The sequence below is a fragment of the Mobula hypostoma genome, chromosome 3 (genome assembly GCF_963921235.1).
Source record: "Mobula hypostoma chromosome 3, sMobHyp1.1, whole genome shotgun sequence".
Taxonomy (NCBI): Eukaryota; Metazoa; Chordata; class Chondrichthyes; order Myliobatiformes; family Myliobatidae; genus Mobula; species Mobula hypostoma.
Window position 1 is genome coordinate 191,647,760 of NC_086099.1, and position 288,358 is coordinate 191,936,117.

The window sequence follows — 288,358 nt, forward strand, 5'->3', positions numbered from 1 at the left end:
CTCCCCAGTTGCTCTCACTTCCCCTTTAAAAGAGCAATATCTTTCTTCATTGTTGGCGTTCCCAGCAGTTGCCCAGGTACCATCCCGCACCCCCTGGGCCACCCTGTCCCACATGTTCCTCGGGCACTTCACTTTTACCAACACGTGTATATCTTTAGGGTGCATCTGGTGAATTTCAGCCATTTCTTCAAGCTTACACCAGAATTCTGAATTTCCACATGCGACTTTAAGGGAGGGCAACTCTGACAAGATGCTCTGTTTCCCCTCGGGGGCGAAGGGCTTATGAATGGTCGTAACCAAGGTCAAGGGCTGGCTTGGATCATCAGGGTTCTCGACCTAGCATTGCTTGATCTCAATAAGTGCCATCCCAACAGATATATCTGGGTAAAACCTCTCCCTGAAATTCTTCCACACTAATTTCCACACTTTGCAAAATATAAAAGATGGGTACCAGTTAAACAGCACATACTTAAAACTGCAGAGTCTGTACTCTGCAATATGCCACTTTTGAGCATCTGAACTCATGATGCTTGCTGTATTCCTTTGCATCACACTTGCAAAACGTGCACTAAAATACAGCTCCCCAAACGAGTATACACGCCCCCACTCTGGCGTCCCGAACCGTCGGAAACCACCCATCGCAACTGTTGGCTCCGTCTCACCAAGTTAAACCACAAAGTTTCCTCACTTACATAAACACACGTGCACACGCACACACCACTTATATATCTACCAGTTCAGCTCTCTACATTCGTGATACCTCGTGTTCCTGTGTACCACCGACCCGAACAGATCCAAGTGTGAGTGCTATTTTATAAAATACTCACCTACTTAGACTTCTAAGATCGCTGGCCACATGATGAGTCACAAAGGTATCCCACTCCTGACACCAAATGTTGTTGTGCGAATGAAATCACTAGAGAGAGAGTTACTAGTAGATACAAAGCAGCTTCTTTATTCGACAAAACAAGGTACAGCAGGCATCATCATACCAAGATGCTTTCAGTGGAAAGGTCTGCTGGCCCAGTGTGGGGCTCAATATTTATTTGCTCAACACAAAAGGGCAATCCATATTTACAAAGTATAGACAATGCTTTCTTTTGAGGCTACATACAAACTCCACACCTTCTGATTACATCCATCCCACCTGCGCCAGCACCATCTGGACTGGTATTCACAGCTTTTCGGAAATGCATTTTTACAAACTCAATCCACAGTAGATTGTCAAGGAACAGAAGACTGGTGGCCAAAGCCATTTGCTAAGTGTAAATGACCTAAACCCAAAAATATGATAACCTCTTACCACCACTGTACTTGGATTAGTTTAGGTTCAGGAATCCGGTGTTGGTCATGTGGTCAGCCTAATGTAGCTAGCTGAATGTAATTAGAGCCTTGATACTGGGGATGTTGACATTGAAGAGGACACTGATGTTGATTTGCTCATCCTTCTGGTGAATTTGAAGGATTTTGTAGAGGTGCACCTTGCTATGCCTATAATCCTTATAGCTTGAAGATTAGCCCGCAGCTTGGCCCTGCACTTTGGGCAGTGGGGGCAGGGCTTGATTTTTATTTTTACCTTTTAGAACATCCACCACTATTTTTGTCTATTTCTAAATATTCCTATGTTGACACCTTATGACCTCATTCTCTAACTTCTCTCCTCTTAAATAATAATTGCTTCCTTCATTCCCTATTACTTTTACCTCTTATGTTTTCTGTTTGCATTCTTCAGTTAGCCCGCAGTTGATTTTTGACATAAAGGAAGCTCAGTGATGAGGCAAGGTCACTTGACTGTGCTATTTGACTCTCTTACACGATAGCACTTTAGAAAGAAAAACATTCTTCACATTATCCTCTAATTCCTTTGTACAAGACATACTAAATGGCAACCTTGCAATTATCTGGGATTTTCTCGTGTTGGGATGCATGGAATTCAAGAGGATCAGTTCAAAGCATCTTTCTGCGCTTCCTACAGTGGGTCAAACCAACAATCTGTTGGCAAGTTTCTCTAGAGAAAAGGCCTTGGATTTGAATCAGGATTTGTTACACAATTAAGAAAATATTCCCTTTTCCCGTGTGTTGTGTCTAATTATTCCTTCATAGGCTATCCTGTTATAAATGGCCTGTTTAGCCCACTTAATCACCACAATTTATTGGGTAAACCAGATGTTCAGTTCTTTACCAGAAAATCTTCCATACTGGTAACTCAAGATTAAACTCCCGGGAGCAGTCATTGTAAATTCAAACAAAAAGAAATAAAAGACAGTAATGCTGGAAGTTCAAAATAAAAACAGAAATTGACATTAATAACTAGAAGCCCATTTGTACATTGATGACAGATTTACATGTAAAATATTGGTTCAGAATTTCATCAGCAAGATCTTGAAAAATGAAAGACCTTCTAGACATTAAATCCTATCCTATGGCAGACCCATAAGATCTTCCTTAATGAAATGCTGTTGGTCATAGAATGAGTTTAGAGTAGTAGAGATTGAAGTTGTCCTCACTGATTCCGGAGGGGAATGGTTGTGGTGTAATAACTGTTCCTGAACCTGGTGGTGTGGGTCCTAAGGCTCTTGTCCCTCCTGCCCAATGGGAACAGCAACAAGAAGCATGATCTGGATGGTGGAGATCTTTGATAATGGATGCTGTTTCCTTGTGGCTTCATCCTTTGTAGGTGTGCTCAAAAGTGGGGAGAGATTTGCCTCCTGTGGACTGGGATGTGTTCAACAACTTCTGTAGCTTTTTTCATTCTTGGGCACTGGTTTCCATACCAGGTCCTGATGCCACCAGTCCACTGTCTGTCTATAGAAGTTCGTCAAAGTTTTTGGCAAGGTGGAAACTACACAAACTTCTAAGAAAGTACAGGTACTGCTGTGCCTTCTATGTGATGACACTTACTTGCTGGTCCCAGGAAAGACCTGTATGTGTATGTTAACACCGAGCAATTTAAACCTACTAACCCCCTCCACCTCATTTCCTAATGAGGACTGGCTCATGGACCTCTGGCTTCTTCCTCCTGTAGTTGGTAATCGCCTCTTTTGTTTAGCTGGCATTAACTGAGAGGTTATTGCTGTGGCACCACTCAACTGGACTTACAATCTCTCTCTTATTCTGTAGGCCAATTTGTCACCAACTTTGATTCGGCCAACAGTGGTATCATCGGCAAACTTAAATACCCTGTTGAAGTTGTACATTGTCATAAACTCATAAGTATAAAGCGAGTAGAGTAGTGTAGTGTAGCGAGTTAAGCACACAGCTCTGTGCTGCACCTATGCAGTTGGTAAGTGTGGAAGAGATATTGTTGCCATTCTGTACTAACTCATAGCTATAAATTTCTGTTATGTAACAGAAAAGAAGAAAATTTACTAAATGCAGAGAGATTTTGCAGTGTTGATTTTCTAAGGGATCTAGATCTCCTTGTATATAAGTCAGTAAAGTTTAACAAGAACATACTGCAAATGATTATTAGGGTAATTAGATTGTTAGTCTTTAATGTGAGAGGATTTTAATACGGGATAAAGAACTTTTATTACAGTGGCACAGAGCACTTGTGTGACCACACCTGCATTACTGAGTATAGTTTTGATTTCCTTACCTATGAAGGGATGTATTTGCCAAAGAGTGAGCAGCAAAGATTTGTGAGGCTGGTGCTAGGGATGGAAAGATTTGACAGTTCCATTTCATTGGCAGAGAACGGCAATCATATCTGTGGTGATCCTACTTTAATCTAGACACCTTGAGGGTCTCCCATAGAGACATCCATTTGCACATTGTGCTGCCATTTTAGACCATGAGACAAAGGAGCAGAATTAGGCCATTTGGTCCATTGAGTTTGTTCTGCTATTCAATCATGGCTGATTTAGTTTCCATCTCAACTCCATTCTCTTGCCTTCTCCCTGTAATCTTTGACACCCTTACTAATCAAGAACCTATCAACCTCAGCTTTAAATTTACCCAATGACTGGGCCTCCTCAATAAATTCCACAGATTCAACAAAATCTGGCTAAAAATATTCCTTCTCATCTTTGTTCGAGTGGGCTGTGCCCTCTACTCCTAGACTCAACATTATAAGATACATTCCCTCATTGTCCCCAGCCTTTCGATATTCAGTAGGTTTCAATGAGTTCCCCTTTCATTCTTCGAAACTCCAGCGAGTACAAGCCCAGAGCATTCAAACACTCCTCCTATGTTAATCTCATATTTTCTCAGTATGTTAAATAAACTAAAGTAATAAATGTGATTGTATCTTCATTGGAGTAAGTCAATGAGAATTTCATGCTGATATCAACACATTATGCTCTTTTAACCTATGGATCTATGGCACAAAGTACATGTAAAAGCAGGAAACAACGAATAGTTTTATACAAACATGAGATGTAGGAGTCACTGGCATGTCTGATAGTCATTGTCCTTGCCTTGATCTTTCTTGGGAAAGATTAAAGCTTTAGTTGAGAGATGGTGTGCCAATCGAACAGGCTGCTTAATGCTGGGTTGTGTTGAGCGTCTTGTGTGTTGAGAACAAAACATTTTTCATTTCATAGGCTGAGATATTCCACCCTACTGCACTTGTATTAAAAATTAGTACACCTGTCCTCTGCAGCTGAGAATAGAAATTGCTGGCCCACACATTCACTATAAAGAGCCAAATGCAAAGTTCCTCGACTGAAGTATAAAAATGTGTTTTCTCAACTGTTTGATACAAGTTGTTTCAAATTTGAAAGTCGCTGTGCCAAAGATTGTGTGCATAACCCATCCTGATGTCTGGCACAACCTTAACCCATTCTGTTTTGTGTCTGAAGCCTCGTGTGTAATGAAGGTCCATTAGATGAATTACTAATCTGCTTTCTTTCTCTGCCATACCATTTCTCAAGTTTCTACTGTTAAGCAGTTATTATTCTCTAGCTGCACAACATTCCTCCAACAAAACCTGGCCGAGACTTAAAAAGAATCGGCCGCAAGAAGTAAAGGCAACAGAAAGTTATTTTTAAACTTACTGATGATAGTACATCAATTAAACACGTGAATGATGAATGGGAAGCTGGTTCTCTCCCAACCCTTTCACTCCCCTCACCCCAAACAGCATCACAGCCATCCATTTAAATACAGACCATTCTTGCAATCCATCTCTTTCATGCCTCACAACTCTCGTAACACCATAGCTCTCTTAATTGTTGCTGCTCAGTTGTGAAGTATAGTGATTTCCGCAAGGTTGAGAGTGAAAAGAGTAAGTCAGGATAAAGAAATTACTTTTACAAAGAAGTATCCCGTGAGGGATGGATGCTCCTTGGTTTATGTTTGGTTCACTAACGCCTGTCATTGAAGAGTAGCAGACACTTAAAACTAGCTTCAGTGTGACTGGGCTAATGAGGGAGGACCTGGCTAGGGATTTCACAACCTATTATTTTCCAATGCCATGAAACCCATTACCCTTCCTTTAAAAATTGACACATGCAGTGGTCATGTGAGGGGCTCATTTGTGGTAGGGTCACTTCAAGCATATATGCCCATATATTTCCAAAATATGTCAGCTTGGGGAAGATGGAAACCATATGAGACGCTGTCTTTGGCTGGATAGAGGGGATACAGGATGGTTATGATGTACAGCAGGAGTGGCTTTTTTTCAATATAAATAAAATAAACTGTTCCGGATAAAATCAACAGAACTACCTGTCTGTAGAGTATGCTCTGTGTTTTATTAATTTAAATTTCAGCTTCAAACCTTATAAACAGAACAAGGTGCCTTTCCAGACAGGCAGTGATTTGTTTTTGATTATCTGTGGGTCATTGCAATGGTAAGGACAAGCCACACAAGCAAATGCTGCCTGCCCTGGAAGGTTTTAAATGAAAGTGGAACAATAGCCGAGACACGTGTTGATCACCTGCTCTTCAACTGAACAGGCAGGCAACCCTTTATTTTATGACTGTCAAAGGACAGCACCACCAACAATGCAGTATGTACCCTCTGCACCTGTGTGCAGCTGGTTAGTGACTGTCAGCAGAGCACTCCACTCTACGGCGTTGCTTGATGCTGTTCTCAGTTGACACCAGGGCAAAAGTCATCTGATAGTAATCAAGGCCTAAAGGCACTGAGAATACTTGAAGAATTACTATTGTTCCCCCCCAACAAACAGTTGACACCCAGTAAAGGTCAACTGGATTGCAGTGTAAGAGCAGATCGTAACCATACAGTTTTGAGCAATAACCTAACTACCTATCTTTGGGAGGGAAACCTATACCTAAGTATCTCTCTTTATGATCCTGGAAAATAGTATTTCAAACCAACAATAAGGGCACTTCATGAACAAAGCTGATGGTGCCAGCATACAAAGCTCCCACGGTCGACGTCTTCTGGATAGACCATGAAACCATACATTTGTTTATGATCTTGAATATAACTCTGGGACCAATGGAGCCTGTGATTTGCTGTTTGGAGATCATTTGGTTGTTTCAGCACTCTGCAGTCTCGGAGAGGATTCCAGGAGACAGAAGCAGGGTACGCAAACCTCGTGGCAAAAAGGCTGCAGGATGGGGGGTGAGCCAATGTTCAACCCCATTTCGTCAATGAGTGTTGAGAGAGACCGAAACATCAAGGTGATTGCGGAAGGTGAGCACCAGCTGCCTGCCCTTTGATCACTGGTGGGATCGCTCTGCTTCCAGAGACGGGAGAGCATGCCACTGTGCCCGGAGAATGTTACCCAGGTTTTCGATATCGACTTGGACTGTGGACTTCTTTTCAGTCTTATAATTTTTTATATTCTGTGTTTTTCACCTGATCTTTCTCGTTTTTTTTGTGTGCAGGGGAGGGCGATTTGGGGGTGATATGCCTGCTCTATTTTTGTTTGTTTTTTTGTGTGGGGAGATGAGGCGTGGGGGGGTTGATGAGTGTGCTGCCATTCTTTTCTTTGTTTCATGGTTATCTGGAGAAAAAGAATTTCAGAGTTGTATACTTTGATAATAAATTAATCTTTGAACCTTTGAAAAGCTTTCAGTGCCGGGATATACTTTCATGCTGTGATCTTTATCAATAGGCAGACACATTAGAACTTCCCACGCCTAACATTGTTGCAACAATAGATTGCAGTTAGTCACATGATACAACATTACAACATTAATTCTTCACAACCACTCTCATATGACACGTACAGTATGTTAGACTGCAGACATTGGGATTTACACCATCAAGAGGGGCCACGATATTCTTGCTCTCCATTAGATCCCAACCGATTCCTGTTAGCATCACAAGGTAAACCACTCTTCCCCTATCCTCAACACTAATCATATCTTCTAGATTCTTACTCTGAAGAAAGTATCAATTACATTTCATTGACTTGTATAATGAGAAGATTTGGCTTGCTGTGTGTGATTGTCATAACCTGGAATAGAGACACCTACTACAATGCCCATCACATAATTGAGTACTAAACTAATTGGCGCAGATATTCTAAAATCTTCTGAAAACAGAGAGCCAGATGCCCAAGATTCGTGTTTATGCAAACTGACTCTCTGAGTACACACATTCTGTTCACCACCACCCTACCCTTGATAGATCAGCTATTTGATGTGTTAAGTGACAGTACCAGTCCGGTCTGCAAGCTTCCTTGAACTTCTTTACAATGGCACAAATTACTTAAACCCATAGTTGCCTGGACTGATGCAGGCCAATTAACATAACAGGTGAGAAGACAGCTGAAACAGGGACACGAATTAACAATAAACTGGACTGGTCAAAGAACACTGAGGCTGTCTACAAAAAGGGTCAGAGCCATCTCTATTTCCTGAGGAGACTGAGGTCCTTTAACATCTGTCGGAAGATGCTGAGGATGTTCTATGAGTCTGTGGTGGCCAGTGCTATCATGTTTGCTGATATGTATTGGGGCAGCAGGCTGAGGGTAGCAGACACCAACAGAATCAGCTCACTCATTCATCAGGCCAGTGATGTTGTGGGGATGGAACTAGACTCTCTGACGGTGGTGTCTGAAAAGAGGATGCTGTCTAAGTTGCATGCCATCTTGGACAATGTCTCCCATCCACTACATAATGTACTGGTTGGGCACAGGAGTACATTCAGCCAGAGACTCATTCCACGGAGATGCAGCACAGAGCGTCATGGGAAGTCATTCCTGCCTGTGGCCATCAAACTTTACAACTCCTCCCTTGGAGGGTCAGACACCCCGAGCCAATAGGCTGGTCCTGGACTTATTTCATAATTTACTGGCACAATTTGCATATTACTATTTAACTATTTATGGTTCTATTATTATTTATTATTTATGGAGTAACTGTAACGAAAACCAATTTCCCCCGGGATTAATGAAGTATGACTATGACTATGACTATAACACTATTGTCTTAATGTTTGGCTGATGCATATGCAAATGTCTCGTGGACACCATTTTGGAAACCATATTTCTTATTCTGTGGGCCAGTCTGTGTTTTTAACTTCACGTTACTGCTTGCAATTTACAGTTTACATTAAGAACTGAAGACTGGTTCTGTTTTGAATTAATATCTGCTATATTCACATAACTCCAAACAAAACCTTAACAAACCTTGTTAATGCAAGCAATATTGGGCATCAACACAGTCTTTTAATTACTTAATGGTAGCATGGTAGTTAAGTTACTTGGTTACTTTGCAGAGACCTGAACCATTGAACTTGTGACTTAACTTCAATCCCTCCATTGTAGCTGGGGAACTTAAATTCAGTGAATTAACTGTATTTGAAATTGTTGTGAAAGCCCAACTGTTGAGTTCTGCTCATTTGGACTAATTAATAGGCATACGCATTCTCCCTGTGCACTTCATGTGCATGCAGAGGAAAAAGGAGAATTGTGGGATGAAAAGGTGTTGGCCCTCAGGTATTGAACAGAGTATATGAAAGTAAAGTTGTTTAAACAAAAGAAAAACGTGTCCTCGTTGTTTTAGCGTTAACAGCGGCAGAAGAGGATGGTTTCCAATTATAGGATCCTGCCAGCATTTGATGAGAGCAAGCCTTACAAAAGCTGGAAAAATGAAATTGGAATATGGACTTGTGTTACAGAATTGGAGAAGACGAAGCAGCCTTGGCTGTTGCATTGTCACATTCGGGAAGAGCAAGAGAGACCGTGGTGGGAATTTTGGGGGAAGACTTGAACAAAGATGACGGTATGAATACACTAATAAACACACTTAACTCTGTCTTTTTGGAGGAAGAAAAAGATCAGATTTATGAGGCATATTCAGACTTTAACAAAATTTACAGACAATTCTTTAAAAAAAGGCTGATTTTAGTATTGATTTGGAACAAAAGTACACTTGCATGCGTAAATACAAAACGGAACTTCCTGACGCTGTATTAGATTTTAAATTGTTGGAAATTGTTGGATACCGTGTGTCTAGACATAAAGGACAGACAGCTAGCATTAACTGCATGTACAGAACTTACATTTACATTCATGAAATCAGCACTGAAGAGGAATTTTAGAGAAAAGACAACTGTCATAATTAGTTTGAGTCAGGAAACAGCAAAATTCACTGAGCAGAAACAAGAGTATAGCAAGCATAGATCCCAGAGGGACCAGACAAGGGTACCATTATCTGGCACAAATCCAATCAGCAAGTACAGTAGGAGATCAAAATGTGTGGTATGTCAAAGTATTTACCACTAGGCAAGACACAGAACAAGTTAGGCTAACTGAAGAAAATAACAAATCTGAAGACGTAGAAGAATGTCGTATCACATTGTTTGCAAAGGAATCACCTACTAATGCAGAGACATCTGAGGCAGACATTTTGATGATAGGATCTCTAGGATCTGCTGTTACTGATACAGCATGGACACACACAGTATGTGGAGAAAAATGACTTGAAAGCTATGCAAGTGAACCAAACCAGAATGAAGTGCAGAAACCGGTGAACACAGATACAGCTATTAACAAGGCATTCAAATCTGGAGATGGAAAGATTGTACACTCCACCAAAAGAGTGGAAATGCCCACAAAACTAGGGCAGACAAAATGGAGGTGGTACCAGCGAACATTCCATTACTCTTGAGAAAATCTTCTCTAAAGAAAGCAGGATCAGTATTGGATACGGATATGAGAAGTTTGGACACGCTTCGACCAATAGACTTCAGAAACTGCTCAGGAGTTCAGGAAACAACGATGCAGATTATTTTTCCATTCTAAAAGCAGATAATTGACAGCTGTGATATGTGCCAAAAGATTGGAAAGCCCAAGCCCAAGCCTATGGTTGGCTCACCACTAGCACCTGAATACAGTGCCAACAGTAGGCGTCGACCTACATGAACTGGAGCAAGAAGCACGCTATCTCCACATCATTGATGTGTTCACACGTTTCAGCGCTGGTGGCATCGTAAATACACGGAGACCCCAGAGGTAATAAAAATCTGAACGAGTGTGCATGGCCCACCTTGTAAAGTATTCAGTGATAATGGTGGTGAATCTAATAACGATGAATTCAGAGATATGGCAGGGAACTTTACTACTGAAACAAAGACAACAACAGCATATCATCCTTGGAGTAATAAACTTCAGGAGCGACACAATCGAACACTTACTGAAATAATGCTGACGTAAAGAAAAGCAATGGCTGTGACTGGAACACAGCCCTGGACTGAGCCCTTATGGCAAAGAATACCAGGCACAGATACATGGCTACAGCCTGTATCAGTTGGTGTTCGGCCAGAATCCAAACCTTCCCTCTGTTCTGTTTGACAGACCACCTGCTCTGGAGGGCACTACAAGGAGTGAGTGGGTTGGGAAACATATTTCAGCACTGAATGCATCAAGGAAGGCTTTCACTGAAGCAGAATGTTCAGAGAGAATTGGAACTGAGGGCACAGGTCTGTCCTACAAATGACAAGTATGACACAGGGGACAAAGTGTATTACAAAAGAGCAGACTGCACAAAATGGAAAGGTCCTGGAGATGTCATTGGTCAGGATGGAGCTGTGGTATTCATGAGACATGGAGGTACATATGAGTATCATTCCAGACTACGTAAAGCATAAACTGAAGAACTCCATGGAGCAGGACTGCTGAAGGGTTTTGGCTCAAAACATTGACTATAATCTTTTCCTAGATGCTGTCTGGCCTGTTGAGTTCCTCCAGCATTTTGTATGTGTTACTGAGTCTACAAGTAACTTGTGTCACAGACGACTACTCTTTGTCAAATCCACCAAGTCAGTTACAGAGAAAAGAATTCATCTGGAGATAAGCAGCATCAAAGAACTTGTCAAAGCGCAGAAAATTCATCACATGCTATGGTTAACTACAAAGGAACAACTAGCCTACTGTCTCACAAAGAAGGGAGCTCCAGCTCTTGTGCTGTTAAAGGCACTTAGTGAAGGCTTTTAGTACCTTAAGACTTGTATTATCAACAAGGGTTGGAATTAATTCCCATATCCTAATGGACATTTGAATTGCCTTTAAATTTTTTCATTATTTTTTTAATATGCACATACAAAAAAAGGATGGGGGATTGTCGTGTTTTGTTCATTTGGACCATGTAAGTATTTAGTAGGCAAGCACACTTTCTCTGTTATATGTGTGTGCACCAGAGTAGAAAGGAAAATTGTGGGATGAAAAGGTGGCTGGCCCACGATACCCAATATTTTATGTGCTAAGCTTCAAAGGACAATTCCATATTTACAATGCATCCATAATGCTTTCTTTGAAACTTCACACAAACGTCACACTTCCCAATTAGCGTACACACCACAGACATCAAAATGAATTTTAATCAGCATTGTCTGGTCTGTGATTCAATGCTTTTTGGAACGTATTGCTCAGAGCTTCATTTTAAATTAAATCTACAATCTGCATTCAGATTTGAAGATTGGTGGCTGAGTTCATTTGCTAGATGTGCTAAACTCACAAATTGCTCTAACACAGGGCTGTCCCTGAGCTTCCTGTTCCTTTCACTTTAAATCGCTATCCCATTCTCAATCTGACTTATTGTTCTGTGGCTCAGTTACATAATGAACAATGCAAGCTTGACAAACAGCTCCTTATCTTCCATTAGGGCTTGTTGCAATATTGAATTTTTCAATATTTTCATCTCAATATTGAATTTTTCAACATAAATTAACTCGATTTCTCTGTCTGTTATCATCCATCTGTGATGGAGGCCTTCTGGTGTGCTTTTCTTCTTGAACGCAGCAGGCCAGGCAGCATCTACAGGAAGAAGTACAATCGACATTTCGGGCTGAGACCCTTCGTCAGGACTAACTGCAATTTAGATTATGAGGACACACAGTCCTCTTTTATTGTCATTTAGTAATGCATGCATTAAGAAATGATACAATATTCCTCCGGTGTGATATCACAGAAACACAGGACAGACCAAGACTGAAAAACTAACAAAACCACATAATTATAACATATAGTTACAACAGTGCAACAGACCATAACCTGATGAAGAACAGGCCATGGCACAGTAAAAAAAGTTCAAAGTCTCTCGAAATTCCCACATGTCATGTAGATGGCAGAAGGAAGAAAATTCTCCCTGCCATGCCCGACCACAGTCCGACTCTGAGTCGTCTGAAAACTTCGAGCTCTGATCAGCCCTCCGACACCGAGTATCGAGCATCATCTCTGCCGAATGCTTCGACCTCACCCTCGGTCGTCAGTAGCAGGCAAAGCCGGGGATTTTGGGATCTTCCCTCTGCAGATTCTCGATCGCACAGTAGCAGCGGCAGCAAACCGGGCATTTCAGAAATTTCTCCAGATGTTCCTCTGCTTCTCACGTCTGTCTCTATCAAATCAGAATTGTGCATGGCGTCCTACTTACAAATACGATATCATTTCACCGGAGAGCTGCGCACGCTGCATCGTGTTGCCATCTTCTCCTCCCGAGATAGTAAGAGATTTGGAAGTGGGAGGGGGACGGCGAAATCCAAAATGATAGGAGAAGACAGGAGGGGGAAGGGATGGAGCTAAGAGCTGGAAAGTTGATTGGCAAAGGGGATATGAGATTATCATGGGACGGGAGGCCTAGGGAGAAAGAAAGGGGGAGGGGAGAAGCCCGAGGTATGTTGCTTGAAATTCCAGCATCTGCAGATTTCTTCTTTTTTCTTTTGCTCTCTGAAGTGAAGAATGTGCCTGGGCTGACTTATCAAGCATGTCTTCTTACTCTGCGTTTTGTCTCTGTTCTCACCCTCTCACTGACCAAATAAACTTGTTTGTAGTTTATCTCCATGGTCAACCCTGTTTTACCTTCTCCGGGTCTGTTCCTTCCGCCATCTTACCTGCAGCTTAACAAGCTTCCTTTGTCTGGAAATAACTCGGAAATGTGTGACTCAGGAGGCTGAAGCTGAGGTTGAGCTGTTCTGCGACCTTGGCAATCTACTTACAAACGTTTTGTCACCATGCAAGGAGACATCACCAATGCACTGTCACTTGTGCTGTGTCCTCCAAATCCTGGGCTTTTATATACTTATCAATCAATTGATTGGTCTTAATTACAGAATTGTGATGTAGAGAGGGGGATCTAGTCGCTGGTTGTTTGCATGGTGAACTCTCTGTCTCATTCCCAGTTTCAATGAAGGGCCCTCAACCTATTCTCTTCTTGCAGATGCAGCCTGACCTGCTGAGTATTTCCATTATCTTCTGTTTCCACCTTCCATATCTAGCATCTGCAGTTTTTTGGATTGTTATCTGCCCACACCTAATTATATCCCGGGTCGAGGATAGACTGGGTGGGGCAGGGAGCAGGAATGCTGAGCATAATCAAAGCCGATATTCACTCTGCATGCTAAGAGTTAATTTCGGTTACCTATTTAAATTCCTTCTGTCATGTAATTAAGTAGACTGCATTCCTTATTTTTTTTTGCCAGATGTAATCAGCTGAGAATCAAGAACCTGTAGAAACCTGGCTTGAGCCAGGAAACACTGCTGAGCAGAGAGCTGCGATTCATACCATGAAAAATATCTCCAGTATCATGTTGCGTTAAACTGCACATATCTCGTGCCATGCCTGAGATGTCTTGTTGCCTTGTTAGTTCTGTATGGTCACAAGTTTATAGAACATAGAGTACAGTCAGTACAGCACAGGAGCAGGATCTTCTGCCCACTATGTCTGCACCAACCATGATGCCAGTCTAAACTAATCCCATCCGCCTCTGTGTTGTTCATATCCCACTATCCTCTTCTTGTATATGTGCCAGCCTAAATGGCACTTCAATGTTTCCACTGAACTTGCATTCACCCCCTCTCCTGACAGTGCATTGCAACCACCTCCTCACACATTCTGATGTGTCGATCTATTGGCCGCACGTAGAACAGCACAGCACAGGAACCATGTTGTGCCAAACCAATTAAATTTAGTAATCTAATGGCCAACTAAACTAATCCCTTCTGCCTACAAAATGTCCATATCCTTATATTTTCCTCACATTCATGCCCCTATCTTAATGTCTCTTGAAAGTCCCTAATGTATCTGCCCCTACCACCTCTACAGGCAGCACCTTCCAGGATTGCTGCACTCTCTGTGTCACCGGGATCGGATATGGCCCAAGTGCGGAGCGAGAGACACTGAAGCAGGTCGATAGTGCGCAGATGTTAATGCGAACAGAGTTAGAGGGAAAAGAAAACAATAAATGCTGGGCCAAAGAGAGCCGTTAACAAAAACTCTCAGATGGAAAATGAAGCCTACACTGCGTCTGAAAGAAATAACTAAATACAAAACAAATACCGCTAGTCTTCAGAGTCAGTTGACTCGACAGTCCAATTTCTCGGGCAAGGCTGAATGCAAGCAGGTAGCGAAGCACTGCAGTGCTGGGTTCAAGTCTCGACAAGCACTACGATGGATAGAATGGAGTTAAATACTATTACAATGAAATAATAATTAGCTGACGTGCATATTCACAAGCAAAATTGCCATATCTGCTGCGCTGCTGAATCCGTTGTTGTGACACTCTGTGTAAAATGACCTGCCCCTTGCATCTTCTTTGAACTCACCCCCTCTCACCTAAAATGCTTGTCCTCTGGTCTTTCACACTTCAATCCTGGGAAAAATATATTCCCTGTCTATCCATCTCGGCCTCTTATAATCTTATAAACCTCTATCAGATCTTCCTTCAACCTCTGCCACTTCAGAGAAAACAACCCAAGTTTGTCTAACCTCTGGTTACAGAATGTGCCCTCTAATCCAGGCAGCATCCAAGCAAACGTCTTCTGCACCTGCTTTAAAGTCTTGACATCCTTCCTATAATGGGACGACCACAACTGTATGCAATACTCCAGATGTGGCCTAACGAGAGTCAGAGCCGTCTCTATCTCCTGAGGAGACTGAGGTCCTTTAACATCTGCCGGACGATGCTGAGGATATTCTACGAGTCTGTGGTGGCCAGTGCTATCATGTTTTCTGTTGTGTGCTGGGGCAGCAGGCTGAGGGTAACAGACACCAACAGAATCAACAAACTCATTCGTAAGGCCAGTGATGTTGTGGGGGTGGAGCTGGACTCTCTCACGGTGGTGTCTGAAAAGAGGAGGCTGTCTAAGTTGCATGCCATCTTGGTCAATGTCTCCCATCCACTACATAAGGTACTGGGTGGGCACAGGAGTACATAGAACATAGAACATAGAATAGTACAGCACAGTACAGGCCCTTCGGCCCACAATGTTGTGCCAACCCTCAAACCCTGCCTCCCATATAAGCCCCGCCCTTATATTCCTCCATATACTTGTCTAGTAGTGTCTTAAACTTCACTAGTGTATCTGCCTCCACCACTGACTCAGGCAGTGCATTCCACGCACCGACCACTCTCTGAGTAAAAAACCTTCGTCTAATATCTCCCTTGAACCTCCCACCCCTTACCTTAAAGCCATGTCCTCTTGTAATGAGCAGTGGTGCCCTGGGGAAGAGGCACTGGCTATCAACCCTATCTATTCCTCTTATTATCTTGTACACCTTTATCATGTCTCCTCTCATCCTTCTTCTCTCCAAAGAGTAAAGCCCTAGCTCCCTTAATCTCCGATCATAATGCATACTTTCTAAACCAGGCAGCATCCTGGTAAATCTCCTCTGTACCCTTTCCAATGCTTCCACATCCTTCCTATAGTGAGGTGACCAGAACTGGACACAGTACTCCAAGTGTGGCCTAACCAGAGTTTTATAGAGCTGCATCATTACATCACGTCTCTTAAACTCTATCCCTCGACTTATGAAAGCTAACACCCTATAAGCTTTCTTAACTACCCTATCCACCTGTGAGGCAACTTTCAGGGATCTGTGGACATGTACCCCAAGATCCCTCTGCTCCTCCACACTACCAAGTATCCTGCCATTTACTTTGTACTCTGCCTTGGAGTTTGTCCTTCCAAAGTGTACCACCTCACACTTCTCCGGGTTGAACTCCATCTGCCACTTCTCAGCCCACTTCTGCATCCTATCAATGTCTGTCTGCAATCTTTGACAATCCTCTACACTAGCTACAACACCACCAACCTTTGTGTTGTCTGCAAACTTGCCAACCCACCCTTCTACCCCCACATCCAGGTCGTTAATAAAAATCACGAAAAGTAGAGGTCCCCAGAACAGTCCTTGTGGGACACCACTAGTCACAATCCTCCAATCTGAATGTACTCCCTCCACCACCACCCTCTGCCTTCTGCAGGCAAGCCAATTCTGAATCCACCTGGCCAAACTTCCCTGGATCCCATGCCTTCTAATTTTCTGAATAAGCTTACCATGTGGAACCTTGTCAAATGCCTTACTAAAATCCATATAGATCACATCACTGCACTACCCTCATCTATATGCCTGGTCACCTCCTCAAAGAACTCTATCAGGCTTGTTAGACACGATCTGCCCTTCACAAAGCCATGCTGACTGTCCCTGATCAGACCATGATTCTCTAAATGCCTATATATCCTATCTCTAAGAATCTTTTCCAACAGCTTTCCCACCACAGATGTAAGGCTCACCGGTCTATAATTACCCGGACTATCCCTACTACCTTTTTTGAACAAGGGAACAACATTCGCCTCCCTCCAATCCTCCGGTACCATTCCCGTGGACAACGAGGACATAAAGATCCTCACCAGAGGCTCAGCAATCTCTTTACTTGCCTCATGGAGCAGCCTGGGGAATATTCCATCAGGCCCAGGGGACTTATCTGTCCTAATGTATTTTAATAACTCCAACACCTCCTCTCCCTTAATATCAACATGCTTCAGAACATCAACCTCACTCATATTGTCCTCACCATCATCAAGTTCCCTCTCATTGGTGAATACTGGAGAAGTATTCATTGAGGACCTCGCTCACTTCCACAGCCTCCAGGCACATCTTTCCACCTTTATCTCTAATCGGCCCTACCTTCACTTCTGTCATCTTTTTTTTCTTCACATAATAGAAGAATGCCTTGGGGTTTTCCTTTACCCTACTCGCCAAGGCCTTCTCATGCCCCCTTCTTGCTGTTCTCAGCCCCTTCTTAAGCTCCTTTCTTGCTTCCCTATATTCCTTAATAGACCCATCTGATCCTTGCTTCCTAAACCTCATATATGCTGCCTTCTTCCACCTGACTAGATATTCACCTCACTTGTCACCCATGGTTCCTTCACCCTACCATTCTTTATCTTCCTCACCGGGACAAATTTATCCCTTACATCCCGCAAGAGATCTCTAAACATCGACCACATGTCCATAGTACATTTCCCTGCAAAATCATCATCCCAATTCACACCCACAAGTTCTAGCCTTATAGCCTCATAATTTGCCTTTCCCCAATCAAAAATTTTTCTGTCCTCTTTGATTCTACCAGAGACATTCAGCCAGAGACTCATTCCTCTGAGATGCAGCACAGAGCGTCATAGGAAGTCATTCCTGCCTGTGGCCATCAAACCTTACAACTCCTCCCTTGGAGGGTCAGACACCCTGAGCCAATAGGCTGGTCCTGGACTTATTTCCTGGCATAATTTACATATTACTATTTAACTATTTATGGTTCTATTACTATTTATTATTTATGGTGCAACTGTAACGAAAACCAATTTCCCCTGGGATCAATAAAGTATGACCATGGCTATGACTATAAATTTGCAACATAATGTCCTGACTTTTGAACTCAATGCCTGATAATAAACTCTCTGTGGAATAAACTTGCCTTGCACATTTTCTTTAAGCTTGCCCCTATCATCTTAAATATATGCTCTCTGGTATTAACCTTGCAAAAAGTCTTTCTATCTACGCTTTCTTAGCCTCTCATAATTTTATATCCCTCGATCAGATTGCACCTTGATTCTCCACTGAAAGTTTGTCCAGCCTCTCTTTATAGCTAATACTCTCCAATCTAAGTCACATCCTGATGAACTTCTTCTGTACCCTATCCAAAGCCTCCACGTCATTCTTATAGTGTAGCAACCAAAACTGCACACCTTACTCCAAATGCAGCCTAGCTAAAATTTTACCTGGCTGCAATATGACATCTTGTCTTTTATTCTTAATGTCCTCTCAGATGAAGGAAGCATGTTGTATGCTTTCTTTACCAACCTATCTACTTGTTTGGTCACATTTTGGGAGCTAAGGACTTGCACCCAAAGAACCCATTGTGTATTAGTGCTCCTAAGGGTCCTGTGCTTTAATATACACTTTCCTCTTGCATTTGACTCCTAAAATGCACCATTTCACATCTGTCAGGATTAAAATCCATCTGCTAATCTCCACACAAATTTCCAACTGATCTATATCCCGCTGTATGATTTGACAACCTTCCTCACTATCCACAAATCCACCTGTGTTTGTGTCATTTACAGCATTAGATTCAGTGAGTGGTCAATGGCTGGTGTAGACTTGATGGACTGAATGGTCATTTTCTGCGCTGTATCACACTGACTCTCTGATTCTATCAGAAGAATCTTCTAAAGTATTTTGTTGCTAAGTACTGCAAACCAAATTATTTCTATGTCCAGGTCATAGTTGATGATTGGTAGGCAAGTGTAACAGAATATTTGCATGAGACCTGTTTTTGCCATACAATTTAAGCAAGAAATGTTAGTATGAGTACCAACAGAACTATGTTACTTGCAGATAATGAAGTTATGATCATAGAAGTTCGCTTTATCAGAAACATTTCCTCTGTCCTAATTGTTCCTCCCATTAACAACACCCCCTCCCAAAACTTTCTCTGCAACATAAAGTCTTTTGGAGATCTAGACCGTAGGATATAGAAAATAAAACAGTACAGCACCCAATGATGTTGTGTCAAAATTACTGCTAAATGTTCTCCCCTTGTGTATCATTCATACCTGTCTGTTCCTTTCATATCCATGTGTCAAGGAGCCTCTGAAACATCACCAAACTGCTGACTTCCTGGTAACCTATTCCAGGCATCTAAAAAAACTTGCCTCAGAGGTTGTCTTTATACTCTCACCAACACCCCCCACCCCCCACCAAACTTAAAAGCATGTGCTCTGGAGTTAGGCATTTCCATCCTTGAGAAAGGATTCTGTCTACCCCGTCTATGTCTCTACAAGAAAAGTTTGTCCAACTCTATAATCCAGGCAGCATCCTGGTAAACCGCTTCAGCACCCTCTCCACAGCTTCCACATTCTTGCTAATCGGTAGGACCGATTAGGGATAAAGTTGGGAAGATGTGCCTGGAGGCTGTGGAAGTGAGCGAGGTCCTCAATGAATACTTCTCTTCAGTATTCACCAATGAGAGGGAACTTGATAATGGTGAGGACAATATGAGTGAGGTTGGTGTTCTGGAGCATGTCGATATTAAGGGAGAGGAGGTGTGGAGTTGTTAAAATACATTAGGACGGATAAGTCCCCGGGGCCTGATGGAATATTCCCCAGGCTGCTTCACGAGGCGAGGGAAGAGATTGCTGAACCTCTGACTAGGATCTTTATGTCCTCGTTATCTACGGGAATGGTACCGAAGGATTGGAGGGAGGCGAATGTTGTTCCCTTGTTCAAAAAAGGTAGTAGGGATACTCCGGGTAATTATAGACCAGTGAGCCTTACGTCTGTGGTGGGAAAGCTGTTAGAAAAGATTCTTAGAGATGGGATATATAGGCATTTAGAGAATCATGGTCTGATCAGGGACAGTCAGCATGGCTTTGTGAAGGGCAGATCATGTCTAACAAGCCTGATAGAGTTCTTTGAGGAGGTGACCAGGCATATAGATGAGGGTAGTGTAGTGGATGTGATCTATATGGATTTTAGTAAGGCATTTGACAAGGTTCCACACGGTAAGCTTATTCAGAAAGTTAGAAGGCATGGGATCCAGGGAAGTTTGGCCAGGTGGATTCAGAATTGGCTTGCCTGCAGAAGGCAGAGGGTGGTGGTGGAGGGAGTACATTCAGATTGGAGGATTGTGACTAGTGGTGTCCCACAAGGATCTGTTCTGGGACCTCTAATTTTCGCGATTTTTATTAACGACCTGGATGTGGGGGTAGAAGGGTGGATTGGCAAGTTTGCAGACAACACAAAGGTTGGTGGTGTTGTAGATAGTGTAGAGGATTGTCCAAGATTGCAGAGAGACATTGATAGGATGCAGAAGTGGGCTGAGAAGTGGCAGATGGGGTTCAACCCGGAGAAGTGTGAGGTGGTACACTTTGGAAGGACAAACTCCAAGGCAGAGTACAAAGTAAATGACAGGATACTTGGTAGTGTGGAGGAGCAGAGGGATCTTGGGGTACATGTCCACAGATCCCTGAAAGTTGCCTCACAGGTGGATAGGGTAGTTAAGAAAGCTTATGGGGTGTTAGCTTTAATAAGTCGAGGGATAGAGTTTAAGAGTCGCGATGTAACGATGCAGCTCTATAAAACTCTGGTTCGGCCACACTTGGAGTACTGTGTCCAGTTCTGGTCATTTCACTATAGGAAGGATGTGGAAGCATTGGAAAGGATACAGAGGAGATTTACCAGGATGCTGCCTGGTTTAGAAAGTATGCATTATGATCAGAGATTAAGGGAGCTAGGGCTTTACTCTTTGGAGAGAAGGAGGATGAGAGGAGACATGATAGAAGATAATAAGAGGAATAGATAGAGTGGATAGCCAGCGCCTCTTCCCCAGGGCACCACTGCTCAATACAAGAGGACATGGCTTTAAGGTAAGGGGTGGGAAGTTCAAGGGGGATATTAGAGGAAGACTTTTTACTCAGAGAGTGGTTGGTGTGTGGAATGCACTGCCTGAGTCAGTGGTGGAGGCAGATACACTAGTGAAGTTTAAGAGATTACTAGACAGAAATCTGGAAGAATCTAAGGTGGGGGGGTTATATGGGAGGCAGGGTTTGAGGGTTGGCACAACATTGTGGGCCAAAGGGCCTGTACTGTGCTGTACTATTCTATGTTCTATGTTCTATAATGGGGAGACCAGATCTGCACGCAATACTCCAAATGCAATCTGACTGAAGTTTTATACATCCACAGCATGACTTCCTTACTCTTACACTCAACACCCCCACAAAGGAAAGCAAACATACCATACACCTTCTTTACCACCTTCAAAGTTCAAAATAAATTTATTTTCTAATTGCATATATGTCACCAAATGCTATCTTGAGTCATTTCCTTGCAGGCATTCACAATATAACAAAAAAGTCCAACAGAATCAATGAAAAACTACACTTAGACAAAGACCGACAGCTCCAAATCAATGTGCAAGAGAAGACAGGCCTATCTACCTGTATAGCCACTTTGAGTGAAATATAGACCAGCTCCCTCTGTATCTCAATGCTTTTAAGGAGTCTACCATTAAATATATACTTTCTCCTTTCATTTGACCTGCCAAAGTACAACACTTGCCCTGATTAAAATCTATCTACAACTACTCTGAGCATATCTTTAACTGATCTATATTCTGCTGCATTCTTTGACAGTCTTTTACACTGTCCTGTCCACATCTCCACCAATCTTGTATCATCTGCAAAGTTGCATATTCACACATCTACATTTTCATCCAAATCATTTACATATATCACAAACAAAAGAGGTGCCTGTTATGCGTTGTAACTCCAGAAACTAATTGAAAGAAAAACACAGGAGATGGAATACTTGTCTACTTTTTCCCTATCTTTTAGCGAGGCGCTCACATTTGACATGGCGGTGTAATGACGTATACCATTCACTTTCTTCCAAGTTCTTCCCCTTAGTAAGTACTGACACAGAATATTAATTAACGTAATATCTCAGCCACTTCCTTTGACTCTAAGCACAAATTCCACCCTTCATCCTGGAGTGGACCTACCATCTCCTTGGTTAACCTCTTTTTCCTAATGTAAGTATTAAGTGCTTTGGAATTATCATTGACTATGCTCACTAAGGATGTTTTATGGTCTCCTTTGGCCTTCCTATTTGGCTGCCTGAGCACTTTCCTGCTATCTTTATATTCTACAAGGGACCAGTCTAATTTTAGCTTCCTAAACCTTTCATGTACATGTTCTTTCTTCCTGTCTAAATTTAGGACTTTCTGGGTCATCCAAGGTTCCCTTACCTTACTATCATTATCCTTACTCTTTCCGGAACATGCCGATCCTGAACTCTGATCAGCTGGTCTTAAACCTCATGGACTTGTCCTTAAGCAGCAGCACCAAATCAATATCCCTTATTTCCTATGTTATAATGCTATGATTTAGACTCTCCAATTTAGGACAAATTCCAGTTGCAATACTATCCCACAAGATCCAATTTTATCCATACTCTTAACCCTCTTAAAACATAGTGAGTTATGGTCACTATTTCCAGAATGTTCACCCACTGTCAAACCTGTCACCTCGCCTGGCTTATTACCAAAACTAAGTCCAGTATGCTGTCTCCTCTTGTTGGACTCTCCGTATACTGTTTCAAGACCTCCTCTTGGGAGCATTGAGGAAATCCTGTCCCATCTAAGCTGCCCATAGTGAGGAAGTTCTTGTCAATACTGGGGAAATTGAAGTCCTCCACTATGACAATCCCTTTGTTTCTGCACCTTTCCATAAACTGTCTACATATCGGGGTAGCCTCCAACTTGATTTCTCCTTCCAGTTAAAAAAATTTCTCTCCCCCTCCACTCATCTTTTATTCCCCACTTTGACCTTTTACCTCTTTTCATCAGCCTGTCACTTTCCCCTGGGCCCCCTCCTTCTTCCCTTTCTCCTATAGTCCACTGCTCTCCTATCAGATTCCTTCTTCTCCAGCAAATTCCCTTTCGCACCAATTTGGCTTCACCTATCTCCGTCTAGCTATCCTCCTTCTCCTCCCCCCACCTTTTTATTCTGGTATCTTCCCCCTTCCTTTTCAGTCCTGAAGAAGGGTCTCAGCCTAAAACATTGGGACTGTTTATTAATTTCCACAGATACTACCTGACCTGCTGAGATCCTCCAGCATATCTGTTTCCCCACCTCTTGGTGGCTGTTGGTGGTGAAGTGGAGCTGTAGTACAACCCCATCAGAGGAAATGCACCTTTTTATTTCTGAGCTCCATGCAAATTGCCTCTGTGGATGTGCCCTCTGGTGTCTCCTATCTAAGTACTGCTGTGACTTTCTCCCTTACTGTGTGTCTGTGTGTCCGACAGAGTGATCAGCAGCACTGGGGCTCCACAGGGGACTGTCTTGTCTCCCTTTCTCTTCACCATTTACACCTCAGACTTCAACTACTGCACAGAGTCTTGTCATCTTCAGAAGTTTTCTGATGACTCTGCCATAGTTGGATGCATCAGCAAGGGAGATGAGGCTGAGTACAGGGCTACGGTAGGAAACTTTGTCCCATGGTGTGAGCAGAATTATCTGCAGCTTAATGTGAAAAAGACTAAGGAGCTGGTGGTAGACCTGAGGAGAGCTAAGGTACCGGTGACTCCTGTTTCCATCTGGGTGTCAGTGTAGACATGGTGGAGGATTACAAATACCTGGGGATACGAATTGACAATACACTGGACTGGTCAAAGAACACTGAAGCTGTTTACAAGAAGGATCAGAGCCGACTCTATTTCCTGAGGAGACTGAGGTCCTTTAACATCTGCTGGACGATGCTGAGGATGTTTTGCGAGTCTGTGGTGGCCAGTGCTATCATGTTTGCTGTTGTGTGCTGGGGCAGCAGGCTGAGGGTAGCAGACACCAACAGAATCAACAAACTCATTCATAAGGCTAGTGATGTTGTAGGGATGGAACTGGACTCTCTGACGTTGGTGTCTGAAAAGAGGAGGCTGTCGAAGTTGCATGCCATTTTGGACAATGTCTCCCATCCACTACATAATGTACTTGGTGGGCACAGGAGTACATTCAGACAGAGACTCATTCCACCGAGATGCAACACAGAGCGTCATAGGAAGTCATTCCTGCCTGTGGCCATCAAACTTTACAACTCCTCCCTTGGAGGGTCAGACACCCTGAGCCAATAGGCTGGTCCTGGACTTATTTCATAATTTACTGGCATAATTTACATATTACTATTTAACTATTTATGGTTTTATTACTTTTTAATTATTTATGGTGCAACTGTAACGAAAATCAATTTCCCCTGGGAACAGTAAAGTATGACTATGACTATGACTATTATCAGTCGTTCAACCCCTCCTTCTCTTCTACAGCCCCCACTGTCACGTCTAAAACAACAAAACCCAGGAACTCTGTAATGGCAACACCATTATAATTCCATGTACTCCTCACCCATAATACTCCCAGAGTTGAAATAAGCACATTTCAACCCATCTGTCACACAGTGCCTTTCCTTTCAGTCTTACTTGTAAAACAATCTTTCTTTCCCTCAATCCTACTGCCCTGATGCTGTGGTTGCCATCCCCCTGAGTTTAAACCCTCCAGAGTAATACAGATAATCGAAGCAAATTAAATTTAACACTTCTGATGCAGGACTTCCAACCTCAAGTGTTAACTGTTTTTAATTTTCACCATTGCTGCCTGACCTACTGAGTACTTCCAGCATTTTTTGTCTATTTATTACTTCACTTCATGAAATTGTATTTGATATGTCACTCATTCCCTGCATTTCCTTGTGAAGTTTTGTATTGCCTATATCATGAATAAATACATAACTCTTAAACTATTCTTATAACTATTACATTGCATTCATGTATACACAAGAAAATTAATTACTACGTTTTTGCGAAGTGAGTTATCATCTTGTACCTGTTTAAGTTACGGTACTTGCAATGCAAAGGCCTGGGATAATAATCTGCAGACATTAGCTCAAGAACAGCAGTTGTGGAATCTAAATTCATTTCATTAAATAATCTGGAATAAATAAAAGCTATTAATAAAGTCACCATAATGCTACCATGTTGTCATTAAAACCAATTGCTCATTCACATTCTTCACTAAAGGAATTTCCTGTCTTTGGTTTGTTTGCTCTTTGAAGGCTTCCTGACTCTCAAACCCCCACAAAAGTGGCCCAGCAAGCCACTTTCTTTAAGCAGGCATTGCTCATATCCCGTGAATGCGCCCACCAACAACCTTGCCTACTCCCCTCAAATAATATTGTATTATTACTGCTTTTCATTTGACTCCATTCTCTTGTCCCCTCTGCTATTCCACACAGCCTCTTTGCAATCTGTGGTTCAGTAATAATATTCATTTCTCTCTGGATTCGTCAGTACCAACCACTCAGTAATCACAAATGTCTGTGCATTCAGCCCAGTAAGGTTTTGCTCGATGTCCAACTTGGTTTTTGACTTTGGTATAGTATTTTGAAGCTGTTGGTAGTTCCCATGCTCCATAAAATTAATTTAATTCTCAAGTTCATTCCTGCATCTGCGTCTTTACAAAGAACCTCATCAAGTATGGGAGTTCTGTGTACAGGAGGGCATGACATCAACTGGATTAATTACTAAATTCCAGGCATGAAAAGACATGGTTTATCTCAATGATGCCAACCCATTTGGATTTTTTAAAAATTATGCAACTTCTCTTTCACCATAGTTGTATTTTGCAAGTTAGTGCAAATTAGTAGCAGTGTTCTGCAACATTGTGGCACAGCAAAATATTAGCACCTTGCCCTGTTTAGAGCAATCGTAGATTATACAAAACAGAATCAGGGATGTACATGGAAAATCTTTATCAGCATCTATTGGAATGGATGATAGCGCAAGGTGTTCAGAGCTTCTCCACAAAACAAAACCACATAAAGACGGGACATGTCTTTATTGTGAAAGCTGATAGACAAGCAGTCTCAGTCAATTAATAGGGATAAAAAAACAAGCCAGAAGGTCATTTGACCTATCACATCTACAGCTGAGCAAGTAATTAACAGATTTAGGCTGGTAGCAGTGAGAATGAGGATGATGCGTGAACAAACTTAAAAGGGAAATCAGCCTAGTAGTACTTGGAATTGAACAGGCTGGAGAAAAGAATGTTGTAAAGGTGAGGTGCTTGATTTAAAGTGAATGTGTAATTGAATGAATCTGATAGGTAAAGGCAAAGCAGGGCCTGTGGAGTGCGTATCCTGTGCCAAGCGGGATCTCCTCCTTGCCCCCCTGTGTTGTGGACACCCACGTGTTCAAGAGATGCTGTCAAATGATGTAGCTCGAGCACCAGGTCTTAGGGCTTAAGCACCAGTTGATGCCAATACAGTTCATCCACAAGGATGTCTCATGAACAGGATGTTTGAGGAGGGGGTCACTTCATAGTCAGGGAAAGCACATGGAAAAGAGAAATGGCTGACTTCCTGGAAGACAAATAAGGCAAGCTGTTAGTTGAGGGCACTTAGCTCCCCAGCCGGCATCCATTTCCAAGTACTTCCTTCCATAGATGCTGCTTGGATCCCATTCCTCCACCTCTGTCTGTTTTCTCTCTCTCTCTCTCTCTCTCTCTCTCTCTCTCTCTCTCTCTCTCTCTCTCTCTGCCTCCATCTATCACTTACTGCTTACCACCTACAACTGTTTCCCTGCCCCACCCCTGCTCTCCTCCCCTACCTGGCACTACCTGCCCATCATTTTACACCCCTCCTCAATCTACCAATCACCTCAGCTTCTTTTCTCACCACTCCCCTCTGCTCTTCAGACTGGCCATCCTGCCTCCCCACTCTCATTCTAATGCAGGGTTCTGACCCAAAATGTCAGCAATTCTTCGCCTACGCATGCTTCTTGACTCATTTAGTTCTTCCAGCAGGTTGTTTGTTGCTCCATTTCTGAGCATTAATGGGGGCAAGGGGTCCCTCTAGGCAGTTCAGCCAGGGACAAAAGGATACAGTTTGTTCAACTGGGAGAAGGACATTCAATAGAGCAATAATTAAAATGGTTCTATGGTTGAAGAAAGGACTCTCAGAAGGTCAAGAATTGATCACAAGCTGGTGTGAGGCTCCTTGGCACCAGGACTAAGAATATCACTGGAGGGCAAGGATGAACCACCAGAGGTTGTGGTCTATACCAGTACAAACGACAAAGGTTGAGTATGGGATGAGGTCACGGACATTTCAAGAGTGTGGAAAAGGACCTCACACATTAATAAGTATAAAACTATGAAGATAGCTGCAATAACAAATGAGGAAACAAATAAGTGAAGGAGTTCTTCAGATTTCTGGGAAAGATGATATTTGCATGAGCTATCTGGATTGCACCTTTTAATGGAGCAAGAGCTATGAATCCGCAGGGAAGATCACAGGTCCTAAGGAATTGGTGAATGGAAGAAAGGCAGCACTAAATAGGTGAGTAAAGATTTAGATAATGCATATAAAATATTCAAACAGTAAATGGTCGCTATAATAGGAACAGTAAAAATGCAAAATGGTCTTTATTAGATTTACAGTATAAATACATAAATAGAAGTGCATAATTGAACTGTAGATATGTTTAACCATGTGGGATTATGATGATATGGTAATAACAAAGACATTGTTAATAAAAGGAGTGGAAATGGGGTTTAAATATTCCTGGATGTGAAGTGTTCAGAAATGAAAGGAAGGGGAAGAAAGGAGGAGGAGTGAATCTACAAGTGTCCTGACCATAATTCCCAAATATTTTTAGATTTAGGAGGGGTGCCAGAGGATTGTAAAATGGCAAAAAGGTCTTAGGATACACCTGGTGTCTACAGGCCATCTTCTTGGTAGTTGGCATAGTTGTAAAAACAATAATCAGGGACCAAATTCACAGTCAATTGGATGGTGTAAAATTAATTAGAAAAATGTAACATGGATTTGTTAAAGGAAAATCATGTCCAACTAGTCTGAGTTTAGCTCCTTATTATTGGTCACTTATTCTCAAGTGTGACCAAGACATCAAGTCTATAATACAGCACAAGCTGAGTAGATCAGTTTAGGCTTGGAACTTCCTTTGACAAGAGATACAGGAATGCTGCAGCATTGGTGCATTTTGACTTTCAAGACTCTCATACCCTCTTTACTTTCTCCATTCCAGTATCTTCCTATCAGCAAGCAAGGCTTTCAATGCAGGTATGCCAAAAAAGGTGACCTAATGCTTGTTGTTCCCTGTGGGATTTGTCAATGTTGAAAGCCTTCAGGTATGTTCTCCTTAGAGAGCCTTTGAATCTCTTTATCTGGGCACTATGTCATTGTTCTCCTGCAGTCATCTCTGAGCAAAGCAGTTGCTGTGGTATTCTGTCATCAGACATTCTTCTGTCATGTCCTGCCCACCTGATGTGTGATTCTTTCCATAATGTGTAAATGCTGGGGAGGTTGGTTTGATATGAAATCTTGACTTGCCACTTGAGGTGAAGTATTCTGCGCAGACAGGTCACAAGGAAGTGATTAAACTGTCTGTCATATTTGCTGGACGTGGTCCATATCTGACAAGCATAAAATCTGGTGGTTACATCTACAACACAATATATCTTAGCTTTGTCCTTAGACCAATTCCTCTTTGTTCCCACACTTTACCTTTCAGTCTTCCAAAAGCAGAGTTGACTCCTATTGTTGACTGTCATCAGTGTTGACTGATCTTGACAAGTAGTGTATGTGAACTTATCCATTACTGAAAGCCTCTGATCATTCGCAAAGATGATTGATTCTGTATGTGGAATGTTGGTGCAGGTTGGACAAGATCTCTGTTTTGTTTATACTAATTATAAGGCTGACGTTGCCACAGGCATCAACAAATTTGTCCAAGCTTTCCTGCATGTCAGCTTCTGAGCTTGCATTGAATGCACAGCCGTTCCCCCACCCATCCACTTTCCCCCTTACCTGGTTTCATTGTCACTTGCTTATATCTCACTTCTTCCCCCCACCCCCCACCTGGTTTCACCTATCACCAGCCACCTTGCACTCCATCCACTCCCCTCCACCTTCTTAATCTGTCTTCTTCCCCCTTCCTTTCCAGTCATGATGAAGAGTACGAACTAAAACACCGACTGTGTACTCCTCTCCACAGATGCAGCCTGATTTGTTGAGTTCCTCCAGAGTTTTGTGTGAATCCCTTAGAGTGGTTTCTCGTACTTTGATTTTGGCTGAGAGTCTCTATGTTAAAAGCATTGACTAGTCCTCTATCTAAGGTTGATTCCATCTTCTTTATCATGTTAGGTATCAGAGTGCATTGGAGAAATATGCACCAACGGTGACTAGGAAAGGATCTGAAGAAGACTCTCTTCACCATTACTCTGGTTATCATAACTTCAGAGAGTTGATGGACAATTGTGAAAAATCTTCTGGGAGGCAAATATACCTTGCCTTGATCTTCTATAGCTTCTCATCAGAAACGGTGTTGAAAGCTTTAGTGTGATCGACAAAGGAAGTAAACAAGTTGCAGTTTTGTTCTATGTTCTTCTTGGAGTTGTCTTACTGTTCTGATCTTAGCCATTGTTCCACACCTTTCATGGAAACCACACTGGCTTTCTGGAAGTAGGCCTCCATTAGGATGAGTCGTCAATCTTTTTAGCAGGACTCTAGTGAGGTTTTACTAGCAATTCAGAGTAAGGTCTTTCTGCTGTGATTATCATAGACTTGAGATCAAAGTTCAAAGTAAATTCATTTTATCATATTCTAACTTGAGATTCATTTTCTTGCAGACATTCAAAGGGAGAAAAAGAAATACAATAGGTCTTCATGAAAAACTCTACATAGACAAATTGAGATTCAGATTTATTTATCATATGCATATTGAGGTCACAAGGCAGTGGCTGGGAATGGACCCAAGTGCAAGACACAGACACTGAAGTACTAGGGACAGGACTAGGATACAGGGCGATGGCAAGGACATGGACATGAACTGGGAACCCGGAACAAGACCGGACAACAGATCTAGGAGCCCGGGCTTTGACTCCGAGCCAGAGACTGGACAAGGACCCAGTACCTGGGTCTTGTCTCTGGCTCGGACCCCAGAACCAGGCAAGGGCGAGGCTTGGCAGGCAGGCGGGATGAGACTTGAGACTTGAGACTAGGCTGGAGGCTGGAGGCTAGGCGAGGCTGGAGACAGGAGACATGAGGCTAGGCGAGGCTGGAGGCAGGAGACTTGAGGCTAGGCGAGGTTAGAGGCTGAAGACATGAGACCTGGCTCCTCCGGGGCAGGGCGCGGTTCACCTGGGCAGGGCACAGATCACCACCCGTCAGAGGCAAGGGACAGGAAGGGGCAGAACCAACCCCAGGTAACGGCGAGCCGGCCTGGCTTACCTGGGCGGAGGCAAGGGACAGGAGGGGACAGAATCAACCCCAGGTAATGGTGAGACGGCCTGGCTTACCTGGGCAGAGGCAAGGGACAGGAAGGGAGCTAGGAACAGGGTGGCTCCAGGACAAGACTGCAGGCAAGACAAAGCGAGGGTTTCCAGCAAGACAAGGCAGGGCTTCAGGAGAGGAAACAGAAGGCAAAGCAAGGGATACAAGGAGTAAGGACAAGAACAATCCAGCAGCCACACCCTGGTCTCTGAAGGTATTTATGCAGCCAGCCCCAACAAGCATCAGCTGCCTCAATTAGAGCTCAACAAGCCAGAAACAGGATAACAAGAAAACCTAGAGGAAGGGGCAATGGACCGGACCGTGAACTGGAATACGGATTTCACGGACCGGACTATGACAATTGAAACCTCCAGTGAAATGTGTTGTCTGGATTAACAACCAGCACAAAGGATGTGCTCAGGGCAGCCGCATGTGTTACCACATATTTTGGCACCAGCATCGCATGCCTACAATATTCAGCCGAACAACACAAACAGCAGCAACAACAGCAACAAAACCAGGCAACAATAGCAAAACATGCTCCCTTTCCCACCCACCCACCCACTCACACACATAAACAAGCAACCAACTCAACCAGCAATCTCCCCAACACTACGACATCTCCATCTGATCTACATTGTGCTGCAGCCTTGGACAAAGTTCCTCAGTATCCACATCACCACCAAATTTTGTGATATCTGCAGACTTCCTGATCACATCTTTTACCCTCCTGTCCAAGTAGTTAACATGCATCACAAGCAAAAGGTCAAAGAGGCATGCACCACCCTCTGCCTCCCGCCACCAAGCTCTGCTGCTGGGGCTGAGGTAGGAACGTATCTGCTGAAGGGTCTCAACCTGAAACGTCGACTGTACTCGTTTCCATAGATGCTGCCTGGCCTGCTGAGTTCCTCCAGCATTTTCTGTGTGTTGATTGGATTTCCAGCATCCACAGATTTTCTCTTGTTTGTGGTAAGAACGTATCTGCCTGTTGGAGGTTAGCTCTGGAGGCAAGACTTCATCTCACTCAGCTCCATTACCCTCTTGTGTTTATGGCCATAGTATGTGGTCAGAAGGGGAGCTGCATACTCAATCACACTGACAAAAAAACAAAGTGCAAAACAAGACAAACTGTGCAGATAAAGATAATATTGAGAATATGAGTTGTAAAGCAAGCTGCAGACATTGCATCCAGACGGATCCTTTATTGTTGCTGGGGACTTTAATCATTGTAACCTATGTACCGTGCTTCCAAGATTTTACCAAAATGTATCATGCACCACAAGGGGAAATAAAACCTTAGATCATGTCCACACAAATGTGGCTGACGCTTACAAAGCCACTACCCTCCCCCACCTGGGGCAGTCCGACCATACGGAATATATTCCGAATATACGGAAGGCAGCTGGTCCGGATGGAATACCTGGCTGTGTGCTCAGAGTCTGTGCAGGGCAGTTGGCCAGGGTCCTCACGAACATTTTTAATCTGTGCCTGGCCCAGGCAGTTGTCCCCACAAGCTTCAAGATCGCCACCATCGTGCCAGTGCCGAAGCATTCCACTGCCACGAGTCTGAATGACTTCCGTCCAGTTGCACTCACCCCCATCATTGCAAAGTGCTTTGAGAGACTGGTTCTATCACATCTGAAATCCCGTCTGCCCACTACCCTGGAACCCCATCAATTTTCCTATCACACCAACAGGTCAACAGAGGACGCCATCTCCACAGCACTTCACTCTGCCCTGACCCACCTGGACAGCCCCAACTCTTATGTCAGGATGCTGTTCATTGACTTTAGTTCGGCATTCTATACTGTGATCCCCTCCAAGCTGATCACCAAACTTCGCCAGCTTGGTATCAACTCTTCCCTCTGCAATTGGACCTTGGACTTTCTGACTAACAGACCCCAATCAGTTAAGTTAGACAACCTCTCCTCCTCCACTCTCACCCTGAACACCGGCGTGCCTCAAGGCTGTGTGCTGAGCCCTCTTCTGTACTCCCTTTTCACCTATGGCTGCGTTCCTGTACGTGGTTCTAACTCCATAATCAAGTTCGCAGATGACACCACGATGTTTGTCCTGATCAGAGGAAATGACAAGACGGCCTACAGGGACGAGGTCCAGCAGTTGGCCGTGTGGTGTGCCGACAACAACCTGGACCTTAACATCCAGAAGACCAAGGAGATCATTGTGGACTTCAGGCATGCTAGGAGCCACACTCACGTCCCCATCTACAACAACGGAGCTGTAGTGGAGCGTATATGAAGCTTCAAATTCCTTGGTGTCCACATTTCCGAGGATCTCACCTGGTCCTTGAATTTCTCCATCCTGATCAAAAAGCTCACCTCTGTCTCAGGATACTGACGGACCTTTACCGCTGTACCATTGAAAGCATACTCACCAACTGCATCTCAGCGTGGTATGGCACTTATCCCGTATCGGACCGAAAAGCACTCCAAAGTGTGGTGAAAACTGCCCAGAGGATTATCGGCACCCAATTGCCCACCACTGAGAACATCTACTATAAACGCTGCCTGGGCAGGGCGAAAAGCATTATCAAGGATGCATCTCACCCTAACCATGGACTTTTTAATCTCCTCCCATCCAGTAGGCGCTACAGGAGCCTCCGCTCCCGCACCAGCAGACACAGGAAGAGCTTCTTCCCTGAGGTTGTGACCCTGCTGAGCCTCACATCACAGCGCTAAGCAGTATTGCACCCATATTGTACTGTCTCAGTACTTTTATATTTGTGTGCTGTAGCACTTACTTTTTATTCTCAGTTATTTTGTAAATAACACTATTCTTTGCATTTCTGGTTAGATGCTAACTGCATTTCATTGGCTTTGTATCTGTACTTGGCACAATGACAATAAAGTTGAATCTAATCTAATACAAAATGCTAATCCCCTTACACTTGTATAGGTGTGTAATAGATGTGTTCTTGAAGTCCTGGGTACTCTGTCCTTGTTCTATAGTGCCTGAAGTATCTCTGTGGGTTTCTCAGTCAACAGTGGAGCTCCTTCTTTGAAGACCTTCTTATAGAGCATCTGTTCCCAGAGCTCCTCCACATCATAATCTCGACACCAACTTTTGAACTTCTGCCAGGTGTGAGGGTTCTGCAAGAGTGGGCTTTCTGAGTGTTTACGAACAGATAACTGAAAGCACACTGCCTATTAAAATCCCAATGTAACAGTTCATAACTGAAAGAACGCAGAGATCTCAGAAGGCTTCAGGGCTGGAGTAGATTACAGAGATAGGATGTTCATCTAATAAATGTTCCTTTAGCAATGGGATTTGGTAGACAATCAGAATGACATTCAGAGACAGTTCTTTGTATGAAGACACTCTCCTTCACTTAGCTAAAGCATGAGTAAACAAGGTTTTTAATTAGATGGATTTACATCCATTGTGGTTAATATTCTAAATATTTCTTGAATGATATCAGCTATGGCAGTTGCACAAGTAGTTTCCCACTGAAGTAGGAAATTCATCACGTTAGACATTCAAATTCAAATTCAGATTTATTTATCACCTTTACTTAAAACATACAGTAAAATGTTTTGCTGCGTTAACAACCAGGAACAGTTAGGGATGTGCTGGGACCAGTTCGCAAGTGCTGTCACACATTCTGACACCAACGTAGCATGCTCACAATGCTCGACAGAGCAGGACAAAATAACGACAGCAAAACAAGCCTCTTTCCTCCCTCGATCTCCCCGGACCAGCCAATAATGGAACCCCGAACGCCAAACTTGAACAGCTCTTGTGCCCCCTCTTTCTAAACTGCACTCAACTCTTCCAGAAAATACGACCAAAAAATATATGAAGAGTATGCCAATTTATTTTCATGCCACTTAACAACAACACACAAAGAAGTTTTATCAGCAACATAAATTGATTTGCCAAAGATGTTCTCTGGGATTACAATGTGTAATTATTTCAGTGTGAGGCATATAAAGAATTTGAGCAACACACATCAAAGTTGCTGGTGAACGCAGCAGGCCAGGCAGCATCTCTAGGAAGAGGTACAGTCGACGTTTCGGGCCGAGACCCTTCGTCAGGTCTCATTAATTTGTACTGCCACCTCATCACTTCAGCATCAAGCAATAATACCCAAGCTGATTATCATTATCAACACACATAAAATGCCGGAGGAACTCAGCAGGCCACACAGCATCTACGGAAAAGAGTACAGTCAATGTTTCGAGCCATGACTCTTCAGCAGGACTGGAGAAAAAAAGATGAAGAGTAGATTTAAAGGTGGGAGAGGGAAGGGAGAAACACAAGGTGATAGGTGAAACCGGGAGGGGGAGAGGTGAAGTAAAGAGCTAGCAAGTTGATTGGTGAGAGCGATACAGGGCTGGAGAAGTGGGAGTCTGATAAGGCCATGGAAGAAAGAAAGGGGGAGAGGAGCATCAGAGGGAGGCAGGCAAGGAGATAAACTGAGCGAGGGAAAAGCAGATGGGGAATGATGAAGGGGGCCATTACCTGAAGTTTGAGAAATAGATGTTCATGCCATCAGGTTGGAGGCTATTCAGGTAAAAGGTGTTGTTCCTCCAACTTGAGTGTGGCCTCATTGCAACTGTAGAGGAGGCAATGGATTGGCGTATCGGAATGGGAATGGGAAGTGGAATTAAAATGGGTGGCCACTGGGAGATCACGCTTCTTCTGGCAGACAGAGCATAGGTTTTCGGCGAAGTGATCTCCCAATCTACATTGGGTCTTTTCAATATACAGCAGGCCACACTGGGAGCACCAGATACAGTAGGTGCCCCAAATAAACTCACAGTTGATGTGTCGTCTCACCTGGAAGGACTGTTTGGGGCCCTGAATGGTAGTGAGGGAGGAGATGTAGGGGCAGGTGTAGCACTTGTTCCGCTTGCAAGGGTAAGTGCCAGGAGGAAGATCAGTGGGGAGGAACGAATGGACAAGGGAGTCATGTAGGGAGCGATCTCTGCAAAAAGCTGAAAGTGTGGGTAAGGGAAAGATGTGCTTGGTGGTGGGATTCTGTTGGAGATAGCGGAAGTTCCAGAGAATTATGTGCTGGATGCAGAGGCTGGTGGGGTAGTAGATGAGGTCAAGAGGAATCCAATCCCTGGTAGGAGGATGGGGTAAGAGCAGATGTGTGTGAGATAGAAGAGACGTGGTTGAGGGCAGTGTTGATGGTGGAGGAAAGGAAGCCCTTTTCTTTTAAAAAGGAGGACATCTCCTTCATTCTAGAATAAAAAGCCTCATCCTGAGAGCAGATGTGGCAGAGATGGAGAAATTGAGAGAAGGGGATGACGTTTTTACAAGTAACAGGGTGGGAAAAGGTATGGTCCAGGCAGCTGTGAGAGTCCATGGGTTTATAATAGACATCAGTAGATAAGCCGTCTGCAGAGATAGTGACTGTGAGATCGAGAAAAAGGTGGGGGGGGGGTGGTGGGAGATGCTGGAAATGGACCAGGTAAATTTGAGGGCAGGGTAGAAGTTGGAGGCAAAGTGGATGAAGTCGACGAGCTTGGCATGGGTGCCGGAAGCAGCACCAACGCAGTCGTCGATGTAGCGTAGGAAAAGAAGGGGACATTTTGTGTGTGTTGCTCGGATTTCCAGCATCTGCAGATTTTCTCTTGTTTCTGATTATTGTTTTTTTCTCAGCCATAGGGTGTAATTTCATAAGTTGCGAATACTCATGAACTCAGCCAGCTCTATCATGAGCGCTAGCCTCGCCGACATCAGGGCATCTTCAAAAAGTGATGCCTCTAAAAGGCAGCATCCATAATTAAGGACCTCCATCACCCAGAACATACCCTCTTCTCATTGCCATGTACAATCAAGGATGAAATACAAGAGCCTGAAGACATGCACTCAACATTTTAAGTACAGTTTCTTCCCCACCGCCATCAAAATTCTGAATGGATAATGAACCCATGTACACTACCTCACTATTTTTTTTCTTTTTTAACTCTCTTATACCACTGCTTAAGTGATGTAATTTATAGTATTGATGTAATTTATAGTTTTTTAAATTATGAATTGTGCAATGTACTGCTGTCACAAAACAACAAATTTCACAACACATGCCAGTGATGCTAAATGTAATTTTCTGATTCTGAAATATCCTAGTGGGACAATGGCTTTCCCATACAACTGGGCAGTGAGTGTCACCTTCCAGTTTTTGGGAGCCAGCTGAAAAACTCCAGTTGAGATCTGACATATCACCTTTCAGACATGGGGCTCTGCAGGCCATTTGAGAGCGCTCTCACTTCTCAAAGTGACGCTATGGATCAATGACAACTCAGTATACTCCCGAAGCCTTTCTCATGAGTGGGTATGGCCGCAAGGCAGTGGAGGTTTGAAATCAGAGTTTTCCCTCTCTTAGATGGACTTCCTTCCCAGGCTGACGAGCTCCGTCTACTCGAAGCACTGGTTTTAAGGCGCCAGGACCCACCTTCACCCTTCTCCTGTCAGTAGAAACAGTTCCTAGAGGCTAAGCCACATGAGTAGGCCAGGAGTTGGACTTGGTTGTCAGGGGCTATTTGAGGGGCATGCCGTGAGGAGCACTTTTAGGTAGTGGGAGCTTGTCCCCACTACCACTCCTCGGCTTGACAACCTTGGAACCACAATAGACACTATGATAACTTCAAAACTTACATTTTCCTTGCTATTTTATTTTGCCTGAAATATATTTTGGGACTATACACGTAGGATTGTATAGTATATGTATGTTTCATTACAACAGCCTAAAGCATCTTTAAGGCAGATTAGGTGCTCAAAATCTGCGGGTCGTACCAGATGCTTTCATTTTAAGAGGTTGAATGAAATGCTGGTATGCAGTCATAATGTCATTGTACCGGTCTTTGACAGCTAATGGAGCGCATACAGTATATACTGGAGCTACAGATGTAACTTATTTCATCATTCTATGAAAAAAAAACTTTTCCTTTCTGTAATGACCTCGACAGGCATTATCTTCCGCAGTCTCCTGAGAGGCCTGATTCATGACGAGCGTCAGGAGTACCAGGTAGATTATCAAAGTGGTCACGCTTCGGTGAGTATAGACGGTCTGTTCAAACACAGGGACAAGCAAAGGAGGAAGTGTCACAGGAGGGAGTCACTATGAACTCATTTTACATCTTCACTTAAGCAGAATCGGGATCAGAAAGCACAGCTGATGTTTCTTCCTTCCCAGCCCAAGGGCAATTCATCAACATTCAGTCCTGCTGAGACCAAATATTTCAGCACACTCTGGGGATTGAACTAAGGATCATCCTTAACTACAAAGCTCACTCTCACATCATTTGCTCTAAGCTATCAGCAGAGTCTCTTTACAGAAATTTGGAGATATAAGCAAGGCCTCACAGATAAATAAAGGAATCTAAGAGTTGAATAAGTACAAGAATACGCCAGGGTTCTAATGATTTTGCTGTTGGTCTTATTTTCTCAGACTCACAGTTTTCCAGTTTTACTTCAAAGTTCTAAGTAAATTTACTTTCAAAATATGTAGAGTATATGTCACCATGTACTACCCTGAGATCCATTTTCTTGCAGGCAGTAGAGCAGAGAAATGTTTACTGTTAAGTACTCTGGGCAGCAGAGTGTGGAAGGAAGAATTGGGAGATGCCTCAATGCTCTGTCAACAAGTCTTCTGTTGCTATTGCTAATGGGTGTGTATTTCTCAGTTCAGCATATTCCAGACATCCCACCCTGCAAAAACTCATTTCAGGGAGGTAGCACCCCCGCACCCCCCCCACAACCCCATATCCCCCCCGCCCCAACGGTCGACATCCAAGGGTGTATGTAATACTTCGTTTAGTGATTTTGTCTAATCTGTAAACCAAGTTGGGTATATGCAGAAAATGTGACATTAAAATATGTACTTATATTATATTATCATGTATATTCAATTACAACTTTGAGCAAGTCTACAGGGTGTTTGGCCTCATCACGTAGGACATCAATAGCGTAGCTCCTTAGCAGCCAGCCAGCTAGTTTAAATAACGTTAGCTATGCTAATGAACGAATGACACCTGTTAAACTCACCTCAAAATGTCTTTTACATTTCAACCCGCCATGGGCAATAGAAAAGTTACTGTTGCAAACAGTGCAGCGAGCAACCCTGTCATTATTTTTGAGGTCGACTGTAAAGCCCGCCCACAGAGAGAACTGATAGGTCTACTTAGCAGGGGTCGCAATCGTTTTTGCACCGCAGACCGGTTTAATATTGACAATATTCTTACGGACCGGCCAACCAGGGGCGGGGGTGTTAATCACAACTGGAATATAGGTGATAAGTCAATCGCATCATAACATTTTAAGTAACGTTTGGATATTAAACACACAGCGCATATTTTCCCCGTATGAACATATAAAATCATTGCAACACACCAATATCGCTGAATCAGTGGGAGCCCTGGGCTTGTTTTCCTGCAACAACACGGTCCGATCGAGGGGTGATGGGAGACAGCGATACTCGAAGGGGGTTCCTTATGTCCAGTCTATTCCGCAGTTTAGTTTTCGTTGCATTCATTGCAGAAAACTCCGCTTCACAGAGATATGTTGGAAATGGAAGCAACGTTTTCAGTGCTTTCGTGGCTATCTCAGGATATTCAGCCTTGTCTTTGATCCAGAATGCCGGCAGAGGTGTTATGTCAAACATACTTTTCAGCCCACCGTCATTTGCAAGCTCGAGGAGTTGATCTTTTTCCCACGCTGACATGGATGATTCACCGGGGACATTCACAAATGGGTCACGGACCCATTCCTTTGCACGTCTCAGGTCACTGATGACCTTGCATGCGTTAAAATTCAACAGTGCGTGACAGGGAATGAGGAAAGGTGCAGCTGACTCATATCGTTTCATATCGTTTCCTCATGGCCCAGTGGTTGGGGACCACTCTTAGCACGAAGAGAGACCAATCAGGATGCTCGCTCTCCCTCTCCCTCTCTCTCTCAAAAAAATCTATTTCCGGAATATTGTATATAATTTCCGGGCCTCAGGGAGCCACTATCGATATGCGGGAGACTCCCAGAACTTCCGGGAGAGGTGGGATGTCTGATATTCCCAGCTTTACTTCCTGTCTGACCCATTTTTCTCCAAACCAGTCAGGTGCTTTGTTGGAAACCCCTTCAGTTTCTATATTGAGTATCATGAAATGTGTGTTAACAGCTTGGTTAATCAGAGATGATATCAGAGCCTGTGACAGGGTCCTGAATTACCCCTATGAACTGTGCTCGATTACCCCTATGAACTGAGCTTTTGAAAAGAGAGAGAGAGAGTTATTTAACACCGACATGTTGTGTTGAAAGAGAGAGGCAAAGACTAACTGTTGGACTGTCACTTTAAGGCAGGAGAAAGAACTGGCTAATTTTTGGATTTCTGCTGAGTTAAAGACAGCACCAAGCAGCTCGTAAGTTGCTATGGTGACTGAGGGCGTTATTTGATGGACAATCAATGTTGTGATTTTTCGACAGCGTGTTGATACTTCTCGAAGACATTTGCCTGCTTGCATTTCTTACACAGAGAGAGAAAGGAGGAGTTATGTGAATGACAGCTGGTATCCAGTACGGTGAGATAAATAGGAGGTCAGATGATATAGACCTCAGACACATGTTTTCCCCCTCCCTCCCACATGTAAGCGGCAACGAGCAACAATCCCCCCATCCCTCCTCCCCACCAGCAAAAAAATAATTTGAAATATTACAGGAAACTCTAGACCAAGATTCGAAAGACCTCCGCCTAATCAGAAATCTGTACTGGGAACAAACTGCCGCTGTAAGAATAGATGGAGAAATGAGTCAGTTTACGAAAATCAGGAAAGGCGTTAGACAAGGGTGATATTTTCTCCCCTGATTTGTTTAATGTGTACAGTGAAATAATATTACAAAAAAAAGAGACATCTTGGGAATCAAAGTTGGCGGTGAAAACATCAATAGTTTCAGATATGCAGATGACACTGTGTTAATTGCAAGTACAGAGGGAAAACTACAAAACAATTGATATAGTTGTTGAAGAAAGTGCAAAAATGGGTCTATCAATTGCAAAAAGACAGAATGTATGGTGATATCCAAAAAGAAGGAGAATCCTATCTGCAGGCTGAGAATAAATGGGAAAGACACAAAACAAGTACAGAACTTTTGCTACTTAGGAAGCTGGGTGACATCAGATGGCAGGTGCGACTTGGACATCAAAAGATGAATAGGGATGGCAAAAGACACCTTTACGAGAATGAAGAGTATACTGACCAATACTAAACTAGGCATGACAACCCGCCTCAGAGCACTGAAATGTTACGTTTATTCAGTTATGTTATATGGATCAGAATGGTGGACAATATCTGGTAACATGAGGAAATGAATTGAAGCAGCAGAGATGTGGTTTTTGAGGAGGATGCAAAGAATATCATGGATGAAACGAATATCTAACGAGGATGCCATGAGCAGAGCAAGCACAAAAGGAGAAATAATGTATGAGATCATGAAAAGGCAACGTAACTTCATTGGAAATGTGATTAGGAAACAGGAGTTAGAATGCACGGTAATTATGGGAAAGACTGAAGGGAAGAAAGCAAGAGGAAGGCAAGGACAAATGATGATGGAAACAGCAGCCAGAGAACTGGAAACGAATACCAATGAACTGATCCACTTGACCCGAAACAGGAGTGTGTGGGCCATGGCAGTCAAAGCTTAATCTGGGCATGGCACCTGATGATGATGATGATGATGCTTTGCCACCAGTTCCATTGGCCTCCTTGTCTATTCCTCAGCAGACTGTGAGAGATCTTATTGCCTGGTTGACAATAAAGTTTCAAACTCCATTTCTTTTCTTTATCTAGGCCCTTCACCTACTCTCACAACATCAGGCAACACTGTTTTTATCTTTTTCTGACTGCCACCAAAACTCTTATATACATCTTGGTCAACTTTAGGTTCAATTTCTCATCTATTTTATTCTTCACTTTTCCCTCTACAAAATTCAACATGCCCAATGAGAGTTGAGAGTGGATATAGGACCGTTAGAAAATCAGGCCGGAGAAAAGTTAGCGGGGGAACAAGGAGATGGCAGATGAACTAAATGAGTATTTTGCATCAGTCTTCACTATGAAAGACACCAGCAGTGTGCCAGATGTTGAAGGGGTGAGGGAAAAGAAGTGGGTATAGTTACTATTACAAGGGACAAGGTGTTCAAAAAGCTGAAAGACCTAAAGGTACATAAGTAAAACAGACCAGATGAACAGCATCCTAGGGTTCTGAGAGAGGAAGCGGTAGAGATTGTGAAGGCATTAGTAATGATCTGTCAAGAATCATTGCATTCTGGCATGGTTCCGGAGGAGTGAAAAATGTCAATCCACTCTTTAAGAAAGGAGGGAGGCCCCAGAAAGCATGTTATAGACCAGTCAGCCTGACCTCAGTGATTGGGAAGATGTTGGAATCAATTGTTAAGGATGAGGTTATGGAGTACTGGGTGACACAGGACAACATAGGACAAAGTCAGCATGGTTTCCTTAAGGGACTATCTTGCCTGACAAACCTGTTGGAATTCCTTATGGAGATTACAAGTAGGAAAGATAAAGGGGATGCAGTGGATGTTGTATATTTGGACTTAAAGAAGCCCTTTGACAAGGTGCCACACATGAGGCTGCTTACCAAAGTAAAAGCCCATGGTATTACAGGAAAATTGCTAGCATCATTAAAGCATTGGCTGATTGGTAGGAGGCAGCGAGTGGGAATAACAGGATCCTTTTTTTGGTTGGCTGCCAGTGACTTGTGGTGTTCTGCAGGGGTCGGTGATGGAACTGCTTCTTTTTTTGCTGTATATCAATGATTCAGATGATGGAATAGATGGCTTTGATGCCAAGTTTGCAGATGATGCAAATATTGGTGAAGGGGCAGGTAGAGTTGTGGAAACAGAAAGGCTGCAGAAGGACTTCAACAGATTAGGAGAACGGCAAATGAAATACAATGTTGGGAAATGCATGGCCATGCACTTTGGTCGAAGAAATAAATATGCAGGCTATTTTCTAAATGTGGAGAAAGTCCAAAACTCTGAGATGCAAAGGGACTTGGGGTTAACTTTCAGGTTGTGTCGGTGGTGAGGAAGGCAAATGCAATGTTAGTATTCATTTCAAGAGGTCTGGAATATAACAGCAGGGATGTGATGCTGGTGAGGCCTCACCTTGAGTATTGTGAACAGTTTTGGGCTCCTTATCTAAGGAAAGATGTGCTGGCATTGGAGAGGGTTAAGAGATGGTTCAAAAGGATGATTCCAGGAAAGAAAGGGTTAATGTTTGATGGCTCTGGGTCTGTACTTGTTAGAATTTAGAAGGATGGGGGGGGGGCGCGGATCTCATTGAAACCTTTTGAATGTTGAAAGGCCTAGAGAGAGTAGATGTGGAAAAGATGTTTCCCATGGTGGAAGAGTCTAGGACAAGAGGGCACAGCCTTAGGATAGAAGGGCATCCATTTTAAACAGAGATGTGGAGAAATTTCTTTAGCCAGAAGGTGGTGAATTTGTGGAATTTGTTACCACAGGCAGCTATGGAGGCAAGGTTGTTTGATGTATTTAAGGTGGATTGAGAGGTTCTTGATTGGCCACGGCATTAAAGGTTCTGGATGAAGGCTGGTGAGTCGGCTGAGGAGGGAAAAAAAGGATCAGCCATGATTGAATGGTGGAGCAGACTTGATGAGATAAATGGCCTAATCCTGCTCCTATGTTCATGGTCTTATGATCAATACTGCCTTGCGAGACGCAGACCTTCTTTAAGACTCAATTTAGTTATCGTGGCTTCAGAACTCAATATCAAAATTAAAACACTTATCCTCTGCTAAAGCATTTTGCCAACCTACTACAATAATGTTTTCTAACATTTTGTGACTTTCTGTACATTTCTCCCACTGCTTTTAGCAGAAGCTTCCGCTCTGTTCTCTAAATTGCCTTCCATAAAAACTCTTCCTCTTCCCTATTCTTCACCTCCCCATAAAAATTCTTCATCATTCTATTGTACTCTTGCTATATAACACATCCTCTCATACCCTAGGGTGGTTTCAACCTTAAAGGAGCTATATTATACAAATGGGCAAGAAGAGTTTACAAAATTACTCACAATTTCCTTCCTGAATAATCTTTTAATTTTATTTATTTAACAAGTAAACTCTCTTTATCTTTCTTTGTGACATGTCATTCCCTCCTTGTTTGTAGTTGTGTACTAAGCAAATGTAGTTGCCCTGGGAACCGTAATCCATGAATGGTCACGACCTCCTTAGTGGTCCTTAACAAAATACTTTTTTTTAACCTCTTTTGTCCTGGAACAAATGGAGTCACAAGGCAAAGGAGCAAGAACCTTATGCAAACACACCAAACCACATATGGATGGGAAGGGTCAAGAGCACCATTGGGAGTCTCACTGCACTGAAATGCAGAGACACAAAGAAAGTATTAGAAGAGCAATCTGGTCAAGTGGTAACTGCTCTTTGGCTAAACTGTAAAAGAATTGTTCTAAGCATTCCCAAAATACCCAATATCCCTATGGAAAAGGCTCTGGCATTTTCAACGAATACATACTGTACATTGAGCAATACTTTTAGAAAAGCCTTTCAAAAACTATTGGATGCAGCCCAGTCCATGACAGAAAAAGTTGTCCCCACCATAGAGCGCATGCACAAGTCGTGCTGCCACAAGAGAGCAGCTTCCAACAGCAAGGACACCCACCACCCAGACCATGCTTTCTTATTGCTACTGCCATCGGGAAAGAGGTACAGCGGCCTCAGGTCCCACGCCATCAGGCTTCAGGAACAGGGGCTATTCTTCAACCATCAGGCTCTTGAACCAATGTGGATAACTTGATTCATCTCAACACTGAAATGACTCCATAACCTATGAACTAACTTTCAGGGACTCTACAGCTCATGTCCTCAGTATTATTTATTTACTACTTATTTATTATTATTATTTATTTTGTATTTGTAATCTTTTGCACATTGGTTGTTTGTCTGTCTTTGTGTGTACTTTTTCATTGATTCTGTTGTATTTCTTTATTCTACTTTGAAGGTCCACAAGAAATGAATCTCAGGGTAGTATATACATAGTTTGATAATAAATTTACTTTGCCTTTGATTTTGACCAAATTTTGGCCTCGGCATTGAAGCGCAAATATGATCAATGGAACTGAACTATTCGTTAAGGCCTCAGTTTGGTTTCCAATCTGTGATGTTCAAGCTGGTTTCAAATATGGCCAAAATATGAACACTAGTTTTAGTCTCTGTGTTGCTTTAGTCATAGTCATAGTCATAGTCATAGTCATACTTTATTGATCCCGGGGGAAATTGGTTTTCATTACAGTTGCACCATAAATAATAAATAGTAATAGAAATAGTAATAGTAACACTACAATTACTAAATAGTAAATAGTAATAGTCATGGAAATAATAAATAGTAATAGAATAGTAATAGAAAAATAGTAATAAATAGTTAAATTGTAATATGTAAATTATGCCAGTAAATTATGAAATAAGTCCAGGACCAGCCTATCGGCTCAGGGTGTCTGACCTTCCAAGGGAGGAGTTGTAAAGTTTGATGGCCACAGGCAGGAATGACTTCCTGTGACGCTCTGTGCTGCATCTCGGTGGAATGAGTCTCTGGCTGAATGTACTCCTGTGCCCACCCAGTAGATTATGTAGTGGATGGGAGACATTGTCCAAGATGGCATGCAACTTAGACAGCATCCTCTTTTCAGACACCACCGTCAGAGAGTCCAGTTCCATCCCCACAACATCACTGGCCTTATGAATGAGTTTGTTGATTCTGTTGGTGTCTGCTACCCTCAGCCTGCTGCCCCAGCACACAACAGCAAACATGATAGCACTGGCCACCACAAACTCGTAGAACATCCTCAACATCGTCTGGCAGATGCTAAAGGACCTCAGTCTCCTCAGGAAATAGAGACGGCTCTGACCCTTCTTGTAGACAGCCTCAGTGTTCTTAGACCAGTCCAGTTTATTGTCAATTCGTATTCCCAGGTATTTGTAATCCTCCACCATGTCCACATTGACCCCCTGGATGGAAACAGGGGTCACTGGTACCATAGCTCTCCTCAGGTCTACCACCAGCTCCTTAGTCTTCACTGGGCAGAAGGTAAAGCAGCACTCTCTAAATGAAATGCCGGAAAACTAAAATAACAACAGAGAATGCTGGAAGTATTCAACAGTTTAGAGAGCATGTGTGGGAAGATAAATGGTCAATATTCCATGTGCAAGATCCTTCGTCAGAACTGAGAAAGATTGAAAACAATGGAGACACAAGTGACTGCAGCAAGAACTGGGATCAAAAAACAAATTGCTCGATGAGCTCAGCAGGTTGAGCAACTTCTATGAGAGGGAAGGAATTATTCTGTAGGGTTTCAACCCAAAAGGTCAACATTTCTTTCCCTCCCACAAATACTGCTCAACCCAATGAGTTCCTCCAGCAAATTATTTGATGCAAGAGAGAAAATAAGTTAGGAAGAGGGATGGTTATTGGTAGTTGGTTTATTATTGTCACACACACAGAGATACAGTGAAAGGCACTGTTTGCATGGCATCCAGACAGTTCATCCCATAAATACACTGAGGGTAATTTCTATCCAATTGTTACTGCTACCAAGCACCCCTCATCAGACCATGCATGACCTTTAATTGATCCTGAGAATCAGAATTAGGTTTATTATGACTGGCATGTGTTGTAAAACTTGTTAACTTACCAGGGGTGATTGATAAGTTTGGGGCCTAAGGCAGAAGGAGATGAGTTATTAACTTTAAACTTTCTGCATAATCACTCAAAGTGTTGAACTGCATGTGCATGTATAACTCGTCTCCTTCTACTGTAGGCCATGAACTTATCAATCACCCCTGCTGTGGACACTTTCTGGAGGTCTAAGATCCGTATGCCCCATGACCGCTGGACTAAGTGTGTAAATGTAGGAGGGGACTATGTTGAAAAATAAATAATGTGGTGGGTTTTCTAAAATTGACTCGTTCTACCTTAGGCCACGGGCTTATCAATCACCTCTTGTATATGTATATTGAATAGATTAAAAAATCGTGCAAAAACAGAAATAATATATTTAAAAAGTGAGGCAGTGTTCATGGGTTCAATGCTCATTTAGGAATCGGATGGCAGGGGGAAGAATCGCTGGGTGTGTGCCTTCAGGCTTCTGTACCTCCTTCCTGATGGTAACGGTGAGAAAAAAGGCATGCCTTGGGTACTGGGGGGGAGGGGGGGGTCCTTAATAACGGACACTGCCTTTCTGAGACACCACTTCCTTGAAGGTGTCCTGGGTACTTTGTAGGCTAGTATCCAAGATGGAACCGACTAAATTTACAACCCTCTGCAGCTTATTTTGATCCTGTGCAGTAGTCCCCCAACCCCCCATTCCAGACAGTGATGCAGCCTGTCAGAATGCTCTCCACGGTATATCTATAGAAGTTTTTGAGTGTATTTGTTGACATACCAAGTCTCTTCACTTGATCCCACTTGAATGAAGCAGCGATCGTTACACCTGAGAGACCACGTTAAGTACATTTAAGCCTTTAAAGAAGTACTTTGGGAGAGAATTGAAAAACAGTAACTCACAAAAATATGGCAACAGGCACTGCAATAGAAAAACTCAATATGCAAGTAACAGCATCAATATATGGGAACAACTTTATTCAGTACCTTTTCCATGTTAAGGGTGTTCAATGCTACAGAAGAGCTGACCCCAAATCACTTAAGGAGATTTTAGGGTATATGACTACATAAACTGCAAACTGATTTATTTGGGCATTGAAAGAATCTCAAGAGTGGACTGAAGAGCCACAATTTAGGGAAGGAAAAGTGAAAGATATTTTACAGGAGAAAACACAGAAATATAACTAGCAACAGCTGAACACATCAACCCCACTGTGTACAAGACACGTCAAACTATGGAGCTGATCCTTTGAAGCTCTTATCTTATTAAATAAAGTGTTAGAATGTGAAAAGCAGATCATAGAAATCAGAATCTGCATTCAGCTAAAACATCCAGATGTAAATGTTTGAGGATCTCATGACAGGCAGTGGTCTGCGTGTTGTCAGGGGCCCTGAACTGTGCATAGTACAGGCAGCAATCACAGTCTCTGTGGGGGAAAAATGCATAATGATATTGCATGAGTAAACTCTTGCATCGAATCTTTTCAATACTTTAACTAGACTGAAAAATGCACAAATAACTTCAAAATACCAATTTCACAATTTAACACCGTGTTCTTAAATTAATGATATTTCTGCTGAGAGCGATCAACATTTTCAAGATCTCAGAATGAATTCACTAACTGAAGTGAATTTATTTTTTGACTAAGAATGAAAGAGTCAATAGTTTTGGAGTAACATCTACATTTTGCATAATATCTTGCTTGAAGATAAAAAAAAAGCCGATGCATGTATAGTTTCCCAGACACTGAAATCATAACTATATTACGAAAGGCATATTGATTGTAATCATGTGTCTCCTCATGGTAAAGCACAAAGTGAAACCACTCACTGGTTGTTTCAGTACTAGCTCTTTGAAAGAGTCAAAGAGTCATACTTAGTCCACCCCAATCATTAAATATACATTTACAGTAATCCCCTTTTATTCTCCCATCAACTTCAGTTACTAGCACTCACCCACACACCAGAGGGAATTTACAGTGACCAATTAGCCTAGCATCCTTTACCTCCCTTTGATGCAGAGGAAAATCAAAATTGCTGAAAGCATCCCCATGGTCATGGGGAGAATGAACTCCACACAACCAGCACAGAAGGTCAGGATTGAACCTAGTTTGAACCTAGCAGAGTGCTGCCTGAATTAGGAAGCATGCCCTATGAAAATAAGTTGAGCAAGCTAGGGCTTTTGCCTTTGGAGTGAAGGAGGATGAGATGCAACTTGATTGAGATAGGCACATAGATGATAGACAAAGGAAGGGTGATTTAGGAGGGAAGAGTTAGACGGATCTTACTGTAGGTTTAAGGTCGGCACAACATCGTAGGTTAACGTACCTGTACTATGCTGAAGTGTACTATGTACTATGTTCTACATAGGAGCAGGAATATGTCTTTACTCTTTGAGCCTACTCCATCACTCAGTATGGTCAGAGCTGATGTGATCTTGGTCCTGGCTTCAGCATCCTTCCCCCTCCCCATGACCCTTGACTCCAGAACAAACATTTGTTTATCTCTACCTTGAATATATTCAATGATTCAGCCCTTCATGGCTATAAAGGTATATTGAGAGAAGAAATTCCACAACATCTCCTCCTTAAAAGAATGACCCCTTACTCCAAAACAATGTCCCCAATTCCCAATTCTCTCATGAGGAGAGTAGTCATATTATCCACTGAACACTGGGGCATGCTTGGAGCACTGACCAAAACAGAAATTATCTTTCAATGTGGAGTGCAAACTTCTCATATTCATATGAATAAAGGCGGAAAAGTCTTAATCTGCTTGCTTTGGCTGGAAAATGGCATGTACATCTTTGCTGGGTAAAGATGGAAAGTGATCGAACATTTGTTTTGACAGGCTATAGTATCATTAATCTATGGTGGCCAGCAAGTATCCACTTACCATGATTTATTATATCCTCGGACATGCTAAATTATTTATTGGTAGTCAATGAAACAATATTCTACATGCACCATCATATTTCAAGTCAGATATACACAGGCTGTTATAAAGGAAATAAATTTAAACTGTGGTCTCATTAAACCAATTTCTACAGAGTACATGAGGCTTTCTGGAACACCACTGTGATTCATATTTTCTTTCTGCTGTGAGACAGCATCAGAGCCAAGCAAGCACTCTCTGTTTTATGTCTTTCCCATGGATTCAGAGCTGGTCCTGTCATAGTGAGGAATGATTAAAATGAGGTAGGTCCACTAAAGGGGGACTTCTTTGCAAGGGAATAATACTTGGCAAACCTTGCGATTTTTGGAATAGACCAGGTGCCATGTTTGTTGCTGAAGGAAAATGAGATTTACAGACAGATCAGCAACTTATTGTAGACAGCCAGAATCAGCTGGCAGCGATCGATTACTGCTCTCACGGCTGCTGTTCAGTCGCTTACTACCAACAGCCAGAATCCGGTGGCAGCCACTATTGCCCTTGTAAAGACAATTCAGTCGTGAAGTCCCACACCCAGCACCTCTCAGATCCTCCTCTTCAACAGCCTCGTCACCCTCGAACACTAATGGGGTGACTCCCATAGCTGCGTCCGGACCTGAACTGAGTATTGCTCCATCAGGCAGACACTCCGGTGACCCCACAGGCTGCAGGAATGTTATTACCCAGTGTGAGCTGGCTTTTCAAGCCCAGCCTCATTGATTCAGTGACGTTACATGCAAACTGACGTACATGGTGAACCTCGTAGATGGATTGTAACACTGTTTTGACATGAACCCACTCGTACCAGCCTCTGGGGTTGAGATACTCTAACTCACCTGATCCTCAGTAATCTTGGCTGTCCCAGCATAAACCTTCCGTGAACTGGAAGGAAGGGAGGATTATTGCAGGTTCCAATTGTTTTCAGCTTGGTGCTCTGACCCCCAGGCTCTCCAAAGACCAGTGGCCAAAGTTTGGGTAATCAAGAGCCCTCGGAAGACCCAGTTCTGACTCCAAGGGCAGACAAGCTGGCCCCAGTCAACACCATGTGAGTCCTGACCCAGTCTAGTTGGGGGGGGTGGTGTGCTGGAACTGGTGAGAGAGGGCCTCTAGTTCGGGAGCAAGCCAAGGAGATGTCCAAGCAGCCTGGAGCTCTAGCAGCCAAGTCAAAGGGTTCCAGTCGCCAGGTCCCATGTAGGAGAAAGACTCCTAAACATAGACCCTTGGAGCCTAGTCCCAGGACCGTAAAGATCATTTGTAGCACCTTGCTGCCATTTGCTGAGGACACAACTCTGATTTGGTCTCTGTTTCAACAACAGCCTTCAACGAACCTATGAAGGAGATGCTGAGGTGTGTTGAATTACCCCCACTACCTAAGGAGCCCCAGGAGTCATCCTCTGAGGGAGGTTCAGGGGTAGATGCAACACCCTAGTCAGTCAAAATCCTTTCTGTCTACAAGGGTTTGTAGGAGACCTTTGGCAAGGGAAAGGCCTCAACTCTTCCACCACACTGAGCCTAGCCTGTGCAATATAGCTTCAGCCTATACTTGACCTCCATGGGGTTGATTATATGTGCTCTCAGGCACAGAGAGAAACTCTATGGAGGAGTACATAAATGAGGCTCTTGCATGAAATTCATTTGGCCACTCACCTCACTAGCCAGCGCAGGCTTCTCCTTTGTCCTAAAAAAGGGCAATATTGGAAAATGCATGGCCTTGAACTTTGGTAGAAGAAATAAATGTACAGATTATTTTCTAAATGGGGAGAAAATCCAAAAATCTGAGATGCAAAGGGACTTGGCAGTTCTTATGCAGAACACCCTAAAAGTTAACTTGCATGTAGAGTCGGTGGTGAGGAAGGCAAATGCAATGTTAGCATTCATTTCAAGGGGGCGAGAATACAAGAGCAGAGATGTGATGCTGAGGCTTTCTAAGGCACTGGTGAGGCCTCGCCTTGAGCATTGCGAACAGTTTTGGGCTCCTATCTAAGAAAGGATGTGCTGATATTGGAGAGAGTTCATTGGAGGTTCATAAGGATGATTCCAGGAATGAAAAGATTATCGTATGAGGAACGTTTGATGCTCTGGGTCTGTACTCACTGGAATTTAGAAGGATGAGGGGGGGATCTCTTTGAAACATTTTGAATGTTGAAAGGCCTAGACAGAGTAGATGTAGGAAGCATGTTTCCCATGGTGGGGGAGACTAGGACAAGAGGGCACAGCCTCAGAATAGAGGGGCATCCATTTAAAACAGAGATGCAGAGAATTTGTTTTTTAGCCAGAGGGTGGTGAATTTGTGGAATTTATTACCACAGGCAGCTGTGGAGGCCAAGTCAATGTGTGTATTTAAGGCAGAGCTTGATGGATTCTTGGTTGGACTCAGCATCAAAGGTTACGAGGAGAAGGACGGAGTGGGACTGAGGAGGGAGAAAAGGGATCAGCCATGACTGAATGGCGAAGCAGACTTGATGGGCCAAATGCCTTAATTCTGCTCCTATGTCTTATGGTCTTAAGACCTTAAGACATGGGAGCAGAATTAAGCCATTCGGCTCATTGAGTCTGCTCTGGCATTTCATCATGGCTGATCCATTTCTCTTTCAACCCCATGCTCCTGTCTTATCCCTGTAACCGTCTATGCCCTGACTTATCAAGAGGCATTTAACTCCCGCTTTAAATATACCCAGTGACCTGACCCCCACAGCTGCCTGTGGCAAAGAATTCCACAGACTCACCACCATTTGGTTAAAGAAATTCCTCCTCATTGCCATTCTAAATGGGCATCCCCCTATTGTGAGGTTGTGCCCTCTTGTCCTAGACTCCTTCAATCTAGACAGCATCCACCCCACATCCACTCTATCTAGGCCTTTCAACATTCGATAGGTTTCAATGAAATCCCCTCTTATTCTTCTTAATTCTAGAGAGTACTGGCCCAGAGCCATTAAACGATCCTCATTTGATAAGCCTATCATTCCCAGAATCATTTTCGTGAACCTCCTGTGAAATCTCTTCAATGTCAGCATGTCCTGAGATAAGGTGCCCAAAGCTAATCACTGTACCCAAGTGAGGCCCCATCAGTGCCTTATTAATCCTGAGCATTACATCTTCGTTTTTATATTCTCATCTTCTCGAAGTGAATGCTCACGTTGCATTTGCCTTTCTCGCCACTAACTCAAGCTAATCTTTAGGGAATCCTGCACAAGGACTCCCAAATCCCTTTGCACCTTAGATTTTTGAATTTTCTCACCATTTAGAAAATAGTCTGAGCTTTTATTCCTTCTACCAAAGTGCATGGGTGATACACATCCTGACACTGTGCTCCATCCGCCACTCTTTGCCCATTCTCCTTATCTGTCTGCAGCCACCCTGCTTTCTCAACATAATCTGCTCCTTCACCTATCTTTATATCACAAAGTCGTTAATCCCATCATCCAAATCATTAACATAAAACATAAAATGAACTGATTCCAGTACTGACTCCTGTGGAACGTTGGCAGTCACCAGAAGTCAATCAGACAAGACTCCCTTTATTTCCATTCTTTGTCTCCTGCCAATCAGTCAATGTTCTATACTGTTATCCTGTAATACTAATACCTTTGACTTCAACTTCTCCCTCTCAAATTGCAGGGTGAATTCCATCATTGTTATGATCACTAAGGGTACCATTACCTTAAGTTCCCTAATCAAATCTGGTTCAATACACAATACCCAAACCAGAGTAGTTGATCCCCCAGTGGACACAATCACAAGCTGCTCTAAAAAGATACAGTATCTCTATACATTCTACAAATTCTCTCTCTTGGGATCCAAAACCAGCACCAACCTGATTTTCCCAATCTATCTGCACATTGAAATCGCCTGTGACTATAAATGTTAAAACATTTCCCTTTTGACATGCATTTTCTATCTCCCACTGTAATTTGTAGCCCACATCCTGACTACCGTCTGGAGGCCTATAGACAACTCCTTTTTACCCTTGCAATTTCTTTACTCTATCCAGAACAATTCTGTATCTTCTGATCCTTTGCCACTTATTTCTGAGGATTTGATTTCATTTTTTACCAACAGAGTCACACCACCCCCTTTGCCTACCTGCCTGTCTTTTTGATATGCTACACAGGGAAATCTGCAGATGCTGGAAATTCAAGCAACACACAACAAAGTTGCTGGTGAACGCAGCAGGCCAGGCAGCATCTCTAGGAAGAGGTACAGTCGACGTTTCGGGGTGTGTATCTTTGGATGTTAAACTCCCAACTATAATCTTCTTTCAGCCACAACTCAGTGATAAAGCTCAATGTAATACTTGCCAATCTCTTAACTGCACCACAAGATCATCTACCTTATTCAGTATACTGCATGCATTCAAATATAACACCTTCAGTCCTGTATTCGTCACCCTTTTCGATTTTGGTCCCTGATGCACCATCAATAACTCCGAAAGACTGGAAGTAGAGTAAGTACTGAAAGGCTTTTATTAGCAGTAAAATGTGACCTCCACCATGCTGAGTATCTGCCCCTAGACTGAGAGGAGGAGCAATGGCGCAATCGCCTTTATTCAGGACTCTGTGGGAGGAGCCACAGGAGCAATCAGCAGAGGGGCGTGTCCAGACAGGTAACCCAGTTACAACATATATATATGGTTTACCACAGTCCCCTTGTTACACTGCAACTCACTCCACTGACTGCAATTTTGTCCTATCATCTGCCTGTCCTTCCTGACAGCCTCAATAAATACTCTGTATACCAACTGCCCCATCTTCAGCCCTATCACTCAATTTTCTATCCACCTGCAAAGTTAGCTTAAACCCTCCCCAACAGTTCTAGCAAACTTGCCTGCAAGAATATTGATCCTCCTTAGGTTCGGGTGTAATCCTTCCCTTTTGTACAGGTCACACCTTCCCCGGAAAAGATCCCAATGATCCAGAAATCTGAAATCCTGCCCCCTGCACCAATTCCTCAGCTATGCATTCACCTGCCAAATCAACCTACTTTTACCCTCACTGGTGCGTGGCACAGGCAGCATTCCAAAGATTACTAACCTGGAGGTTAGGCCTTTCACCTTCCCACCTACCTCCCTAAATTCTCTCTTTAGATATCCAGACAGTTTTCAGGCCTTTGGTAAAAAGATGGCCACCTCCCCGCCCCCACGCCAGCCATTTGTTCTTGCCACTAACCTCTTAGCCAGTACTAGTGCTTCTGGGGACTGGCTCTTTTGCATCTGTCATCCTGAAATGGAGGCCATGGAAGTGTACGTACGTCAAGGAGTCATTGGCTTTGGGATTATACTATATGTCAATAATGCCAGCAGGGGCCAGCTTCCTTTATGTGAGCAAGAGTGGTGGTAAGGCCTGACGCAGCATTGATTGTCAGCCCTAAACAACGTGACAATGAAGAACCCCTACCCTCCTCCCCGCTTGCCTCAGCGTTCAAACATCTTCAGGGAGAAACCGGATTTTCTAAGACAGTCTGCGTAATGCTTATAAACTTGACAAGGGGACGAGTGGAAGACAGCATTCAACACCCCCACTGGCCACTATGAGTACCATTTGGCCTGGTCAATGCCTCTGCTGTTTTCAGGTACTGGTCAATGATGCACTCACAGACACGTTGAATCAGTTCATTTTTGTGTATTTGGACACCATTCTGATCTATACCTGCTCTCATCAGCAACAGGTCCAGCATGTCTGGAGGGTCCTTAGGTGGCTCTTTGAGAATAACCTTTATATCAAGCAAGAGGAGAGTGAATTCCATAAAGAGCAGGTGTTGTTTTTGGGCTACACGATATACTTACCCCCTCCAGTGTTAAAATGGACCCGTGTAAAATTCAGGCCATCAATGACCAACCAAAACCATTTTCGATCAAACGGGTGAGGCACTTCATGGGATATGCAAAGTTTGCGAACTCTTATCACTGACTCATCAGAAACTTCAGTTCCATCATAATCATCAAATGCCCATTATGCCGCTACCCTCTCTACTTGCCACAGTTCTGGTTCCGGGAAAAAAGACTACCGTTCAGCCTGATGCTGCTAAGGAGTGGTTTTATTTAATGTTAATTAGAATCAGAATCAGAATCAGGTTTATTATCACTGGCATGCGACATGAAATTTGTTAACTTAGCAGCACCAGTTCAATGCAATACATAATCTAGCAGAGAGAGAAAATAAATAAATAAAATAAATAATAATAATAAATAAACAAGTAAATCAATTATATATATTGAATATATTTTTTTAAATGTACAAAAACAGAAATGCTGTATATTAAAAAAAAGTGAGGTAGTGTCCAAAGATTCAATGTCCATTTAGGAATTGGATGGCAGAGCGGAAGAAGCTGTTCCTGAATCACTGAGTGTGAGCCTTCAGGCTTCTGTACCTCCTACCTGATGGTAACAGTGAGAAAAGGGCGTGCTCTGGGTCCTTAATAGTGGGCATTGCCTTTCTGAGACACCGCTCCCTAAAAATGTCCTGGGTACTTTGTAGGCTAGTGCCCAAGATGGAGCTGACTAGATTTACAACCCTCTGCAGCTTCTTTTGGTCCTGTGCAGTAGCCCCTCCATACCAGACAGTGATGCAGCCTGTCAGAATGATCTCCACGGTACATCTATAGAAGTTTTTGAGTGTATTTGTTGACATACCAAATCTCTTCAAACTCCTAATAAGGTATAGCTGTTGTCTTGCCTTCTTTATAACTACATCAATATGTTGGGACCTGGTTAGATCCTCAGAGATCTTGACACCCAGGAACTTGAAACTGCTCACTCTCTCTGCTTATGATCCCTTTATGAGGATTGGTATGTGTTCCTTCATCTTGCCCTTCCTGAAGTCCACAATCAGCTCTTTCATTTTACTAATGTTGAGTGCCAGAATGTTGCTGTGATACCATTCCACTAGTTGGCGTATCTCACTCCCGTTCAATCTACTACTACTGCTGAGCCACTGTACCGGTGTTAGCTTTAGTTTGACAGTTCTAGTTAATGGTCCTGTTGGCCAGACTTTTATTGTTTTATTTTCCATTATTTTCTGCACATTTCCCATGAGAGTGAGTGAGCTTCAGTTAGATTCAGTCTCTCTCTCTCTCTCTCTCTCTCTCTCGCCATAACTGCACATCCTGTCAGTTAGATTGATTCTAAATTGGTTCTGCAAAAAATACTAGCATTTTTATCAGTGTGGTAGTGGGTTCTTGAGGTGTGTGAAGTGTACTCAATTTTCTAGGCCTTAATCCAAAACTTGGACAGACAGCTTGGTCACACAACACAACACAGCACAACACCGCACAGCACAGCACAGCACAACACAACACAGAACGACACAACACAACACAACACAACACAACACAGCACAGCACAGCACAGCACAGCACAACACAACACAACACCACACAGAACAACACAACACAACACAGAACAACATAACACAACACAACACAACACAACACAACACAGAATAACAAAGAACAATACAACACAACACAGAACAATACAACACAACACAGAACAACACAACACAACACAGTACAACACAGAACACAACACAACACAGAACAACACAGTACAACACCACACAGCACAATACAACACAACATAGAACAACACAACACAACACAACACAGAATAACAAAGAACAATGCAACACAACACAGAACAACACAACACAACACAGTACAACTCCACACAGCACAATACAACACAACACAGAACAACACAACACAACACAACAACACAACACAACACAACACAACACAGAACACAACACAACACAGTACAACTCCACACAGCACAATACAGTACAACACCACACAGCACAATACAACACAACACAGAACACAACACAACACAACACAACACAGAACAACACAACACAACACAGAACAACAAAGAACACTACAACACAACACAGAACACAACACAACACAGTACAACTCCACACAGCACAATACAACACAACACAGAACAACACAACACAACACAACAACACAATACAACACCACACAGCACAATACAGTACAACACCACACAGCACAATACAACACAACACAAGATCCTCTTGCCTGATGGAGATAGGCCCAACTGTTTTAGCTGGCAACATTTCAGCCTGGTTTCCTGAAGTGTTTTCTGCAGTCCCACCTACTTGTTCTTATATTTACTATAATTTAAACATGCTTCATTGCTTGTGAAGTGCTTTGGGATACCTGGTAGTGATGAAAGGTAAAAGACATTAGATAAATGCGAATCTTACTTCTATTGTGGTTGTTTTAATAGGAGCAGAGTGGCTTTTCTTTTCATCTGGACCACAGGCCCTGGTTGCTGAGCGAAGCAGCCTGGCACCAGTTTTCTCAGCTGTTTCTCCAGGTAGGCTTTTGAGACGTGTGCTCAAGGTGACATTGATGGTATCAGTGGCTGAGAAATAGAAGATGGAATTTAATCCAGATAAATGTGAGGTATGTATTTTGATTGCAACAAAGAGGATAGGAATGATAGGGGTCCTAGAGAGCATTGAAGAGCAGAGGAATTTTGGTATACAAATCCAAAGATCCCTGAAGGTGATAGCACTGGTAGATAACGTCGTTAGGAAGGCATATGGGATACTGGCCTTAGGGCATTGACTACAAGTATTTTATAAGTCATTGGTCAGACCTCACAAACTTAGGAGGGCTTAGATGGATAGGCTGCAGGAAACTAGAACCCATGTTAGAAGTAGGTAGAAGTCGAGGGCATAACTTTGTAATAGGTTTAGGGGAGATTTGAGGGGGACTTTCTTCCTAGAACATAGAACCACACAACACTAAACAGGCCATTCAGCCCACTATGGTGTGCTAATCTTGATGCCAATTTATACTCGTCTTCTGTGTATCATCCATATTCCTGCATTCCCTTCATATCTAAAAGCCTCTTAAACTGGTTCCAAGTACTTACCTCTCTCTGCATACAAAGGACTTGCCCCTCATGTTACTGTTGGCCAGAGAGAAGAACTGGTAGACGTCTTGCCTTGTCTTGTCCATACTGGACCAACCGCCACCGCTGGGCTATAAACATGCAGGAGCAATGTGTGGTTAAGTGCCTCGCTCAAGGCACAACACGCTGCCTCGGCTGAGGCTCAAACTAGCGACCTTCAGATCACTAGTCCAACGCCTTAACCACTTGGCCACGCGCCACGATGGGAAGCTGTTTCTTTATTCGACAAAATATCACAAATGGCATTAGATTGTTCAAAGTAAAGTGAAAGTCATTATCAGAGTACGTACATGTCACCATATACAACCCTGAGATTCTTCTTCCTGTGGGCATATTCAGTTAATTCCCCCCTCTAACTTTCAAAGCATGTCCTCTGGTGTTTGACATCTCTACTCTGGAGAAAGAATTTGTCTATCCTATCGCTGCCTCTCATAATTTTAAAAAACAATATCAGGTTTTCTCTCAGACTCCAATTCTCCAGGGGGAGCAACTGAATTTTATGCAGCCTTTCTTTATAGAATATATCCTCCAATCCAGGCAGCATCCTGGTAAACCTCTTCAGCACCCTCTCCACAGTCTCCACATCCTTCCTAAAATACAGTGACCAGAAATGCATACAATACTCAAAGTGCAGTCTGAATAAAGTCTTATATAGCTGCAGTACAACTTCCTTACTCTTATACTCATAACATATACCAATGAAGGCAAGCATACCACACACCTTCTTCACCACCATATCCACACACATTGCCGCTTTCAGTAAACCATGGACCTGGACCCCAAAATCTCTCAATGCTTATAGAGGGTCTACTGCAGACTTTCTCCTTTCATTTGACCTTCCATTATGCAACATTCCATACTTGCCCATGATAAACTCTATCTGCCACTTCTTTGCCCCTATCTGTAGCTGATCTATATCCTGCTGTATTTCATAGTCCTTCACTCTGTCCATGTCACCAGCAATCTTAGAGCAATCTGAAAAACACTAATCCACCATTTACATTTTCTTTCGAAGTGTTAAGATGTGTTCAGGAGTTAGGATACAGAGCAAATATTAATTTCACCAGCAACTAATCTTCAGATTTGAATGTGTTTTGCAGATTAAATTTAAGACACAGCTCAGAACAATTAGACCTCAGATGACTACATATGCATGAAACAACACACATAAAAGTTGCTGGTGAACGCAGCAGGCCAGGCAGCATCTATAGGAAGAGGTAGAGTTGACGTTTCGGGCCGAGACCCTTCGTCAGGACTAACTTCATGTCGACTGTACCTCTTCCTATAGATGCTGCCTGGCCTGCTGCGTTCACCAGCAACTCTTAGGTGTGTTGCTTGGAATTCCAGCAACTGCAGATTTCCTCGTGTTTGCATATGCATGAATGCAGCCTAGAGTCAGTGGCAATTAACATTCATCTTGGGTGTCTGGAATGTGGGTGCAAAGAAAGAGGTGTGTGAAAACTATATGTCATTCAAAACAAGCATTGAAGGTACATTGTAGCTATAGAACAGTCCTGCTGTTACCCTTGATCTTTAGGATATAAAAATATGTTAAATTGGGTTGAGCAGGCCTTTTCTTACAAGAGTGTCTTGGTCTGATGCTTGCTGCTCATTTTTGTTGAACAAACACTTCTATATCCACTAATTTCAGTGTCTGCTTGGTGACTTAGTTCACAATGCGAAACAAACCACTGATATACAGTATGCCACATACATCCTTGCATTGACCCTTGCAGAGCCTCACTGGCCATGGACATTCAGCCAAAATAACAGCCTTCCACCTCTAGTCTCTTGCCTCTATGAGCAGGGCAGTTCTGAATCCAAGCTTGCAATTCAACCTGGTTCACATGCATCTTTATCTTCTGAATCAGCCTGCCATGAACCATCCTGAACTAGCATGGATAACTTCACTCACCACATCACTGAACTGATGGCTGAACACAACCTACAGACTCACATTCAAAGACTCTACAACTCATATTCTCAATATTATTTACTTATTTATTCATTTGTTTGTTTGTTATTTGATTTTTTTTGTACTTGCACAGTCTGTCATCTTCTGCATATAAGTAGCTTGTCAGTCTTTGTATATAGTTTTTCACTGATTCTATCGTATTTATTTGTTGTATTGTGAATGCCTGCAAGAAAATAAATCTCTGTATAGTAAATGGAGACATATGTGTACTTTGATAATAACCTTATGTTGAACTTTGAGAGATCTTATCTAATACCTTACTATAGTCCATTTTACCCTGAGAGTAATGAGTACCTGGCATTTGGTTCTTTGGCCCATCGCGTCTGCTCTGCCATTTGATCACGGCTGATTTATTTTCCTTCTCAATCTCATTCTCTTCCCTTCTCTCTGTAACCCTTGACATCCTTGCTAATCAAGGACCTATCAACCCCCACTTTAAACATATCCAATGACTTACCCTCCAGTCACCTGTGGCAATGAATTTCACAGATTCACCACCCTCTGGCTCAAGAAATTCCTCCACATCTCCGTTCTAAAGGGACATGCTTGTATACTCAGTCTATGGTCCTAGACTCTCCTGCTATTGGAAAATGGTGGGGTTGACATCACTCAGGAAGTATCAAAGCAAACACCGAGCAGAGAAGGCTATGTGCCAGTTGGTGAGACATGGGATTACTTATAACCAAATCCCTGCTGGTCAGTGTGACGTGCTGAGCCGAATGTCCTACTTCACTCTGTATGACTCCATGACCAGAAAGTCAACAAACGCCTTGGCCACTGGATCTCGCTCATTGATTCTATTAGTTTGACATGCTATCTAATCATTTTTTTAACTGTCTAAATGCCACTTTACTACATCCTTTATGCTAGCATTTTATAACAACAGATATCAGACTATCAGTCTTCGGTTCCCCTTCCTCGTGTTCTGATCTGACCTCTTGCTTTATATATTTTTGAAACTGCTCCAGTAACCCTAAGGAATTTTGGGGAAAAAAACCTCACCAGATCAGAAACCATTATTTTCAAGGATACCTCTAGTTTTAGACCCCTTAATGTCTTCAGCACTGTGGCATATACATAAGTGGGACATCTCCGATGCATTGAAAATCATTGTGTATGGTCTAAGAAGAACTTCAGATAAACGAGGTGCACATACTATGTGCTCGGCCTGTTTCCCATTCATCATCCTCCACACTCTGCATGCTACTTCACTATAGAATACAAATCCAATGCTTTCTCTTGAATGTGCTTAGTATTTCCAGCATTTTCCACTTTTTACATCATAGGTGGATTACTTTCCTTGTGTATATTTTTTATCTTCCAATGGAATGTAAATTTGTTCAGAATTTTGAATTCCTTAAATACTTTTTATTGTTTACATATGCACAAACTTTTTAATCTGCAGATTTCATTCTCTCTCTGGTACTGAGGGTCCTATTTAGCAGACTCAGGCAGACATTGCTGAAGCAAGGACAGTCTTTGACCAGGTCAGGCGGACCTAAAGCACACCTGCCGAAGATGACATGCACAAAAATTTTGCTTGGTATGTGACATGCAGTGCCGAGCCTTGATTCTTTAAACCATACTCACAATAAAAAGATAAATAATGATTATCTTTGCTGCCAAATGAAGCTGTGAATGATTTTTCTAGCCCATTATCAGTGAGATATTTTCACAGGAAACGTGTCATGCCAGTTAGTATAGCATGATGGTTGCATGAACAGGTGACGTTAGATAATATGCTTTGAAATCTCGCAGAACTGGTGTGCATGTAGGTATTTGGATAGTAAGCAGAAACTATTTAGAAATGATGTAATCTTTCAGTTGTCTTTTTAAATGATTAGTATGAATAATTTTTGAATGCTTTTGAATTTGAATTAACTGCAATGTCTTAGTTATGCTTTAGCAGTAAGACAATCATTTTCCTTAAAAATATCGTAATTATTGTTACTAATTCATTAATGAATGATAATCTCAGCTCAAAATGTCTATGGCATGTGAGAGAATTGTATTGTCAATTTGGGCACACGCTCTCGAAATGGTTCTCCACCCCTGTTTGACCATCTCAAGTTCATACCAGCCATGAAAGCAACTCCAAACACTTTCAGCTCTGTTAATACTGTGGTTGAAAACATATCATGCGCGCCTTGTCATTACGCTGAGGCTAACTGGACACAAAATATAAATTAAAAAGCCCTGACTGACTGACACAATGCATTTAATTCTGGGTTACCCGTGTGCTAGTGAACGTGTCCTTGCTTCCGACTTGTATGCAAAGTGAAAGCCAGCTTTTTTAGTTACTAACACAAGCTGAGTAAACATTAATGGAAAGGTAAACACCCACTAGAGGAGCAAAGAGATTGGGAGAGATCACTGACATATCTTCTAGACGTATAAAGGTCAATCCAAGCTCAGTGATGCATTCTAAGTGCAACGGCTGTGGATTCAAATCTCACTCCAGAAACAGTGCATAATCTAGTTTGGCATTTCAAGCTAGTACTGAGTGAGGTCTTATACCATAGATTAAGTCATTAGAGTGGATTTTATGAGAAATACTAATGGGTTTATGTGTAAATGCCCATAAATGTGTACAATGTTTCAGGACTATTATTTGAGAATGTGATAAGGATGTCACATGCTAGCTGAGGGATTGTCTAACGTTGACTCCTCATGAAGGCTAGCACTGGCACCAACATGCTGCATTTCCGCAGTGGGAACTATGGACTTCCAGCCCGCACAGGATCAGACCTGCATAACATCAAAGATCTTATCAAAGTTCTCCATTTATCTCAATGGCTGCAATGAACAAAAACAAGTTTCAGACGGTTTACATCTTTTGATGCAACTGAGTCAATTTATATTTCTAAATGCTTCATATTTTTTTAAGATGTTAACCTTATTATCTTTGAAAAATGTTTCTGTAATAACCAATCGTTATTTGTAATTTGTATTTGGATGCTTATGAATATTTGTAACTTGCAACCACCTGTGGGATTCATGATTGAAAGGTGTTGTGTTCCGCAAAGTGTTAATAATCAGTTCAGAACCTGCCTTGGTGCAGAAAACCTCACTTCAAGATCTGCTCAAGTTAAGGATCAGTTTGTCAGCTAAGTAAGTTGCTAAGTGCAGTGGGCAGATGGATTGGGGAGCTCACCACTCCCAAGAAATTCTTGGTCATTAATCCGAAGCCCTGTCTGGCCTCTTCCATATACAAGGTTCCTGGCATTATTCTAAGAACTGAAGGGATGTTATCCTGACATCTTTCTAGTATTTCTCCTTCAGCCACCCCCACTAACTGGTAACACACATCAAAGTTGCTGTTCAACGCAGCAGGCCAGGCAGCATCTCTAGGAAGAGGTACAGTCGACGTTTCAGGCCAAGACCCTTCATCAATTCACCACTAACTGGTGATGATTCCACTGCTATCTTCCTGAGCCTGCTGCCTAACAAGAAGTTGTTCATTGGCTGAGAAAGTTGAGAAAGATGCTATATCAATTTATTAACGTCAGACAGCACTTACAAATTCTCAAGGAAAAGTATTTCACCTTCTGGTCCTGCAGTCTGGTGAACTGAAGTGCAGGTTTAATAGATCTGTACAGATTCTGAGGATCTACAGGAAGCCTTCAAATTTGGAATAAAGGTCAGGAAGGTTGCAAAGCGGAGTAGAATGGATCTTCTGCTGTTGCTATTCAATCTGGCCTGGAGCTCCTTTAGGGCTTAGTCCAGACTGGACTTGGTGCCACCCAGTCTGGCAATGAGCAGCTGCAGGGCTCAGTTCTGTTAAGGTTTACAGAACTGAGCAGATCACTGTAGGTAGATTGAGTCAGAACATTGTGTCTTCGCACGGGGGGGGGGGGGGGGGGGGAAAGCATTTTAAAATCATGCAGTGTCTAATAAAATCTATTTACATACTACATTTTTTCCTTATCTCCTTTCCTTTGCTGCACTTTTATGGTTCTGAGTTAATTATAGTCTGATTAGAAGCTCTTGTAAAGATAAAAATCCAGGACCTGGTGATCCAAAGGAGAAGCCACTTTGCAAGGGAAAACACAGCTACTGTTAATACATGACACTGTCTGGAGACAAGAGAAATGTAACTGCTGGGCCAGATCAATCAGCTCCCTGTTTCTGCACACACAGGAGGTTGAGGTCTGCACACTATCCATTCTTGCAAGCTTAAATATGAGAATGGAGAAGACTGCAGAGACAGTCATCTGTCTGGGGATTGCAGTACATAGCACTGATAATTAAAATACATTCTCAGTGGTTAAATTCTTTGGACACCATAAATTCTACTGTACTTTTGCTCATTTGGTGAGCTTGCGTGTGGTTACTGGTGGTAGTTATATTTTAAGGTCTAAATGATATTTTCACCTCTAGACGATAGGGGATAATTTTCCGGTAACAGCTATTTTGATTCAAGATTGAAGATTGCTTGTTGTCGTTCTTCATTTAGAGGGCATGCATTTAATGTGAGGGGAGGTATGTTCCAAAAGGATGTGAGGGGTGTGCTTCTTACACAGAGTAGTGGATGCCTGGAATGCACCGCCTGGGGTTGTGGTGGAGGCAGATACAATAAGGATTTTAAAGAAATGCTTTAGATAAGCACATGAATATGAAGGAAATGAAAGGATATGGGCATTGGGTAGGCAGAAGGGATTAGTTTAGTTGGCTGTTCGATTGCTAATTTAATTGTTTCAGCCCTACATTGTGAGCCAAAGGGCCTGTTTTGTGCTGTACTGTTCTATGTTCCCTACACGAGAAAAAAATGATTGTTACTCTGGATCCGAGGCTGCGTAAAAGCACAATAAGTTTTAAGAATACAATAAAAATAAATATAAAAACAGTCCTATAAAACACAATATATAATAACTGTTATACACACAGACTGAGTGTACATAGATAAACTGACGTTCAGTGATGTGTACGTAGTGGTGGCGGGGTGGGTTAATGGGTGGAGGTGTCGATCAGCCTGAAGGCTTGGGGGAAGTAACTTCTTTTGAGTCTAGTGAATTCTGTGTAGTCTCTCCCCTGATGGGAGTAGAACAAACAGTCCATAAGACCATAAGATATAGGAGCAGAATTAGGCCATTTGGCCCATCGAGTCTGCTCCACCATTCAGTCATAGCCTATAATTTTTCTCCCTCCTAAGCCCCACTCTCCAGCCTTCTCCCCGCAAACTTTGATGTCATGTCCAATCAAGAACACGTCAAGCTCTGCCCTTAATATACCCAATAACATGGCTTCCACAGCTGCCTTTGGTAACAAATTCCACAAATTCACCACTCTCTGGCTGAAGGAATTTCTCCGCATCTCTGTCTTAAATGGACGCCCTTCTATCCTGAGGCTGTACCCTCTTGTCCTAGACTCCCCCGCCATGGGAAACATCCTTTCCACATCTACTCTGTCTAGTCCTTTCAACATTCAAAAGGTTTCAATGAGATCCTCCCACCTCTCCTTCTAAACTTCAGTGAGTACAGACCCAGAGCTTTCAAACGTTTCTCGTATGGTAACCCTTTCATTCCCAGAATCATCCTCGTGAACCTCCTCCAATGCCAGCACATCTTTTCTAAGATGAGGGGCCCAAAACTGTTCATAATACTCAGGGTGAGGCCTCAACCGTGTCTTATAAAGCTTCAGCATCACGTCCCTGCTCTCATATTCTAGACCTCTGGAAATGAATGCTAACATTGTATTTGCCTTCCTCACCACCGACTCTATCTGAAAGTTAACCCTTAGCGTGTTCTGCACAAGGACTCACAAGTCTCCTTCTAATTCAGATTTTTGGATTTTCTCCCCACTTGGAAAATAGTCTCCTCATTTATTTCTACTATCAAGTTGCATGACCATGCATTTTCCAACATTGTATTTCATTTGCCAATTTCTTACCCATTCTCCTAATCTGTCTAAGTTCTTCTGTAGCCTACCTGTTTCCTCAACACTACCTGCCCCTCATCTGCAAACTTGGCAACAAAGCCTTCTATTCCATCATCTAAATCATTTATATAGCATAAAAAGAAGCGGTTCCAACACTGACCCCTGCGGAACACCACTAGTCACTGGCAGACAACCAGAAAAGGATTCTTTTAGAAACACAGTACAGGCCCTTTGGCCCACAATGCTGTGCTGAACCTTAGAAATTACCAAGGGTTACCCATAGCCCTCTATTTTTCTGAGCTCCACGTACCTGTCCACAGGAGTCTTTTAAAAAACCTTACCGTATCTGCCTCCACCACTGTTGCCAGCAGCCCATTCTACACACTCACCATTCTCTGCACAAAAAACTTACCTCTGACATCTCCTCTGTACCTACTTCCAAGCACCTTAAAACTGTGCCCTCCCGTGTTAGCCATTTCGGTCCTGGGAAAAAACCTCTGACTCTCCACACGATCAATGCCTCTCATCTTCTTATACACCTCTATCAGGTCACCTCTCATCCTCCATCGCTCCAAGGAGAAAAGGCCGAATTCACTCAAACTATTCTCACAAAGCATACTCCCCAATCCAGGCAACATCCTTGTAAATCTCCTCTACACCCTTTCTATGGTTTCCACATCCTTCCTGTAGTGAGGTGACCAGAACTGAGCACAGTACTCCAAGTGGGGTCTGACCAGAGTCCTATATAACTGCAACATTACAACTTGGCTCCTAAACTCAATCCCATGATTGTTGAAGGCCAATGCACCATATGCTTTCTTAACCACAGAGTCAACTTGCGCAGCAGTTTTGAGTGTCTTATGGACTCAGACCCCAAGATCCCTCTGATCCTCCACACTGCCAAGAGACTTACCATTAATACTATATTCTGTCATTATATTTGATCTACCAAAATGAACCACCTCATACTTATCTGGGTTGAACTCCATCTGCCACTTCTCAGCCCAGTTTTGCACCCTATCAGTGTCCCGTTGTAACCTCTGACAGCCCTCCACACTATCTAACAATTTTTGAATGATCATTATTAATGCCTCCACAATCTCTACTGCTACCTGTTTTAATCCAACTCACTGCCTCCTACCAGTAAGCCAATCTCTAACCATGCCGGTAACTTTCCTGTAATACCATGGGCTCTTAACTTGGTAAGCAGCCTCATGTGTGGCACCTTGTCAAAGGCCTTCTGAAAATCCAAATATACAACATCTACTACATCCCCTTTATCTATCCTACTTGTAATCTCCTGAAAGAATTCCAACAGGTTCGTCAGGCAAGATTTCCCATTAAGGAAACCATACGGACTTTGTCCAATATTATCCTGTATCACCAAGTACTCCATAACTTCATCCTTAGAAATTGACTCCAACAACTTCCCAACCACTGAGGTTAACTAACTGGTCTATAATTTCCTTTCTGCTGCCTTCCTCCTTCCTTAAAGAGTAGAGTGACGTTTGCAATTTTCCAGTCCTCTGACACTGTGCCAGAGTCCATAGGTTCTATAATATTGAAAATGACGTTGATCCGGACAATTATTTTTACCACAGCATGTATCAACAGTACAATTACTACACTGAAGAGCAGTTCAAAAGAAATGTGAATATGGATAGAACTATATCAATAATACATTTTAATAGTAGAAGCTTCTGTATGAATCTTTTAAAAATCCAGGATTGTTTGAATTTATATCATAAGAACTTTACTGTAATAGCTGTTTCTGAGACTTGGCTAAATGAAGAGCAAATTGCCATGGTTGAGATTGAAGGATATGATTTATTTTTCATTAATAGGCTTAATAAAAGGGGAGGGAGGTTGCACTATATATCAAATCATCTTACAAAAGTGAAATCGTTGAAAATATATCTTTTGCTTTAGACAATATTATGGAATGTGTGACTGCAGAAATTAAAGTCGAGAGATCAAAAAATATAATTATAGGCTGTATATATAGAACCCCAGAACCAACATAGATACATTTAAAGATAAGTTGGCTGGGGTTTATGATAACATTAAGAACAAAAGGTGTTTTTTTGTCTGTGGGGATTTCAATATTGACTTGTTAAATTGTCATGGACATACACATATAACAAATCTTATCAATACAATATTTTGCATGAGTTTATACCCTTCAATCACACAACCAAGCGGGATAACTGTAAATAGTGCTACACTCATCGATAGCATATTTACAGATGTTACTGATGGGAAAATAACAGGAGGTTTACTCATAAATGATGTTTGCGATCACCTGCCTGTTTTTGTAGCTTTTGAGAGCTGCATCATGATTAATAATGAAATTAAAACTAGTAGGTTAATTTGACATATTACAGAAGGCACCATTAAATCTCTTAAGGAGGAGTTAGTTAAACAAGATTGGAATACAGTCTTTGTGGATGATGTAGATGAAACCTATGAAGCATTTGTTTCTGTAATAACTAATTTGTATGAAAAACATTGCCCACTAGTTAAAAAAGTTGACTGAGAAGTATATTGATAAGCCTTGGTTAACAAATGGAATACAAAATGCTTGTAAAAAGAAAATGTATTATATAAGAAATTCTTAAAATATAGAACAAAGGAAGCTGAAATTAAATACAAGATATATAAAAATAAGTTAACAAGTATTATGAGATCTAGTGAAAGGAATTATTAAAGTAAATTATTGGAGAATTATAGAAGTAATATTAAAACTACTTGGAGAGTTTTAAATGAAATTATTAAAAAGGATAAAAGAAAAACAATTTATCCATATTACTTTAATTCAAACAATGATATGGTAATAAAGGATACTAATTTGGTTGCAGATAGGTTTAAAAATTTCTTTGTTAATGTGGAAACTAAATTAGCTAAATCAGTTACTGATCCCAGCAATAAAGATGGAGTAAATAGTAATATTATCAATATAAACACTTACACTATTGTTTATTAGAGCAACTGAGGAAAAGAAATAATTGATATAGTATAGAAATCAAAGAGCAAGAAACCAACAGATTGGAATGGATATGATATGTATTTAATTAAAAACATCATTGACTGTGTTGTGAAACCACTGACTCAAATTTGTAATCAGTCTTTGATTGCTGGAAAATTTCCCAATAAAATGAAAATAGCCGAGGTCATTCCAATATACAAAGCTGGAGATAGACATGTATTTTCAAATTATAGACCAGTTTCTTTGTTCTCACAGTTTTCCTAAATGTTGGAAAAAATATTTGTAAGAAGGTTAAATGATTTCATAACAAAACATAATATACTCTGTGAGCAGCAATATGGTTTCAGAAAAAGCAGAACCACTACAATAGCATTAATAGATTTTGTAAAAGAAATACCAAATGCTATAGAAAGAAATGAATACACAGTGGGAATATTCCTTGATCTAAAAAAAGCATTTGACACCATTGACCATAAATTATTATTAACAAAATTAGAAAGGTATGGTATTAGAGGGGGTGGCACATGACTGGTTAAGTAGTTATTTGGAAGATAGGTATCAGTATGTACATATAAACAACTCGAATTCAAAACTTTTGAGGGTAACTTGTGGGGTTCCACAAGGTTCAGTGCTTGGTCCATTGCTGTTCATTTTGTATATAAATGATATATGTATGGTCTCTCAGACATTAAAATGTATATTATTTGCTGATGATACAACTATATTTTGTAGTGGGGAACATCTGAAACAACTTTTGGATACAGTGGAGAAAGAGTTAAAAATTATAAAGAAGTGGTTTGATCCGAACAAGTTATCACTGTTTTTTGACTTCTCCAGTGCGTTCAACACCATCTGCCCTGCTCTGCTGGGGGAGAAGCTGACAGCGATGCAGGTGGATGCTTTCCTGGTGTCATGGATTCTTGATTACCTGACTGGCAGACCACAGTACGTGTGCTTGCAACACTGTGTGTCTGACAGAGTGATCAGCAGCACTGAGGCTCCACAGGGGACTATCTTGTCTCCCTTTCTCTTCACCATTTACACCTCGGACTTCAACTGCTGCACAGAGTCTCGTCATCTTCAGAAGTTTTCTGATGACTCTGCCATAGTTGAATGCATCAGCAAGGGAGATGAGGCTGAGTACAGGGCTACGGTAGGAAACTTTGTCACATGGTGTGAGCAGAATTATCTGCAGCTTAATGTGAAAAAGACCAAGGAGCTGGTGGTAGACCTGGGGATGGCTAAGGTACCGGTGACCCCTGTTTCCATCCAGGGGGTCAGTGTGGACATGGTGGAGGATTACAGATACCTAGGAATACGAATTGACAATAAACTGGACTGGTCAAAGAACACTGAGGCTGTCTACAAGAAGGGTCAGAGCCGTCTCTATTTCCTGAGGAGACTGAGGTCCTTTAGCATCTGCCGGACAATGCTGAGGATGTTCTACGAGTCTGTGGTGGCCAGTGCTATCATGTTTGCTGTTGTATGCTGGGGCAGCAGGCTGAGGGTAGCAGACACCAAAAGAATCAACAAACTCATTCGTAAGGCCAGTGATGTTGTGGGGATGGAACTGGACTCTCTGACAGTGGTGTCTGAAAAGAGGATGCTGTCCAAGTTGCATGCCATCTTGGACAATGTCTCCCATCCATTACATAATGTACTGGTTGGGCACAGGAGTACATTCAGCCAGAGACTCATTCCACCAAGATGCAACACAGAGTGTCATAGGAAGTCATTCCTGCCTGTGGCCATCAAACTTTACAACTCCTTCCTTGGAGGGTCAGACACCCTGAGCCAATAGGCTGGTCCTGGACTTATTTCCTGGCATAACTTACATATTACTATTTAACTATTTATGGTTTTATTACTATTTATTATTTACAGAATTCTGTTCATATGTTTTATGGTCTAACTGCAGTTTAGGAGCAAAGTTTTAAGTAGGATTGCTCATCAGTAGAGGTATGCTAAGGTGTTTTGCCTTCTCAACTTGGGCCATATCCCCTTTCACAACAGATGACCAAATGGCACCTACACAAGGGTCATCTCACTGGGTTACTGCCAATACGGCAGAACTCAAGGCAGCCAACTGTTTCATATCTAGAGCGGTCAAGTTGCAATATGCTTGCAGAATGGTATGACTCAAAGCTCCCAAATGACCCACAGCTCTATCAGGCCATAGCCTTGCCTCTGATTACCCGACTGTGGAAATTTGGTACATTGCTTTAACACCAGAGGCTGGAACACTCTCCCACACTCAAATATCCATCTATAAATTTGCTAACGATACAACCTTTGTTGGTAGAATCTCAGATGGCGATGAGAGGGCGTACAGGAGCGAGATATGTCAGCTAGTGGAGTGGTATCACAGCAACAACCTGGCACTCAACATCAGTAAGATGAAAGAGCTGATTGTGGATGTCAGGAAAGGTAAGACAAAGGAACACATACCTATCCTCACAGAAGGATCAGAAATGGAGAGAGTGAGCAGTTTCAAGTTCGTGGGTGTCAAGATCTCTGAAGACCTAACCTGGTCCCAACATATTGAGGCAGTTATAATGAAGGCAAGACAGCGTCTATACTTCATTAGGAGTTTTAAGAGATTTGGTATGCCAACAAATACACTCAAAAACTTCTATAGATTTACCGTGGAGAGCATTCTGACAGGCTGCATCACTGTCTGGTATGGAGGGGGATACTGCACAGGACCGAAAGAAGCTGCAAGGGTTGTAAATTTAGTCAGCTCCATCTGGGGTACTAGCCTACAAAGTACCCAGGACAACTTCAAGGTGCAGTGACTCAGAAAGATAGCGTCCATTATTAAGGATCTCCAGCGCCCAGGGCATGCCCTTTTCTCACTGTTACCATCAGGTAGGAGATACAGAAGCCTGAAGGCACACACTCAGTGATTCAGGAACAGCTTCTTCCCCTCTGCCACCCAATTCCTAAATGGACATTGAACCCATGAACACTACCTCACATTTCAAATATATTATTTCTGGTTTTTGCACAATTTTTCATCTATTCAATTACATACACTGTAATTGATTTACTTATTTGCTTATTATTATTATTATTATTATTTTTCCTCCTCTTCTATATTATGTATTGCATTGAACTGCTGCTGCTAGGTTAACAAATTTCACGACACATGCCGGTGATGATAAACCTGATTCTGATTCTGATTCATTACCAGCACCTCATGTGAACGTTAAGACAATGCATCCGCATCAATGTTCCAACTCCCTGGCCGATATTTGAGGCTGAAATTATAAGCAGATAATTCTGCCCACCAGCAGTGACCTGTGGCATTCAACTTTGCCGAGGTCAAGATACTAGCCAGTGGATTGTTGGCACCATATAAACAGTCACTTAACTTATCCACCACAGCCCATTTCAACACCAGAAACTCAAACTTGTGCATAAGGTAGTTTCTTTCCGATGATGAAAAACTCTGGCTGACGAAAACAACAGGACTCAACCCTTGGTCCTGATATAGCACACTGCCTAAGCCCTCATGGCTGGCGTCTCTATGCGGTATACATGGAAACCAGGGGTTTTCAAAGGCCAGCACAGCTGTGTTCGTCAGCAGCTCTTTCAGCAGATGAAAAGCCTCTTCACATTTTGCATGCCATCATTTCTCCAAAGGCTCCAAAGTGCTAAGATAAACCTTCTCCTTTCATTCTCCTCCCTTTCTTCCCCAAGGGCAGAGTTGATTCAAAGGGCGGCTTACTCTTGAGTAGTCCTTCACAAATCTCTGATAGTACCCACAGAATCCAAGGAATGAATGTAGGGCACTGACATTCTTGGACCTTGGCCATGTGATGACCTCCTCCATCTTGGTGGATTCATAGCCACTCCATCCAGTGAGACTATGTGTCCGACCTAGTTGACTGATGTCTTACAGAACTGGCACATGTCCATTGACAGTGTTAAACCTTCAGCTCTCAGGCACTCTCACACCTTCAGTAGCCTAGTCTCCTGCTCGCCAGTGTAGACCCCAACACTATGGGATCATCCAAGTACACCAGTACTTCAAGCGAGTTCATGTCCCCAACGGTCTTTCCCATGACACATTGAAAAGTAGTCGGTGTTCCTGATATGCCCTGGGATATTCCTTCAAACTGAAAGAATCCAAGTGGACATATGAATGTCGTCTTTATCAGCTTCATTCATGGGTATCTGATAACACCCACACCTTAGATCCAACACACTGAACCATTTTGCAACACTTAGGCATGCCAGAGGATCCTCGGTCAGTGGGACTGTACATCTGTTCTGTGTTCAATAATCATCACACATTCATACCTTCCTATTCTTCTTCCTCACCACCACGATGGGTGATGCATGGAGACTTCTCTACAGTGATAATTCCAGCTTCCTTCAGTCTCAGCAGATGCTGCCAAACATCTTCCAGCTCCGCCGGTGGTAACCGTTGAGACCTCTCTCTGAAGTGGGTGTCCGCCATCACTCTGAGAGTGTGGCGAGTACTCTTGGAGTAACCCACATCAAACTCGTCAGTAGAAAAGACATTTTCGAGCTTCAACATCTTCTCAGTTAGTCTCTTTTTCCATTCCTAGGGTACCGGAGAGTCATCAAAGTTGAATGATTTTGTTGTTAACTTTCCGATCTGGGAGACTGTCTCTCTCCCAGTTTCCTCAGCAGAAAACTAGTCATTACCCTCATAGGGAAACAATCTGCCATCAGAATCCCACGTGTGAGGGACACCTCTCTCTCCGAGGTGTTCCTGACAATCACTGTCATCCTGTTAACATGTACAGCTGAAGGTTTCTGCAGGTCAGGTTTCACCAGCACCCCAATAGGTAAGCATGGTCCTCCAGAGCTTCCTCCAAGGGAGCCTTGGCATTAGGCATTCAGGGGAATTTGGGGTTTCCCATCACTCTAGCTACTTCCTCACTATGTAACACCAGGGGTTTGGACTAAGTATACCATTCAGTCCCTCGTTTATGCTCATCATCTTGCTTAGGAGGAGCTTGCACCTTCTCAAAAGACACTCTGAACATTAGGTGAATGGAGAAGGTTTTCAAACAATTCTCTCCATTTCTCACCTTGCTTGCCCCTAACAAGCCAATAGGTGCCTTTGTCCCCACAATAATAGAAGCTTCCCCTTTTTCAGCTGGATCCAGACAGACCAACACTAAAGCATCTGCTACAGTAAGCTCCAGTTTCAACGACAAGTAGCCATAGGTACTGAGGCCTCTAATTTCTAGGGCACTGAGTGGCGTCAATGGTAAATATGTCATTTACCGATTGTAAAGGATCTGTAGAGTAGAGTAACTTGAGAACCTGTGTTAAGTATGGATCTAGCACAAGTACCCTCAATCCATATGGATACATCTAAGCTTGGTCCCACTAAGCCTTCAAGAATGGGATTTTACTCTTTAGTGTTTCCCTTGACACACTGATTGGAGCATGTTCTCTCTGAGACACCAGGCTGTTCCCTTTCAGACGTGTCACATTTGGTTGAAGCACGAGCCAACATCAAGCAAGATGCCTTGGCTTGCAGGTTTTTCATTTCATCTGGCAAAACCCCACTCGTGTGGCACCAGGGGTTGCTTCGGCAATAAAGACTACTACTGAGGCCATTCTATGACTGGTAAAGGTCTCTCACTCCTCCGTCATATTTTCCTCCTCTCTTACTTCTCTAAGCAGCTCAACAAACGAGGGCGGAGGATGCGTCTTGCTGCCATGCTGGGTCTGAACTCTGCCGACCTGGCTACCGATCGGCATCAACTCCGTGGCCTCCGTTGAGAGCAATGTTGACCCCCTCCACATATGCCTCGATATGTCAATCTTCTTCGGTGCTTCCAGACTGAGTTGTTTGTGACCCTACACCTCGTCTCTGGTCTTCTCCACGAGGCAGCTCTCCGGACACAGCAGAGCACTAGATCATTCTACTGAATTCCAAACTGCACGTCACGGGCTCCATAGCACAATCAAAACTAAAAGAGCAAGCAGAAGGTATGGTGATGGTGAAATAATTGAAGAGATTGGCTATCTGGAAGTTGTCGCCTGAGGAATTGTTGTTCGCTGGTGCCATCTTGACTGGAAGTTTCAGTGGAGAGATGTGACCATTACCACTTCCACCTGTTGGCACATATCAAAAACTTATTCATGCCACACTGGGCACTCAACAATATGCTTAACAACAGGAACACTCTATGACGGATGCTGTAGCATCTCCTCTGCATCTAGACCTAACACAACTAGAATACAAGGACACTTATGTCAGAATACTGTTTCTGGATTTCAGTCGGCATTCAACAATATTATCCCACAGGCCCTGGTAAACAAACTCCTACTCCTCTGTCTAAATGCACCACTATGCAACTGGGTGTTGGACTTCCTAAGGAAAAGACCGTCGATAGTCAGGATGCACGACCGCTTCTCCCTCCCCATCATCCCCAACATGTGTGTCCCCCAGGGTTGTGCGCTGTACACGCTGCTCGCACATAACAGTCCAGCCAAACATCCGAGCAATCACATTGTCAAGTTTGCCGATGTCACTATAGTGGTGGGGCTCATCACCAACAACAATGAGATGGCCTACAGAGAGGATGTGGAGGAGTTCGAGGCCTGGTGCCGCCAAAGTACTGCTTACCAAATTAAGAGCCCATGGTATATCAGGAAAGTTACTAGCATGGTTAGAGCATTGGCTGATTTGTAGGAGGCAGTGAGTGGGAATAAAAGGATCCTTTTCTGGTTGGCTGCCACAAGGGTCAGTGTTGGGACTGCTTCTTTTTATGCTAAATGTCAATGATTTAGAAGATGGAATAGATGGCTTTGTTGCCAAGTTTGCAGATAATTAGGAAGGGAAAGTAGCGTAGAGGAAACAGATAGGCTGCAGAAAGACTTAGACAGATTAAGAGAATGGGCAAGAGAGTGGCAAATGAAATACAGTGTTGGAAACTGCATGCCCATGTGCTTTGGGAGAAGAAATAAATGTGCAGACTATTTTCTAAATGGGGAGAAAATGCAAAAATCTGAGAAGCAAATGGACTTGTGCAGAACACCCTAAAAGTTATCTGCCAGGATGAGTCAGTGATGAGGAAGGCGAATACCATGTTAGCATTCATTTCAAGAGTAGGGTTGTGATGCTGAGGCTTTAAAAGGCACTGCTGAGGCCTCACCTTGAGCATTGTGAACAGTTTTGGGCTCCTTATCTAATAAAAGATGTACTGGCATTGGAGAGGGCTCAGAGGAGATTTACAAGAATGATTCTCTAGGAATGAAAGGGTATCATAGGAGGAACGTTTGATGTCTCTGGGTCTATACTCACTGGAACTTAGAAGGATGAGGAGGGATCTCATTGAAACCTTTCAAATGTTGAAAAGCCTTGACAGAGTAGATATGGAGAGGATGTTTCCCATGGTGGGAGAGTCCAGGACAAGACGGCATAACCTCAGGATAGAGGGGTGTCCATTTAAAACAGAGAGGCAGGAAAATTTCTTTAGCTAAAGAGTGGTGAATTTGTGGAATTTGTTACCACTGGCAGCTGTGGAGGCCGGGTCATTGGGTGTAATTAAGGCAGAGATTGACAGGTTCTTGATTGGCCATGACATCAGATGTTACGGGGAAAAGGCTGAGGAGTGGGGCTGAGGAGGGGAAAAAAAGGATCAACCATGATTGAATGGCGGAACAGTCTCGATGAGCCAAATTGCCTAATTTTGCTGCTATGGCTTATGGTCTTATGGTCTAAATAACCTTTTCTTCAATGCCAACAATACAAAAGAGATGGTTATTGACCTCAGGAGAGCTTGTACCTCTCACATCCTTCCTAACGTCAGTGGCACAACAATGGAAACTGTGAGCTGTTTCAAGCTCCTGGGAGTGCACATCTCACACAACATTGAATGGTCCCAGAACACATTCCACATATTAGGGTATTTTAGGGGTTAGGATATATTTATTCCAGAGACCAGCCTTCAGATCTGAATATACATTGAAAATTAAATCTAAAATACAACTCTGAACAATGCGTAGACGACGCTGATTTAAATTTGTTATTTGTGTGTATTTGGGTGTCTGGAGTGTGGGTTCGAAGGAGGGAGGTGTGAAGGGGGCGTAGCTCAAGGGAAGAATTGTAAATATGGATTTGTTTGAATTGGCATGAATTTGTCTTTGATCTTTAGCACATAAGATGTTATGGAGGGCTGGGCCAAGCAGACCATTTCCAGAAAGGGTCTCCTTATGATGCCTGCTGTATCTTGGCTTGTCGAATAAAGAGACCGCTTCATATCCACCAGTACTTTTCTCCAGTGACTTCATTCACGCAACAACATTACACAATCAAGAAAGCTCACCAATGCCTCTACCTTCTGAGGAGACTATACTCATGTCTATCCACGTCTATACTCATGTTATTCCACTGAGGTGCAGTGGAGAGCATCCTAACAGGCTGCCTCACTGCACGGTACAGAAACTGTACTGTAGCAGACAGGAAAGAGGCTCTACAATGGGTAGTTGAAACTATTTAATGCTTCACCAGCACCAGCCTACCTGCCATCAAGGACAAATATACAGAAAGGTACTGGGAAAGAACCAGTTTTGAAGGATTCCCACCCACCCTGCTCATGAACTGTTTGTCCCACTCCCATCAGGGAAGAGGCTACATAGCATCAACAGCCGTGAAAAGCGCAAAGGAACATCTGGAGTAACTTCTGAAATGCCCACTTCGCTGCCGCTGCTACTGTGCAATCGAGAATCTCCGGAGACGAAGGCCCCAAATCCTCGGCTTTGCGTATCGCCTGTTGCCGGGGCCGGGGTCGAAGCATTCAGCAGAGATGGTGCTCGGTGCTCAGTCTCGAAGAGGTGGGTCGGAGGCTCGGAGTTTTTCAGACGGACTCGGAGTCGGACTGTGGTCAGATGCTTACAGGATGCTGCACCGGCAAGTTGGCGGCGCTGGAGGTTCACCGTCTGCGTGAGATGACGGGACTTTCGAGAGACTTTGAGACTTTTACTGTGCCATGGTCTGTTCTTATCAAATTACGGTATTGCTTTGCACTGTTGTAACTATATGCTATAATTATGTGGTTTTTGTTAGTTTTTAAGTCGGTTTGTCATCTGTTTTTGTGATATCATTCTGGAAAAACACTTTATCATTTCTTAATGCATGCATTACTAAATGACAATAAACTGGGACTCCGTGTCCTCATAATCATAATAATCATAATAATAATAAGAATGTCACCAAACTCAAAAACAGCTACTTTCCCAAGTAGAAAGACTGATCAAAAATTCCACTGATTAACCCACCCCCTCTAAGCCCCTCAAACACCACTACTTTATTATTTCCTGTTAGTCATCTTATGTACAGATTCTCCTGTGCCTAGCGACATTTCATGGACATACAATTAATCTATGTATATAAGTCATCTTATGCATTTATATTTATCTTTTTTTATTATTGTGTTCTTTATCTTATTGAGTTTTATTGTGCTCCATCAGATTTGTGTGCTTTACACTTGTGTGCTGGAAAAGACATGAACCGATCTTGAATCTCGAACCTTGAAAGTTGCGGAGACTAGTGAATGCAAATGTTATAAACTACTGGGGCCAATGGGAGAAGGTTATTTCTCACATTGGCATCATGAAATTAATATGAATGAATATCCGTAATAAATGAGATCAGGAGCACCAATATGCACTGCTGGCAGAGTAGAAAGGACTTCATGCAAGATAATCAATTTTTTCAATACTTCAGGTAACTTGTCCTCTTACTGCCAAGTGTGTACTGCACCGTCTGTTTCTCAGTCTCTGTGGAGGCCTATTACATTATTATCTGAGCTAGGTTCCTGAGCAGCTCAGGTCAAGTAGAGCACTCTAAAAGAGAAGCCATGCAAAATGAATTTCGTGTGCCAGATTAGGTCAGCACCCTTTGAAACATACACTGGCAGCAACTGGAGGCCAATCTAGTCCAGAGACCTGGCCAAATATGCCAGAACCATTCCTTAGAGTATTAAATACACTGCTTCTGCAACACATCACAGTGTAGACTTAAAAGGGGAATACTTTGAGGCAGTGTAATACATTCCTTGAATTTAGTACATTTTATCCCATTGAAAAAAGATCCTTTTAAAAATACTTTTGTACTATTATTCACCCAGGCACGCTTTCATTTGAATTCTATGAGCTGATGTGACAGTTGCTCTCATTAAAGGAGAAGTGCCAGTCAGATGTGAAATTAACCTCTGAATGTTGCTCCTTATTCTATAAATACTTACATAATTCTGTTGGCAAAACCTAGCACTTTGAGCCAGACAGCCTACTGACTGATTTACTTGTCAAGGTACAGCTCCTGTTTGTTACTGCATCAATCAGCTAGTATTTCCTGCACAAAGTATCTGATGGTCTGAGTGAGGTCCTTCCCTTGACCTCAGCACGACACCAGGCCATGAATAACTGGGTTTGTTAACTACTCTCCATGCGACGGTCTCTCTGAGGAAGTCTTCTGTTTGGCAGCACCAGTTTTCCATTTCAGTGCTGCATAATACCAGCTGTGAGTTATTTCACTTGGCTGAGTCTAAAGAGGTAATGGGATGTTTTATTTCCACTACAACTTTCCGGCTTTGCTAGCGGACCACGGCAGCGTTTTTCCCCTCATTCAATCCCACAAAACCCACCGCTTAATGCTTAAGGGCCTGTTCTGTGAAGGCTGTAAGAGTGGTAGCTTAGTGAGATTTCAGATAACAGGACTGCTTTTCCTTTCATTCTTCCAGTTCAAAATTATTTTGGATGTATTTGTGATAATTTACCAAAATTCTCTGGAATCTGGGCAGGTCCCAGCAGACAGCAAGACAGTGAATGTCAGACCACTGCTTAAAAAAAGATGTAAGCAAAAGACTGGTAACTATAGACCAGTGAGCTTAATGTCTGTAGTTGGGAAAATGTTTGAAGCTATCATTAAGGAAGAAATAGCAATACATCTATGCTGCTGTAGTACTCTAAGTGGTTCCATCATGCATACACAGTATGGACTGATGAACTTCATGTGTGGCTTAGCTACTAAGTCCGGCAGAATCGTTTCTACTGACACACAAGAGGCAAAGGTGCCTTAAAACCAGTCGCTTTGGGCAGATGGGGCTCTTCAGTTGTGGTTGGCAGCTCATCACGGAGAAGGAAAACTCTGATCTCAAATTTCTACTGCCTTGCAGCTGTACCCACTCATGGGCAAGGTTTTAGGAGTAAACCCTGAGGAAACGTTTAGAGCTGGAGTCCCTAAAGCAACCCTACATTGAGTTCAATGGTGACCGGCAGTTCCCGCTACGCCGCCGGTGCCGGACTGTATCGGTCTTTGCTGCTCCTTTGGGTTCATCAGCTCTGTGGAGAGGAGGGGCCTGCTACACGGCAACAGATTGCTCTCCATATCGTACAGCCTTAGCTTGTGTTTCACATAGACAGCTGAGAGCACAACATCCATGGTTGATCCCGACCAACAGGGATGAATCTGTAGCGTTCTCTGCCCAGAGAAGCAGTAAAGCCTGCCTCATTAAATATATTTAAGACACAGTTAGATAAATTTTTGCATAACTGGGGAATTCATGGTAATGGGGTTAAAGCAAATAGATGAAGCTGAGTTGGCAGCCAGAAGCGCCTTAATCTTATTGGATGGCAGAGCAGGCTTCTTGGGCCAGATGGTCTCCTCTTGCTCATGTTTCTTATGTAAAGGGCAAAATATTCTCCGTTACTCTTTTGATTTCTAATTTGCTCCCTTGCTCTTCTGAAGGAGTTGCCATATGTTGGAGTTTGTGTCCACTGGTGCCTGGTAACTTTCTGAGGCTCAGCCAATAATTAATGTTCCCATGTGCACCTCAGCAATGAGTGTCAGCAGACTGACTGACAGCTTGCGCGGTGAGGAATGACACTCAGGTCTGATCTCAGAAATTCCCACTCTCATACCTTTGGAACAGCTGTTGGGAAAAATTGAGACTGCTCGTATTTGTAAAAAGAGTCAAAGGAAATGATCTGCTTTTTCCTGGGCAGGTAGTGACACAGGAATATATAAACAAAAATAACAAAAATACAGCATTCCATCCCTTAACTCAGTTCTGTGATTCAGTTGGATCTTGGTAATTTGTACAGCAGTTCCGCACAGCCACTTCTGATCTAAACCTCTTAATGCAGTTAATTTACAGAACAATTGATCCATTGCTTCAATGCCCTAATGAGAGAGAATTCCAGTCTCCCACCATGGTTTATGTTCAAGTTTATTGTCATGGGCACATGTGTCGTGGGCATAGATAACATGAAAATGAGCTTTTTTGCAGCAGCACAGCGCTTTACAAACATGACAAACATAAATTATACAATCCTTAAATAAACAAATGTAAGCATAGCGATCTTAATGCATGTTGAGGGGAATATTGCCAGAGGCAGAATTAGGGCTTGTCAGGTTGGTTCAGGAACCTGATGGCCGTAAGGAAGAAGTTATTACTGAATCCTGTGATGTGGGTCTTCATTCTCCTGTGCCTGCTGCCTGATGGTAGCAATGAGAAGAGGGCATGGCCAGATTGAATTGGGGTCCTTGATGATTTACTTGTCTTCTTGAGACATTGCCTGATGTAGATGTCCTCAATGGTGGGGAGAGATGTGTTCATAATGGAACTGGCTGAGTCCACATTCTCTATAGTGTCTTGTGCTCCCCTTCAAGGAACCAGTCAGAATGCTTTTCTCTCCTCATCTGTCGAGGCTTGTCAGAATATTTAATGAAATGCTGAACCTTCTTAAACTTCTAAGAAAGTAGGAATGCTGGTATGCCTTCTTCATGGTTGGATATACAGTATCTGTTGATCCTCTATGATGTATTGTAGATAAGATCTACTCACTCTCTCTCTCACTCTCTCTCTATTTGCTTCACATCTACCAGTACTTCTCTCCGGTGACTTCTTTCACAGAACAAAGAGTTTGCCATATCAAAGAGTGCAGAACCATTGTGTCCATTGTGTCGGCACCTCATGGATGGGGTCTATCATGCCAACAACAGAAGGGGAATGGCATTCACAAGCATTCATGAGGTTCCCCTGTTGTAAAGCAACGTTTTGTACCTTAAGCTTCAGCTTAGAGTAGAATTGTGTGCAAAATCAGAATGAGTCGCTTTAAATCAGGGTGGTAAGGGGTAATAATGACTTCACCTACAGGTCTTGCCATCACCATTGTACTAATAACAACAAGGTTGCTGCAGACAACAGTGCTAAGTGGGATTTGTCCATCATGCTCTAGCTCTCTCCTACCACTCACTTGTAGGAGCCATGAGGAGGAAGCAGCCATTGGCTTCACTGCCAAATTTAGGCTCATTTCCAAGGATTGTGGGGGGGGAGGGTTGGGGGCGATAACAGAGGAGAGAACAGCTCTGGTCTCTACATTGGGTCCTACATGCTGGTAACACTGCAGTTGTGTTACTACTGGATAATAAAACACTGGAACTCTCCAGCTCGCACCCAAGAGTTCAGGGACAATGAAGCACATTGCTGAGGTTCCCATTACTAATATGGAAAAGAACAATAAGCTAGAAAAGATCACCAGTCAGATCCAGAGCCATCGGGTACTGTTCACCTTATTTCCAAACTCTGCAAATACCTACCAATGGAATAATTGATATCATAAATTAAATGCGACTACACAGATGTTCTTACAGTCTTCAAACTCGTTCCTTTAAAAAAATACATTAAATTTACATTTGTCACTCTATTTTTTTTGCTTTGAAGAAACTGTTCACAAATTCTTTTAGGAGTAAGAGAAATGTCCATTAAAGAAATTACTTTCAGCGGGGTCATTTTGCATATGAGCGACTTGATGCTGTGCTAGGATTCAATTTATTGCTCTGCTCTGTAGGTCTGTATGCAAGCCAAGGTGGGAGCCTGCCAAATACTTCTTTTAAGTGTTCCCCTTCAAATTTAAAAAGAATTGGCATGAACTGCTATCTGAATCGATGAATTAATTTAAGGCATCAGTGATTTAAAAAGCTTAGCATTGCCAGTGAGGTCCTCACTGGGACAGAGCTGAGTTGTCAGGTGGATGTGACTGGAAGTTTGTTTCCTTCATGAGATAGTCGTTGTCAAGTACCACGGAATTCTTTCTTGAAGATTACGCAGTGAGATTGTCCTGCTCTCATATGCTTCCACGGCACCTTACACTCACTTTCCATAAGAAAGATTAACCTTATGGATGGGATGTGTTAGGAGTTTTTGACATCAAGAATACAAGAGGAAGAAATGCTGATGTTCCACCAGGCATGACAAAGAAGTTCTTCGTATGCTGTAAAGAACAAAGTAGGGCAGGCAGCCAAGAGTGCTAGGCAGGTCTATTAACTTTGCTTGTTCAGCGTTAACATCTGTCTTCACTAGGTGGTGACTGGACCCTTTACTACATTACTCAGCATAAGACAGCTCAAGGGAGAAGTTAGCACACTAGTTGGAGGGTTGGGAATTAATCGTCCCTTCATACAGATCAGGACATAACCTTTTCTTCAGGCTTTTTATTCCCAGAATGAATAGAACTTCGGGCAGCACGATAGTGTTTTTGCTATTGTCTGAATCTTAAATCTTTTAGGCATACTCAGTCCCTGCTGTGAGTGCCCATCTCAAAGTACCGAAAGATTCAAAACCATTAGCTCTTTCTTTAAGCAATGGAGTTGCAGTATTGTGAAAAGAATGACCGTAAACTCAGAAATCACCTTGAGAGATAAGGCAAAGGGCACCGATGCTTTGAAGGGGAAATTAGATGTGTACGTGAAGGAGAAAGGAATAGATGGACAGCTTAACAGTAATAGTTCTGAGGATGAGAAGGAAGTGGTTAATGATGGGGTTTATGCATCATGCATCCAGATTTGAAGAACACTATTTACACTTTTTCTCAGTTAATCTGTGATGAGGCTTGGACATTTTTGAGTACACAAAGTATTACTTAAAGATTATAGTTGGCTGGTACAGGTTATGAGGCAGACTATATTAGTCAGCTTCATCATGGATAGAGCTGGATACTAACCTCTGTAGTATCCAAAACATCTTCAAGGAGCAGTGCTTCAAAAAGGCATCATCCATCATCAAGAACCTCCACACCCAGGACATGCCCTCTTCTCATTGTTCCCATTATGAAAGAGGGACAGAACCTTGAAGGCACACATTCAGTGAGTCAGAAACAGCTTCTTCCCACCTGCCATCTGATTTCTGAATAGGCATTAATCCCATGACTACAACCTCACTACTTTTTTATTTCTGTTTTTCCACTACTTATTTAATTTAACTATTTAATATACATATGTATACACTGTAATTCACAGCTTGTTTCTCTATATTTATTATGTATTGCATTGTACTGCTGCTGCAGAATTAACAAATTACATGACATATGCCGGAGATGAATCAAAAATACAAGATTCTTCCCGGACTTCCAGCCAGGTACAGATACCAATTATAACTGATGTTTCAGTGACAAACTCTGCCATCTTCTTCAGGGATAAGAAGAGTTTGTTCATCATGTAAGCTGGGAAAGCAGTAAATCCTTTTTCATATGCCGGTGATATTAAACCTGATTCTGATTAAGGTTGCCTACAGACGGAAAACGGAGAATTGTGGGAAGGGAAAGATGTTAGTGGTAGAATCCCGTTGCAGATGGCTGAAGAAGAATAGGGTTACCCTTCTACCACCATTGATGTTGCCTCTCACCTGCATCTGCTCCATTTCCTGCACACTTGCCCTCACCCCTTCCTCCTGTCGCCATTACAGGGATAGGGTTCCTTATATACCATACCCATGTGAATCTGTATCCGGCATACCATTCTTTATCTACAATAGGATCCTGCCATTAGGCACATCTTCCCCTCATCACCTCCCCCCCCATCCGCTGTCTGTAAGGTTTGCTGTCTATGTGACTCCCTTGTCCACTCACCCCTTTGCACAGATCTCCCTTCTGGCACTTATCCCTGGCCAGCAGGACAAGTGTAAACATGCCCTACACTTCCTTCCTCATCACCATTTAGGGCCCGATCCTCCATATTTCTTATTCTGGCTTCTCCCCCCTTGCATTCCAGTCCTGATGAAGAGATTTGGCCCAAAATGTTAACTGCTCATAGACACTGGCTGGCCTACAGAGTTCCTGCAGCACTTCGCATGCGTTGCTTAAGATTTCCAGCATCTGAAGAATATCATGTGTTTAGGAATCTCCTAAGAGAGGACAGTGGACTATGGAAGAAAGGAAAGGAGGAGGAGAACCAGTGGGAGGTGATGAGCAGATGAAAAGAGAAGGGGTGATTGGGTAACAATATTGTAGATTGGAAAAACAGAGAAGGGTGGAGGGGAGAAGTAATTATCAGAAGTTGGAGAAATTGATATTCATGCCATCTGGTTGGAGGCTGCCCAGATGGAATATGAGGTGTTGCTCCTCCAGCTTGAGTATGGCCTCGTTGTGGAGGCTATGGATGTGAATGGGGATTGGAATCAACATGGTTGGCCACCAGGTAATCCTGCTTTTTGCAGATAGAGTGAAGATAGTCAAGAAAGCAGTCCCTCCAATCTACTGTATCTCAAGTCTCATCAGTGTAGAGGAGGCCACACCAGTAGCACCAGATACAGTAGACGATGCCAAAAGATTCACAGGTGAAGTTTTGTCTTACTCAGAAGACTGCTTGGGGCTCTGAATGGAGGTGAGGGAGGAGGAGAATGGGCCGGGGTGTAGCACTACTTCTGCTTGCCAGGAGGGAGATTCATGGGGAGGGACAAATGGACAAGGGAATTGTGAAAGGAGCAATACCTGCAGAAAGCGCAGAGTGCGGGAAGGTAAAGATGTGTTTGGCAGTAGGGTAACTTGTGTTCGGATGGACTTGCTACCTTTGTGCACCAATCATTGAGGGTTATCCTGCAGTTACTGCAAACAATTAAAAAGGTAAATGCAATGTTGTCCGTAATATTATGAGAATGCAGATGGGAAGTCAAATTGAATTGGTTAGCCACTCAGAGATTCAGCCTTTGCAGTGGTCTGAGCGTAGGTGCTCATCGAAAGATTCTCCCAATCTGCATTGAGTCTCACCATTACAGAGGAGGTCACACCGGAAATGATACAGTTGATGATCAAAACAGACTCACAGGTGACGTTTCGCTTCACCTGGAAGGACCGTTTGAGACTCTGAATAGTGGCGAGTGAGGAGGGGTAGGGGCAGGTCTAGCATTTGTCTCACTTGCAGGGATAAGTGCCCAGAAGGAAATCAGTAAGGATAGATGAGAAGATAAGAAAGGGAATAATCTTTATGGAAAGCAGAGTTGTGGGGAGGGAAAGATATACTTAGTGGTAGGATCCTATTGGATAACTCAGGTAACCAACACTGTTATCAACCATATTCAAAGTGCTAACTTGAAGGTTACTGCCCTTGCCCAAGTCACTGCTGGTGAAAAGTTGATTGAGAAATGCATTCCCTGCCCGTACGTTGTTATCTTCTTCCTCCCAGCTTTCTGAAGTGATGACTTGCCCTGTAGTCCAGTTTTATGGACTCCAGTTCTCCTCATTTACTTCACTGAGGGGTTATTCATCCTATGTAAGTCTGATGAGTCTCAAAGTTCAATGTAAATTGATTCACATTGGAAAGTACATACAGAATATGCTACTGTATTCTACCACGACATTCATTTTCTTGCAAGCATTTATAGGCAAAATAAAGTAATACAATAGAATCTGTGGAAAACCTTACCTAAACAAAGAGTGACAAAAAAGGCAAATCGTGCAAATATAAAAAAAATCACAGGGAGAGCATGAGCTGTAAAGATTCCTTGAAAGTGAGTCTATACATCAGAGAATCAGTTTACAGCTTTGAGAGAACCACTTGTCTATTCAACAACAAAAGGTCTCTGATGTGTAATCGGGAGGCACATATTCTATCACCCTGGTGACAACAGCCAACTCAAACACAAGTTTAAGTCATCCTGTCTATGTAGCTTCGTGTTGCACTGAAGAGATGTCCTAATTGGTTGTGTCATCAGGCAGACGGTACTTGTATTAATTAATTTGATCATGTACTGTGTTTGGCAGTGGAAGAGACATGCTTATTGGCCATCTTTATTTGACCCGAGAGCTTCTTGTATAATTGCTGCTCCCATGATAATGTTATGTAAACATTTCCAGAGTTGAAAACTGCTGCAAAATGTCTTTACTATTTTAAATCTCATTTTCACTTGATTGAAAGCTCCATGTTATTCATAACGACTGATAACTGAAATCACCATATAATTTTTTCACCTGCTAATGCCAACCTTGAGCCAAAGTGAGGTGTGCTTAATTGAACCTGTAATCTTCAATCAATGCTTCCTTCGAATTTGACAGAGATTTAGAAATCTATTCAGAAAAGGAAAAGCAGAATGGGGAATCTACATATTATGTTCTTTTACTCCGACTCATTGATTTTCTTAAACCATATATCATTGCCTTTTTAAACGCAAACAACAGGAATTCTGCAGATGCTGGAAATTCAAGCAACACACATCAAAGTTGCTGGTGAACGCAGCAGGCCAGGCAGCATCTCTAGGAAGAGATACAGTCTGTACCTCTTCCTAGAGATGCTGCCTGGCCTGCTGCGTTCACCAGCAACTTTGATGTGTGTTGCTATCATTGCCTTTTTGTGTTTTCCATACATATGTGGCATTTCCTCCTGTCTCTGTGGGTAACTATAGATTGGTAACCAGTACATAGTCACAGAGAAGTACAGTGAGAAAAAGGCCCTTTGGCCCACCACGTCTATACCAACCATCTTGGCTACCTATGCTAATATTACTTGACTGTATTAATTTCATATCCCTCATTCAAGCACTTGTTCATCTGCTTGTTACTGTTCCTACCTCTTCTGCCAGCTTATTTAAGGTATCAACGTTCAAAGAAAATTTATGATCAAAGTACATGGATGTCACCATACACTACCTGAAATTCACTTTCATGGGGGCATACTCAATAAATCCATAATAGACTAATAACCATAACAGAATCAATGAAAGACTGCACCAGCTTGGGTGTTCAACCAGTGTACAAAAGTCAATAAACAGTGCAAATACAAAAAATAACAATAATAATAAATAAATAAATAAATAAGCAATAAGTATTGAGAACATGGGAGGAAGAGTCCTTGAAAGTGACTCATAGATTGTGAGAACATTTCAATAATGGGGCAAATAAAATTGAGTGAAGTTATCCCCTTTTGTTCAAGAGCCTGATGGCTGAGGGATAATAAATGTTCCTGAACCTGGTGGTGTGAGTCCTAAGGGCTCTTGTACCTTCTTCCTGATGGTGGCAGTGAGAAGAGGGAATCTCCTGGGTGGTGGTGGGGGGGGGGGGGTTTCTAATGACAGATGCTGCTTTCTTGCGACAGTGTTTCATGTAAGTTTGCTTAATGGTTGGGAGGGCTTTACCCAGCATGGACTGGGCCGTATCTACTACCTTTTGTAGGGTTTTCTGTTCAAGGGCGTTGGTGTTTCCATACCAGGCTGTGATGCAGCCGGCCAATATATTCTCTGCTGTTGCGTGAACGAAGTCACCAGAGAGAAGTATTGGTAGATATGAAGCAGTCTCCTTATTTGACAAAATGAGACACTGCTGGCATCATCACCGAGAGCCCTTTCAGAGCAGGAGGTCTGCCTGACCCCATGCTACACCACAGTTTATATGCTAAAGATCAAAGGACAATTCAGGACAATTACATATTTTACAATGCTTCCTTTGAACTGCACACCACCCTTTTCACACCCATACTACTGACACTCAAATAACAAATTTAAATCAGCGTTGTCTGGTCCTTCATTTAACTGTTCTTCACGGTTCTTAAGAACCCATTGTTCAGCACTGCAGTTTAGATGCAATCCACGGTTCATATTCTGATTTGAAGACTAGTGGCTGAAGAGAGCTGCTGAAGTTATTTGTTGCACTGTATGTGCCAACCCCATAAAATGCTTTAGCACTCTTCACCATACATCTACAGAAGTTTGTCAAAGTTTTAGATGTCAAGCTGAATCTTTACAAACTCTTTTCTTCGTAATTGCACTTACGTGCTGATCCCAGGGCAGGTCCTCTGAAATGATAACATGAAGGAATTTAAAGTTGGTGACCCTCGCCATCTCTAATCTTCTGAGGAGAGCTGGCTCGTGGGCCTCGAGTTTCCTTCTCCTGAAGTCGATAATCAGCTCCCTAGTCTTGCTGACATTGAGTAAGAGGTTGTTGTTATGACACCACTCAGTCAGATTTTCAATCTCCCTCCTATATGCTGATTCAGCACCTCCTTTGATGTGGCCTGTAACAGTGGTGTGGTCAGCAAACTTGAATATGGCATTGGAGCTGTGCTTGGCCATGCAGTCATAAGCATGAAGTGAGTAGAACAGTGAGCTAAGCACACAGACTTGCAGTGCAACTGTGCTGATGGAAATGGTGGAGCACAGCTATTTTTGTGTGAAGATTTACTCCTCATGTCCTATTTTAACATCCTTCCTCCCAATTTAAGACAATGGCCTGTAGTTTTATGCACCCAAGCTATGGGAAACAGATGCTGCCTACCTACCCTATCTACCTTTTCATCATTTTATCTACCTTTTCAATCGTATCATCTTTCATTTGCTGTAAGGACAGCCTATCTAAATTCTCCTTATACATAGACCAGGAGGTTCTAGGTTCAATGTTTGACCTATGTTGACATCCTGGTCTCAGCTGAGGCATTCTACCCCGGGCATGGAGTTGGAAAATAGCTTGCACTCCTTTGCCTTTTGCTATATAGGTGTCTATATTGGGCAAAAAGTCAATACTGGCAGAACTCAGCTAAACAAATGTCAAATCTCTCCATCTAAATTGACGTTTGATTGATTGGTAGACTCAAAGTTTATTTCCTCTATAAATTAACAACTAATGAACTTTATTCCACCTCTGAATTGAGCAATCAGATCTGGTTAGGGAATAAAGCAGGAAGCAGAAATGTAACTAACTTACAGCCTGAACTTAACCTTTTTTCATTCTTTTAAGAAGGAAGAAAGATTAAGAGAAGGGATGCTAGATTAGACTTGACAGAGGCAAATAATGTAACAAAGCAGAAAAGCAAAGCAAATGTAAAGTCAAACATTAGAAATGTTTTGCACATTTTGTAAATTCTGTCTTAGGCTCATATTTCTTATTCTGATGATAAAGCTAATCAAGGTATGATTAGAAAGTTCCAAGATCGCTGAATCAGGGAATTAATCATTTTCTGGACTTTCTGGCAGTTCTAAGTTCTAAGAGACTAGGCCAATGTAGAGGATGCAGGCACAAGGTTGGAACAAGCCCAGAGTTATGGCTAATTTGTGCAGGACTAAAGCCAGCAGCAATAAATTGAAACGTATTTCCCTGTGTTCGTACCAGTTGGTGGGATTAGATCACAAAACCTACAGTTGTTTTGGCCCCAGAATTTTATATCAGAATAAATAAGCAATCTTATTAACTGAACACAATCACTAATATGTTCTTCATTAAAACATCTCAGTGGTGTCTTTTTAGGTTTCTAACTTCTGGTTTTGCTCTTTCTTCTTAATGCCAGTTCTCTTGAAGCCCGCTGTGGGAAACCCACAATTCAGCCACATTCTTATTGTTCATGTCTATGATTCCAAAAGAGATGATAATGACTCTTGAGGACTGTTCGACCTCATTGGGAGACAGTCAAGAGGTCAGTATTTTTCCCATACATGTTTACACTAATACTCTTCATTAAGAACATGCTGTAGCAGGACTGTCTGATTGTGTTTTAGCCTGGTCGACTCAAAGACAGAAAACCGAAAGGCCTGCAACTGAGATGAAAAGAGCAAATGCTGCAAATACTCACCATGCCAGGTAGCATCTTTGGAGAGGGAGTCAGTTAACTTTTCAGCTTGAATATTTTGAGAGTTACCTGGTTGCTGATCTGAAGCAGTACCTCTAATTCATCTGACTGAGATACATATGAACCCCTTGGTTTCCTTGGCTGCATAAATCTAGGGAAAACACTCTCTGGTCCCACCAAACTCATGAGATTGAGATGGCTATCCTGCCCCCAACCCTGGTTTGTGTGGATGCTGTGTAATTTGTTACCCTGTTACAAATTAGTGCCACGAAATAACAGACAGCACACTGTATGTGATTAAAGGAATTATATTTATGAATCTTAACTTAACTAAAGGGTTAGTAAAGAAAAACAAAAAGAAAAGGGCCCATTTTAATTAAACAGTCAAATGTGCACACGTTGGAGCTCACCTTGAACTTCTCTATCACTCACGTGCTTGGCCCTTGGTCAGTGCGAAAGCCCAAACCACCTTCCGAACGTCGCTCGCAATCCATCTCGAACAAACATACCGGGGTAGTGGAGGTATAACTCATCCATCTGTGCTGATCACCCCATTCTTGACTAAGTTGTTCCACCAGGAACACGAGCTGTTATGAGTCAACATGATGCTTTCGGATCAGGCCACACATAGCACATACCTCCACTCAGGTTTGTTTCTGGGGTACAGGGGCTAGCAACTCTTGTGCCTGTTCTATCGCTCAGCCGCGGTGAACCATCTGATTGGCTTATCAGAGTTCCCTTTGGGAACTAGTTGACCTGATCAGCATTTTTTGATCTGGCTATTGTTCACGATTGTACATAATAGAACAAAAAGGTCTCCCACTGGCTCGTATCCTATGATCGGTCTTCCCTAGCCTCTTCTCTCTTCATCTCTTGCTGAACCAAAAAAAAACTTGAAGACTAACCTTAGTGTCTTTCACCAAGAAAACTTCCCCCTAATTCTACCATCCTAATTGGAATGCACATATTCTTTATCATCCCTTATCTTCAACAGTAACCCAAACAGGCTGACGGCAGAACAAACTGCTCTTACAGAACTGTTAAATAAAATACATACAGCATAACAGTAAAAATATGAACCAGGGCATTACACATGTAAATATTTTCCTTTCCCATCATTTTTATCAGTTGTGTATTGAGTTCAATTAGTTGTGTACAATTGCTTTCATAATTCAAAAACTTTTTTAATTCAATATTTTGTCAGAATCAAGTTCATATTCTCTATATTATATGATGTGAATTATTTTGTTTTACAGTAGCATCACAGTGCAAAGATATAAATTTCCTGTAAGTTATAAACTAAAGGAATAAAGATATAGTGTTCATAGACTGTTCAGAAATCTGATGGCAGAGACGAAGGAGCTATTTATAAAACATTGAGAATGGGTCTTCAGGCTCCTGGAATTCCTCCCCAATGGTAGTAATGAAATGAGGGCATCTCCTGGATGGTGAAGGTCCTGAATAACTGATGCCATCTTCTTGAGGCACCACCTCCTGAAGATGCCCTGGTTGGTGGAGATGGTTGTGCCTTTGATGGTGCTGGCTCCACAATGCTCTGCAGCCTCTTTCAATCCTGCACATTGAAGGCTCCATACCAGCTGATAACTCAGTCAATCTCATTGTTCTGTGATGTACATCTGTAGGTACATGCCAAATCTCCTGAAACTTCTAACAAAGCAAAGCCACTGGCATGCATTCTTTATGATTGCATCGATATGCTGGGCCCAGGATAGATCCTCTGAGACATTGACTGCCAGGCAGTTGAAGTTGCTCCTCCTTTCCACTGCTGACTCTCAATGAGAGCTGCTGTGTGTTCTCCTGACTTCCCCTTCCTGAAGTCCACTATCAATTCCTTCATCTTGCTAACATTGAGTATGAGGCTGTCATTGTGGCACCATTCAACCAGCTGATCTATGTCCGCTCTGTCCACCAGAGAAAGCAGGATCTCCCAGTGGCCACACATTTTAATTCCACATCCCATTCCCATTCTGACATGTCTATCCACGGCCTCCTCTACTGTAAAGATGAAACCACACTCAGGTTGGAGGAACAACACCTTATATTCCGTCTGGGTAGCCTCCAACCTGATGGCATGAACATTGACTTCTCTAACTTCTGCTAAGGCCCCACCTCCCCCTTGTACCCCATCTGTTACTCATTTTTATGCACACATTCTTTCTCTCACTCTCCTTTTTCTCCCTCTGTCCCTCTGAATATACCTCTTGCCCATCCTCTGGGTCACCCCCCCCCCGTCTTTCTTCCCGGACCTCCTGTCCCATGATCCTCTCGTATCCCCTTTTGCCTATCACCTGTCCAGCTCTCGGCTCTATCCCTCCCCCTCCTGTCTTCTCCTATCATTTTGGATCTCCCCCTCCCCCTCCCACTTTCAAATCTCTTACTAGCTCTTCCTTCAGTTAGTCCTGATGAAGGGTCCCGGCCTGAAACATCGACTGTACCTCTTCCTAGAGATGCAGCCTGACCTGCTGCATTCACCAGCAACTTTGATGTGTGTTGCTTGATCTATGTCACTCCTTGTTGCCATCTGAGATTCTGCCAACAGTGATGTTATTGGCAAATTTATAGATGGCATTTGAGCTGTGCTTAGCCACACAGTTGTAAGTGTAGAGACAGTAGAGTAGTGGGCTATGCATGCATCCTTGTGTTGATAATCAGCAAGGAAGAGATGTTATTACTGACCTGCACTGGCTGTAGTCTCCTGAGGTTGATAACCATTTCCTTTGTCTTGTTGACATTAACAAAGAGGTTATATATGTTGCACTAGGCCTCAAATTCTTCCACATCCTCTCTGTAGATGATCTCATCATTATTGGTGAGTCCCACCGTTGTCGTGTCATCAGCGAACTTGACAATGTGATTACTCGGGTGTTGGGTTGTGCAGTCTTGTGTGAACACAATGGGGTCAGCACACAGCCTTGCCCCCCTCCCACCTGGGAGGAGCAGTTGTGCATCCCAACTGTGCAACATCTGTTGGTTAGAACATAGAACATAGAATAGTACAGCACAATACAGGCCCTACAGCCCACATTGTTGTACCGACCCTCAAACCCTGCCTCCCATATTACCCCGCATCTTAAATTCCTCCATATACCTGTCTAGTAGTCTCTTAAACTTCACGAGTGTATCTGCCTCCACCACTGACTCAGGCAGTGCATTCCACGCACCAACCACTCTCTGAGTAAAAAAACTTCCTCTAATATCCCCCCTGAACTTCCCACCCCTCACCTTAAAGCCATGTTCTCTTGTATTGAGCAGTGGTGCCCTGGGGAAGAAGCGCTGGCTATCCATTCTATCTATTCCTCTTATTATCTTGTATACCTCTATCATGTCTTCTCTCATCCTCCTTCTCTCCAAAGAGTAAAGCCCTAGCTCCTTTAATCTCTGATCATAATGCATACTCTCTAAACCAGGCAGCATTCTGGTAAATCTCCTCTGTACCCTTTCCAATGCTTCCACATCCTTCCTATAGTGAGATGACCAGAACTGGACACAGTACTCCAAGTGTGGCCTAACCAGAGTGTTATAGAGCTGCATCATTACCTCATGACTCTTAAACTCTATCCCTCGACTTATGAAAGCTAACACCCCATAAGCTTTCTTAATTACCCTATCCACCTGTGAGGCAACTTTCAGGGATCTGTGGACATGTACCTCAAGATCCCTCTGCTCCTCCACACTACCAAGTATCCTGCCATTTACTTTGTACTCTGCCTTGGAGTTTGTCTTTCCAAAGTGTACCACTTCACACTTCTCCAGGTTGAACTCCATCTGCCACTTCTCAGCCCACTTCTGCAACCTATCAATGTCTCTCTGCAATCTTTGACAATCCTCTACACTATCCACAACACCACCAGCCTTTGTGTCGTCTGCCAACTTGTCAACCCACCCTTCTACCCCCACATCCAGGTCGGTAATAAAAATCACGAAAAGTAGAGGTCCCAGAACCGATCCTTGTGGGACACCACTAGTCACAACCCTCCAATCCGAATGTACTACCTCCACCACAACCCTCTGCCTTCTGCAGGCAAGCCAATTCTGAATCCACCTGGCCAAACTTCCCTGGATCCCATGCCTTCTGATTTTCTGAATAAGCCTACCGTGTGGAACCTTGTCAAATGCCTTACTAAAATCCATATAGATCACATCCACTGCACTACCCTCATCTATATGCCTGGCCACCTCCTCAAAGAACTCTATCAGGGTTGTTAGACACGATCTGCCCTTCACAAAGCCATGCTGACTGTCCCTGATCAGACCATGATTCTCTAAATGGCCATAGATCCTAACTCTAAGAATCTTTTCCAACAGCTTTCCCACCACAGACGTAAGGTTCACTGGTCTATAGTTACCCGGTCTATCCCTACTATCTTTCTGGAACAAGGGGACAACATTTGCCTCCCTCCAGTCCTCTGGTACCATTCCCATAGACAGTGAGGACATAAAGATCCTAGCCAGAGGCTCAGCAATCTCCTCCCTCGCCTCGTGGAGCAGCCTGGGGAATATTCCGTCAGGCCCCGTGGACTTAACCGTCCTAATGTATTTTAATAACTCCAACACCTCATCTCCCTTAATATCAACATGGTCCAGAACATCGACCTCATTCATATTGTCCTCATCGTCATCAAGTTCCCTCTCATTGGTGAATACCGAAGAGAAGTATTCATTGAGGACCTTACTCACTTCCACAGCCTCCAGGCATATCTTCCCACTTCTATCTCTAATCGGTCCTATCTTCACTCCTGTCATCCTTTTGTTCTTCACATAATTGAAGAATGCCCTGGGGTTTTCCTTTACCCTACTCGCCAAGGCCATCTCATGCCCCCTCCTTGCTCCTCTTAGCCCCTTCTTAAGCTCCTTTCTTGCTACCCTATATTCCTCAATAGACCCATCTGATCCTTGCTTCCTAAACCTCATGTATGCTGCCTTCTTCCACCTGACTAGATATTCCACCTCACTTGTCACCCATGGTTCCTTCACCCTACCATTCTTTATCTTCCTCACTGGGACAAATTTATCTCTAACATCCTGCAAGAGACCTCTATACATCAACCACATGTCCATAGTACATTTCCCTGCAAAAACATCATCCCAATTCACACCCACAAGTTCTAGCCTTAGAGCCTCATGATTTGCCCTTCCCCAATTAAAACTTTTCCTGTCCTCTCTGATTCTATCCTTTTCCATGATAATGCTAAAGGCCAGGGAGTGGTGGTCACTGTCCCCCAGATGCTCACCCACTGAGAGATCTGTGACCTGACCTGGTTCGTTACCTAATACTAGATCTAGTATGTCATTCCCCCTAGTCTGCCTGTCAACATACTGTGACAGGAATCCGTCCTGGACACACTTAACAAACTCTGCCCCATCCAAACCCTTGGAACTAATCAGGTGCCAATCAATATTAGAGAAGTTAAAGTCACCCATGATAACATGTTAGCAAGTCCAACACCCAGTTACACAGTCATGCATTTAGACCGAGGAGTAGGATTTTGTTCACCAAGGTCTGTAAGGCTATAATGTTGAATGCTGAACTGAAATATTACAGAAACACTATTCTGACCTATTGTAAGTGTCCTTGTATTCTAAGTGTGTCAGGGTCGGGGGCATAACAGATGTTATAGCATCTGTCACAGAGCAGTTCTGTCGGTAAGCATGTTGGTGAGAGTCCAATGTGGCAGGAATGGAGTTTTTGATATGTGCCATTACCAGCTGTTCATGATGATTGGCATCAGTGCCATCGAACGGTAGGCATTTAGTTCTGAATGTGTAGAGTTCTTTGGTACAGAGATGATGATTTGAAGCATGTGGGACTGAAGTCTGGATGAATTATGTGTTGAAGATGTCCGTGAAGACGTCAGTGAGCTGGTGTGCACACTCCCTGAGGTCTCGGCCACGTCACAGGAGTCGACTCTCTGCAGAGATTCTCGCATGTCTGCTGCTCTTACAGACAGTGGCTGCTTAGCTTGGAGAGGGTTAGCTTTTGCTTGATGCATACCTCGAAGTGTGCATAAAAGTTGCTTATAGCATCAGGGAGGGAGGTGTTACCGATACAGTCGACACTGTTTGTCCTTGCATAATCTGTAATGGCCTTAATGCCAGCCTCATACGCCAGGGATCAATATTAGACAGGGGTTCCTGAAGTTCTTGAGCGTAGGTGATCTTGGCCCTCTTGATTCCTAAGATGAGGTTTCACTTGACTACTCTGAGAGCTGTTCTGTCACCAGACTTGAAAACAGCATCTTGGGCTTTTACTAAGGAGTGCATATCAGAGTTCAGCCAGGGCTTCTGGTTGGGCCCTCAAATAAACGTTCATGAGGGACCAGCATTGTCTATACATTGTCTTCATTGTTTACTGCTACAGCCAGTGACAGATGAGGCATATTGCTTGTGGTCTGTGTCTTCTCTGAGCGGCAGCCTCCTCGAACATCTGCCAGCTAACCTGTTCAAAATAGTCCTGAAGTACAGAGATGGCATCATTAGGCCTTACAGTGATGGTCCTTTTGACTGATTTCTCCATTTTCAGCAGTGGTCAGTATCCTGTGATGAACATTATGGAGATGTGGTCAAAGGAGCCAAGATGAGGGCGTGGGATGGCTTTGTAAGTACTGCGTCTCTTTGTATAAACATGGTCGAGCCTGTTTCCCTTGTAGCCATGGTAACATATTGGTGGAATTTGGGTAATATGTCCTGCTGGTTAACATGATTGAAGTTTTCTGCAATTATGAAGAGACTGTCTGCATGCTTGTTTTATAGACAGCTGATGATAGCCCCAGTGTGTCCTTGGTGTTTGGGCTCAGTGGAATGTAAACAGCAGTGATGGACACAGCAGTAAGCTCCCTGAACAGGTAATGTTGTCGGCATTTAATTGTAAGATGTTCTATTGTCCCAGAAAAGTGACTATTAACTATAGATGAGTTTATGCACCAACCTCTGTTAAAGCAAGCACAGGATTACACTGATGTTGGATTTCTCCACCTATCTGAGCAGAACAGAGTCATCCCACTGAGTTGAAATGCCAAGTCAGGCATATCAAAGGTTCAGAGGTTCGAAGATTCATTTTATTGTCAAAGTATGTGTGTAAAATATAGCTCTGATATTTGTCTTCTCCAGATAGTCATGAGATGCAGAAAAACCATGGGATTGGTTGAAAGAAAAGTCACCAACCCCCACCCCCAGCACAAAAAGGAAAAAGAAACAAAATTTGCAAACCCCAAACCCCTGCCCACCACCCTTTTGCACAAGAAACTAACAGATTGCCCATATGAAAAATGGCAGCTGGAACACCAAACTCCCTCCCTCGCAAAAAAAAACAGTGACAACAGTATCAAACCCCTCAACCCCTTCTTCTGCAAAAAAAAATTATCTGGACACGTTTCAGTGAATGAATGCACCAGTTCCTCAACTCTTTCTGTGTGTTCATCCACATTCTCAGTGAGTCCTTTTTAATTTCTAATGGACAGACGCTGGCCAGGAAAAGTAATGACTTTGCTAGTCTTGTTGGATTAACTCGCAGCCTAGCTAGTGCCCCGGGTCTCTTGCAGAGTTTCTGCTGCCTTTCACACCATCTGCATCTGCCTCTCCCTTGGCTGAGCCACCTAGGACAGTTCGTTGGCTCCTTTCTGGTGTCCATAGAATACCTAGACTGTTGAGGAAGCGCTATTAACTCTGCTACCAATGGTTTAAAAGTAATTTTGTTTAAGAGTTCAGCAGCACTGTGTTCACGGAGAATTGGTTGACTGAAATCCCTGACTGGAAACTTTGAAATACTAACTAAAAATTGAATACTAGCACTATTATTGGGAGCCGGAGAAGCCGCTGTGTCATTGCATGCCACCATTTACTAATTAATTGATACTTGGAGGCAAAGCAAATGGATGAAATCACTTCCTGTAACTGAATATTTAACATCCGTATTCACCCAGAAGAAGGACAAGAATGATGGGGCAATCAGGAAGAAGCATGTTGATATTCTAAGGCTTGTCAATAATGAGAAGGAGGAGCTGCTGGGTTTCTTGGAAAACAGTTGAGATGGATGAAAACCATGGCCTTAGAGAATGCTGAGGAAAGCAAGGGATTGCTGGGTCAATGCAGAGATCTGTGCATCTTCTTTAAAAACAAGTATTGTGCCAGAAGACAGGAGAACAGCCAATGATACTACAGAACAACAGTGACGAACTTGAAAAATATAGGCTGATGATCCGTACTTCAATGGCTGGGAAACAACTGGACAACATTCTTGTGGATAAACTAATGAGTATTTAAGTTAAGAAGCCGTGTATAAAATGATAGGCCAGATATGGAGTGCTGTATGCATTTCTGGTCGGTATACCTTGGGAAAGTTGTGGAGAGCTAGAAGATGGTGCAGAAGCAATTGGTAAGGATGTTATGTTACTACATTGGAGAGTATTAATTCTAAGGAAATGCTGGAAAAACTTGGGTTGCTTTCCCTGCTGAGATGGAGCAATCTGGGGGATGCTCAGTAAACTATATCAAATTATGAGAAGTATAAATAGTCAGATTCTGTTTCCCAGGGTTGAAAATGTCAAATACTAGAGGGCATTGGTTTAAAGTGAAAGGGAGCAAATCTGAAGGATATTTACATGACAAAAGTCTTACAAATTCCTAGAACAGGAACAGGTAGGTTCCTGGGATAGGCTGATAGGGGAAGCAGTGGTCGGAAGATACGACTGCAATGTTCAAGAAACATTTGGACTGACACATTAACACAAAATACTCTGCAGATGCTGGGGTCAAAGCAACACTCACAACACGCTGGAGGAACTCAGCAGGTAGGGCAGCATCCGTGGAAAAGATCGGTCGACGTTTCGGGCTGGAACCACATTTGCAGGCAGTGAACGGGGGGGATACAGACTGTGTGCAGGCAAATGGAATTAGCTAGATTGACTCAGATGTAATGGGCCAAAAGATCTTTTCCTGTGCTGTACTATTCTGTGTTCTAACTGTTTCTCATTGTAACTGTTGCCCAGTTACTCTGACTTTGTACGTAAACGCAATTACAAAAAAAAACATAGCAGTGCCTCTACTTCCTTTGGAGTTTGCGGAGATTTGGCATGGCATCTAAAACTTTTTATTTATGTGTAGTGGAGAGATATTAACTGGCTGCATCACAGCCTGATATGGAAACACCAATGCCCTTGTACAGAAAATCCTACAAAAAGCAGTGTTTATGGCGCAGTCCATCACAGGTAAAGCCCTCCCAATCACTACATGACCACACCTACATGAAATGCTGTCGCAGGAAAGCAACTTCCATCATCAGGGGCCCCCACCGCACAAGACATCCTCTCTTCTCGCTGCTGCCATCAAGAAGAAGGGACAAGAACCTCAGGACTCACACCACCGGGTTCAGGAACAGTTAGCACCCTCAACCATCAGACTCTTGAACCAAAGAGGGTAACTTATTCAACTTCACGCCCCATCATTGAAATATTCCCAGAAACAATGGACTCACTTTAAAGGACTCCACATCTCATGTTCTCAATACTTATTGGTTATTTAGATAGATAGATTAGATAGATTATAGATAGATTATGAGGACACTCAGTCCTCATTTATTGTCACTTAGAAATGCATGCATTTAAAAAATGATACAACGTTCCTCCAGAATATCACAAAAAAACACAGGACTAACCAAGACTAAAACTGACAAAACCCATATAGTTACAACAAAGCAATACCATAATTTGCGCAAAGCAATACCATAATTTGATAAAGAGCAGATCATGGGCACGGTAAAAAAAAGTCTCAAAGTCCCGATAGCTTCACCATCTCACGCAGGTGGCAGAAGGGAGAAACTCTCCCTGCCATGAACCTCCAAGCGCCGCCAACTTGCCGATGCAGCACCATTGGAAGCACCCTACTGCAGCAGACTCTGAGTCCGTCCGAGAACTTCGAGCCTCCGACCAGCCTCTCTGAGCACCATCTTCTGCCGAGTGCTTTATTTATTATTATTATTTCTTTATCTTTGTACTTGCACTGTTTGTTGTCTACTGTACTCCGGTTGAACGCTCTAGGTGAGCAGTCCTTCATTGATACTGATATGGTTACCATTCCATAGATTTATTGAGTATGCCCACATTAAAAACAAATCTCAGGGTTGCATATGGTGAGATATATGTACTTTGATAATAAATTTACTTTGAACTTTGAACTTTACAATCATGATGTGCTTCAAGAGGCAGGTGATGGCACTCATTAACTCCAGCCTTCTAGACAACCTTGATCCATTGCACTTTGCCTACTGCCAAAACAGCTCTATGGTGGAAACCATCTCCCTCATCCTACGCTCATCTCTGGAGCATGTGGACAGTAAAGAACAACTATATCAAACAGCTATTTATTGACTACCACTTCAACTTCAATACTGTAATTCCAAGCAAACTCATCAGTAAACCCCAGATACCAGGGGTCAACCCCTTGGCACCTGATCAACTGATTGCACTCAGTAAGGATAGGCAGCAAAACCTCCACCACAGTCATTCTAAACACTGGTGCTCCACAAGTTTGTGTCCTTAGTCCCTGCCCTACTTCCTGTACACTCGTGACTTCATGGCCAGAGTCTGTTCCAACTCTATCTACAAGTTTGCAGATGATACCATCATAGTGGACCTTATCTCAAATAAGAAATGAGTTAGAGTCAGGAAGGAACAGAGAGCTTAGGAACATGGCAACAAGTCAACAATCTTTCCCTCAGTATCGTCAAAAGAAAGCAGCTAGTTATTAACTCAGAAAGGGGAAGGGGGGGAGGTGTGCACAGGTTGAGGTTGAGGGAATGGAGAGCTTCAATTTCCCAGGAGTGAACATTGCCTGTCCTTGTCCAGCCCACGTAGATACCATGGCCAAGAAAGTTCACCAATGCCTTTACTTCTTCAGGAGGCTAAAGAAATTTGGCTTTATTATGACCACTTTAATCACTTTGCACTTAAAATGACTTTTCCCCCCTAATTGTATTCTTGTAAAACTTGTGCACAATTCCTGTTTATGGTTTCTTGTGAATGCTACTTATATGATGCAATGTGTCTGTAACGCTGCTCCAATAAGTTTTTCATTGCACTTGAGCAATGAGCATGTGACAATAAATTTGACTTTGACTTTGTTATTTCCTTTCTGTTGGAGATGGGCTCCCTCTATCTTTGTGTGAAAAGCTTAGACTATCCATGTTAGAGTTTTCAATATTCATGGTGGTATAAGAAAAATGGCAATCAGCATTCTTTACTGTTGAAATCCCTGATTGAACATCAAAGTTAAGAGATATTCTTATATTCAAAGTTAAGAGAGATTATTGTCATATGCACAGTATCTGTTGTGTGCAGCTTTTTAAAAGTCTAGTTAGGCCGCATCTGGAGTATTGCACACGATTTTGGTCGCCCCATTATAGGAAGGAGGTCAAGACTTTGGAGAGGGTGCAAAGGAGATTTACCAGGATGCTGCCTGGATTATAAGGAAGGTGCTATAATGAGAAGACATACAAGCTTGGGTTGTTTCCTCTGAGTGGTGGAGCCTGAGGGGAGATCCGATAGATGTTTTAAGATTATGAGAGGCATAGGTAGAGAAGACATACAGTAACTTTTAGTCAGGGTTGAAATGTCTATTACCCGAGAGCATGTGTTTAAGGTCGGGGGGGGGGGTAAGTTCAAAGGAGGTGTGAGGGGTAGGTTTTTACAGAGGGAGGAGGGTGCCTGGAATGTGCTGCCTGGGGTGGTGGCAGAGACAGATACATTCGGGATTTGTAAGCAGTGATTAGGTATGTGAGAAAAATGGAAGGATATGGACATTGTGTAGGCAGAAGGAATTGGTTTAGTTGGCGATTTGATAACTAATTTAATTGGTCTAGCACTATATTGTGGGCCAAAAGGCCTGCTCCTGTACTGTTCTATGTTTCATGTTCTATATGTATGCACAAGTGCAGTGAAAACTTACTTGCAGCAGCGTCACAGACACATAGCATAATAAAAGCAGCTTTCACAAGAAAACATAAATTAAACAAAAATTATACACCAGTTCTACAAGAAAGAACACAATTAAAACAAAGAAGATCATAAAATTATACTACAGTGCAATGTGTGACAAATCTGTGTTGTTGTCCAAACTCCATACTGAGAGCTTTTTCAAATTGCCGTCCTTACTGGAAACCAGAATCAATGTTTATTGAAGTTGTTGATCGGCTTTTAGTTATTTTCTATGCTGGCTTTGTATGCAGTGGTTAGGAGCAGGAACCCTAAGAGAATGCAGACCAGGGCACTCCGATGCTAAATGACTGGACCGTTGCCCAGACTGAGATCAGCTCACTGAGCAGAAGCTCCTTTCATACCCTGTCAAACCTGTGCCAACACCAGTGGCTTTTGACATGCAGGCTTTAAGCAGTTGGCAGCGTCTGAAAGCCAAAGCTGCCGGATTTGCTCATGCCAGCCCCAGGGAAGTCTTGCCAAAAACAGGATTCTTGCTGTTGACTGGCCTTGTAGAACTCAGCCTTGGGCTGTAGCTGATGTGCAAGATGTGTAGAACAGAGATTGGCAACATGAATAAGTCTTGCAAAAGCAGCTCTAGACGAGAGATCAAACAAGGGCTTCCTGCTCAGTACAATGCCAACCTTCAGAACAGTCCTCACCAGAGCAACTTGAAAGGATCTTTAAAGAAGTCAGGTCTAATTCTTTGCGAACATTTTGGTGAGGAAAAAAAGGGGATGCCTGTTTTCTGATAGTTGTGGGTTTTGTGACGTATATTTACGATGGCTGGAAAGTTGACTCACAAAGGCCAAAGTAAACACAGGCTGCATCTACAAGGCGATTCATGTCTTTCACATCAGAGAAAGAACCGATATAAATCTCTTTCGGTATTTCAGCAGTTTCATGGCATTCTGGTCAGGTTTCTCATAAAAGCATTTGTTTTACAAGCGGAGAATCAAAAGAAAACCAAAATAGCACAACTGCAACAGGAAAGGTTCAATCTTCCCTCCTGTTCATGGATAATTATTGTTTGTGCTTCCTCTCAGCAGCAGCAGATTTACTCACCACTAGCAAACAAGTTCTTTATCCCAGGGCAGTCAACCCTCCTTTCCTGGAAGCACTGCCTCCTACTTTTGGGGTGGCTCCAAGTGATCCGGCGTCCTTCTCTCACCTCAGCCACACCGCCACCCAGTAGACTGTGAGTCTCAGCAGCTTATTCAATCTTGAGGGAAACCATGACTCCGCTTTCTACCACAGTGTCGAACCTTTATATAGTATCGTCAATGCAGTAAAGCATCTCCCCACCCCCAGCTAGTCAAGTGAATTGTGGTACATCAGGAAGTTTGTTTCGCTCGTGAATTAAATTTATTCTTGCCTTACTCATGAATTAACTAATGGCAGAAGTAAGTGCAATTACAGTATATTTACTTTCAATATAGACCTGGAATTACGGCTCCGTTGTGTAATGGTTTAATAAAACAACCATTAGCTTTTGAACTGAACCAGTATTTTTCAGCAGGCAGCAGGGAACTATGGTGTGTGTGACCCAGGAAGGTACAGAGTTATTACTGTTGCTCACCCAACAACTCTGTGCAGGGGGAGGGGGATCCCAAGGAGCACACAATGACATCCTGTGCCCAGCACATTGATGCAATAACAAGGAAGGTGGGTCAATGCCTTAAAGAGTTTTGGCTTGTCACCTAACACGTCAATGAACTTCTTCGGTGGTAACGCTGAAAGTATTCCTGTCTTCTTGCATCCCGGTCTGGTACGGCATTTCTAATGTTCAGGAACGTAGGAGCTGCCGAGAGTAGTGGACTCAACCCAAAGCATCACAGACACAAAATTACAGAAGCAGAAGAATAGTGTAAAACAAAAGCAAGAACAGCTCAGAAATGTTCATCAACTGTTCAGAGATCTGAGTCGACATGAGGCACTGCTTCAAGAAGGCAATGCCAACTATCAAAGATCCCCACAACCCAGGTCATGCCATCTTCTTGTAGCTACATTTGGACAGGAAGCAGAGAAGCCTGAAGTCCTCACACCACTTGGTTAAAAAATAGCTACTTTCCTTCAATTCCTCAACCAATTGGCACAACCCTAATCCCTAGAGTTTAACAACACAATGACATAATACATGGGAATCCCCTTGGTCACCGGAGGCATCACTTACCATTTGAGATAACCCCAAACCCACAGCACATGAAGTCGAGTTTCCCATTGGGGGTTGCCATTTTAAGAGCTTCTATCATGCTTTATTTTCCATTGCATATTGAATTTCTGGCACTTTCATCACATTTATTGAAGTACCTTCCCCTGGTGGCCCCCAAATAAAACTGGGAAGAGTTCCCTCAAATTGAAGCTACCTTTACAAGTTGAAGGAGCAGAGAGGGATGTGTCTGCTGGAGATGCTGACCAACAGCACTAGAGACCTGGGTCTTGAGCTTGAGTGCTGTCTGTGTGGACCCACTGTGATTGTGTGGGTTTCTTCCGGGTGCTCTGTTTTTTGCTCACCTCTCAGAGGTGTGTAGGTTGGTCGGTTAATTGGTCTCTGTGTCCGAATTGCCCTCAAGCACTGGTGTCCACAAAGCGAGGGGTTAGAGGCAGCACGGATTTGTCTGCTGACATAGAACTAAAAAACTAAATACTGCACCACAAATAATTATGACTTTTTTCTCTAGTCCTGATGAAGGGTCTCAGCCCAAAAAGTTTACCGTTTACTTTTTTCCATAGATGCTGCCTGGTCTGCTGGGCTCCCCCAGCATTTTGTGTGTGTTGCAACTATGAGTTTAATGGTTTTCTATCACTCTATAGTGACTGCTCTCTGCTTCTTGGTTGACTTTTTCATGGGAATGATTATTTTTCTCCAGTTCGTACTCTGTTGACTTTGCAATATGCAGGTCTACATTTCACAGAAGAACTCTGGACTCTGCTGCTTCTGTTAAGCTTTTCCAAGTTTTGAGATGAACAATGAGTAGAGGGCATGCCCTGGGTGATGGGGGTCTTTAATAATGGACGTCGCCTTTCTGAGGCACTGCTCCTTGAAGATACTTTGGGTACTTCAGAGGCTAGTATCCAAGATGGAACTGATTAATTTTACAACTTTCTGTAGCACCTTTCAGTCCTGTGCAGTAGCACTACCCCCCTCACCCTGCACCAGACAGTGAGCAGTCTGTCAGAAAGCTCTTTATGATAATCTATAGAAGTTTAAATTGACACACCAAATCTCTTCAAACTCCTAATAAGATATAGCACACTTTCTTGCTTTCTTTATTGCTGCATCGATATGTTGGGACCAGGTTAGATCCTCAGGGATCTTGGCACCCAGGAACTTGAAACTGCTCCCTCTCTCTGATCCTTCTATGAGGATTGGTTCATATTCCCTCATCTTACCCTTCCTGAAGTCCACTATCAGCTCTTTAGTTTTACTGCCATTGAGTGCAAGGTTGATGCTGTGACACCACTCAACCAGCTGGTATATCTCACTCCTGTATGCCCTCGTATCTCTATCTGAAATTCTACTAACAATTGTTGTACCATCAGCAAACTTATTGATGGTATTTGAGCTATATATATAGCCACACAGTCATGAGTATAGAGAGAGTAGAGCAGCGGGCTAAACACACACCTCTGAGGTGCGCCAGTGTTGATCGTCAGTGAGGAAGACATATTATCACTAATCCACCCAGATTGTAGTCTTCCGGTTAGGAAGTTGGGATCTAATTGCAGACCAAGGTACAGAGGCCCAGGTTCTGTAATTTATTGATCAAGATTGAGGGAATGATGGTGTTGAATGCTGAGCGATAGTCAACAAACAGCATCCTGACATGATTGTTTGTATTGTCTAGGTGACTTAGGGCAGTGCAAAGAGCCATTAGGATTGCATCTGCCATAGTCATTTGAGGCAATAGGCAAATTTGCAGTGGGCCCAGGTCTTTGCTGAGGCAGGAGTTGATTCTAGCCATGACCAACCTCTCAAAGCATTTCATCACCGTACATATTAGTGCTACTGGGCGATAGTCATTAAGGCAGCTCACACTACGCTTCTTAGGCACTGGTATAATTGTTACTTTTCTGAAGCAGATGGGAACTTCTGACCGTAGCAGTGAGAGACTGAAAATGTCCTTGAATGCTCCTGCTGGTTGGTTAGCACAAGTTTTCAGAGCCTTACCAGGTACTCCACTGGGGCCTGCTGCCTTGCAAGGGTTCAACCTCCTTAAAGACAGCCTGACATTGGCCTCCGAGCAGAGATCACAGGGCCACCAGGTGCAGCAGGGATCTTCACAGCTGTAGTTATATTCTCCTTTTCAAAGTGGGCATAGGAAGTGTTGAGCTCATCTGGTAGTGACGCATCACCGCCATTCATGCTATTGGATTTTGCTTTGTCAGAAGTAATGTCTTGTAAACCCTACTAGAGTTGATGTGAGTCTGATGTCGCTTCCAACCTCGCTTGGGTATCTGCTCAGTCTGAGCATCACTAGACCACTTCTCTAGCCCAACTCCCCACTATAGAGCCAGAAAACATGCTATTTCACTGCACTCTACTGGAGCACAGCTGAACCAGGATAAGCCATTATGTCTAACCTGTATGCTCTGGCCTTCACCTGACAGACAAATGCCTCTGGCAATGGACACACCCTCCAAACTAGAAGTCACAACTTGTCTTTCACTCACTTAGAGTTCAGAATTTGAGTTTGGGTTCCAGAACTGACGGGCTCATTATTTGAATCCCCAATGATGCACTTCAATTGTGTAGAAAATCACAGACAATACGAAGGCATGAAATCAGCAAGAATTGTGCTGGGCTTTGGGCACCAACACAGCTTGCACACGGAGGAAACCCACGTGGTCATGAGGAGAACATGTCTTACAGACCGCGGCAGAAATTGAACCCCGATCTTACAGCTGGTACTGTAAAGTGCTGTGTTAACTGCTGCTCTACTCTGCTGTCCCACGGTATTATATGATTTTGTGCAATAATGTACAGTAAATTGCCAACTCCTTTATATCATCCAAGTTTCTATTTTCCTTCATTAAAATGAAAATGAAATTCAGAAGAAATATAACCAAGATGATTATATTAAGATCCTTCAATGTGTGCAGCAGAATGTTGGAGATCTTCTACCAGTCTGTTGTAGCGAGTGCAGTCTTCTTTGCTGCTTCATGTTGGGGGAGCAGCATCGGTGCTGGTGATGCAAAAAGACTAAATAAATTCATCAGAAAGGCTGGATCCATCCTTAGCTACAACCCGGACTCTTTTGAGTTAGTGGTGGAGAGGAGGTCACTAAACAAACTGTTATCCATTAAACAGATTGTTATTTGATTTCTAATTCAAATCAACAGTTCCATTTTGCAAACCAATGGAGTTTTTCCTTTGGGTCTCATCCTCTCCATGACCCACTGTAACAGTAGAGCACCCTTTCGAACAGACTCATTCAGATCCACTGTCACAAGAATCATTACAGAAAATCTTTACTACCAAATGCAATGAGCACATTCAACAGTTCATCTCTGTGCAACAAGGAACACACATCATAGTACAATAGTCTCTGTTTTATTATTTTGTACATTATTATTGCACACCATTGCAGATTATTATTGTGTATATTACTATTCAATACTTTATTACTAGTTATGTTACATACCTCGTGGGTATCTTGTGACTGTCTTATGACCATGATGTAATTGACTGTCTTATGAGCATGATGTAATGGTCTTGTGGAGGTCATATGATGTAATTTTCCCACATGATGACCTGTTCTCAACAGGTATATAAGAGGAAACCCTGTTGTGATGCAGTTAGGTTTCAGTTTAGTTTTGTGTTAGTTCGCCAGTTACTCCATTATGCTGCGTATTTGTCTCATGACGCTGTTTCGTTTTAAAACGGAGTTTTCCTTTCTATTTTAAGGTGCAAAGATTGGTGCTGGCAGTTTCGCCAATTGCTGCCAGTTTTGTGTGTTGCATCTATAATTTTTACTTTACAGTCCAGGATTGGAGAGTGAAGAACGAAGTGAATAAAGTTGGAGTCGTTTGGCGGTTTTATAAAGGATCGACCTTACTGAGTCTTAGTTCAGAAATAGTGAGATGCATCTGAGATAACTCCTGCAAGAGCAGGAAAGTTTGTGCAGTGTTCACTCGCCAGAAAAAGGTCAGTTCCTTTAAGCCGTTTTATTTCCTTCGTCGTGAATCCTTTGGGGAATCAGTAGTAACATCACGTCTTCGAAGAAATCTGTTTACAGAGAAGTCTCTCCTTATTGACTGTGTAAATCAATTGAACTTTTGAATTTACCACTTTAAGAACTGTGTTCGAATTTACCACTTACTTTTAAATCTTTTTATTAATTTTTCAAAATTATAAACTCAATAACAAAGTTGGTACAAAGAGATTGGAAAAATGTTCATCAGCATATATAAAATGAATTTTAAGTGACGTAGAAATAAAAGACTTCCAAACTCATAATGAGATTAAACAATAACAAAGAAATAAAAAGAAAAAAATATATATAAACAAAAAAAACCCCAGAATTTACCACTTTAAGCACTGTTCCAGAGCTGCCGTATAGCAGTTAACTTCCAGTTAAGTTAGTTGTTTAGATATTTTTCTTCCGTTGTTGAGCAGAGTTTAATAAATGTTTGTTTGTTTATAAAACCGGACTCAATTATATATTCATTGTTGCTGATTACATAACAGTTAAGTCTGCACACTGTTAAGTGTGTTTATAAATGTTGCTGCTGTATTGAAAGAATTTCCCACTCGTGATCAATAATTTATTATTATTATTATTATTAACTCATGCTGTTATTCATTATCACCACAGCACATAAGTGAAATCTATCCCAAAGAAGCACTAAAACAACAGGAATTCTGCAGATGCTGGAAATTCAAACAACACACATAAAAGTTGCTGGTGAACGCAGCAGGCCAGGCAGCATCTCTAGGAAGAGGTACAGTCGATGTTTCAGGCCGAGACCCTTCCTGACGAAGGGTCTCGGCCTGAAACATCGACTGTACCTCTTCCTAGAGATGCTGCGTTCACCAGCAACTTTTATGTGTGTTGCCAAAGAAGCACTATCTACTTAACACATAAATTGTCTCCTAGTCTTAGCCCAACTTTCTCCCAGTTGCCAGTACTTTTCTCTGCTGTGTCAATCACTCATAGTGAGAGAGCGAGAGAGAGAGAGAGAGAGAGAGTAAGGATTTAAACAAAACAAGAAGAAATAAAAATTAAGGAAGCTTTGACATAAAACAGCAAGGTGTAATAAAGGCTATGGCAGACAGAGATAACAGCACCAGAGGCCAGGGATTACAGAAGACTGACTCATGGTACAATAAGCTTTCCCTTGTCTCCAGAGTTCAAGTTACTGATAAACTTTGACCCTTGGGAATTGATGAGGTGGAAAATGGGTAAAAGTAGGCTTCGCACAAGAACCTTCAGCAATGGAGTTCTATTTCAGTTTAAAAAGGATGGTGAAGCCAACACTGACACTGAGAAAGTAATCAGAGTTGGATCAAGTGCTGATTCAATCATCGGGATTGTTTATTTCTGCACAAACCAGTTCTGAGGTCTTCCGGGTTACTTTAATTGGATTCATACTGCAGAATATTGAACATAAGACAAAGACAAGAAAAAAATCCACTCCATAAAAACACCACATTAATCTGCTGCTATTGGCTACTGTGACAAGAAGCGATACGCCTGGATTTGGTGCTCTTTTAATTCATTCTCTGGTTTCACTGGCAAATGGGATCTATTGCTTGTTTCCGGTTGCCAAGGGCAAATGGAAACAAGAAATAAGAAGGGAAAAATTTCCAAGTTAGGTTGCTGTGAAGTCCAAAGTCTAAAGTCTGAAGTTTACAGTTTAAAGCAATCACCATGCTTGCTGGGATGTTGGTGGGGTCCTTTGTCCTTGCTGTGTCTCATGTGTTCTCCTGTTTTTTGATCTTATATGAAGTGAGCAGAAGCAACACACATAAAAGTTGCTGGGGGAACACAGCAGGTCTCGGCCTGAAACGTCGACTGTACCTCTTCCTAGAGATGCTGCCTGGCCTGCTGCCTTCACCAGCAACTTTTATATGTGTTGCTTGAAATTCCAGCATCTGCAGATTTCCTCGTGTTTGCGAGAATTGTCTGAAGACTCTATTTTATGATTGGGTGACTAGGCAACCTTACCAAAGGACCAAGATGGATCAAAAAGTCAAGAGATTCTGCAGATGCTGGAAATCCAGTGCAACACACACAAAACGCTGAAGGAACTCAGCTGGTCAGGTAGCATCTATGGAGAAGAATAATCAGTCGACGTTTCACCTTGGCCCAAAATATCAACTGGTTATTTCCTTCTGTAGACACTGCCTTACTTGCTGAGTTCCCTTAGCAATTGGTGTGTGTTGATCAAGATGGATCAGCCACGCAACTTAAACTCACAAGCTTACAAGGTCATATGTTTGCATGCATATTTCCCATTGACGTACTAAAAATATGATACCATTAAAGACAGAACCTGGAAAAAGGAGGAATATCTTGCAGATGGTTGTAAATGAGATTACACTGACAAATGTGGGGCTTTAGGTTGACTGAGTCACTAGTTTCTTTGTTGTAATATACTATTATTTCATAACTTTACATAGCTGATTATTGTTTTATAATAACTCAGGCTCCTGAGAGTGAATAACTGGGTTTCACAAAATACAATATCCCGTGACAAGAAGTTATATGGAAACATTAGAAGGAATTCCCTGTCTTGTGTTTATTCTTTCTCACAGAAGTAATATAATGTTTTCCAAAGTAGAGATGTGTTTTTCAGTTTGTTTTTCACTTTGGAAAGTTATTGACGAGAATTTCCTGGCACTTGCTCCTCCCCTGCCATTGCACCATGACTCTAAATGCAGGGTTGCACTGTGTGTCCAGTCAAAGTCATAGCATGGAAACCAGTTCCAAGAAAATTCCAGCCAAACTTAATTACAGAGTTTTTATGACATGATGCAGAAGATAATTTCACTGAAGTCAGTTCATAGCCTAAAATGTCAGGGACTGAGCTGTTTACAATTCGTACAAATTCTTGATGCTTGAATCTGTCAAATAAGATTCCAATTCTATCTAAAGATAATGGAATAGAATGACAGCTTTGTTCCTTTCTTCCAGTAAGGTGGCAGTGCGCTCAGGCACAACAGCTACTACGGGATCAGCCAACGGTGTTATTGCCTTGTTAATGTATTTTTTACGATTGAAAAACCCTGCTGGATATTAAGAACTTAAAGTACCGCAGGTCTACCGCATCAACGAGTTGCTCGTTGGTGGAGAAACTGAAGGAGCTGGACTTGGTACAGCCGGCGACAGAGATGCATCGGTGTGCAGTCTAGCAGTGAGTGATCCTCTTAGTCACTGTTCTTGTGATCACAAGACCCTGTTGGACATTGGTGGTGTGGAGTACTGCAAGTCTATTTCATTGGCGTATTGGTGAATGGTGGGGGAGCTACGTGCCCCAGTCATCGCGAGGACTAGGCATCGTTACAATGACGCCTGGTGGAGGCGTTGGAGTCAGATGCTCCACTGGAGCACCAGAGATGGTGTTGCACAGCATCTATGCTGGGGTCGGTGCTGCCCCCAGTGTTCACTCAGCAGAAGACAAACTGTACTGTGTTTGACTGCAGACTGCTCCAACATTCATAGACTCAGGGACTATATTTTTTTATGTGACTGTATGTTACTGCGATCTTATATATGCTTCCTATCTCATATGTGTTATATGTGCCTTATGCTGTGTATGATCATTGGTACTGTGTTTTGCGCCTTAGCCCTGGAGTAACACTGATTAGTTTGGCTGTATTAGTGGGCATTCGTGTATAGATAAATTACAATTAAACTTGAACTTGAACTGTTATGCACTCACCTCCTTATAGCAATTGCATAAAAACAGAACTGTGAACCAAACATTTTGACTAATGCCTATGTTCTTAAGGCTTTATAAGGCATTTGTCAGACTGCAGGTGGAGCATTGTGATCAGTTTTGGGCTCCTTATCTAAGAAAGGATGTGCCAGCGTTGGAGAGGATCCAGGGGAGGTTCATGAGAATGACCCCAGAATTGTTAGGGTTAATGCATGAGGAGTATTTGAAGGCCTAGAGAGAGTGGACATGGAGGTGTTTCCTATAGTGAGAGAGTCTAGGACCTGAGGGCACGGCATCAGAATAGAAGGACGTCCCTTAGTAACAGAGATAAAGAGGGATTTCTTTAGCCAGAGGGTGGTCACAGATGGCTGTGGAGGTCAATCCATTTAAAGCAGAGGTTGATAGGTTTTTAATTAGTAGGTGTGTCAAAGGTTATGGAAGAAGGCAGGAAAATGGGGTTGAGAGGGATAATAAATCAACCATGATGGAATGGCAGAGCAGGCGCGATGCTGAACTTTGCTCCTTTGATTTTTGGTCTTATGCTTGAAAGTGAGCAGAAGAGAATCCAAAAATGTTTTTGAATGTTCATTATTGACTTTCAAACTGAACTGATGTATGAGTTAGAACAATTGACTGGTGAGGGTGCTATTCTTTTATTTATATGTCTACTGATGTCACATTTTAAAAAAGGCACTTGCTGCACTGGCTCTTTCTCATGAGCTTGCAGGAGATATGACACCATGGTAGGCATGCTATGTTGGTGCCAGACTGTATGGCAGCACTTGTGGACTGCCCCCAGAACAACCCTACATGTGCTGGCTGTTAGCACGAATGACACATTTCACTGTATGTTTTGAGTTACGTGTAATCAATAAATCTGAATCCTTTTTCCTTGTCCCTTCCCAATGGCCAGTGCCTCAGGCAATCCTTTCAGGTGAAGCAGTGGTTCTCTCGCATATCTTCATTTTACCTTGATGTCTCTGTCTGATGCTTTATGCACTGTTATAACAAATCCAAATGTAAGCTTGCGAACTGCACCACATCTTCCATTAGGCCACGTTGCAGACTTATAGACTCAATATCTAAGTTTACAACTTCAGCTTAATTTGTTCTCTCTATATGATCACTTGCCAGTTCACCCGTGATTTTTCTCTCTCCATTACTGCAGTCTGGACTGCTAGGCATGGTGTACAGCTCTGCATTTTGCAACTTCTCTATTCCTTTGTTTCTTCTCAGTCTCTAAGCTCCCTCATTCCATATTTTTTATGTTCCTTAGTTCATAGTCCCTGTCTCTCTATCTGCATCAACTGGATGACATCATACATAGATTATCCCCACAGCAACCCCAGCCTTACCTTGTCAGAGATCATGCCTGTCCCTCCTCCATACTCCCTGCAACTTAAAACCCAGCTGTTTTCTCTCTTTTCCATTCTGACAAAGGGTCTTTGACCTAAGGCTTAACGTTGATTCTTTTTCCACAGGTGCTGCATGACCTGCTCAATGCTTCCCCATTTTCTGTTTTTCCTTCAGATTTGCAGCATCTACAGTGCTTTGATTTTCAACAGACCCTAGAGTCTTGCCAACTAGATACTTTGCCTACCTGCTGGCTTAGGCAGGATAGATGATCAACATCTATCTTGGAAGATAGCTATCTATCTTTAGCTTGGAAGTGCTTCTTAATCTTTTTATATAATGAAAAGGAAATGTATGTAAAATCCTGTTCAATATATTAACATAGAACATAGAATAGTACAGCGCAGTACAGGCCCTTCAGCCCACAATGTTGTGCCGACCCTCAAACCCTGCCTCCCATATAAGCCCCCACCTTAGATTCCTCCATATACCTGCCCAGTAGTCTCTTAAACTTCACTAGTGTATCTGCCTCTACCACTGACTCAGGCAGTGCATTCCATGCACCAACCACTCTCTGAGTATAATTCTGAGTACCTTCCTCTAATATCCCCCTTGAACTTCCCACCCCTTACCTTAAAGCCATGTCCTCTTGTATTGAGCAGTGGTGCCCTGGGGAAGAGGCACTGGCTATCCACTCTATCTATTCCTCTTATTATCTTGTACACCTCTATCATGTCTCCTCTCATCCTCCTTCTCTCCAAAGAGTAAAGCCCTAGCTCCCTTAATCTCTGATCATAATGCATACTTTCTAAACCAGGCAGCATCCTGGTAAATCTCCTTTGTACCCTTTCCAATGCTTCCACATCCTTCCTATAGTGAGGTGACCAGAACTGGACACAATACTCCAAGTGTGGCCTCACCAGAGTTTTATAGAGCTCCATCATTACATCGCGACTCTTAAATTCTATCCCTCGACTTATGAAAGCTAACACCCCATCAGCTTTCTTAACTACCCTATCCACCTGTGAGGCAACTTTCAGGGATCTGTGGACATGTACCCCGAGATCCCTCTGCTCCTCCACACTGCTAAGTATCCTGCCACTATTATTTTTACTTTAACCCAAATCCAAATTAGTTGCAGAAATGAGATTGAATCTTCAAGATTGTTGCTGTAATTGCTTTGTAAGATACTCTCAATTTTTTTCAACAAATTGAAAGAACCTTACAAAGTAAAAAAAAGAGAGAAAAAAACAGACAAGATTCCCCACCCAGTGAGTTGAATTTTATCCTTTAAAATTATCAACGTTTGAGGTCCAGGGAGATCAGAGGTTCTTCTGTAGTTTAAATAATGATCACAAAAGGCCATCTTCCATCAGCCAGGTTCTCAGGTGACTTGCTTCCCCAGTTGTCTTTTCTCTAGGTTTCTGAATAGAACTTATTGATTTAACATCTTGAGATCCTGCAAAATTCTGTCATTAAAATGATTTATTGGGCCATGGGAAAAATGCCTCCTGCCAAGAACACAGCCCTGGAAGAGACAATGCCGGCATCTGTGAGGCATGTGCCGTCAAGGTAGCCTTTCAGATAAGAACAGGGTCTGGGATTGCTCTTCTCCAGAGTTATGAATGCTTAACTAGTTCCCAGTCAGGTGCTGAAGACATGCTCTGAAGCCACGTCAGTTTGCATCTGGGAAGCAGCAATATCATTCAAATCAAGACAGCTACATTCTTGTCTGTAAAAACCGCCCCACCCTAGGCTGACCACAAAGGCAACGTATCCTGTTGTTCCAGGCAATTCATTCTGTACCATTATCTGATGTGTACGACAGTAACCGCTTGCTAATTATGGAGCAAATCAGCAGTGTGAGGTTTGTTGCACCGCCAGTTCTGAGAACAATTGGACATTTGTTGTTAGAGAAGATTATACAGAGCCAGGCAGTTTCCCTCAAATTATCCTCATTTACTGGGACTGCTTGGACCTGTTATACTGGAATGGAATAAAAATTAATGAGTACTTCAGCAGTTTCTGCTCCTAAATGCTGAGGCCCTTTTTCAATGTGTATCAAAACATCCCCGTCCTTATTTTCCTTCCATTAATTACTGTTTCATCTTGCCTTGGATTCCAGCCTGAACTTGCTCGATTCATTTCAAGTGTTGTGTATAATAGTCCTCCTGTCAAATGATTGCAAAGGTTTCTGAAAAATGCCCATCTAGATTCAATAAAAGGAATACTTTTCTATTCTATTCTTCTGAGTTCTCACCAAAGTAAAGTAGCTGCTGGGGAATGCTATTATTATTTCCTTTCCTAATGTTACTGCTCTGTTTTTTAAAATAATTAGGGGAAAAGAACAAAGTTACATGCCTCAAGATATCTCAAACTGTATTACAATCAACAAGACAATTTTGAAAAGTTTCACTGAAGTTGGAAATCTGTAAGAAAAAAGTAAATGCTGAGCCGGACAAGCATGCATGAGTGGAACAAGACACAGCTGATGGGCAGTTTATGAGAATTGGAGAAAGCTGGAGATACAACATGTTTTAAACAGGACAAGTAGGGAGAGAATGAAGGCTCCAAAGGGATGATTCTTCAATGCCAAAGAAATAATAATGGGACAAGTGATGAATGAGCACAATGAGTTCCAGGAAAGACTGGAATAAAGCAGAAAAGCAGAATCAAAGTGAGACCTGACACAGGTTGGGACAAATTGCTTTGTCACTGCCAAAGTCAGGATCTCCTGGTGGCTATACACTTCAATTCGACCTCCCATTCACATTCTGACATGTCCCTCCATAGCCTCCTCTACTGCCATGATGAGGCAAACTCAGGTTAAAGGACCAACACGAGGAAATCTGCAGATGCTGGAAATTCAAGCAACACACACAAAAAATGCCGGTGAACGCAGCAGGCCAGGCAGTATCTATAGGAAGAGGTACAGTCGACGTTTCGGGCCAAGACCTCTCATCAGGACTAACTGAAAGAAGAGATAGAAAGAGATTTGAGATGGGGAGGGGGAGATCCGAAATGATAGGAGAAGACAGGAGGGGGAGGGATGGAGCTAAGAGCTGGAAAGTTCATTGGCAAAAGGGATACGAGGCTGGAGAAGGGAGAGGATCATGGGACGGGAAGCCTAGGGAGAAAGAAAGGGGGAGGGGAGCCTAGAGGATGGAGAGCAGACAAGGAGTTATAGTGAGAGGGTCAGGGGGAGAAAAAAGAGAGAGAGAAAAGGGGGAAAAAATAATAAATAAGTAAATAAGGGATGGGGTACGAAGGGAGGAGGGCATTAACGGAAGTTAGAGAAGTCAATATTCATGCCGCATGAACATTGACTTCTCTAACTTCCATTAATGTCCCTCCTCCCCTTCGTACCCCATCCCTTATTTATTTATTTATTTATTTCCCCCTTTTTTTTCTCTCTTTGTCCCTCTCACTATAACTCCTTGCCTGCTCTCCATACTCTGGGCTCCCCTCCCCCTTTCTTTTTCCCTAGACTTCCCGTCACATGATCTTCTCCCTTCTCCAGCCTTGTATCCCTTTTGCCAATGAACTTCCATCTCTTAGCTCCATCCCTCCCCCTCCTGTCTTCTCCTATCATTTCGGATCTCCCCCTCCCCCTCCCACTTTCAAATCTCTTACTATCTCTTTTTTCAGTTAGTCCTGACGAAGGGTCTCAGCCTGAAACGTCGACTGTACCTCTTCCTATAGATGCTGCCTGGCCTGCTGTGTTCACCAGCATTTTTTTCTGTGTGTTGCTTAGAGGAACAGCACTTCATATTTCGTCTGTGTAGCTTCCAACTCAATGGCATGAACTCCAACTTCTCTAACTTCTGGCTATTAATTCTCCCCCAACCCCTCTCTCTTTATCCATTCCTTATTCTGGTTATCATTTCACTCTTTTTCTTCTATTCTCTTGTCCATCACCTCTCTCTGGTTCCCTCATCCTTCCCTCTCTTCTGTGGTCCACTGCTATCTCATGTTAGTTTCTTTCTTCTTCAACCCTTTCCTCTTCCACCTATCCACCCCCAGCTTCTTACTGCATCCCCTCCCCCCTCCACCCATCTTCTTCATCACCTAGTCCCACCTAGCATCTATCACCTGTCAGCTTGCACTCCCTCCCCTTCCCCCACATTTTTATTCTGGCTTCTTCCCCCTTCTTTTCCAATTCTGCTGAAGGGTTTCAGCCCGAAACATCAACTGTCTATTCCCTCCCATGGATGTTGTTTGATCTGCTGAGTTCCTCCACGTAGGAGTTGTGTGTGTGTGTGTGTGTGTGTGTGTGTGTGTGTGTGTGTTGCTCTGCAGACTCTCTTGTGTTTGTAGTTAAAAAAGATTTTATGTTTTCCATGCTCACACAAAAAGATGCAGTAGTAATTAGACTGCTGTTGGGAATAATTTAAGAGTGGGGGAAGAAAATAGTCTCATTAACATACTGAATGCATCAAGGAAGAGAATGTGTCTTTGCTGGAACAACATGCTAGCAGTGATGGAAAGGACCAAGCTCCATTGAACTTGATGAGAATGAATGAGATCTCGGTGAACCTTGGCTGGGGAAAATATACAGAAAGTAGTGAACATAAGAAAGGATACATTTACCTCAAAAAATTTGGAAGCATTATTGAAATTTAGGAAATGGCTAGAGTTTGGATTTCATATTGCTGACTGAAGTTATGATTTTGGTTACCATCATGAGGTCATGATTTCAGTTACAATCATGAAGTCATGATCAGTCTCTACAACCACATGAGGACCCATCAACAGACAACCCCTCGGGAGACTATCGATTTGAGTGATTGCACTCCGTCTGCCTCAACATCAGAATCTACCCTGAATATTGCCAAAACATTTTTCGTGCCACTAAGAGGGAAGACAGTACCTTGGTTTGAAGTTTCACCTAAAAGTTGACACATTGGCAGGACGTTGGCGCTGCTAGCAGAGCCGCTACCTCATGGCGCCAGAGACCCAAGTTCCATCCTGCCCTCGGCTACTCTCTGTGTAGAGCTTGGAAATTCTTCTTGTGACTGTAGGGGATTCCTCTGGGTGTTCCAGTTTCCTTTAACATCATAAAGATGTGTGGATTGGAAGGTTACTTTGCTGCTGTATATTGTCCCTCGTATTGGTGAATGGGATAATCCAGTGGAAGTTGATGAAAGCTTAAAAGGGGATAAATATAGGTTTAGTACAAGTAGTGGTTCATTGTCGGTACAGACTCAGTGGGTTGGTTCCTTGCTGTATCTCTTTACGCTTCTATGACTTTATGACCTCGAGTAGTGGGTCACTCCTTCAGCATTGAACTGATGTAGTAAGTTTGAGCTTATTGAGTAGAACTTGGACCCACTACTTTTAGGTTCAGCAATAAGAGTGCTATTACTTATCATCTCGTAAGATGCAAGTTGGTTTAGCATTTGACTACGTGCTACATAAATATTAATTTTGCATGTACAGACCAATAATGTATTTTGACACTGTTGACTGTTCCATTTCTTGTTCTTTTTAACTATTATAATCTATTATTGGTTTTTGAGTTTAGCATGATGGCTTATGAAAAATATGAGTCCCAATACCCCATACACATGGGAATGTCCCTCCTTACTTCGAGATTTATGTGAGCTACCTACAATGTGCCCAGGAAAGGATCAGCAAATCCAGTATGGCAAGTGTGTTGAATATTAGATTTCAGAAGTCGTAAGTGGAAGCTGCCCTGTAGGAATATGGATATTATATGAGGATCAGATCGTCAATGGTGCTGATTGGATATTGCATGAGGACTGGATAATCAATGGTGCTGACTGGATATTGCATGAGGACTGGATCACCAATGGTGCTGATTGGATATTGCATGACGTCTGGATCATCAATGGTACTGATTGGATATTGCATGAGGACTGGATCACCAATGGTGCTGATTGGATATTGCATGAGGACTGGATCATCAATGGTGCTGATTGGATATTGCATGAGGACTGGATCACCAATGGCGCTGACTGGATATTGCATGAGGACTGGATCATCAATGGTGCTGACTGGATATTGCATGAGGACTGGATCACCAATGGCGCTGACTGGATATTGCATGAGGACTGGATCATCAATTATGCTGATTGGATATTGCATGAGGACTGGATCATCAATGGTGCTGATTGGATATTGCATGAGGACTGGATCACCAATGGCGCTGACTGGATATTGCATGAAGACTGGATCATCAATTATACTGACTGGATATTGCATGAGGACTGGATCATCAATTATACTGATTGGATATTACATGAGGACTGGATCATCAATGCTGCTGAAGCTACTTGCAGTTGGACAACCTACAATCACTTCCTGTTTCTTGGTGCAATTGGTGATTAATTTGGCAATTTATCAAAAGGGTGACTGTTGCCCACAGAGACATATCTGTCAACAGTGGGCAAAGACCTCAAAAGCACAGACCTTGGGTTCTCTATTCCTGTTAATGTTGATCATCTGTTCATTCAAATACCACAGGCTGCATCAGGTTTTCATAGTGTGATGTATCAGGACAGGGTTATAAATTTGTATGCTAAAATGCTTTATGCTCAGCAGTACATCATTCCAGATGAGAATGATCCCAATGGATACAATTGAAAGATTCTGCTGCAGCAATAGTAATTTTTTTCTGTACTGCTGAATAATGAATAACATAGCAGCAGGTTGGAGATGTAAAAGGAGCACAGTAGTTAGGTGTTGGATTTACACACAGTTGTGCACACCAAGTCCTTTGTTCTCTCTTGAACTTCTGAACTTGTTGCGCAGTTGCAACCGTCTGATGTTGAGGGATTAAGACTGAATTCTTAGGGACCTATTATCTTCTACTTTGTCATAAAAAAGATGTACAGTGTTATTTTTAATATATCTAAAAGGTAAGAGGTGAAGCCTGAGGAAGTGTTAACTTTTATAACCATTAAGCCACAGTAATTGTCAGTCCTCTTAGGTCCATTTCAAAACAATCAAAGTTCTGAAACCCCACGGTCTTCCCACAGAGCTCTTGGTAATTATGTGACATCTTATACTCTGAGAATGATGGCAGCTCTGCAAACAGGATAATATTTTGCAGCTTAATATCATACAACAAAATAATACTCAGTATCAAAATGGAATACCTAGTTTCCTTCAATACTTCTCCACCTACTTACGACGAACGGATGGAGAAAAAGATCTTTGTTACTCTTTACATTTCTCCAGGAAAGCAAATAAAAAGCTGAAAACAGCCATTCAGAATCAGAATCAGGTTTAATAACTGATTTTAAAATTTGTTGTTTTGTGGCAGCAGTACATTGCAAAACATAACAAAATATACTCTTAAGTTTTGATCAGAAATATGTATATTTATAAATATATATATACGGTACTGTGCAAAAGTCTTAGGCAAATACATATCTCTAGGATGCTTAAGACTTTTTGCACAACTCTGTAGTAATGTTATATATTGCACTGTACGGGTGCCTAAAAAAAAACAAGTTTCATGACATATATAAGTGATGATAAACCTGAATCTGATACGGGTCTCTATTGAGGACTGGGAAGAGGGGGGCAGGGAGAGGGGAATCATGGTTGAGAAAAGGGGAATGGAGAGCTGAGAGAGCGGGAAGCACCAGAGAGGCATTCTGTAATGATCAACAGAACAATTGTTTGGAATCAAATGACTTTGCCTGGTGTCTCGGGGGTGGATGCGGCTGCACCCACACCATCCCCCGCCCCTGTCACTTGTTCTCTGCCACCTGTCCCACACCCCTCCTGCTGCACTCTGCCCTTTCCTATTACCAACATCTTTTGCTCCCACCAGATGTACAAACTCCCTCTCTGCTCCACATTGACAAATACAGTATTGTGCAGAAGTCTTAGTTACCATAGCTATATATGTCTGTCTAAGACTTTTGCCCAGTACTGCATAGACTGTATATATAAATTATAAATTAAATAAGTAGCCAAAAAGAGAGGGGAAAAATAGAAAAATAGTGAGGTAGTGTACTTGGGTTCATTGTCTATTCAGAAATCTTACGGAAGAGGGGAAAATGTTGTTCATAAAACACTGAGTGTGTATTTCAGACTCTTGTACATCCTCCTCGATGGTAGCAATGAGAAGGGGGCATGTCCTAGGTGATGGGGGTTAGGGTAAGTTTCCTTCATTGCTTTCTTTCAGGAATGCAAAATCTTTTGAGTGCTTATAAAGTCTTAGAAAGAAAAAGAGAAAATGAAGATTTCATATGTGGCAATTTCATTGTCTCAGATCATTTTAAAGTCTTTTATAGTCAAGCAAGCAGTTTTGTAGCAGAGCCATTATTGTTATATAGGAAACATAGAGCAATATGAGCACAGCAAACTCCCATAACATAAATATGATAATGATCAGTAAACTTGCTTTTTGTAACATAGATTAAAGGTACATTTTGGCTTGGGCAATGAGAATAATTCCTTTGTGAGACATAGAAGGAAGTCATTTTGGCCTATTGCAACTATGCTAACTCTCAGAAGAATTCCATTTCTCCTGTAGCCTATTATCTCCACATTCCCAGCAACCCACACATTTTCTATCACTCTGCTTCACATTAAGGGAAGCTTGTACTGTCACCTAGTCAGGAATCTGGTGTCAGAAATGCAAACAATTTGACCAGGTTGACTCAGTGTAATTGAGGTCTCATTGGAACATAAAACAGTACACCTCACGAATGAGGCCTGAAACGTTGAATGTTTATTCTCCTCTATAGATCCTGCCTGACTTGCTGAGTTCCTCCAGCATTTTGTATGTGTCCTCAAGATTTCCAACCTCTGCAGAATCTCTCATGTTTATGACTTACAGCTCAGGAACAAACCATTTGTCCCACAATGCCACGCTGAAAATATTAGACTAATGACATCTACTCTCTTCTGCCTGCAAATGGTTGATTTCCCTCAAAGCTATGAAGAATGTCTGGCAGCTCTTGGGCTGTGCTCCCTGGAGTTCAGGAGAATGAGGGTGGATCTCATAGAAACATTCCGAATGTTAAAAAGCCTGAACAGATTAGATATGGCAAAGTTATTTCGCATGGTATGCGATTCTACAACTGTGTACATACATCTATTGATGCTTTTGGACACATCTTCAGTGATGTTCCTGGAATCATCGGGTGTTTCGGGTCTTTCAACATCATACAACCTCCTCCAGGTGACCCAGGTGGGGCTGATCAGACCCCAGCTTGTGTCCAGATGGCTAGCTACTTATGACTCCATGGCTCCCCTCTTTTGAGCCACAGCCATCTTGAGGCCCTCCCTGCCGTACTGCGGATGGCTCTCCTTTTCCTCTCTCCCTCGATGCCCAAAATGCTGAAGGCTCTAACTAAAGAACAGGCTACGAATCCACTATAACCAACCTCCACTGGGAGACACCTCGCTCTCCATCCAGCCTGCTGACAGTTGCTGACCAGTCCTGCGTACTTGGAGAGCTTCCTTTCAAAGGGCTCTTCCAAGCTATCTTCCCATGGGACTGTCAGCTCCAGCAGCACCACTTGCTTAGTAGACTCAGACACTAGGACAATGTCTAGTCGCAGGATGGTGGCAGCGATATGGTTGGGGAACTTCAGCTGCCCTTCGAGATCCACCAACAGCTGCCAGTCCCTTGCAGAGGTCAGAATGCCTGCAGATATTCTTTTGGCAGGTATTGGCTGCTCCCCAGCTCTGACAAAGGCAATGGTCTGCTTGGAGGGTCGGGACCGCTTCGCCCACGCAACTCCTACGCTGACGGCAGAGGGCATGACTTCAGGATTGAAGGATGTCTATTTAAAACTAAGATGCGAAGAAATTACTTTCGTCAGAGGGTAGTAAATCTGTGGAATTTGTTGCCACGAGCGGCTGTGGAGATCAAGTCATTGGGTGTATTTAAGGCAGAGATAGATAGGTTCTTGATTAGCCAGGGCATCAAAGGGTATGGGGAGAAGGCAGGGGAGTGGGGATGACTGGAAGAATTGGATCAGCCCATGATTGAATGGCGGAGCAGACTCGATGGGCCGAATGGTCAACTTCTGCTCCTATATCTTATGGTCTTATGTTGGCCTGGGAGAGAATATTAATGTTGGCTTGCCTGTCTTTTCAATGGAGAAGGAACATTAAGGATGGAATTGAGAACCTGAAGTCTGTGCGTCAACAACACACTGAAGCCTTGCCCAAACAGCAGAAAGAGCATGCCACCTCACAAACTACCCACCCACTTGCCCCATTAAGCAATTCTTACAGAAGCTTTGGAAGGGTCTCCAGTTCTCAGATAATCCACCTCAGAATCCACGCAAATCAAGTGGAAGTAAGTCAAACGCAGTCCTGAGGGGCTGCCTGACGAAGTACAATAAGATTACACCCATCAGACTCTCATTTGGAGGGCAGCTTACATTTGAAGCCATTACCCATTTCCATCCCATTTTCTTCCATTCTTTGATGCATTTACTGTTTTAGCAACTACTGTAAAGCGCTGTATCATACTTCCCAGCATTAAAGATGTGTTCCAAATGCTGTTTCTTGAACCCAGTAAATGAAGAATAGGATGCAAGCCATTAAAGAAAACAAAATTAAGCAGAAGGTTGACTGCTAATTACTGTTTGAGCTACTCCACAAAGTGTCTGGAATACATCTCAAGGCCAAAACTTAAATTAAGTTTGCAGGCACAAAGGGTTCATTATGTGACTGAAAAAATGCACAGATAACAGATTCAAATAGCAGAAAAGGGTATGGTTTGCCTCAGTAAGTGTAAAGGAATATATAGAACTTGTTCTAATGTCACAATCACGAGGGCATACAGCAAAAGAAGCTGTGTGTGCTGAAAATAAAACACCTAAAGCAAACAGGAAGGCAATCTTTATCAAAGGGGATTCTAACATGGCCTTTTCGCTGTTGCCATCCTGAAGGAGGCTCACACCAACAGGTTCAGGAACAGACATTACCCTTCAGCAATCAGGCTCCTGGCCCAGTGTGGATAACTTCACTCACTTCGACCCTGAACTGATTCCTCAACAGCGGATCTGTCCTGAGTTCAGCACGTAAGCACCGTTATGAAGAAAGCACAGCAGTGCTTTCACTTCCTTGCGAGTTTACCAAGATTCTGCATGTCATCTAAGACCTTGACAGACTTCTATAATGTGTGGTGGAGAGTTTATTAAAGAGTTGATTCACAGCCTGGTACAGAAGCATCAGTCCCCTTGAATGGAAAAACTTACAAAACGTACTGACTGGATAGGGCCCTTCCCACCACTGAGCACATCTACACAGAGCACTGTCACAGGAAAGCAGCATCCATCATCAGGGACCCCCACCATCCAGGCCATGCTCTCTTCTCGCTACTGCCACTAGGAAGAAGGTACAAGAGCCTCAGGATCCACACCACCAGATTCGTGAACAGTTACTACACCTCAACCATCTTATATTTTACTTTATACTTTATTGTCGCCAAACAATTGATACTAGAACGTACAATCATCACAGCGATAATTGATTCTGCGCTTCCCACTCCCTGGATTACAAATCGATAGTAAATATTAAAAATTTAAATTATAAATCATAAATAGAAAATAGAAAAATGGAAAGTAAGGTAGTGCAAATAAACCGAGATGCAGGTCCGGATATTTGGAGGGTACGGCCCAGATCCGGGTCAGGATCCGTTCAGCAGTCTTATCACAGTTGGAAAGAAGCTGTTCCCAAATCTGGCTGTATGAGTCTTCAATCTCCTGAGCCTTCTCCCGGAGGGAAGAGGGACACTTTTGTGTGTTGGCTGGGTGGATCGTGTCCTTGATTATCCTGGCAGCACTGCTCTGACAGCGTGCGGTGTAAAGTGAGTCATCAGAATCAGGTTTAATATCACTGGCATATATTATGAAAATCGTTGCTTTGTGACAACAGCGCTTTGCAATATATACTAATAAAAACTATAAATTATAATAAGCATACATTAAAACATTAAATTAAGTAACTAGTGCAAAAAGAGAGAAAAACACAGGTGGTGTTCATGGGTTCATTGTCCATTCAGAAATCTGATGGCAGAGGAGAAGAAGTTGTTCCTGAAGCATTGAGTGTGTGCCCTTAGGATCTTGTTCCTCTTTCCTGATGGCAGCAGCGAGAAGAGAGAATGTCCTGGGTAATGGGGGTCCTTAAGGATCGATGCTGCCTTTTTGAGGCATTGCCTTTTGAAGGTGTCCTTGATGCTACGGAGGCTAAGTTTACAAGTTTCTGCAGCTTTTTCCAGTACTGTGCAGTGCCCCCTTCATACCAGACGATGATGCAACCAGTTAGAATGCTCTCCACAGTACATCTGTAGACATTTGCGGGTGCCTTTGGTGCCATACCAATTCCTAATGAAATATAGTTGCTGTCATGCCTTATTTGTAGTTGCATCAAAATGTTAGGCCCAGGATAAATCCTCAGAGTTGCTGATATCCAGGAATTTGAAACTGCTTACCCTTTCCACTTCTAGTCCCTCGACAAGTGTGTTCCCTCAACTTCCTCTTCCTGAAGTCCACAATCAATTCCTTGATCTTGCTGACATTGAGTGCAAGGTTGTTGCTTCAACGCCACGCAACCAGCTGATATATTTCTCTCCTGTAACCTCCTCATCATCATCTGAAACTCTTAACAACAATAGTTCTGTCATTGCCAAATTTATAGATGACATTTCAGCTGTGCCTAGCCACACAGTTGTGGATGTAGAGAAAGTTGAGCAGTGGGCTAAGCACAAATCCTTCAGGTGTGCCAGTGTTGATTGTAACTGAGGAGGAGATGCTATTTTCAATCGGCACAGACTGTGGTCTCCCAGTGAGGAAGTCAGGAATCCAGTTGCAGAGGGAAGTACAGAGGCCTAGGTTTTGGAGTTTGCTCATTAGAACTGAGGATATGATTGTGCTGAATGCTGAGCTGTAGTCAGTACCCTACAGCAGTCACATCAAGTCCTTGGAGCACTTCCACGTCAGCTGCCTCCAGCGCATCCTGGGAATTACCTGGCGTGAGCGGGTGCCTCACACTGAAATACTTGTAAAGACCAACTGCAGGAATATTGAGGCCATGATCACCCAGCACCAGCTGCAGTGGCTGGGGTATGTGATACGGAGGACCCCATGTCGGTTACCCTGCAGAGTGTTATACGGCCAGTTACATCATGGTCGACGCTCAGCTGGAAGGCCGAAGAAGCGCTACAAGGATCAGATGAAGAATGCTTTAAGGAAGTGCAAGATCAGACCCAAGGACCTGGAGGATGTTGCTGCTGACCGTACCACTTGGTGACAGCTGTGTAGGGACGGGGTTCGTATTCTGGAGACGGAAAAAACAACCAGAAGACAGCAGAAGAGAGCCAGGAGAAATGTAGCCATGGTTGCCACCACTACCACATATATATGTCCCACCTGTAATAGAGCTTGTGGGTCCATGATAGAACTGTATAGTCATCAAAAATCTCACCGTTAAAGGAGTGGACGTTGTCATTGGATTTCGATGGACAACTGAAGAAGAAGAAGATACAGTAGCCTAACACAAGTACTACTATTGGCCAAGTGGAGAACCGGTGAGGTTGCATCCACTGTAGACCTATTGTGGTGACAGGCAAATTGAAGTGGGTTCAGGTCCTTACTTAGGCAAGAGTTAACTCTAGCCGTGACCAATCTCTTAAAGCACTTTATCACAGTAGATGTGAGTTCAAACGGGTGATAGTCATTGAGGCATCTCACCCTGCTCTTCCTGGGCACTGGTATGACTGCAATTCTTTTGAAGCAGGTGGGAACCTCTGACTGCAGCAGTGGGAGGTTGAAAATGCCCTTCAACACTCCAGCCACTTGGCTGGCACAGGTTTTCAGAGCCCTACCAGATACACAATCGGGGCCTGATGCCTTGCCAGGGTTCATCCTCTGGTAAGATGTTACGACTCTTGAACAGAGGGGATAACTTCACTCAACTTCACTTGACCCAACATAATCATTATTATTATTATTTTCTTTTTTGTTTTTTTCACAGTTTGTTGTCTTTTGCACATTGGTTGTTGTCCATCCAGTTGGGTGCGGTCTTTCATTGATTCTATTGAGTTTCTTGTATTTACTGTGCATGCCCTTGAGAAAACGAATCTCAAGAGTTGTATATAGTGACATATATGTACTTTGACAATAAATTAACTTTGAACTTTGAACCTACAGACTCACTTTCAAGGACTCTACCAGTCCTGTTGTCAGTATTACTTTTCTGTTTGTATTTGCAGAGTTTGTCTTCTTTTGCACACTGGGTGTTTTATCAGTCTTTGTGTGTAGTTTTTCATTGATTCTATTGTACTTCTTTGTTCTACTGCGAATGCCTGCAAGATAATGAATCTCAGAGTAAATCATGGTGAAATAGATGTATTTTGATAATAAATTTACATTGAACTTTACCCCACATTTCTAAATGAACCATGACTGATGTTCACTCTAATCTCAAAATCAGCAGAATGAGTAATGAGTAAATTGCAGCAAGACTGCTGGGTTTAACACAATGTCACTCGAATATATCAGGACAATGTTAAAATAGCACATATAGTGAAGGCAAGAGGCAGTTTAAAATCCCCCCACCCCTTGGTGGGATATATGGGCTTGCCTTCCTTTTTGGTATTGGTAGTTCAACTTTTTGGCCCTATCTCCCCACAATATTAATATTAGAGTTAGTTGTGTGTATCCTTACACTCACTGATGTAAATTGTGCTTTTTTATGTGTGCTCTCACATTGGCCTCATCAGGGTCTGGCTATACAGATCAGGTTTACAGAGCAGTTACCTCAGAAACAGCAGAAGAAAATTGCCCTCAGTCCTGAGGGACTACCTAGAGAAAGGAGGTATTTAACAGTACTCTTCAAAGATGACCAGGTAAATACTTCGAAGTCAAAGGAATCACGGGGCAACAGGGACATTGCCAGGCACTAGATGGATTGCCCCTTGAAAGGATTACAAGCACTGCCAAAATGATTTATACTTAAATTCTTATAACTAAGAGGAAAGAATAAATCTAAAGACAAATATATGTGTGTGAGTTCTGAAGGAAAAGTTATCAAAGGAGTGCAAGAAAATGTGTGTGGCTGGGCTGCAGAGGGGGCATTTTCTACCATTTGACCCGGTTGTTGAACATGTTGAAATATCTGTAGCATTGGGAGGAGCCTGTTTGTGTGTTGCTCATTTTGGACCATAGAAATGCAAATACATTTCCTACAATGATGGGAGGAGGTCTGTTGTGTTTTAATAGAGAATCACAGAGTTTCTGTAAGGACTATTGTTCCATTTGCAGACAAGCTTGCTATCTAACACTCCTCATATGGTTTAACACATAGTTAATGAGTTCAGCAAACACTTTAAGGGAATGTTCACACATTTTTGTAGGCTTTTCACACCAATGTGTCAAATTGTGTCATTAAGCTGCTTTTGTCAGTCTGCCTTAGGCAGGATTAAATCAAGCACCAAACACCCTCTTTTAGCTCTTAGGTCTTAACATGGCAGCAAAGTACTTACTCAAGCAGTAAAAAGTGACACTGCATAAAGTGCATACATTTTTTTCAAAATCATCTTGTTTGTTTGCCAATAGCGTGGCTGCTTTAATACTATGTGACCCCTGTTTTACTCATGATGGAGCTATCCAGATAATTTTGAGAAATATTTTAAACAAGACTGAGATTACAATGATGCAGAGATTTGAGATGTTCAGGATTTTGTTTCTCCGTAGATAAAATCAGTGAGGGATTTAAAACAGAGTTTGTCATGACAGTGGATGCATTCATTTTAAAAATCTACTGTGCCCTTGGGGATGGGACTGAGGAAATGAGGACAGGGCTCATCTAAGGCATCATCTACGGAGTGGTTCACTTTCAGATTTCTATTCAGATTCAGATTCATTTATTTATCACATGTACATCGAAACATTCAGTGCAACGCATCATTTGTATTAACAACCAACACAATCTAAGGACGTGCTGAGGCCAGTCCACAGATGAAGCCACACATTCGAGCGCCACATAGCAAACACATCCACAATGTTCAGTACAACAGCAGCAACAAAACAAGCTCGCTTCCTTCCTCACGTCCACCCACCCACCCACCCATTCACGTACACATTCCCCAGGACAGTCCAGGCCTTCTAGCCTTCCATTGCGCTCGAGGACTCGTAGACCACAAAGATGTTGGAGCAACCGAAGAGCTTGGTTTCAATATCCTCTACTTTCTGATGGTGTATCGTTGGTGTATCCAATGCCTGGTAAGTACTCAGCAGAAAGAAACAACACATTACCTCGTGGCAAAAGAAGGCCAGCACGGTGGCTAGCTTGAATTTGAAAAACAGATTCCAGCTTCAGCTTTTTTTTTGCAGAGTGCTGTGTTTTACTTACTGAAATCCAAGCCAATAAAGGGCGAGCAGCTTCAGGTTCCTGGGAATCAACATCCTGCGCCCAGAACATTGATGCAATCATGAAGAAGGTATGCCAGCAGCTATACTTCATTAGGGGTCTGGGAAGATTTGGTATGACTCTGGCAAACTTCTACAGAGGCATCATGGAGAGCATTCCTACAGGTTGCACCACCGCCTGGCATGCGGGTTCCAATGCATCAGTTCGAAAGAGGTTGTAGAGTCAGCCAGCTCCATCACAGGCAACACTCTTCCCGCCATCGACGATATCATCAAAGGCGGTGTCTAAAGAGGTGGTATCTATTATTCAGGACCCTCACCATCTCCCCCCTCCCCTAAAGGACATACCCTTTTCCTATTACTATCATCAGGGAGGAGGTAAGGAGCCTGAAACCCCACATTCAACATTTTAGGAACAGGTTCTCTTCCCCTTCACCATCAGATTTCTGAATGGTGCTTGAACACATGAACCCTCTACTGTAATTCCTCCTTTGCGCTGTTTATTTTTTATTGTAACTTATAGTAATATTTTATGCCTTACACCCAACGGCTGCCACAAAACAAACACATTTCACCATATATGTCGGTGATAATAAATCTAATTCTGATTCTGATTCTGAGTTCCGAGTTTGAGTGTTAATGGGATAGTTCCACACATACATACATACATAACCACCTTTCTGAACTTCACAGATACAGACACGTGTATCTAGTAGGAAACTTTGTCACATGGTGTGAGCAGATTTATCTGCAGCTTAATATGAAAAAGACTAAGGAGCTGGTGGTAGACCTGAGGAGAGCTAAGGTACCGGTGACCCCTGCTTCCATCCAGGGGGTCAGTGTGGACATGGTCGAGGATTACAAATACCTGGGGATACGAATTGACAATAAACTTGACTGGTCAAAGAACACTGAGGCTGTCTACAAGAAGGGTCAGAGCCATCTCTATTTCCTGAGGAGACTGAGGTCCTTTAATTTCTGCCGGATGATGCTGAGGATGTTCTACGAGTCTGTGGTGGCCAGTACGATCATGTTTGCTGTTGTGTGCTGGGGCAGCAGGCTGAGGGTAGCAGACACCAACAGAATCAACAAACTCATTCATAAGGCCAGTGATGTTGTGGGGATGGAACTGGATTCTCTGACGGTGGTGTCTGAAAAGAGGATGCTGTCCAAGTTGCATGCCATCTTGGACAATGTCTCCCATCCACTACATAATGTACTGGATGGGCACAGGAGTACATTCAGCCAGAGACTCATTCCACTGAGATGCAACACAAAGTGTCATAGGAAGTCATTCCTGCATGTGGCCATCAAACTTTACAACTCCTCCCTTGGAGGGTCAGACATCCTGAGCCAATAGGCTGGTCCTGGACTTATTTCCTAATTTACTGGCATAATTTACATATTACTATTTAACTATTTATGGTTCTATTGCTATTTATTATTTATGGTGCAACTGTAACGAAAACCAATTTCCCCCGGGATCAATAATGTATGACTATGACTATGACTGTTGAGTTTTAGTTATGAGGAGAAACTAGGGAGGTTGGGTCTTTTCTCACTAGAGTGGAGGAAGTGAAGAAGGGACCCAGATCATGCCTTGTTCTCACTGCGACCATCAGGAAGGAGGTACAGCAATGTGAAGGTAGGCACACATTCATTGGTTCAGGAACAGCTTCTTCTCCTCTGCCATTGGATTTCTAACATCATTAAAGACCCCTCACACCCTCTCCATGAACTGTTTGTTCTTCTGCCATCAGGCAAACATTACAGGAGCATCAAAACTAAAACCACAAGGCTACTAAACAGCTTCCTCCCACAGGCAGTCAGACTGCTAAATAGCTGCTCTACCTGACTCTGCTTTGGACACTTTTAACTTGCACTGGACAATTATAACTTGATTTTAACTGACATGTGGCTGTTGTGTTTTACTATTTATTGTTATGTTTATTATTTAGTGTTGTGTTTGTTATGTTATGATTGCACTACCCCTGAGAAACGCTGTCTCATTCTGCCCTGCAGTGCTGATGTACGGTTAGAATGACAATAAAGTTTTTTGAATCTTTGAACACTACCTCACCGCTTTTTTAAAATTTCTATATTTGCATGACTTATTTAATTTAATTATTTTATATATTTTTTTCACAGTTTTTTCTTTACTATTTCGTATTGTGTTGTACTGCTGCCAAAGAGTTGACAAATTTCACGGCATGTGCAATGATATTAAACCTGATTCTGATTATATGGAATTAAAAGGAGTATAGAGAGGGTGGACTGCAGGAAACATTTCCGCTTTGAAGAGGTGGATAGGGCTACAGGACATTTTGGGTTAGGGGTTAAGATTTGGCAATGATCAGAGGAAGATCTTCAAATGACCTTCAAGGGGTGGTATTCCAAGGAATGGTTTTCCTTGTATGTTGGAGCCAGGAGTATCAAAGGAGTAAATCAAGTTGTGACGACAACTCTTTTTCTCTCTAGCAATGGGCAGGTGAAATAAATGTCAGCACTTTGTGCCAAATGGGGAAAACAAAAGACTACAAAGATAGAATATGAAAATATATGAAATCAAAGAATTGATTTACGACTTTAGTTGTGGAGAGAGATTGTATAGGCTAGGCTTGTTTTCCCAGGAATCTGAAAGGTGACCTGTTAGAAGCACATAAATGTCTCAGAGGCCTTGATTGGATGGATAGTCAAATTCTTAACCCCATAGTAGGGGTATCAAAAAGAAGAGGGCAGACATTTAAGCTGAGACATTTAAGGAGTTCCCTAGTGGATCTTAAGTGTTAGTTTTTTTATATATACAGAGAGTGTTTTGGTTGATATCTGGAACACACTGCCAGAGGAGGTGACAGAATTAGATACAAATGTTTAAGAAGCATTTATACAGAAATAAAACAGGCAAAGCATAGATGGATATGGTCCTTATGTGGGCCAATGGGACCAGAATAGATGGGCATGGTGTGCCAAAGGGAATATTTCAATGATGTACTGAGTGCCTCTATGGCCCTAGGGCAATTCAGCCTGTTTATCAGGTAGCAGGATCACCTCAATGCCATCTTCCTACACTAACCTCTAATCCTCAAAACTTTTAATATTCAAAAATCCACCCTCAACCCCATACTCTTTTCCCTGTACACTCACAACTCTGTGGCCACCTCCTGCTCTAGCTCCATTAACAAATCTGCTGGCGATACCACCATGGTGGGTTGTATGTCAAAAAATGATGTGTGGGAGTTCAGGAAGGAGATAGAGTGCCTAGTGGCACGGGATCATGATAATAACCTTTGCTTCAATGTCAGCAAAATAAAAGGGACCAGTTCACACAGTCCTATTTACATCAAAGGTGCTGAGGTCAGGGAGGTTCCTAGGAGTGAACATCACCAATAATCTGCCCTGATCCAGCCATATAGACACCATGGCTGAGAAGCTCACCAGCATTTCTACTTCCTCAGAGGGCTAAGGAAATTTTGCATGACTCTGCTTTACTCTCACCGGTTTTTATTGATGCACCATAGAACGTATCCTATTCAGACACATCATGGCCTGGTATGGCAACTGCTTTGCCCATGAACACAAGAAAGTCCCCTCCAATTCTTCTAAAACTAAGATAGAATTAGCTCTGACTGCTTAACCTCTCTTTGTATGACAAGCTCATTAACCCAGGGATCAATCTGGTGAGTGCTTGCTGCACTCTATTGTAAGGGTATTCATCTAAAGATTGGGAGAACGTAGCTGCACTTAATATTCAAAACTCAGCTTCACTAAGACTGTTTATAATTACAGCTGGGTGTCTCTAATCCTGTTCTCAAATTCTCTTAATATTGTGGCCTACATTCCATTTACCTTTCTAATTGCTTGCAGAATCTACAGGTTAACTTTCAAAGATGCCAGAGGCAGCAGGTCATATGCGATTCCCTTGTCCATTTGTCTCTCCCACTAATCTTCCCCCGGCACTTATCCCTACAAACAGAAGAAGTGCTTCACCTCCTCCCTCACCTCCATTCAGGGCTCCAAACAGTCCTTTCAGGTGAGGCAACACTTCACCAGTAAATCTGTTGGGGTTGTGTACTGTATCCAGTCCTCCCAATGCAGCCTCATCTACGTTGATTTGTCGAGTATCCTTGTGCTGTTTGAGAAAAGCAGGATTTCCCAATGGCCAGCCATTTTAATTCCAGCCCCCATTCTTACTCCAACATGTCAGTCTATGGCCCCCTCTACTACCACAATGAGGTTGAAGGAGCAGACCTCATATTCCATCTGGATAGACTCCAACCTGATAGCATGAACATCAATTTCTCCAACTTCTGGTAATTTTCCCCCCTTCCCCTTTCCCCCTTCTTCAATTCCCCACTCTAGTTCCCGTCTTGCCCCTTCTCTTCTCCTCACCTCACCTGCCTAACACCTGCTCATGATGCCTCTCCTCCTTCCATTTCTCCCATTGCCCACTCTCCTCTCCTATCAGATTCCTTCTTTCCAGCTCTTTACCTTTTTCGTCTATCATCTCCCAGATTCTTGCTTCATCCTCTATCCCCTCCCCCACTCACCTGGCTCGCCTGTCATCATCTAGCTTGTACTCCTTCTCCTACCTCCACCTTCTTATTCTTGCTTTCCCCCCTCCCTTCCTTTCCAGTACTTATGAAGAGTCTCAGCTTGAAACTCTTTATTCCTCTCCATAGATGCTGCTTGATCTGCTGAGTTCCTCTGGCATTGTGTGTGTGTGTTGCTCTGGATTTACAGCATCTGCAGGTTTTCTTGTGTTCAAACTTCTTGTGTTAAAAAAGTGTATAACTTTACCGTTTTCTACATTATATTCCCACTGCTACAGTATATCATCATCAATTCACTTATCTGAATCTTCCGAAAACATCCCAGGATTCAACTCACAATCTACATTGCCACTTAGTTTTGTATCATCTTTACCAGACTTCTGAACCATTAATTGTTCCAGTGCTGTTTCTATAACAATGCTAATTGATTTAAACTCCACATTCATTCCAAGCCCGTGGTTCGCCACTACTTCTGAGAAGTTGCCTTTGTATTCTTTTGTGAATAAAGATGCGGTACAAATAGTTGAATCAGAATCAAACAGATTTATTATCACTGTCATATGTCATGAATTTTATTGTTTTGTACATCAGTACAGTTCAAGAAATAAAAAATTATTATGTTGCAATAAAAAACAAAAAAGGAATAAATAGTGCTAAAGACGAACAGTGAGTTGGCGTTCGTGGACTACTCAGAAATCTGACAGTGGAGATGGTGGAGAGGAAGAAATTGTTCATGAAATGTTGAGAGTGGATCTTCAGGCCCCTGTACTTCCTCCTTGATGGTAGTAATTTGAAGAGGGCTTGTCTTTTTCCCTGTCATTTTCCTATTTGTTTAAATAATTTCTCCTGTTCAATGACCCATATTGACTTGTTCTAACTATTTTTGATATAACTTTTACCACCTGTTTGTATGTTTTGAACTAGATTGCACTCATATTCTACGTTCCATTTTCTTAATCAAGTCTCTCTTCTCCTTTGCTCAGCTCTGAAGTAGATCATTGCTCCTTGTGGAAACTTCTTAAATCTTTTTCTTTGACCTTTAACTTCCCTCGTTAGCTCCGGCTGAACAAATTGGCTAAACTACTTTTCCCATTAAAATTTTGTGAGTTAAAGAAATACATTGGTTGCAAACAATGCATTAATTCCTGAAATGTTAGTCATTGCTTATTTATTGTTTTACATTTTAATGTAATTTCCCAATCTACCATTGCCAATTCATGCCTCATATCTTTGTGGTTTGTTTTTAGATTAAAACTGTGGTTCACAATGAATTAAATCACTTCCAATCTTCACAAAGAAATTCCATTATGTTATAATCACTCTTCCATCAAGATCCATTTACCCTCAGTAACCTTTTATTTTAACACAATAGTATAGCTGGTTCATTTATGCTCTTCAAGGAGGAAATCTGTTATCCTTACTTGGTCTGATTTATATGTGACTCTGGATTGACTCCGTGTGGTTGACTCTAAATGCCAAGCGATCTGCTTGGTTTACAATTACCGTAGTGTTGTAGCCCAAAGAGTAACCAAGCAGCAGCTTGACACAGTTGAACTCACAGAATCGTACCTTCTAGACAAGGTACAAGGTACTTCTCGATACAATTTATGGGCTGGCCTTGTTCTATCAGTAATACAGACTCTCTAGAGGGGCTGCACACTGATAGACAGGATGGAGACCTCAGAGCCATCTATAATGATTCCAGAAGTTTCATGAGATGAGGATAAACCATGGACAAGGAAACTGAGAATAAAAGGGTTAACATATGAGGAGACTATACTCACTGGAGTTTAGAAGAATGAGGGGTGATCTCAATTATCTAATATTGAAGGGCCTGGATAGATTGGATATGAAGAGGATGTTTCCTATAGTGGAGAAGTTTAGAACCAAAGGGCACAGCCTCATAGCAGAAGGATGTCCCTTTAGAAGAGAGATGAGGAGTAATTTCTTAGGCCAGAGGGCAGTGAATCTATGCAATTCATTGCCACAGCCGGCTGTGGAGGCCAGGTTATTGGATATAATTAAAGCAGATGTTGATAGTTTCATGGTTAGTAAGAGTGCCAAAGGTTATGGAGAGAAGGGAGTTAAATGGGATTAGAAGGATAATAAATCAACCATGATGGAATGGTGGAGCAGACTTGATGGGCTGAATGGCCCAATTCTTCTATTATGTCTTATGGAACTGCCTCCTGATTACCACTAACTGCCCTCCCCTGCCTGTTGAGTCAGTACTTTTTCATATTGGAAAGCACCGGGAATTGGCACTGATTGGTGTAATGGAGCAGAGCACCTCAGTGTCCATCACCAAGGGTAGCACGCAGCACCATCATTGACTTAGTTGATCAAGTCATACAGTACTGAAACAGGCCCATTAGCCTTATTTATCCATGCTGACAAAGTTGTCTACCTGAGCGAATCCTATTTCCCTGCATTTGCCCACATCCTACAATCAAGTCTTTAATTACAGGCAGGTCATGGCTCCCATCAGATTCCTGAAATAGGTTCTCTAAATCAGAAGTCAGCCACAGCAAGAAATTTCCCGGAGGAGAGATGATTCGTTTCTGGCATTTTCTCAAAGTCTCCCAGAAAAAAAGTGTCACACTCTCACTGGGTCATGGCAGACCCTGATTCATGACAGATCAAAATAGGGAAGGAGAATCCACAATGACACTGAAAACCTCAAGTTCTTTTGATAGGTGCCCATGAAAGCCAAACAAAATTGGCAGAAGAGCCAACGATCCCAATCCATCAAGTACCTCCTGCCCCAGCCTATGGCACTGTCTGTGTATTCCAACCACTCCAGAAACTGGAGTGGAAACATATCATCCTTGACCTTGAAGGATTGCCAATGAAGACAAATGCAAGATTCACTTTGTTTTAGATACTACCTGCAATATATTAACAGAGTATAAGCCATGGTACGTAATATGACATCAATAAAAAGAATACAGTTTCACTCAATAAGATATACAGAATTAAACGACTCCAGTGTTTTAACTTTACGATCGAAGAGCGGAAATGGTTTGTCTGTAGTTCATTACATGCCATTCTAATGTGTTTTTCCTGAAAAAAAGATGTGGGTGGTTTTATTTCACCCTCATTCTTTCTATTTTTAATAGGTCCCCAGGTCAATGAATGTAAGGTGCCAGAAGTATTAAGGAATGTATAGAAAAGTGCATGAAAAGAGTGATGACTCTTGTTGATGACTTTTTTTTAACACCAGAGACTTTGCTTTTGCCTGCAGCTCTCTTTCTCTCTGTTTATCAGATATCTACTTGTCAGTTTCAAATGACCACTGTCTTCAGGCTGATTGAAATGCACAATAGTTGCAAATGGATGCCAAATATTCAGGATTAATGAATACAAAACAAGAGATTGTCAAGAATAAACAATTGGGACACTTTTAACTGTAGATTTTAACTGTAAACCTGAGGGCAGAAGAAAGGTCTTTTAATTCTAGGCTGTAATGTATCTCCCCTTGTCATCTGGAGACACAGGAGACTGCAAATGTTGGAATCTGGAGCAACTGTCTGCTGGAGGAGCTCAGCAAGGTCGAACAGCATCTGACAGAGGAAAGGAATTTAAGACGTTTTGGGTTCCTGAACCAGAATCAGGTTTAATATCACCGGCATACATCGTGAAATTTGTTGTCTTTGCAGCAGCAGTACAATGCAATACATAATAATAGAGAAAAAAATGTGAACTACAGTAAGCAAACGTATACAAAAATAAAAATTTTAAAAGAGTAGTGAGGTAGCATTTATGGGTTCAATGTTCATTCAGAAATTGGACGGCAGAGGCTGCAATGATACCTCATATCTGAGCACTCACTTTCGTGAACTTCAGTTTTGAATCCTGTTTGTTTTTCTTCTTTCTGCATATTGGGTGTTTAATAGTCTTCCTCTGTTAATGGGTTTCTTTGTTTTGTAGCTGCCTGTCAGGAGAAAAATTTCAAGGTTGTATAAAGTATGCATACTTTGATAACACTTTGAACTTTGAAACCCTGCATCAGGGCTGAGAGTGGAGAAGCGAGGTGGCTCATTGTAAATAGAAGGGAGTAGGGATCATATGTGATAGGTGCATTTAGGAGGGGTGTAAAATGACAGAAAGGTACTGCCTTGTAGGTGAAGTGAGCAGAGGTGGCGTTGGAGGACAGCAGCAGGTAAAAGATATCATTCTATCACTCTATCAACAGATCAACCACTGAGCAGCTGTCAGATATCTAATATTAATCGACGTTTCCCCTGATGATCCTGCATCATCCTCTCTCCAGGATCACACATAATGATTAATAAACGTGGAACACCTTTCACTTGAAGGCCGAAACCCAAGGATCCATTATCGTAAAGCAGCAGGAAAAATCTCCCAGGATATTGGCTTTCTTTTGTTTTCCAGATCTGGCTGTCAATGCCAAGGCCAACATATATTACCCATTGCTAATTGCCCTTCAGAAGAGAGTAGTGAATCACCCTCCTGAACCACTACTGGACTTCTCTTCTGGTGAAGTTGCTACCACAGTGCTCTTGGGAAGAAGGTCAGGACTTAGATCCAGCAGGTATAAAGAAACCGATGTTGTGCGACTTGTAAGGGAGCTGGCAGGTGGTGGCAAAACCACATAGCTGCTGACCTGGTCTTTCCAAGCTTAGAAGGTGCTGTTGAAGTACCCCAGTCAAGTAACTGCAGTGCATCTTGTTAATGGCACACACTATATGCCAGTAGTGGTGAGAACGAGCATTTGGGATGGTTAATAGGTATGTTCAAGCAGGCTGCTTTGTCCCGCATGGGTCCAACTTCTTGAGAGCTGTTGAAGGTGTGCTCATCCAGGCAAGTGGAGACTATCCCATACAAGCAATGGAGGGTGAAGAGATGTATCACCACATCTCAGACTATTGTAGTCAGACTATTTGCATCTTGAAAGTCATTGAGGTATACAGCATGGACGTAGGCCCTTCAGCCGACTGAGTTTGTGCTGATCAGGCCCATCAACACTCGCATATACTAATCATAAGACTGTAAGATATAGGAGCAGAATTAGGCCATTCAGCCCATTGTCATTTCAACATGGCTGATCCAGTTCCCTCCTGCCTTCTCCTCATAACCTTTCGCACCCTGAATAATCAAAAACTTATCAACTTCTGCCTGAGATACATCCAAGGACCTGGCTTCCGCAGATTCACCACCCTCTGACTAAAGGAAATCTTCTTCATCGTCATTCTAAATGATTGTCCCTCAGTTCTGAGGCTGTATCCTCGGGTCCTCTCCACATTCACTCTATCTAGGCCTTTCAACATTCGGTAGGTTTCAGTGAGATTCCCTGCTCTTGTAGGATCATGTCATCTCACATGATTCCCATTATATCCTCCCCACATTCCCATTGACTACCCCAGATACTGCCACTCATGTATGCACTAGTGTCAATTTACAGTGGCCAATTAACCTACTAACCCACGTATCTTTGGACAAATTAGCTGCCTACTTTTTACCTGTTATAGAGACTATTGTGCATCATTGTAAAGCATTTTGGGACATTCCTTTGACAGACTCATTGCCTTATTGTCTTGTGAGCTTACGTCCTTGAAATTTTCTTCCAAAGAGGAGGCTGTTATCCAGAACTGTAAAGTTGTCCAAATTACTGACTGGTGGAATTCTTCTCTGTCCTCTCCACTATGTTCTCATGTGTATGAAAAAATAATTCTTTTAGCATTTCCTCATCCTTCTTCGAGCTCAGTGAACTTTGTTTTACTGGCAAAGCAGAATACCAATCCTCCACAGGTAACATTACCTTGTACAGAACAAACAGTAAATGTAAGTGTTTGGTAACTGAGAGCTAAGCCCAAGATGTATATGCAAGGCATTTGCTCCACAAGTGAACTACAATCTTGGTTTAGGTATGATTGCTTCTGTGGGGAGCAAGGACTTTTATGTGGAGTACGAAATGTTTAACTAGATACTTATGGGTGAATTTTCCAACTGGGCTCCCAGCAGGGAGCATTACCATTATTTTAAATGGTCAGAAAATATTGCAGAGTGCACCTGAATTTGCAGCATTTGCAGTATTTGCTGCCAGTGGCTAGACTCCCCACCCGTAGTGTGAAATTGGGAAATTAACCTCGGAGGAGATTTTCTGGTTCCCTTCCAAATGTATTGGGGGATTTCTAAAACGTAACCAAACAGCCGTGTAGAACCTTTGGCAAAAAAATAGGGCTTTTGACAATGCAGCAGCCTCACAATGACGTGATGTAGACTGAGAGCAGATTTTACAAAATTTAGTACTGCCAAGGCACAGCGTAATATAACATTAATGTTTGATCTCTGCATTCAGGCTCTGCTGAAAATGCAAATTTACGTCATCGAGCTCTCCCTGTATTCTTGGATTTTGATGTAGGGTTTGCAATCAAAACCTTCTTGACCCAGAGCTGGAATGCAATTAATAGACAGTGACAATCTGAAGACGAATTTCATTATGCAGCCATGCATAAACTGCAATAGTTAAATCAGATTTGGTTCACTCTGGGGCATTTTGTCAGTGGGGCAGTTGTGGCTGTAAAATACAATATCATCTAAAACAAAATGTTGCTGAGAGTTCTTTTCTGCATGTGGGACCTGAACTGTTGTCTTCCCAGTAATACTAAACACATTGGTTGTTTCCAGTTACTCCTCGCACTGTCTTTAACTATAACATATCTTGACTTACAAACTGTAATGAAAATCTGTTACTTGTTTGAGACTAAAGAGAGAAACTACTGCAGATATCCTAAGTACTTCCATGTGTTTGTACGTCTTTGCTAGTTTGTGCTGTGCCCTGCTGCTTCTACTTGTGGCTAAATAGACTATAAAAAAAGTTGAATGGACAAGACTTAACAAGGTGCATGAGGAGAAACATAATCCAATTTTTTTTTTCAAATCTTTCAGCCTCTTAACTGCATTCATTCTCTAGATGTTACAGATGTTTCTGACTGCAAGGCTTATGATTTTAAGGCTTTTAGCAAAGGCAGGAATGCAGACAGAACACAAGGATATCATTCATTTCTAAAATACTTATTCATTCTTGAAAACTGAATATTACTGCCAAGACAGACAGTTATTGCCCATTCCTAATCTCTGTAGAGTCAACTGTATAGATATGTGAAGTCACAAATAGGCCAAGATCCAGTAAAGATGCTACGCTTTCTTCTCTGAAAGAGAATAGTGAAGCATATGATCTTTAGAAATCTTTCACCATTATTGATAGTAGCTTTTTAAAGAAGTTCTACACTTCACTAATTATTTTAATAAAATTTGTAGTTATGATGGAGGGATTTGAACTCTTGTCTCCAGACCAATAATCCAGAGTATTCGCCTATTAGTCCAGTAATTTTGTCACTATGCTGCTAGGAGCCATGCCCATTATAAAGCACACACATGTAAGTAATAAAGAGGAAACCATATTTTGGTGTGCAGCTTTGCTTTTTGACCATTAGTACTTTAGGCTTCAAGTCTTCCGCTAATGGAGCGGCAGAGTAGGGGGTAGAGGTGGGGGAGTCATTTTATGACGCACAATCAACTGAAAGAAAAATTCGAGCACAGCAGGACAGCTTTGGCCAGTTTCCCTTGTAAAAGGTGAACCGACCTTTTATCAAGTGGTGCTCTACCTTACAACCAGCTGACATCTAGAAGAGAATGCATCAAACAGTTTTACAAAATGTGAGGCAGACACTCCACAGGAAGACATGGATTGAAGCACAAACCCAAGAAAATCTGCAGATTCTGGAAATGCAAAGCAAGACACACTAAATACCGAAGGAACTCTGTAGGTCAAGCAGAATCGATGAAAAAGAGTACACAGTTGACGTTTCGGGCCGAGATCCTTCATCAGAGCTGTTGACTCTTTTCCATAGATGTTGCCTGGCCTGTTGAATTCCTCCTACATTTTGTGTGTGATGAATTGACGTGTTAAGTTTTTCAGAACTGTGGGATTTAGCAACCCATTCAATATATTAAACCTGGTGTGGATCTCTGTAACAGCAACATGCTTAATCCTCATTGGACCATTTTTTTTCCCTAAACGGTTCAAAGGTGAAACTCCAATTCTGGCTCAGAAGATTTCAAACTTAAAATACATTCCTGAGTACTGAGATTTGACCTATGCTGACACTTCTGTGCAATTTGGAGAGCTTCTTGAACTGTCAGATGCCATGTTTTAGAATTTCTTAAAGTCTGCACTACTGTTCTCTTAAGTGGACATAAGACAATTCAGCAAGTAGGGACTTTTTCCAGTCTCCAAGCCAATGTTTAGCCTTCAGACAACATGACTAAAATCCATTATTATCAGATAAAATTTTGTTGACTGTTCACAGGACCTCAAAGTACACAATGGCTCCTGCATTCCCCTGCATTGTGAATGCAATGTTTGTGCTTGCAGTTTCTTGAGGTCTTGAAAGGTACAATGTGCTGGAAGTTGTAACTTTTTAAATATGGTCTTTTATTTGCTTTTTCAAAGTATTTAACTACTTTTCTTTTTAAAACTTTTCTGGATCTTGCTTCTAATATTGTTGGCTATTAGTCCCTAGAAACCAGAATAATTTTATTTTAACTTCAAAGCAACTGTTTTCAGTCCCTTCAATTGGAAAACTGGACCAGGCATATACAGGCATAGCTGCCAGTTTTCCAGAATCATTTGTGCATCAGGAATGACAGAAATTGGAGCAATAATATCCAATCAAAGGTTCTTGTTTTAAACTCCCAATAAACCAAGAAGCAAACCCTGCAGCGAATCAGCTAGAAGATGTGAATTAAAGAGGACATTGATGTTGTTGTGCTTTGCATGAGCCTGCCAGACTTTTCAATACTGCATATACTTTTATTATATCATCAGATTTCAGTACCATCGCTCCGGCTTTCAAATTCAGGAATAGTTAAATATTCTTCCCAGGATTCCCAACAGCTCTAAGCTTTGCAGGCATCTTCTGTGCTGGTTGCATTTTAACACAATTGGAATAAAAACATTTCTTAAATGTAAATTTTGTGACTTTTCAGGGGTTATCTCTGAAGTCATCATCTATTTAGGCATTGGAGACTAACGCTATTGATGTATTTATCTTCCTTTTATGTATGATCTGACACCACAACCATAGAAAATAGATTTTATTGATTGAAGTATTTGATTGTGAATTGGAGTGTATTATCTGGAAGAAGAGGTTGGACAAGCTCCCCTTGTTTCACCTATCATCTGCTTGCTGGCTTGCATTCTTTCGCCTCACCCCCAGCTTCTCATTCTGGGTTCTGCTCCCCTTCCTCTCCAGTCCTGATGAAAAGTCTCAGCAGGAAACGTCGGCAGTTCATTCCTCTCCATAGATGCCGCCTGACTTGCTGAGTTCCTCCAGCATTTTGTGTGTGTTGCTTTGGATTTGCTACGTCTGCAGAATTTCTTGTATTTTGCATTTGTTGCTCAAGATTTCCAGCTTCTGCCGAATCCCCCGTGTTTAAAACATGGAATGATTTCTATGGAGTGTCGAAATCTGAGGGGTGACCTTACTGAACTATATAAAATTATAAGAAGCACAGGTGAGATAGGGGATTTATTTTATATGGCTTTCTACTTGAGGAGACTTTCCCCTTTAGTAGAAACGTCAAATACTAGAGGGGATAGGTTTGGGGTGAGAAGAGGAAAGTTGACAGAGCAAGTGTGAGGTAAATGTTTTCTACAGAAAGTGGTAGAAACCTGGAATCCACTGCCAGGGAAGTTGATAGAAGCAGATATGAGAATAACTTTTAGTAACCAATTTGACAGACGCAAGAACAGCAGCAAACTAAAGGAATATGCTTGATATAATTGCCAGCACAGATATGGTGAGTCAAAGGCATGACTCTGTACTGTATTTTATATTATATCTTCTATCTACTTTCTAATTTGAACTTCTCAATCCAATCTCTTCTCAACTTTCTCTATTCTAGTGAGAAAAATTAATGTCTCTCATATCTGCAGAGGGCAACCGGGGAAACATGAGGGCTGTTAGGGACAAGGAGGAAATCTGTGTGAAAATCTGGGTTCGGTCTAAAATGAGCTTCTCATCTGTATTCACAAAAGAGGAAGAATTGCAGTTACAGATATCAGGGAGGGGGAGGTGAAGTTCTAGAAAGTATTCCAGAATGTAAACCTGGTATATTTGAGATAATGCATTTTGAGAGGTCTAATGAAGGTTAGACATGCACAATTAATGGTAGGGCTCTAGGGAATTTTGAGAAACAGAGGGAGCTCCTATAAATTCCTACAAGGCAAGACCAAGTATCTCAATGCCTTTCATGCATGGTTTGCCAGTGAGTACAATGCCACACGCACACGAGACCCTACATCTCCAGATGACCGTGTAATTTCAGTCTCTGAGGCATTTTTCAAGGGAGTGAATCCACAAAAAGCATCTCATACAGATGTTGCACCTAGCAAAATATCGTATGGACCAGCTGGCTAGATATTTACAGACATACTCAACCTGTTGCTTCTATAGTCTGAGGTTCCCACCTGCATGAAAAATACATGTATTGTCTGCAGCAGTGACAAGAAGAGTGTGGTGACCTCCCTCAATCAGTACCATCCAGTAGCATTCACATCAGCCTGTAATTAAGTGCTTTGAGAGGTTGCTTATAGTGCAAATCAATTCCTATCTCAGAGATCGATTTGCTTCAATCTCTGCCTGCCACCACAACAGGTCCACAGCAGATGTGATTTCACTCTGCTCTGGACCAGCTGGTCAACTGGAACTGATACAAAAGGCCGCTCTTCAATGACTATAGTTCAGCGTTCAGCACAAACTATCCCATTCAAACTCATCATCAAGCATCATGATTTGGGCCTCTGCACCTTCCACTGCGACTAGATACTCAGATTCCTATTCAGCAGACCTCAGGATTGGTAACAATATCTCCTCGTTGATCATCAACCCAAGTGTACCTTAAGGCTGCATGCTTAGCCCCCTGCTCTACTCTCTATTTGCACAAGTACGGCTAAACACAACCGGTGGTGTAGTGGCATCAGCACTAGACTTCGAGGCAGATGGTCCTGAGTTTGAATCTAGCCGGGCCCCAACCTGGGCAACAGTGGTATCTGAGCGGAAGAAAGGCCTGCCAATCTACTTCTATACCTTAGGCTATCCATAGGGTTGCCATGAGCCGACAATGTCTCAACAGCACTCAAAAACAACAACATGGCAAAGCACAGCTCCAATACTTTATACTTTATACTTTATTGGTGCCAAACAATTGATACTAGAACATACAATCATCACAGCGATATTTGATTCTGCGCTTCCCGCTCCATGGATTACAAATATTAAATATTAAAAATTTTAATTATAAATCATAAATAGAAAATAGAAAAATGGGAAGTAAGGTAGTGCAAAACAAAAACCAAGAGGCAGGTCCAGGTATTTGGAGCGTACGGCCCAGATCCGGGTCAGGATCCGTTCAGCAGTCTTATCACAGTTGGAAAGAAGCTGTTCCCAAATCTGGCCGTACGAGTCTTCAAGCTCCTGAGCCTTCTCCCGGAGGGAAGAGGGACGAAAAGTCTGTTGGCTGGGTGGGTCGTGTCCTTGATTATCCTGGCATCACTGCTCCGACAGCATGCGGTGTAATGTGAGTCCAAGGACAGAAGATTGGTTTGTGTGATGTGCTGCGCCGTGTTCACGATCTTCTGCAGCTTCTTTCGGTCTTGGACAGGACAACTTCCATACCAGGTTGTGATACACCCTAGAAGAATGCTTTCTACAGTGCATCTATAAAAATTAGTGAGGGTTTTAGGGGACAGGCCAAATTTCTTTAGTTTTCTCAGGAAGTAAAGGCGCTGGTGGGCCTTCTTGGCAGTGAACTCTGCTTGGTTGGACCAAGTCAGATCATTTGTGATATTGACCCCGAGGAACTTAAAGATTTTGACCTGTTCCACTTGCGCACCACCGATGTAAATTGGGTCGTGCAGTCCACTACTCCTTCTGAAGTCAACAACCAATTCCTTCGTCTTGCTGACATTGAGTGATAGGCTATTGTCTTCGCACCATGCCACCAGGTTCTTAATTTCCTCTCTGTACTCAAACTCATCATTACCCGAGATACAGCCTACAATTGTTGTGTCGTCAGCAAACTTATATATTGAGTTTGATGGAAACTTGGCTACACAATCATGAGTGTACATGGGTGTACCATCTTCACTGATGACACCATTGTTGTTGAACAAATCACTGGTGGCACTGAGTCATCTTACTGGAATGAGATATTGTTTACTTGAGATTTGTTTCCTTGCAGGCAGTTATAGGAAATTAAAGAAATACAATAGAATTTATGAAAGTTATACATAAATAAAGATTGTCAAACAACCAATGTGCAAAAAGAGACAAACTGGGCAAATGAAGAAAACAATATTACTGAGAACATGAGTTGCAGGTTCATTGAAAGCAAGCCTGTAGGTTGTGAAATCAGTTCAGAGTTGAGGTGAGAGAAGTGATCCATGCTGGTTCAGGAACCTCATGGTTGTAGGATAGTAAACAAAAGAAAATCTGCAGATGCTGCAAATCCAAGCATTGCACACAAAATGCTGGAGGAACTCAGCAGGCCAGCAGCATCTATGGAAAAGGTGAAGGATCTTGGCCTGAAATGTCGACTGTTTACTCATTTCTACAGAATGCTACTTGCATTTTGTATGTGTTGGTTTTGGATAATAACTGTTCCTGAACCTCTTTACAAACAGCCTTATAAAATCAGTGAACACATTAGAGACAAGAGATTCTGCAGATGGAGGAAATCCTGAGCAATGCAGGCTGGAGAAATTCAACAGGTTAGGCAGCATCTACGGAGGGAAATGAACAGGTGATATATCAGGCTGAGACCCTTCATCAGGATTCCAGTGGATGCTGCCTGACACACTTACCCTCTGCCATTTATCTTCAGTCATTTATCACTGCAAGCCTGGATTTACCTCCTCCCTCAACTCCATTCCAGGCTCCAAATAGTCTTTTCAGTTGAGGTGACACTTTACTTTGTGAGACTGTCGGGGTCATTTGCTGCATCTGGTGCTTCTGGTGTGGCCTCCTCAACGTAGGTGAGAATCTAACCCGACATAGGTTGGAGGACCACTCTGTCGGGCACTTTCTGTCTGCCACAAAAGGCAGGACTTCCCAGTGTTTACCCATTTCAGTATGACTTCCCATTCTCTTCCTGACATGTCTGTCCATGGCTTCATTTACTGCCATACACAGTGGCTAAACTCAGGTTGAAAGAGCAACACCACATATTCCATATGAATGGCCTCCAACCTGATGGTACAAACACTAATTTCGCCAACTTCCAGTAATTACTGCCCTCCCCCCTCTCTTTTTCCATTCTCCATTCAGGTTAACCTCTTACCTCTTCTCCTCACTTACTCATCACCTCCCTCTGGTTTCCTCTCCTCCTTCCCTTTCTTCATTGATCCACTGTCCTCTCCTATCAGATTCCTTATTCTTCAGTCTTTTACCTCTTCCACCCATTCCCCCAACCAGCTTCTTGCTTTGTTTCCCCCTCCTCCACCCACTCACCTTCCCCGTCACCTATCACCTCCTGCTTGTTCTCCTTCCCCCTCCCCCACCCTCTTATTCTGGTCTCTGCCACCTTCTTTTCTTTTCCTGATGAAGGGTCACGGTCTAAAACACTGACTGTTTATTCCACTCAATGGATGCTGCCTGACTTGCTGCGTCCCTCCGGCAGTCAGGAAACTTTCTGGCTAATTTCCCCTTGAAAAGTACCCATATAACAATGAGCAATACCATTCTTCCCAGCTGATAGAACATGTGAGGCTGTTAACTTTGTAGAAGGGAATTAGAGCAGTGAAGAAGACACATGAAAGTTGAGTTCCAAAGTTGCTGTGATTACTGGGGGATCACCGATTCTGGAGTATGTTTTATAATACAGTTAATTCTCTGGCAGTGAACTCTCCATATGAAACTTCTTGGAGCTGATTTTTGTATTCACCTTCCCAGTCAAGTACTAACCAGGCTTGACTCTGCATACGTCAGATAAAACCTTAAACACGAGAAAGATACATCAGATAAAACCTGATATTATTAGATTAGTGCAAAGACAAACCAGGAATTCTACTGTGCAGCACATGGTATGTTAATTGAATTTCTATGAAAATATTTCCATGAAAGAAAATTATGCATGTCGTGAAGTTGGTGATTCTGTTTCCTTTAAGATGAGTGCAGCGAGGTTCCCAGGCATACACTGCGATGCTACTGGTGTGCATCATATGCCAGAGACTGCTGTGGTTTTAATTTGCAAATGCACAACCTGTGAAGAACTACTCTCGCAGGAGCAGCTCCTCGTGGCTCATGTTATTTGTGTTCATTGTTATTTGAAGAAATGGTGCCCGAGCAGGTCTCAGATTGTTGGGAACATCCTTTGGGTTCAGGCCTTGGACCCAACACCTTGCTCTGTGCAACATCTCTCACATTGGCCAAGGTTCGCTGAACCCAGATGATCTCGCCCCACAATCAAATGTGAGGTCAGTCCATTTGTGAGACAAGTTAGCTCGCATTTACTGCCATATAAATCCTATTTGTGATAGATGTATTTCCAAGGTAGCTTCCTTGACACATATGTTCTGGTCTTGTCCTCTTCTAAAAAAATACTGGAAAGATATTTTTGATATTATCTCAGTAGTTCTGCGCATTGATTTACAACCACATCCTATTACTGCAATTTTTGGACTACCAGTGATAGATTCTAGTCATTTATCCTCATCAGCTTGTCGTATAATTGCATTTGTTACACTAATAGCTAGAAGATCTATTTTACTTAAATGGAAAGATTCCAGTCCCCCTACTACATTTCAATGGTTTTCCCAAACAATAGCATGCTTAAACTTGGAAAAAATTAGGAGCGGTACTCTGGATCCTTTGGTTAAATTTGAAGAAACCTGGAGGCCATTTATTCAATATTTTCATATGGTGTAAGTTGACCCTTTCCGAATCTTTTTAATAATTTTTTGTTAATGTATAGAGGAGCAGAGTTAACGACAAATAATCATTTCAGCCGTTGTAATATGACAGCCCATTCTTTGTTTGTTTTTTTTTAGTTTAGTTTTCCTCAGTTTAGGGTTTTTTTTTATCTTCTTTATAAAATATCTTTTTCATCGTTAGTTGCTATGAGATTGGGAGGCTAATGTAATCCCGATCTCTTTGTACCATTACTATTATCGTTATGTTTATCAATTTTGAAACTTAATAAAAAGATTGAAAAAGAAAGAAACGAATGTGAGGTCAACCCTTATCGCCTGTCAGCAGTCGATGACAACATCCAGTGTCCTAAGCCAAACGTTCTACCATCCACTTCCCACTGCCCTCCCCACCCTGTGACGTATCTACAGTATCTCACTCCTTGCCTGCCGTACAGGAGGGGCTGTACATGTAAAGCCTTTGTGGCAGCTGATGATGCAAAAATGACTGTACCTTGAGCCCCAACCTTTGGGTAGGATGTCCATCTCCCATCCTCCCCATCTAGTTCTCTCCTCCCACTGGTTCCCCTCCCCTTTCTCTCTATTTATTCCATATTCTACCTACCACCTTCAGCCTTTTGTCACTTCCACCTAACATCTCTCAGCTTTTGCAGCCATTCTCACTCATACCCCCATCTGCTAAATATCCCCCTCATCTGGATACACCTAGCATTTGCTCCACCCCTCCCCTTGGATGGCAGGGTGACCATATGTCTCTACCATGGGAGGTGTAAGTTGCTGCTTCCCTCCACTAGCCTGCAGCTCACCCTTGAGCAAGATGTAGGACCTGCTCAGCCCCCCAATCAGGGTTGCATGAAGCCATGGGAACAGGTGGTGGATGGTCATATGAGCAGCTATTGCATATCACAAGTTGTGGTTATGCGACCACTGATGCCAGACAGACATTCTCTGAAGAGAATGGCTGGGGTTACCCGTCTTGTAAAGACGCTGCCCAGAAGAAGGCAATGGCAAACCACTTCTGTAGGATTGTTTGCCAAGAACAATCATGGTCAAAGATCATGATCGCCCACGTAATACGATATTGCCCACGTCATACGATACATAACCAATTTCCCCCGGGATCAATAAAGTATGACTATGAATATGACTATGACTATTGCACATAATGATGATGGCCTCCCCACCCCATCTATCCTTCATATCAAGTGAAGGATCTCAAACTGAAACATCGACTGTCCATTTCCCTCCATAGATGCCGCCTGATCCGTTGTGTTCCTCCTGCACTTTGTGCCTCTGGCCAAAATCTGTTCAATTGATTATTGAATTGAGACCAATCTGTCTCAGCTTTGAAGCTAAACATGTTAAGCTTTTTAATTATGGTTTCTCCTAACTTTGTATGATCAGTACCAACCCTTATCGTCAGTCAGGCATCTGCCATGGTTGATCACTGACCTCTAAATATGTTGCCAACCACAGGCACACTCAAATCGAAGAGAGCAGAAATTAGGGTAAGATGTATACCAGGTGACCGAGACTGATCCACTGTCGCCCAGCAGTGGGTTATGCTTTGCATAACTATTCACCTCAATTTGAAAAACTTCATTGAATCAATTAGAACTGCACGACTATATCCAAACAATTCAGGGTTAACAACTGCTTCATTTTTATCCCCCAGAGCTCTTTTCCAATCAGGTTCATGAACTGCATTTCCAGAAAAAGCAGTTTTGGGATTTTCAGAGCTTTTGAAAACCATGGTTATGGGCTTACCCGCCACCTCTGCTTGACGACCTTTCCCGAACTTACCTAATCCTCATCTGGATACTCACTGTTCCAAAACACAAGAGGTTCTGTAGATGATGGAAATCCAGAGTAACACGCAGAAAATTGTGGAGGAACCCAGCAGGTCAGATAGCATCTACGGAAAGGAATAAAGACTCAACATTTTGGGCCGAGACTCCATCAGTCCTGATGGACCCCACCTTTCCACAGATACAGCTTGACCTGCTGAGTTCCTCAAGCGGTTTGTGTGTGTTATTCATTGATCCAAAGCAGCCTGGATCCAATAGCAGCCAGGCCCTGAGTGAAATAATTGAGTGAGGTGGTGGTCAACATTAAAAAGTGAAATAAAGAATTTTAAAAATGACTAAAAATTTAGAAATAAATATGATCAATGAAAGCACAAAAATAATTTTGAATTGACTTACAAAAAAAAACACAAATGGTTAAAGAAAGGAACTTAATCATTTTTTACTCTCTTGCTGCCTTACAATCCCCAGTCAGACTGTCTGTGGAAGTTGCAACAGGCCTAACTAGCAGAGAGCTTGAGAGCAGATGTCCTTCATGGTTGCTGGAGAATCCCAGCGAGACCCAACTCCAATGCTGATTTGACGGGTGAGTTCGGCAGAGGAACGCGGCCTGATGACAACGTTCAGCTGGTAGGTCTGGCGATTCCAAAGTGTAGCAGTTGAGGAGCATAAGCTCAGAGGGCATCACGATAGCGTAGCTTTACAATGGCAGCTGTAAGATCAGAGATCTATTCTCATGCTGCCTGTGTTGAGTTTGCAGGTTCTCCTCATGTCTGCACGGGTTTCCTCCAGCAGCTCCAGTTTCAAGATTCAAGATTCTGGATTACTTAATGTCATTTCCAGCATGCAGGTGTAAGAAGAATGAAGTAATTGTTACTCTGGATCTGATGCAGCACAAATAGACTCAATAAGAGAAGGAACACAATAATAATTTTAAAAACACAAAAATATATGTATAAGATAGCTTATATACACAGATTGATTGTGTGTTCCATAAAGTGACACTAGGGACAGGAGTGTCTGTACTTAAGGTGACTGACAGGAAATGATAAAGTAGTGGTGGTTGGTGGGGGGTGTGGAGCAGAGGGGTGGGTTAGTTGGTGCCAGTGTCAATCAGCCTTACTGCTAGGGGAAAGTAACTGTTTTTGAGTCTGGTGGTCCTGATATGGAAGCTATGTAGCCTCCTCCCTGATGGGAGTAGGACAAACAGTCCATGAGCAAAGTGGGAGGGATCTTCATGATGTTACTGGTCCTCTCCCGGCACCTTTCCGTATATATGTCCTTGAAGGGGGGGTGGGGGTGTGATGCATTGGTCATTTTTGACCACCCTTTCTAGAGTCTTCCTGTCTGCCGCTGCCTTCCCACATTCCAAAGATCTTCAGCTAGTGTTCGTAAATTGTGGACATGCTGTGAAGCCTTGCAACACCTGCGGGCTGCCTAGCACAATCCTCACTGATTTGCTTTGACAGAAACGGCCCATTGCATTGTACATATGACAAATAAAGCTAATCTTTCCTCCTTTTTTCCAGCATTTCCAGGCAAAATCTGGGCCATTGTAAATGAAACTGTATCTTTCTTTTTTTCTGCATATTTAACTGAATGAAAATTACATGCTGTGTGCAGACAACCTGTTATTAAATATAAAAGTAACCCTTGTTCAAATTATAAGATTTCCATTCACATGCTTAGAATTCAGAGCTTTAATAAAAACCATGTTACAGAAATATTGCTTATAATAGCATCTGGAAAATTGGGTGTCTCCTGACCATACTCAAGAGTCTCCTGGACAAAATGACTAAGAATGTTGCATAGGTAGACAATTTTTGATTACTCTGTTTGTCCTCTTTTTGCTTCGATAAATGCTTAACATTTTTTGAACAGCACTTCAAAGAAGAACTGATTATTACAGATCTTATGCAGTGTGATCATCTCAACGCGAATCAATGAATTCTGCACCTTTTCAATACCGGCAGCATCTTGCCACTCACGCACTCTGCCTGGGCCTCTCCTTGTAGTGTGAATGTGCACGGTCTATTAAATGAGGATGAAAACGAATGTTTGCAGCATTTCCGTCATCTGCTTTGGCTAAGTTTTATTGGCAGTGCGAGATCTTAAAGTGAGACAAGTGCAGAACGAAACTGTGTGGTTTGTTGTTACTGAAGGCAATGTCAGACTACAAAGGCCTGCAGTGTCTCCTCAGAAACAGCAGTTGTCTGTGTTGCTAGATGCAAATTGAAGAATCCAGCAGTGATTTTTAATAAGAGAAAGGCACCATCTAAAAAAGGGTTAACAATATTACAAAACAAAGCCAGATGTAGCTGTATATATCTGCCTAGAGGCAGAAACGGACTCCTGCTTATCCTCTCCTCAGTACAGCTGGCCTGCTTATTACACAGGGCAAAAAAAAATATTGACTGATAAAGACTGAAAGTGCATTTTTGAGAGGGAAGAAAACTAATTACAGGTTTCACATTGACTTTTCACGTTAGGTTCACAGGGAGTAACCGAGTAAAATCTTTTCAGGGATGTGTCATTTGGCTTAATCAAGCTGCCAGAAAGAGGAGCTGCCTGTAATATGCACTTACAAATCCGACCCCATGCACTGGTTTCAAGCTGTTTCACTAGTCACTCCTATTCAGCGGCTTGTTACCAAGGTTTTAATTATAAGGCATACTTCTGAGTTGTATGTCTGATCACAAGAGTCTGACATCTGAGTGCTGTTAAATCTGCTGATTCAGTCATGTCTGTCCACCAAGTGTCTTTCAAGCTGCCGCCAGCAGTTTTGCTGTCGAAGGTGAATTCATACAGAAGAACAGAAAGTGCAAACTATGGTTGCTCAGAGTATCTGTATTTTTCAAGTACACTCCTATTACTGTTAGTGCACTATTGCTGCCCCCACTTGTTTCCCTTTAGACCTGGAAAATCCTCGATGCTAGGAGAGAGACAGATAACTTCTTTGGGGTGAAGTCTTGATTCATAGCAGGTGAAAAAGGCTGCAAATCACTAAAGATGTCAGTCCAGGTCCTGTCCACTAGGAACATACAATGGGGTGAAAAGAGGGGGCAGGGTGTGGGAAATAAGTTTACTCCAGCCTCGGGACTTGAACCTTCAGAGGGGACACTGCCTCTGGCATTCCCTGCGGGAAATTAATCAGAGCATCGAAGGAGGGGAAGGGGATTTTTGGGTGGAGGGGGGTGATGAAGGGCTGTTCTGGCTGAAGTTGGCTGTTTTAATGGCTGCACTCTCCTAGAGAACTGCTAATTGGAAGCCAGTGTTGCCTATTCTGGGCCCAACTAACATCTGGAAAGCCCAACAACACTGATATGTGTCTTGGAATTGTTGTGTTGTGGCATCAGTACACTGCAATTTAAAAAAATTGAAATAAGTTAACAATGCAAAAGACGAATAGCAAGGATGAATCCTGCTGAAGGCCTGAAATACCGACGGTTTATTTCGCTTCACAGGTTCTGCCTGACTTGTTGAGTTCCTCCAGTATTTTGCGTGCATTACTCAAGATTTCCAGCATTTGCATTTTGTGACACTGGAAAGCCCCAGGCTGTGACTGGGACTCACTGGGGGCAGAAATGGCCCCATGTCTGACTGACATTCTCGACTCGTCTGCCGAGTCAAGATGTGGGAGGGGATTTTGCCGGAAAGAATGAGCTGTGTGGTCCAGCGAAGCACACCAGAGCTTAGGGGAGAAAGCAAGGTGTGATCCAAGGAGACTATGCAAGGTGCAGAGGCAGCACCCTAGGAAAAATGGAGCCTCAAGGGAGGACATATGGTGAAGTGAGGCCCCAGAGAAGCAACTAAGATGCAGCTACAAGGAATATGCTAAATGGGTGTCCAGGCAATCCAGTTTGAATATTGATGTATATTACTCCTCCTCTACAGTGTTAACTGTGCATATTGTGTCCTGCAAATGTGGACTATATAACCATATAACCATAACCATGGACAAGTTTATATATCGTCACTTGCCTCTGGGTGACTCCACCTCTGATTGAATTTCAAAACAAGAGAAGATTTGGCAGAAGTCTGGAACCAGTGGGGTTCAAACCCTGGATATTGGTAGAGAACGAATATCAGTGGCACAGTGTTTACTTCTACCTGATGTTCACCCTCAGTCTGTGTCCACAAGGCTACTTACATGCCTCCCCTCATTGCTACCATTATGGCACAGAAGCCTGAAAACATGCACTCAATGTTTCAGGAATGGCTTCTTCCCCTCTGCCATCAGATTTCTAATGGACAATGAACCAATGAACACTACCTCAGTGTTTTTTTTCTTTTTTATGCACTACTTATATAACATAATTTTCTTTATACATATATATATATTTCCTATTGTAATTAATACATTTTATTACTATGCATTGCTGTGTACTGTTGCCATAAAACAACAAATTTCACGACATATGCCAGTGATATTAAACCTGACTCTGATTCTGATTAGTGACTGATTGTCGGGATTCTTTTCTCCATAGCCTGAGGTCTCCCGTGCCAATTGTAATGGAATCACCTGCTCTACGTAAACTAATATCAATCCGTTCCAATGGGAAGGTCATGCCGTTTGCATGATTAACATAGAATTCCCTAAAGACACTTTCTAGTCCAAGCTCAGTCACAGGGAGATTGCAAGTGGACAGCAGAAAATACTCAAGGCTTTGCTTGAAACTGGCTTGGAAGAGTGCAATCCTCCTTTGACTCTTGGGCATGGCCATTCAAAGTAGAGAAGAGGTACTTGAGATCGCACTAAGGACCTCCAGTCAATGCACCAGAGTAAGTGGTGGAGAGGGCCCACTGCCTGCCCACGGACTCTGTCAGACATCACCTGATCCAACCAGGGAACAGTGTGTGGCCCACAAGAGGCTCCTCAGTCACCCCAGAACCCACAGAACTGGAGTCAGCCTCGATACAAACAGGCAACGTTAGCACAAAAGAAGAGTGACAGGGCAGCACGGTAGCAAACCGGTTAGAGCAATCACTTCTCAGCGGCAGCAGTCACCGACTGGGGCTCAATTCCCACCACTATCTGTAAGGAGTTTGTATGTTCTCCCTGCGAAGGCGTGGATCTCCTCAGGGTTCTGTGGTTTCCTCCCATATTCCAAAGACGTACAGGTTAGCGGTAATAAATTGTAGACATGCTGCACTGGCACCAGAAGTATGGTAACACTGATCCAGCTCAATCCTTGCTGATTTAATTTGAAGCAGAACAACACAGTTCATTGTATGTTTGGATGTAAATGTGACAAATAGAGCTCTTGCTTCCCCTTTTCAAGGTTTACACTCCTACCAAGAGCATGACACTGACAAAAGTTTTGTTTATTGTATTGGTTACTGCATTAATGGAGCATAAATCTCCATTTTGTTAACCCTCATCTCCTCTCTATCCCCAAGCCCATGGAATTAGCCATTCCCTTTGAGCAGCCACTAGTAAACACAACCCAGCTCATCCAGCATCCAGACTGGAGCCATCTGTTTCACAAAATTTGGATTTGGTAAGTGGGGCAGAAGACAATGATTGTGAGCAAGCACTTTAACTATTTATTTATAAATCAAACAAATATCTAAGTCAAACAAGTACTTATCTAAGCCACCCCAAATTACAAAACTACAACACTAAACATTCACTAATATTTCTAACTCAAACAGGTACTTCGTTAAGTCCCAAGTCACACAACTGCAACACTAAACATTCAACAAACAGGTACTTACCTGAGTGTGCACACAGGCCAGCCTAACTGCACCACAATCTTCAAATGGACCTTCAGCCCTCGTCACTGACCCAGCCTGAAGGGTGCTCCAGCAAAAAAAAGAGACAGAGCGCCCCACACACACCATTCTTATACCCCCGGGATGCCCGAAACTGAAAGCTGGTGCTGTGGCGTGAAAGCCAACCAATGGGAGAGAGCTGCCACATCTCTCAAATGCGCTAACCAGTGACTGTCACGACGGAAGAGGATTTCAACCATTATTTAACACCACATTACATTTCATCCCCTTGAAAGACGTGACATTGTGACAATTTGGCTAACCGCCACTAACGCTCCACTAAACTACACGTAAAACATAAAACTGAAATACCCAGTACCATAAGCCCAGTTGTCACTACCAATGTCCCATGGTAGTCCACCAACCTCCTAGTGCCACCAGCTTCCCCCTGGAGTGTTGTAACTATACACTTGGTTCCCCACTTTCTTATCCACCGATTGTCAGATGTGATCAACCAAGTGAGTGACATTCCCTGAGTTGTCAGGAATGTATGCAGCATTGTTGACCCATAACATCCCAAGTGCCACTTATCTCTGTGAGCAGGCAGACTAAAGCCACCCAATTCTGCAAGGCAGCCATTCGAACAGTCATCATCTCAGCTGACACTCTGGTCAGTGCATCCTCTGCTTGCTTGAGGGCTATGGTCGTCTCATTAGCGAGCGTCTCCATCACAGAGGTCATGTGTATCGGTTCGCGGGACAATCTGGACTGCACCATACTGGGAAATCAGAATCAGGTTTACCATCACCAGCATATGCCATGAGATTCGTTGACTTAGCAGCAGCAGTACAATGCAATACATGGTAATATAGAAAAAATAAATAAGTAAATCAATTATAGTAAATACGTGTGTGTGTGTGTGTATTAAATAGTTAACTTAAAAATAATGCAAAAACCAAAATATTAAGAAAATGTGAGGTAGTGTTCACGGGTTCAATGTCCATTCAGAAACCAGATGGCAGAGGGGAAGAAGCTGTTCCTGAATCACTGAGTGTGTGCCTTCAGGCTTCTGTACCTCCTACCTGATGGTAACAGTGAGAAAAGGCATGTCCTGGGTAGTGGGGGTCCTTAACGATAGACACCACCTTTCTGAGGCACTGCTCCTTGAAGATTCTTGGATATTATAAGGCTCGTACCCAAGTTGGAGCTAACTAATATTACAACTTTCTGTGGCTTCTTTTGATCCTGTGCAGTAGGCCCCCCCACCCCAATACCAGACAGAGGTGTAGCCTGTCAGAATGCTCTCCACGGTACATCTGTAGAAGTTTTCAAGAAACTATTATTCGAAACGGCTATTATTCAACATCTTTCTGCCTCTGTGATAGCCCTCTCAATATGCCGACCGTCATGGGCAGGGTGCTGATCGAGGGCCCTGAGCTAACGTATGTATAGCACCATATACCCCAGACAGCAGCAGCTATATCACCCAATGGGGAGCCACGGGCAGGCCCAGGAGATGCATATCCAATAAGTACCATTCCGTGTGCCCTGCTTCACGGCGTCATTGGGTGTCACAGTTGTCCCAGGACACTGCTCCTGCTCACACTCCCTGTACCCCACTGACAGATTGGACCTGTGCTCGTGCAGACCAAAGAATCCGAAGCATTGGTGTGGTTTGCATACTCATATGCCACATTGGCCACGTTGTAAGATCTGGTACCAACCACCATCATCGCCACTATCGTCAGCATCCTCCGCCTGGCCGTTCTGTAATGTAGAGAGACACAAACTCACTCCCTCCTGGTTAATTGGGTACTTAGACGGGATATTCCCATTTCCCATGCTAATGCTACACTCTGAGTATTCCCCGGATGACAAGCGCTGTAACCCTTCTATGTGTTTTCCTGGTCAGTGTGGTCACATGACACCATCATCAGGACACGTGGCCCGCCGGTGGTGTAGTGGCATTTGCACTGGACTTTGAGACAAGTGGTTTCAGCTTCGAATCCAACCAACCCCCAGCATGCTTTCCATCTGTGCTGGGTTAAGCTTCGAGCTAGTAACTTGGCCTTGTAAAAAAACGGACAATGCTGAAGAAACAACAAGGTTGCCACCCGATGCGCCACACCGGTTCAGTGTGTCTGCTGTTCAGAGGCCAAGAGGGCCCAATAGCAGTCCAACAAGTGTGCGCCGGACAGCGTTCTGACTGGAGGAGGGATTGCCCGGCCCAGTTCTCTCTTCTGTCACAATGCAGGGGTGCTGAGGTCAACTTTAACATCCCTGTGGCAACTCCAGAGCAGATGAGCCACATGCATCAGTGTTTCCACTCAGTGGGCTGTCAGTGAAATCTCAGGGAATAACCAATATGCAGAGCTGATTTATTTAAAATACAGTATATGGGAAAGGAGAACCAAAGCCCTCATTTTGAAAATTGTTTACATAAGGCCAAATACTTGGTGGTTGTTTACCAAACTGTCCATGGCTTTGTGTTTAAGTTAAAGAAATGCTCCACTGAATTTCCGTAGTTTGATTTCAATACTGTCATACATTCAGTACAAAGTTTGGAGTTCACATGGTTCTTGTTGTAAACAATGGTGCCCTATTGTGTTTTTTCTCATTTTTCAAAAGTTTATAAGGATGGTTTTGTAGATAGAGAGGGGAGTTAAGGATCAGTTTAGGGTTTAGGGACAGGCACGGGGGAGTTAAAGGTCAGGCCGGAGCCTTGGCTTCTACTCCACACTCAAAGGCCAGTGACGTGGGTGTGGGACAAAGGACGCCCGTGGCTGGATGTAGGTCTGGCAGACCAGCGAGGACAAATTGGAGAGAGTGGAGTTCCAGGGCTAGTGCTTGGGGTCCCTTATTGGCGTCTGGTGTCTGAGGCCTACTGTTCAGGGTCCTCACCGTTACCAGTTCAGGTAGGAGTTAAGTTTCAGGGGAATCAAATTTCTGGGTAGCAAAGTTTGAGGCCCCTCCACAGTTACTCTTGATTGACAGAGTTATTGAGGATATAAAAAGCCATGAATAGTAGTTGGTACTGTTTGCAATAATTTGTCACAAAGTGGAGCTCACGTCTACAGATTCTCTAGGTGGACAGAATCCACACTATAATTGGAGAGTAGTTCTTTGGAAATGGGAAAAGACAACTGAGTAGCACACTGACAATGATGTTTTCTTTGTGAAACAGTCAAGAGAATCTTCTATAATTTCCTCATTTGGACTGGTTGTCTGCCCTATTAGTGCAGTCTTTCATTGATTCTATTATGGTTATTGGATTTATCGCATATGCACACAAGAAAATGAAACTCAGAATTGTATATGGTAACATATATATACTTTGATAGTAAATTTACTTTGAACTTTGAACTTGTCTATCGCAATGAAGATGGATGTGATTCCAAGCCGTATGACATATCCCGCTTTTTGGAGATCTAAAAGATCCGGTTGTGAATTTGTGACTGAAGTTCCACTTTCCTTTTGCTTCAAGATGGCATACAAGCAGTCACCTTAACCAACAGGTCCACAATGGACCATATCTCAGTGCAGACACACTATGTTGAGCAAAGCTGTGACATCACAGTGACTTGCCCACGAGGTTATTAACACCTCTTCTCCCTCTACAGAAATACACCCCAGGAAATGTTATCACAAAGCCACAGATTTCTGCCTCCCTATTTCTTAAGTAGATAAAAAAATTTGAAGGAATAGATAGTATAAACAGTCTCCGTGATGCTGCCAGCGTCAGCATGTTTGTTCTGACAGAGGAAGGACGTGAGGTACACTTAACAACTACAGGATGTTACAGCAAGCTATGCAGAGCACTAAAGAAACACCACCAACCCTGTCTCAGCAAATCCTCTGAATTCACTGGAAGCATATCAGAATCAGAATCAGAATCACCAGCATGTGTCATGAAATTTGTTAACCTAGCAGCAGCAGTTCAATGCAATACATGATGATATAGAAAGCAAAATAAAGTAAATCAATCAATTACTGTAATATATATGTGTGCGTGTGTACTTTCTATAGATGTACCGTGGACAGCATTCTGACAGGCTGCATCACTGTCTGGTATAGAGGAGCTACTGCACAGGACCAAAAGAAGCTGCAGAAGGTTGTAAATCTAGTCAGCTCCATCTTGGGTACTAGCCTACAAAGTACCCAGGACATCTTGAGGGAGCGGTGTCTCAGAAAGGCAGCGTCCATTATTAAGGATCTTCAGCACCCAGTGCATGTCCTTTTCTCACTGTTACCATCAGGTAGGAGGTACCAAAGCCTGAAGGTACACACTCAGTGATTCAGGAACAGCTTCATAGTCATAGTCATACTTTATTGATCCCAGGGGAAATTTGGTTTTCGTTACAGTTGCACCATAAATAATTAAATAGTAATAAGACCATAAATAGTTAAATAGTAATATGTAAATTATGCCAGGAAATAAGTCCAGGACCAGCCTACTGACTCAGTGTGTCTGACCCTCCAAGGGAAGAGTTGTAAAGTTTGATGGCCACAGGCAGGAATGACTTCCTATGACGCTCTGTGCTGCATCTCGGTGGAATGAGTCTCTGGCTGAATGTACTCCTGTGCCCACCCAGTACATTATGTAGTGGATGGGAGACATTGTCCAAGATGGCATGCAAATTGGACAGCATCCTCTTTTCAGACACCACCGTGAGAGAGTGGTGACACTACCTCACTTTTTTTTAATATGCAGTATTTATGATTTTGAATGCTTTTTAAAAAATCTATTCAACATATGTAATTGATTTGTTTATTTATTATTATTATCTTTATTTTGTTATTACTATTATGTATTAATTATGTATTGCATTGAACTGCTGCTGCTAAGTTAACAAATTTCACATCACATGCCGGTGATAATAAACCTGATTCTGATTCTGATTCTAATTCTGATATGTGTATTGAATAGATTATAAATATTCCAAAACAGAAATTATATATATACATGTGAGTTAGTGTTCATGGGTTCATTGTCCATTTAGGAATCGGCTGGCAGAGCGGAAGAAGCTGTTTCTGAATCGTTGAATGTAAGCCGTCAGTCTTCTGTACCTCTTTCCTGATGGTAACAATGAGGAGAAGGCATGACTTGAGTGATGGGGGGCCTTAATAATGGATGCTGCCTTTCTGAAGATGTTTTGGATACTACGGAGGTGAGTACCCAAGATAGAGCTGACTAATTTTACAACTTTCTGAAGCTTCTTTCGGTCCTCGGCAGTAGCCCCCCCACCCCATACCAGGCAGTGATGCAGCCTGTCAGAATGCTCTCCACAGTACATCTATAGAAGTTGTTGAGTGTTTTTGTTGACAAACCAAATCTCTTCAAACTGCTCATGAAATATAGCCGCTGTCTTGCCTTCTTTATAGCTGCATCGACATGTTATGACCAGGTTAGGTGCTTAAAGATCTTGACACCCAGGAACTTGAAATTGCTCACTCTCTCCACTTCTGATCCCTCTATGAGGATTAGTTCATGTTTCCACATCTTACCCTTCCAGAAGTCTAATATAACCATGCAAACCAATATAAAAGATCTCTGTCAGCGCTTAGGTCTTCTCTACACTCAGTTAGTTATGTTGGGCAGGTTATTTCATTGACACGCCTGACATCACACCCTCAGAACAGACTTTTTTGAAAACAGTTCTGTCAAGGGAAGAGCTTACCTTTCAGATGGAGGAAAGATTCCAGTATGTGCTCAGTTTCCTTGAAAAAAATGCAAGATTCCCATAAACTCCAGAGAACCGCTGGTCCATGATCATCGAAAATGGAGAAGGAGCATTCAGGATGGGATTGAGAACCTCAAGGCCAAATATTAGGTACCCACAAAAGTCCTGTGCAAATGGTAGAAGAGCCATGTACCCCAAGAACCCACCCACTCACCCACTTGCCCTATCAGGTACTTTCTGCCACCTCTGGGCAAGAGAACACAGTCTCCACACTGACTTTAGTCACTTCACAACTCCAGAGTTCCTAAATAGAGATTTACTGCATAATCGCTATTCCATGTGGAAAACACAGCAACTAATGTCCGCACAGCAGTCCCTGACAAAGAGTATTGTGGTTAAGTCCTGATAATTAGTCTCCGTGATGTTGGGTAAGGGACAATTATTGGTCAAGGACCAGGGACCAACTCTTTGAATAATGCCTTGGATCTTGTCCATCCATCTGAGAAAGCAACAGTTCAAAATTCTATCTGTAATGATGATAACTCTGACAATACAGTATTCCTTCTGTACTACACTGTCTCGTCAGAGATTGAGGACTCATGTCTGCTGTGTCAGGGGATGAGGGAATGCCCTGTGAGGTGCAGCAGACAAAGTCGAGGCTGGAGAATTAAAGTGGCACTCAAATGGAAGCTCAGTCACCTCTTCAGGCTAACTGGAAGTATCCTGTAAGGTGGCCACACCATCCGGGTTTCTTTTCCCCAACGAGGCCACATTATGTGTATTGAATATAATAAAACTAAACTGAGTGAAGTATTAAGTATAAGCAAGCTGTTTGGTGTAGTTTAAGAGCCTTTTGGATTGATACATGAATATGAAAGGAATGGAGGAATATGAATGACACACAGGAGGAAGACATTCAATATTAATTGGCATCAATATCAGCACAACATCGGGGGCTGAATGGCCTGACCAGCGCTGTTCTGTTCTATGTTCCAGATAATTGCCTTGTTTGGAAATAGTGCTTGGGGTCATGGGAAGTATGGAATTAAAAGAGCAGTGCACACTCCCAACATGAGACTCGTCCCCTTTCAAAACTATAGAGGGATTATAGAAACATAGAAAACCCATGGCACAATACAGGCCCTTTGGCCCACAATGCTGTGCCAAACATGTACTTACTTTAGAAATTACCTAGTGTTACCCATAGCCCTCTATTTTTCTAAGCTCCATTTACCTATTCGGGAGCCTCTTAAAAGACCCTATCGTATCCGCCTCCACCACAGTCACCGGCAGTGCATTCCACGCACTCAACACTCTCTGCGTAAAAATTTACCCCTGACAACTCCTCTGTACCTACTTCCAAGCACCTTAAAACTGTGCCCTCTCGTGTTAGCCATTTCAGCTCTGGGAAGAAGCCTCTGACTACCCACATGATCAATGCCTTTCATCATCTTATACACCTCTATCAGGTCACCTCTCATCCTCTGTCACTCCAAGGAGAAAAGGCCAAGTTGACTCAACCTATTCTCATAAGGCATGCTCTCCAATCCAGGCAACATCCCTGTAAATCTCCTTTGCACCCTTTCTATAGTTTTCACATCCTTCCTGTAGTGAGGTGACCAGAACTGAGCACAGTGCTCCAAGTGGGGTCTGACCAGGGTCCTATATAGCTGTAACATTACCTCTCAGCTCTTAAACTCAATCCCACGGTTGATGAAGGCCAATGCACCGTATGCCTTCTTAATCACACAGTCAACCTGCGCAGCAGCTTTGAGTGTCCAATTGACTTGGACCCCAAGATCCCTCTAATCCTCCACACTGCCAAGAGTCTTACCATAAATACCATATTCTGCCATCATATTAGACCTACCAAAATGAACCACCTCGCACTTATCTGGGTTGAACTCCACCTGCCACTTCTAAGCCCAGTTTTACATCTCATCGGTGGCCTGCTGTAACCTCTGACAGCCCTCCACACTATCCACAACACCCCCAACCTTTGTGTCAAAGGTTATGGTATTTCTGTTTCCACAAATATTGCCTGACCTGCTGAGTTTCTCCTACATGTTCACTTTTCACCTCAGTTTTCAGGAAGGAATCCTTTCCTGGTTTTGCGGACATTGGTCCCAATAGTAATAGAAGATTGGGACTATATAAATAAATCAAGGCCTACACAGAGGAAGTTAAAGTGGTTATCCACAGTGAAGTAGCACTGGTGAATGTGGCCTAATTATGACAAGTCCTGAATAGATTCAATACAAGATGGTTAAACGCCATCATGACGGAATATCTGGACACATAAAAAAATGATTCTGAATCTTATGACAAGTTCCCTAGATCTGCAGACCTGCATTCTAGGATCTTAAATGGAGCAGCTGCAATGTTGGTGAATGTATTGTTTGTCCTTCCAAAATTATGGAAGTTCTGCAAAGATCCCAGCAGAATGGAGAACTACAAATGAAACATTCCTAATCAAGGAAGAATGAGATAGGAAGCATTGGACAATTAGTTTATTATCTGTAATTGGAACAATGCTAGAATACATTATTTAGGAAACAGCTGCAGGACATTGAGAAAGCCAGAATGCAATCAAGCAGAGTAAAAGAGAACTCAAGTGTTGAAATTTATTTGGATTGTTTATGGATGAAACAGGTGGATTGGATAAAGGGGAACCACAAGTATCTCTGGTTTTACATTTTCAAGCCATTTGATAAGGTGCATATAAAGGGCTACTGCAAAAGACCACATGGTATTGGGATAATATAGAGTAAATAATGGAAAATAAAAATTCATAATTAATAGGTCGTTTTCAAGTTGGCAGATAGAACTAGTGGGACCAGAGAGAGTGGAATGAGACCTCTGAATACCGCCCGATGTCTTTATACATGAAATTCAGACAGTTAGCAGGCAGTTACAATAAGTAATTAGGAAAACAAGTTGCACGTTGGCCATTACTGCAATGGAAATGGAGTTAAAAATTTGCTGAACAATTCATACCTGAGGATGTTCTAATTTGTATTAGTACTTTTTTTCTCTGGGGATAATGATTGTTTTAAGTTCCTCCTTTTTAGTCTGGATATTCCATTCATCATTCTGGCTCCCCTCTTGCCCCCTCTCTTCTCTTCACTTGCTCATCACCTCCCTCTAGTACCCCTTCTCCTTCCCTTTCTTCCATGGGCCATTCTCCTCTCCTGACAGATTCCTTCTTCTTCAGTCCTTCATCATTGCTCCCTATCAGTTCCCAGCTTCTCAGTTTATCCTCTTCCCCCACCCAACTTCCTTCCCCCTGCTTCACCTATCACCTGCCAGCTTGTACTACTTCCCCTGCCCCCCTCCCCCACTACTTATTCTGACTTTTTCCCCCTTCCTTTCCTGTCTGGTGAAGAGTCTTGTCCTGGAACATCGACTCCCCTCCCCGACCTACTGAGTTCCTCCAGCATTTATGGTGGGCTTTGTGTTGTAATCCTGGTGTTCTGCAATTAATGGGACTGAAAGCAGAAAATAATCCACTTCTGAGATGTTGGGACTTCCATGACAAGTATTTTCAGCATTTATTTGGGAGAATATTAGTGCAATATGCAATAATCTTCCTCTTCAATGGCAGTTCAAAATCCCATTCAATGCCATACCTGTGGGTTACTTTTGTCATTCCTCATGATCACTGATGGTTCCTATTGTCAGCAATGTGGAGGCAGGGCACTGGATGGGAGAAGAGTTAAAAGCCGGATTATTCCCTTGTGTGCGAAAGCTCTAAAGGAAGGCATTGTTTGCCAGAGTTAGCTATGAAGAAGAATTCAAATTCATTGATGAAAGCTTGCTGGTTAAGTGAACAATTCACTTAACCTCCACTGGGTTTACTTTCCAATTACTGCATCCTATTTGTTACATATTCTGACGTACTAGTGTCCAGTATGATAACACAATTGTTTTCTTCAGACCTCAAATTTCACACACCCTTTATTCATCTGCCTACTGCTTCCCTCACCCGCTCTGGGCTCAAGCAGAGGGCAATCTAATTCTTCTGAAGGCATTGAAAAAAATGTTGCTTCCTACTTTTCCTGTATTACAGAAGAACTTCTTTACCACTTTAAGGTATGCCTTGGGGTCATGAAAATCAAGACATTATATGCAAGTCTTTCCTTTTTATTTGAACACATGCTTCCCTTACCACATGTAACATTGGTGACTTTGAACAAGGTCACTCCTTCCCTGCTTTACTCTCTCTGCACAGGAGCTTAATGGCATACCTGCTGAAGTAATGTTTTATTCTGATTGCTAACTTCTACCCCCATGTATGTTTCTTCTATGACTTTCCAAATGCCTTTCAATAACTTCCCAGTTATAAGAGTGTATTAATTATGACAATCAGCTAATTTCATTAACTCGTGCTTAGCCAAATTCTGTAAAAGCACGTACTAGGTCTAGCTTTGATTTACATGCCTCTTTGGGGCAGTCTAATATGTTAAAGATGTTGTATAAATAATCGTTCTAAAATAATTCTAAAGTAATTGTTTTGTTCTGTGATGAGAAAAAGAGAGAGAGAGCTGGAGAGAGAAAAGAAAGGGAGGAGAGTGAGAGAGGGAAAGACTAGAGCAGACATGGAAGGAACAGTTAGCTTCTCTGACAGAGGCCTTGAAGTGGTGATGAATGAAGTAAATGCTGGGGAGGAGGATTGTGGGGGTGAGGACCTAGGGATAAAGGAATAATGTTGGCAAAATTATCATCAGTGCAATATGTTCAAGGTGATCCCTACAGGACTCTTAATTCTGGCCTTAAATACCACACACACACACACACACACACACACACACACACACACACACACACACACACACACACACACACACACACACACACACACACACACACACACACCCCTTTATCCCATGCCTGGTCCAATGACCTGACTGGTGTATTTCACCCAGAAGTGATTGATGAGCACAGTTTAGATGGTGAAGCATCAATGTGGAATCACTGAGTGCTGGAGAAATCAACATGTGAAATCCCACATTTGAAGCAGAGACACTTTGAGGACACCATCCTTCATCATTACTTCTCTGTCATTTTTTTAATACTTTATTTTCAAAATTTTCAAAAAAAAAATGAAATCAACAAGAACATACCAGCTCAAACATGCATAAAAATGAAATAAGCAAAAAAAAAAGAGACATAACATTAGAGGGATGCCTATTGTACAAAGTGCTCAAAAGTACTAAATTATTTCTCTGTCATTGACAGATGTTTTTCTGGCACCATCTGTTCCCTTGTGATCCACTGAACTGGAAGGCCCAGGTGAAAAGAAATTGCCATTCTTCCCTTTTTTGATGCTGAAATGTATATTTTTATAACTTCAAAATTTCTGAGTTTCATTACAACTTTTCTGACAAGTTTGGAGTCTGAGAACCTGTAATTAAATTTGAATATTGAACATTCAGAATAACTTGACAAGAATGTGTTTGGCAAAAAAAAAACACATTCAAATCAAGCACATTGGTGGATTGATTGCAAAAACAAAAACAAAAATTTTTGGCTTCAATTTTCAATGTTTGACATTTTCCTCCCAAGGTGCACAAGAAAAATTATATCAAGACCTGGGAGAGCCATCAGTTTTGTAAAGTTTTGTTGCTTTTGGACTTGAACTCCATGGAAAGTGTTCAAATTCCCTGGAAACTTCGATACAATATTTTAAAAAGACAGTTCATCCTGCTTGCTTCATTTTTCATTGGATGTTGGGACGCAGTGCTACGGAAGAGGACTGTTTGATGCAGGGTCCCAGTGTTGACTTTAGAATCAGAGTCAGAATCAGATCAGAATCAAGTTTATTATTGAATTTATTTATTACATGTGTTTTTTTTTGCCAAACACATTGTTGTCAAACTATTCTGAATGTTCAATATTCATATTTAATTGCAGGTTCTCAGACTCCAAACTTGTCAGAAAATTTGTAATGAAACTCAGATAATCCAAGAAGCTTTTAATAACTTTATTGTGTGTTCACTGTCTCTGACCCTCACACACATCGACTGGAGCCAGATCGCCACAGCCTAGCATTTGGGAGAGATGCCCAGCAATGCAGTTAATTAAAGCAACAAACCATCTGTTGGAAGAACTGAGTGGGTTAAGCAGCATGTGTGGAAATTAAAGTAAGTTTATTAATGAAGTGCATATGTATGTCACCATTTGAGAGATCATTTTCTTGCAGACATTTACAGGAACATAAATAGAATAGAATCTATGAAAAGTAATCATAAACAAAGACTATTAAAGAAGGCCAAGCAGCATCTATAGGAAGAGGCGCAGTCGACGTTTCAGGCCGAGACCCTTCGTCAGGACTAACTGAAGGAAGAGTGAGTAAGGGATTTGAAAGCTGGAGGGGGAGGGGGAGATGCAAAATGATAGGAGAAGACAGGAGGGGGAGGGATAGAGCCAAGAGCTGGACAGGTGATAGGCAAAAGGGGATACGAGAGGATCATGGGACAGGAGGCCTAGGGAGAAAGACGGGGGGGGGGTGACCTAGAGGATGGGCAAGAGGTATATTCAGAGGGACAGAGGGAGAAAAAGGAGAGTGAGAGAAAGAATGTGTGCATAAAAAGGAGTAACAGCTGGGGTACGAGGGGGAGGTGGGGCCTAGCGGAAGTTAGAGAAGTCAATGTTCATGCCATCAGGTTGGAGGCTACCCAGACGGAATATAAGGTGTTGTTCCTCCAACCTGAGTGTGGCTTCATCTTTACAGTAGAGGAGGCCGTGGATAGACATGTCAGAATGGGAATGGGATGTGGAATTAAAATGTGTGGCCACTGGGAGATCCTGCTTTCTCTGGCGGACAGAGCGTAGATGTTCAGCAAAGCGGTCTCCCAGTCTGCGTCGGGTCTCACCAATATATAAAAGGCCACATCGGGAGCACCGGACGCAGTATATCACCCCAGTCGACTCACAGGTGCAGTGATGCCTCACCTGGAAGGACTGTTTGGGGCCCAGAATGGTGGTAAGGGAGGAAGTGTAAGGGCATGTGTAGCACTTGTTCCGCTTACACGGATAAGTGCCAGGAGGGAGATCAGTGGGGAGGGATTGGGGGGACGAATGGACAAGGGAGTTGTGTAGGGAGCGATCCCTGCGGAATGCAGAGAGAGGGGGGGAGGGAAAGATGTGCTTAGTGGTGGGATCCCGTTGGAGGTGGCGGAAGTTACGGAGAATAATATGTTGGACCCGGAGGCTGGTGGGGTGGTAGGTGAGGACCAGGGGAACCCTATTCCTAGTGGGGTGGTGGGAGGATGGAGTGAGAGCAGATGTACGTGAAATGGAGGAGATGCGTTTAAGAGCAGAGTTGATAGTGGAGGAAGGGAAGCCCCTTTCTTTAAAAAATGAAGACATCTCCCTCGTCCTAGAATGAAAAGCCTCATCCTGAGAGCAGATGCGGCGGAGACGGAGGAATTGCGAGAAGGGGATGGCGTTTTTGCAAGAGACAGGGTGAGAAGAGGAATAGTCCAGATAGCTGTGAGAGTCAGTAGGCTTATAGTAGATATCAGTGGATAAGCTGTCTCCAGAGACAGAGACAGAAAGATCTAGAAAGGGGAGGGAGGTGTCGGAAATAGACCAGGTAAACTTGAGGGCAGGGTGAAAGTTGGAGGCAAAGTTAATAAAGTCAACGAGTTCTGCATGCGTGCAGGAAGCAGCGCCAATGCAGTCGTCGATATAGCGAAGGAAAAGTGGGGGACAGATACCAGAATAGGCACGGAACATAGATTGTTCCACAAACCCAACAAAAAGGCAGGCATAGCTAGGACCCATACGGGTGCCCATAGCTACACCTTTAGTTTGGAGGAAATGGGAGGAGCAAAAGGAGAAATTATTAAGAGTAAGGACTAATTCCACTAGACGGAGCAGAGTGGTGGTAGGGGGGAACTCCAGACCTAATCAATTCCCCTCTACCACCACTCTGCTCCGTCTAGCGGAATTAGTCCTTACTCTTAATAATTTCTCCTTTTGCTCCTCCCATTTCCTCCCAACTAAAGGTGTAGCTATGGGCACCCGTATGGGTCCTAGCTATGCCTGCCTTTTTGTTGGGTTTGTGGAACAATCTATGTTCCGTGCCTATTCTGGTATCTGTCCCCCACTTTTCCTTCGCTATATCGACGACTGCATTGGCGCTGCTTCCTGCACGCATGCAGAACTCGTTGACTTTATTAACTTTGCCTCCAACTTTCACCCTGCCCTCAAGTTTACCTGGTCTATTTCCGACACCTCCCTCCCCTTTCTAGATCTTTCTGTCTCTGTCTCTGGAGACAGCTTATCCACTGATATCTACTATAAGCCTACTGACTCTCACAGCTATCTGGACTATTCCTCTTCTCACCCTGTCTCTTGCAAAAACGCCATCCCCTTCTCGCAATTCCTCCGTCTCCGCCGCATCTGCTCTCAGGATGAGGCTTTTCATTCTAGGACGAGGGAGATGTCTTCATTTTTTAAAGAAAGGGGCTTCCCTTCCTCCACTATCAACTCTGCTCTTAAACGCATCTCCTCCATTTCACGTACATCTGCTCTCACTCCATCCTCCCACCACCCCACTAGGAATAGGGTTCCCCTGGTCCTCACCTACCACCCCACCAGCCTCCGGGTCCAACATATTATTCTCCGTAACTTCCGCCACCTCCAACGGGATCCCACCACTAAGCACATCTTTCCCTCCCCCGCTCTCTCTGCATTCCGCAGGGATTGCTCCCTACACAACTCCCTTGTCCATTCGTCCCCCCAATCCCTCCCCACTGATCTCCCTCCTGGCACTTATCCGTGTAAGCGGAACAAGTGCTACACATGCCCTTACACTTCCTCCCTTACCACCATTCAGGGCCCCAAACAGTCCTTCCAGGTGAGGCATCACTTCACCTGTGAGTCGACTGGGGTGATATACTGCGTCCGGTGCTCCCGATGTGGCCTTTTATATATTGGTGAGACCCGACGCAGACTGGGAGACCGCTTTGCTGAACATCTACGCTCTGTCCGCCAGAGAAAGCAGGATCTCCCAGTGGCCACACATTTTAATTCCACATCCCATTCCCATTCTGACATGTCTATCCACGGCCTCCTCTACTGTAAAGATGAAGCCACACTCAGGTTGGAGGAACAACACCTTATATTCCGTCTGGGTGGCCTCCAACCTGATGGCATGAACATTGACTTCTCTAACTTCCGCTAGGCCCCACCTCCCCCTCGTACCCCAGCTGTTACTCCTTTTTATGCACACATTCTTTCTCTCACTCTCCTTTTTCTCCCTCTGTCCCTCTGAATATACCTCTTGCCCATCCTCTGGGTCACCCCCCCCGTCTTTCTCCCTAGGCCTCCTGTCCCATGATCCTCTCGTATCCCCTTTTGCCTATCACCTGTCCAGCTCTCGGCTCTATCTCTCCCCCTCCTGTCTTCTCCTACCATTTTGCATCTCCCCCTCCCCCTCCAGCTTTCAAATCCCTTACTCACTCTTCCTTCAGTTAGTCCTGACGAAGGGTCTCGGCCTGAAACGTCGACTGCGCCTCTTCCTATAGATGCTGCTTGGCCTGCTGCGTTCACCAGCAACTTTGATGTATGTTGCTTGAATTTCCAGCATCTGCAGAATTCCTGTTGTTTACTATTAAAGAAGGGATTATCAATGTTTGCAGCCCAGAAGTCCAGAGGAGATAGGAGCAGAATTATACAGTTCAGCCCACATTGTCTGATTTGCAATTCCATCATGGGTGATTTACTATTCCCTCTCAACCCCATTCTCATTCCTTCTCCCCTTAACCTTCAATACCCTGACTAATCAAGAACCTTTCAACCTTCGGTTTAAATGTACCCAATGACTTGGCTTCCATAGCCATCTGTGGTAAAGAAATCCACAGATTCACCACCTTCTGGCTAAAAAAAAATTCCTCTTCATCTCTGTTCTAAATGGATGCCCCTCTATTCTGAGGCTGTGCTCTCTGACCCGAGACCCCCCTATAAAAATCATCCTCACCATGTCCACTCTATCCAGGCGTTTTAATATTCAATCCGTTTCAATGACATCCCCCTCATTCTTCTAAAATCCAGTGAGTACAGGCGCAGAGCTATCAAACATTCCTTATACACTGGTGAACGCAGCAGGCCAAGCAGCATCTATAGGAAGAGGCGCAGTCGACGTTTCAGGCCGAGAGCCTTCATCAAAGTTAGTCCTGACGAAGGGTCTCGGCCTGAAACGTCGACTGCGCCTCTTCCTATAGATGCTGCTTGGCCTGCTGCGTTCACCAGCAACTTTGATGTGTGTTGCTTGAATTTCCAGCATCTGCAGAATTCCTGTTGTTTTCCTTATACACTAATCTTTTCAATACTGGAATCCTTGTTGTGAACCTCCTCTGGACCCTCTCCAATGCCAGCACATACTTTCATTGATAAGGGCCCAAAACTGCCCACAATAGTCTAAGTATGGTATGACCAACCCATTAAAAAGCCTCAGCATTACATCCTTGCTTCTATATTTTAGCCCTGTTTAGAAATGAATGCTAGAATTGTAATCGCCTTCCTTACCACCAACTCAACCTGCCAGTTAACTTTTAGGGAATGCTGCATGTGAACAGTCAAGTCACATTGCCTCTCTGATTTTTTAATTTTCTCCCTGTGTAAGGGGTTTCTTCTTTTGTGTTACTGCTAAGGCTAATAAAAATGGCTTCTTTGTTATGTTAACTGCTGAGAAAGTGCTTCTCTATAGCAGCTTGCTTGAGTTATAATTACTGATAGAAAGAATTGTATCCATTTGCTAACCAATTGAGATAGATGTTGTTCTTTCTTGCGTGATTGTAAGCTATTGTTTTCACGGGCTCTGGGGAGAAGGCGCGATGGGGACAGGGAGAGGAGACGCGATGCTGTAAGCTGGGCGTTGAAGCGGACCCCGAGCGGAAGTCCGAGCCCAGGGTCTTTGGCGAAGAGAGGAGTTGAAGACAGACTTGAGTGGAGCGTCTGGTCGACCACCGTGGTTGGTCCCAGGCGGCGGGTCGAGGAGGTCAGAGGGGATCGAATAGTGGAAAGAAGACCCTGTTAATTGAGCTCCAATGGTTGTGCATGAAGTGGTTGAACTCTGATAAGTTTGGCGCCTTTTACTTTCCTTTTATATTGTATCTCTCTTTATTACATCGTTCCAGTAAGATGTATAAAGTATAATCATTTAATCGCATATGGTGTATTGTCTGTTATTTGGTGAGGTGGGGTACATCTCACAGCATCCACACAAACTTGATTACTCAGTTTGGCAGGGCCGAAGGCTGCTCTCCCTAGACGAAAGCAAGCTGACCGAGCCTGAGGCTTACCAGGAGGCTACACGTGTTTAGGAAATATTCTACCAAAGTGCATGACCATACGCTTTCCTACACAATATTCCGTCTGCCACTTCTTTGCCTAGTTTTCTAATCAGTCTAATTCCTTCTTGCTTCCTCAAAACTCCCTGCCCCATGACCTATCTTCATATCATCTTCAAACTTGGCCACAAAGCCATCAATTCTGTCATCCAAATCATTGATATATAGCATGAAAGAAGTTGTCCCAACATCGAACCCTGCAGAACATCACTAGTCACTGACCGCCATCCAGAAAAGTCCCCATTTATTCCCAGTCTTTCCCTTCTGCCTCTCAGCTGATCTTCTAACCAGGCTAGTTTCTTTCTTGTAATACCATGGGCTCTTATCTTGTTTAGCAGCCTCATGAGCAGCATCTTCTCGAAGGCCTTCTGAGTATCCAAGTTAACATCATCTACTGCTTCTCCTTTGTCTATCCTGCCTGTTATTTCTTCAAAGAATTCCAACAGATTTGCTAGGCCAAATTTCCATTTAAGGAAACCAAGCTGACTTTGACCTATTTTATCTTGTGTCTCCAAGAACCTCGAAACCTCATCCTGAATAATGGACTCCAAAATCTTCCCAGCCACTGAAGATAGACTAACTGGGCTATAATTTCCTTTCTTCTGCCTCCCTCCCTCCTTAAACATAGCGTGACACATGTAAGTTTCCAGATCAAAGTTCAAAGTAAATTTATTATCAAAGTAAATATATGTCACCATATACAACCCGGAGATTCATTTTCTTGTGGGCGTACTCAATAAATCCAATAACAGAAAAATAGCCATAATAGAATCACAGAAAGACTGCACTAACTTGAGTATTCAACCAAGTGCAAAAGATAAGAAACTGTGCAAATACAAAAAGAAAGAAATAATAATAATAATAAATAAGTAAGAAATATCAAGAACATGAGACTAAGAATCCTTGAAAGTGATTTTACAGATTGTGGCAACATTTTCATGATGGTTCAAGAGAAGTTGAGTGAAGTTATCCCTCTTTGGTTCAAGAGCCTGATGGTTTGGGGTAATAATTGGTTCTGAACCTGATACTGTGAGCCCTAAGGCTCCTCTACCTTCTTCCAGTTGGCAACAGCGAGAAGAGAGCATGATCTGGGTGGTGGGGGTCACTGATGATGGATACTAAGGTCTCCACAATCTCTTCAGCTACCTCTTTCAGAACCATGGCGTGTAGTCCATTTGGTCCAGGTGACTTGCCTACCTTCAGACCTTTCAGTTTTGCAAGCACCTTCTCTTTAGTAAAGGCAATTAATCTCTCTTTTTCCCACTGACTCTCTTGTCCCCCATTACTACCTCTACAGTATAATTTTCCAGCAGTCCAGTATCCACTTTCAGCTCTCTTTTACTCTTTATATACCTAAAAAGACATTTGGCATTCTCTTTTATATTATCAGACAACTTACCTTCATATTTCATCTTTTGGACAACCAGAATAAAGAAGTTATTTTCCCTAATTAGTAAGACTGATCAACATCTCCATCAATCAGCTTAAATAGGGCCTGGCATCACTTCAATCAATCTATGCATGCAAGATACAGGTGCACATTCCTTTATCCGAAATTCTGAAATCCAAAAAGCTCCGAAAACCAAAGTTTTTTCTCGCCAACAGCTGACGTCACTCAGGTGTGACGTGGCAGCACTAGCAGAGGCTGCCAGACATCAGTTGTAGCTCAGCACTCGTACTGGTTACATGTGCATTTGCTGTTCACTGATATTTTGTGTTCACTGTTGACTTTGTGTTTAATTTCACGTGAAAATGTCAAAAAGAGCTGCAGATACCCCTGTGGGTAACAATGGGAAAAAGAGAAGGAATCTTCGTTATCAATAATGCAGACAGTGGAGTTATTGCAGAAGCTTGATCGTGGTGTGTCTGTGTGGCGTCTTACTGAAGACAATAGTGTTGGAACTACCACTGTATATGATTTAAATAAACAGAAAGACAAGTTATTTAAGTTTTATAGTCACAGTGACAATGACGTTATACATTTATTCCAATGTGTTTGATTCGGTTTGTTTGAAGCTGTAAATTTTTATGTTTTATTGAATGTTTTCGTTGCAAATAAAAGTTTTTCTTGTCATTATTCCTTAAACAATACATATAACAACTATTTACATAGCATTTACATTGTATTAGGTATTATAAGTAATCTAGAGGTGATTTAAAGTATACAGGAGGATGTGCGTAGGTTTGGTGCGTTGCTGGGTCCTAAAGTCCATCGCACCGAGCCAAGTTGAATAAGGGACTTGAGCATATATGTTTTTTGGTATCCGGGGGGAGGGGGGATAACTGAAATCCGAAAAATTCTGAATTCCGAAATACAACTGGCCCCAAGGATTTCAGATGAGGGATTGTGGACCTGTACCTTAATTAAGCTATGTATTTAAAAGTATTGTACGATTTGTTAATATTATTATTGTGTTCTTTATCCTTTGTATTTTTTTGGTGCTGCTTCGGATCCAGAGTAATTATTTTGTTCTCCCTGAACTTATGTACAGGAAATAACATTAAGTAATCTTGAATCTTGAATCTTCTCTCCTTATTGCTTATTTAGTTAGCTTTTATTAGTTTTTAAAAGTTTGCCAAACTTCTAATTTCCCACTAAGTTTTGCTATGATTTTTGCCATCTTTTTGCTTTTATGGTGTCTTTAACTTCCCTTATCTGCCACAGTTGCCTTATCCCCCTAGAGAGCTGCTTCTTTGGGACAAATCTATCCTGCACCTTCCAAATGGCTCCCATAAACTCCAGCATTACTGTTCTGCTATCATCCCTGATAGTGTACCCCTCCAATCAACTTCGGCCAGCACCTCCCTCATGCCTCTGTAATTCCATTTACTCTACTATAATACTGATACATCTGACTTTAACCTCTGGCAGAATTGCCTTTGTCTGAGTGAGCTCTAAAAAGCCATCTCATAGGCATTCTACAAATTCCCTCTCTTGGGATCCAACACCAGCCTGATTTTCACAATCTAGTTGCAAATTGAAATCCCCCATGACTTTGGAACAATACCCTTAGCACATGCCCTTTCTATCATCTGCTGTGATTTGTGCCTCATATCCTGGCTACTGTTTGAAGGTCTGTATATATCTCTCAACCAGGTCATTTTACCTTTGCCGTTTCTTAACTCTACACACAGGAATTCTATATCTTCCGATCCTATGTCACCTCTAAGGACATGATTCCATCTTTTACCAACAGAGCCACCCCACACCTCTGCCTAGCTGCCTATCTTTCTGGTACAGTGTGTATCCTTGGATGTTAAGCTCCCAACTATGATCTTCTTTCAGCCACAACTCAGTGATGCCCACAATGTCATACCTGCCAATCTTGAACTGTGCTATAAGATCATCTGCCTTATTCAATATACCACATACATTCAAATATAAGACCTTCAGTTCTGCATTCATCACCCTTTTCAACCTTTCCCCCATGTTACATCTCAGCTCATCCCACTGACTGCAATTTTGCCCTATCTTCTGCCTGTTCTTCTCACAATCTCACTACACACTGCATCTCCTTGTATACCAACTGCCCCATCCTCAGCCAACTTCCATTCCCAACCCTCCGCCAAATTAGTTTAATCCCTCCGGAACAGCTCTAGAAAACCTGCCTGCAAGAATATCGGTCCCTCTTGAGCTCAGGTGTAACTCATCCTTTTTGTACAGGTCATACTTGCCCCAGAAAAGGACACAGTTAAAGTGAAATCTGAAACCCTGCCAGCTGCACCAATTCTTCAGCCATGCATTCATTTGCCTAATCATTCTGCTCTTAATCTTACTGGCATGTGGCACAGGCAGCAATCCAGAGATTACTATTCATGAGGTCCAGCCTTTCATCTTGCTCTCTCTTCAGAGCTTCATCCCTTTTCCAATTTATGTTGTTAGTACCAATATATACAATGAGTTCCGGCTGTTCATCTTTTCCCTTTAGAATGCTGTTGACCCAATCCGAGACATCCCTGACCTTGCTACTTGGAAGACAACATAACATCTGGGTGTCTCTTTCACATCCCCAGAACCTCCTGTCTGCTCCTTTAACTATGGAATCCCCTATCACTACTGCACTCATCTTTTCCCTCTTCCCTTCTGAGCCACAAAGCTGGAATTAGTGCCTGAGATTTGGTCATTACGGCTTCCCTTTGGCAGGTCATCCTCCTCAACAGTATTCAATGCATTATACTTATTATTGAGGGGACCAGCCACAGAGGTACTCTATACTGGCTGCCTATTCCCTTCCCCTCTCCTGACAGTCACCCTGCTACCTACCTCCTACAACTTAGGGGTGTAGATCCTATCTATCACCTCCTCATTCTCCTGAATGAGCTGAAGGTCATCTAGCTGCAACTCCAGCTCCTTAACATGGTCTGTAAGGAGCTGCAGCTCGATGCACTTCATGTGGATGTAGTTATCAAAGACTGGAGGTCCTCCAGAATTCCCACATATCTCATGAAGTACATACCCCTAATCCTGGGTCCATTCTCACTGCACTAGCTATGTACTAATAGACAAAGAAAGGAAAAAAAACTTACTAGAAACTTACATAGAGCCTTCGCCCCTTTCATCTAAGCATCTTGAATCAAAACATGACTGCTCTAAAACTGACCCACTCCCACAATGGCCGCTCTGTGTATACCTCATTTCTTTTATTGGCCTTCGGCAAGTGCCCAATAGATTGTCATGACTACAGCCTGCCAAAAAGGTTCGAAAGGCCCTGAGCTCTTCTTAAAATTTGCTTTGCCTCCCCCATAGGTAAGTGCTCATGATGATTGCAGCCCTCCAAAAAACTCTCAAAAGACCCCAAGCTCTTTTTTAAACCGTACACTGTCTCTGCCAAAAGTGAATATGTGCCTGGGGAAATCCTGCAGAAGGTGCCTTGTGTTTTCATGCAATCATTGAAGAGCTTTTCAATGCGAGCTCAGTGGGACGATGATGATTGGGCTGCATTAACAGGATATTATAGACTCTCAGGATGGCATCAGCTACCCAGGCTTCTCAACTTCCTCTCGGGGCAACCTTTCAGTGGAACATAGGAGTGAAGGGCATGTATGGGTATTTAAATCTGCAAAGTCTTCAAGTGGTATGTCTGCATGTCCTTCATGCTTTCCAGTGAATCAGTGACCACATTATACACTCCTCTGGGTGACTGTTAGGTATGTAGGTGGGGGAGGAGTTCTATCTGATTGCCTTCCCTTGCACATGCCTCTGTTCAATATGGGGAGCTCCGACTTAATGCCAAAAACAAGCTGTTGAAACTCAAGCAACACACATAAAAATTGCTGGTGAATGCAGCAGGCCAGGCAGCATCTATAGGAAGAGGTACAGTCGATGTTTCGGGCCGAGACCCTACGTCGACTGTACCTCTTCCTATAGATGCTGCCTGACCTGCTGCGTTCACCGGCAATTTTAATGTGCGTTGCTTGAAATTTCAGCATCTGCAGATTTCCTCATGTTAGCGCTGTTGAAACTCAACCTGAGATTCTTCGGTCACCTTCACTATTCGGGTCCATAAGTACACACGGAGACACATCAAGAATGCACAATCTATCATCCATCACCCATCAGCCATCATAAAAACCCCCATGACCCAGCACAATCTCTCTTTTTATTACCACCATCAGAGTGGAGGTACAGGAGCCTAAAGACACACACTCAACGTGCTTCTCCCCTCCGCCCTCTTATCTCTGAACTGACAATGGATCATCTCATAAACATTACCTCACTATTTTTGTTTTCTTTTTGCACTACCTGCTTAAATTATTTTTAAAAAAATACACACAGTGGCCACTTTTTTATGCGCACTTGTAAAGCTGTATCCAGTCAGCCAGTCATTGTGGCAGCAACTCAATGCATCAAAGCATGCAGATATGGTCAAGAGGTTCAGTTGTTTGTTCACACCAAACAGCTGAATGGGGAAAAAATATGACCTAAGTGACTTTGACCAGGTTGGTGCCAGATAGGGTGGTTTGAGTATCTCAGAAACTGTTGATCACCTGGGATGTTCACACACAACAGTCTCCAGCGTTTACAGAGAATGTAATGAAAAACAAAAACAAAAAAAAAAATCCAGTGGGCAGCAGTTCTGTGGGCGAAAATGCCTTGTTAATGAGAGAGGTCAGAGGAGGCTGACCAGACTGTGTCAAGCTGACAGGAAGGCGACGGTAACTCAGACCACCACACGTTACATTACATGTTACACTTCGAGAGACATTGCTGTTGGACTATGGAGAACATCACAATGAAACACAGTCATCCCCTCAGTCTGTGTTTACAAATATGACCTATCGTGATGAGTTGCGGAATTTAAAAATGATGCAATGTGTTCCAAAGGGGTGTGTGACTCTTCTCAGAAAAATCTACTATGAATTCACATGAAGCAATTGGCCGAGATAAAGCAGCTGCCCTTTCCCATGCAGAAAGAACCCACAAACTACATCACATTACATTACATTTCCAGCAATTCAAAAGTAATTCACTGACTATAAATAATTTTGGAACAGTCGGACAGAAATGCAAGTTACTTTCCTTCTCAAAAAGCGATGAGATGAAAGGCCAGTTAACCTGTTTTTAATGGGCTAGGCTAAGAAAAAATGTTGGTCAGGTTACTGAAAGAACTCTGTTTTCTTCTAAAAGAATCATGGGATTCTTAACGTCCACCCACACTACTGGATTAGGCAAAAGATTGTGAATGAAAGACAATGGCTCCAGCAGAACAGACTTCCCACAGCGGATCACTGAAGTGTTTGCTTAAATCATGCTTTCAAATCTCTTACTAAGTCTTCCTTCGATTAGTCCTGACGAAGGGTCTCGGCCTGAGACGTCGACTGTACCTCTTCCTAGAGATACTGCCTGACCTGCTGCATTCACCAGCAACTTTGATGTGTGTTGTTTGAATTTCCAGCATCTGCAGAATTCCTCTTGTTTGCTTAAATCATGTCTTCTGGTTTAGATTAACCTGGAGAGTGAAGGGCCCTTATTATCTCTCCTAGCCAGTAAAGGGTCTTTGCTTGTGTGCTGGTAGTATGTATGCCTAGTCTGGGGAGAGAGGATGAAATGCAGGAGTAATCCTCACTATGATTGTTAATCACTGTAATTGTCAATCTAGTGACCTCCCTTCCTGATAGATTGAATATCATCTATGCCTGATTTGATGTAATGAATGATGTGACATTGAGGAAAGCCCTCACTCCCCCTGAGGAACAGGCACCCTGCTTGGCCAGAGCTGAAAAGTGGAGGATCCTAGCTGGGGTAAACTCACACAAGTCTGCGAGGCCAGAAGACATACCTGGTAAGGTGCTGAGGAATTGTGCTGCTCAACTGAGAGAGGACTTAATGGACATCTTTAATATCTCTTTGCAACAGTTCACTGTCCCTGCAGGCGACACCATCATTGTTTTGACCAAGACAGCGACGGTAACTGGCCTGAAAAATTACTGCCCTGTGGCACTGACCTCAACAATCATGAAGTGCTTTGAGCGATTGGTAATGGATTGTATAAAGTCCCACTTTCCAGTCACATTGGATCATTTTCAGTTCACCTACTGCTTAGACTGGTCCACAGATGATGACGTAGCCTGGGCCCCCATTCCATCCTGTCCCACTTAGAAAACAATGCCTCATATGCAGGACGTTGTTCATCTATTTCATCTTGGCGTTTAACATGATTATCCCTCAGAGGCTGGCTGGTAAACTGTCCTCGTTGGGACTCAACACCCCTCTCTGTAACTGGACTTCTTGATGGAAGGACCCCAGTCAGTCCAAGTGGGCAGCAACATCTCAAGCTCCATCCCCTGAGCACTGGTGCCCCCCAGGGCTGTGTGTCAGCTCACTCCTGTCCACATGGGTGACTCATTACTGCACTGCCAGATCCAGCTCAAACCACATCATCAACTTCGCTGATATACTACAGTGGCTGGCCTCATCAGGAACAGTGATGAGTCGGCGTACAGAGAGGAGGTAGAGAGGCTTGCCAGATGGTGAGAGAACAACAACCTGAGTCTCAATGTGGACAAGGCAAAAGAGATGATTGTGGACTTGAGTGAGGTGCAGGTCAATGGCTCTGCCATGGGCAGAGTTCCTTGGTGTACACATAACCTGGACCCACAACGCCTCCTCATTAGGTAAGAAGGCACAGCAGAGTCTACATTTTCTGAGGAGACCAAGGTATGCAAGTCTCCCCGATCCCTTTCTAAAAACTTTCTACAGGAGCACTCAAGAGTGTCTTGTCTAGCTGGACCATTGTGTAGTACAAAAGCCGAAAGGTATCTGACCTACAGGGGATGGTAAAAACCACCAGGAGGATCACCAGGGCCTCCCTCCCCACTCTTGGTGATGTTTACTGGGAGCATTGTATACGAAGGGCCCGAAGCATATTTGAGGATCCCCTACACCCATCCTGCAATCTCTTTGACCCAGGAGGGAGGTACAGGAGCATCAGGACTTGGGTAATAGTTCCTTCCCTCAGGCTGTGAGACGAACCAATACCTTGCCACCACTGAGGTACCATCACTGGGACAGCGAACTGTTTACTGTACAATTTACTGTTTACCCATGCTACGTTGTATTTTATTAAGCTATTTGTGATAATACTTTGTGCTGTGTGTGATATATGTATTGTGGCTGTGCTGTCTCCAGAGGAATGTTGTTCTGTTTGGTTGTATAAACATACAGTCAGATGACAATAAACTTGAACTTGAATGTTCATATAAGGAAATAAGTCACATTTAAAGGAGAAATTTAACAGACACCCACCATCCCCGCTCTCCCACCCCTCCACTTCCTATCGTTCCCAGAGCATTTTACAGCCTGTGAAATATTGCTGAAGTTTGGTCTCTGTGATGAGTGGAAAACCAAAAGCAATGTTCTGCAAATGTCAGAAATTTGAATTAGAAACAGGGAATGCCGGAGGCAATAATTGTGGAGGGAGAAGCTGAGTTATTGTTTCTGACTGTTGACCGTTGAGAAGAACCTTAAATGTGGGAAAACCCCAACCAATTTCTACAGAGCAAGGTCTCAGAAACGATCACATAAATAGGTCATGTATTTTTTTGGGAGGGTTTGGTAAGGAATTATGGATTGAGAAAGACTCTGGGAGAAATCCTTTGAATTGGTTTTGCAAGAAGTTTTCGCCCACCCTGAGACGGTAGTGCAGTCAAGGACGAGACTGTGATATATTGTTAGATAAAGTGTGTTGTACGAAGACTAAGTGTTTGTTCAGGTCAAGAAGGGAAGCTTCTCCTCTTCTACAAGAACATGTCATAGGACCCTTTACATTCACTCCCCAAGGGCAGAAGAGCTAGTGAGTTATTGAAAATTGGTAATTGGTTTATTATCGTCACATGTACAGAGATACAGTGAAGAATTTTGTTTTCAGAATCAGAATCAGGTTTAATATCACTGGCATATGTTGTGAAATTTGTTGTCTTTGCAGCAAAAGTACATTGCAATGCACAATAATAGGAAAAAAAACATGAATTACATTAAGTGGTTGGCATCCATCTGTCTCAAAGGACAATGCGTGATGATGATTATCATCACAAGTTTGGGCGGAAGGTGTGGGGATCCTGAGATGCCCAATCATCAAAAATGCCACTCACCCTCACCAAAGGAAAGCTTATGAAACCAGCTTGGCTGCAGGAGCTGCCGGAAGGATGTTCAATGACGCCCGGCCACTTTAGGGGCTCCACTCCGGATTTACTGTCTGTGTTTACTCCCGTAGCCTTCGTCTCTCCTGAGGCTACCCACAGGGCAGTGGGGCTATTTACCCATAGCTGGGGATCTGGTTCATGAGCACCAGGGCGTGTCCACATGACGGTGGGACTGTGTGCAATGTGTGCAGGGGCCAGACCTCCTCCCCGTCCTCTGTAGCTCAGCCTGAGTCTGAAAGGAGCCCAGTTTCCGTGTGTCACCAGCGAGGAGGCACTACATGAAGATTACTGCTGGAGAGGCTGTGTACTGGCAGGGAGAGACTTACACATTCAGCTCTCCTTTTTGCAAGACTGCCAGCCAGCGGTGGAAGCTGAAAGTGAGAGCGACAAGCACTACCCACTGCACTATCACAGTAGATGCATCACAACAGCCATTTTGACAACTACAGAAAGTCAGTAACTATATATATATATATTTATAATAGTTAAATTAAATAACTAGTGCAAAAATAGAAATGAAAAAGTAGTGAGGAAGTTTTCATGGTTTCAATGACATTCGGAAATCAGATGGCAGAGGGGATAAAGCTGTTTCTGAATCATTGAGTGTGTGCCTTCTGGCTTTTTGCATCTCCTTCCTGATGGTAGCAATGAGAACAAGACATGGCCTGGGTGATGGGGGTCCTTAATGATCGATGCTGCCTTATTGAAGTATCGCTCCTTACAAGTGACCTGATTACTACAGAGACTAGTCCCCATGATGGAATTGACTAACTTTACAACTCTTATTTGATCCTGTGCAGTAGATTCCACCACCATGCCCCCCCATACCAGACAGTGATGCAGCCAGTAAGAATGCTCTCCACAGTATCCACAGTACATCTGTAGAAGCTTGCAAGTGGTTTTGGTGACACACCCGATCTTCTTTCTAGCTGCATCGATATGTTGGACCCAGGATAGGTCCTCAGAGATGTTGACAACTAGGAACTTGAAATTGCTCACTCTCTCCACTTCTGAGCCCTCTATGAGGATTGGTACATGTTCCCTCATCTTACCCTTCCTGAAGTCCACAATCAGCTCTTTCGTCTTTCTGAGGTTGTGTGCAAGGTTATTGCTGCGACACCACTCCACTAATTGATATATTTCACTCCTTAACGCCCTCTCATCAACATCTGAAATTCTGCCCCTAATAGTTGTATCATCAGCAAATTTATAGATGGTATTTGAGCTGTGACTAGCTACACAGTCATGAATGCAGAGCGAGTAGAGCAGTGGGCTAAGCATGCAGCCCTGAGGTGCACCAGTGTTGATTGTCAGCGAGTTGGCGATGTTATTTCGGATTGCACAGATCGTGATCTTCCAGTTGGGAAGCTGAGGATCCAGTTGCAGAGGGAGGTACAGAGGCCCAGGTCTGGAGCTTTTTGATCAGAACTGTAGGAATGATTGTGTTAACCGCTGAGCTGTAGTCAATAACATAAAAGTACAGTCACGGTGGTACAGTGGGAAAACCAATAACAGATTACCAAATATAATGCTCCAGTAACAGAGATTGTGCACTGCAGGTAGACAAATAAGGTGCAAGGTAGTCTGAAAGATCAAGTGTTCATCTTTATTGTACAAATGATCCATTCAAGAGAGTCAGGACAGAGAGTAAGAACTATCCTTGAACCTAGTGGTGCATGTTTTACTTTTCTGTAACTTCAACCCAGTGGAAGGGTGGGGAGAGAAGAGAATGACCTGGGTGAGTTCCTTGATTATGCTGGCTGCTTTCCTAAAGCAGCAGGAAGTGCAGACAGAGTTAAAGAAAGGGAGGCTGGTTCTCATGATAGACTGGGTTGTGTTTACATCTCTCCGCAATTTCTTGTGGTCTTGGGCAGAGCAGTTATCATTCCAAACCATGATGCATCCAGAGAGAATGCTCTCTGTGGTGTCCAGCTCATTTGTTTTGATAGTATTGAGAAAAAGATTGTGGTCTTGACGCCATGCTACCAAGGCTCCCTATCTCCTTTCTGTACTCTGGTCTTGTAAAATGCAGCACCCTCCAACTCTGTCAGTGCTGCAAGAAGGTACCAGCCTGGGTCAGACACTCCAAGCGTTTGTAGCAGCTCTAGAACACAGACTCAGTGGAGACAGTATGCTCACAGAGTCAACCGAACATATGAAGGTCAGGGCTTTTAGGGGAGGTTGGAAAGAAAGAAGATAAATTGAAAGGTAATAGAAGAATACCATGACTTGTCTTAAAAGTCTGCTTGTTGACTTGTCCCCTAATGGATGGATAAGTTGAGCAGGGTTGAAGTGGTTCTCCTATGTACACAGTTTTTAAAGCTACTCAAAGCCTGAGACTGAAATAGTTTTAAAACCCTTGTGTATTTTGAATTAGAGAGGTCTTTGGAGCATGAGCAAAAGAAAACACGAGTCCTGGCTTTATATTTGAAAATTGCTTGGTGTGGAAGAATGAATATCTTGTAAGGAGGCTGTGTTACTCATTCACTCTGTGTCACTGATTATCTCAAATAACACTTAAGTCTGTCGCGACAACCCTCAACTTTCCGTCTACTAAATCTTTTAAAGCATGAGAGACAAACAACAGCATGGGAAACAAGCTTGACAAGGAGCTAGTTAGAAATTTCTCCTCAGACCCCTCAGTTGAGTGGAAAACAGAATAACATTCTTCACTATTAGAGATTTCTTTGGTGTGATCTTGTCTCTGTCCTGCACAAATGGATGAAGAGTCCTGGTTCTGAATGTTCCTTTAAATGGTACTGCCTTCCGCACTGGTGTCAAATGAAACCTTGAACTGTATTCATTTAAGCGTACACTGCCAGCCTTTCCTGTTTCTGGCAGCTTTCAGCTCTGAGGAGGATTATCTATAGATAACACAGAAGGAAATAATGAAATGTGGAGCCGTTTCTTAAATAAAAGTGCGTACAAAGCCACAGCCTGTTTCCTGCACTGGGCTAGTCCAGCTTCTATGCACACTTTATCAGTGCAGGAAGTATAAAATCAATGAAAGCCTGATATAGACCCATTGTGCTCCTTGGGGGAAGATGGAAGTAGGCAGCTGCTAAATTGTAATTTTTAAAAAAAAGATATGGGTATTTGATTCAAAACCTTTACCACAAAGCATAACAATTTTAGTAAGGAAAGAACATATCTAGATTTGAGCGTTGATTTTTGGTTCTGATGAATAGTTCCCAACTGCACCATTAATCTACTGTTTTGCTGTACTCATTGTGAAGAAAAATCCTATAACAAATAAGGTGGCCACTGAGTGTATGTTCATGGTCTTCTGCTGCTGTAGCCCATCCACTTTAAGGTTCAAAGTGCTGTGCATTCAGAGATGCTCTTCTGCACACCAGTGTTGTAACGTGGTTACTTGAATTACTGTCGCTTTCCTGTCAGCTTGAACCAGTCTGGCCATTTTCCTCTGACCTCTCTCATAAACAAAGTGTTTTCACCCACAGAACTACTGTTCACTAAATGTTTTAATTCTGTTTGTCGCACCATTCTCTGTAAACTCTAGAGACTGTTGTGCACGAAAATCCCAGGAAATCAGCAGATTCTGAGATACTCAAACCACCCCATCTGGCACCAACAGTTATTCCACATCAAAATCACTTAGATCACATTTCTTCCCCATTCTGATGTTTAGTCTGAACAACAACTGAATCTCCTGACCATATCTGCATGCTTTTATGCATTGAGTTGCTGGTACATGATTGGCTGATTATATATTTGCATTAACAACCAGGTGTACAAGTATACCTAATAAAGTGGCCACTAAGTGTATACTTCCAGATCTTTTGTTAGTTAAACTCCTGTTGATCAAAACTGGACAAGAATTAGGCAAATGGAGAAGCTTGGATCTTTAATCTAGAGAGCAATCTTCCACCAACAGACAGAAAGAAATCGGGTAGGCTCATTTTTACAGAGCCTGCCCTGGTCTGCCCCCTCATCTGTATGTACTGCTTCGTGCTCCTGGTTTCACTCATCATCCCGCTCCAGCCCCCACCCCTCGTGTCCGGGTCTTAACGATGAAAACATGAAAATTTGATTCTCTAAAAATCTATAAACCAAATCACAACCTAAAATGAATGTAACACACACACAAAAATGCTGGGGAACGCAGCAGGCCAGGCAGCATCTATAGGAAGAAGTACAGTTGACGTTTCGGGCTGTGACCCTTCGTCAGGACTAACTGAAAGAAGAGATAGTAAGAGATTTGAAAGTGGGAGGGGGAGGGGGAGGTCCGAAAAGATAGGAGAAGACAGGAGGGGGAGGAATGGAGCCAAGAGCTGGAAAGTTGATTGGCAAAAGGGATATGAGGCTGGAGAAGGGAGAGGATCATGGGGCGGGGGGCCTAGGGAGAAAGAAAGGGCTAGGGGAGCCCGGAGGATGGGCAAGGAGTTATAGTGAGAGGGACAGAGGGAGAAAAAAAGAGAGAGAAAAAAATAAATAAATAAGGGATGGGGTACGAAGGGGAGGACTCTCACAGCTACCTGGATTATTCCTCTTCCCACCCTGTCTCTTGCAAAAATGCCATCCTCTTCTCGCAATTCCTCCTTCTCCACCACATCTGCTCTCAGGGTGAGGCTTTTCATTCCAGGACAAAGGAGATGTTCTCCTTTTTTAAAGAAAGGGGCTTCCCTTCCACTACCATCAACTCTGCTCTCAAACGCATCTCTCCCATTTCATGTACATCTGCTCTCACCCCATCCTCCCGCCACTCCACTAGGAATAGGGTTCCCCCTGTCCTCACCTACCACCCCACCAGCCTCCGGATCCAACATATAATTCTCCGTACCTTCCGCCACCTCCAATGGGATCCCACCACTAAGCACGTCTTTCCTTCCCCCCCCCCGCTTTCCGCAGAGATTGCTCCCTATGCGACTCCCTTGTCCACTTGTCCCCCCATCCATCCCCACCAATCTCCTTCCTGGCACTTATCCTTGTAAGCGGAACAAGTGCTACACATGCCCTTACACTTCCTCCCTCACCACCATTCAGGGCCCCAGACAGTCCTTCCAGGTGAGGCAACACTTCACCTGTGAGTAGGCTGGGGTGATATACTGCGTCCGGTGCTCCCGATGCGGCCTTCTATATATTTGCGAGACCCGACGCAGGCTGGGAGACTGTTTCGCTGAACACCTACACTCTGTCCGCCAGAGAAAGCAGGATCTCCCAGTGGCCACACATTTTAATTCCACATCCCATTCCCATTCTGACATGTCTATCCACGGCCTCCTCTACTGCCAAGATGAAGCCACACTCAGGTTGGAGGAACAACACCTTATATTCCGTCTGGGTAGCCTCCATCCTGATGGCATGAACATTGACTTCTCAAACTTCCGTTAATGGCCCACCTCCGCTTCGTACCCCATCCCTTATTTATTTATTTATTTATTTATCTATTTATCTCTATCACTTTTTTCTCCCTCTGTCCCTCTCACTATAACTCCTTGCCCATCCTCTGGGCTCCCCTCCCCCTTTCTTTCTCCCTCGGCCTCCCGTCCCATGATCCTCTCCCAGCCTCGTATCCCTTTTTCCAATCACCTGTCCAGCTCTTGGCTCCATCCCTCCCCCTCCTGTCTTCTCCTATCATTTCGGATCTCCCCCTGCCCCTCCCACTTTCAAATCTTTTACTATCTCTTCTTTCAGTTAGTCCTGACGAAGGGTCTCGGCCCGAAACGTCAGCCGTACCTCTTCCTATAGATGCTGCCTGGCCTGCTATGTTCCACCAGCATTTTTTGTGTGTGTTGCTTGAATTTCCAGCGTCTGCATATTTCCTCCTGTTTGCGCTTCTGAAATGAATGTTGTACTTTCAGATCATATAATCAGGAGCAGACTATTGAATCACCCTGTTCTCTCTCTCTCCTTTCTGTTCCAGTGCAGTACTGTTGCTGAGCCTGGAATTAGAACGTAGGTCCTTCAGCCCACTATGTTTGTGCCAACGGTGATGCCAACTTAAGCTATTTGCGTCCACCTGCATATGGTCTGCTCCCTTCCATTCCCTGCCTGTTCATGTGCCTGCCTAACTGCCTCTTGGTGGTTTGTGTCCTGTAGCCCGTGTATCGCATTTTTTCTTCTAGGAGGCTGCTGGCCTGATCATTCTCAACTCTGTCACCTCTCCCCCCACACTTTACTCCCTGTACCCTCACAACTGTGTGGTCAGATTCCGCTCTAACTCCTACAGGTTTGCCGATGACACCTCCGTAGTGGGACAAATCACAATTAACCATGAGTCGGAGTACAGGAAGGAGATAGAGAGTTTAGTAAACTGGGGTCATGACAACACGCTTTTCTCAATGTCAGCAAAACAAAAGAGCTGCTCATTGACGTCAGGAAGGAGGTCAGTGTTATATTCCTGTTTACACCAACGGTGCTGAGTTGAGAGGCTTGAAAGTTTCAAGCTCCTCAAAGTGAGCATCATCGATAACCTGTCCTGCTCCAACCACGTAGGCGCCAATGGAGACAGCTCTACTTTCTCAGAAGGCTAAGGTCAATAGGAATGGTATGTTCCCATTGACTCTCACCAATCTTACAGATGCACCATAGAAAATATCCTACCAAGATACATCATAATTTAGTATGGCAGCTGCAGTGCCGGAAAGAGCGAGGAACTGCAGCAAGCTGTGGACACAGCCGTGCTTCCTCTGTAACTTAACACTTTATCCTGCATTCTTTTATTGCTTTCCCTTGCCTTTCTTCAATGCACTGATGTGATGAAATGATCTGGATGGATGAAATGCAAAACTAAGTTTTTCACTTTGTGGATGTGACAATGATAAACCAACTTACCAATTTAGAATTTTCAACAAAAGAGTGCTTTCTTCGGAACTTAACTGCGGAGGTTTTTAATGCAGCAGTAACAGCACCAGTAGGACTTCGGTACTGGAGGGGTAATGGAAATAACTGGCCAAATAGGATGGAGTGGGACTATGGGGCCTGCCCATCTGAGAAGAGCTCACTACCAGAGTGTCTTCAGAAACACCACATCCTACCTGGTCCTCTCTGATGAATAATGTATCTGCTGGCTCATGTTTTCTAAGTGCGTCATCACGGAGACTGGGAAAATGTTGTGGGAATGGTTTGGCCTCACCAACTTTAACCATTGAGGTCAAAGTCATGATAACTCTTAAAACTTCTGAACCACAAGACAACTTCCAAGTGGCTGCAGACAATCTTAGTGATTTCTTCCCATTTGCTGCTCAGCAGAGTGAGAGAGACGCTGGTCAAGGTCTGTAGTCAGACAGAGGTGAGTTCATGCATTTTAATTTCAATGAGGAGCAGATGGCCTCTAGACAATGGCATTTACCAGTATAGTTAGATTCTCATGAGTGTAGGTTGCCATTGACCTTCCCACTAGTGCAGGACAGAGTAAGTTTCAGACTGAATAACCTTCATCAGAACAACTCTACTGCACACCAAATATATTTTCAGTGAATTGGTTCTACTCCGTGGGTTTGAACAGCGATTAAACTCTTGAACTTTTTGGTCTGCTGTTGGCTGGTCAGGATTCCAGCTAGAGTAGTTGAAAGTAGAACGTAATAACATATTTATCCAATTGACATTCAATTGTTATAGAGATGAATGCTTCAAGGCAACGATGTGCACAATCATTCAGTAATGACAAATGCCTTATTCAACTGAGGTCTGTATATTAAGCCATAGAAATAATTGGCCATTTCATGGTTAGCAGTGGAAGTTCTTTCTTTGGAAGTGGAAGTTCCATGTTTCACTCAGCAGGCAACAATTCAACCAATTCAATGTAGTTTATCTCTTTCTTACAAAAATCTTAATTTCTCACCAGTGCTTTCTCACCTAATCCTGTGCTTTTCAGTCCTGCACATAATAGAGAGAAGGTGCAATGTGAAGCAGATGTGTTAACCTTCCTCAGAATGATCTTGTCCATCAGAGATGGCCATGATAAAATAAGCAGAGATAGAAGCTACTCAGACTTGCATTGGGATCTGATGCAATCCAATCCAGAAACACATGGAATCTGTGGCATACAGTAAAATTTTCAGAGCACATGATCTATTGCTGTGACGCTTCTAATTTTAATGAGAAATCATTACTCGATCAGCACCATTAGGGTTTAATTTGAGCATATTCAGATGAGCTTCCTTTTAGGTGAAACATAGCAGGGTATGCAGCAATATTAGCATCTGCCTCACCCGTGCCACTTACCTCTGTGCAGATGTGAGTGATGTGTGATTAAAATTATGAGAATCATTTGTACTCACTGACCAGTTTTTATCCTTTGCAATTTGAAATCTGGGAATAAAGCCTCTTCAACTCACTGTTATAGACAGGCCAATCTGCTGCCAAAGTGTTTGTTCTCTTTTCACAGGGGAGGGGTTGGGAAGGAGGAGAAGGGGGGGGGTGTTCGGGGATGGTGCGAGTTCTCCATAAAGATGGAAGTACTAGATGACCCATTAGGTGTCAGAAAAGTGTCAAGAAGGCATTCCACCAGCGGTGACAACAGCACTGAACTACCACCTGACAATGAGATTAAAAAGCTATTGGTTCTATTTCCATCAAACAAAAGCAAAATAATATAGTGGCAGTTAGTTCTTGTCCAGAACCAGGTGACAAGAAAGCAAAACAGGATAGAGAGAATAAAAAGGCAACAGGAGACAACTATTTTTCTAAGGCAATTTTGTGCACACCTTTAGATACCTTAGGGCGGCTCACCAACCCCCTTATGGAATAACAGGTTATTAACATTTGCCAACAAGTGCTTTTTTGATTAAATTATGCAGCAATGAAGTTTTGATGAAAATTATTGCAGGTTTTCCTGGTCCAAGCCCAGATCCTCCAGGCAAAGATATTTCAGATTTGTATTGACCTGCATTGTGAGGATAGGGCTCTTCTGAAAACAAAATATACTTGCATCCATTCACACAGGAAGGAGGAAAGATACTGATAAAATGTTTTCATCACTGGAATGGTTGAAATGCAAATTCTTTATCACACGTGATTTTGAGCCAGAGAGTGCAATAGTGATTGAAAGTGAAGAGAACAGCTAAGTGAAATGGAGCATTTAATGTAACCTGAGAAATGGGAAAAAAAATCAAGACAAATCTATTCCATCCAAATATTGCCCTGATGGTCAACTCAATCATTAACAAAACAATGGAAAGTGGTGTCAAGAATGACTTGCTCGCAACAATCTGTTCACCAATATTTAATCTGGGCAGCTCCAGGATTACTCAAGTACAGCCCACATCACAGACATGCTATAAATTTGTAAATTTGCATAAAAGAATTAATACGTGCGTAAAAGAATTCAGATAACTGTGTTTGATATTCAGATAGCCCTGAACAACAATGCAACACGGCAATCTAAGTAAAATTGATAGAAGGTGGGCAGGTTATTGGTAAGTATCTACAGCTTTAGAGCACTGGTGCTGATATCTTCTGGCACTTTGCCGAAGATTGGGAGCAGACTGATTGGCTGGTAATAGTTGTGCTGGTATATGCATGTCTAGACTATGTTCCACATTGTTGTTCATATGCCCGTGTATAATTGTACTAGTGTCGTTCATCACAGACATATGTCTGTCACCAAAGCATGGCCAACCCTACAGCCAGTACTGTTGTGCTGGTCTTCAGGACTGTAGATGGGATGATACCGCCTATGCTGTATCTAGTGCCCTCAGCTATGTATTGCTTGACGTTATGTACAGTGAATCAAACTGGCTGGAAACCAGTGTTTTTCATGTCTCCAGAATTCACCTGCAGGACACCATTTTGAGAACAGGGTTGTTCCTTGAACCTTTTCCTCCTGTTCGCTGTTTATTTGCCCTCCAATATTCATGACTGAGAGAGGTAGGACTGCAGCCATTTGATGTGATCCATTAGTCTATCATTTACCCTTTTTGCTGCCAAGTATGTCTATAGTCAGGTCTGTGTTATAGCTTCACTTGGCTGATGTCTTCTTTTTGGCTGAGGGCACTGGATACAGCAAAGGTTAAGGGGCCAAACATCATCCCAGTTAACCGTCCGGAAAATCGTAATCTATGTTTTTTTTTAATGTATTGCATGAAACAGCAAATTTCAAGGCATTCATATGCAAGTGATATTAAATCTAATTCTGATTCGGATCTGCATTCCCAAAATGCCTGTACCTTTTGCCGAATAGTTCTAGTGATGGGCTGACAGCGTCACAACCACAGAGTCTGGGTGCCCTCACAGGCAGGCAACTGAAAGGTAGTATGTTTTGTACTTCTAAACATTAAACTAATTCAAAGGAAGACACAGAGGTCTAAAATGTGAGTCTAACTTAGTGTTTACTTTAAGCGAGGTGCACACATATCACATAGTAGCGTGAAGACGTATGCAATTCACATATTTTTACGTATAACTTGTAATGAGTTAGATAAACAACAAAGAATGCTTAAATGAACAAAATTTACAAGGTTACTCAAATATTACTGAAATAATAAATACACAACACTCCTCCCTGCTTAGCTACAAACTCCTACTCAATAGAGGATGCATCTTAACCATATACACAGTATACTACATAATATAACTACTATATACAGACATCTACATCATAATAGGAAAGGAAAGGTATGGCGCATCCGGAGTTTCTCCGGTTAGCGGACGATTTCCCTACACGCCTCTCTGACGTAGTGGGGAACCGTGTACGAGGCAAGTTACAGCAGTGGTTTGCCATTGCCTTCTGCCGGGTGAGTTTCCAAAGAGATCACCAGCTCGTAACCCAGCACGGATGGAAAGCGTGCAGGGGAGCCAGCTGGATTCGAACTCGGGACCTCCCGCCCCGCAGTCCTGCGCTGATGCCACTATGCCACCAGCCAGACATCATAATAAATTTTAAATTGTCCCTTTCAGGCCTAAAGATTTTAGCGCTGTGGAGAATTTCTTGCTCTTCTGGGATAATATCTTTCCCGACAAGGGGGGTCACTCTGTTTGGCAGGTGAGACTGATGGCTGTAAAAACGAACTCAGGTTCTGGGGCTCCACTGTGGTGACTGACACTGCAGGAAGTGGTTCTGACAGCGGTAGCCATCCTTTCTTCTTCTAGGTTGTGCATCTTGATTTAGGAAGATGACTCTCTTATAATTCCTCTTATTGCTCCCTTTACAATCTGATTTCTCTTCTTGGTTTCCTCATCCACACCATCACCCGATGAATCCTCTCTTTTTGTATCTCCATTGACACCTTTCTTTTTGGCAGCGGAGATTTGAGATCAGAGTTTTCCTTCTCTAGATGAGCTGCGAACCATGGGTGATGAGCCCCATCTGCCTGAAGTGACTGATTTTAAGGCATCAGTAACCCACCTTTTCCCTTTCTCCTGTCAGTAGAAATGGTTCTGCTGGGCATAGTAGTTAAGCCACACATGAAGGTCAGGTGCTGGACTTGGTTGTCAGGGGCTAATTGAGCACCCACCGTTGGGAGCATTTAATAGGTAGTGCGAGCTTGTCCCCATTATCACCCCCAGCTATGATAACCTTAGGGAACCATTTGCTTCAAAATACTGTTAGATTAACTCAGTATACATGAGCCAGTTATCCCTTGTGGAATCAAACTCACCAATCTTTCTGATATAGCCAGCCATTTCTGCTCCTTTTTTATGATTGTTATCACCTGGTAATCACTCTTTATGATCGCATGAATTCTTCCATTTTCTGACTTTAAAAAAAAACTCATTCGTGTCTTCCCTTCTGATTGACACATGCTGTGCTGCCGTTTTTTAAAACTTGAACATCTCTGCATGAGCTGGGCTGTGTTTTACTCACCGTTCCTTACAGCACTTTTTTAGTTCATATGTCATGCTGCGATTCAACAGGTTGAATCCAACAGTCCCGAGTTCCTTTTTTAAAAAAACCTTATCACTAATGTTATGTTTTTAAATTCAAAACATTAAAGTAATTCAAAGGAAGACCCATGAGTCTGAAATGTGAGTCTAACTTCGTGTTTAATTGAAGAGAGGTGCGTACATATCTCGTGGCAGCTGACGACATATGCAGTTCACATATTTTTACATATAACCTGTGATGAATTATTTAACCAACAAAGAATGCTTAATCTAACAATATATTTAAAAGATTACACAAATATTACTGAAATATTAAATACTCAACAAAAGTGGTCAGCAATCATGCTCATGAGTATGTACGTTCCAGCCAATTAGGGTTTATTTGTGGTTGTGTTTAATTCCCTTCCTTTCATTTCAGTCTTATCAGGTTATGACCAAAGCATAGTGATGGCAATGCTCCCTGCTTACTTTAGTCCACGTTCTGGGAAGGAAGATTACAATTTAGATTGATGCTGCAATGGAGCAGTATTAGTTTAGTACTAAGTTATAGCTTCTGAGCCACGTAGATTTTAGCCTGGAAGTTTTAGTTGGGGCCCTGTTGGACTAGCATTTATTATTTTTCCCTTCTGCTGTACAGCTCTTTTTAAAACTCAGTGAGCTGTTCATTCTGCAGGTGCATCTGCCCTCTGCATTTGGGCCATCCCAACACACCGTGTCAGCAAGACCCAGCCACTAAAATGGAACCAGCAGAGAGAGAACAGCTTGACATCGACCCTGAATTTCATTGAACATTGAACTTAGAACATAGAAATCTACAGTACAGGCCCTTTGGTCCACAATGTTGTGCTGACCATGTAACCTACTCTAGAAACTGCCTAGAATTTCCCTACCGCATAGCCCTCTATTTTTCTAAGCTCCATATACCTATCTAAGAGTCTCTTAGAAGACCCTATTGTATCCACCTCCACCACCTTCGCTGGCAGTGCATTCCACACACCCACCACTCTCTGTGAAAAACTTACCCCTGACATCCCCTCTGTACCTACTTCCAAGCACTTTAACACTCTTGACTCCTCGTGTTAGCTATTTCAGCTAATTGGGCAGGTTGGAGAAAAGTTAAAGTCAGTGGAGTCTGAGTTGGCAGAAATTGCTTTCAGAGCAGCAAGCCCACTCCAAACAGGTGTTAGGATTCACTGAAACAGTTCAGCATCTTCCAGTTCAGCCAGAATCAGGTAGCAGCCATTACTACTCTCACAGCTGTGGTTCAACAGCTCACTACTGACAGACAGAATCTGGTGGCAACCATTACCATTCTTTCTGTCACAATTCTGCAGCACTCAGCCAGAACAGTCCCACTCCCAGCATCTCTCACATCCTCCTCCTTAACAGTCCCGTCGAGCTCAGCCACTAATGCCCCGATTCCCTTGGCAGTTCCCGGAGCAGAACTGAGTATTCATCCACCAGGCAGATACTATAGTAACCCCAATGGCAGTAGGGGCTTTATTATCCAGTGTGAGCTGACTTTCCAAGCACAGCCAGGTCAGTTCAGTGATGATGCTCATAATCTGGCTTATATGGTGAATCTCCTAGATGGATCCTCACTCAGGTTGTTCAATGCTCAAGGAGAACAAGGTTGTTCTGCAGCCCAGTCTTTCCAAAAGTTCGTAGTTGAGTTCAAGTGCATGCTTAATCTTCCAGTACGGGATCAGGAGGCTGCCACCAACTCCTAGACCTATGGCAAGGGAAGGGGACAGTGAGGGACTATGCCATAATGTTCCACACGCCTGTGGTGGAGATGGGGTGGAACAAGACATCCCTCATCTCTGCTTTCCAGCGTGGGCTGAGTGCAAGGGTCTGTCATGAGATCACAGTGCGTGACAAACAGGTCGGCCTAGAAGACCTGATAAATCTGGCCATACGAGTAGACAGCCAGGCAACCAAGAGGTGCATAGAGAGAATGCTCTGAGACTTGTATTCTTTAGATCGGCATCTGTCTTCACCCTCTCTCTCATCATCCAGTAGGTGGTCCTCAGAGGAGCCCATGTAGGTGAGGGGCAAGCACGTATCCTAGGAGGAGCAAGATCGATGCAAGAGAATGGGTTGCTGCCTCTACTGTGGGAGGGCAGGAGACTTCCGAGCATTTTATTCTAAGCACCCGGTAAAAGAGTATACCCATTGGTAGGAAACAGAATTCTGATTGATTGATTCTCCCTGCAAGCATCTTCTCGCTAATTGTGTAGTGCACGCATTTTCCTTGTCATGGGGTTTCAGACCCATGAGCCTCAGGCATTTATTGACCCTGGGGCAGCCAGGAACCTCATGGAAACCCTTCTGGCTCAAAGATGGGGAGTTCGGACTCAACGATTGAGAGAAGATATTGATATCAAGGCTCTGGACGGTCAGCCATTGGGCACCAGCAAGATCTACTTTTCCACAGAACCCCTCACGCTTCTGTTAGGAGGCAATCTTAGGGAAGAGCTCTCCTCCTATCTTGTTGATTTGCCTGAACTGTCGCTGGTGCTTGGCCCTCCCTGGCAATCTCAACACTAGTGCTCCCCAAGGCTGGCTCTTTTCCCTCTCTCCCCCTCAAAAGGTGGCCAAGGAAGAATACATCAAGGAAGCATTGGCCTTAGGATTTATCCATCTGTCCACCTCACCAACAGGGCTGTTCTTCCTGTTTGTGAGCAAGAAGGATGGCAAGGTTCATGCCTGCATTGAATATTGGGCCCCCCAACAACATTACAGTGAAAAACCACTACCCTCTTCCCCTGTTTGCATCTGCAGTTGACAGTCTCCAAGGAGCAACCATATTCTCCAAGACAGAACAGCACAACACTTACAACAGGGTTCCCACTTGAGAAGGGGACGCTTGGAATACAGCATTCAACTGCTAAGGTGTCGTCAGAGGGTGGCTTCTTCGAGTTCGTCTGCGAAACAGCTGCAATTTCTTATCTTTAATGTCTCATTTCCCCTTTTCAAGGTGGACGGGGCTCTGTCAGAGTCTGTGATCTATGGCAGTTCTTTACGGCGGTGGTTCCTGCTCCCGGAGCTCTCCAACTGGTTGTTTTTCGCGATTCCAAGGGTGCAGCCTGAAAGAAACATGTCCAGCACATCCAGAGCGTCTCAGGCAGCTCCTTAAGAACAGCTTTTCTGCCAAGCCAGAGAAGTGTGTGTTCCATAAAGAGCAGTTGTTGTTCATGGGCTATATCTTCACCCCTTCCAGTGCTCAAATGGACCCATGTAAAGTTCAGGCTGTCACAGAGTGGCAGAAGCCATCTATGGCCAAACAAGTGCAGTGCTTAATGGAGCTTGCAAACTTTTTTCCCTGCTTCATCAGAAACTCCAGTTCCATTGCGGCTCCCGTAAATGCACTCACCAACAAGACGTCTGCAGGATTCCTATGGAGAGGTGAAGCAGACCAAGCATTCTCAGAACAGAAGTTTCACATCACCAGTGCTGTAACATTCAGACACACCCCATCCATTCATCGTTGAGGTTGATGCATCTGATGTCGGTATTGGAGCTGTACTTTCCCCCATGCCCTTCTGCAGATAATCGTCTGCATCCATGTACTTTTCTTTCTTGTCACTACTCAAAGTACAACTATGATGTTGGGAACCAAGGACTTGTGGCTGTCAAAGAGACCCTGGAGGCATGCAACACCGGCTTCACCTGGTGTAATTTCACCCTCACCTACCATCTGGCTGCAACAATCCTAAGGCTGATGCTCTTTCCCACTAGTTTGACATCACTGAAGACAATGCCTCACCAGAGGCCATTCTTCCTTGCTCGTGCATAGCTGCCTTGGCGATTTTGGGAATAGAAGCAGAGAGCAGGGCTGCCCAACAGTCGGATCCAGGTCCAGGTGGGGAACCTCCTGACCGGCTGTTTGATCCTGCCACAGGGCACCCCAGAGTGTTGCAGTAGGATTCAACAGGCTCTGGAATTTATGAAGTGGTGTCCCAAGCCGTCCTCGACTTCATCTCTACTTGTGCCTAGAACAAGATGTCATGCCAGCACCCTGCTCCTCTGTTCCGCCGGCTGCCTGTTCCTCACCACCCCTGGTTCCATCTCTCGGGGGATTTCATCACTGGCCTGTCTCTGTCAGATGGAAGCACGACCTTTCTGGTAGTTGTTGAACACTTCTCCAAAGCCTCCCACTGCATTGCTCTCCCCAAGCTCCCGCTGGCCTGTACAACTGCCACCCTTAAGAATCAGCAAGTTTTCAGGCTGCAAGGCTTCCCTCAGGACTGAGGACCCCAGTTTACGTCCCATTTCTGGAAGACCTTCTGTTCTCTTTTTGGAGCCACAGCCAGCCTCTCATCAGGTTTCCACCCCTAATCTAATGGCTAGACTGAGAGAGCGAATCAGGAATGGAGTCAACATTATCTCTTCCAAACCCATAACCTGAACTGGTTTGGGTAGAGATTGCCCACAATAACCTCCAGTCGAACTCCACTGGTATGTCGCCCTTTGTATGCCAACAGGGATTTCAGCTATCACTCTTCCCTGACCAAGAGATTGATGTGGGAGTTCCTGCTGCTGAACAGTTGGACCAATGCAACAAGCGCATATGGAGAGGAGCCAGGACTTCTTTGCTGCACACTCAGAAACAATATACTTAACAAGCTGATTGGCTCTGCAGACAGGTGAGGCCTCTCAAGCCAGTGGAGAAAGTCCAGCTGGCATCTAGGGGTCTTCCTTTGAAGGTTGAGAGCTGCAAGGTGGCGCACACTACACTGACTTGTATCGTGGAGAAGCTATCAACAAGGCCTCATATACATTGGGCCTATCACCATCAATGAAGATGTGTCCAGTGTTGCATGGTTCCCAGCTCAAGCCACTGACTTGCCCCTCCCTTGCTCCAGCCACCACCCTCCTCCTGTCACCCTTCTCCCCTGGTCTATTCTGTGTGCCATCTCCGAGCACCTCACCAGGTGCGGGGCAGGATCCAGTAGCTCGTGGACTGGGAGGGGTCTGGCCCAGAGGAATGCTCTTGGGTTCTGGCTCAAGCCATCTTGAACAAATCTCTCATCCGGAACTTCTGGCAAGGCACAGGCCTCGGGCACCTTGTGAGCTGCGTCTGGGGAGGGGGCCCTATCACAACGATGGAATCTGCCACGGAGTCTGGGCACCCTTGTAGGTAGGCAAGCTGAAAGGGGACTGTAAACACTCTCATGTGTGGGTGGACATTCCATCCAAGTAGAGCTTATCTGTGGTTGTATTTAACTCTCTTCCTTTACTTTCAGTCTTGTCGGGTCTTGCCCGAAGCACAGTGGTAGCAGTGCTCCCTGCTTATTTCAGTCCACTATCAGGGACGAAGATTAGAATTTAGATAGATGCTGCGAAGGAGCGGTATTAGTTTAGTATTAAGTTACTCCTTCAGAACCACAGTGAGGGCACTAGATTTTAGTTTGAGAGATTTAGTTAGCGGCCCTGTGGGCCTAGCATTTATTACTTGTCCTTTTGTTCTGTACAGTTCTTATTAAAACTCAGTGAGCTGTTCATTCTGCCGTTGTGCCTCTCCCTCCCTCTGCATCTGGGGTATCCCCACACAACATGTCAGACAGGCATGTTTCTGTGATATGGGAGAAGTTATAACTCCATGTGTTTAATAGCAAAACAGCATCTTCATGGAAAATGATTATATTTCTCCAGTTCCCAAAAGACCCTCCAAAATATTCCTCAGGGCTCGGAAGGGTGAGTGACAGTGGTTAGCCTTGCTTCACTACTCCTTTCAAAGAGGCAGATCAATTGAATGTCAAGTGTGCACTTACATACTGGAGTACAAGTCTCAGATCAGCTATCCCATTCACCTAATTACTCCTGTAACACCATATCATCTTGTAACTCTGAGACCTGTCACACCTATGCTATTTTTTGCTGAAATTGTCCTACACAGCTGTTGGGTATCTTCTGATCTGTTACTTTACCTGCTGTCTTCTTTCATCTGTTTCCCTGTTCAAATGAACCTGTATTGTTGCAGTTGAGGAACAGTGACTTCATTGGACCATCTGATCTACATATTTAAAGCCAACTTCAGGCAGTGCCCATGCCACCTTATGTAATAGCAAAGAAATACTCAACACCAACGTTCCTTAAGGTTGTTGTAGCCCTCTGCCTATTTAAATTCTCCCAATGGCGTGTGCCTCAAATCGCCTCTGACAACCGAGTCCAGCTCCTGGCCTTCACATGTGGCTTAGCTACTAAACCGAGCGGAACTGTTTCTACTGACAGGGGAAGGGGCAAAGGCGGGTTACTGGCACTTTAAAACCAACCACTTTGGGCAGATGGGGCTCATCAGCTATGGTTGGCAGCTCATCTCGGAGGAGGAAAACTCTGATCTCAAACCTCCACTGCCTTGCAGCTATACCCACTCATGAGAAGGCTTTGGGACTAAACCCTGAGAGAAAAATTTGGAGCTGGAGTCCCTAAGGCAGTCTTATGTTGAGCTCAATGCTGACTGGCAACTCCTGCGATGCTGCTGGTGCCAATCTGTATCGGTTTCTGCTGTTTCTTTGGGTCCATCGATGTGTGGAGAAGGGGAGCTTGCTACATGGGCAACAGCTTGCTCTCCGTATTGTACTGCCCAGGCTTGCCTATCTAGACAGCTGGGGTGCAACATCCCTGACCTATGGAGGCCTACTCAACACAAAGGGGAGGAGTGAGGAATGTTCACGTGAAATCATTGGTTGAATTTTAACTGCTGCATGTGTTAGGTTAATAATGTCAATAACACGTCAGCTCAGGTTATATCTGTAGTGAAGGCATTCTTCACATGAGCCATGAGATGCATGTGAGAACACCATGTTGATCAAATGCTACCATGCTCTGCTCAGCCTGGACTTCAGACACTGTTGTTAAGGAGTAATAAACATATTCACATAGCCAAAGCAGTCTTGACTCAAGCGATGAGGCTGACCCCAGCATCTGTTGTGTGAGGGAACTGGAAAATCTTTTGCAAACTTGGACTTCTGACTTTTGAAATTCACATCTAAATTTAAAATAAGCAGGAATATAGAACAATATAATTTTGAAAAAATAAATCTGTTTTAAATTAAAGTGGAAACTCTTGCACAAGAATAACTAATATAGAAAGCAGACTTGCAGGAAGACTGATGGAAGCAAAACCCCAAAACTATTTGCTTGGGATGAGGTTGGGGTGAGCTACAGAAAACCATCTCACCAGGTAGATGAAATAAGATTGATTAAAATGGACTGATTACTGGCACACCGACAAGGTAAAGCAGTGCGATCACACGGTATTCTCCTAAGGGGTTGTCTATTGCCGGACCTTCAGGTGGCTGATCCAGCATTGCCACAGGACTTAATCTGAGATGTCAGGGTGGATTCAATAATGGAGAATGCCTGTGCATGATTTTGTTTAATGTGGGGAGGCTGATATATGTAAAAAGGGCCGGTGGGATCATTGGGGACCCAAGTCACCCCAACCACAATCTATTCCAGCTGCTACCATCCGGGAAGTGGTACCGCAGCATAGAAGCCAGGACCAACAGGCTCCGGGACAGCTTCTTCCACCAGGCCATCAGACTGATGAACTCACGCTGATTTGGGTGTATTACTGTGATTGCACATTGCACATTTAGATGGAGATGTAACATAAAGATTTTTACTCCTCGTGTATGTGAAGGATGTAAGTGTTAGAGTGAATTTTTTTGGGTCGATGATTCATTTACACTTAAGTGACTTTGGCCACCAGACTTCTATTTGACAAAGAACTGTGGATTGAGTCCACAACGATGCGCTTCCTAAAAAGGTGTGAATACCAGATGCTTCTGGCGCTGTAGTTTGACCAGATGCTGTAGTTTCGAAGAGAGTATTATCTATACTTTATAAATATTAATTGTCTTCTATGTTAGCATGTAAAATGCCAGATCAATGTACTGTGGATTTAATTGCATTCCTAAAGGCTGTGGATACCAAACCAGACATGTTGGCGTCGGAAGGAAAGGACGGTGTGATATTTTGTATGTAGCTTCAATAGGAAGCATTGTCTATGCATCGTCTATAACTTTTTAAGTAGCAATTGCCTTTGTGTTTAGCATATAAATATCGTGCCCATATTGGGCTAGCAGACCTTTCTACCGAAAGCGTCTCCGTCTGAATGATGCCTGCTGTACCTTGTTGTGTCGAATAAAGAAGCTGCTTTGTATTTACCAGTGACTCTGTCTCTCCAGTGATTTCATCCATGCTACAACAGTAAGAAATAAAGTCAAATTCATTTCAGTTCAGATTGAGGTCAGGGTCCAGTGGCTTGGAATGCAAGTCAACTTCACGGCTGCAACCTTCCTCCACTTTCACTGCTGTTGTGATGTGCCATCATCTTCTGCCAGCTCTGCCGCTGAGGTCTCGATTGGTTCACTCTTTTTCTGTCACCACCTTTTTGACCCTAATGCCAGGGAGGACTCTAACCAGAGCTAAGCTCCATTCGGCATCACTCTCGGTATATCAGGAACTCACATCACGACAAAGTGACAATCTCAGAGAAGACCAGGTAAAGACCTCCTTCACCAAGATTAGATTTAAACACCTACCCTCACAATTCCATAGCACTATCACTATTAAGATCTTACATTTCCTGAGATCACAGTTGGGTAGAAACGCAACTGGATCAGCTACAGTATATAAATACTACAGCTACTGTACAACAGTGGGCCAGAGGCTGCTTCTTGCGGCAAGAGACTCAGTTTCTGATTCCCCAGATTTTCACTGCATTCACAAGGCATGAGGTAGGGTTGTTATGGAGCTCTTTTCACTTCCTGGATGATTGCAAGCAACACAACATTCAAAGACGTGACAACATCATGGAGAAAGCAGCCATTTGATTTTCACCCCAACAACCACTGAACTATGCATCCTGTCATTCGCTCACTGTGTCAGCAGCGTGCACCTTAATCAAAATGCACTGTAGCAATTCCCTAGGCTTCCTCAACACCACCTTCGAAACCTAAGGCTCCTGCTGTCCCGATTTGTTGTCCCTGGCTTCTGAGTTATGAAATGTGTCGCTTTGCAGCAGCAGTACAGTGCAAGAGATAAAATTATTTTAAATTACAACAATTAATAAATGGTTCAAAGAAAAGGAATAAATAACACAATAGTGTTCCTGGGTTCATGGATTCTTCAGATATCTGATGGTGGAGGGAAAGAAGCTGTTCCTGAATTGTTGAGTGTTAGTCTTCAGGCTCCTGTGCCTCCACCCTGACTGTAGTGACAAGAAGGCAGCATGTCCAAGGTGATACCATACAATCATAAGATATAGGAACAGAAGTAGGCCATTTGGCCCATTGAGTCTGCTCCGCCACTCAACCATTGACTGATCCAATTCTTCCAGTTATCCCCTGCCTTCTCCCCATACGCTTTGATGCCCTGGCTAATCAAGAACCTATCTATCTCTGCCTTAAATGCACCCAGTGACTTGGCCTCCACAGCCGCTCGTGGCAACAAATTTCACAGATTTACCACCCTCTGTCTAAAGGGTCTTTAGTAATGGATGCTGCCATCTTGAGGTATCAGCTGTTGGTGATGTCCTCAAAAGTGGTGGTGGTAGGGGGAGATACTAGTTGCATTCTTATCATCGCTATCCCCAAACTCTTTTCTAACCAGGAAATGGTCTAGATCCCAGAAATCCTTATTAATCTACAGTGTGGGAGTTCCATTTCCAGAATGATTGCAGGAGCTCAGCAATATCTCCTCAAGTAACATTCGGAGATAAGCAAACATGGAAAAATCTGCAGATGCTGGAAATCCAACACAACAGGCACAAATGCTGGAGGAACTCACCAGGTCAGGCAGCACCTACAGAAATGAATGAGTTGTTGACGTTTTGGTTCTGAGGCCCAGGAGGGGGGAAGATGCCAGAATAAAAAGGTGAGGGGGGGTGAGGGGAAGGAGGATAGCTAGAGAGTGGTAAGTGAAGTCAGGTGGGTGGGAAAGGTAGAGGGATGGAGAGGAAGGAATCCAATAGGAGAGGAGAGTGGATTGTGGGAGAGGTCCTGGGGGAGGGGTGGGTGATAAGCAGGTGAGAAGAGGTAAGAGTTTACAGTAGGAAACAGAGGCAGAGGGGAGAGGGAGGAAATAAATACTGGATTTACCTATGAATAAAGAAAGTAATCTTCCTAGTCTAATTTAGGGTGGACAGGAGGGGCTTTGTTTCTCTTTTTTCTTCCCTAGTTCAATGCTGCTGAAGAATTATTCTACCCCTAAGCATTTATGCACTCCTTGTTATCACCTCGCTTTGGCTCAGCAAACTAACCACAAACCAGGGAACACGCATGGGTCTTTTCCGGTTCATCTGTCTCTCCGCCAACACTGGACAGCACATTTTCCTAACAGCCAGTGGGAGAGCATGGTTTCAATTTTCAGTCAAGTCTCTGCCGCAGCACTTAATAGAGTTGTAATGAGACACTGACCATCTCAGGCCCTAGCATAGAGACATACTTTTTACCATATAAAAAAAACAAACTCGCAGTGCAATATCCTCTCTGGCACAGAGCTTTCATCTCAGGGATGTGGCCAAAATCGACAGTACCTACCATGCAATTATCAAGCATGACAGGACATGAGAGAAAACATCTGGTCTGAGGCTGCCAGTCCACTTTGCAAGGAAGGATGCCTTTGATCTTCATTTTAACTTGTCTACAGGCTTTCTCAGATCAATTAGTTCATAGACATGCACCCCTAAGATATCCATCAGCTGAAGGTTCTGTAAAAATGATTATATTTAGTAAATAGCCTCCTCCAGAACTCACTAATATAGTATTGGCTGTAGGACACTTTAATATCTTGTTTATACCCTTTGCAAATAATGATTTCCTCTATTGCTTCCTTTTAGAGCAAATTACATTTTTTACTCAGGCTATTACATCAGATGAATGCAACTCATTAAACAATTTCTAGCATAACTCTATACTATCACAAATGCTCTTTTAAGTACTTTGGTAAGCACTGCATAAGTAAACTATATACAATAACTAATCTAGTATAATAATTATTATTATAAAATGATTTATAGGCTGATCATGTAAAGATTGCATTTTGTCAAATCAATTGATGCATGATGTTCCATGATAAATTGATATGTATGAAAAAAGAACACTGCAGAAAAATAATTTGGGCAATTGAAGATGAAATCACTTCTGAAACATTTTCAAAAGCAAAAATATTTCTGTTGTTTTTGTAGCAAACTATAAACAGTAGTATCAGAAAATACAATGATCAGCATTTGAAAGAGGAAGCAGGGATAAGACTCTATCCAAATTACTGCAGCTTGAATTTAAACAATGCTTTAAAAGCCCAAAGCACTTTATGGCATAGTACGACAAAAATCAACGCTAAGCAATGGAAGATGTACCGAGAAGGTGCAAACCTTGCTTTAAGAGATGGAGGAAAGATCTCAAATCAAGGGAAGGTGAGATTTAAGCTTTTGAATGGATTGTTTCAGTGCTGAGAGGAAAGGATAATTATATTCTAATATCCTTCAGCGGAAGGAAAGCTACCACGCTGGCCAAGTCTGGCTTCTTTGAGGCTGCAATATAGTTGAATCTTAACTGACCCTTCACTCCAGAGGCAAATAGTGAAGGTCAACAAATGCTGGAATTGTCTGCAAAGTGAATGACTAAATCAAATTCTTTGCAGAAGCTGCTAAGTGCAGGATCCAGGTCTCAGTGATGAAGAAACCCATGTGCTCCTTTCATGTTGCTGGAAGTAACTGGAGCACCACACCTTACAGACCATTCCAGAATGTTCTGATTTCAGAGCTTTCCTTTATATCTCTGCAATTTAAACTTGGGCAGCTTGGTAGTGCAGTCGGATGGCACGGGAAGGCATAGTGGTTAGCACAATTATAAACTGATGAGAAGATGGCGGTTCAATTCCTATCACTGTCTGTAGGGAGACTGCATATTTTCCCTGTAATTATGTGGGTTTCCTCGATGTGCTCCAGTATCCTCCCCCATTCCAAGGATATTCGGGATATACGGGTTAGGGTTAGTGTGTTGTGGGCATGCTGCGTTGGTGCCAGAAGTTTGGTGACACTTACAGCCTGCCCTCAGCATAGGATTGTGCTGGTTGCTGATGCAAAACTATGCATTTCACTGTGTTTCGAGGTCTCGAAGTACATGTGACAGATAAGTCTAATCTCTCTCTCTTTATATATAAAACCTCTTGCAGTTCATAGTAATTGAAGATATTGAAGAGAAAATTTAAACCATTCCATAAATGATTTTAAGACAATTGTTTTCAGTGACTGTGAGGATGGGTGGACACAATGATGGACAAAATTTGTTAAATTCAGTTTGATAACTGCAGGTTAAAATGAATTGCAAAGAGATCTTGATCAGTTCTGGAGACGAGCAGAGGAATGGCAAATGGACTTCAACTTAGATAAGTGTGAAGTGATGCACTTTGGAAAGTCATCGTAGTGTAGAACTTGCATAGTGAATGGCAGGGCACTGACAATTGTTGTAGAACATAGGGACCTGGGAATACAAATGCACAGTTCACTAAAAGCAGCCATGCAAGTTGACAGGGTGGTGAAGAGCGTGTTTAGTATGCTGACCTTCATGAGTCAGGGCAGGGATTTATGAGGATACTGCCTCGATTAGAGGGTCGGATGATAGGGAGAGTTTAGCCACACTGGTCCTTCATTCCTTGGAGTGCAGGAGAATGAGCGGTGGCCACATGAAAGTCTATAAAATCATAAGGGGTTCAGATAAGATGGATGGTCATCGTCTTTTCCCTAGGGTTGTGGAGTCCAAAAGTAGAGGGCAGAGATAAAAGATGATTTCTTTATTTAGAGAGCATAATAACAGGTCCTTCTAAACCATACATCTTTAGAATGGGGGAGGAATCTGGAGCATGTGGAGGAAAACCACATGGCCACAGGGTGAACATACAAAAACCTTACAGACAGTGGCAGAATTGAACCCTGGTCACTAGAGCTGTAATAGTGTAACCCTCATCGAGGGGAAAAATGAAAAGAGACCTGTGAGGTAACTTGCTTACAAAGAGAGAACCATGTACCTGGAATAAGCTGCCAGAGGAAGTGGTCCAGAGAAAGCTACAATGACTATATTTAAGATAGAGGGGAGAGGGCTTGGAAGGTTATGGGCAACTGGGACTAGTAGGGAGGATACAGGGAACATGGTTGGCATAGACCCCTTGTTCATGTGTCCCTCCTCGGTAATCTCCTTCCTGGCACTTACTCCTGCAAGCAGAGGTGCTACACCTGCCTATTGTCCTCCTTCCTCACCTCCACTCAGGATCCCAAATAGTCCTTCCAGGTGAGGCAACACTTCACCTGTGAATCTGCTGGGGATGTCTACTGTACCTGGTGCTCCCAATGCCGCCTCCTCTACATTGGTGAGACTCGACGTTGATCGGGGGACAGCTTTGCCGAGTACCTTTGCTCTATCCACAAACAAGATCTTCCAGTGGCCAACTATTTTAATTCTGATCCCCATTCCAACATGTTAGCTGTGGAGACTGCGGAGGCATTAGTGATGATCTTTCAAAAGTCGATAGATTCCGGCATGGTCCCGGAGGACTGGAAGATTGCAAATGTCACTCCGCTATTTAAGAAGGGGGCAAGGAAGCAATAAGGAAGTTATAGACCTGTTAGCTTGACATCAGTGGTTGGGAAGTTGTTGGAGTTGATTGTCAAGGATGAGGTTACAGAGTACCTGGAGGCATATAACAAGATAGGCAGAACTCAGCATGGATTCCTTAAAGGAAAATCCTGCCTGACAAACCTATTACTATTTTTTGAGGACATTACAAGTAGGCTAGACAAGGGAGATGCAGTGGATGTTGTATATTTGGATTTTCAGAAGGCCTTTGACAAGGTGCCACATGTGAGGCTACTTAACAAGGTAAGAGCCCATGGAATTACAGGAAAGTTACATACGTGGATAGAACGTTGGCTGATTGGCAGGAAATAGAGAGTGGGAATAAAGGGATCCTATTCTGGTTGGCTGCCGATTACCAGTGGTGTTCCACAGGGGTCCATGTTGGGGCCGCTTCTTTTTACATTGTACATTAATGATTTGGATTATGGAATAGATGGATTTGTGGCTAAGTTTGCTGACAATACAAAGATAGGTGGAGGGGCTGGTAGTGCTGAGGAAACGGAGAGTCTGCAGAGAGACTTGGATAGATTGGAAGAATGGGCAAAAAAGTGGCAAATGAAATATAATGTTGGAAAGTGTATGGTTATGCACTTTGGCAGAAGAAATAAACAGGAAGACTATTATTTAAATGGGGAAAGAATTCAAAGTACTGAGATGCAATGGGACTTGGGAGTCCTCGTACAGGATACCCTTAAGGTTAACCTCCAGGTTCAGTCGGTGGTGAAGAAGGCGAATGCAATGTTGGCATTCATTTCTAGAGGAATAGAGTATAGGAAGCAAGGATCAGATGGGTCTATTGAGGAATATAGGGAAGCAAGAAAGGAGCTTAAGAAGGGGCTGAGAAGAGCAAGAAGGGGGCATGAGAAGGCCTTGGCGAGTAGGGTAAAGGAAAACCCCAAGGCATTCTTCAATTATGTGAAGAAAAAAAGGATGACAGGAGTGAAGGTAGGACCGATTAGAGATAAAGGTGGGAAGATGTGCCTGGAGGCTGTGGAAGTGAGCGAGGTCCTCAATGAATACTTCTCTTCAGTATTCACCAATGAGAGGGAACTTGATGATGGTGAGGACAATATGAGTGAGGTTGATGTTCTGGAGCATGTCGATATTAAGGGAGAGGAGGTGTTGGAGTTGTTAAAATACATTAGGACAGTTAAGTCCCCGGGGCCTGACGGAATATTCCCCAGGCTGCTCCACGAGGCGAGAGAAGAGATTGCTGAGCCTCTGGCTCGGATCTTTATGTCCTCGTTGTCCACGGGAATGGTACCGGAGGATTGGAGGGAGGCGAATGTTGTTCCCCTGTTCAAAAAAGGTAGTAGGGATAGTCCGGGTAATTATAGACCAGTGAGCCTTACGTCTGTGGTGGGAAAGCTGTTGGAAAAGATTCTTAGAGATAGGATCTATAGGCATTTAGAGAATCATGGTCTGATCAGGGACAGTCAGCATGGCTTTGTGAAGGGCAGATCGTGTCTAACAAGCCTGATAGAGTTCTTTGAGGAGGTGACCAGGCATATAGATGAGGGTAGTGCAGTGGATGTGATCTATATGGATTTTAGTAAGGCATTTGACAAGGTTCCACACAGTAGGCTTATTCAGAAAGTTAGAAGGCATGGGATCCAGGAAAGTTTGGCCAGGTGGATTCAGAATTGGCTTGCCTGCAGAAGGCAGAGGGTGGTGGTGGAGGGAGTACATCCAGATTGGAGGATTGTGACTAGTGGTGTCCCACAAGGATCGGTTCTGGGACCTCTACTTTTCGTGATTTTTATTAACGACCTGGATGTGGGGGTAGAAAGGTGGGTTGGCAATTTTGCAGATGACACAAAGGTTGGTGGTGTTGTAGATAGTGTAGAGGATTGTCGAAGATTGCAGACAGACATTGATAGGATGCAGAAGTGGGCTGAGAAGTGGCAGATGGAGTTCAACCCGGAGAAGTGTGAGGTGGTACACTTTGGAAGGACAAACTCCAAGGCAGAGTATAAAATAAATGGCAGGATACTTGGTAGTGTGGAGGAGCAGAGGGATCTTGGGGTACATGTCCACAGATCCCTGAAAGTTGCCTCACAGGTGGATAGGGTAGTTAAGAAAGCTTATGGGGTGTTAGCTTTCATAAGTCGAGGGATAGACTTTAAGAGTCGCGATGTAATGATGCAGCTCTATAAAACTCTGGTTAGGCCACACTTGGAGTAGTGTGTCCAGTTCTGGTCACCTCACTATAGGAAGGATGTGGAAGCATTGGAAAGGGTACAGAGGAGATTTACCAGGATGCTGCCTGGTTTAGAAAGTATGCATTATGATCAGAGATTAAGGGAGCTAGGGCTTTACTCTTTGGAGAGAAGGAGGATGAGAGGAGACATGATAGAGGTGTACAAGATAATAAGAAGAATAGATAGAGTGGATATCCAGCGCCTCTTCCCCAGGGCACCACTGCTCAATACAAGAGGACATGGCTTTAAGGTAAGGGGTGGGAAGTTCAGGGGGGATATTAGAAGAAGGTTTTTTTACTCAGAGAGTGGTTGGTGCGTGGAATGCACTGCCTGAGTCAGTGGTGGAGGCAGATACACTAGTGAAGTTTAAGAGACTACTAGACAGGTATATGGAGGAATCTAAGGTGGGGACTTATATGGGAGGCAGGGTTTGAGGGTCGGCACAACATTGTGGGCCGAAAGGCCTGTACTGTGCTGTACTGTTCTATGTTCTATAGGAACAGGGATATGATGTTGAGGCTCTATAAGGCACTGGTGAGACCTCACTTGGAGTACTGTGGGCAGTTTTGGTCTCCTTATTTAAGAAAGGATGCGCTGACATTGGAGAGGGTACAGAGAACTTTCAGTAGAATGATTCCGGGAATGAGAGGGTTAACATATGAGGAACATTTGTCCACTCTTGGACTGTATTCCTTGGAGTTTAGAAGAATGAGGGGAGACCTCATAGAAACATTTTCAATATTGAAAGGCATGGACAGAGTGGATGTGGCAAAGTTGTTTCCCATGATGAGGGAGTCTAGTACGAGAGGGCATGACTTAAAATTGAAGGGCGCCCATTCAGAACAGAAATGCAAAGAAATTTTTTTAGTCAGAGAGTGATGAATCTATGGAATTTCCTGCCACGGGCAGCAGTGGAGGCCAAGTCATTGGATGTATTTAAGGCAGAGATTGATAGGTATCTGAGTAGCCAGGGCATCAAAGGTTACGGTGAGAAGGCGGGGGAGTGGGACTAAATGGGAAAATGGATCAGCTCATGATAAAATGGCGGAGCAGACTAGATGGGCCAAATGGGCGACTTCTGCTCCTTTGTCTTATGGTCTTATGGTCTTATGTTGGTCCATGGCCTCCTCTACTGCCACAATGAGGCCACTCTCAGGTCAGAGGAGCAACAGCTCATATTCCATCTGGGTAGCTTCCAACCTGATGGCATGAACATTGATTTCTCCAACTTCCAGCACTTTTTGACCCTCCCATTCTCTCTTCTTCAGTTCCGCACTCTGGCACCCCCATTATCTCTTCTCTTCTCCTCACCTGCCTATCACCTCCTGCTGGTGCCCATCCTCATTCCCTTTCTCGCATGATCCACCCTCCTCTCTTATCATATTCCTTCTTCTTCAGTCCTTTACTTGTCCCATCAATCATCTCCTAGATTCTTACTTCATCCCCCTTCCCCCAGCCACCTGGCTTCAGCTATTGCCTTCTGGATTGCACTTCTTCCCCCCCACCCCACCCATCTTCTTATTCTAACTTCTTCCCACTTCCTCTCCACACCTGATCAAAGGTCTTGGCACAAAATGTTGACTGCTTATTCATTTCCGTAGACACTGCCTGATCTGCTGAGTTCCTACAGCATTTTGTATGTGTTGATGAGCTGAAAGGACTGTTTCTGCCTGGACTTGAGGGTTTGTATTAACCAGCTGGTTGGTTCCATAATAGTTAGACCTGCCTTCCCCTGTCGAATGTCCAGATCTACCACAGTGACAAAAGCTGATTGCAAAAGTGATGTGATTGTGATTGTGCTGTGTGTTGTCAGCTGCAGGTGGACAGAGGCATCAGCTTCTTCAACCCACCTGTCTTCTAATGACATATATGACAGGGTCTGGAGTGATATACCCATTCAAAAAAACCTAAATGCCACTTATTTGAGAGGCAGAATCACAATATCAAGAATTTTCTACCATCAGGAATTCCAGCTGTAAGTAAAACCAGTCCTACCAACTGGAATATTGTTCTTTGTACCAGTAGAGCAGTCCCGCGTCAAAAACGCAGTGATCTGACCCAAGCCTCATTTTCCCTCTCAAAATTGCCTGCATATTTTTCTCCCCACAATTTTGGCTGCAGTTTTCCAACTGGAATGATTATATTTCACTGGGTCAGTCACCATGGGCTAAAGGCTTGGAAATTCTTCACAACATTAAACAAAGCAATGCAGCACATTTAAAAATAAGAGAAGAATAAGATTGTGATCATTTTCAGGGTTCTTAGTGCAAGGCAGGAAATTCAACCCTTAAGTTTCTGGCAGAATTTTCATGAGCATTAGAAGCATGGTTTGACATAAAACTCTTCCAAATAACATCATCAGTACAAAGCCCAGTCTTAACCTCCAGCTTGATTTTGTCTGAAAAATAACAGTTTTGGTTTAATCCAGAAAAAATATCAGCTTTTTATAACTCTGTTTTCTCTACAATTATGATTTTTAAATAGCCAACACTCACACTGCATTCTTTAGCACAAATCCACAGCACTGGAGCCTATCACCTCACTGCTTACCCTGCACAGATCCTTCTTTGCATCCTCAGTGAATTTTCTACACTCAAAGCTGACATCTAAAGATGTTCTGGCGACACAAGACCCTTCTTCTGCTCTGTCATTCGATTGTGAGTGATTTATTATCCTCTCAACTCCATTCTCCTGCCTTCTCCCCGTAATCTTTGGTGCCTTTACTAATCAAGAACTTGATCAGCCTCTGCTTCAATGAATTGGACTCCATAGCTATCAGTGGCAATGAATTCCAGATATTCATCACCCTCTGGCTAAAGAAATTTCTCTTCATCACTGTTCCAAAGGGACATTCTTGTAGTCTGAGGCTGTGCCCTCTGATCCTGGATTCCACCGCTATAGGAAACATCCTGTCCACGCTCACTCTATCTAAGCCTTTCAACATTCGATAGGTTTCAACGAGATCCCCTCTCATTCATCTAAACTTTAAAGTTTGGTTCCTGAGGACACAACTGTACTGCTAAGGCCCAACATCTGTGATATCTAGCAACAGGTGAAGCCAAAAGCACGCTGAAACTGATTCACTGGAACACCCAACAAGACCAGGTAGAGAACTTTTCATTAGAAGACTGCAATCGTTTTGAGACTATAACAACCCAATATCAGAATGGGCCTCCTAGGTGCAGAAAGTACTCTCTTTTTTGCGGGCTTTCTAGTGCACATGCTTTCATCTTGTCGGGGCCCATTTGTCACTTCTGCACTATTTGTCCAGCTTGTGCCGTGGTTAACATGCTGCAAAAAAAACATTTATTCTCTTGTCGTTCTTGCTGTGCGCATACGTAACATGCACAATGTTGCTCACATGCTAGTCGACGAAAGGAAATGCTAGGCATGAGGTATTAAATACCCTTAAAGCAAGTTGTGAAACTGCATTTAATAGACCTCTAGAAAACTAGAAGCAGCCTGCAAATTCATTCCCAGTCTAAAATTCAATAACTTCAATGGAAATGGATTTACAAGCAATCTATAACTAGCGGTAGCTGCTATTTAGAGAAGTTTGGACATCCCAAATGGGAAAGAAAGTAAAAATATCAAAATTGCAGACGTTGAATCTCTGAAAACATACGTATGTAAAATGTTGCAGTTACTCTGAACACTATACAGCAGTTATACAGAGAGAGAGAGAAAAAACAAATTAAAGTATTTTTCCCAAATCTTGCTATGCCCAACATGCTGACAAATGATGTAGTCACTGTTATAATGTGGGCAATGTAGCTTGACAATCTGTTTTCAGTGATGTAGATCACGGCATGAACATTGGCCAAAGCACAGGGGAAATCTCTCCAGCTCTTTGAAACAGTGCTATGCACCACTGAAAGGCCAGACAGGGCCTTCACTTTCACTTCTCATTGGAATGAACATTTCCCCATTGATCGTCCAGATTCTCAACAAGGCCTCAACCCACCAACCTCTGAACCAGATGAAGAGAGTTAACAATGAGCCACAACTGAACTAGGCATATTAGGTCAACTCTAAAGAAATAGGTTGACCATAACACTGTTGCACTTTTCAAAACATATGTAACTTGAACGTAGAACTTTACAGCACAATAAAGGCTCTTTGGCTCCCAGTGCTGCTTTGATCATTTAACCTACTCTAGAGATCAATCTAACCCTTTCCTCGCACATAGACCCCCATTTTTCTGTCATCTATGTGCCTATCTAAGAATTTCTTATATGCCCCTCATGTATCTGCCTCTACCATCACCCATGACAGGGCGTTCCACACACCATCACTCTCTGTAAAGTATTTGCCTCTGACATCCTCCCTTATACTTTCCTCTAATCACCTTACAATTATGTCCACTTGCATTAGCCATTTCCACCCTGTGAAAAAGTCTCTGGCTATACACATGATCTATACCTCTTATCATCTTGTACTCCCCTATCAAATCACCTCTCATCCTCATTCACTCCAAAGAGAAAAGCCCTAGTTCACTCCATCTACCCTCATAAGACACGCCCTCTAGTTCAGGCAGTATCTCTTCTCCACCCTCTTTAAAGGTTCTTCATCCTTCGTGTAATGAGGTGACCAGAAATCAACACAATATTCCAAATGTAGTCTAACCAGGGTTTTATACTGTATGTTTTACATGAGAACGAATGCACTACCTCAGAATCAAAATCAGGTTTATTATCACCGACATGCGAGGTGAAATTTGTTAACTTAGCAGCAGCAGTACAAAGCAATACATAATAATATAGAAAGAAAAAAATAAATAAAGAAGTAAATCAATTACAGTAAGTATATATATGTATAGTATATTAGAAGATGTATAATATGTTAAAAATAGTGCAAAAACAGAAATAATGTGAGGTGGTGTTCATGGGTTCAATGTCCATTTAGAAACTGGAGGAGAAGAAGCTGTTCCTGAATCGCTGAGTGTGTGCCTTCAGGCTTCTGTACCTCCTACCTGATGGTAACAGTGAGAAGAGGGCATATCCTGGGTGCTGGGAGTCCTTAATAATGGATGTCGCCTTTCTGAGGCACAGCTCATTGAAATTGTCTTGGGTACCATGGAGGCTAGTATCCAAGATGGAGCAGACTAATTTCACAACTTTCTGTAGCTTCTTGTGATCCTGTGTAGTAGCCCCACCCACCCCCATACCAGACTGTGATGCAGCCTGTCAGAATGCTCTCTAGAGTACATCTCTAGAAATTTTTGAGTGTTTTTATTGACATACCAAATCTCTTCCAACTCCTAATGAAATATAGCCGCGTCTTGCCTTCTTTATAGCTGCATCGATATAGAAACATAGAAACATAGAAACATAGAAAATAGGTGCAGGAGTAGGCCATTCGGCCCTTCGAGCCTGCGCCGCCATTTATTATGATCATGGCTGATCATCCAACTCAGAACCCAGCCTTCCCTCCATACCCCCTGACCCCTGTAGCCACAAGGGCCATATCTAACTCCCTCTTAAACATAGCCAATGAACTGGCCTCAACAGTTTGCTGTGGCAGAGAATTCCACAGATTCACCACTCTCTGTGTGAAGAAGTTTTTCCTAATCTCGATCCTAAAAGGCTTCCCCTCTATCCTCAAACTGTGACCCCTCGTTCTGGAACTCCCCAACATCGGGAACAATCTTCCTGCATCTAGCCTGTCCAATCCCTTTAGGATCTTATACGTTTCAATCAGATCCCCCCTCAATCTTCTAAATTCCAACGAGTACAAGCCCAGTTCATCCAGTCTTTCTTCATATGAAAGTCCTGCCATCCCAGGAATCAATCTGGTGAACCTTCTTTGTACTCCCTCTATGGCAAAGATGTCTTTCCTCAGGTTAGGGGACCAAAACTGCACACAATACTCCAGGTGTGGTCTCACCAAGGCCTTGTACAACTGCAGTAGTACCTCCCTGCTCCTGTACTCGAATCTTCTCGCTATAAATGCCAGCATACCATTCGCCTTTTTCACCGCCTGCTGTACCTGCATGCCCACTTTCAATGACTGGTGTATAATGACACCCAGGTCTTGTTGCACCTCCCCTTTTCCTAATCGGCCACCATTCAGATAATAATCTGTTTTCCTATTTTTGCCACCAAAGTGGATAACTTCACATTTATCCACATTAAATTGCATTTGCCATGAGTTTGCCCACTCACCCAACCTATCCAAGTCACCCTGCATCCTCTTAGCATCCTCCTCACTGCTAACACTGCCACCCAGCTTCGTGTCATCCGCAAACTTGGAGATGCTGCATTTAATTCCCTCATCCAAGTCATTAATATATATTGTAAACAACTGGGGTCCCAGCACTGAGCCTTGCGGTACCCCACTAGTTACCGCCTGCCATTCTGAAAAGGTCCCGTTTATTCCCACTCTTTGCTTCCTGTCTGCTAACCAATTCTCCACCCACACCAATACCTTACCCCCAATACCGTGTGCTTTAAGTTTGCACACTAATCTCCTGTGTGGGACCTTGTCAAAAGCCTTTTGAAAATCCAAATATACCACATCCACTGGTTCTCCCCTATCCACTCTACTAGTTACATCCTCAAAAAATTCTATGAGATTCGTCAGACATGATTTTCCTTTCACAAATCCATGCTGACTTTGTCCGATCATTTCACCGCTTTCCAAATGTGCTGTTATCACATCCTTGATAACTGACTCCAGCAGTTTCCCCACCACCGACGTTAGGCTAACTGGCCTATAATTCCCCGGTTTCTCTCTCCCTCCTTTTTTAAAAAGTGGGGTTACATTAGCCACCCTCCAATCCTTAGGAACTAATCCAGAATCTAACGAGTTTTGAAAAATTATCACTAATGCATCCACTATTTCTTGGGCTACTTCCTTAAGCACTCTAGGATGCAGACCATCTGGCCCTGGGGATTTATCTGCCTTCAATCCCTTCAATTTACCTAACAACACTTCCCTACTAACATGTTTGGACCAGGTTAGATCCTCAGAGATCTTGCCACTCAGGAACTTGAAATTGGTCACTCTCTCCACTTCTGATCCCTCTATGAGGATTGGTATGTGTTCCTTCGTCTTGCCCTTCCTGAAGTCCACAATGAGCTCTTTCGTATTACTGACATTGAGTGCAAGGTTGTTGCTGCTACACCACTCCACTAGTTGGCACATCTCGCTCCTGTGGCCCTCTCATCTCCGTCTCAGATTCTACCAACAATGGTTGTATCATCAGCAACTTTATAGATGCTGTTTGAGCTATACCTCGCCACACAATCTTCGGTATAGAGAGAGTAGAGCAGTGAGCTAAGGTGCACCAATGTTGATCATCAACGAGGAGCAGATATTAGGAAGTCGAGGATCCGATTGCAGAAGGAGGTACTGAGGACCAGGTTCTGTAGCTTATTGATCAGGGCTGTGGGAATGATGGTGTTAAACACTAAGCTATAGTCAATTAACAGCATCCTGACATAGATGTTTGTATTGTCCAGGTGACCTAAGGCCATGTGAAGAGTCATTGAGATTGAGTCTGCTGTAGGCCTATTATGGCAACAGGCAAATTGCAGTGGGTCCAGGTCCTTGCTGAGGCAAGAGTTTATTCTAGCTATGACTAACCTCTCAAAGCATTTCATCTCAGTAGATGTTAGTACTATCTTTCCCCAATCCAGCAATCTGTCACTCTAGCAAAATTCTGATTTGCCTGTATATAAACCTTCAAATCTGTCTCTGCAGCCCACTCAGTCTTTCTCGAATTGATCTGTCTTTCATATCCAGCCTCTACAACTCTCTGAGGCAAAGAATTCCAGAGATCCACCATGATTTGCTGGAAAAAAATCATTATAAACCTTGGTTTTAATGACTGGATCATTACCTTGAAACTATGCCTCTGCATTTATGACCTCCTCTCTAGACCAAGAGGAACATACATTATGACTAAAGCTCTATTGACTTTTTATTCCGGCTTAGTGGGCAGAATCATTGGATCAGCTTTGACCGCACATCTAGGCCATATAACTCATTGTCCTAAATTGTTTGTTCTTATTAGTAAATGTTTTGTAAATAATATTTATGTATATAAAACATATGCCTTGATTCCATTAATACTAACCAACATTTGCAAAGAAAGGAGTATTTACACAATGAAATTTGATTTATTCCTGAACTAATTTATCTAAATAATGTACGCAAAAAAAAAGCAATGCACAAGATGGAGAACACAAAATTCTATATACAGAGGCAATTGGAGAAAACATGTTGTGTAAATATCCAAATAAATCTGGCAGTGATTTTAGTTGTTATTGCATGCTTTACCCTTAATGTCTTAGTGAGTCATTGAGTTACTGAAATAGTTCTGATCAGCAGTTGAGAAGATGAAGTGAGAAACATTGTAGGAATGCCAACTCATCGTAATTCTCATGCTAGTCGCACACCATGTAAACATAGAAGTGGATCATCATTTCTTTAACATCAGCACACTAAATCCCACAGCATTGTGGACTGAAGGGCCTGTATTGTGCTGTAGGTTTTCTATGTTTCTATCTCTAGTACGGAACAAATTTTAACTGAAACTAAAATTCTGCAGATGCAGGAATGCTGAAATAAAAACAGAAAATGCTGAAAACATTCAGTAGATCAGGCAGCATTTACGGAAAGAGAATTTTGGAGGGTTTCAAGCCAAAGACTCTTTGTCCAAACAGGGGAAGTTGGTTTTAAGTTGTGGAAAGGATGGGAAAAGATGAAGAGGACAAAGGGAATACTTCTGATAGAGTTGGACCAGGATTGTAATGGGAATACCATGTAGAGGTCTCTGGGTTAATGAGGGCAGTTACAGAGAGAAAAAGGTGGAACATAAACTATAAGATTAAAGGCACTGAGTGAATAAAATTCAGACTGGGAATGTAAGATTTTTGGCTGTGGTACATGCCATCAGGACAGGATGTCCTAATGGAGAGGGAAGATTGAGCTAATATCACAGATGGATTGCTTGCAGTAGAAATGACCAGTTGGAATACAGACAGAATAAAAGTTAACTGAATTTGTACAATTCAAGATTGAGTCCTAAAGGCAGAAATGGACCCTGTAAGAAGATGAAGTGCTGTATTAGCTCCTGATGGTTTCTAGGGTTGTAAAAAGAATGAGTTAAAGTTGAATGTCAATTTATTATCACCAGATACTACCCTGAGATTCATTTTCTTGCAGGCATTCACAGTAGAACAAAGAAATACAACAGAATCAATGAAAAGTGGGTGCATCATATAAATTGTCCAGATCTCGCTAGATTCTTGGATTGGGGCTTTGGATAGGAATATATTCAATATGACTCCATATTTAATTCCACCCCCCACCCCCACTTTCCACAGGAACCGCTCTCTCTGTGATTCCCTGTCCGTTCATTCCTCCCCACTAACCTCCTTCCTGGCACATACCAACACACCATCCTCTACAACATCTATGGGATTCTACCACCAATCATATCTTTACCTATCCCTCCCCCCCCACTCTCAGCCTTTCTGCAGGGATCACTCCATCCACAATTCCTCTGTCCATTCTCGATTCTCTCCTCCCCAATAATCTATCTCCTGGTAAGTAACAACACCATAATTTTATTCAACTTTCACCATCTCCAGCAGGATCTTACCACTAAACCCATTTTTATCTTCCCTACCACTCCCCACTTTCTGCAGGGATCACACCCTCAGTGATTCCCTCGTCCACTCATCACTACTGGCACATTTCCCTGCAAGCAACAGAAATGCTACACTTGCCCATTCACCTCCTCCCTTACCCCCATTCAGAGCCTCAAACAGTCCTTCCAGGTGAGGAAACACTTCACTTGTGAATCTGTTGGGGGCGTTTATTGTATCAAATGTTCTGGATGTGGTCTCCTCTACATTGGTGAGACCTGATGTAAATTGGGAGACTTTTTTGTTAACACTGCTGCTCCATCCACAAAAAAAGGGAATTTCCCGGTGGCCCACTATTTTAATTCCTATCCCCATTCCCATTTAGGCATTGGTCCATGGTCTCCTCTTCTGCTGGAAGATCTTAGGAGGCTGGTAGATGATGGGTGACAGGGAAGGAATATTGGGTGGATGGAACCACATGCTAAAGGAAATGAGAGAAATGAACAAAAGGAGAAGAAAACTGGGTGGACAGGTGAGCATGTCGGGGGGGGGCACAAGTTACCTTAAATCTAATAATTCAATGCTCACACCTTTGAGTTAAGTTACCCAAGCAAAATATTAGATTTTCTTCTCCCAGTTTGCACGTGGGCTCTCAGTTGTAGTGGAGAAGGCTGAATTCAGACAGGTCAGTGATTAGACTCAAATGACTTGTGACAGAAAGCTTGAGATGGCCGGTATGGAATGTGTTCCAGACTGCAGCATCTGCTGTCCCTTTTGTCTCTCAGCTCTCGGTTAGGCAGAGATGATATTTGATTAGCAAAAGAAGGTGCGTTTGGGTCAGGTTGGAATGCAAAAATGATTAAAATTTCAGATCCAACCTAGTGTACTTCAGACTCATGCACTCCCATCTTTCTAGACTGGAGGTTCAATTAACAACCCCATCACTTCTGCGTTTATTCATTTAAACATTTCAGTGAGTCTGCATCCTGCTCCCCTCCACTGATTGAACATCCACTCCAACATTCAAAAGGCCTCCTCATGATCAAATGCTTCATGGTAGGAGACTCAAAACCATAAGACCATAAAATATACTAAGACGGGTGTGAAAAAAAAGGACCCGAAGGATCACTGGGGACCTGAGTTACCCCAACCACAAACTGTTCCAGCCACTACCATCCCGGACGAGGTACTGCAGCATAAAAGCCAGGACCAACAGGCTCCGGGACAGCTTCTTCCACCAATCCATCAGACTGATTAACTCATGTTGATTTGAGTGTTTTTCTATGTTACATCGACTGTTCCATTTATTATAAATTATTATAGGTTACTATGATTGCACATTGCACATTTAGACGGAGGCATAACGGAAAGATTTTTACTCCTCGTGTGTGAAGATATAAGAAATAAAGTCAATTCAATTCATAGGAGCAGAATTTGGCCATTTGGCCCATTGAGTCTGCTTCTGCTGTTCAATCATGGTTGATCCTTTGTCCCCTCCTTAGCCCCACTCTCTGGCTATCTCCCCGTAACCTTTGATGCTGTGTCCGATCAAGAACCTATCAATCTCTGCCTTAAATACACCCAACGACCTGGCCTCCACAGCTGCACGTGGCAACAAATTCCTCAAATTCACCACCCTCTAGCTAAAGAAATTTCTCCGTACCTCTGTTTTAAATGGATACCCCTCTATCCTGAGGCTGTGCCCTCCTGTCCCAGACTCCCCCACCATGGGAAACATCCTTTCCACATCTACTCTGTCTAGGCCTTTTAATGTTCGAAAGGTTTCAATGAGATCCCCCCTCTTCCTTCTAAATTCTAGTGAGTACGGACCCAGAGTCATCAAACATTCTTCATATGATAACTCTTTCATTCCCGGAATCATCCTGATGAACCTCCGCTGGACCCTTTCCAATGGCAGCACATCCTTTCTAAGATGAGGAGCCAAAACTGTTCACAATCCTCAAGGTGAGACCTCACCACTGCTTTATAAAGCCTCAGCGTCACGTCCCTGCTCTTGTATTCTAGACCTTGTGCTAACATTACACCATAAGACCGTAAGACATTGGAGCAGAATTAGGCCATTCAGCCCATCGTGTCTGTTCTGCCATTCCATCATGGCTGATCCCAGATTCCACTCAACCCCATACACCTGCCTTCTTGCCATATCCTTTGAGGTCCTGACCAATCAGAAAACAATCGACCTTCACCTTAAATATACACACAGACTTGGCCTCCACCGCAGTCTGTGGTAGAGCATTTCATGCCTATTCCAAAGTAAGCTTGCCATGCCTGTGATCAGACAGTGCTCCCTGTGATATAAAGACATAATAATAAATTGGCTCCTTGGCTATTTGCACCTGCTATACGATTCAATATGTCTTCAGATGATCTTTTACCTCAAAGCAATGTTTCTGCAATATCATAATTTTTGATTCCTTTAACGTCCTAAACATCCGCCAGTATCCCTCAGCCCCTTCCAGTGATCGTATGCATCTCCACAATATCACCTAGCTCCCCTCCAACCAGCAACTGACCCACCTGTAACATCACTGAAGTCAGCCTTATGATCCATCCCCTAACACCCTCCCAATCAATGACCTCTCCCTCTGGTCAGTAAAACTCCCCCCAATATGTTCGGCCAGCTCACAAACATCACCTTCTTGTCCCTGTTCCTCTGGCTTATGAGCACCATTGACCCTTGTCGGTCACACTGTGCCACTATCAACCCAACCCTGCCCTTGCAGTCACTCTTGTGCCTAAGCTGATGGCTCTGATGCTGCACTTCCTCATCTGACAGGAAGCCTGGCCTCTTATATAACAACACCCACAATACTCATACCCTGGAGTTATGACTTCATTGCATTTGAGATTATCAAACAATACTCCACAGAAGATAAATGAAGTCTGGAATAGCTTTTCTATTATAAGACAATTGAAATTTTTAATACTTGGATTGTTAGCTTTTTTTTTGTTGCCAGAGTAGGGAATTAATATTTTGACTGACTGAATGGATAAGAAAGATTTGGCCAAAGACAAGCAAATGGGACTATATTAATTAGGCAACATTGATGAATTGGGCCAAAGGACCTGTTTCTGTGCTGTGTAGCTCCATGACTCTGTGATAGAGAGTGGAGGTACAGTTTAACCACAAGGGGTTGAAAAGACTATATGACCTTAGCTCCTGAAATTCTAACATTTGGGATTGCAAACTATGTCCAAGTGTTTCCTTATTTTTTCTTAGGCTCATTTTCACTGTCCAGTTAAAAACCCAATTAGCAAATGCCAGAACTGAGGTTGAAATCTCTTTATTTCACTTCTGTAGCCCAGCTCGCGTCCCACACGTTGGCAGCTTAAACAACATGTTGGAATTTTCAGTGCCTCTCATGGAGCACTCAGCAGTGAGGGATTGAAATGATTTATCTAAAACCATTTTTAAGGTGCATAAAGACAGAACAGTCTTCACAAGAAGAAGAGGTCCACTGAATGGGATAAAAATAAAACATTTATTTTGATAGTGGAACTCAATCTTGTTGTGCCTTGACTTGGGATTGTTGAATTCTGCCCTATATGAATCTGTTCTACCCTTCACTTAATTGTTTATATGCTCAACTCTGGAATCCAATTTCTGAAAAAAAATGTTCTGAGCATTGCCTCCAAGGAATAACAATCAAACCAGTCATTTTCATAATAACTTTGCTCTACAAAGTTTTGCCTTATTATTATGATCAAAAGGATGCATTGATCATTCACTGTCTGGTATTATCCTCTCTCATAATAATGGGTATCTGTAATTGTATGGTACACTAGAATGTGAACAACAATTCTAAAAACTGGCCTGACCAGTTGGAATAGGAGAAAAATATGGCTTTTAGACTTCTTCAGATTTCTTAAAGAGGTTGTGCTTTATACCAAGTAAAAGTATTTTGGCAAATGACCAACAAATTCCCAGCTGTTTTTGATGTAATGACTTAACTTGCAAATGTTACAATGAATGCTTATTGTGCTGTGCTTTGTCATTTAAACACAGACAGCGTTTTCTCTTACATTATTTTACATCTGCAATGCCTTTTTAAGGTGGTGCTTCAAACCAATGAGGCTGAGGGCCAAATCCGCATTAATACAGAGCATTGATATTCAGTAATTGTCCAAGTCCTACATGAAGAAATGAAGGTAATCATTTTCATTTAATGGATTAATGGCAAGCAGGCAAAATGGGCTTTGCTGTATAATGTGCTCTACAGGATGTTAAGCTGGTCAAGTTTTACATGAATTATGTCGCCTTACAATCATTTTTGCAGGCAAGTGATATCTGTGGAACTACAGTAAGCAGAAATGCCAGTGGGAGTCTGAAGATAGCCTTTGAATGTGACAAATTACAACACACTGCCTGCTGCATTCACCAGCAACTTTGATGTGTGTTACACTGAATGGTTTCTATCTTTCACAACTTTTTCAAAGTATAGTGCAGACAGCAAGCCTACCTTTACCAATTCTTTAATGTTACTCAGCAGCACTACACCAATCACCATTTTATCGCTTGGACGGTCTTCCTCCATTCACAACAACCCCGTGGCAGTAACTACATTCAATGCTTATCATGCTTGACATGATAAAGGAGGCAATCATAGTGTTTGGGTAGATAGGTAGCAGGACACTGTCATGTTGTTAAACTAATATTGATAGGTTAGAATGAAGACAAGCATTGTCAGGCTATGAATACATTGAGGGTTCTGTAACATGTCACATCACACACCATGCACTTTTACCCATATACATGAAGCACTGCAAGTACTTTTAAAATGTCAATCATAGTTTTGTTTACTTACAATAACTGGATGGGTTTTCCTCCTTACTGCTATAAAATTCGAATTGTGAAACAAAATGTGATTCTGAACTGGAGTATGTTTGCCCTGGATGCCCATAATGGATCAGTTAGTAAAAGAAATTACAGACATATTGAATGATCAAAGTCAATGGAATAGCATGATTTCAAAATTTCCCTTCCAGTCACACCTTTCCAAGTTGGCCCGTACCACCATTCTTTTGTTAGGATTGAGTCAAGGTCCTAGGCCTCCCTATCTAAAAGGATTGTGACAATACTTTTGCCACTTAGTCTCTAATTGTTCAGGAAGGCAGTATGAGCCACTTTCTCAGGGCCAATAGCATAGCAAGCTGATTCCACCAGCAATGCACAGATCTGAGGAATACTTTTTAAGAACCTATGAAAATGCAAGATGAGAGAAGATTTAAAGATCAGCTGTTAGGATATTACTTTATCATTGAATCCTTGCCTTATTTGTCAGTAATATCCACCTGGAAATGGCTCAAAGGTAACACCAAAATCAGCCTGAAGAAATTCAACCTATCTGGGAAGATATTGTACTCAATAGATACACCAGAAAAAAGCTGTTCAAGAGGGAGCTGTGCAACACATGACAGCAACTTCCAGTGTGCCCAGAAAACAAACAGAAATTGTGAATGAGAAACTGAACAGCCAAAAGACCCAACAACTAACCACTAACTCATGCCCGCACTGCACCAGAATATATGGGTCCCAGATCAGCCTCTACAGGCAACTGAGGACCCACCAATGGACTTCCTAATGTTCTTAGGAGAACATCACACTCCACTTGAGTGATTGCACTATCACTGTTAAATACCTATCTTATGTTCCTATTACCTCCTGGAATAAAGTTCAGTCATTACTTTTAATAATGTCATAATCTCACTCATGGAATCACAGAGTCACCCATTATATCCATGCTGACCATCATGTACCCACCTATACTAATCTCATTTCCCAGCACTTGGCCTGTCGCCTTTTATACCTGTGTGTTTCCAGTGTTTTATCTAAATACTTCTTTAATGTTCTTTGAGACCCACCTCTACTATCTACTCAAACTGTGCAATCCGGATTTCAACCAACCTTCTGGTTTAAAAAAAGCTACCTCAAATCCCTTCTGGACCTGTTCCTCCCAGCTTACAACAGTGCCCCCAAAATTATAGCCCTTAGAAAATTCAATCAATTTAGACAGAACACACCCACCATAACAAACTTGTGCCGACCATTTCTGATCATCCCCAGCCTCTCAAAACATTTTTCCAATAATTTCCCTACCACTGACATTAGACTCACCAGAGTAAAGGTACCCAGCTTATCCTTGCTGCCCTTTTGAATAAAGGCACCATATCTGGAATCCTCCAGTCAAATGGAATTTTAGCTATGGCCAGTGAAGACTGAAACATTTTCTAACAGAGCAAGATTCAGATGCATTTATTTGTCACCTGTGTAACAAAACATACTGTGAAATGCATCATTTGTGTTAACATGAATAAACTATTGGTGACAGCTGTAAGACCTGGGTTTATTTTCCACCTCGGTCTGTGAAGAGTTTGTAAGCTCTCCTCATGACTATGTGGATTTCCTTTGGGTGCTCTGGTTTCCTCCCACATTCTAAAGATGTATGGTTAAGGTTAGTGAGTTGTGAACATGCTATGTTGGCGGTGGAAGCTTGGTGACACTCATGGGCTGCCCACACTGATCTGATTTGACACAAACAACATATTTTGCTGTATGGATCAATATACGTATGACAGATAAAGCTCTTCTTTAAAATTCCTAAGGATATGCTTGGGGCAGCGCTCAAATGTTACCATTCATTTTGGCACCAACATTTCAGCAGAAGAACACAAACAACAACAGCAATCCCATAAATCTCTTCTCTTGGCTTGCTGTACATTTGATCAGGCCTAGGCAATTTATCCAAACCTTAAGCCTGTTAAGACATCTAGTACCTCCTCCTACACTATTTAGTTGTCATTTGTTCAAGAATTCTATGTTCAACTTCTTGAATTCTCCAGCAATGATGGCCTCCTTCATAATAAATACAAATATTTCATTTAATGTCTCATTTGAAATCCTCCAGCTCCACACATACATTGGTTGCTGGTGTCCCTACTCTTTCCCCAGTTATTCTCTTTCCCTTATTGTACATAAAATGCTATGTGATTGTCCTTAATCTCACCTGTGAGTGCCATTTTCTTCCCCCACACGGGCTTTCTAATTAGTTTCATTCTTCTCAACAAGTAATGACCCAGCTTTTAACAAGGTGTTAATATAGACCCTGATCAATTAACTTCCCAGGGAACTTGTTTTAGATCTGCACTGTTTTATGGGCTTTTTTTCCCTGCGTTGAGGGATGGAGAGCTTCTTGCCATCTGCAAGAGCATTTGAGCTGTTTTTCTAAATTGACCAGAGAATTTAGCAAACAATTTTCAGTCCCTCCCCCCTTACCTCTGTCTTATGATTTTGGAGACCATTCTTGTCTTTTGCTCCACTGAAAATTAATCCAATCTCTTAAGCATAAATTGGGTACTTAGTTCCAGAATGAAGCTTCCTAATGCTCTTGCTGTTCTTGAGGTAGGTGACAAAACTTCAGCTTAATCCATGCTTTGACTCACCATTAATCTGAGCAATGTCATTCTAACTTGTTCTGACTTGTCATCCAATGCTTTCCAGCTCCATCTCAGTTCCGGATTCAGGAAAACTGCCACACATTGACCAGATGTGTTCAAAGTATGAGTAATAATCCTGTCCAAACTCTTTCTGCTTTTAGCCAAAGGTGGAGAACTTTTCATGCCATATCTCTGAAATAGGAACCTTTATGCTTTTGTAGAAATAGGTGTGCCTTCTTACACATGAATTGCTTACTGTAAAATATCACTCTATTCACAAATTCAGAGATTGTTCTACATGTACATTAACCTGTATTTCACCTCTTATCCCAAAACATCTGCCTTAAACCAGATCATTTGTATTGTCTGTCCATGTTTTCCTGAAAATATATAATCAAATATCCATTGTTATCTCTATTTGGTAAATCAAAATCAAGAAGGCACTGTGAGAAAATTAAAGTCTACTCTTCCAGAGGCGATAATTGGAAACACAGTTTTGCAACCAAATCTGAAAACCTTCCCCGAAACGGGAACAAGTCAATTTTCCAACTTTCTGAGATGACACCCACATCATTTTCCTGGAGTAAGTGTGGAAGGTAGGTGAATGGAGTAGAGAAACACATCACCTCTGACCAGATGGAGAAGCTTGGAGCAGCTGAATGGCCATTGTCTCTTACAGCTTCATATTACTAGCCAATGTAATCATATCATTATTGAAACTCATTGTTTCAGGAATAGCTTCTTCCTCTTTGCCATCAGGTTTCTGAATGCACCAAGAACTCCTAAATGCTACTTCATTGTTCCTTTATGCATTACTCATTTATTCATTTTTATTGTAACTTGTAATAATTTTTTTATATCTTGCGCTGTACTGCTGCCAGAAAACAAATTTCACAACATATGTCAGTGATATTAACCCTGACTCTGAGCCTGTTTTTCATCATTCATAAAAGCAAGCCATCAGTTGCCAGTGAGCAGAAAAGATTTCAACTGGAAGAAAATATAGTTGGTCTGGTTAATTGGGTAGGAAAATGGCAAATGGAACTTGATCCAGAAACCTTGATGTAAAACACTAGTGAGGGTGCAACAACAAGGAATACACTACAAATGGTGAGATATAAATGATATGGAGGAACAAAGAGAGATTGGAGTGAAAGTCCAGAGATCCTTAAAGTTATCACGACAGGTAATAACATGAATTAAAAGACATACCACATGCTTTCCTTTGTCAGCTGAAGTACAAAGCATAGGAACCACAAGGCAATGCTGAACCTGTTAGGTAGAGATCAAGTACCATATGTGTTAATGGAAATATGTGATTGCACTAGGAAGGATGCAGAGGAGATTTAAGAAAACATTGCCAAGATGGTAAACTTGCAGCTATGAGGAATGATCGGATAAGCTGGGATTCCTTCTTTTGGAACAAAGAAAATTGAGGAGAAATTTAATTGTGATGTATAAAATTATGAGGGTCCAAAGTACAGTAAATAAGAAGGATTTGTTTCCAACACAAGAGAGCTCTAAAACCTAGGAGCATAGATTTGAAGACCTCTTTCCTCTAGCCTTCCTGATTGCATGTTAACTTTCACAGACCTCTACTATATTCGCCAGGCATTGAATTATACACTCCTGCCATCCTCTCTATGTGAATTCTCCCGGGTGCAAGTGACATGCCCTGTAAATAACTATTTGCCTGAAATGTTCGGTTACTTGGATCAGTTTTACAGGTGTGCCAGTGCTGATAGCCCACTTCCTACTCAAATATGAGTTGATGCAGGAGGAAAGCCAGAGGTGAATTTAACAGATTCCACCAATTGGAATATTCAGCACATCAGCACCTTCTCAAGGACAACTAGGGATGGGCAGTAAATGGTGGCTTAGTTAGCAACACCCACATCTTGTAAATGATTAAATATATATATATTTTTTAAAACTTTTGTTGATATTGCCTAGATGTGAGCGTATTAGCCATTGAAGAAGAGACTGGACGAATTTGAATTGTTTTCTCTGGAACGTTGGAGGCTGAGGAGCAAGCTAATAGATGTGAAATAATTATGAGAGGCATTGATGAGGTAGAATCTGTTTCCCAGGGTGAACATGTCAAATACTAGACGGCATAGGTTTAGAGTGAAAAGAGGAAAATGTTGTTACACAGAGACCAGAACAGGCTGCCTGGGTTGATGACAGAAACAGGTACAACAGCAGTGCTAGAGAGGCGTTTAGACTGACAACAGACAGGAAATAGAGGGATTAGTTAGACTGACATTATGGTTGGCACAGCCATGGCTGGATGAAGGTCCTGTTACTATTTTGTATTGTTCTAAGTTCTATGTTATCTATACGCCAATATTTGCTTTGACCATTCTTTCTTCCTCTCACCCTTATCCACTAAATCATGGACAAGGAACACTGAAAGCCTTCTCCTCTTAATGAAGCTGTTGCCAACTGGCTAATAAAATCTGTTACAAAAATGGGCAGCATGCAATGGCAATGGCATTCCTATGTTTATCTACTATCGGTACTTTGACTTAGAGAATCTCACAAAGAGGCATTGGTTGTGGATGGTGGGAGTGTTTTGCACGTGCACCAGCAATTCAGTAAGCTATTATGCTCTGCTCTCTACATCTCCAGGATAGTAAGCACCAGGTGATAAATGAGTACCACGCTACATTGTGGAGACACAGGAGACTGCAGATGTTGAAATCTGGAGCAACATTAAAGTGCTGGAGGAACTCAATGGATCAGATACCATCTACAGTACTGTGCGAAAATCTTAGACACATATATATATATATATATATAGCTAGGGTAGCCTATATTTTTGCACAGTACTATATTCGTCAATGTGGAGTGGAGAACAAGTTTGTAAATGTGGAGGGAGCAAAGGATGATAGGAATGGTGAGGGGGGAGCATCACGGGAGGGGTGCACAACAGGTGACAGGTAAATAATGACGGTGGGGGGGGGGGGGAGGTGGTGCAGGTGCAGACACACCCAGCCCTGAGACACCAGGCAAGGTCATTTGATTCCAAGCAATTGGTTTATTGATCATTACAGAATGTTTCTTTGGTGCTTCCCACAACCTCCCCTCTCCCTTTCCCTTTTCCCTATGTCTCCCTAACCCCTTCACACTCTCAGTCCACAAGAGAGACCCATATCAGAATCAGGTTTATCATCGCTCACATATGTCATTTCCTTGTGGCAGCAGTACAGTACAATTATGACAGTACTATGCAAAATTCTTAGGTACCCTAGTTATACATATATACAGTATATATGCCCAAGACTTCTGCATGGTGCTGTATGAAGGGAAATGAATGACATTATACCGTGCCTCAATTCCACCTCTGGGATTGGAATGGTTTACGCTGCATTGTACTGAGATGCAGTATAAAGGCTGCCATGTATAGTGTCCATACACACCAATTTATTACATAGTGCACTGGGGTAGAACAAGGGGAAAAAAACAGAATCAAACCATAAAACAATGCAAAACAAAATTTAACAGCTAATGAGTAAAGGGAGTTCAGGTAGACAATAAGGTATAAGATCATATAAGGAAGATTGTGAAGTCTATAGTCCATCTTGTGGTACTAAGGAAATATTTAATGGTCTCATGGTGGTGGGACAGAATCTGTCCTTGAGCTTAAAGGTAAATGCTTTCAGGCTTTTGTATCTATAGCTGCGGTAGTGATCTTGTAATCTTTCACTTGTAAATCTTGTGCATCTTATTTTTAAGGTAACTTATTTTTATTCTTTTTTGCTTTTCTTCTAATATTTATATATCTGTGCACTTATAATGCTACAGTGACAGTAATTTCCTCCGGGATCAATAAAGTATCTATCTATCTATCTTCTGCCTCATGGGAGAGAGGAGAAGAAAGAATGTCCTTTCTGAGTGGGTCTGGCTGCTTTGCAAAGGCACTGAGAAGTGAGGAAGCTATTGTTACGACCATAAGTATACGGTATATACTGGCAGCATTCCTGGATCTCTGTATCATCATTTGCAACAATGCCGCAGATTTGGCAGTAACAAGGATATGGTATTGTCAAGCTACAATGGCATTAACATTCTTGCCGCAGAATCAGAAGGTTGTGAGATCTTCAAAAGTCTTAGCTCAAAACTCAAGGCTAATGCAACACAACAGTGCCCTAGTTAGTTTCAATTGCTCAATGCTGTTACTTTCAGCAATAATGATCATTTGCAAACCATCTGCATTCTGGAGAATTGGAATGTGCACTTCTGATGGTGAATCCTCTTCCACAACTGATATGATTATTGTGTCATCCACACACTGAGTTCTGTAATTCCCCACAGAACACTTGTTTAGACCATTGCAAGGAACTTTACTAAATTGCCCCTAGGACCAACCATTGTTGGTGAGTCTTCTGACGGTTCGGCTTCACTACCACAACACCAGTTGGATCCTATTAACATAAATTAATAATTTACTATTGAAGAACCTTCACTTCCTACGTAGCACTAATTCCCAATTCTGCCCTTCAGGCCCTGACTAAACCTCCAATTTCCCCAATACCTTTGGTCTCTCTCTGGTGCCTAGGTGTGCCAAAGCTCCAGATATCCTGAGATAAATCGATACCCTCAGTTTTCCAATCCTTCAAGACCATGAATGCCCTAATCAACCCTTCCCTCAGTAAATCCCAATTAGCTTAGTCCCTTAATTCACCACACTCTCCATTATACCCTGATGGTCCCTGTCAGATAAGCAGAAGACCACAATAAATAACTACTACTCTTCCGTATCAATCAGTTCAGTTCAGGTTTCAATATCGAGCCCTGATCCTTAATGAAGGTCCCTGTCCTGGTCCACAAACTTCAGCCCAACCTTTGTGGAATTCCCACATCCCAAACAATGTCCACTGCAAATCACCCTCCTGGATCTCCCTCCGCACCATGAGCCCTAACCATCGGTGAAGATCCTCTTCCCTAATCTCGTCCCATTTAATCTCTCCCACTTCATTACATTGGACTGGCCTCACTGTGAGTGGGACATCCATTCCAGAGCAATCTGAGCAATGTCTAAAGTAACCATTAGAGGTGCTTTGTAAAGTTCATACAATATGGGTTCACTGGCATTTTCACACAGCTGTTTCTGAGTTGAGATATTAATCGAAGACTCTCACTACCCTCTTAAGGTGGATATAAAAGTTGCCGTGAAAGTATTTTAAAAAGCAAAGAAGCTATTTCTTGGCTCGTACTAATCCTTCAACTACCATAACCAAACCAGACTCCCTGGTCATTAACACGTTGCTGTTTAGGGATTTTTCCGTGTGTAAGTTGGCTTCTGCATTAACTGCCCTGTAACACTAACTCTCCTGAAAAATGTTTTATTGTCTGCACAGTGAAAATAAGAGCACGGGCTTTGGCACGCCCTGAAAGATGCTATATCATTACATTCCTTTAGCTGATTTTTGCACTGGTATGCTGTATATTCCAACTGATTCACTTTATATAAATAGCACCAAACTACCAGTTGGAGTAGCAGCTTGTTTTTAATGTGAGTGCTGGAAAGTTACACACCCACTTAAATATAAGTTCAAAGTCTTGAGAACTCTGCAGCCTGACATCTGCATAGAGTCCAGACAAACTAACTCAGTCAACAAAACTGTAGGGAATCTGGAAAATGAGGGGGTATTTAGTCAGTAATTCCTGCTACAAGACCACTTACTTCTGGAATCTGTCTCACTCATTCATTTGCGGTAAGCCTATTATCATTTTGAGAGAACCCTGTCTTAGTTTATTGCAAGAACACATAGACTGAGTGTTGTATTTGGTGACCAGAAAGAAATAAGGTTTGTCATTTATATAACCTGGCCGTTTGATTAAGAAATGCTCTGTGTTGAAATTTATTCCAAGAAAAGTTGCCCTATAAGCCAGTTGTTTCAACTGCAAAGCAAAGCTGATGACTGTTATTGATTTGTTTAAATAACAGAGCCATTGGAGTTAAAGGAGAGCTCATATTTTTTCAGGATCCAATCTATCAAGATTTATAGAAACTGTAAAGCTAAAGAGACAATTATTGAAATGGGAATGTGCAAGTGTGCAGGGTCTGGGATGGAGAGATGAGTTTCTCTTGGGTGATGCAGTACAGAATTTGTTATTACTGTTGTATTGATAGCTGATTATAGATTTATGAAAATAATATAAAATATATTGCTTGCAATACATGATATCTTCGTTTATTCTCTCAGAAATGTTTGTGAACCACGTGTTTGTTTCAGTTCAATTCACTGTCAGATAAGCAGAAGGCTGCAATAAATAATTATTGTTCTCCATATAAGTCTCTCAGGATGTGTTTCAAATTAAGTTGAACAGGAACATTAATAGCCACAGATTTGCTTGCAAAGTCTCTTCATAAATAGAATCAATTTTATACTCTGCCAAATATTTGTTCAATAAATACACACAGTGTCCACTTTATTAGGTAGACCTGTACAGCTGCTCATTAATGCAGATATCTAAAGAGCCAATCATATGCAGCAACTCAATGCATAAAAGCATGCAGACATGGTCAAGAGATTCAGATGTTGTTCAGACCAAACATTTGAATGGGGAAGAAATGTGATCTAACTGTCCTTGAACATGGAATGATTCTTTTTGCCAGATGTGGTGGTTTGAGCCTCAGAAACTGATGATCTTCTGGGATTTTCATGCGCAACAGTCTCTAGAGTTTACATAGAATGGGATGAAAAACAAAAAATATCCAGTGAGGGCAAAAACACCTTGTCAATAGAAGGTCTGAGGAGAATGGCCAGACTAGCTCAAGCTGACATGAAGGTGACAGTAACTGAAATAACCACAATTGCAACAGAAGAGCATCTCTGAATCCACAACACATTGCACCTTGAAGTGGATGGGCAATAGCAGCTGAAGACCATGAGCATACATACGCTCAATGGCCAATGTACTGGATACAGGAAGTATCTGATAAAGTGGCCACTGAGTATATAACAATTGTGAATTTAAGGTAAGAACTATCCTTGAAAGCGGTTCAGTACAATAACGTTATCTATTGACAGTGCTACAGTCAGTGATCAGATCTTAGCCTGAGCAGCAAGGAGGACCTCAGCTTCCAGCTCACTTGGCATTAGGTGGCAGGAAAAAGGGTTAAAAAGTTCCTGCAGAATTCATTCACTGAGTCCAGAGGCAGAGGTCTGGATGCAAAATTAGGATTCAACAAACTAACATGCAGCGAGGCAGACAGGTGACTGCAAAGTAGGATCAGGTGAATATATCTCTACTAACGTTCAATACTTAAACTACTAATAAGACTCCAATAATTCCTTAAACCTCAAGACTGTGGTGACAAATGTCCTGACTATTTACTTCTGACACACTTTTAATTCACTTTTTTTAGTGGTTAGCAGAGGGTATAATATGTTTTTTTTCAGTGAACCTGGTAAATAAACAGGGAGTACAGGAAATTTGGGACTGCGTGAGCTTAAGGGGAATATGGGAAAGTTTGGGTCCTGTTGTGTTTAAGGAAATATCGGTAGGAGCTCTGGTTAGCTTAAAGGGACTGTGGGAAATTTTGGGTCCTGTTCAGTTTAAAACGAATGTGGGAATAAGGGCTCTAGTGAGTTTAAAGGGAATGTGGGAATAGGGGTTCTGGTGAGTTTAAAGGGAATGTGGGAATAGGAGTTCTAGTGAGTTTAAAGGGAATTTGGGAAATGGGGTCCTGGTGAGTTTAAAGGGAATGTGGGAATAGGGGTTTTGGTGAGTTTCAAGGGAATGTGAGGATCAGGACTCTGGTGAATTTAGGATGATCACAGAAGCAGAGCCTGGTGAATCTAAATGGAGTGTTGGAAATAGGTTTCCACTGAGGTTAAAGGGGGTGCAGAAGCTAGATGCCAAAACCATCAGGATTTGCAAACAATCAGTTAGCAGTTTATTGGAGTTATACTGCGTAGAAGCTTGTATCGAAATAGGGTCCCGGTATTCAATCAAGAAGGTTTATGCTCAGACAGGCCTAGAACAAATATCCTCATGAAAGTGTACGCTGGTGCTGTTGGTGGGGGGGGGGCAGGTTAAATAATAACACAGGGGACGGGGTACCTGAGCTGGATGTTCAAAGCGAGGAAATAGGATGGAAATGGAAGCCAGAAAAAAATTAAAAAAGCAAATAAAGATGGTAGGCAAAAGAAGTGCAAGAAATAGAGTCACAATAGACCTGAGGACGGGGCTAATGTAAGGAAATCTGGTAAATAGACAAAATTAGGAGCTCTATGTCTAAATGCATGTGGCATCTGATACAAAATCAATGAACTAAAAGCACAAATAGAGATAAACTGACATGATCTGATAGCCATAATGGAGACAAAGTTACAAGACCATCAAAGCTGGGAACTCAATATTCAGGGATACATGACTTTTAGAAGGGGAAGGTGGGAAGTAAAAAAAGTGCAGGGGAAGCCCTATTCATCAAGTTGAAATAATTATGACTGTGAGAGATCGTTGAAACTTTAAAGTTTAGAGTCCATTTAGGGTGTCATGAAAATAGAAAGGTAGAAATGTCAAGGGAGAAAAACACAATAGTAGGAATTGTGTGACTCTAATCTTCTTGGAGATTGAGTTAATATTGGGAATGGTAGCCATGAGAATAAGTCCACAGACTGCATCCAGGATATTTCCTGAAGCAATTATGATGTGAAATCAACCAAGGCACAGATTATTTTGCACTTGGCAATGGGTAAAGAGGCAGGTTTAGAAAATAATCTCAAGAGTAAAAGATCCCTTAGGATTTAACATTCAGTTTGAGAGTGAGGATTCTGGGTCTGAAGCTACGTTAAACATAAGTATGGCATGTGTATATATCTATTTAGAGACAGTGTAGAAGAGGCCTTTGCAGTCCTTCCAGCCGCACCACCCATCAATCCCCTGATTTAATCCTAGCCTAACCATGGGAGAATTTGCAATGACCAATGAACCTACCAACTAGTATGTCTTTGGACTGTGGGAGGAAACTGGAGCAGTCTGAGGAAACCCAGAGTCACACGGAGAGCATACAAACTTCTTACAAGCAGCAGCTGGAATTGAACCTGGGTTGCTAGTACTGTAAAGCTTTGTGTTAGCCACTATGCTACCAAGCCATCCCATTGCCAATCAACTGGGGACAAAGTTATCCAAAAAGATTAACAGGCAAAACAATAGTGAAGCAATGGCAGACATTTTTAAGGGACCAATTTATGAGACACAGCAAAAATTTATTCCAAAGAGGAGTGATTTTATGGCAAAATGTGCCAGGGTGGGGAATAAACCAGCCATGGTTAATCAAAGGAGTTAAGGTGGATAGCAAACCAAAGGATGAGACATATCAAATGGCAAAAATTAGTGGTAGATCTAAAAATAGGGATAAATTCTGAATCCAGCAATGGCAGACTAAAAAGAAATCCAGAAAACATAAAGAAACTATGAAGGAAGATCAGCAAGAAATTTTAAGAAATCTACCAAAATGAAGGAAGAGAGAAGTCAAGAGGAACTTGGGTCCCTAGGAGAATGAGGATGGAGAAATAGTTAAGGGGACAAAGAAATGACGGAGAAATTAAACAGACATTTACATCAATCTTTATGGTAGAAGATACAATGAATTCCTGATGAATACCAAAAAAAAGGAGGAGGAATTAAGCAATATCACCATCATTAGAAAATTATTATCTGGCAGATAAATGGGGCTAAATGTTGTTAAGTGCCCTGGAATGGATGGTTTGTATCCTGCCATCCTAATAGAAGTAGTTACCAAAATGATGGATGCAGTGGTTGTCATTCCCCATAGCTCATTAGACTTTGGAGAGGTATTAAAGGATTCAGAATCACTTTTATTATCACTGTCTTATATGGTTGGAATTATACATTATTATAAGATTGGAAAGCTGCCAGTGCAATACCTTTATTAAAAGAGGCTTGTAGAAAGAAAGCAGATAACTTTAGATTGGGGAGCAACTTAGGGTGCCTGTTCTTGTGTGTGTTAAGGATCGGGACAGGGTATCAATAGCAGTGGTGAAGGTAACAGAAATAAGGAAATAGTGAGGAGTAAAGACATATAATTGAGAGAAAGGATATTAAATTTGAAGAGACAAGTCATGTTGTGGTAACTATAGAGAGGCCTCCTGCCTGCTGTCTGAGGGAAAGTCATCACCTGGATCCTCCCAACTATCTCCATCCAGTGACCAAGGAGATTCTCTCGAATCACAGTATAGGATCTGACCATCACGTACACAGTGGGGTTGCCCTTCACTGCACGTGAACTCCAAGAAAATGCACAAAGTGGCATAAGCCCCAAGTAATGACATTTTTTCAAACTCATCCATTTGACTCCATTAATCCTTCTCAAATTTGGCTCCCTACCCAACTTTGTCTCCATCTTATACTTGCTGACTGTGACATGCCAGCCATATTATTAGTCAAAAGATTTACAACAGAACCATTCTGGTGCCGAACCAAGTGGCATCATTACTTCAATACTTCATTCAATCTCTCTAGCCACACTTTTGCATTCCACATCAAACTAATTTCCCACAGAAGCTGTTCAATCCACAGCGACTACACACCACAAACAACATTACCAAAATCTTAGCACTGCAGTTTACCTACCACTAAAACCAGATGTCAAACAGGTACTTGATATATTCAGTGCCACAGTTAGCAACCAATGAACAGCTTACCCTCACTTCTTTCACATAATTGCTGGAGACTTCAATCAGGCTCGCTCGAAGACATCTCTAACCAATTGTCATTAGCATATTACCTGCAGCACAAAGGGTCCATAAGACCAGAAGACATAGGAGCAGAATTAGGCCATTCAGCCCATCGAGTCTGCTCCACCATTCAATCATGGCCGATCCCAGATTCCTCTCAACCCCATACATCTGCCTTCTTGCTATATCCTTTCCTGACCGATCAGGAAATAATCAAATTCCGCCTTAAGTATACCCATGGACTTTGGCCTGCACGCAATCTGTGGCAGAGCATTCCACAGATTTACTACTCTCTGGCTAAAAAAAATTCCTCTTACCTCTGTTCTAGAAGGTCACCCCTCAATTTTGAGGTTGTGTTCTGTAGTTCTGGATACTCCCACCATAGGAAACACCCTCTCCATGCCCATCCTATCTAGTCCTCTCAATATTTGGTAGGTTTCAATGAGATCCTCCACATTCTTTCAAATTCCAGTGAATACAGGCACAAAGCTGCCAAATCCTCATATGTTAACCCCTTCATTCTTGGAATAATCCTCATGAACTCCCTCTGGACTCTCTCCAATGACAGCACATCCTTTCTCAGATATGTGGTTGACAATACTCCAAGTATGGCCTGACTAGTATCTTATAAAGCCTCAGCTTTTATATTCTATCCCCTAGAAATAAATAACAATATTTCATTTGCTTTCTTTACCACAGACTCAACCTTTAAATTAACCTTTTGGGAGTCTTGCAAGAGGACTCCCAAGTCCCTCTGCACTTCTGATGTCTGAAACTTCTCCCCATTTAGTTAACAGTCTGCACTATTGTTCCCTTTACCAAAATGCATTATCATACATTTTCCAACACCGTGTTCCATCTGCCACTTTTTTTGTCCATTCTTCCAATTTGTCTAAATCCTTCTGCGATCATATTGCCTCCTCAGCACTACCTACCCCTCCTCCTTTCTTTGTATCCTCTGCTAACTTTGCTTCAAAGCCATCAATTCCATTAACCAAATCATGGACGAACAACGTGAAAAGTAGCAGTCCCTATACTGACTCCTAGGCACTGGCAGCCAACTAGAAAAGGCCCCCTTTATTCCCATTCACTGCCTCCTGCCTGTCAGCCATTCCTCTATCCATGCCAGTATCTTTCCTGTAACACCATAGGATTTAATTTTGTTAAGCAGCCTCATGTGTAGCACCTTATCAAATGCCTTCTGAAGAACTCTAACAGATTTGTCAGGCAAGATTTCCCTTTGTAGAAAACATGTTGGCTTTGACTTATTTTATCATTAGTGTAGAAGTACCCTGAAACCTCGACCTTAATAATGGATTCCAACACTTTCCCAACCACTGAGGCTAAGCTAACTGGCCTATAATTTCCTTTCTTTTGCCTTCCACCCTTCTTAAAGAGTGGAGATTTGCAATTTTCCAGTTCTCCAGGACCATGCCAGAATCAAGTGATTCTTGAAAGATTATGACCAATGCATCCATTATCTCTTCAGCAACGTCTCCCAGGACTCCGGGATGTAGTCTATCTGGTCCAGGTGACTTACTCACCTCAAGACCTTTCAGTTTACCTAGCACATTTTCCTTTGTAATAGCAATGACACTCACTCCTGCTCCCTGACATTCACGGACCTCTGGCACACTGCTAGTGTCTTTCACAGTGAAGACAGGTGAAAAGTACCCATTAGGTTAATTTGCCATTCTTTTGGTCCCCCATTGCTACCTCACCAGCATCATTTACCAGTGGTCCAATATCATCTCCCCTTTTACTCTTTATATAACTGAAAAAAAATGTTGGTATCCTGTTTGATATTATCGGCTATTTTGCCCCCATACTTCACCTTTTCCCTTATAGATTTTTTAGATGCCTTTTGTTGGATTTTAAATGCTTCCTTATCATCCAACTTCCCACTCACTTTTGCTACCTTATATGCCCTTTCCTTGGCTTTTATGCAGTCCTTAATTTCCCTTGTCAACGACAGTTGCCTACCCCTGCCATTTGAGAACAACTTCCTCTGTAGGACATACCTATCCTGTGCCTTGTGAACTATTCCCAGAAACTTCAGCCATCTCTGCTCTGTCATCATCCCCACCAGTATCCTCCTCCAATCCACTTGGGTAAGCTCCTCTCTCATGCCTCTGTAATTCCCTCTATTCTATTGCAATACTGATAGATGTGACTTATGCTTCTCCCTCTCAAACTGCAGTATGAACTCAATCATATTATGATGACTGTCTCCTAAGGGTTCCTTTACATTAAGCTCCCTAATAAAATCTGGGTTATTACACAAAACCTAATCCAAGATAGACTTTCCCTGAGTAGGCTCAAGCACAAGCTGCTCTAAAAATCCATCCCATAGACATTAAACAAATTCCTTCTTTTGTGATCTGACACCAACCTGATTTTCCCAATCCCCTTGCATATTGAAGTCCCCCATCAGAATTATATCATTACCCTTATTACATGCCTTTTCCAACTCCCTTTGCAATCTCAACCCTACACCTTTGCTACTATTTGGAGGCTTATCTATAACATTATTATTAAACCCGCTGATAAAGGGGGTGCTGTTGTAGTCTGGCGTACTGACCTCTACCTTGCCGAGGCACAGCGACAACTCGCGGATACCTCCTCTTATTTACCCCTCGATCGTGACCCTACTAAGGAGCACCAGGCCATTGTCTCCCACACTATCAACGACTTTATCCGCTCAGGGGATCTCCCATCCACTGCTACCAACCTTATAGTTCCCACACCCCGCACTTCCCGTTTCTACCTCCCACCCAAGATCCACAAACCTGCCTGTCCTGGCCGACCTATTGTCTCAGTTTGCTCCTGCCCCACCGAACTCGTTTCTGCATACCTCGACACTGTTTTATCACCCCTTGTTCAATCCCTTCCGACCTATGTTCGTGACACTTCTCACGCTCTTAAACTTTTCGATGATTTTAAGTTCCCTGGCCCCCACCGCTTTATTTTCACCATGGATGTCCAGTCCTTATATACTTCCATCCCCCATCAGGAAGGTCTCAAAGCTCTACGCTTCTTTTTGGATTCCAGACCTAATCAGTTCCCCTCTACCACCACTCTGCTCCGTCTAGCGGAATTAGTCCTTACTCTTAATAATTTCTCCTTTTGCTCCTCCCATTTCCTCCAAACTAAAGGTGTAGCTATGGGCACCCGTATGGGTCCTAGCTATGCCTGCCTTTTTGTTGGGTTTGTGGAACAATCTATGTTCCGTGCCTATTCTGGTATCTGTCCCCCACTTTTCCTTCGCTACATCGACGACTGCATTGGCGCTGCTTCCTGCACGCATGCAGAATTCGTTGACTTTATTAACTTTGCCTCCAACTTTCACCCTGCCCTCAAGTTTACCTGGTCCATTTCCGACACCTCCCTCCCCTTTCTAGATCTTTCTGTCTCTGTCTCTGGAGACAGCTTATCCACTGATGTCTACTATAAGCCTACTGACTCTCACAGCTATCTGGACTATTCCTCTTCTCACCCTGTCTCTTGCAAAAACACCATCCCCTTCTCGCAATTCCTCCGTCTCCGCCGCATCTGCTCTCAGGATGAGGCTTTTCATTCTAGGACGAGGGAGATGTCTTCATTTTTTAAAGAAAGGGGCTTCCCTTCCTCCACTATCAACTCTGCTCTTAAACGCATCTCCCCCATTTCACGTACATCTGCTCTCACTCCATCCTCCCACCACCCCACTAGGAATAGGGTTCCCCTGATCCTCACCTACCACCCCACCAGCCTCCGGGTCCAACATATTATTCTCCGTAACTTCCACCACCTCCAACGGGATCCCACCACTAAGCACATCTTTCCCTCCCCACCTCTCTCTGCATTCCGCAGGGATCGCTCCCTACACAACTCCCTTGTCCATTCGTCCCCCCAATCCCTCCCCACTGATCTCCCTCCTGGCACTTATCCGTGTAAGCGGAACAAGTGCTATACATGCCCTTACACTTCCTCCCTTACCACCATTCAGGGCCCCAAACAGTCCTTCCAGGTGAGGCATCACTTCACCTGTGAGTCGACTGGGGTGATATACTGCGTCCGGTGCTCCCGATGTGGCCTTTTATATATTGGTGAGACCCGATGCAGACTGGGAGACCGCTTTGCTGAACATCTACGCTCTGTCCGCCAGAGAAAGCAGGATCTCCCAGTGGCCACACATTTTAATTCCACATCCCATTCCCATTCTGACATGTCTATCCACGGCCTCCTCTACTGTAAAGATGAAGCCACACTCAGGTTGGAGGAACAACACCTTATATTCCGTCTGGGTAGCCTCCAACCTGATGGCATGAACATTGACTTCTCTAACTTCCGCTAGGCCCCACCTCCCCCTCGTACCCCAGCTGTTACTCCTTTTTATGCACACATTCTTTCTCTCACTCTCCTTTTTCTCCCTCTGTCCCTCTGAATATACCTCTTGCCCATCCTCTGGGTCACCCCCCCCCGTCTTTCTCCCTAGGCCTCCTGTCCCATGATCCTCTCGTATCCCCTTTTGCCTATCACCTGTCCAGCTCTCGGCTCCATCCCTCCCCCTCCTGTCTTCTCCTATCATTTTGCATCTCCCCCTCCCCCTCCAGCTTTCAAATCCCTTACTCACTCTTCCTTCAGTTAGTCCTGACGAAGGGTCTCGGCCTGAAACGTCGACTGCGCCTCTTCCTATAGATGCTGCTTGGCCTGCTGCGTTCACCAGCAACTTTGATGTGTGTTACTTGATTCCCATAATGTTTTTTTTACCTATTCAGTTTCTTAACTCCACCCACAAAGATTCAACATTCGCTGACCCTCTGCCACCCCTTTCTAAAGATATAATTCCATCTCTTACCAACAGAACCACACCACCGCCTATGCCTTCCTACCTGTTCTTTCGATACAAAGTATATCCTCTGATATTAAGCTCCCAACTATGACCTTCTTTCAGCCATGACTCAGTTATGCTTACAAAATCATACCGCCCAACCTCTAACTGTGCCACGAGTTCATCCACCTTATTCCGAATGTTACGCACATTTAAATGCAACACCTTCAGTCCTGTATTCTTCACCCTTTTGAATTTTGCCACGGGGTACAACCTAACTCTTTGCTCTGTCTGCATTTGTACCCAATCATTGGCTTATCCTCCCTTACATTCATCTACATGTAAACCTGCTGGCTCATACTCAGCTCTGTCATACTGGTTCCCATCCCCCTGTCATTTTGGTTTAAACCACTCCCAACAGCGCTAGTAAATCTGACCACAGAAATATTGGTCCCTCTCAGATCCAAGTGCAATCCATCCTTTTCGTGCGGGTCTCACCTGCCCCAAAAGAGGCCCCATTTATCCAGAAATATGTATTCTATCCTCCTGCTCCAATTCTTCAGCCATGTATTTATCTGCCATCTCGTTCTATTCTTATCCTCACTGTCACATGACACAGGCAGCAGTCCCGAGATTACTATCCTTGAGGTCCCGCTTCTCAGCTCCTTCCTAACTCCCTGTATTCTGTCTTCAGGACCCCTTCCCTTTTTCTACCTATGTCATTGGTGCCAATAAGTACCAGGACTTCTGGCTGCTCACCCTCCCTTTTCAGGATATTGTGGACATGTCCAGATATGTCTCAGACCCTGGCACCTACTATCCATGCTTCCTTTTCGCATCACTTATCTGTCCCTCTGACTATAGAGTCCCCTATTACTGCTGCCATCTTCTTCAGTTCCCAATCCTTCTGAGCCACAGGGGCACAGCCGCTGTTGCTTCCCACCGGTAGGTCATCCACCTCAACAGTACTCAAAATGGAGCACTTATTGTTGGGACGGACAGCCACAGGGGTGCTCTCCACTATCTGATATCCTCCCTTCCTTTTCCTGACAGTCACCCATTTATCTGTCTCCTGTAGCCTTGGGGTGACCACCTCCTTGTAGCTCCTGTCTATCACTGCTTCACTTTCCCTAACAAGCCAAAGGTCATTGAGCTGCAGCTCTGGTTCCCTAACATAGTCTCTAAGGAGGTGCATCTCGATGCACCTGGTGCAGATGTAGCCATTGTGGAGGCTGGGAGTCTCCTGGAAATCCCACATCTGACACGCAGAACAGAGAACTGGTTCTGTAGACATACCCCTTATTTTCTCTGGAGTTAATTCAGAATAAGAAATAAGGAATGAACTTACTTACTTAGTTTGCCTCTGCCTGTTCTCGCTGAAGCCTTGTTAGGCCAAAGCCTTACTACTCTGCCTCAGACTACTCCAACAACAACCGCTCCACTAGGTGGTACCTCTCTTTTATAGACACTAGGATTTAAAGCTCTTTGTCGGACCTGCGAGGGAATGCTACTGTTGCATCTGTGCAGTACTCCAATCAACGACTCCTGTCAAAAAACTTCCTGCTTTTTAAAGCTCCTTTCCAGATCTGCCCGCTTTGAAAGGGAGAACACAACTACAGCTGTGAAGATCCCTGCTGCACCTGATGACCCTGTGATCTCTGTCTCAGAGGCCGGTTAGGCTGTCTTTAAAGAGAGTGAACCCTCGCAAAATGGAAGGTTCCGGTGGAGTACCTGGTAAGGCTCTGAAAACCTGTGCCAACCAACTAGAGGGAGTATTCAAGGACATTTTCAACCTCTCACTGCTACAGGTGGATGTTCCCACTTGCTTCAAAAAGGCAGCAATCATGCCAGTGCCTAAGAAGAATAATGTGGCTGCCTTAATGACTATTGCCTAGTGGTGCTCACATCGACAGTGATGAAATGCTTTGAGAGGTTGGTCATGACTAGACTGAACTTCTGCCTTAGCAAGGACCTGGACCCATTGCAATTTGCCTATTGCCACAATAGGTCAATGACAGACGCAATCTCAATGGCTCTCCACACGGCTTTAGACCACCTGGACAACACAAACACCTATGTCAGGATGCTGTTCATCAACTACAGCTCAGCATTTAATACCATCATTCCCACAATCCTGATTGAGAAGTTGCAGAACCTGGGCTTCTGTACCTCTCTCTGCAATTGGATCCTTGACTTCCTAACTGAAAGACCACAGTCTGTGTGGGTTTGTGATAATATATCCTCCTTGCTGACGATCAATACTGGCGCACCTCAGGGATGTGTGCTTAGCCCACTGCTTTATTTTCTATATATACATGACTGTGTGGCCAGGCATAGCTCAAATACCATCTATAAATTGTCTGACGATACAACCATTGTTGGTAGAATCTCAGGTGGTGATGAGAGGGCGTGCAGGAGTCAGATATGCCAACTAGTGGAATGGTGCCGCAGCAACAACCTGGCACTCAACGTCAGTAAGATGAAAGAGCTGATTGTGGACTTCAGGAAGGGTAGGATGAAGGAACACATACCAATCCTCATAGAGGGATCAGAAGTGGAGAGAGTGAGCAGCTTCAAGTTCCTGGGTGTCAAGCTCTGAGGATCTAACCTGGTCCCAATATATCGATGTAGTTATAAAGAAGGCAAGACAGCAGCGATACTTTATTAGGATTTTGAAGAGATTTGGCATGTCCACAAATACACTCAAAAACTTCTATAGATGTACCGTGGAGAGCATTCTGACAGGCTGCATCACTCTCTGGTATGGAGGGGCTACTGCACAGGACTGAAAGAAGCTGCAGAAGGTTGTAAATCTAGTCAGCTCCATCTTGGGTACTAGCCTACAAAGTACCCAGGACATCTTCAGGGAGCGGTGTCTCAGAAAGGCCATGTCCATTATTAAGGACCGTCAGCACCCAGGGCATGCACTTTTTTCACTGTTACCATCAGGTAGGAGGTACAGAAGCCTGAAGGCACACACTCAGCGATTCAGGAACAGCTTCTTCCCCTCTGCCATCTGATTCCTAAATGGACATTGAATCTTTGGACACTACCTCATTTTTTAATTGAATATACAGAGTTTCTATTTTGCACATTTTTTTAACTATTTGATATACAAAATTGATTTACGTGTTAATTTATTACTATTTTGATTTATTTATTATTATTATTATTTTCTCTGCTAGATTATGTATTCTATTGAACGGCTGCTGATAAGTTAACAAATTTCACATCACATGCCAGTGATAATAAACCTGATTCTGATTCTGATTCTGAACACTTCTGTTGTGTCTGTGCAGTACTCCAATCAACAACCCAATACAATCGAGCAGTGTTACTGTACCACCAGGAATGTCTACCCTTACATCCCCTGGTCACACTTTGGTAAATCTGATCATCTGGCTGTCTCCCCCTTCTTGCATACTGACAGAGGCTAAAGAGCAAAACACCAAAGGTAGGGATGACAAAGGGGAGGTCGTGGGAAGCAGAGGAGCACATATAGGATTGCTTCGAGTTGGCGAACTGGGTTGTGTTCAAGTACTCATAAAAAGAGCTGAATTTATGTGCCATGTTTGTCACTGACTTTATAAAAACACTTGTGTCTTCAAGAAATCATTCTGGGTCTTCACCAACGAGAAGCCCTGGATGAACCAAGTGATATGCAATCTGCCGAGGGCTAGATTAGTGGTATTCGGGTTTGGCGACTCAGGAAAGTACAAGAGGTTCAGTTACGATTTCTGGAAATCCATATCACATGTGAAGTGGCAATTCAGGATCAAACCTGAATCACAGAGAGGATGCTCAACAGCTGTGGCAGGTCTGTGCTGTCACCTCCTACAAAGTGAAACCAAGCCACATATGTGACAACAAGGCTTCACTCCCAGATGAGCTCAATGCCTTTTATGCTTGCTTTGACCAACACCTTCATGAATTCGCACAGACTGCAAGGACCCTGCGATTTCAGTCTCTGAGACTGATGTGAGGGCGTCGTTCAGGGGAGTGAACCCACAGAAAGCACCTGGCCTAGACAGCGTACCTGGCTGAGTACTGAACACCTGTGCCAATCAGCTGGCTCGAGTGTTAACCTCTTGCTTTGCAGTCTGAGGTACTCGCCTGCTTCAAGCAGGCTTCAATCATACCAGTGCCGAAGAAGAAAATGTAACCTATGACTGCCATCCAGCAGTACTTACACCCACTGTAATGATGTGTTTTGAGAGGTTGGTGATGAAGCAGAGCAACTCTTGCCTGTGGAGCGACTTGGATCCACTCCAATTTGCCTAACGGAGCAGTAGGTGCATAGCTGGTGCCATTTCATTGGCTCCTCACTCTGCCCTGGAACATCTGGACTGTGAATAGCAGACGTCAGAACACACTTCATTGTCTACAGCTCAATATTCAACACTATTCTACCCTCAACGCTAATCAATAAGCTTCAAGACCTAGGCCTCAAAACCTTCTTGTGCAACTGGATCCTCAATTTCCTCAGTTGCAGACTCCAGTCATTGCCGATTGGCGACAACATCTCTTCCACAGTCTCCATCAACACAGGTACACCACAAGGCTTTGTACTTAGCCCCCTGCTCTACTCACTTTATACGTGGTGATGAGTCAGCATATAGGAGGGAGATTCAAAATCTAGTTGAATGGTGCAATAACAACGACCTCTTGCTCAATGTCAGCAAAACCAAGGAGCTGATTATTGACTTCAAGAGAAGGAAACTAGAGGTCCATGAGCCAGACCTCATTAGGGAATCAGAGGTGGAGAGGGTCAGTATCTTTAAATTCCTCCCTGTTATCACTTCAGAGGATCTGTCCTGGGTCCAGCACATAAGTAAAATTACAAAGAAGGCACAACAGAGTCTCTATTATATTAAAAGTTTGCGAAGATTCGGCATGTCATCTAAAACTTTGTCAAACTTCTATAGATGCACAGTGGAGAGTATACTAAGCAACATACACAAAATGCTGGAGGAACTCAGCAGGCCAGGCAGCATCTATGGAAAAGAGTAAACAATCAACGTTTCATGCCAAGACCCTTCAACAGTTCCGATGGAGGGTCTCGGCCTGAAACGTCAACTGTTTCCTCTTTTCCATAGGTGCTGCCTGGCCTGCTGAGATCCTCCAGCATTTTGTGAATATTGCTTAGATTTCTAGCATCTGCAGATTTTCACATCTTTGTGGGAAGTATACTGACTGGTTGCATCACAGTCTAGTATGGGAACTCTAATGCCCTTGAACAGAAAATCCTACAAAAGGTAATGGATTCTTCCCAGTCCATCACAGGGAAAGCCCTCCCCACCATTGCGTACATCTGCGCAGGAAAGCAGTATCCATCGTCAAGGACCCCCGTCATTCAGGCCACACTCTCTTCTCCCTGCTGCCATCAGGAAGGAGGTACAGGTGCCTTAGGTCCCACAGCATCAAGTCAAGTCGAGTCACTTTTTATTGTCATTTCAACCATACGTGCTGGTACAGAACATGGTAAAAATGAGACAACGTTTTCCAGGACCATGGTGCTACATGAAACAATACAAAAACTACACTGAACTACATAAGAGAAAACACAAGAACTACACTAGACTACAGACCTATCCAGGACTGCATAAAGTACACAAAACAGTGCAGGCATTACAATAAATAATAAACAAGACAATAGGCACAGTAGAGGGCAATAGATTGGTGTCAGTCCAGGCTCTGGGTATTGAGGAGTCTGATAGCTTAGGGGAAGAAACTGTTACATATTCTGGTCGTGAGAGCCCAAATGCTTCAGTGCCTTTTTCCAGATGGCAGGAGGGAGTAGAGTTTATATGAGGGGAGCGTGGGGTCCTTCATAATGCTGTTTGCTTTACGGATGCAGCATGTGGTGTAAGTGTCTGTGATGGCAGGAAGAGAGTCCCCGATGATCTTCTCAGCTGACCTCACTATCCACTGCAGGGTCTTGCGATCCGAGATGGTGCAATTTCCGAAACAAACCATGCTGCAGCTGCTCAGGATGCTCTCAATACAACCTCTGTAGAATGTGGTGAGGATGGGGGGTGGGAGATGGACTTTTCTCAGCCTTCGCAGAAAGTAGAGACACTGCTGGGCTTTCTTTGCTATGGAGCTGGTGTTGAGGGACCAAGTGAGATTCTCCACCAGGTGAACACCAAGAAATCTGGTGCTCTTAACAATCTCTACGGAGGAGTTGTCGATGTTCAGCCTCAGGTTCAAGAACAGTTAATACCCCTTAACCATCAGGCTGCTGAAGCAACGTGGATAACTTCACTCATCCCAACATTGAACTGACTCTACAACCTGTGGACTCACTTTCAAGGCTTCTAATACTCATCTTCTCAATATTATCTATTACTTATTTATCCAGTATCATTATTTTGATTTTCTTTAGTATTTGCACAATTTGTTGCCTTTTGCATATTGGTTGTTTGTCTTGATATATACCCCTAGGGTTTATTTTTTCCGTGGACTGTCACTTTAAAACGCCAAGAGAATGAGACTGACTTTTGGAAACTGTTGGATTTCTACTGACTACAAAATTGCTTGGTTACTATGGTGAGAGAGGTGGAGTTGTTTGATGGACAATGAATGTTTATGGTTTCTCGAGGCTTGTTTTGAATAAGCAAGACCAGATGATCCTCTCACAGACACACATAGAGAGACACATGCTCAGAGTCGAGATGGGGGTTCGATCAATGAAAGACACCAGAGAGCGGGGTTGCTGGTTTAAACTTTCAGTAGCCCAAAAGGGGTGAGTTGAGATTGATCCAGAGTATTGATAAACTACTCTCACAAGGTGCTGCAACTAGAAGAAGTTTGCAGAAAAAGAGGAGTGGAGAGAAAGGTTTGAAACAGAAGAAACTTAGTGATAAAGAGATCACTGTTTGGACTCTCTGCTAAGTAGCCTGTAAGGCTGAGTTTGATTCCATCTGAAAACGAAAGTGTGATTGTCACATAGTTAATCCACAGGAGTGGGTTCTCTGGTGAGGGGAAAACCTTTGTGAATACCATCTGTGTGCTTACCCTTTGTCTGGGTGTGGAGTTCACTGAAGAAAGGCACCCCTGTGGCAAATCACTGTTGGAGTTATTTCGTATGTCATGGAACTGGATAAGTGGCGATCACGTTGTGTGTTTGGGGTAACCGTGTGTAATCTACCGGTGTGTCTACCCTTGCATGGGTGGTGGTTCCCTTGAAGATGGTCCCCTTTGTGATAAGCTACTGTTGGTTATACTTCATGTGTGGAGTGGAACAACTTCAGAGATAAAACTTACTGCTATTGTTATTTTGTATTGCTGTCGTGGAATCTGTGGAATATCGACATAATTGCCCTCTCACAACGTTCGCCTTTGGATTACAAATATCTTGCATTAATTAACCTGAAGATTGACCTGAACTTTCTTGCATACCATCATAAGACTGTAACTCTTGCCACCTGAGCTTAAGTTTGGGAAATTTATCTATGCACCTATATATGCATAACACTGCTAACTTTTGATCACCTGGCTAAGTTACTATATTTAGTAGTTACTAATAAAGATAGTGGATTTTAACATCAAAAACAAACTCCAGGTGTGTTCTATTGCTGCTGATACTTTTACAGTGTTGCGTGCATGTAACCGGTACTTTCCCCAGGGTTGCATGTATGCAACAATCCATATTTCTTTGTGTGTATTTTTCCATCTTTAGAAGCTTGACAAAGTTTTAGATAATATCCTGAATCTTTGCAAACTTTTTATAAAGTTTAATAAAAGTTTTAATAAAAATAAAATTAATCCTACAAAAAATGAATCTCACCATAGCATAGGGTGATAAATATGTATTTGATAATGTTTACTTTGAACTTTGAAGAATGCAGGTGATGTCTGTTTGCACATCCTTGAAGAATGCAGATGATATCTGTTTGCATATCTTAAGTTGCCAACCTCCAAAACTATCATTAACACTTTAACTAAAACATACAAGAGCATAGGTTTTTAGCTCAATGTCTGTAAAGCAAAGTGCATTACCAAGATTTCACAAAGGTTCACAGGAAGACCTAGCAAAATGTAGACCACCTCTAATATCTCATGAACCAACCCTTCGCAAAGGCTAATATCACCATCACCTTCAATCCACAGCACAATCTTTCATCAATTGAAGAAAAGGATATTTGTAGATTAAATATTCTTTTCTTCAATTTTCAGACCTGGAGCAAAACTCACAGACTGCAGGGCAGCAGTGATCTCCCTCCAGTTAAGTGTTTGTGAGACCTTGACTTCATACAGCAGACACCCCAAGGCACTGGATAATTACTAAAGCTGTCACCGCAAAATCCTTCGGATTGATTGCATAATCCATTGCATCTCCATCAGCTCAAACACAGATTCAGATGTCAGAGGAAGCCTATCATCTGTTGTCTACAGTTTTTAATGTCTATAAGCCTTATTCCCATGCTTTGATTTCAGTTAATACGTATGTACGGTGCTTTGATGTTATCTGTCACTAAAACATTATCGTGCATTAAAACAATGACAGCTCTTCAAAAGTGGCTGCAAAGTACTTTAGGGCATCTTGGGGTCATGGGAGGTGCTATATAAAGGCCCCTTCTTAATTTCCTCATGAATCTGTGATACCATTGATCAACTTAAAGTATAATAAATGTTTAATATTGGATATTTCCATGCTATTAGCAATTCTGGCTGCAATATGAAAAGACAAAAACTTGAAACTGCGCTTTTCACAGTAATAGAATGTCAGTGATAGGCATGAAGCAGAGTGAATTAGCTCCAGCTGGTTCCTAGATTTGATGTTATCTTTAAAATTGCCTGAAGCTTTTTCTCTGAAATAAAGCATTTGAAAGTGTTTTTACTTGTTCTAAGATCTTGTATCGGGGAGCAACATTCATTGACCACTTTCTTGCTGTTAACATGTTGGTGGGGAAATGCTGCTGAGTGGAAGGCAAAGTCAAAGCCCTGCTCCTCATGTACCCAACTACCATCAGCCCAACACACGCAGCACCAGAGGCACAGCAACACCTCTACTTGCTTAGGAGTTTACGCAGATTCAGCACGTCATTTAAAACTTTGCCAGTGTTCCGCAGATGTACATTGGACAGTATGCTGACTGGTTGCATCACAGTCTGGTACAGAAATACCAGTCCCCAAGACCGGAAAAGGCTACAAAATGTGGTGAGTACAGCCCAAGCCTTCTCAGCTTCGAGCACATTTACAGGGAGCACTGCCACAAGAAAGCAGCGTCCGCCATCGAGGACCACAACCATGCAGATTTTCCTTTCTTCTCACTACTCCCATTGGCAGGAGGTATAGGAGCATTAAGATTAGATTTGATTTGATTAGATTAGATTCAACTTTATTGTCATTGTGCCGAGTACAGATACAAAGCCAATGAAATGCAGTTAGCATCTGACCAGAAATGCAAAGAATAGTGTTATTTACAAAATAACTGCGAATAAAAAGTAGGTGCTACAGCACACAAATATAAAAGTACTGAGACAGTACAATATGGGTGCAATACTGCTTAGCACTATGATGTGAGGTTCAGCAGGGTCACAGCCTCAGGGAAGAAGCTCTTCCTGTGCCTCCTGGTGCGGGAGCAGAGGCTCCTGTAGCGCCTACCGGATGGGAGGAGAGTAAAAAGTCCATGGTTAGGGTGAGATGCATCCTTGATAATGCTTTTCGCCCTGCTGAGGCAGCGTTTATGGTAGATGTTCTCAATGGTGGGCAGTTTTCACCACACGCTGGAGTGCTTTGCGGTCCGATACGGGACCATTGCCGTACCACACTGAGATGCAGTTGGTGAGTATGCTCTCAATGGTACAGCGGTAAAAGTCCGTCAGTATCCTGCGACAGAGGTGAGCTTTCTTGATGCTCCGCAGGGAATAATGGCGCTGTTGTGCCTTTTTGACCAGGATGGAGAGTTCAGAGACCAGGTGAGATCCTCGGAACTGTGGACACCAAGGAATTTGAAGCTTGATATATGCTCCACTACAGCTTTGTTGATGTAGATGGGGACGTGAGTGTGGCTCCTAGCATGCCTGAAGTCCACAATGATCTCCTTGGTCTTCTGGGTGTTAAGGGCCAGGTTTGTTGTCGGCACACCATGCGGCCAGGTGCTGGACCTCGTCCCTGTAGGCCGTTTCGTCAACCCCTCTGATCAGACCAAACACTGTGGAGTTGTCTGCGAACTTGATTATGGAGTTAGAACCATGTACAAGAATGCAGTCATAGGTGGAAAGGGAATACAGAAGAGGGCTCAGTACACAGACTTGAGAGTGGAGGAGGAGAGGTTGTCTAACTTAACTGATTGGGGTCTGTGAGTCAGAAAGTCCAAGGTCCAATTACAGAGGGATGAGCTGATGCCAAGCTGGCGAAGTTTGGCGATCAGCTTGGAGGGGATCACAGTATTGAATGCCGAACTGAAGTTAACGAACAGTATTCTGACGTAAGAGTTGGGGCTGTCCAGGTGGGTCAGGGCAGAGTGAAGTGCCGTGAAGATGGCGTCCTCTGTTGACCTGTTGGTGCAATAGGCAAACTGTTGGGGGTCCAGGGTAGTGGGCAGACAGGATTTCAGATGTGATAGGGCCAGTTTCTTATAGCACTTTGCAATGATGGAGGTGAGTGCAACTGGATGGAAGTCATTCAGGCCCATGGCAGTGGAATGCTTCGGCACTGGCATGATGGTGGCGATCTTGAAGCTTGTGGGGACAACTCCTGGGCCAGGGACAGATTAAAAATGTCCGTGAGGACCCTGGCCAACTGCCCTGCACAGACTCTGAGCACACAGCCAGGTATTCCATCCGGACCAGCTGCCTTCCGTATATTCACCCTGCTCAGGGTGGCACAAACATCGGAGATGGAAAGTGAGAGAGGCAGTTCACCAGGTGGGAGATCCGCTTTGAGGGTGACCTCCTTGCTCTCTCAGTCAAAGCGAGCGTAGAAGTAATTGAGCTCATCAGGGAGGGAAGCAGAGCTGGAAGGGGGCACAGTACTAGGTGGTTTGAAGTCTGTAATGACCTGTATGCCATGCCACATGTGCCGGGGATCCGAGGAGTTGAAATGCTCCTCGATTCTCCGTTTGTATATGTGCTTAGCCTGAGATTCCCCTCGTCAGGTTGGCCCTGGCTGAGCTGTAAGCCTCCCAGTGTCCGGACCTGAAGGCTGAATCTCTGGCTTTGAGCAGGAGGCAAACTTCTCTGTTCATCCATGGTTTCTGATTGGGGAAGACTTTTATTTGTTTTTGTGATATCGCTCTATCTACACACTTGTTGATGTGCTCAAGGACAGAGTTGGTATACAAGTCAATGTTGATCTGAGAGTCTGTGGTGGCATGGGCAGCAAACGCGCTCTAGTCTGTGTGCTGGAATTGGTGCTGAAGAGCAGAGTCAGCCCCCTCCAGCCGGATCTTAATAGTCTTCATTGTGGGTTTCACACCTTTAATGACCAGGCTATACTTGGGAAGCAGAAACAATGAAAGATGGTCGGACTGTCCCAGGTGGGGAGGGTAGTGGCTTTGTAAGCGTCAGCCACATTTGTGTAGACATGATCTAAGGTTTTATTTCCCCTTGTGGAGCATGATACATTTTGGTAAAATCTTGGAAGCACGGTACATAGGTTACAATGATTAAAGTCCCCAGCGACAATAAAGGCTCCGTCTGGATGCAATGTCTGCAGCTTGCTAATAGCAGCACAGAGGTCTTTCATGGCTACTTCAGCAATAGCATCCAGTGGAACATAAACTGCGACAGCAATGATGCATGTAAACTCTCAAGGTTGATAAAAAGGTCTGCACTTAGTAATCAGGTATTCTAGATCAGCAGAGCAATAAGTGTCAGCAATGGTAGAGCAATGGTCGACCCACACCACCAGGTTTAGGAACAACCATCATGTTGCCGAACCAGTGTGGATAACATCACTCACCTCAACGCTGAATGGACTCCACAACCTGTTGACCCACTTTCTCACTTTCTCACCTTCAAGGATTCTACAACACTGCTCTCACTATTAATTATTTACTAATTATTATTATTTGCATGATTTGTCTTCTTTTGCACATTGGTTGTCTGTCAGACTTTGGTTATTAATGTTTTATGAATTCTACTGTATTTATTTTATATAGGCAACCGTTAGTCTCATGAGACCATGGATTTGCGCCTTGGAAGGTTTCCAGGATGCAGGCCTGGGCAAGGTTGTATGGAAGACCAGCAGTTGCCCATCCTGCAAGTCTCCCCTCTCCACGGCACTGATGTTGTCCAAGAGAAGGGCATTAGGACCCATACAGCTTGGCACCGGTGTCGTCGCAGAGCAATGTGTGGTTAAGTGCCTTGTCCAAGGACACAACATGTTGCCTCAGCCAAGGCTCGAACTAGCAACCTTCAAATCACTAGACAAACGCCTTAACCACTTGGCCATGCGCCAACACAGCCTTCTTTATTTTTCATGTAAATGGTGCAGGGAAATGAATCTCTATGTAGTTTATGGTGACAACTGCAGAATGGGCTTTGAACCCACTAGCTCCTACCTCTTCAATAAGAGCACAACCACTGAACCAAGGTTGATGCTAGAAACAGAGGGAATAAGGACTGGAGGCTTTCATGTTTGTTCCTGGAAACATCAGGAGCTGAGCCCACACTGTAGATCCACAAACTGGATGGGAAATGTTCTTTATTGCTATCTGTTGTCAAACAACTGTGACAAACCTTCAGAAATAACTCACTAAAGTACTGCATTTGCGGTGAAATTAACATATTACAATCCATATTCTGGAGGACTTGCGAAACTCACATTACCAAGGAAGCACGGCAGACAGGATTCTTTCATCGACACTGCTGGATATGCCTTCTCCATTTGTGGAGAGGTACAGGACGTAAACTTACTCGATCATGTGGACCCTAGCTGCACTTGAATGAGAAAGCCACATAGCAATATCAACATTTGTGGGCTGCCCCCAGCATATCCTCGGACTAAGCTGATTGTTGATGAAAATAACTCATTTCACTGTATTGATGTTTTGATGTACATGTGACAAATAAAGCTAATCTTATCTTACCTAACATTTGATTAAATTGGTTTATCATTGTCACATTTTCCAAGGTACGGTGAAGTACAGTCAGCCCTCCTTATCCGCGAGTTCCGCATTTGCGAATTTAACCAACCGCGAATCGGGCAAACCCAGAAGTTCTCCCTCCAGCACTCATTGTTCGAGCATTGTTTGCCTCGCGTCTTGTTCGTTCGCTACTTTGCTTCTGTGAAAAAATGGCTCCTAAAAAGCAATTATGTGGTCAAAGCAATTCCTCAAAGGCTAAGAGGGAGCATAAAGTGCTATCTCTCACCGAGAAATTAGAAATATTAGATCTTTTGAAAAGTGGCATGTCGCATTCCGAAGTGGGCCGTAAGGTCGGTAAGAACGAATTGAGCATTCGTACAATAAAGCAGAAAGAAGCTGAAATTTGTGGAAGTGTTAATGCTAGGGATGGCTGGCTATTTAAAGTGCTACAGCCTCAAGAACTTAAAGATCACGGGAGAATTGGCATTGGCGTTCCCAGAAGAGCTACATCTGTACGGAACATGTACAGACTTTTTTTCTTGTCATTATTCCCTAAACAATACAGTGTAACAACTCTTTACATAGCATTTACATTGTATTGGGTATTATAAGTCAACGGAACAGAAACACTGAGGGCGGCGGGTCCTGTGCTGCCCTGGGTCCTAAAGTCCACCCGCACTGAGACAGGTTAAATAAGGGACTTGAGCATCCACGTTTTTTGGTATCCGCGGGGGGTCTCGGAACCAATCCCTCGCGGATAAGGAGGGCCAAATGTACTTTATTTTGTATGCCACTACATAGATGATTTCATCACATCAGCACATTCAGTTAGCACAATGGAAAAACAATAACAATGCAAAATATATATGAAAGGTTCATCGATTGAATGAGATATGGATGACATTACCCATTGATCTGCACATGCCAATGATGCTGTATATACCTTTTGGTAGCTTTATGGGAGCTGGGGTGGGGGGAGGGCAGATTTGGATATTTATTGGCTCTTAGCAAATGACTTGGATGAATGGTTTGATAAGTTTTCAGGTAACACAATGATTGGTGGAGCTGTGGATAGTGTACTGGACTATCAGTTACAGACATGGGAAGAGAAATGATAGATGGAACTTAATCCAAGTAAGCCTAAGGGGTTGAACTTTGAGAAGTCAAGTGTAAAGGGAATATGCAAGACCATTAACAGCATTCCTGTACAGATGGAGCTTGAGGTTTAAGTCCATCGCTCCCTGAAAGCAGCCACACAAGATCGTAAAGAAATCATACAACATACTTGCCTTCTCTGGTCGGGGCTTTGAGTACAAGGATAAGGAAGTCATGTTGCAACCATATAAAGCTATGGTTGGGCCACACTAGGAATGTCGTACGGGATTCTTGTAGCTCCGTTACAGTGTGGCTGTGAAGGCTTTGGAAAGATACAGCTTAGATTAGATGGTATGAGTTACAAGAAGAGGGTGGATACGTAAGCCTGGGTTATTTTATTTGGAGTGTTAGAAGCTGGAGGGAGACCTGATAGAACCTTATAAAATTATCAGAATCATCGATAGGATTAGCAAACAGACTCTTCTTCCCAGTGAAGAAATATAAAATACTAGAGGATGTGCATTTAAGTTGAAAGGGGGAAATTGGAAGGATATGTTCAGGGCAAGTTTTTTTTGTGTAGGGAGTGGTGGGTAGCTGGAGCAGACCACAAGGTGGAGGCAAATGCAAGAGTGGCATTTAAGAGGCATTTAGATTGACACATCAGTATGCAGGGAACAGAGGGATGATGGAGGTCATGTGCAGGTGGAAGGGGTTTAGTTTAATTTGGTATTATGTTTGTTGAAGACATCTTAGGTCAACATTGTTGATTCACTTTCCTGAATGACATTATCAAGCCAGATGCATTTTTACAAGTACAGTATTGCATAGTTACTATTAGTAATACTAGATTTTAATTCTAGATTTAATTAATCACCTCAATTAAGATTTGGTAGCTTTTGTGATAAGATTCAAAATCTCATTGGTGGATTATGCCCAGTCCTTTGGATTAGAACTCAGTAAATTAATCAATATATATGTCACCCTTATGGAATAATCTGTTAAGGGGTATCTCTGCTTTTGTTGTGGCTTTCTTGATGCACCTCTCAGGAATAACTGCATTTGTTGGCATGTCACCAAAGGCTAGCAAATTTCTACAGATGTAACATGGAGAGCATTCTAACTGGTTGCATCACCATCTGGCACTGCACAGGGTCAGAGAACGCTGCAGAGTTTTGCAAACTCAGCCAGATCCATCATGGGCATTCACCTCCCCAGCATCCGGGACATCTTCAAAAGGCGCATCCATCATTAAGGACCTCCACATACTCTCTTCTCATTGCTACTATCAGAGAGGAGGTACAGGAGGCTGAAGACACACACTCAACATTTTAAGGAACCGCTTTTTCCCCTCTGACACCAGATTTTTGAATGGACATTGAAACCATGAACACTACCTCTCTGCTCTCCTTTTACACTTAAAGTTTATAGATATAGTATATTTATTGTTGTAATTTATAGTTTTTTATTGTTGCCACAAAACTACACATTTAACAGCATATATCAATGATATTAAACGTGATTCTGAGTAAGAACAGATACAAGTCTGTGTGATCCTTGCTATCTCATCCAACCTTCCCTTCTGTTCTTATCTTGGCAGGGTCAAAGATGCAGCTCTGAGAAATTCCTGCGGAGATTACTAAGAACTGAGGGGACTATCCTTGTATCTTGTCAGAGGATTTTTGTCTTGAATACATTGGGAAGAAAATTAACTATGTGTGAAATGAGCCCAAGGTTTACCTAAACCAGAACAATATTTTCCCACTGGCTTGCTTGCTGGTGTGGAATGAGAAATGAAGCAGTATTCTCAGATGAAAACTAGAGGAATAAGTTTTCTCATAATATTGATGCTTCCAAGAATTAAGATCATCAACACAAGAGATTCTGCAGAAGCTGGAAATCCAGAGTAACACACACAAAATGCCAGAGGAACACAACAGGCCAGGCACCATCGATGGAGACTTCAGCAGGAGGAAACCAGACCTTCATGAGCCAGTCCTCATCATATCAGATGTGGAGAGAGTCAGCAATTTTAAATTCCTTGGAGTTATCATTTCAGAGACCCTGTCCTGGGCCCAGAACGTAGGTGCAAGTATGAAGAAAGCACGGCAGTGCCTTTACTGCAGTCTTTCATTGATTCTATTATGGTTATTAGATTTATTGAATATGCTCACAAGAAAATGAATCTCAGGGTTGTATATGGTGACATTTATGTACTTCGATAATAAATTCACTTTGAACTTTGAACTTTGAGAGGAGTAAAGGACCTGATGAAGGGTCTTGGCCCAAAACATCAGCTCTTTATTCCCCTCCATCAATGCTACTGAGGATCAGAAAACCCCTATTTAAGAGCATGTTGCTTTACCAAAACCAAATTTAACACAATAATGATTCATGATCATTTTGATAATCCTTGGTTACACAATAATCCTTGAATATTTACTTCAGGGGGAGGAGACCAGAGGTCTATGACCTAGTCGTCATAGGGGGATCAGAGGTAGAAAGGTCAGCAATTTTAAATTCCTTCATGCCATCCTTTCAGGAGATTCTGGTCTGGGTCCAGTACGTAAGTGCCATTGAGAAGAAATCACAGCAGTACCTCTACTTTCTTAGAAGTTTACAAAGACTTGGAATGTCATCTAAAACTTTGACAAACTTTCACAGATATGTGGTGCAGAGTATATTGACTGGTTGCATCACAATATTGTATGGAAGCATCATGCCCTTGAACAGAAAAGCCTATAGAATGTAATGGATACAACCCAGTCCATCACATGTAAGGCCTTCTCCACCATTGAGCACATTTATGCAGAGCGCTGTTGCAAGAAAGCAGCATCCATCATCCAGGAATCCACTGTCCAGACCATGCTGTTTTCACACTGCTGCCATCAGCAAGAAGGTACAGGAGCCTCAGGACCTGTACCACCAGGTCAAGAAATAGTTATCAAGCAACACACATAAAAGTTGCTGGTGAACGCAGCAGGCCAGGCAGCATCTGTAGGAAGAGGTACAGTCGACGTTTCGGAGGTCCGAAACATTGACTGTACCTCTTCCTTTAGATGCTGCCTGGTCTGCTGCATTCACCAGCAACTTTTATGTGTGTTGCTTGAAATTCCAGCATCTGCAGATTTCTTTGTCTTTGCAAGAAATAGTTATTACTCTTTTACAATCAGGCTCTTGAACCAGAAGAGATACTTCACTCAATTTCACTTGCCCCATCACCAAACTCTTCTCACAACCTATACACACACCTTCAAGGTCTCTTCATCTCATGTTCTCAATATTTATTGTTATTATTATTATTATTTCTTTTCTTCCTCTTTCTTTTTGTATTTGCTCAGTTTGTTGTTATCTTTGCACATTGGTTGTTGTCTGTCCTGGTGGGTGAGGTCTTCATTTGATTCTATTGTGTTTCCTGTAGTAGGCCACAAGAAAATAAATCTCAGAGTTGTATATGGTGACATATAATTTAAACTTTGAACTTTCACTGGTTTAACCGGCACTGACTCTATGGTGTATTTAATATTCGAGTAATATTGTGAATTTTTTTTGTTTACATAATTCATTTTAGACCATAAGACCATAAGACATAGGAGCAGAATTAGGCCATCTGGCCCATCAAGTCTGCTTCACCATTCAATCATGGTTGATCCTTTCTTTTCTCTCCTCCTTAACCCCAGTTCCCAGCATTCTCCACCTAACCTTTGATGCCATGTCCAATCAAGAACCTATCAATCTCTGCCTTAAATACACCAATGACCTGGCCTCCACAGCTGCACGTGGCAACAAATTCCACAAATTCACTGCCCTCTGGCAAAGAAAATTTCTCTGCACCTCCGTTTAGAATGGATGCCCCCTATCCTGAGGCTGTGCCCTCTTGTCCTAGACTCTCCCACCATGGGAAACATCCTTTCCACTCAACTCTGTCTAGGCCTTTCAACATTCGAAAGGTTTCAATGGGATTCCCCCCCCCCCACCCCAATCCTTCTGAATTCCAACAAGTACAGACCCAGTGGCATTAAATGTTCCTGGTATAACCCTTTCATTCCTGGAATCATCCTTGTGAACCTCCTCTGGACCCTCTCCAATGCCAGCACATCTTTTCTAAGATGAGGGGCCCAAAATTGTTCACAATATCAAGGTGAGGCCTCACCAGTGCCTTATAAAGCCTCAGCATCACATCCTTGCTCTTATATTCCACATCTCCTGAAATGAATGCTAACATGGCATTTGCCTTCCTCAGCACCGACTCAGCCTGCAAGTCAACCTTTAGGGTGCACTGCACAAGGATTCCCAAGTCCCTTTGCATCTCAGATATTTGGATTTTCTCCCTATTTAGAAAATAGTCTCCACATTTATTTCCACTACCAAAGTGCATGACCATGCATTTTCCAACATTGTATTTCATTGCCACTTCTTTGCCCATTCTCCTAATCTGTCTGTCCTTCTGCAGCCTGCCTGTTTCCTCAACACTACCTGCCCCTCCACCAATCTTCATATCATTTTGGATCATATGTGAGGAATACAGTTTGTGAATGGTATATATCATTACACTAATATGTCATATGTGAGATCCCCACTAAAAAAAGGAAAAGAAAAACTAAGTAAACAAATACCCCAGCTCCTGTGTTTTTCTTTCAATTAGTTTCTTGTCTTACAAAACATAGAAGACACAACGTTAACTTTCTCAATAAAACACATTTTGGGTTTCATCAAGGCCACTCAGCTTCAGCCATTAATGACAAGGTTTAAACATAGATTTGGATTCTATAGGAAAGTGAGGCAGAATGACCCTGACTAGCTGCTGTGGCAAAAACGAGTATGAACTTCATAGGGATCAGGGAGAAAGTTAACTGATGTCTTGTCTGGCCCAATAGGTTTGTGGTAATTGGAGGACGATCACCACAGTTCTAGGTCATCTCAGCATGAATCACTCAAAGCAACATCTTTGATCCTGTTTAGATAAAAAAAAACTGAAGAACCACCAACCATTGAGCTGGGCTCAAATTAAGCAAAAGATGTTTAAGGTACGTATATCTCCCAGGAAACAGAATTGCATCCAGTGGTGAAAGATGTTCGGCTGTACTAAAGGACATTGGAACCAGGAGTTTTAGAGAGAACCAGCACACCCACACCTATAAGCTACAGGAGAAGTAACCTGGGCGATAAGTGGAGGCTGTGTAGCCAGAGGGCAATGGATGTCCCAGACAGATTGCCAACACCATCTTCATTATATTCCTGCAAGCGAAAGATGAATTTGTTCCAAGCTGGTCAGCTCAGACAAGAGCTAGTTTTTGTTTAATTTCAATCATGACATCAGAGAAGAATTTTCTATCCATTTACATGTTCATTATTCATTCTACTGGTTAGTCAATGCTGCAAAAATGTTCCAATGCTCAGAAACATTAGCATTTCAAACAGTTCAATAGGGACTTAAAGGAAATGCAATCATTTTTCTCAATAGATGTCACAGACATCAGAAGGGCATGAGTAATTTTGCATATAAACAAAGATTGAACAGATATTCTGTATATAAGACAAAAGAATAATACACAATATTGAGTGTAATTTTCTTGATGTTAAAAAATATGATCTGGGAGCTGGAGTCTACCATTAGTCTCCTTAAGCCTGCGTCGCCACTTAAAAAAGCTCAATGCTAATCTGACTAAAACCTCAATTCTGCATTCCTATCTACCCGTAGTAGCTCCTCACTCCATTGTTAATCAAGTATAGATCCACCTCTAGATAAAAGACTATGCTTCCAACAGCTTCTGAGGAAGAGAATCCCAACAACTCACTACTTGTAAGAAAAAACTCAGTGCTTCAGTTCTTATTTAAAAGGGGTGACCCCATATTTTTAAACGATGTAGGCTCTCCCAGAACAGGAAATATCCTCTCCCCATATCCTCCCTGTAAAGACTTCTCAGGACATGAAATATTTTTTGGCAGGTCCAGATCTGTTGTATATGATCCTTGACATGTATGTGGGTGAAGTAGATTCTGTGTTAGAGAACAACAGTGTGTTACAGCTCCTATGGCAAACATCTTGGTAAAGAGCACAGTAATTATCCCCAGTCTGACCTCTTACCTCTTCTCCCCTGCCTATCACCTCCCCCTGCTGCCTCTCCTCCTTCCCTTTCTCCTGTGGGCCACTCTCCTCTACTATCAGATTCCTTCCTCTCCAGACTGTTACCTTTCCCACCCACCTGTCTTCACCTATCACCTTCTATCTATCCTTTTTCCCCTCACCCTACCTTTTTATTCTGGCATCTTCCCTCTTCCTTTCCAGTCCTGAAGAAGGATCTGAGCCTGTAAAGTGGGCTGTTTGTTCATTTCCATGGATGCTGCCTGACCTGTCGAGTTCCTCCAGCGTTTTATGTGTGTTGCTTTGGATTTCCAGCATCTGCAGAATTGTTTTGTGTTTGCAGCAATTATCTTTTCTAATTAAATCACATTGCATCTTTTTTTTTCAGAAATAGACACTGAAAACACAAAAGTTCACCCATGTAAAAGAAGCATGCTGTCCCAATAATCTCCACACCTCTGAGTTCATCTGGTCCAGAATGCCCTACGTTGCAGTAATCAAAATAATGCTCAGCCTGGAAATAATGCCACCCGAATTCAACAAAAATTGACTCAACCCAAAATCAGGAAGACTTCACTACAGTTTTGCCTCAGGGTACACGTCCGAGAGAAGAAGAATGTCTCAGTAGCTGGGAGCAAGCTGGCCACAAAGATGACAGCAGAAAGGCTGCGGGTGCAAGATTTCTGACCGGATTGTGCTGGGAAGCCTTCAAATGTCACCACACCTCTGGTGTCAACATAGCGTGCCCACAACTTCTTAGCCCTGACCGTCTATCTGTAGAATGGTTCAACAGAGAGAAGGGTCAAGTACTTGTGCTTAATATTCCTACATCAGAACTTCCTGACATCTGCAATAACTTTGAGGGCTAGTACTCAGTGGAAGTAAGACACTCCCTAACAAACACATGGGGAAAACTGCGGTACACGTAAGCCTTGGAACATGTGCTTGCTTCCAGATATCTGACAGCTACCAGCATTTGGAAACACGTTCGAACATTTTATTTGTTACACTCGTCTATTGTTCATTCTCAACCAGCTTGCATCACACTTAAACAATTCTGGGTGCAAACTATTTGTTTAGAGTTGAAACGTTTTTTCCTACATAATAACATTGGCCAAATCTCACAGGTAATCAGCTGCTTAGAAAAGGCTTTGGCATGTCCTGAGGTTGTGAAAGGTGCTCTTTAAACTCCGAGTTGTTTCTTTCATATGCTACAGGCTGACACACCAGCACTGCATTGATTTGATGCTATTTCATAGAAACATAGAAAATAGGTGCAGGAGTAGGCCATTCGGCCCTTCGAGCCTGCACCGCCATTTATTATGATCATGGCTGATCATCCAACTCAGAACCCCATCCCAGCCTTCCCTCCATACCCCCTGACCCCCATAGCCACAAGGGCCATATCTAACTCCCTCTTAAATATAGCCAATGAACTGGCCTCAACTGTTTCCTGTGGCAGAGAATTCCACAGATTCACCACTCTCTGTGTGAAGAAGTTTTTCCTAATCTCGGTCCTAAAAGGCTTCCCCTCTATCCTCAAACTGTGGCCCCTCGTTCTGGACTTCCCCAACATCGGGAACAATCTTCCTGCATCTAGCCTGTCCAATCCCTTTAGCATTTTATACGTTTCGATCAGATCCCCCCTCAATCTTCTAAATTCCAACGAGTACAAGCCCAGTTCATCCAGTCTTTCTTCATATGAAAGTCCTGCCATCCCAGGAATCAATCTGGTGAACCTTCTTTGTACTCCCTGTATGGCAAGGATGTCTTTCCTCAGATTAGGGGACCAAAACTGCACACAATACTCCAGGTGTGGTCTCACCAAGGCCTTGTACAACTGCAGTAGTACCTCCCTGCTCCTGTACTCGAATCCTCTCGCTATAAATGCCAGCATACCATTCGTCTTTTTCACCGCCTGCTGTACCTGCATGCCCACTTTCAATGACTGGTGTATAATGACACTCAGGTCTCGTTGCACCTCCCCTTTTCCTAATCGGCCACCATTCAGATAATAATCTGTTTTCCTATTTTTGCCACCTAAGTGGATAACTTCACATTTATCCATATTAAATTGCATCTGCCATGAATTTGCCCACTCACCCAACCTATCCAAGTCACCCTGCATCCTCTTAGCATCCTCCTCACAGCTAACACTGCCACCCAGCTTTGTGTCATCCGCAAACTTGGAGATGCTGCATTCAATTCCCTCATCCAAGTCATTAATATATATTGTAAACAACTGGGGTCCCAGCACTGAGCCTTGCGGTACCCCACTAGTCACCGCCTGCCATTCTGAAAAGGTCCCGTTTTCCACACTGATATTTGGATAAAGCATTTTTCCTGTTACATTCCTTGGGACTGGGTAAGTTACAAAGCTGCAGCAACAATTTACACATGTTTAAGTATACTATAGTTGATGCTCCTGGAAAGTCAATCTTTTCTGAATCTTTTCCTTTATGAAGATAAGGCTTCGTTAAACGGTCCAATGCAGATTTCCAGCATTTGCTGTGTGACATCATTCAAAAGAATTCCCTATTGACATCACTAGTATCAAACTTGGAAAAGGTCCTTCCCTGTGTTTGTAAAGCCTTTCTGAATCACACCATTGCAACCTTTACCCTCAGATCTCCCAAACTAAATCCATGTGTTTAAGCACACACACACACACAAAGCGCCTACTTTGGACAGAACTGGGAAGCGTTGTATGTGGCACCATTATATTCTTGTAATATCGATGGTTGGCAGATGGTGTGTAGGGTGTTTGGGACAGAACGTTAAGCAGAGCTGGTTAGCAGTGCTACCACCCAGGATGAAGGTCTGCCCAGAAAGTTCTTGCTCTCAGCAGCTGCTGGGCTAAATCCTGTGAAAAACTGATGGCCTTTCAGAATTTGTTCTGGCTTTACCCTGATGTTATGTCATTGAATATACAAACTTAAGATCGAACAACAAACTGATGAGCAGCCGGTTGAACCAGATCAGTCCAGCCTCCTTATTTACACAGAGCAAGTTAAAAAGCAGTTTGATCTGCATTTTTAGCTCCATCCGAGACTCTGACACCCACCAGTTGCATTATGCGGTTTAATTGAAAACAGCCATTGATTCAGAGTTAATCCCAATTAACCCTCTGTAAACAAAACTGGAAATTTGCTTGGCTTGACTCCACTGTACATTTCTGCTACTATTTGGCAAGCAAGAAGTGATTAAGCACAAAGCACTTTTTACTTTTTCAAAAGTGCTGTGCTTTGGGAGACATAAGCTATTAAGCAATAATTCAAAATAAGGGAAAAGAAAAACAACTGTTTTACATATGTTATTTAAGTATTATAGGTGCCGAGTTTACAAGGCAATAAATGGCTCCCACGTGCTGAATAAATGATAAGCCTCTGTGGTGTTATTTGTGACTAAGTAGGAGCTAATCTAGCTGGGGAAATAAGTGACTTAAAGAAATATGATGGCTCAATACTAGAATGCATATTTTATACATTTTTGAGCCTGTTCACAAAATATTGGACAGTGTAAATTAGACAGTTTACAGGTCATTAGTGAAATTCAGTGCATTAATTATTAATTCTAGAGAACTAAATCCTTTAAAATGTAAACAGAAAGTTAAATATGGCTAAGCTAGTTTTAGATCAGAAGGAGTCCTGCCCGGAATGTTCACCATATCTATTCTATGCTCACAGATCCCTTCTCCACGATGGAATCTGCTTTTTCACATTTTTCCTGCTCTTGATCCAGGGACCAAATGCTCTCTCCTGGTGAAGCAGTGGCGTAATTTGTCCCTCTTCCAGTATTGTACTCAAAATGTTGCCCTTAAACTGGAGAAAACAAATGCTGATATGCTCAACACCACCGTTCGATCTACATGGTACCACCAAGCTTTCAATTGCCTGGATTTGTCACTTCCACTCTGAACTCTCCACCTTTGACCTCCTTCATTTTCCCAATAAAGCTCAATGTAAGCTCAAGGATCAACAAATCGAATTCCAACTGGATATGTTTCTGGACTTAATACTGAGTTCAACAGTTTCAGATAATGAGCAATTACAGCTCAGACGTCCAGTTTCATAGCTTTCTAATTTCTTTCTCTTTTCTTCTAATAATTTCACATTTATCTTTTCCCCCTACTTACAACCTCTCCAGACCAACCTGTTGTTAGTCACCACCTTTGTGTTTCAACCAGTTGCGTCCCACAGGGACCTGTTCTGGGACCCCTGCTGTTTGTGATTTTTGTAAATGATTTGGATGAGGAAACGGTTGGCTGGGTAAGTAAGTTTGCAGATGACACAAAGATTGATGGTGTTTTGGGTAGTGTAGAAGGTTGAAGTAGTTTAAAATGGGACATTGATATGATGCAGAGCTGGGCTGAGAAGTGGCATTTGGAGTTCAGTCCGGAAACGAGTTACGTGATACAGGTTGGAAGTCAAAATTGAAGGCAGAGTACAAAAGACAGAGTACAGGATTCTTAGTGGTGTGCAAGTATAGGGGGATCTTTGGATCCATGTCCATAGATTCTTCAAAGTTGCCATGCAGGTTGATAGGGTAGTTAAGAAGGCATGTGGTTGGTTGGCCTTCATTAGTTGGGGGATTGAGTTCAAGAGCCTGAGTAATGTTGCCGCAAGACCGCACTTGGAGTATTGTCTTGATTTCTGCTATCCTCATTGTAGGAAGTTTGTGGAAGTTTTAGAGAGGATGTAGAGGAGATTTACCAGTTTTCTGCCTGGGTTAGAGAGCATGTCTTATGAGGAAAAGTACAGTGAGCTAGGGGTTTCCTCTTTGGACAGGAGGAGGATGAGAGGTAACTTGATAAAGGTATATGAGATGATAAGAGATATAGATAGAGTGGACAGCAAGTGCCAGAAATGGCTAATATTTGAGGGCATAATTTTAAGGTGACTGAAGGAAAATACAGAGTGAATATCAAAGAGAATTTTTAAAACAGAGGGTGATGAGTGATTGGAACATCTGCCGGGGTGCTGATTGAGGTGGATACATTAGGGATATTTAGATAAGCACATGAAAAAATGGAGGGTTATTTGGAAGCAAGTGTTAGATTGATCTTAGAATAGGCTAAAGGATTGGCACAGCGTTGTATGCTGAGGAGCCTGACCTGTGCAGTATAGTTCTATATTCTATGTTTTATCATTCTTCCTCACTCATTCTACCTTGTCACCTTATCTCTCTTTCTCGCCATCCCATCATGAACTCCCCTATATTCAGTGTTCTCTGTCCACCTTCCTTTGCGTTATGACTTACTTTTATCTCCAAATTCTGATAAGTAGTAATCAATCTGAAACATAATCTCATATTTTCTCTCTCCACGGATGCAGTCTGACTGGTTGAGTATTTCCAGTATTTTCTAGTTTTATTTCGGATTACCAGCAACTGCATTGTTTTGGTTCAAGGCTCTCATTGAATGAGTACTTAATGATAGCTTTACATAAGCAGCACTTTGGTTGATAGGTCCCAAATCATTAGTCCATTGTATCCTTCTTTACACAGTAAAACAGTTGTAACAAAACTATTACCATGCACCAATAGGTCAAAGAAAATATCTTGTGTTGAAATAACATCTTTTATGAAGTACCTTACAGCTAATGGAGGATATTTATAATGCAGCCTCAATAATAAAAATTGCCAATTCTCAGAATTCTGAATTTATTGAAGTCATTTAGATTATGAGAACACTCAGTCCTCTTTTATCGTCATTTAGAAATCTGTACATACATTAAGAAATGATACAATGTTTCTCCGGAGTGATATCACAGAAAACAGGACAAACCAAAGACTAACACTGACAGAACCAGATAATTATAACATATAGTTACAACAGTGCAAAGCAATACTATAATTTGATGAAGAACAAACCATGGGCACGGTAAAAATAGTCTCAAAGCCCCCGAGTCGATCGACTCCCGAGTCCCCAATAGCAGGCAGCAAAAGGGAGAAACTCCCTGCCATAAACCTCCAGGCACCGTCAACTTGCCGATGCCTTGGAAGCAGCCGACCACAGCCGACACTGAGTCCATCTGTCCGAAAACTTCGAGCCTCCGACCAGCCCCTCCGATACAGCCTCCCGAGCGCCATCCTCTGCCGAGCGCCTTCGACCTAGCCCCGGCTGCTGAAACACGCAAAGCCGAGGATTTCGGGGCCTTCTGCTCCGGAGATTCCGGTTACCACACAGTAGCAGCAGCAGCGAAGCGGGCATTTCAGAAGTTTTCCAGATGTCCCTCCGTACTCCCACGTCCGTCTCCATCAAATCAGAATTGTGCACGGTCCCCTACTTGACAGATAACAGATATTCCTCACTGGAGAGGCCACGCACGCCGCCGTCGCGTCGCCATCTTCTCTTCCTGATAACTTGATAATTGATAAATGACAATTTGGCATCATTAAAGAAAAAAGTTCTATGATGGCCCTGTTCCCATATGCTAGCATGCATTTCTCTTATCTATTACTACTGGATCTGTTTGTAATTTGATCTCTAACTGATCTAATTAATGAAATATTACTTCAATGCCATATAATCACACTGCTGTGATTTGTAATAGGTTCAAGACACAAGGCTACAGAGGCAGACTGTTGAAGTGGGCAGAAGAGCCTATGCTCTTTGAAAATGAGTATGCATGCTGTGATGATCCATATATGGGAGATCACAGTACCTTGCTCAGAAAGCTATTATTTATGCATGAGCTTGGAAGACGAATATCTCTGGGACACTTTCAAATATTAATGGTAAGACTCTTGGCAGTGTGGAGGTTCAGAGGGATCTTGCGGTCTGTGTCCATAGGACACTCAAAGCAGCTGCGCAGGTTGACTCTGTGGTTAAGAAGGCATACGGTGCATTGGCCTTCATCAATCATGTGATTGAGTTTAAGAGTCGAGAGGTAATGTTGCAGCTATATAGGACCCGGGTCACACCCCACTTGGAGTAACTGTGCTCAGTTCTGGTTGCCTCACTACAGGAAGGACATGGAAACCATAGAAAGGATGCAGAGGAGATTTATAAGGATGTTGCCTGGGTTGGGGAGCATGCCTTATGAGAATAGGTTCAGTGAACTCAGCCTTTCCTCCTTGAAGCGACGGAGGATGAGAGGTGACCTGAAAGGCATGTACAAGATGATGAGAGGCATTGATTGTGTGGATAGTCAGAGGCTTTTTCCCAGGGCTGAGATGGCTAGCACGAGTGGGCACAGTTTTAAGGTGCTTGGAAGTAGGTACAGAGGAGATGTCAGGGATACGTTGTTGCTTTTTTTTTACGCAGAGAGCGGTGAGTGTGTGGAATGGGCTGCCGGCGGTGGTGGTGGAGGCGGACATGATAGGGTCTTTTAAGAGGCTCCTGGATAGGTACATGGAGCTTAGAAAAATAGAGGGCTATGGGTAACCCTAGGTAAGTTGTAAGTTAAGAACATGTTCGGCACAGCTTGTGGGCCGAAGGGCCTGTATTGTGCTGTAGGTTTTCTATGTTTCTAAATGTCCTCAAAACAACCAGAAACACTTTTAGGAAATCTAAATTAAAGCAGAAAATGCCCAGCATGTCAAACAGCATCTGCAAGGAGAGACACAGAGTTAACATTCCAGAATGAGATTAAAGTTCAAAGTAAATTTATTTATCAAAGTGCATATATCTCATCATATACAACCCTGAGATTCATTTTCTTGCTGCCATACTCAATTAATCCATAATAGAATAACAACCATACTCGAATTCATGAAGGGCTTCACCAGCTTGGGCACTCAACCAGTGTGCAAGAGACAACAAATTGTGCAAATACTAAATAAATAAATAAATAAATAAATAGATAGATAGATAAACAAACAAATAAATAAATAAATCCTACTAATAAGTAAATAAGGAATAAACATTGAGAACATGAGATGAAGAGTCCTTGAAAGTGAGTCCATAGGTTTTGGGAACATTTCAATGATGCGACAAGTGAAGTAGAGTGAAGTTATCCTCTTTGGTTCAAAAGCCTGATAATTGAGGAGTAATAAATGGTCCTGAACCTGGTGGTGTGAGTCCTGAGGCTCCTGCACCTTCTTCCTGATGGCAGCAGTGAGTAGAGAGCATGTCCTGTGTTTTAGGGGTCCTGATCATGGATGCTGCTTTCCTGTGACAATGTTTCCTGTTCAGTGGTGGGGAGGGCTTTACCCGTGATAGACTGGGCCATATCCGTTACTTTTTGTATGACTTTCCTTTCAATGGCATTGATGTTTCCATACCAGGTTGTGATGCAATATACTCTCCATTACACACCTACAAAAGTTTTTCAAAATTTTAGATGTCATGCCAAATCTTTGCAAACTCCTAAGGAAATGAAGGCACTACTCTGCTTCCTTTGTAATTGCATTTACATGCTGTGCTCAGGACAGGTCCTCTGACATGAAATGGCATCTGCTGTGGGCTTGTTGCTCCAGTAGGCAAACTGGAGTGAATCTAAGTCACTTCTCAGGCCGGAGTTTCATCACAGGGACATCAGAGGCTGTGGGAGGTTGTGATGATTCCTCCGTGTTTTCCCTCTGCAATTGGATCTTCAGCATCCTAACTGGAAGATGACAATCAGCGCGGATTAGAAATAACATCTCCATCTCACTGGCAATCAGCACTGGCATACCTCAGGCATGTGTGCTTACTCCACTGTTCTAGGTACAGCTTAAATGCTGCTGTAAATTTGCAGATGATACAACCTCTCAGATGGTGATGAGAGGACGTACAGGAGTGAGATATACCAGCTAGTGAGATTGCAGTAACAACCTTGCACTCAGTCAGTAAGAGCAAAGAACTGATTGTAGACTTCACAAGGGTAAGACAAGGGAACACACCTGGCCTCATAGAGGGATCAGAAGAGGAGAGACTGAGCAATTTCGAATTCCTGGGTGTCAAGATCTCTGAGGAGCTAAGCTGGTCCCAACATATTGAAGCTGCCATGAAGAAGGCAAGACAGCGACTATATTTCATTGGGAGTTTGAGGATATTTGATATGTCACCAAATACACTTGCAAATTTCTACAGATGTACAGTGGAAAGCATTCTAACTGGCTGCATCACGTCTGGTATGGGGTGGAGATGAGGGGGTTGGATACTGCACAGGATCAAAGAAAGCTGCAGAGACTTGTAAAGTCAGTCAGCTCCATCGTGGCCACTAGCCTCCGTAGTATCCAAGGAGCAGTGCCTCATTCAGGACCCCCACCCCCCAGTACCCAGGGCATGCCCTCTTCTCACTGCTACCATCAGGAAGGAGGTACAGAGCCTGAAGGCACACACTCAGCAATTCAGGAACAGCTTCTTCCCCTCTGCCATCCATTTTCTGAATGGACATTGAACCCATGAAAACTAACTCACTACTTTTTTATTTCTGTTTTTCTGCACTACATATTTAACTTAACACATATTGAATTGAATTGACTTTATTTCTTACATCCTTCACATACATGAGGAGTAAAAATCTTTATGTTACGCCTCTGTCTAAATGTGCAATGTGCAATCATAGTAATTTATAATAATTTATAATAAATAGCACAATCAATGTAATATAGAGTACACTCAAATCAGCATGAGTTAATCAATCTGATGGCCTGGTGGAAGAAGCTGTCCCGGAGGTACAGCTCCCATACCAGGCAGTGATGCAGCCAGTCAGGATCCTCTCAATTGTGCCCCTGTAGGAAGTTCTTAGGATTTGGGGGCCCATACTAAACTTCCTCAACCGCCTGAGGTGAAAGAGGCATTGTTGTGCCTTTTTCACCACACAGCTGGTGTGTACAAACCACATGAGGTCCTCGGTGATGTGGATGACAAGGAACTTGAAGCTGTTTACCCTCTCAACCTATTGATGTTAATTGGGGTTGGCCCGTTTCCATTCCTTCTGTAATCCACAACCAGCTCCTTTGTTTCTGCAACATTGAGGGAGTGGTTTTCCTTTGACACCACTGTGTCAGAGAGATGACTTCTTCCCTGTAGGCCACCTTGTTATTGCTTGAGATAAGGCCAATCAATGTAGTGTCATCGGCAAAGTTAATTAGCAGATTGGAGCTGTGGGTGGCGATACAGTCGTGGGTATACAGGGAGTAAAGGAGGGGACTCAGTACGCAGCCCTGAGGGGCTCCTGTATTGAGAGTCAGAGAGGTGGAGGTGAGGGAGCCCACTCTTACGATCTGCCCATGATCCATCAGGAAGTCCAGGATCCAGCTGCACAAGGCGGGGTCAAGGCCGAGGTCTCTGAGCTTCTTGTCGAGCCTGGATGGAACTATGGTGTTGAATGCTAAACTGTAGTCCAAGAACAGCATTCTCACATAAGTATCCTTCTTCTCCAGATGTGTAAGGACAGTATGTAGAGCAGTGGTTATTGTGTCATTTGTTGTTTGATTGTGTCGGTAAGTGAATTGTAGGGTGTCCAGTTTGGGTGGTAGCGTGCTGCAGATGTAGTCTTTGGCCAGCCTCTCAAAGCATTTGCTTATAATTGAGGTGAGTGCGACAGGACGCCAGTCGTTCAGGCAAGTTAGCTTGGTCTTTTTTGGTACAGGGACAATGGTGGATAATTTGAAGCGGGAGGGCACTCTACACTGGGAAAGGGAGGGATTAAAAATGTCAGTAAACACACCTGCCAGTTGTGCTGTGCACATCCTGAGTACTCGCCCTGGGAAGCAGTCCGGTCCCACAGCCTTGCGACTCTCCACTCATTGGAAACATCTGTGTACCTCACCCTCAGAGATGACCAGGTTGCAGGTCGTAGCGGTGGCTTTCCTTGAAGGCTCAGAGTTAGCGACATCGAACCTAGCATAAAAGTGATTGAGCTCAACTGGGAGAGAGGCTGTGATGTTGGTGGCACCACAATGTTAGGCGTTGAATTCTGCGATGGTATGCAGCCCTCACCACAAGTCACGTGTGCTATTCATTGTGAATCTTGACTCAATCTTCTCCTTATATTGTTGTTTCGCAGTCTTGATAGCTTTGCGCAGATCATACCTGGTTTTCTTGAGCTCCAGCTGATCGCCAGCGATGTAAGCTCAATGTCACGCTGTAAGTGCTGCTCGCATGGAACTACTGATCCAGGGTTCCTGGTTCAGGAAGACCCTGACCGACTTCTGGTGGACAACATCGTTGATGCACTTCCAGATGAAGCACGTGATTCCATCAATGAACTCTGAGACATCTTCATCATGGAAGACTTTCCAGTCGACTTCACCGAAGCAGTCCTGAAGAATTGGTTGGACCAACAGTGGAGGGTTTTAACTAAGGCCGCCTCTTGTTTCAGCTTCTGCCTGTACGTTGACAAAAGCAGGACTGAAGAGAGATCTGAATTTCCAAAAGCTGAGCAAAGGAGAGCTTTGTAAGCATTGCGGAAGGGAGTGTAGCAGTGGTCAAGTGTCTTATCCCCACAAGTGCTCACCTGGACGTGCTGACAAAACTTCTGGGAGACTTTCGTCAGCGACACTCGTTTAAAGTCACCAGCGACAATGAAGGCAGCCTCTGAGTGTGTAGACTCCAGCGTGTTGATTGCCTCGTACAGTTCCTTGAGAGCCAGGTCAGTACCAGCCTGAGGCGGAATGTACACCGCTGTGAATGATAACAGCCATGAACTCACTAGACAGCCAGTAGGGTCTGCACAGCAGCACCAGGTATTCCAGGTCTGGGGAACAAAAGGATTTGAGTTCATATATATATATACACACACATCAATATATATTTATACTTATTGTAAGTCACAGTTTTTTCCTGTCTATTATTATCCTGCCGCAATGTTAACAAATTTCACAGCACATGCCAGTGACATTAAACCTGATTCTGATTCTGATTCTCAAAGCGAACTTAGAAGGCGTTGAGCTCATCTGGAAATGAAGCCAATGTCACTTGAATTAGTTTTATAAGAGGTGATAGTATTCAAGCCCTGGCACAACTGTTGAGCGTCCTTCGTTGATTCATGTTGAGTCTGGAATTACCACTTTGCCCGTGAGATGGCTTTCCAGAGATTGTACGTGGACCCCTTGTAACTTTGTTGGTCACCAGACTTGAATGTCTATGATGTGGCCCTCAGCCGATTCCAGATCTCATAGTTCATCCAAGGCCTCTGGCTGGGGAAGTGTCTGGATGATTCTGTGAGGGCACACTCATCTACAATGGCTTTAATAAGGTCTGTGACAACTGTGGTGTATTCACTTCGATCCACATCTGTGGTGTATTCACTTCGATCCACAGATGAGTCTTTGAACACAGCCCAGTCCATGGACGTGAAGCCATCTCATAGCCATCCCTTTGCCTCCCACAACCACCTCTTTGCTGTCCTAATCTCTGGAGCTTTGCTCCAGTGGGTATGGGCAGCTAGACCACGTCGCAGATATGAGACAGGGAAGTAAGCTAGTCCTTGAAGAGTAGGTGGATATCCTATAACCTCCTTCTAGTGAGGGTAAATGTAGGGCTTGTAATCGTCAATTGAGTTTAGGGCTTTGTGGACAGTGAACCCAATGTCATCAGATGGACATTAGCATTTTCATATCAGGCGACGATGCAAGTATCAGTCAGGATCCTCTCCACCATGTATCTATAGAAGTTTGTCAAAGTTTTAGATTACATGCCAAACCTTCACAAACTTCTAAGAACATGGAGGCGCTGCTGTACCTGCTTTCTGATGGCATTTGCATGCTGGTCCCAGGACAACATCTCTGATATGTTAACTTCAAGGAATTTAAAGCTTTTGACCCTCTGCACCTCCAATCCCCTAATGAGGACTGACACATGGACCTCCGGCTTCTTCCTCTTTTAGTCAATAATCAGCTCTTTCGTTTTGCTGATGTTGGGTGAGAGATTGTTGTAATGGCATCACTGAACCAGATTTTCAATCTCCCTGCTAAATGCTGATTTGTCAAAAACTTGATATGGCCAACAGCAGTGGTGTCATCAGCAAACACAATCAAAGGTACAAAGTGAGTAGAGCAGGGAGCGAAGCACACAGCCTTATGGTGCACCTGTGCTGATGGTGAATGTGGAGGAGAAGTTGTTGCCAATCCAGTCTAACTGGGGTCTGCCAGTGAGGTAAGTGAGGTTCCAGTTACACAGGAGGCATTGAGGCCCAGGTTTTGACTGATGAGTGTCGAGAAGATGATATATTGTATGCTAAATTGTAATCAATGAAGAACATCCTGATGTATGCATCTTCTTTGTCCAGGTGTTCCAGAGTTGAATGAAGGGCCAATGAAATGGCATCTGCTGCTGATCTGTCGTGAAGATACGCAAATTGGAGTGGATCCAGTTTACTTCTCAGGCAGAAGTTGATATGCTTCAAGACCAAGCTCTCGACGCACTTCATCATGACGGATCTATGTGCGACTGGACGATAGTCTTCGAGGCAGGTTACCAGGTTCTTGAGCACCAGCATAATTGGAGCCTGCTTAAAGCAAATGGGTACCTCAGACTACCAAAACGAGAGGTGGAAGAATTCCATAAGCACTTTAGCCAGTTGATCATCACAGATCTTCAGTACTTGGCCAAGTGCCGCATCTGGGCCAGATGTTTTCTGTGGGATCCCAAGGGATGCTGTCACATTGGCCTCGGAGACTGAGATTGTAGTGTCATCAGGGTCTGCGGGGGTTTGTGAAGGTGCCTCCATGTTCTGTCAGTCAAAGAGAGCATAAAAGGCTTTCAGCTCAACTGGGAACCAAACTTGTTTACATTGCTTGGTTTTGCTTTGTAGGAGGTGATAGCATTCAAGTCCTGCCATAGTTGTCAAACATCCCTCTGTGATTCAAGTTTAGTCCAGAATTGACACTTTCCATGTGAGAGTGTATATTGAGATGGCCTCAATGCGAAGAAACTTCGAGAGGGGATGTGAGCTGATGTTCGACTCCATTTTGCCAGTGAAAGTGTCCATTAATCAGTGATGGAAGTGTCAAGGAAGATTGAGGCATCGAGCGAAAGCGGAAGTCAAGTGAGAGTTCAGCGCCGACTGCCTGCCTTTTGATCGCTGCCATAGAAGGAGTCTGTGAGCGGCCTATCTCTGCGTGGCTCACTGTGGCAGGTGGGTAGGCCTCTCTGCCTCGTGTGGTGTCCCTCTCTATCGATGAGTGTCAGTGATATCGAAGGATAGTATTTTGTGTTTACGGTTTGGACTGTTGCATTTCTCGACTGTGGACTTTCTCAGATCTATGGTTTTTATATTCTGTGTATTTTATCACCCATTCCTTTTCCATTTTTTCTGTGAGGGGAGGATGTTTGTGGGTTGATGTTAGTTTTTTTGTGCAGGAGAGGGGTTGCTTTTTTGGGGATTGATGTCCTGTTCTGTTTTGAGTGGGGGGAGAGGGGTGGGGATTGATGATCAGGAAGCCGTTCTTTTTTGTGCGGGGAGGGGGTGGGTCTGAATGACTTTCATGTTCTTTCTTTGGTTCATGCCTGTCTGGAGAAGACAAATTTCACAGTTGTATACAGATACATAGAAACCATAGAAAACTACAGCACAGAAACAAGCCTTTTGGCCCTTCTTGGCTGTGCCGAACCATTTTCTGCCTAGTCCCACTGACCTGCACACGGACCATATCCCTCCATACACCTCCCATCCATGTACCTGTCCAATTTATTCTTAAATGTTAATAAAGAACCCGCATTTACCACCTCATCTGGCAGCTCATTCCATACTCCCACCACTCTCTGTGTGAAGAAGCCCCCCCCTAATGTTCCCTTTAACTTTTCCCCCCTCACCCTTAACCCATGTCCTCTGGTTTTTTTCTCCCCTTGCCTCAGTGGAAAAAGCCTGCTTGCATTCACTGTATCTATACCCATCATAATTTTATATACCTCTATCAAATCTCCCCTCATTCTTCTACGCTCCAGGGAATAAAGTCCTAACCTATTCAACCATGCTATGATAATAAATGAAACATTGAACCCTTTGAACTTCACACCTTTGGACCACTTGCACTTTCCCGGATTGCCAGTCTTAAACACCACTGATCTAGCCCTCAGCAGATTGTGAATTTCTTGGTTCATCCAGGCCTTCTGGTTGAGTAAGACGCTAAATGATTTTGTGGAAACATACTCGTCCATCAGTGTCTTTAAACAGTATGTGACAATGATGGCTTATTAATTCAAATGTTCTGATGAGTCCGAGAAAATAGCCCAGTACTCTGATTCGAAGTTGTCCCATAGCCACTCCTCTGCCACCCATGTCCACTCTTTGTTATCCTTACCTTTGGTGTCTGGTTCTTTATGCTGTGCCTATATGTAGGTAGGGAGAGGACAGCCAGATGGTGAGACTTTCTGAAATGCGATGGATAAATGGAATGGTAGACATTCTTTATAGTAGTGTAGCAGTGATCAACTGTGTTCAAAGTAAACATATTATCAAAGTAAATACTCGTCACCATATACTATCCTGAAATTTATTATCTTGCAGGCGTTCACAATAAAACAAAGAAATACAACAAAATCAATGAAAAACTACACACAAAGACTGACGAACAACCAATGTGCAAAAGAAGATTAACTGTGCAAATACAAAACAAACCAATAAATATACAAATAAACAGACAAATAAATAAATATAAAGAATATTGAGGACATGAGTTATAAAGTCCTTGAACATGAGTCCAGAGGTTGTGGAATCAGTTCCATGTTGAGGTGAGTGAAGTTATCCACACTGGTTCAGGAGCCTGATGATTAAAGAGTAATAACTACTCCTGAACCTGGTGGTGTGCGACATAAGGTTCCTGTGCCTCCTTCCCAAGGCAGCAGCAAAAAGAGAGCAAGGCCTGGATGAAGGGGCTCCTTGATGAAGGATGGTGCTTTCTTATGGCAGTGATCCTTGTAGGTGTGTTCAATAGTGGGGAAAGCTTTGTCTTTAATGGACTGGGCTGCATCCAACAATTTTTGTTGGCTTTTCCATTCTTGGGGATTGGTATTTCCATAATAGGCTGTGATGCAACCAGTCGGGATACTTTTCAATGTGCATCTATAGAGTTTTGACAAAGTTTTAGATAACATGCTGAATCTGAACAAACTTCTAAGAAAGTTGAGGTGTTGCGTTTGGTAGTTGGCTGAGGTTTATTCAAGCTAGCCTAATTGAAATCCATAGCAGGGATACGAAATGTATCAGGGTAGGTAATTTCTTGTCTGTTAATCATGGCACTCAATCTAACTAGTGCTAGTGCGATGTCTGCCTTTGGTTGTATGTAAACTGCAGTAGGATCAGAGCGGAGAATTCTCTCAGTAAGTAGGATGGTCTGCATTTAATCATCAGATGCTCCCATTCAGGAGGGCAAGAGTGAGACAACTTGTACCTCCAAATACAGAGATGAGTTTATCATGAGGCAGACTCCATCGCCTCTGCTCTCTCCTGATTTCATCATTGGATCCATCTAGTGTATTTAGAATCCCTTGGGCTGAAGCACAGTATCCGGAGTGGGAGCTGATTGGGGGGGGGGGTGTGGAAGTGGTGAAATGAACCATATCTCATTGTAAAAGAGAATGCAGCAATCATTGTTTTACCTTTGATATAACAATCTTACCCTTAGGTCCTCTATCTTACTTTCCAATGACTGTACATTGACCAGGAGGGTGCTAGGCAGCAGTACTTGTGTTACCCAGCATTTCAGCCTGGCCTGAAATCCTCAGCAGTGCCCTGACCTCAGGACCGATTAACAGTCAGAGAGCAAAGCACAGGATTTTTTCTTTCAGGTTATCACATATGATTAATGGATATCATGGACAGGGATTGGTGTTTGGATTGCAACTATCCACGTGGTGGCACGGTAGCGCGGTGATTAGCATAATTGCTTTACGGTGCTAATATCCCTGATCGGGGTCCAATTCCTGCCACTTTCTGTAAGGAGTCTGTATGTTCTTCCTGTGACCGCGTGGGTTTCCTCCAGGTGCTCTGGTTTCCTCCCACAGTCGAAAGATTTACAGTCAGGGTCCGGGTTAGCAAGTCATGGGCAAGCAATGTTGGTGCCAGAAGCATGGCGACACTTGTGGGCTGAGCCCAGCACAATCCCCACTGATTCGATTTGGTGCAAGTAACGCATTTCACTGTATGTTTCAATATTTAAATGTAACCTGACAAACAAAGATGACCATTACTCACGATCTATTCCAGTGATTAGACTGAACCGCATGGGATTGTGAGTGTGAAGGAATAAGAGCTCTAACACAATAGGGTCCAACCAGCCAGTGAAGATCCTCTCTCAGTAAAGCCTTGTGAAACCAGTCCTCATTTGTAATCCTTTTTCTGTGCTGTATTCAGACAGTAGCCTTATCATTAATTTAATGTATTTTCAAGAAAACAGCACCTCTAACAATGCAACATTTGCAGAGTAATCCTTTTGAATGTTATTGCAGATTTTGAGCACTCGTGAGACTTGATTAAACCCAAGGGTGGATAATTCCATCAATGAATCAAAATCGAGACTGAATGAAATTAAGCCTCAGCAGTAGAGCCTAGTAAAACCATCCCTCAAACAGTAAGTCTGACCACCTTAAAGCAATACTTTTATTTATCTCATCTAAATTGATAATGTTTATTACAGCCCCTCCCATGCTGATACAGTCTTCCACTGAATGCTTAAAATGTTCCATCCGTTGACCTCATCCTTGGCTTTCATTCCACTTCGTGCTGATCTCCAACCTCTTGCCGCCCAAGTGGGTGCATTCAGCCAGACAAATATTGGAGCATACTCCTCGTTTTCCTGTCTACTAAAAATTAGTGTTAATAAATGTTTTCAAGAACTCTCAGTGCCAAACTATGTGGCATTTTAAAAAAAAGCTTCCTGCTAAAATCCCTGGAATTATGCTCCAGATATGTAAGTACACAGGAGCTGAGAATTCATTTTTAAAAATGAAATGGAATCATTTTCTCAATTTTGCCCAGAGAAATTCTACGTTGACAATGACCACAGAGAAACAACCATGGCAGAAATAAATCATTATATTCATCAACCCCACCTCCCAACTCCTTTCATTGGCCAAAGAACCTTTCCCTCCCCAAACATCTCATTTCTCCAATAAAGCTGGACAATTGTATGTACCTTTCTTTTATCATCCCGCTTGTGGTATTCCTCTTGCGAGTGGTTTGGTAGGGGATGCCTTGACGCAGAAAGGAAGAAGCATAGATTCCAGAGGTGTTGAGAAAAAGAAAGGAAGGGGAAGTAAACATTATAATGGAGGGATTCGGACCACATGTACTATATGCAGAAGGGATTCGTTTAATTTAAATATCATTAATATAATTAATTTGGCACAGCATTGCGGGTCGAAGGGCATTCTATGTTCTATAATCTAAGACAGTAAAGGCAGATAAATGAAGAGCATGTGCGGCCACATTGATTGAAAAGAAGAGAGACTGAGCAAGATTTAGTTTCAAGAGAGATTATGTTACAAAAATGCATGCAACATACTCGAAGGAAAGCTGAGAATCAGTCCTTTAAAAATACATGGATCAAAGAGCAGTTGGAGCTTTGGTAGGATTTTTTTTAAGGCAAAAGGTAAACGGAGCTGAGACACAGAACAGCCGTGATCTAACTGGATGGTGGAATAAGCTTGATATACTGTTTGGATAGTGCTGTTCCTCATTTTTCTCTGTTGCAGGTAAATTTGCAATCTGTAGTGAATTAGTTAATCTGAGCCAGATAATGGGAGTATGAAAGCTACAGAGAAAATTGGCCAAATTTCACATTCCTTATGACTACGCAATAACATTGTCTCTCCCTCCTTGAATATACATACAAAGATATTGGCCAAGAAAGAACTGAGTTTAGACAAACGCCATGCCAACCATCTCTACCAATGCTCTAATGGCCATCTTTAAGAATGAGAAAGGCCTTGGAACAAAGCCCCACTTCTCCTTCATCCTTATGAATAGGGATTTGGAAATATCATGTTTTAGAAGTCACAGAGTCATAGAACATTACAGCACAGAAACAGGATCTGGTCCATGCCGAACCTGTCCAAATTCCTCCTAAGTGTTGAAATCAAACCCGCATCCATCACTTCCACTGGCAGCTCATTCCACACTCTCACTGCCCTCTAAAGAAGAAATTCCCCCTCATGTTTCCCTTAAACTTTTCACCTTTCCCAATTAACCCATGATACTCTTTCAATCTTTTTGAAATCTTTCCTGTAGGTAGGTGACCAAATCTGCACACAATACTCCAAATTAGAGCTCACCAACATCTCATGCAACTTCCAACATAACATCCTATCTCCTATAGTCAATACTTTGATTTATAAAGACCAATGTGGCAAAAAGCTTTCTTTAAAACACTATCTACCTGTGACACCACTTTCAAAGAATTATGGACCTGTGTTCCCAGATCCCTCTGTTCTACCAGACTCCTCAGTGCCCTACCTCTCACTGTGTAATTCTTACTCTGGTTTGGCCTCCCAAAATGCAAAGTCTCACACTTGCCTGCATTAAGTTCCACCTGCCATGTTTTAGCTTATTTTTCCAGCTGTTCCAGATCCCGCTGCAAGTTTTTTTTTTCAGTCAGTGCCTTGGAGGAAAAGTTGCATGGCCTGTACTATTAAACTAAATATGGCCAAAATGACATTACTGTGGTGTGAGCAAGCAGTTCTTGCGTGGTGTACTGCCCAGTCTTATGAGGTGTTTCCATAGAGGTGGTTGTGTAGCAGCCTGTGCTTCCATGGTGTACAGACCGAGATATTCCTGGGAGTGGTTCATGGTGATCCAGCCCATCATGTGGAAAACCACATTGCTCCCCTATGAGTGCGCACTTACCAGGAAATAGGTGCTTTCTTTGCTCTTAGCCATTGAGTTGATGTGTTTTCTTTGTGAAATATGGAATTTCTGTAAGCTTGGGTTTGGGTGACAGCTTTTCACATTTATTGCCAGAATTTTAAATTGAAAAGATCTAATAAAACAAGCCCAAACATTCAGCAACTAAATAATAAGCGGGCCCTTCAGTGCAACTAGAGCATCTGCAGCCAAGTATCCAAAAGACCCCCTTTGCTGAGACCCAACAGTAGAAAAGAGCTTATCAAGGGCAGAGAGATCGTGAGCAGCTGCTTGGAGGAACACGATGAAAACTGAGGTCAAGGTCTTGACAGGAATGTACTTGATTCAGTCCCAGTGCAGTCATTCTGCTCCAGGCTCACTAATACTACATATCAACAACTTCTCAATGGAGGAAGTCCACATGCCAAACACAAAGTAGCAAGTCCTCTGGAACTGATCTAAAACTTTGCAGGGCGGAACGTGTGACAAATTATTTGCTGGAGGAGCTCAGTAGACTGGACAGCATCTGAGGAAGGAAAGGAATTGTTGACAATTCAAGTTGAAACCCTGAATTCAGTTCCTTCAACCTGAAAGCGTGACAGTTCCTTAACTCCCACGGATCATAATGGAGACACAAGAGTCAATAGATGCTGCTCGACCTGACAAGCTGTTCCAATGGGTTGTTTGTTGTTTCAGATTCCAGCATCTATTGACTCTTGTGTCTCCATTATGACCTAAATTCATTTGAGAGGTGGAAACTGTGCCAATGGACAACAGAGACTATAATTGTGAGCACCTTCAAGCGCAGAGACAATTATGTAGAAGAGCCACAGAAAGTCTTTGAGCTGCCCCTCAGTCATCACCAGACATTCCACAACCACCAGCTCCTGGTGCTTCAGGAGAGGTGCTTGCCGAATTACATTGTGGATCCATCCATCTTGAGGCATACTGCACACAATCGTCACCGCATGACAGGTCTCAGAGAAATGCAGGAAGCAGAATCAACCATCACTTGTGACCTTTCTTGACCATGAAAATGCCCTTGAACCAGCCAACCAAGGAAGAGTGTGGAGAATTCTGCTCAAAGGCGGGAGGAGAGAGAGCAGCGTGCCTGTAAGTGCGCAGCCCTCCGGTGAAAAATGATATCGTATCTGTTAAATAGGGGCCGTGGACAATTCTGATTTGATGGAGAATGGACGTGAAAGCACAGAGGAACATCTGGAGAAATTTCTGAAACACTCGTTCACTGCTGTCGTTACTGCGTGATCGGGAATCTTTCGGAGGGTAGGCCTCAAAATCCCTGGCTTTGCCTGCTGTTGGCGACCGAGGTTGAGGTCGTCAGTACTCGGTGTCGGAGAGCTGATCAAACTCGAAGTTTTCGGATGACTCAGAGTTGGACTGTGGTCAGCATGGCAGGGAGAGTTTTTCTTCCTTCTCCCATCCGCGTGAGATGTGGGACATTTGAGAGACTTTGAACTTTTACTGTGCTCATGGACTTCTTCATGAAGTTATGGTATTGTTGCACTGTTGTAACTATATGTTATAATTATGTGGTTTTGTCAGTTTTTTCAGCCTTGGTCTGTCCTGTGTTTTGTGAAATCACACTGGAGGAAATATTGTATCATTTCTTAATGCATGCATTACTAAATGACAATAAAAGAGGTTTACGCGTCTTCATAATCTAATCTAAATTTGACTAACCTCAGAATCCGAATCTGGTTTATTATCACTGGCATATGTTGTGAAATTTGTTGTATTGCAGCTGCAGTACAGTGCAATACATTAAACAATTACTGTAAGTTACAATAAGAAATATTTTGTTAAATAAGTAGTGCAGAAAGAGGAATATATGAGGTGGTGTTCAGGAGTTCATGGAGCATTCAGAATTCTGTGGTGGTGGTGGTGAAGAAACTGGTCCTATAATGTTGAGTATGTGTCTTCAAGTTCCTCTACCTCCTCTCTGATGGTAGTTGTGAGAAGAGGACAGCAATGCCAGTCATGATTCTAACCAATAGAATTCCAGCTATTGACCCAACCCTCATCCATCTTGAGCTCAAAGAAGGCTATTTCATTGCTATGTCAATTGGCCACAGAACTCCTGGCCTACCAGGCAGTTCTCAGCCCTGCCCCCCTGTATGACCCTGAGGCCTGGAGCACTTAAAGTAAACATTTCAAAGCCACAAAACACCGTAACTGCTGCCTCTGCAAAATCCTCTAAATTCATTGGCAGGATAAGCCAACCAAGTCAATATCCTCATTATCAAGACACTATTTACACTGAGCTGGCTGCATCTTTCAAATACCTGATGCCACGCTCCAGAAACAGGCCTCTATTCTGAGTTCTAACTCAACAGGAGTTTAAAGGAAAAATGCTATGGATAAAGGAAACATGCTATGGATGCCCTGAAGCTCCTTAACCATATCTACTGTCTTCAGCCGTGGAACTCCTGCCCTGTAATCATTCAAAACGAGGAGGAAGTAAGTGAGAAAGTATTTCAAACTTGAATAGTCCTCACTGAAAACAGACAGAAACCCATTTTAAATGGTGAAAGAGTGCACCAGTTCACATATTACCGACCCTCTTGCCCCCATCAGGCACCTTCTGCACCAGCTATGGCCGAGGCTGAGTCCTACATTGGCATTACAAAATCCACCAAGGACCCCCAGAACCAGAGTGAAAGTGAATCTTTCTCAAATCTGCCCAAGAGAAACAGGAAGGAGAATTTAAGTTGGCATGATTTAATGTCATCCCTCCTTTCTGTGTCCGTGTCTGCTTCCCTTCTCATTGTCTCTCTTGAAGTAATATTTCCTGATAAGTATGTACAGGAGACACTGAATTTGCCTCCAGGAAGCTGGAATCCACTTGACAAGATCTTTGCCCCATTTTCAGCAAATTTGCCTTGCCCTACAAACCTGCCCCATTATGAGCACAGAACCTCACTGTGGAAACAGTGTAGTCAATGAGACAAAAGAGGTCACATCAGAGGAAACATTCTGTCTCACGCTTGTGTTTGGGACAGCTATATACATATAAATCCTTCCCATGAAAAGTGAAACAGAATCTTAAAAGATTCAATGGCCAAGTGGGAATTTCGGAGAATGTGCTCCAGTTCTCATCGAATAGGTCAGTGGTGGAAAAAGTGAGCAGCTTTAAATTCCAAGGTGTCAACATCTCTGAGGATCTGTCCTGGGTCCAACATATCGATACAAGTACAGAGAAGGCATGCCAGGTGTTCTACTTTGTTAGGGATTTGAGGAGATATTGTATCTCTTCAAAGACTCTTCTCAAATCTCTATAGGTGTATGGTAGTGAGCATTCTGACTGGCTGCACCAGTAGAACCAATGGAGGTTCAATCACAAGATTGAAGTAGGCTGCAGAGGCTTGTAGACTCAGCCAGTTCCACCTTGGGCACAACCTTCTCCAGCATTGAAGTGGTGTCTCAAGAAGGTGATACCGTTCATTAAGGACCACCACCATCCCGTACGTGGTCTCTTCTTGCTACTACCATTGGGGAGGGGGTACTGAATACCCATACACTATGATACAGGAACAGTTTTTCCCCCTCTGCCATCAGATTTCCAAAAAGTCAATGCTGTTATACTGTTTATTTATTTTATAATTGATAGTAACTTCACATCCTTGTATTGTACTGCTGCCACAAAACAACTAATTTCATGGCTTATGATTCACATGATTAGAAACTTGGTGTGGAAAAGTGGCAATTCTTCTCAGCCTCCATTCCCACATTCTTTTCCTAAGCATTTTTACTAAATCTCAATTTGTTAATGAAAAAAGTATATTGTCTACAAAAGCAGAATGAGCACTACCTTCAGCAACCATATTTCAAACGGTAATTCATTGTGTAAAGTGCTTTGAGTTGTGTGCATATGATAAGTTACCAATAATATATGTTAATAGAATATATGTGTATCTCAATTACTCAAAGAATGCCAAAAATTTAATGTGCATAGGAACCACTAGAGATCTCATCAGATCTTTACATTTCACCAGGACTCTTTTACCTCCAGCTGGCTGGTGGCGTAGTGGCATCAGCGCTGGACTTTGGGGCAGAAGTTCCCGAGTTTGAATCCAGCCGGTTCTCGTGCACGCTTTCCATCCGTGCTGAGTTGAGCGTTGATCTAGCAACTCGACCTCGTAAAAATAG